Source organism: Symphalangus syndactylus, chromosome 13, assembly GCF_028878055.3.
Source record: "Symphalangus syndactylus isolate Jambi chromosome 13, NHGRI_mSymSyn1-v2.1_pri, whole genome shotgun sequence".
Lineage (NCBI taxonomy): Eukaryota > Metazoa > Chordata > Mammalia > Primates > Hylobatidae > Symphalangus > Symphalangus syndactylus.
In genome coordinates, this window is record NC_072435.2 from 26275665 (window position 1) to 26536847 (window position 261183).

General features: G+C 42.7%; 8 protein-coding genes and 2 long non-coding RNA genes across 82 annotated transcripts; 7 read left to right on the forward strand and 3 right to left on the reverse strand.

The window, feature by feature from the left end:
- The first annotated feature begins 3646 nt into the window (after window positions 1-3646).
- ZNF841 (zinc finger protein 841) lies at window positions 3647-39460 on the forward strand. Of its 27 annotated transcripts, none has more exons than XM_063615501.1 (10): window positions 3678-3859; window positions 3937-4258; window positions 5480-5569; window positions 8258-9924; window positions 10622-10687; window positions 11364-14756; window positions 15054-15145; window positions 25431-25557; window positions 26336-26467; window positions 35526-39460. In XM_063615501.1, exons 7-10 carry the CDS (start codon window positions 15131-15133, stop codon window positions 38027-38029), a joined length of 2778 nt encoding a protein of 925 aa, XP_063471571.1. In that variant the 5' UTR covers window positions 3678-3859; window positions 3937-4258; window positions 5480-5569; window positions 8258-9924; window positions 10622-10687; window positions 11364-14756; window positions 15054-15130; the 3' UTR covers window positions 38030-39460. The 27 variants fall into 27 exon arrangements, with proteins under 27 accessions (XP_063471586.1, XP_055094779.1, XP_063471570.1 ...); XM_063615511.1 differs by having other exon boundaries at window positions 3937-4149; window positions 5444-5569; XM_063615509.1 differs by lacking the exon at window positions 3937-4258 and having other exon boundaries at window positions 8258-8399; window positions 9827-9924.
- A 15905-nt stretch (window positions 39461-55365) lies between these two features.
- ZNF432 (zinc finger protein 432) lies at window positions 55366-72060 on the forward strand. The gene is given in 6 exon segments (XM_055238886.2): window positions 55366-56215; window positions 57854-58066; window positions 62325-62468; window positions 63313-63354; window positions 63357-63450; window positions 69735-72060. Coding segments are annotated over 5 exon segments (2016 nt in total). The 5' UTR covers window positions 55366-56215; window positions 57854-58051; the 3' UTR covers window positions 71456-72060.
- A 1548-nt stretch (window positions 72061-73608) lies between these two features.
- ZNF614 (zinc finger protein 614) lies at window positions 73609-95125 on the forward strand. 7 transcript variants are annotated; one of them, XM_063615615.1, is made up of 5 exons: window positions 73611-77901; window positions 81666-81896; window positions 89729-89855; window positions 90120-90215; window positions 91160-95125. In XM_063615615.1, exons 2-5 carry the CDS (start codon window positions 81882-81884, stop codon window positions 92671-92673), a joined length of 1752 nt encoding a protein of 583 aa, XP_063471685.1. In that variant the 5' UTR covers window positions 73611-77901; window positions 81666-81881; the 3' UTR covers window positions 92674-95125. The 7 variants fall into 7 exon arrangements, with proteins under 7 accessions (XP_063471686.1, XP_063471685.1, XP_055094877.1 ...); XM_055238902.2 differs by having other exon boundaries at window positions 73611-77849; XM_055238903.2 differs by having other exon boundaries at window positions 73611-77849; window positions 81673-81896.
- Window positions 95126-100029: 4904 nt separating this feature from the next.
- On the forward strand, window positions 100030-117424 carry ZNF615 (zinc finger protein 615). 23 transcript variants are annotated; one of them, XM_055238829.2, is made up of 8 exons: window positions 100030-100148; window positions 100969-101006; window positions 103132-103562; window positions 104078-104281; window positions 105694-105820; window positions 106067-106162; window positions 107907-107939; window positions 113643-117424. In XM_055238829.2, the coding sequence occupies exons 4-8, from the start codon at window positions 104267-104269 to the stop codon at window positions 115571-115573; spliced, it is 2202 nt and encodes a 733-aa protein (XP_055094804.1). In that variant the 5' UTR covers window positions 100030-100148; window positions 100969-101006; window positions 103132-103562; window positions 104078-104266; the 3' UTR covers window positions 115574-117424. The 23 variants fall into 23 exon arrangements, with proteins under 23 accessions (XP_055094804.1, XP_055094808.1, XP_063471639.1 ...); XM_055238833.2 differs by having other exon boundaries at window positions 103258-103562; XM_055238830.2 differs by having other exon boundaries at window positions 100144-100330; window positions 100907-101006.
- A 4428-nt stretch (window positions 117425-121852) lies between these two features.
- Window positions 121853-145438, forward strand: ZNF350 (zinc finger protein 350). Of its 3 annotated transcripts, XM_055238926.2 has the most exons (6): window positions 121867-121953; window positions 124523-124915; window positions 135008-135193; window positions 140663-140789; window positions 141121-141216; window positions 143569-145438. In XM_055238926.2, exons 3-6 carry the CDS (start codon window positions 135179-135181, stop codon window positions 144927-144929), a joined length of 1599 nt encoding a protein of 532 aa, XP_055094901.1. In that variant the 5' UTR covers window positions 121867-121953; window positions 124523-124915; window positions 135008-135178; the 3' UTR covers window positions 144930-145438. The 3 variants fall into 3 exon arrangements, with proteins under 3 accessions (XP_055094895.1, XP_055094901.1, XP_063471693.1); XM_055238920.2 differs by lacking the exon at window positions 124523-124915 and having other exon boundaries at window positions 121853-121953; XM_063615623.1 differs by lacking the exons at window positions 121867-121953; window positions 124523-124915; window positions 135008-135193 and adding an exon at window positions 135200-138151.
- LOC129460757 (uncharacterized) lies at window positions 127640-161677 on the reverse strand. 6 transcript variants are annotated; one of them, XR_010115237.1, is made up of 6 exons: window positions 161571-161677; window positions 143527-143618; window positions 140858-140934; window positions 132745-132928; window positions 130022-130052; window positions 127640-128084 (listed from the first exon to the last, which is right to left on the reverse strand). It is a non-coding gene; the product is annotated as an uncharacterized lncRNA (long non-coding RNA). The 6 variants fall into 6 exon arrangements; XR_010115236.1 differs by lacking the exon at window positions 130022-130052 and adding an exon at window positions 142217-142302 and having other exon boundaries at window positions 161571-161669; XR_010115235.1 differs by lacking the exon at window positions 130022-130052 and adding an exon at window positions 142217-142344 and having other exon boundaries at window positions 161571-161669.
- A 3364-nt stretch (window positions 161678-165041) lies between these two features.
- Window positions 165042-191608, reverse strand: ZNF613 (zinc finger protein 613). Of its 9 annotated transcripts, XM_063615608.1 has the most exons (8): window positions 188315-188507; window positions 187871-187970; window positions 185974-186138; window positions 184815-184916; window positions 174565-174772; window positions 170489-170615; window positions 170121-170207; window positions 165042-166676 (listed from the first exon to the last, which is right to left on the reverse strand). In XM_063615608.1, the coding sequence occupies exons 5-8, from the start codon at window positions 174577-174579 to the stop codon at window positions 165058-165060; spliced, it is 1848 nt and encodes a 615-aa protein (XP_063471678.1). In that variant the 5' UTR covers window positions 174580-174772; window positions 184815-184916; window positions 185974-186138; window positions 187871-187970; window positions 188315-188507; the 3' UTR covers window positions 165042-165057. The 9 variants fall into 9 exon arrangements, with proteins under 9 accessions (XP_063471678.1, XP_055094872.1, XP_063471677.1 ...); XM_055238897.2 differs by lacking the exons at window positions 187871-187970; window positions 188315-188507 and adding an exon at window positions 191424-191475; XM_063615607.1 differs by lacking the exon at window positions 184815-184916.
- Window positions 191609-205061: 13453 nt separating this feature from the next.
- LOC129460758 (uncharacterized) lies at window positions 205062-211034 on the reverse strand. Its single transcript, XR_008650303.2, has 3 exons — window positions 210903-211034; window positions 209522-209657; window positions 205062-205349 (listed from the first exon to the last, which is right to left on the reverse strand). It is a non-coding gene; the product is annotated as an uncharacterized lncRNA (long non-coding RNA).
- On the forward strand, window positions 205260-222485 carry ZNF649 (zinc finger protein 649). 4 transcript variants are annotated; one of them, XM_055238946.2, is made up of 5 exons: window positions 205260-205379; window positions 208839-208965; window positions 209250-209345; window positions 213914-215065; window positions 222269-222485. In XM_055238946.2, the coding sequence occupies exons 1-5, from the start codon at window positions 205365-205367 to the stop codon at window positions 222310-222312; spliced, it is 1434 nt and encodes a 477-aa protein (XP_055094921.1). In that variant the 5' UTR covers window positions 205260-205364; the 3' UTR covers window positions 222313-222485. The 4 variants fall into 4 exon arrangements, with proteins under 4 accessions (XP_055094921.1, XP_063471701.1, XP_055094920.1 ...); XM_055238945.2 differs by lacking the exon at window positions 222269-222485 and adding an exon at window positions 205560-205674 and having other exon boundaries at window positions 205310-205379; window positions 213914-216253; XM_063615631.1 differs by lacking the exon at window positions 222269-222485 and having other exon boundaries at window positions 213914-216253.
- Window positions 222486-231622: 9137 nt separating this feature from the next.
- On the forward strand, window positions 231623-247643 carry ZNF577 (zinc finger protein 577). Its single transcript, XM_063615660.1, has 6 exons — window positions 231623-231717; window positions 232098-232296; window positions 232573-232651; window positions 234449-234575; window positions 235573-235668; window positions 239395-247643. Exons 3-6 carry the CDS (start codon window positions 232613-232615, stop codon window positions 240384-240386), a joined length of 1254 nt encoding a protein of 417 aa, XP_063471730.1. The 5' UTR covers window positions 231623-231717; window positions 232098-232296; window positions 232573-232612; the 3' UTR covers window positions 240387-247643.
- The last annotated feature ends 13540 nt before the right edge of the window (window positions 247644-261183 follow it).

Consider the following 261183-nt stretch of genomic DNA (forward strand, 5'->3'; position numbering starts at 1 on the left):
AGCTAGAGATTTCCCTTTCCTATAGGTTCTTCATCCCTTGTACGTCAACCCAAGGATTCACTGGGGATCTAGAACTGCGCAGGCCAGTCTAGGAAGAGAGAGACAGGAAAGAGAAGAAGAGGAAATGAATTAGTTTTGAAGAAAAGAAAGAACATCCCATGCTACCTCTGTTTTTTTCTGACAAACTTTCCATGCTAGGAAATAGAAACCTGGTTTATCTGTAGTAAAACTAGGAGCCCAGGGATTTTATAGGAGGGTGAGAAAAATGCACTTTTATGGTAGAGTCTGTGGAGACCTAATTAGGGAAAAGGAGTCACCCTGGCAGGACCGGGGGAAAGCAAAGAGATAAAGCAAATAAGCTATAAATCTGCCTTTCTAGGCCAGGTGCGGTGGCTCACGCCTGTAATCCTAGCACTCCGGAAGGCCAAGGTGGTCGAATTGCCTGAGCTGAGGAGCTCCAGACCACCCTGGGCAACATGGTGAAACCCTGTCTGTACGAAAATACAAAAAAAAAAATAATTAGTTGGGTGTGGTCATGTAGTCCCAGCTACTCTGGAGCTTGAGGCTCGAGAATTGCTTGAACCCAGGAGGCGAAGGTTGCAGTGAGCTGAGATCATGCCACTGCACTCCAGCCTAGGTGACAGAGGGAGACTCTGTCTCAAAAAAACAAAACAAAACAAAATTTTAAAAAACTTCCTTTCTTCGTGGTCCAGGACATATAAACAAAATACAGGAAGCAGACAAGCTGTAGATCTGTTTTTCTTTATGGCTTAGGACATATAGCTCTTCTGCACAGATAACATACATAGCTCATAAACTTTCTGCTTCAATTTTTCATCAAGCACCTAACAGAAGAAAGCAAGTTAGCTCCCTGCTACCTTGGTGTTATCTTTTATTTATTTATTTGTTTATTTATTGAGACAAGAGTCTCACTCTGGCTTCCAGGCTGGAGTGCAGTGGTGTCATCTTGGTTCACTGCAAGCTCTGCCTCCCAGGCTCAAGCAAATCTCCCACCTCAGCCTCCTCAGTAGCTGGGAGTACAGGTGTGGGTCACCATTGCCAGATAATTTTTGTATTTTTAGTAGAGACAAGGTCTCACTATGTTGCCCAGGCTGGGCTGGAACTGCCCACCTTGGCCTCCTAAAGTGTGGAGATTACAGGGGCAAGCCACTTTGCCCAGCTGAATCTCCTCTTCTTATAAAGAAATCAGCCAGATTGGATCAGAGCCCACTTTAACAAGCTTATTTTAACTTAATCACTCCTGTAAATGCCATATATCCAAATACAGTTATATTCTGAGGTACTGGGTATTAGGACTTCAAGATAGGGTTTTTTTTTTTTTCGTGGAAATTATTCTGCTCATAACACACTGTGTTCTGGACTCCTAAACTTTATGTCCTTCTTACATGCAAGATCCCTTCACTCCCATCAGAACAAAAATCTTTTATTTATTTCTTTGAGACAGGGTCTGTCTCTGTCACCCAGGCTGGAGTGCAGTGGTGTAATCATGACTTATCACAGTCTCGACCTCCTGGGCTCAAGTGATCCTCCTGCCTCAGCCTCCCAATAGCTAGGACCACACATGCAGGCCACCATGCCTGGCTAATTTAATTTTTTGTAGAGATGGGGTCTGACTATGTTGCCCAGGCTGGTCTCAAACCCTTGGCCTTAAGTGATCCTGCCACTTCAGCCGCCCAAGTAGCTGGGACTACAGGAGTGTGCCACTAAGCATGGCTAATTTTTATATCTTCTGTAGAGACAGGGTTCTTGCTATGTGCCCAGGCTGGTCTCGAACTCCTGAGCTCAAGTAATCTGCCAGACTTGGCCTCCTGAATTGTTGGGGTTACAGGCCTAAGCTACCTTGCCTGGCCCATCTGAAAAGTCTTAATCCATTGCAGTATCAACTCTAAGGCCCAAATATCACCTAAATATTATCTGAATCACATATGGGTGAGCCACAAGGTGTGGTTCATCCTGAGGCAAAATTTCTGCCCAGCTGTGAATCTGTGAAGCCAGAGAAGTTATCTGCTTCCAAAATATAATGGTGGGACAGGCATAGGAAAGACCCTCAGCCCTGGAAACCACCCTTCTACTTTGTTACTCTGAATTTGATGTTTGTACTTAGCACATGTAAGTAAGTGCATGAAGTATGTTTCTTTGTGTGTGTTGGGAACGGGTGCTCAGTGTCGCAAAAATCAACACTGAGACAAAGGATCTCTCAGCAAGGCTGGTTTACTTTCTGCAGAAAGGGTGCCGCTCATTAGCAGTCTTGCCACGAGAGTACACACGAACAAAGGAGATAGGGTCATTTATAACCTGATGCGTATGGCCGGGCGCAATGGCTCACGCCTTTAATCCCAGCACTTTGGAAGGCTGAGGCAGGCGGATCACGAGGTCAGGAGATCGAGACCATCCTGGCTAAGGCGGTGAAACCCCGTCTCTACTAAAAATACAAAAAATTAGCTGGGCGCAGTGGTGGGTGCCTTTAGTCCCAGCTACTCCGGAGGCTGAGGCAGGAAAATGGTGTGAACCCAGGAGGCGGGGCTTGCAGTGATCCGAGATAGCGCCGCTGCACCCCGGCCTGGGCGAAAGAGCGAGACTCCGTCTCAAAACAAAAACAAAAACAAAAACAAAAAAACTGACGTGTCCATCCTACTGCTGTGTCTGGTTTCCATTGGCTGGAATCGGACCCAATTCTGTGCTTGACCCGATTGGCTAGCACTTTAGAACTTCCCAAAAGAGGCAAAGGCAGAGGAGAACAAAGGAAGAGAGGAAGTAACTTGTGGAAGGCTGAGAGAGGCAAAAACACTTCCAAATAAGGAAGACGAATAGGCTATGACCTAATGCTTGCTTAGAACAGTTCAGGCATGCCAGGGCAAATATCTAGGCTAAAATGTGGGAGCTAAGAACACAGAGTATATTGATTTACCTATTATGGCTACCAAATATTTAAGAATATTAGCACAGGTCTTTGAGAAAATTTTGCTTCTAAGAGAGCTTACTATCTATTCTCAATTAGACTGAGAGGAAAGTCCCTTTGAAGAGGAACCTCTACTTATTTCATTTTCTACACTGTGTCTAGCACATTTCGCTTGGCATAATGTCTTCTGGTTTCCTGCATCCAGTCACCACTCCACATCCAATCTCCACCGAGATCCTAGTTCCCTGACTACTTTGTAGCTTCAGCTTCTCTGGTAAGACTGGATGGAGTCCACCAGGCTCGGAAAAATCGGTTTTGACTTAAATCAGTTCAACTTGTTAAGAATAAATCATCTTAGTTTCCCATGTAAGTGGACCACAACTTTAAGATTCAACCTTAAATTCTGAAACATTAATTTAAAATAGGCAAGAAGCAACACTGCTTCACAGGACAAGAAATAGTCACAAATACTCCCAAATCTGGAAAACAAAGTCCTGTTGGGTGAGAGGCGGAGTGGAGAACAGGCCTCCCTCGGCCCCGCCCACCCCTGGAGGCCCCGCTTCTTCCCAGTTTTCGGTCCAGCCAAGCCCGACCTAGTCACGCCCCCTACCGCCCCGGGCCTCCCGCCACCCTTTCGGGCCACTCTCCAAGTCAGGCCCGTCTTTCCGCCCAGCCCTTTCCCAGTGGCGCCCCGCCTAGGCCCCGCCCCCAGGCCGCCCAGTTTTTCTTTCCGCGCACAATTTCCTGCACACCCGGAAGTAGATCGCGCTGGGGAAGGGCCACGTCGCTATGCGTGTGTTTCGGTCTACCTGGATTAAACGTTTGCTTCTCTTCGTCTACCTTGATTAAACGTGCACTTCGCAGTCCTCGGTTCTCCATACCCGTAACCTGGGGATCGCTACGGACCTTAAAATACCCGCAACAGCCTCTTAGTCCCAAGTAAGTAGGAGAATCGCTTCCCTTTCGGTTTAAAATCTCTCTGAGGCTGTACCTTGCTCTCTGCCTTTCTTCCTTAGGACCATGTAGACAACCCCATTCAGGTCGTGTTACTGCTTAAAACCCTCTGCTTGGGCCCCGCGCCAAGTCGAGTCCTCATTCGGGAGGTGGATTAGCGCCCTTCGCGATCCCCGAGCTCCTCCCTCGTCTGCCGCTGGAGGGGAGCGCCCACCGTCCTGCTCCTGAAGGAGCCGCTTCTCCTCCCCGGTCCTGGGATTCTGCAGACCTGTCCTGTGAGACATCGTTCCCCGCGCCACCTTGTGTCGTCCTCACGCCGGGTCCTTCCCCTCCCCAGGCTTCCCCTTCACAGCCACCGCTTTTCTTGACTCCTCGTTGGGGCAGGTGACCTGAGTCTGTCTTGTGACACCCAGTGTTCTTCCTTCTCAAATTTTACTCCACTGGAAAATGTGCTCTTCCGGGAGGTGGGCATCCTATTCCTCCCCTTTCCTCCCGAATGTGTGGGTGAGAGGGATCAGGAGAGGAAAAGACGGAGAACGACGGAGCAAAAGGAAAAACTGAGGAGAAAAGAATGAGGGAGACCAATAAATACACGGCAAAATGGATGATAATTTAGGGACTTGCAAAGAGAGCAAGAGTGAAAGACAACGGATGGAGAAAGTAGCAGGGGGAGAAAAGCACATAGAGAATTTTAGAAAAAAAGAGGGACCTCCGGAGAGATGAAGGGCAGCAAAATAGAGTGGGGCGGCAAAGGAGGAGGCACTGCAGACAGACAGTGGGGAGAAGGTAAAAGAGTTGGAGCCGCGGCTGACAGAGCTTCGTGGTGCTGGGACTGAAAGAGAGAGAGAGAGGGCAGTGGATGACAAGCAGAGTAGAGGGAGAACCACAGCAGGGAGGAAGCCTAGGAAATTGGGGGTGTTAGAGAGTGGGAACAAAGGAGATGTAACAGGGAAGAGGGAATTTAACAAGGAGAGGAGAGAGGGAGCTTAGATGGGGGAAAAGAGGCAGAAATACGTGGAGATTGGGGACAATTGGAAAGATTGGGGAGAAAGAGCTACAAGAGGTGAAGTTGTGAAGCATTGGGCAGAACAGACAGAAAAGAGGGAATAAAGAAAGGGGTGAAAAACAGAAAAGGAGAAGAAAAAGACGCGCAGAATGAGAGGGAAACACACAGCAGTGAAGAAAGTGGGAGAGGACCCCATCCAGATGTGTGACAGTTGATTGGATATGGATGGTGGTTGTAATATATTGATTTGTGGCTTTATACTCTGATTTAAAATATGTTTAAGTTGTACTCATGAGGATGAAAATCACCAAAGTTTTTTCTGTAAGCCTTGTGCATTTTGTATTTATGATCCAGTTATTTTATGCCACAGGGCATTGGTTTGATCCAGTTATTTGTAGTAACTCTCTTCTTCCCAGTGATGGAGTAGAGGATAAAGGAGGGGAGAAATGGGGCAAGAAATGATTGACTGTCACTACAAGATATGTCTTTGGTGTTTTTTCTGGCTTTGCTCTGTTTTGTTTTTTTTTGGGGGGGGGGGGACATGGTCTCTCTCTGCCGCCTAGGCTGGAGAGCAGTGGCTTGATACCGGTTCATTGCAGCTTCTACTTCCTGGCCTCAAGCAGTCTTTCCACCTCAGCCTCTCAACCTACTGGAATTACAGATGTGAGCCATCACACTAGGCCTACAAGGTATGTCTTCGCAGGAGCATTGAAAGTCTTGTTTTTTCTGTGATGAATTTACTTTTTTCTTTGTAGTTGCTTTACAGTTAATTCATTGTTATTTTGGAAGCTTGAGATAAATTTTATTCAATTGCTTCTTTTCTGTAGTTGCTAACTCCAGAAATAAGATTTGGTGGCATCCTATAATCAGCTGATCTCATTCATTTCTGAATATTAAGTGCCGTCATTTTTTAAACTTTTACCCCATAATTTCTTAGATTTTTCAAAAACTTTCCAAACTGTTAAAGTGTCCAATATAGTATAGTCACCATGGTGTATGTTAGATTCCTCAGAACTTCTTCATTTTATAACAGAAAATTTGTACCCTTTAACCAACATTTCTCCATTTTCACCCCCCAGCAGCCCGTGGCAACAACTGTTCTACCCTGTTACTATGAATTGGACTTTTTTAGATTCTGCTTGTGAGGTCATACAGTAATTGTCTTTTAGTTTATGTCTTATTTCACCTAGCATAATGTCTTCCAGGTTCATCCATGTTGTTGCAAATAGCAGGATTTTCTTCTCTTTATGGTTGAATAATATTCCATTTTATATATGTACACACAAACACTGTATATCTATGTCTATATACACACATATTTATTTATTCATGGATGGGCACTTGGGTTGTTTCCATATCTTGGCTGTTATGAATAATACTGTAGTGATCATGGGGGACAGATATTTTGTAAGGTTTTTTCTTTTTGAGACAGAGCCTTGCCCTGTTGCCCAGGCTGGAGTGCAATGGTGCAATCTCAGCTCACTACAACCTCCACTTCCTAGGTTCAAATGATTCTCCTGCCTCAGCCTCCCCAGTAGCTGGGATTACAGGCACCTGCCACCACGCCCAGCTTTTTGTATTTGTAGTAGAGACGGGGTTTCACCAGTTGGCCAGGCTGGTCTCTAACTCCTGACCTTGTGATCTGCCCGCTTTGGCCTCCCAAAGTGCTAGGATTACAGGCCTGAGCCGCCACACCCAGCCGTTTTTTTTGTCTCTGTTTTTTCAGCAGATACATGGTCTCTGCTATGTTGTCCAGCATGGTCTCTAACTACTGGTCTTAAGTGATCTTGTCACCTCAGCTTCTCAGAGTGCTGGGATTACAGCCATGAACTACTATGCCTGGCCTAGATGTCTCTTCAAGATACTGGTTTCATTTATTTCCTTTGGATATATACCCAGAAATGGGATTGTTGGATTGCATTTTGTTCTATTTTTAATATTTGGAAAAATGTTCATAGTGTTTTTCATAATGGCTGTACTGATGTACACTCCCAGCAATAGTGTACAAGGGTTCATTTTTCTCCATATCATTGCTAACACCTGTTATCTCTTGCCTATTTAATAATAGCCTTCATAAGAGGTATGAGGTGATAGCTTATGGTGGTTTTGATTAGCATTCCTCTGATGATTAGTGATCTTGAGCACCTTATTATATATCTGTTGGTCATTTGTATGTCTTATTTGGAAAATGTTCAGGTCCTTTGCCCATTTTTATTGAGATTATTTGGGGTATTTTGCTGTGGAATTGTAGGAGTTTTTATATATTTTGGATGTTGACCACTTATTAAATATACGGTTTGCAGATACATATTTCCATCTTATGAATTGCTTTTTCATTTAGTTCATTGTTTCCTTTGGTGTGCAGGAGCTTTGCCTCTCCTCCACCCCACCCCCCAAATGGTGTCTCACTCTGTTGCCCAGGCTAGAGTGCAGTGGTGCAATCTCAGCTCACTGCAACGTGTGCCTTCTGAGTTCAAGTGATTCTCCTGCCTCAGTCCCCCTAGTAGCTGGTATTACAGGTTGCACCACCACTCCCAGCTAATTTTTTAGTAGAGACAGGGTTCACCATGTTGGCCAGGCTGGTCTCAACCTCCTGACCTCAAGAGCTCTGCCTGTCTTGGCCTCCCAAAGTGCTGGGATTACAGGCATGAGCCACTGCACCTGGCCGAACTTTTTAGTTGGACATAGTCCCACTTTTTAGTTTGATGTAGTCCCACCATTTGTTGCTTGGGCTTTTGGTGTCATATCCAAAATAATCATTGCCAAGATCAATGTCAAGGAGCTTTTTTTCTGTTTTCTGGGGTTTTACGGTTTTAGATCATATATTGAAATCTTTAATCCATTTTGAGTTTATCTTTGCATATAGTGTGAGATAAGGGTCCAGTTTCATATTCCTTTGAATGTGAATATACAGTTTTCCTGACAGGATTTATTGATGAGACTGTCCTTTCCTCATTGTATATTCTTGGTACCCTTGTCAAAGGCCAGTTGTATATGTGCATGTTTATTTCTGGGCTCTCTTGTGTTTGATTAGTCTCAATGTGTTTTTATGCCAGTATTATACTGTTAGGATTGCTGTACCTTTATAATATAGTTTGAAATCAGAAAGTATGACGTCTCTAGCGTGTTCTTTTTCAACACTACTTTGGCTCTTCAGAGTTTTTTGTGGTTGTATAACAGTTTAGGGTTTTTTTCTTTTTCTCTGTGAAAAATGCATTGGAGTTTTGATAGGGACTGTGCTGAATTTGCAGATCACTTTTGATAGTATGGACATTTTAATAATTTAAAAGTATTCTTACAATCCATGAACATGGGATAGCTTTCCATTTCTTTGTGTGTTCTTCAATTTTTTTTTTTTTTTTTGTCCTTTGTTGCAGCCCCAATCCCTGTTGGACTGAACAAAGGGGGACGAACACAGGAATAAAGACAAAGACAAAAGAGTATATTTGGAAGAAGGGGTTGGGCTCCTTGCTTCTAGTGAACAAGAGTCCTGAGCTTCCTGAGCTTTTAGAGCCTTTCGTATGTATTGAGTAAAGGAGATGTAAAGGAGATAGGGAGAAGTGGGTGGTTGTCAGTCAGCTGCTTGACTCGGTGCAGGCTTGCACGACTGCATTCTCTGAACAGTAGCCTCCAGATGTTCCAGTAGATAACCTTAAGGAGCATGGCGCCAGGGAGTGATTGCACTCAGCATACCTTCTGGTGGCAGGGCAGATGTGAGTTTGCCCACATCCTGCATTCATGATAAACAGTTTGCTGTTTAATCATATAGCCTTCAGTGGAATGCTGAGTTGGTCATGACCCTCTGGCTTTTGGCTGTCTACAGTCTTCCTTTCCCTTTCCCTTTCCCTTTTTGTTAAGAGACCAGCCTCACACTGTTACTCAGGCTGCAGTGCCAGCATGCAGTGGGGCAATCATACCTCACTGCAGGTTTGAACTCCTGGGCTCAGGCAACCCTCCTGCCTCAGGCTCCCAGGTAGCTAAGACTACAGGTATGTACCACCATACCTGGCTAATTTCTTTTCTTTGTAGAGAAAGAGTCTCACTATGTTGCCCAGGCTGGTCTCAAACCTGACCTCAAGCAATCCTCCCACCTCAGCCTCCCAAAGCACTGGAATTACAGGCATGAGCCACTTTCCTGGCCTCTTCAATATCTTTTATCAGTGTCTTAAGAGCTTGTAGTGTACAGATCTTTTACTTCACTGGTTAAATCTATTCCTAAGTATTTTATTCCTTTTGATGCTATTACAAATGGGACTATTTTCTTTATTTCTTTTTTCAGATATTTTGTCTTTAGTGTATAGAAATATTTAGGGCCCCTCTTCTGAGACATCCTCACCGAACTTAATCTAGCCAATGCCCAGCTGCCTTTAAAGTAGACTTAATATTGTCACCACTTGCTGGCAAGTTTTCTCAGCAGGCCCAACTTTGTGGTCTTCATACTGAAGGCCCAGGGTCCTTTAGTTTGCAGTTTGTGTACATTCCTGCTGTGTTGCATGTGCCCAGAGATCCTGTACCTTTTAGCCTAGTTTGTTCATGCATGCGTGGAGGAGAGGTAGAAAAATGGGGAAAAATGGAGGTGAGTCCATAGAAGGCTCCAGAAAGCAAGGGTGGGCCTTCAGATGAGCCACAGTACGGTGTGTGCACCTGTCCCAAGTGTGGTTATAAGAGCAAGGGGTGTGTGGAACTCTTGGAAAGGAATTTCTTAGGTCTGGCAGAAGCACTTGGAAGTGGGATTATGGGTGGTTGTGAGGGTGCATGGATCATTTTGGAATGCCACAGTTTCCTTATTATTTGCTCGGTTGCTCAGGCTGGAGTGCAGTGGCGTGACCTCGGCTCACTGTGATGTCCGCCTCCTGGGCTGAAGGCATCCTCTCACCTCAGCCTCCCGAGTAGCTGAAACTACAGGCACGTGCCACCATGCCTGGCTAATTTTTTTCTGTTTTTAGTAGAGTCGGGGTTTTGCCGTGTTGCCCAGTCTGGTCTGGAACTCCTGGGCTCCAGTGACCTGCCCACCTTGGCCTTCCACAGTGGTGGGATTACAGGGGTGAGCAATCATGCCTGGCTCGTTAATAATTTTCTTCATGGCATTTGGGACCCCATCTACTGCCTCTTGGTTGGAGTGGCTGCTTCTGTTATCTTGACATTTTTTTTTTTTTTTTTTTTTTTTTTGAGACGGAGTCTTGCTCTATCACCCAGGCTGGAGTGCAGTGGCCCGATCTCGGCTCACTGCAAGCTCCGCCTCCCGGGTTCACGCCATTCTCCTGCCTCAGCCTCTCCGAGTAGCTGGGACTACAGGCGCCCGCCACCACGCCCGGCTAATTTTTTTTTTGTATTTTTTAGTAGAGACGGGGTTTCACTGTGGTCTCGATCTCCTGACCTCGTGATCCACCCGCCTCGGCCTCCCAAAGTGCTGGGATTACAAGCGTGAGCCACCGCGCCCGGCCATCTTGACATTTTTTTAAGCCAAACTTCTTAAATTATCAGTCCATATTTTGCTGGCATCAAATTCTCCAGCTTTAGATCCTTTACCTTCCTTTTGCTTTAAGTTGTCATAAAATAACTTCCCTTTTTCTCAAATCATATTAGAGTCTACAGGTATGCCTTCATTATAGTGATTTTGCACCTGTTTAAAAGCTGCATTTTCAATATGAGATAAAAAAGGTATTTAGCAAAAAGTACACTGTTTTTGTGCCTATTGGTGTAGCTGCAGTGGCGGCTTCATGAATTTTCTCTTTTAACAGTGGTCCTTACACCAGATTAATTTATCCTGAAATGGCGGGCAACTGAATTGCACACCTCAATCTATGGTACGTATCAAGCAATTCATGTTCTTGTAATGTCATGACTTTTCTCTACTTCTTGGGAGCACTTCCAGCATCACTAGTGGCACTTCAGATGGGTCCCATGTTGTTATTCAGAGTTTATCGTATTGCACCAAACAATGAAAAATGTGCCGGAACCACAAAGATCAGTTTTTACTGTGGTCTGCAATTTACTAGAGAGATTAACAGTTCACATGGAGATGATTAACATCACAGGGCACATTAAACAGATACTTGAGCTCACCACAATAGCAATGGGAGGTGCCTGTGAAATTATTGTAGAAGTTCAGTATGTACTACAGTTCATTAATGCAGTTACAATTGAATACTGCATCTTTACATTTTTTTACATTTATTTTGACTGCAGATGGAACCATACACAGTCTAGAGGTGTTTATGTAAGTTTGGCAAATTTTAACTTAGAATAGATTTGTGTATGTTTTATGGTACTAAATGATAAAATAGACTAATATCTACATATATTTTATGCATTTCTGGCATACCCTTTTCTTAATTAGGGTACATGGTTCATCTGCGAGTTTTTTCAAATTGTTGCAAGTCTTCGAAATATTTTTCAGATGTTTACTGAAGAAAATTCTTTTATAAATGGACCCGTACAATCCAAACTCATATTGTTCTTTTTTTTTTTTTTTTGAGACAGAGTCTTGCTGTTGCCCAGGCTGGAGTGCAGTAGCGCGATCTCGGCTCACTGCAGGCTCCGCCCCCCAGGGTTCACGCCATTCTCCTGCCTCAGCCTCCCGAGTAGCTGGGACTACAGGCGCCTGCCACCTCGCCCGGCTAATTTTTTGTATTTTTAGTAGAGATGGGGTTTCACTGTGTTAGCCAGGATGGTCTCGATCTCCTGACCTCGTGATCCATCCGCCTCGGCCTCCAAAAATGCTGGGATTACAGGCGTGAGCCACCGCGCCCTGCCAAACTCATATTGTTCTATCGTCAACTGAAGTGAGAAGCAAGGCCTAAGTTGAGTTCACAGGGAGGGTGGGCAGCTGGAGAGTTGGTTCATTGGTCCTGAGAGCGTGGAACCCAGAGCTGTACTGCCATAAGCACTTTTCGTGGTGACTTGTGTGGGGTCTTTTGGGAGTGCAAGAATCATGCAACTCACCAAAGTATTATCTGGAAAATCATAGAGATCATTTAGGGGGCTACGTTTGGCTTTTTTTTTTTTTTTTTTTTTTTGAAGTATTTTGGGCTGCACGTTAAGATGGTTACAGATGCATTTTGGAATATCTAAATGTCAATATGGAGAGTTTCCTTGGAAGATGTTGGGGTCTCATTGGGGCATGTGTGCATCATTGAAGACATCTGTTTTAGTAGACGGTGGTGCCAGTATTCGGGGGTGGGGTCATCACAGGCGTGGACCACCATGCCCGGCTAATTTTTGTATTTTTAGTAGAGACGGGGTTTCACCACGGTGGCCAGGCTGGTCTCAATCTCCTGACTTCAGGTGATCCGCCCACCTCGACCTCCCAAAGTGCTGGGATTACAGGTGTGAGCCACCGCGCCTAGCCTCCCCTGTTTATTTTTTGGAGTTTTTTTTTCCACTAGACCTGGCCCATTTCAAGGTTCAGTTTGATAATGTGGCACTTAGCACAAGAGACTTCATTCCAGCTTGGTCTGGTAGTTCGGGAGGCTAGTCCGAAACAGCAGCCTTCCCATAAAAAACAACAAGATCATGTCCTTTCCCAGGACACAGATGGAGCTGGAGGCCATTATCTTTAGCAAACTAACATAGGAACAGAAAACCAAATACTGCATGTTCTCATTTACAAGTGGGAGGTAAATGATGAGAATACATGGACACATAGAGGGAAACAACACACAGTGGGATCTACCTGAGAGTGGAGAGTGGGAGGAGGGAGATGATCAGGAAAAATAACTTATGGATACTAGGCTTAATGCCTGGATGATGAAATAATGTGTACAACAAACCCCCATGACTCGTTTACCTATGTAACCAGCCTGCACATCCTGCACATGTACCCCTGAACTTAAAATATAAGTTAAAAAGAAAACAACAAAAATACTTTGGGCTTCCATAAAATTTGTTTAACTGTGTCATTCATTTTTACTTCTACAGAATTACTTTAAACAGTGTTTACTGATGGTGGTGTATTGCCCATTAAATGCATGCATACACACAGACCCTAAAGCCTCTAGTTTCCTTCCACTGTACCCTAATTAAAACAAAACATACCATTAACTGCGTTTCTGCCTGTGGTGAGTACCCCTCTTCTGTGCTTCATTTAAGAGCATAATACACTACAATCTTGTTCAGAGTCTCTGTCTTCACTTCTTGCCTCCAACTGTGTCTTGAATGCATTGGATGAAACTTTCATATCCACCATTCCACTGATAACTTTATTTTTCAGAGTCACCAGTGACCTCCCCATTTCTAAATCCAATGTATTTCATTTCCTGCTTTACTCTTTCTTTTCCTGTCAGGAGCTATTTGATTTTCTTGCCACCTCCCTGACCATTTCACACTTTCCTCTGCTGCTGTATCCTGACGGAATGTTTCCCAATGTGGGAATGACTCATGGCTTAGTCCTTGAACCTCTTCTTGTTTCTGTCCACACCCACTGTCTTTCCTCATCACCTCATCTTATGAATTTAAACACCACTCTATTAGTCCATTCTTGAATTGCTATAATGAAATACTGGAGACTGGGTAATTTATAAAGAAAATAGGTTTAATTAGCTCACAGTTCTGCAGGCTGCACAGGAAGCATAGCAGCATCTGCTTCTGGGGAGGCTGCAAGAAGATTCCAGTCATGGCAGGTGAAGGAGGAACAGGCGTCTCACGTGGCGGGAGCAAGAGTAACAGAGAAAGGGGGGAGGCGCTACACGCTTTTAAACAACCAGATCTCGTGAGAACTCACTATGATAAGAACAGCACCAAGGGGTGGTGCAAAACCATTCAACACAAATCCACCCCCATAATCCAACCACCTCCCACCAGGCCCCACCAGTAACACTGGGGATTACAATTCAGTGTGAGATTTGGGCCAGTGACACAGAGCCGATCCATATCACCCACCTACCCACCTACACGTCTCCATGTCCCCTGCAGACCTGTCCCCTGAACTCTAGAATTCCGTGTCCTTTTGTCCTCTCCTCTCTCTGCTCAGCCATCTAACAGGTATCTCCACCAAAAGTGATTGCCTGAAGTCACCAAGTACATTCCCCTGCGTTCCTGCACATCTCAGATGACGGCGACCCTGTACGTCCTGGCTTTAGCTTTACATGTCAGCACGTATTTGAAATAGAGAAAACATGACATTAAAAAGAAGTGCTTTAATTCATGTGATAAAGAAAAGTTATGTTTACTTAAAACGGGTGAGGAAATACATAGTTTCTTAGATTACTGTGAGCTGTGGGAGAAAAATGTTTGAATACCTCGTCTCTACCTAATCTGCTGCCCAGAACCTCTCTGACCTCATCTCCTGCCTGTGTCCTCCCTGCTCCCTCTGCTCCAGCCACACAGGCCTCTTTCCTGTTCCTTGGGCTGAGGTTACTCCTGCCTCGGGGCCTCTACCTGGGCTGTCTGGCCCCTCAGCTGCAAGTGCGAACATCCTTCCTTCTTGAGGTCTTTGTTCCGATATCACCTTCTCCATTGGGACTTCTGTGACTCACCCTCCTCTCACCATTTAACACTCCAGCCACACCCTCACCCCTACCCCTGGTGCATATTATGTGTCTCTGTGTTTCTTTCTGGTCCATTGTCTTCTACTGTCTACAAACTGGTAACAATGAGGCCCCAAGGGAAGAGCAGAGCTGGGAGGATGGGGCTGTTCTAGTCTTGTCCCCTTTAAGATGTACTCAACCCTGGCTTCACATTAGCGTGCTGAGGCAGTTTTCAAATACACGTTTTGTGCCCTTTTACCACAGATTCCACTTCCAATAGGTCGGATGGACTCAACCTCCATATTGTTTAAGGTACCCAAGTTGATTCTAATTTGTATCCAGCATTGAGCATCCAGCCTCTGTGTCTTCTGTTTCTGAGAGCTGAGCTCAGCCTGTGATCCACAGGGAGGTGAGGGGGCTGTGCTCTGTATGGGCTTTGATCAGGGATGGGTCTGTGTCCTGAAGGGAAGCATAGTCCAGCCCAGCTCCCCACTGCTGCAGGGTGTGTGGGGGCTTCTCTGGGAGCGCAACAAGTTCTGAAGAAAAGGGTGAGAAACTTACTTGGTCTTTGTGTAGGAATTTATTATCCTTGCATCACCCGGGTGCACTGGGCTGTCTCTCCACATGCCTTCCCTGTGAGCATGGTTGTGGTGCAGAAAGGAATGTGTTGTTTCCAAGGATTAAACAACATATTTTCGACTTTCAGATTTGACTTTTAAAGAATTAATTATATTGACTGAGAGAGAAGCCCAGGAGAGGAAGAAGAAAGAAAAGGAGCCAGGGATGGCTCTTCCTCAGGTAAAGTGATAATCTTGGTGGATTGTTCTGACTCCTTCCTTTTTGAAATGCAGGGCATTGGAGTTGCAAATCTCTGAGTCTGAAGTATCCTGCCTGACACATTTGCTCGCACTCACCCATGCCTTCCTTCAGTCCTTCACTTCTGCACTTAGATTCCAGATCTCACGGTGCCGCAGTGACACGAGCTTGGGAAGAGGCTCCACTGGGCATGGTCCTGGGAAGGGCTCACACCCAGACACGGTTGGAGACGGGGTGTGGGTCCTGTGGTGTCAGCTTTTGGGCAGCAGAGATTGTTTAGGGGCAACATCTGAATGCACTGTCAGCTCTCAGTAGACCAGGAGTAGAGAAGCTGTATGTATGTGGAAGTCACATGTTAATATGCACAAATACCTCATAAATTCTTGAAAAGATGCCTTTAAAGGGAGATCTTTTCTGCCTGATTTTGTATCACATTTGAAGCTATAATGAATGAGTCACTCTTTCTAACTCCGCAATCTTAATGACTAGGAATGGAATGGAAAACTAGGTACAGACGTCAGTGATAGAGGTTGTTTTATTCCATCATTGATTTTAAAATATGAAATCAACCTGAATGTCAGATTAATTTAGCCATTCTTAGCATATCCATCCTACAGAGAATGCGGTGTTCCTGCTGGGACTCTTATCAGCAGTTGTTTTTTGTAAAACGGTTATAATTTTGCTCAGATGTAAGAGCCAAACTTTTTTGATGTCAGAGAAGATGGAGCCAAATTCTGTCATTCCACCAATTATTATTAAATATTACATTTCTGTTATTTTAAACATCACATGATATATATATTTGTTTTGTGGTAAAAGTCCAAGCAGAGATGGAATTTAGACATTAAGAAGGTGGTACAACATAAGGATGATAGGGAATAACATTTTATTATATGTGAAATTTATGCTAAATGAGATTTTAGCTGTTCTTGCCACAAAAGCAAAAAAAAAAAAAAAAAAAGGTAACTGTGAGATATGGGTATGTTAATTTGTTAAACTGTCGTGAGTTTTTTACTATCTATACCTTGCTATATTGTGTACCTTAAATATACACAATAAAATTTGTAAGCAAACAAGTAAAAAACAGGGCATCAAGAACACACTTCAGTTTTATAGTAAAAACAACTTATAACCTAAAAAAAGGACATCAAGGCATATATATTTAAAAACTTTTAACTACGGAACATGAAATAGCTCCTAGAATGCGGTAAAAGAAAATTGAGCATAAAATGAAAATTATTTTATTTTGATTTCCACAAAGTAATGAAATGTCCTCACAGTCCAAGGAATTGGAAAATGGAAATACTAAGAATTTTTATTTTTTCTAGATCCTCAAAGGGAAAAAAGAACATAGTAGTAGTTTTTTTTTTAAAGAGTGGGAAATATCATGTGTTGTTGGTGGGAGGGGGCACCCTTGAACTTGGGGTAGTGGGAAATCTTGCCAGATTCAGCAAAATAGGAAATGCACCATCCTAGAAGAGGCAATCACTCTTTCAATTACCCACCCAGAGGAACCCAGGTTCCTTTTCTCTGTCACATCCTCCACCATGCCTCATGTTTCATTGAGTAGCTACTATTTTGAGTTCTGTGGCAACAGTCAGTGAGAGGTGTCAAGATGCATTTACACGTCATTATGAGATTTTAGAAAACAATTCTTCAGTGAATGTTCTGCTGTATTTTGCAAGTTTTTGAAATGTACATGTTTTTATGTTAATAAACACTAATAGCTTATTTTGCACCCTCTTTGGAGGAATTTCTAAATGAAGACATATGAATCTTTTACAATTTTTCGCTTTTGCAAAGAATGTCACTGTGGCTGCCTCTGTGCATGCTATCTTCACCACAAGTGTCTGAGGGTTACTTCACTGGCAGTTCAAGGAATGATTGCTTCTTTTAGGATGGTATACCACAAAAGCAAAAATAAGTAAATGTTTGTTTTATCTTTTGGAATGCCTGGCTCATGGTGTGATTATGAAGTTTCTTTAAAATCTCATGTTTCTTGCTTACATTTTCTTTGCATGAATTTTTTTGATTGAATCTTTAATTTGAATTTTTGTGTATATCTTTTTGTAGATTATATTTGATTGCTTTTAAAGTTTTGTATTATAAATGTCATAATAGGTTCATATGAAGATTGGCAAATCCCTCCATTTTCTTTCCAAAATTTTGTCGGTTCTTTTTTTATACAACAGTCACATTTTATTAAATTCCCACATATTTTGTTTGTGTTTGAATGGCCATGAATTTTTACAGTTGCAGGTCTTGTCACCATCACATCTTCCAGTAAGAATTGAGTTTGTCATTCAGTGATCATATATTTATTATGTCTTTCAGTAAAGCTTGTTTGTTTGCTTACAGTTCAGTAATGTTAGGTATATTCACATTATTTATTGGGCTTTCAAAATACATATGTTCTTGGTGCTTGATGGTTTCCCCATGAGCCCTTTAGGCTCTCTTTATTTTTCTTAATTTTTTGTAGTTTTTGTTTTCCTCCCTGTCAAAATCCCCTTTGAGTTCACCGATTCCTTCTTCTGCCTGATTAAGTTAGCTGTTGAACTCATCTAGCGAATTTTTCAACTCAGTTTTTGTATTTTTAGCTCAACTTTTTTTCTTTCTTTTGTTTTCAGGCAGGGTTTCACTCTTTCCCAGGCTGGAGTGCAGTGGCACGATCTTGGATCACTGTATCGTCTGCCTCTCGGGTTCAAATGAACCTCCCACTTCAGCCTCCTGAGTAGCTGGGACTACAGGCGTGCACCATCACACCTGCCTAATTTTTGTACTGTTTGTAGAGATGGGATTTTGCCATGTTGCCCTGGCTGGTCTCGGAACTGCTGGGCTTAAGCAATTCTCCCATCTTGGCCTCCCAGAGTGTTGGAATTACAGGCGTGAGCCACGGTGCCCAGCCTCAGAATTTCTTTTTGATTCTTCTTTATAGCTTCTATTTCTGTTGATATTCTTCTTTGCATGCATAGTTCATACAGTTTTCCTGATTTCGTGAAATTGTCTGTGTGTGCTATCTTTTAACTCATTGAGCATTCTTGTGGCTGCTATTTCAGATTATTTGGTAATTCACATATAGTCAGCCCTCTGTATTCATGGCTCGTGCAGCCACAGATGGAGCCAACTATGAATTACAAATAGCCAGAAAAAAATGGATGGTTTCGTCTGTGTTGAACATGTACAGTCCTTTTTTTCTTGTCATTATTTCCTAAACAATGCAGTATAACAACTACTTACGTAACATTTACATTATATCAGCTATTATAAGTAATGTAGAGATGATTTAAATCATGTGGGAAGATATAGGTAGGTTATATGCAAATACTATGCCTTTTTATATAAGGGACTTCAGTATCCATAGATTTTGGTCTCCTTAGGGAATCTTGGAACCAATCCCCTGCATATACTGAGGGTGATCCCCATTTCTTTTTAGTTCTTCAAAACCAAGATGTAAATCACCATTTCTTTAGTGTAGGTTTGTAGAGACTTAATTGGTTTCTTTTTATGGACCGTATTTTCCTATTTCTTTGTAAGTGTTATTATCTTCTTTTGGTACTTCCCTATTTGAAAAATCATCTACCTCCCCGGTTCTCGGTGGTTGCTTTGTTCAGGGAGGACACTCTGCAGTCAACTCAACTAGTTTCTGGAGACCTTCCACACCTTTTCTGGCTGGGGATTTTGTCCTCTCTGGGCCTTTGCTTGTCATCTCTTCATTGAAAATGTTTGCTAGTTTCTACCCAGAAGCTCCCCTGTTGTCTTTCTTTGATATTGCAGACTTTGGTGCTACAGTAAGCCGTAGTACTAGATATGCACTTAGCGTTTGTCTGTGTTACTGCACACACTGGTTTATGTAAATCATCCTTTTTCTCAGTGGCCCCTAACCTTTCACCTTGTTCTTGTCAGTGCTTATATTCAGGAAGAGAGAAACCAGCCCATCAGTTGGTCATCTGAAAAGTCAGGATGTTGGACAGATATTCTGCTCCTTTCCATCCCCTAGTTGATCTTGGGAGTTGTGGGTTTCTTTTCTGTTACCCAATGCATGGCAGGGGCTGGGTCTCTGTCAAGTGGATGCTTCAGATTTTCCTTCAGAGCTTCTATACTGTTTGCTTTATGTCAGCCTGAGGTGTAGAAACCTCGGAACTGTTTTCTGGATTTATCCCCGAGGCAATTAGTCCATGAATTGTTGTTAAAATCATTTCACTGTGGTGACTGGAGAGTTTGGGGATTCTTGTTCCTTTAGCTTGCTGACATCACTCAGTATAGTTTTATAATTTGTTTACATAATTCTGAAAATGTTTTGTACTTAAGTGCCATGGTATATATGCTAATGAAAATTTAGCAGTGTGTGTGTGTTGTTTTTAAATTAGTGTTACTAAAGTAGGAAGATTATTTCAGTGTATTATTAGCTTGTATACTTAAACATTCTTTTTCTGGGTTGCAATCATGTTATCTCTTTTTTTTTTTTTTTTTTTTTTTCCTGAGATGGAGTTTCGCTCTTGTTGCTCAGGCTGGAGTGCAATGGTGTGATCTTGGCTCACCACAACCTCCGCCTCCCAGGTTCAAGAGATTCTCCTGCCTCAGCCTCCCTAGTAGCTGGGATTACAGGCATGTGCCACCACACTTGGCTAATTTTGTATTTTTAGTAGAGACGGGGTTTCTCCATGTTGGTCAGGCTGGTCTTGAACTCCCGACCTCAGGTGATCCTCCCACCTCGGCCTCCGAAAGTGCTGGAATTACAGGCATGAGCCACTGCGCCTGGCCACAATCATGTTATCTCTTAATTTTAGTAGATCTAACTCTTTGGCTCTACCTCCTCCTTGCCTTTTTCCCTCCCACCTTTTCTCTTTGCTGCTACTCAGACATCCAGTGCAGTGGTGAATAACAGGAGGCCTGGCCAACCCCCTTTTCTCGTACTTAATTTAGAGGAAATGAATTGAATGTTTCACTTGTTTGGTGAAATATTTTTCCAAATGAATCCAATGTTTCACTTGTTGGGTGAAATATTTTTCCTTAATAACAGTTTGTGGTTTTTGTTTTTTTTTTTTTTCTTTACAGATTTCCTTTTTGACATGATTTTTAAATTTTCTAATAATTTATGCAAGCATATACTGCTGCAATACATATTGTTTCTATCTTAATCTGTTAAATTTTAATGTATTACACTAATAAACCACCTAATCCTGAATCACTGTTTTATATATTGGTGGAATAAACTAATAAACTCCATTTGGCTTTTGTTAATGCATAAGTAGCTAAATTTAATTGGATAAAATTGCACTTAGATATTTAAATATAGGCATTTAATAGTAATTGTAATAAAAGTTTATATACTTTTAAAATTTTGTACTATTTTCTCCAGCCTAGTATTGAATTAGTACAAAATAAATAAGTAAATGAAGTACTAAGTACAAAGTAAATAAAATACAATTTATACATTTTCATTGTCCCAAGCATACTAAAACATACATGCCTAAGAATAATGATTTAAAAAGTCATCCAAAAAATATGTCATTGAGAGATAGCTTCTTATTTCAGTTAATTTAAATGTTTGTTTGCATTGGTTTTTATTTACAACATCATCGTTTCATAAGTCAGCCCATTATCTTTTCACAATTGAAATTATTTACTTGGTTTTATTTTAATTTTTTTCTTTTCTCTACATAAGATACAGGCTTGGAAACATCATTGAAAATTATATCTTAAATGTTTCTATGGCCTTAAAATGTTTTTTCTTTAAAAACTTTTTTTGTTTGTTTGAGACGGAGTCTCGCTCTGTTGCACAGGCTGGAGTGCAGTGGTGCAATCTCGGCTCACTGCAAGCTCCTCCTCCCGGGTTCATGCCATTCTCCTGCCTCAGCCTCCCAAGTAGCTGGGACTGCAGGTGCCCGCCACCATGCCCGGCTAATTTTTTGTATTTTTAGTAGAGATGGGGTTTCACCGTGTTAGCCAGGATGGTCTCGATCTCCTGACCTTGTGATCTGCCCACCTTGGCCTCCCAAAGTGCTGGGATTATAAAAACTTTTTTACATATTTCTTCTTCTCAGTGATTTGCTTAATTTTTAAAATTTTTTCTATATTATCATGTGAATGGATTAGTCGTATGAATAGTAATGTATTACGTGCGTGCATGTGTGTGCTTATATGATGATCTTTTTTTTTTTTTTTGAGATGGGTTCTTACTCTGTCGCCAGGCTGGAGTGCAGTGGCACGATCTCAGCCTACTGCAACCTCCACCTCCCAGGTTCAAGCAGTTCTGTGTCAGCCTCCCCAGTAGCTGGGACTACAGGTGCACACCACCACGCCCAGCTAATTTTTGTATTTTTAGTAGAGATGGGGTTTCACCATGTTGGCCAGGATGGTCCTGATCTCTTGACCTCATGATCCACCCACCTTAGCCTCCCAAGGTGCTAAGATACAGGTGTGAGCCACTGTGCCCAGCCTATATAATGATCTTTTATGTGGTTCCAAGTTAATCTTGAACTTGCTTCAAGTTTTCTCAGGCAACCCTCTGTCAGTGTACTTTTTGTGCTATGCAGTGTACTTTTTGTGCTATGGTTTGAATGATGGTATTCTCTCCAATATTCATGTAGAAAATCCCTGTTGCAGTAGGATTAAAAGGTGTTCTTTGGGCAGTGATTAAGTGTCTAGGGCTCTGCACTTATGAGTGGAATTAGGACTGTTTCTAATTATAAGAGACCTCCATGTTGAAGGGAGTGCTCCCTTAGTTTTCTGCCTTCCATAATGTGAGGACACAGTATTCATTTCTGCCCCCAGAGGACTTAGCAACAAGGAATGAGAACCTCCTACAAGGAATGAGGCCCTCACCAGACAACCAACTTACTGGCACCTTCATCTTGGTCATCCTTGTTTGACAACTATGAGAGATAAATTTGTTGTTTATACATTAGCATCTAAAGCATTTCGTTATAGCAGCACAAACTAAGATAGAAATTAGTACCAGAAGTAGGGTGTTGCTATAATAAATAACTAAAAATGTAGAAGCAGCTTTGGAAATGAGTAATCCATAGATACTGGCACACTTATGAATTGAATTCTGAAAAAAAGCCTGTTTTGCCATGAGCAGAGAATTAAAGGCAATTCTGGTGAGGGCTCAAAAGAGGAGCACTGTAGAGAAATCCTCAGTCTTAGAGATGATCTGAGTGGTCGTGATCAAAATGTTGGTAGGAATATGGACAGTAAAGGCAATTCTTATGAGGTGTCATGGAAATGAGGAATATTTACTGGAAACTGGAGCAAAGGCCATCTTTGTAACAAAGTAGCAGCAAGGAATTTGGCTGGATTATGTCCATATCCTTGTACTTTGTGGAAAGCAGAATTTAAGAGTGATGAACTAAGATGTTTGGCAGAAAAAAATCTCAAAGCAAATTGTTCAAGTTGTGGCATGGCTTCTCTGAACTGTTTATAGTAAAATGCAAGAAGAGACACATGAGTTAAAGATGTAATTACTAATCAAAGGAGAAGCCCAATGTAAAGATTTGGAAAATTCTCAACCTGGTCATATACAGAATTAAAAGCGTTTAAGAGAGAAAACCAAGGGAGGTGTAGCCAAGCAATCTTTTTTTTTTTTTTTTTTTTTTGAGATGGAGTCTCACTCTTTCACCCAGGCTGGAGTGCAGTGGCGCGATCTCGGCTCACTGCAGGCTCTGCCCACCGGGGGTTCACGCCACTCTCCTGCCTCAGCCTCCCGCGTAGCTGGGACTACAGGCGCCTGCCACCTCGCCCGGCTAATTTTTTGTATTTTTAGTAGAGACGGGGTTTCACCGTGTTAGCCAGGATGGTCTTGATCTCCTGACCTCGTGATCCGCCCGCCTCGGCCTCCCAAAGTGCTGGGATTACAGGTGTGAGCCACCGCGCCCGGCTGCCAAGCAATCTTTCATAGGATTAGTATGGATGGAAGTAAGCCAGGTCCTGATTATCAAGACAATGGGAGAATGACCCCAAAGGCACTTTAAAGATAATTGAGACTGCTATGCCCATTATAGGTCCAGAGTGCCAGGTCCTTGAGAGCAGAGTAGTTTCAAGTGAGAGACCTAGGGTCCCCTTTGGACCTTGGAACCCTGATACCTCAGGTCTGTGATCTCTGTATTTCAGAGCAGTGCTCCTTGGCTATCCCAGCTGTGGTTCAGGTAGGCCCAAGTGCCACTCCAGCCACTACCACGGAGGACACACACAAATTGTAAATGTTGGCGGCATCCACACAGTGCTAACTGCAAGTGTGCAGAGGGCATGAGTTGTGGACCCATGGCAGTGTCCACCTAGATTTCAAGGAATGCCTCAGAGATCCTTGGAGCCCAGGCATAGAAATGCCATAGGTGTGAGGCTGCCACAGAAAGTCCCCACTAGGGCCATGCTCAGTCGACCCATGGAATTGAGACCACCTCAGAGGGTCCCCATCAGAGCCATGTGAAGCAAAGCCGTGGAGGAAGAGCCAACTCAGAGTCCCTATTAGGATAAGGTCAAGTAGAGCCCTGGGAGCAGGGTCACCCCTGAGACCCCAGAACTGTAGAGTCACCAGTATATAGCTCTGGAGAGCTACAGGCACTCGACCACCATGTGTAAGAACTTCCATGTGGGGTGATCCCAACAAAACTATTGGGGACCCCACATCTTCTCTAGAATGTCTAGAAAGTGGGACATGGAGTTAAAGAAGATTATTGTCAAGCCTTAGTATTTAATGTGTGTGCCCTGTTGAGTTTCAGACTTACATGGGAACAGCTACCTCTTCTTTCCTGTTTCTCCCTTTTGGAACTGAAATATCTAACCTGTGTCTGCCCCACCATTATATTTTGGAAGCACATAACTCATTTGATTTCATAGGTTCACAGCTGGAGAGGAGTTTGCCTCCAGATGAAACACACCTTTGAGTCTCACCCATATCTGATACAGATTATAGTTAGATGCAGCTCTCGGCTATGGACTTGTGAATTGGTACTAGAAAAAGTTAAGGCTTTGGGAGACATTGGGACAGAATGTATTTTGTATGTGAGAAGTACATGAATTTCGAGGGGCAGGGATAGAATGCTATGGTCTGAGTGTTTTTCTCTCCTCCACAGTTTATGTTCACTTAATCCTTAACGCCCAATCTTCAAGAATTATGAGGTGTGGCATTTAGGAGGAGATTGGGTCATGAGGGGTCTGCCTTTATTAATGGGATATGGTGTTCTTTTCTTTGTTTTGTTTTCTTTTCTTTTTTTTCTTAGAAAGAAAGAAAAGGAGAAAGAGGAAGGGAGGGAGGGAGGAAGGGAGGGAGAAAGGGAGGGAGGGAGGAAGGAAGGAAGGAAAAAAAGAAAGAAGGGAGGGAGGGTTATGGTGTTCTTTTCAATGAGATATCAACAGGCTTATTCTAGGGAGTTCACTGCTTTTTGCCCCTCTGTCCCTTCTGCCATGTGGGGACACAGTGTTCCTCACCTCCAGAGGATGCAGCAACAAGACATCATCTTCGAAGCAGGGATTAGCCCTCAGCAGACATCAGTCCTGCTGACACCTTGATCTTGGATTTCCCAGCCAGCAGAATCATGAGAAATACATTTCTATTGTTCATAAATTAGTTAGTCTCTCTTATTTTGTTATAGCCACACAGAAAGACTAGGACATACTCTGTTATATAACTGTGGGATTCTGTTGATTCAACTCTAATTTTTAGACATCTGGGTTCAGGTGCTTGCTCTGCTGTTTGCAGGTTGTTGACCTAGGCGAGTTTCTTAGCCTGTCTGTGGCACAGTTGTCTTTTAGTAAGATGGGAAGAAATATTTCTGTCATAGGTTATTATGTCATCATTTGAGTTAGAACATGTAAAGCCTTTGGAGTAATGTCCAGTATATGGGGAGTGTTCCAAAACTTTAGTCCTTGCTGTTGCTTTTGTCATCACAGTTTTTAGTTTCTGACCTTTCTTTAAAGCCACTAAGAACATTGTCATCTCTGAAGACACCACTTGTATTCTAGCTCATCTGGACACCTCACTTGGTGTAACAAATATAATATCTAAAACTTTCATAGGGATAACCATGTGTTTATTTCTTATTTTGTCCACAGAAGTGAGAAATGTACACCGATTTAGATAAAATCCTAATCTCCTATTGAATTTTATAAAACCCAAAATTAGGGACATATAATTATCTCAAAGATGCTTTTAATGGATATGTCAAAACACACACTTCAATCAAATTGATGTGACAGTTCTCTCCTCATTTTATGTAAAGATAAGAGCTCACCCATTGCTCATATTGAAATGTGTTTTTCATTTCAGGGATCTTTGACATTCAGGGATGTGGCCGTAGAATTCTCTCAGGAGGAGTGGAAATGCCTGGACCCTGTTCAGAAAGCTTTGTACAGGGACGTGATGTTGGAGAACTACAGGAACCTCGGCTTCCTGGGTGAGGATAATTTTCCTCCAGAAGTTGGGATCTTCCCTTGTGCATTTTTGTACTTTCCTTATTGTGTTTCTTGTGAGGCCCTACATTATTTGACAGAGACTGAAGCCTTGTTGATTCACAAACAAAAAGCTTCATAATGCTGCATCTGGCCTTTCACTGTCCTGTTTCTATGGATATTCTGTTTCCTTCTTTGTACATTAGTGGTGGTTCCAGAGCTGAGGTACATATAAAACCTTATGGCGGAGTTAATATATCCAATTCCCTGTTCCTGTTTTCTATCCTTGTGCTTTTTTTTTTTTTTTTTGGACAGTCTCAGTCTGTCACCCAGGCTGGAGTGCAGTGGTATGATCTCCTGGTCTCGGCACACTGCAACCTTAGCTTCTTGGGATTAAGCCATCCTCCCATCTTAGCCTTCCAAGTAGCTGGGACTATGGGTGTGCAACACCATGCCCAGGTAGAGACAGTGTTTCACTCTGTTGCCCAGGCTGATCTTGAACACCTGCGCTCAAGCCATCTTCCCGTCTTGGCCTCCCAAAGTGCTGAGATTACAGGCTTGAGCCAGTACGCTTGGCCTATCCCTGTGTTTTTGATTCAGTATTTCTTGGGAGAGAGCTAGATATCTTTATCTTATAGTGTTCACTAAGCATTCAGAAGGAGGCAATCAATGGATGAGTTTGTGAAATGTTTTGTAGATTCAACTGCAGTGTTTTCTCTTCTACCTAGACATTAGGCTGGGTTCTGGAAAAACCATGGGACATCTTTTTTCTTTTTTTATAAGCAGGACTCTGTCTTCCTGACCTGAATATTATCTCCATGTTGGAGCAAGGGAAAGAGCCCTGGACTGTGGTGAGCCAAGTGAGAATAGCAAGGAACCCAAACTGTGGGGAATGCATGAAAGGCGTGATCACAGGTAAGAGCTCAGATGGGCACAATGGAAGCGGTACCATGAAATTGTGTGTCTAAAACTCTGCAAGTGGGAGAGTTCTGTGGGGAAACAAATTTGATTTTCTTTGAGCTCCGAAAGTTTTCTTCTTTCCTGCTTACCACTTTGCTCTCCAGACACGTATAAGTTTACCCTTTCACTCTCCAGGGGTTGCTGCAGCTCAAACAGAGCAAAGGACAAGACTGTTATGATGGACCACAGTGTCATCTGTATTCTGTGAATTCTGATGCTTTGACTCTGTGGCATGGGAAGGGCCTTTTCAAAGAAGTCTCTTTCCCATGTGGTCTCTCCTCCTGTTCCTGATTCCATCTGATCCTCAGTTCTCTGATCCATATAGATTGGAGCTGAGGGCTCCGTAGTCCTGATGCCTGGAGCTTTTCTGGTTCCACCCCATTTCCTATACTTGAAAGTGCTGGTCAGGAGATGGGGAAACATTGGTTGCCCTTCCTTTGAAGCTGGGGTCCTAGAACTGGACTATCTTCAGCCCTCTTTGCCTGTTCAGGTCCCTCAGCCGCTTTCTTAGTTCTTCTTTGGACACTCTTCTTAGGTTTGTGACAGGGGAATGAGTTGGGTCTCCTGAGATTGTTACATAGAAGAATTGTAAAGACAGGTGACACAAAGGTCCTCTCTTTATTCTTAGTCCTACACAGGGAGAGTATCTCTGTCTTCACACTCTTAGTTTGGGATCTGTGGACAGAGCACTGTCTCATTTCAAGATCCCTCACAATCCAACTCCTGTGTTTTTCTCTGTCTTGTTTATGCCTTGGCTCTTTCTGAGCTTGCATTCTCTTTTATGTTTGTGTGATTTTTTGCCTCTGAGACTTGCTTTGGATAAAAACATTTCTAGTGTCTGACATTTTATGCTTTTTTCCTGCTGTGATAACCCATCTTGGGGTTATGAATATCTTGTGGACTATCTTATGGAGTGAGTTTACTGGGTAAGAGAAAATTTTTGAAGGAGAGCACTTTGAGTAAGGAGTTTTAACATCATCCTGCTACATACAGATGCGACTATTAAAGCCAGAGTAGAATGATCAGCATTTATCATGATATTCAGATAGAGAGCATCACAAGAGCCTGGTTTCTGAGAAATGTCACAAAAGTATCTCTCAAGGGTACTGTGGCAATGTTGATCTCATATACTAATGGTCCTCTTTTTTGAGCTAGCAGTGAATGGTGTAGGAATTTCTCCCATGCTGGGCACGGTGGCTCACTCCTGTAATCCCAGCCCTTTGGGAGGCTGAGGTGGGTGGATCACCTGCGGTTAGGAGTTCTAGACCAGCCTGGCCAACTTGGTGAAACCCCATCTCCACTAAAAATACAAAAATTAGCTGGGTATGGTGGCAGGCGCCTGTAATCCCAGCTACTTGGGGGGCCGAAGCAGGAGACTCCCTCAAACCCTGGAGGCGGAGGTTGTAGTGAGCCGAGATTGCGCCATCGCACTCTAGCCTGGCAGACAAGAGCGAGACTTTGTCTCAAAAAAAAAAAAAAAAAAGAATTTCTCCCAGGAAGAACATTGTCCAGGCTCACAGCTTCATCTCTGCAGGGCTGTTGCCTGAACCACTGCTCGTGCCACACTTTTCTTCCCCAGTATTTTTGTTTACAGTGAGTACAACTTTGATCTTGAGGAAACTAATGAAGTGGAATGAGGCTTATCTTTTTTAAGTCCACAAAATTCATTTTAAGCAACCGTTGCTTTCATCTGATGCATTTTCATGTATTATAAATGAACTTTGTTTTTATTTATTTAATCAGTTCCATATTTTTGAGGATACTCAGTTTTCTTTGTTTTATGTTTCTATGTGTGGTAGAGTTGTGTTGGGGAATGCATATTGTTTTATGTGTTTTACAAGATTTCCTTCTTTAGTACAGATGGTATAGCTCAGCAGCAGTTTCCCTAAAACTTACACAAACTCCGTAGTGTTGTATTGACGGTTTCAGTTATTCCTTTTACTTCTGTTTCACCTGACTGAATTCCTACTATGAAAGTATATATTTGTCAGTTAAATTGATTACAGTTTTTAAGCTGGAAAATTTTAATATCTTGAACATAATTTTTTAAGTTACTATCTTAATTGTGAAAATACCATTTAATAGATTGATCATTCTTTGTTATATAACATACATTGCTTTTCTGTAGTAAGTTTCAGTTTCCTAAATATGGCTTGCTGGGTTTTGTTCAAATTGCACTGTTTTTTTCTTTCTTGGAACAAATGCTATATTATAATAACTATTCTCATATCTACATTCATGTCCATCATGTTATACTGAATCATTATTTAAAAATCTAACTTTATTTTACACTTAGACCATTTCTTACACTTCAGGGACTTCTCTACTATTTATAAAACCTATATATTTTTTTCATGATCATCAAGCAATGAAGAATAAATTCTCTTAAAAAACTTGTATTGGGCCAGGAGCAATGGCTCTTGCCTGTAATCCCAGCACTTTGGGAGGCCGAGGCAGGTGGATCATTTTGAGGTCTGAGGTTAGGAGTTCGAGACCAGCCTGACCGACATGGTGAATCCCTGTTTCTGCTAAAAATACAAAAAAATTAGCCGGGCGTGGTGATGTATGCATGTAATCTCAGCTACTTGGGAGGCTGAGACAAGAGAATTGCTTGAACCCAGTAGGCAGAGGTTGCATTGAACTGAGATCACACTGCTGTACTTCAGCCTGGGCGACAGAGCAAGACCCTGTCTCTAAAAAAAAAAAAAAAAAAAAAAAATGTATTTTGTCCAGAAAAGTTTTTCCTAGATTTTCTTCTAGAATTTTTGTAGCTTGAAGTCTTAATGTAAGTCTTTATTCATCTTGAATTAATTTTTGTATATGATGAGAGATAGGAGTCCAGTTTCAGTCTTCTATATACGGCTAGCCAGTTTTTCTAGCACCCTTTGTTGAATAGAATGTCTTTTCCCAGTTGTTTTTGTTGACTATCAAGGATCAGTTGGTTGTAGGTGTGTGGCTGTATTTCTGGGTTTCCTATTCTGTTCCATTGGATATCTTCTATTTTAATGTTAGCATTTATATCTGCAGATTTTTTATCTTAGCACTGTTTTTTCTGCATTCACAAGTTTTGGTATGTTCTATTTTCATTTTCCTTTGTTTTGAGAGTTTTAAAATTTCCCTTGTGATTTCTAATTTGACATATTGGCTGTTTAAGAGTATGGTTTTGTTTGTTTGTTTTTGTTTTTTGAGGCGGAGTTACGCTCTTGTCGTCCAGGCTGGAGTGCAGTGGTGCAATCTCGGCTCACTGCAACCTCCACTTCCTGGGTTCAAGTGATTCTCCTGCCTCAGCCTCCCGAGTAGCTGGGATTACAGGCATCTGCCACCATGCCTGGCTGAGGGTTTCACTATGTTGGCCAGGCTGGTCTCGAACTCCTGACCTCAGGTGATCCACCTGCCTCAGCCACCCAAATTGCTGGGATTACAGGCGTGAGCTACCACACCGGCCTAAGAGTATGTTGTTTCCACGTATTTGTTGATAATCTAATTTTCTTCTGCTGTTGATCTCTAGTTTTATTTTATTACGATGGGATAAGTTATGCTTTACAGTTTTAGTCTTTAAAAAGTTTTAAAAATTTTTTCTTTTCCAATATTTCTTTTGAAAAATGTTTCATGTGCAGTTCTGAAAAATTTGTATTGCGCTGTTTTTGGGTGATGCGTTATGCATGTATAGGTTAGGTTCAATATGATATCTAGTTTAGGTTCTCTAGTTCCTTGTTTTTCTTCTGTCTGATTGTCCTATTTATAAGTAAAAATAGGCCATTTGTAGGCCAGGCGCGGTGGCTCACGCTTGTAATCCCAGCACTTTGGGAGGCCGAGGCGGGCGGATCACGAGGTCGGGAGATCGAGACCATGGTGAAACCCCGTCTCTACTAAAAATACAAAAAATAGCCGGGCGTGGTGGCGGGCGCCTGTAGTCCCAGCTACTCGGAGAGGCTGAGGCAGGAGAATGGCGTGAACCCAGGAGGCGGAGCTTGCAGTGAGCCGAGATTGCGCCACTGCACTCCAGCCTGGGCGACAAAGAGAGACTCCGTCTCAAAAAAAAAAAAATAAAAAAAAAATAAATAGGCCATTGAAGTCTCTTATTATTACTGTGGAACTACTCCCTTTAGTTATGTTAATTTTGCTTCACATATTGAGGATCTCTATATAGGCACCTATTGTTATATCCTCCTAGTGAATTAATCTTTTAATCATTATATAATGCCCTTCTTTGTCTCTTGTACCAGTTTTGACATAAAGTCTATTTTGGCTGACATCAGTTTAGCCACCTCTGATGTCTTTTGGTTAACATTTATAGGGGATATCTTTTTTCATCCCTTCAGTTCAGCCTATGTGTGTCTTTTGAATTAAAATGAGTATTTTCTGGATAGTGTGTAGCTGAAGCCAGTTTTAAAAATTTATTCAGCCAGTCTCTGTCTTTTGACTGTGGAGTATAAACACTTACATTTAATGTAATTACTGATAGAAAAGGACTTATATTGCCATTTTGTTAAGTGTTTTCTATATCTCTTTTAGATTTTTTTTTATTATTATTATACTTTAGGTTTTAGGGTACATGTGCACAATGTGCAGGTTTGTTACATATGTATCCATGTGCCATGTTGATTTCCTGCACCCATTAACTCGTCATTTAGCATTAGGTATATCTCCTAATGCTGTCCCTCCCCCCTCCCCCCACCCCACAACAGTCCCCGGAGTGTGATGTTTCCCTTCCTGTGTCCATGAGATCTCATTGTTCAATTCCCACCTATGAGTGAGAACATGCGGTGTTTGGTTTTTTGTCCTTGCGATAGTTTACTGAGAATGATGTTTTCCAGTTTCATCCATGTCTTTTAGATTTTTTTGTTCTGTTTCTCTTACTGCCTTCGTTTTTATATAGTTGATTTTTTTTTCCTGAAATAGTTTTATTTCCATTGTGTGTGTCTTCTATACATTTTTTGTGGTTACTGTTGCAATTACAGAAAACACTTTAGATTTATAACATCCTATTTTAAACTAATAACAGCTTAACTTCAATTACATACAAAAATGACTTTTTTACAGATCTGCTTCCATGTCGTGTTTTCGATATCCCAGGATACTTTCATCGTATATACTGTGTCTCCATTAACATATATTTAAACCTTGACAAGAGTCACCTGCTTTCTTTGTTTTCTCAAATCTTTGCCTGTTGTGCTAGGGGTCCTCATTCTGCACCCCATGTCTCCTTAACATTCTTGTACTATCAATAAAGTTTTATGGTGTCTTTATGTGTGTGTACAAAATGAATTCATCCATCTCCTCTTCATGGTCGTTTTCAGATTTTTTCTTAAGGATTGAATTGTAAGAACAGTCTTTCACATATCTCTTGATGTGTAGGATTGTTGAGCATATACCTGGAAATAGAACTCATGGAACATTCAGTATGATAAATTTCATAGCAAATATTATAGAGACATTAATCTGTTTTCTTCCCATATTGTCACACCACCTCCTTTTTAATTGTCTTCCCTTGTTGTCCTGCACCCATAGTATAATTCTCATGTTTAAGTATTAATCAGTACAATGCTACCTCTACATTAGTTTCTCTTTTCTTCCAAAGCCAGGATTTTAGCTGTTTCTTGTGCAATTATATTCCCACAGCTCTGCAAGCACAAACCCTGCTGCCCCATGCTCATTACTCCTTGCTCTCCCCTCTTGCCCTTTGTCCTCCTGGGCCTTTCCTAACATATTACTTTGGTCCAGATGGACTACCCAGTTACTGACTAGCGTATTAATTTTATACTCCCATTATTGCACAACTCCCTCACCTCCCATGCTACTCTCACTCTGTAAGGGGTGACCCCTACTCATTCACTTGACCACTGTCTGATAACACTGCCTAAATCAATATGTGCAGGGGATGATGACTCAGATACCGTTCATTATTCATGACGGATGGCTGAATAATGCTTTTGGCAATACAACATTGCAGGGAGCCAAGGCCCATGGGACGTGACCAACTCAGCATTCCACTGGAGGCTGTATGATCAAACAGCAAACTGTTTATCATGAATGCAGGATGTGGGCATACTCATGACTGCTCCTGCTAATAGAAGGTTTGCTGGAGGCAATCACTTCCTGGTGCCAGGGTTATCTACTGCCATATCTAGAGCCTGTTGTTTGAGGAATGCAGTCTTGCAAGCCTCCTCTGGACTGCACAGCTGACCCCTTCTTCCACCCTCCTTCTCACTGTCTCTCTTGCCTAATAAATACGGAGGGCTGTGTAAAGCTCAGGGCCCTTGTCCACTAGAGGCAAGGTGCCCCTGACCCCTTCTTCCAAATATACCCTTTTGTCTCTTGTCTTTTATTCCCACATTCGTCCCCTTTGTTCAGTCCTAGGTCCATATGGGTTACATAGTGGCACCCCGAACAGCGACAGAATCAGTGCTCTACACAAAATGGCTCTTGAAGTATTTCTACACTCTTGACATCTGGGTTGACCTGTTACCTGCACTGCTTGTTTGGGAAGATGTTTTTAAAAACATGTTTGATCTTGCAAACCCAGGTTCTTGTATCTTACTTTCTTTGTATATTGGGTATAGATACATAAATCCTGTGGGCACATTTAGTGTGCTTGTTTGTTAAGTAGTGATAATTTACCTAAAGACTTTTTAAACAAGTTAGTGCTGTTAGCTAGCTTAGAATATTGCATGTTTTATAGTACAGAATCACAAATTTGTTGAATAACGTGTATCAACATTGTTTCACGTTTATAATGAGATAGTATATTGGCTTTACCTTAGTCAGCATGACTAGCTATATCAGATACCACAGGTAGGGTGATTTAAACAGCAGAAATTGACTTTTCACAGATCTGGGTGGTGTGAAGTTCAACATGTCAGAGCCAGCCACTTTGGTTCTTGGTGTGGACTTTTTTCTGGTGTGCCATGGCTGACTCTTTCTGTGTTCTCATGTGGCAGAGAGATTGCCATGCAAAAAGCAGAAGCTTTTTCACGTTTCTGCTAATTGCATTCCTGAAGTTCTATGCACCATCCTGACCTAATTGCCTCCCAAAGACCACTCTTCCAAATACTATCACATTGAGGATGGGGCCTTAACATAGGAATTTTGGCAGACATAAGTCTTTATATCAGAGCAGTCTACATTGTATCTGTAAGTTTTCATTTTGCAGTTTGTTCCAAATGGTGTTGTCTTTTATCTCAGTTCATACATTTTCCAAGTACAATCTCTGTATCATATATATTTTGTAGCCAATGAACTGGATAATAAAGACAGTGAATAGGACTGGGCACGGTGGCTCACGCCTGTAATCCCAGCACTTTGGGAGGCAGAGGTGGGCAGATTGTTTGTGCTTAGGAGTTCCAGACCAGCCTGGGCAACATGGCAAAACCTCATCTCTGCCAAAACTACAAAAAAATTAACCAGGCATGATGGCACACATCTGTGGTCCCAGCTCTCAGGAGGCTGAGGTGGGAGGATCGCTTGAGCCTGTAGTTGGAAGTTGCAGTGAGGTGGGATCGTGCCACTGCACTCCAGCCTGGGTGACAGAGTGAGACTCCATCTCAACCAAAAGCAAAAAAAGACAATGAATACATAGGGACTTGCTCTATTGTTTGTTACATAGTTGTAGGCATGAAATCATAACTGGGATTTCTGATTTCCTTTCCCAAGTTTTATTCTTTTTTTGAGGCAGTCTCTCTCTGTCGCCCAGGCTGAAGTGCAGTGTCATGATCTTGGCTGACTGCAGCCTCCCCCTTACAGGTTTATGTGATTCTTGTGCTTCAGCCTCCTGAGTAGTTGGGATTACAGGCATGCACCATCATGCTTGGCTAATTTTTTATATTTTTAGTAGAGATGAGGTTTCACCATGTTGGCCTGGCTAGTCTCAAACTCTTGGCCTCAAGTGATCTGCCCACCCTGGCCTCTCAAAATACTGGGATTATAGGTCTGAGCCACCATACTTGTCCCCATTTTTTTTTTTTTTTTTTTTGAGACAGGGTCTTGCTCTGTCGCCCAGGCTGGAGTGCAGTGGCGAAATCTCGGCTCACTGTAACCTCCGCCTCCTGAGTTCCAGTGTAGCTGGGATTACAGGCATGTGCCACCACACTGGCTGATTTTTTTTTTTTTACTTTTAGTACAGACGAGATTTCACCATGTTGGCCAAGCTAGTCTCGAACTCCTGACCTCGTGATCCACCCACCTCGGCCTCCCAAAGTGCTGGGATTACAGGCTTGAGCCACCGCACCTGGCTGACCTGTCCCCAATTTTTATTCTTTATTATGTTATATATTTACCTTTCTGTCATCCAAGTACTAACCAGTTCTGACACTGCTTAGTTTCTGAGATCAGACAAGATCAGATGCATTCACGGTGGTATGGCCATAGACATATTTACCTTTATCTTTAAAAGCCAGTGATCTCAACCTATTTTCTAGTTATCATATACTGCCTCTAGAATATAAGTTCTTGCTTATTATTGATGGAGAATTATTTAGAATTTCATACTATAGATTTGTATTTTGTGGTTGTTCATTATTTACCTGCTGGTTTTATCACAGGCTATTAGAATGTTTTATTTATTAATTTATATTATGATTATTTATTAGTTAATATTTACCATTACAGTATATCTTGCTGTTGCTTGCCATTCATTTGTATGAAATATATATATATAACTTTTTCTCTCCTATTATGAGGGAGCCATATGTTTACTGCCAATTGGTGTGTCATTTGGGGTCAGCGGTTGCAAAATACTTGTTTTGGTGCTCACATATGTTTGCATAACATGAGTCTTTTGGTCGAAGGATGTTTGAAACTAGGCTTTCCTAAAATTGATTTGAATTACATGTAATCACTCTTTCTTTACTCTAGAATTCTATTCATTTTGCGTTTCTGCAAATAGAAGATCATGGTAGAAAAGTTTCACAACTTGCTAGTATAAACATTATGTTTAGTGTAGTGTGTTTTCAGCATAAAATAATATTTACCAATAATAGTTATTTTAAAACCCCATGTTCATTATATTTTGCAGGTATCTCTCCTAAATGTGTGATCAAGGAATTACCACCAATACAGAACAGTAACACAGGAGAAAAATTCCAAACAGTGATGTTGGAAGGACATGAAAGCTATGACATTGAAAATTTTTACTTCAGGGAAATCCGGAAAAATCTACAGGAGCTTAACTTTCAATGGAAAGATGGTGAAATAAATTATAAAGAAGGGCCGATGACCCATAAAAACAATCTTACTGGTAAAAGAGTTCGACATAGTCAAGGGGACGTAGAAAACAAGCATATGGAAAATCAGCTTATATTAAGCTTTCAGTCCGGTCTGGGTGAATTGCAGAAATTTCAAACTGCAGAGAAAATTTATGGATGTAATCAAATTGAGAGGACAGTTAATAATGGTTTTTTAGCTTTACCACTTCAAAGAATTTTTCCTGGTATCCAAACCAACATTTCTAGGAAATATGGGAATGATTTTTTGCAACTTTCGTTACCTACACAAGACGAGAAAACACACATTAGGGAAAAACCTTACATAGGTAATGAGTGTGGCAAAGCCTTTAGAGTGTCTTCAAGTCTTCTTAATCATCAGATGATACATACTACAGAGAAACCTTACAGATGCAATGAGTCTGGCAAAGCCTTTCATCGGGGCTCACTACTAACAGTACATCAGATAGTCCGTACAAGAGGGAAACCGTATCAATGTGATGTATGTGGCAAGATCTTCAGACAAAATTCAGATCTTGTAAATCACCGGAGAAGTCACACTGGAGACAAACCCTACATATGTAATGAATGTGGCAAGTCCTTTAGTAAAACTTCCCACCTTGCAGTTCATCAGAGAATTCATACTGGAGAGAAACCTTACAAATGTAATCGATGTGGGAAGTGCTTTAGTCAAAGTTCCTCTCTTGCAACTCATCAGACAGTTCATACTGGAGACAAACCCTACAAATGTAATGAATGTGGCAAAACCTTTAAACGGAACTCAAGCCTCACTGCACATCGTATAATCCATGCAGGAAAGAAACCATATACATGTGATGTATGTGGCAAGGTCTTTTATCAAAATTCACAACTTGTAAGGCACCAGATAATTCATACTGGAGAGACACCTTACAAGTGTAATGAATGTGGCAAGGTCTTCTTTCAACGTTCACGTCTTGCAGGGCATCGGAGAATTCATACTGGAGAGAAACCCTACAAATGTAATGAATGTGGCAAGGTCTTCAGTCAACATTCACATCTTGCAGTGCATCAGAGAGTTCATACTGGAGAGAAACCTTACAAATGTAATGAATGTGGCAAAGCCTTTAATTGGGGCTCATTACTAACTGTACATCAGAGAATTCATACCGGAGAGAAACCTTACAAATGTAATGTGTGTGGCAAGGTCTTTAATTATGGTGGATATCTTTCAGTTCATATGAGATGTCATACTGGAGAGAAACCTCTCCATTGTAATAAATGTGGCATGGTCTTCACTTACTATTCATGCCTAGCTCGTCATCAAAGAATGCATACTGGAGAGAAACCTTACAAATGTAATGTGTGTGGCAAGGTCTTCATTGACAGTGGAAACCTTTCAATTCATAGGCGAAGTCATACTGGAGAGAAACCTTTCCAGTGTAACGAATGTGGCAAGGTCTTCAGTTACTACTCATGCCTAGCACGTCATCGGAAAATTCATACTGGAGAGAAACCTTACAAATGTAATGATTGTGGCAAAGCCTATACTCAGCGTTCAAGCCTCACTAAACATCTGGTAATTCATACTGGAGAGAACCCTTACCACTGTAATGAGTTTGGTGAGGCTTTTATCCAAAGTTCAAAACTTGCAAGATATCACAGAAATCCTACTGGGGAGAAACCACACAAATGTAGTGAATGTGGTAGAACTTTTAGTCATAAAACAAGTCTGGTGTACCATCAGAGAAGGCATACTGGAGAGATGCCATACAAATGTATTGAATGTGGGAAAGTCTTTAACTCCACCACAACCCTTGCAAGGCATCGGAGAATTCATACTGGAGAGAAACCTTACAAATGTAATGAATGTGGCAAGGTCTTCCGTTATCGCTCAGGCCTCGCACGTCATTGGAGTATTCATACTGGAGAGAAACCTTACAAGTGTAATGAGTGTGGCAAAGCCTTTAGAGTACGTTCAATTCTGCTTAATCATCAGATGATGCATACTGGAGAGAAACCTTATAAATGTAATGAATGTGGTAAAGCTTTTATCGAAAGGTCAAACTTGGTTTACCATCAGAGAAACCATACTGGAGAGAAGCCATACAAATGTATGGAATGTGGCAAGGCGTTTGGGCGGCGGTCTTGCCTCACTAAACACCAACGAATTCATTCTAGTGAGAAACCTTATAAATGTAATGAGTGTGGCAAATCTTACATTAGTCGCTCAGGCCTCACTAAACATCAGATAAAACATACTGGAGAGAACCTTACAACTAAACTCAATGTGGAAAGGCCGTTAGACGTTGTCCTAACTTCTGGGATCCCCAAATAATTTATACTTACTGATATGGCTTGTATATTTGTCCTTTCCCTTTGAAGTCTCATGTGGAATTGTAATCTCCAGTATTGGAGGTGGGGCCTAGTGGGAGGTGACTGGATGATGGGGGTGGATTTCTCAAGGAAGGTTTAGTACTATCCCCTTGTTGCTGTCCTTGTGATAGTTCTCATGAGGTCTGGCTCATGCCTGTAATCTCAGCACTTTGGGAGGCTGAGGTGGGCAGATCACTTGAGGTCAGGAGTTCAAGAGCAGCCTGACCAACATGGTGAAACCCTGTTTCTGCCAAAAATACAAAAAATTAGCTGGGCTTCGTGGCGGGTACTGGTAGTACCAGCTACTCGAGAGGCTGAGTCAGAATTGCTTGAACCTTGGAGGCGGAGGTTGCAGTGAGCCGAGATCGCGCCACTGCACTCTAGCCTGGGTGACAGAGTGAGACTCCATCACACACACGCACGCACGAAAGTGAATGCCACCTCCCTCTTGTTTGTTCTCCTTCTGGCCATGTGACATGCCCACTCCCCCTTCACCTCCCACCATCATTTTAACCTTCCTGAGGTTTCCTGAGAGGGTGAACAGATGCCAGCGCCATTTCCTATAAAGCCTGCAAAATTGTGAATCAGTTAAACCTCTTTATACATTACCTAGCCTCAGGTATTTATTTCTAGCGATGCAATTATGGCCTAATATATTTACACATGAAGTGAATATAGCTAAGTTTTAAGCAAGTGTTCACTAGGCATAAGAATATACATCCTGGAGAGAAATCACAGAAGTGTAGTATATGTGGCAAGAATGCTACTTAAAGGTCAAAACTTGTGGCTCTATAACTCAAAGTGCAGATATGCTTTACAAATGAAATGAGTGTGGCAAAAGCTTTACCAGAGTTCAGTCACTACTTGACTTGAGAGTTTATATTGGAAAGAAATCATATAAATGTATGTGCTAGAGGCTTCCCCGAGGTATCTGAACTCACTAGACATCAGAATATACATCTTTGACGAATGTAATGTGTGTGCTAAGACTTTTTACCCAAACATCAAAATGGAAACATCAGAGTATTCATACTGGAGAACAGCCTTACAAATGTAACGAATGTGGTAAGCCTTTTTAAAAATCAAATGGACCGGGTGTGGTGGCTCACACTTGTAATCTCAGCACTTTGGGAGGCCGAGGTAGGGGGATCACCTGATGTCAAGAGTTCGAGACCAGCCTGGCCAGCATGGGGAAACCCCATCTCTACTAAAAAATACAAAAATTAGCTGGGCGTAGTGGTGGGCACCTGTAATCCTGCTACTTGGGAGGCTGAGGCAGAAGAATCACTTGAATCCGGGAGGTGGAGGTTGCTGTAAGCTGAGACTGTGCCATTGTACTCCAGCCTGTGTGACAAGAGTGAGACTCCCTCAAAAAATAAAAAAATCAAATGTTCATGTTTTTGGGGTTTGAGAGAATTTATACAGGAGAAAAGTCATATCAGTGTGCTTAACATGGAAGGACCTTTAATCAGTAGTGTGTCTTCAGGCTTTACCAAATTATTCATACTGGATAGAAACCTTGCAAATGTAATTAACGTGGTAAAATTTTAAACCACTTCTCGGCCAGGCGCGGTGGCTCATGCCTGTAATCCCAGCACTTTGGGAGGCCGAGACAGGCGGATTACAAGGTCAGGAGATCGAGACCATCCTGGCTAACACGGTGAAACTCCGTCTCTACTAAAAATACAAATAATTAGCCGGGCGTGGTGGCACGTGCCTGTAGTCCCAGTTACTCAGGAGGCTGAGGCATGAGAATTGTTTGAACCTGGGAGGCTGAGCTTGCGGTGAGCCGAGACTGCACCACTGCACTCCAGCCTGGGCAACAGAGCGAGACTGTCTCAAAAAAAAAAAAAAAAAAAATTTCCCAACAGATTACACGTTAGGTAAATTATACTATGGATAACTAAGTCTGCTTCTCCATCCAGGATTGACCTGGAATGGTACATACTGTAAAGTAACCACAAGACAAAATTTGTTAAAACCCCAGGTAATATGTACATCAAAGGATCAAGAGCATGTGTGGAAATGGCCAACTCAGTATATAAAATAGTTGTATTCACTTTGACATTTCTTAAAAAGGCTAGTTGACTATTTGTGACCTTCATCCTAAAGTATGAAGTCTTGCCTTTCCTACACATCTTTCACTGTGGTCTCTGGGAATAAATCAGTAAGATGAGAGGGCCTACTTCATTAGGTGTGGTTCCTTCATATCCATGTTTTCTGAAAGATTAAGGTCACTGTACTGTGTGAGTTAAGCAGCATGGAATATGTGGAGAATGATGTAAATTTACAGTGTAAGTCACTGAGCTTGTGTTCAGGGTGTCCTTTGATAAATAGAGTGTTGCTTTGGGATATGGGAAACATACGGAGTACTTTCACTAACCTAAAAATCTGTGCTCCACCTAGATTTGTACATTCTTTTTATTTCTGTCACTTGTTGCTTCACATGTTTTGCAGCTGGTTTTAAGTGCATACAGACAAGATTCTCAAATCATCTTTGTAAATTGACATTATTATCCTGTAGCCACCCTGTTGCCCAGGCTGGAGTGCAGTAGTAATAAGGTCAACATTTGGAACCCATCTGCAAATTTCCTAGGATTTTTAGAGTAGCTTCCTAGCTTTTCCTTACATTGCTGTGTATCAGTTATAGAGAAGGGGACCTGCAATAGGACTGGCCATTCGGCTCCTGCTACTTCCCTACGGGGTAGCAAGGCTGGAGGGAGAGTAGAATATGGTGTTCCCCACTGAGTGTTGGGGGGACTTAATAGGGTCCCCAGTGTTTGCTCCTGGTTTTAGCCTCAGGAGCACTTGGTAAGGGGGCTTTAGGGATGGTCGCTGTTCACCCTTAGAGACAAGTGGCTCTTGTAAAAGGGGGTCATCTGGTTTGGCGCAGTGGCTCACGCCTGTAATCCCAGCACTTTGGGAGGCCGAGGTGGGTGGATTATCTGAGGTCGGGAGTTCGAGACCAGCCTGACCAACATGGAGAAACCCCGTCTCTACTAAAAATACAAAATTAGACGGGCGTGGTGGTGTGTGCCTGTAATCCCAGCCACCTGGGAGGCTGAGGCAGGAGAATTGCTTGAACCTGGGAGGTGGAGGTTGCGGTGAGCCGAGATCAAGCCATTGCACTCCAGCCTGGGCAACAAGAGCAAAATTCCGTCTCAAAAAAGAAAAAAAAAAGGGTGGGGGGGATCATCTACAATATCTAATGCTACCTTAGAACTTTCCTTTGGTGGCAGGGGTGGGTTCTGGGAGTTTGACAGATTGTTGTTTTGGTATAGGGTCATAAAAGCCTGTGCATATGGGATTTCTGACCACTTGTCCTGCCTCTTGCAAAATAAGTCTAACGGCAGGACGGTGTGATAATTAAGGCTACCAAGACTGCCCATTGTTCCAGGCTGGGCAGTTCATAATGGGGGCAGATAATACTGCGAAAAAAATTTTACATTTTATCTTTGGAGTGTCGGGGTCAACTGATTTCAGTGGTTGAGGATGTAGCCAAGCATGGAATCAGGTGGAATAGGTGGAGAGTTGCCCATAGTGGTTTGGAAAAGAGGACTTTGAAAAGTGGAGGGCTCATTAGGTGACCCAAATTTTACCTGGGGCATCCCCGTGGAAAAATTCTGGGCCCAGACTGGGGTCCCTGGGGGCGTCCCCCCTTTAGGGCCCCAACTTAGTCTGTCAGACATCTCTGACCTTAGATGGGTGCTGGCACCACTTTGGAATGGTTCCCTCCACCACTGAGGACCTGACTTAAAGTTTTTCTATCTCACTTAAAGCAACCCTTTAACGCTGTCAACTTAGGCAATAATAAATTCCCTTTCATGAATTCCCTCCACCACCATGCACCACACAGACCACATGCCCGGACCCTCTGACTTGTGTAACCTTTTGTGCATAGCTAGGTGGGTTTTCTGTCTTTTACCAGTTGAGTAGGAGAAGGGAAGAATTTAGCATAAGTAAAAGAAGCATAAGTCACCTGAAACCTGTGAGTTCACCCTGCACGAGCTGCTGCTGCTAACTGCATCACACATAGGGATCAGGGATTATAACTGAAAAGGACAGAAATGAGTCTTTTCCCCTTCTGGGCAGGGCAGCCATCCCTGTTCACTCCTTGGCCTTCAGAGAATACCAGAGAGTGGCCCCAGTCAGTTTCCCTCAATTACCAACGAGCTACTAGGAAACGGCTGCTGAAAGACTGAAAAAGGAGAAAAGGAAAATAACTCAGAAAAAGAAAAAAAGGAATAGGACTCAGAAAAACAAAAACGAGGAAAAGGACTCAGGTTCCTCACCTTAACCAAGCGGTGGCAGTTAGGCACTTCCACACGGAAACCTTTCAGTTTCACCAGAGACTGGCCCTGGCCAGAAACTTGCAATTGTCTTCGTGCTTAGGTGCTGTCCACCGAGGGTCCTGAGTTGGAAAGGAAAAGATGGAGAGAGGAAGATTTCCCTGTACATAAAAGGGGAAAGGAGAAAAAGAAATCCCAGACTTTGGGCCTACCTTCTCTCCTGGCTAGCTCACCAAAATATGTTACCGGTAGAGGGTCCTGACCGCAAGTTGTTCAGGTTCTTGGCATTTTGAACAAAGAATTGGACAAAACACCCAGCAAAGCAAGGAAAGAATGCAGCATCAAAAGAATGAAAACAGGAATTTATTGAAAATGAAAGTACACTCCACAGTGTGGGAACAGGCCCAAGCAGTGGCCCAGATACAGAATCTTCTTGGGTCCAAATGACTACTAGAGGTCTCCCATTGGCCGCTTGGTGCTGACCTCATGTAAATAAAATGGTAGCCTGCAATCAGTCAACCAATCAGAGGTTGAAGTAAAGTTACAAAGGTCACACTCCTATGCAAATATCTGATTGGTTGCAAAAAGCAACCAATCAGAGGTAATTTTAATTTCCTACCTGCTAGGCAGAAAAGGTAGAGGTTTGCAAAGGGAGTAGTCTCTGGTCCTTCTGTTACTTAGGTGTGGAAAGTTAGGGTTTTCCCATCAATTTAGCTCAAGGAAGTTAGCACGAAACAGCCTTAGGTTTCCTGCCTCCAGAACCTGTTCTCCTGCCTCAGGACCACAGGCCCACGCCACCATGCCTGGCTAATTTTTGTATTTTTTGTAGAGATGAGGTTTCGTCATGTTGCCCAGACTGGGAGAAATATATTTTAAGGTATAATTACCATGTTGTGTTTTAAAAATCCTGTTGATGGCCGGGCGCGGTGGCTCACGCTTGTAATCCCAGCACTTTGGGAGGCCGAGGCGGGCGGATCACGAGGTCAGGAGATCGAGACCACAGTGAAACCCCGTCTCTACTAAAAATACAAAAAAAATTAGCCGGGCGAGGTGGCGGGCGCCTGTAGTCCCGGCTACTTGGAGAGGCTGAGGCAGGAGAATGGCGTGAACCCGGGAGGCGGAGCTTGCAGTGAGCCGAGATTGCGCCACTGCACTCCAGCCTGGGCGACAGAGCGAGACTCCGTCTCAAAAAAAAAAAAAAAAAAAAAAAAAAATCCTGTTGATATACTTGCACATTAGTAACAGAGCTTTTGCTTCCACATTATACAATTTCAGTTCGTTATCTTGTATCATTCTAATTATTTCACTGAACTTAAAATGTAAGGGACCCTCTACATACTGGTAGAACACATCCTTTGCATCTGTCATTTCTCTGTACATATATACATATATGTATACATATATACACATATGTATACATATATACACATATATACATATACACATATATACATTATGTATACATATATGTATATGTGTGTGTGTGTATATATATATATATATATATTTTTTTTTTTTTTTTTTTTTAGACAGTCTCACTCTGTCACCCAGGCTGGAGTGCAGTGGCGCGATCTCGGCTCACTGCAAGCTCCGCCTCTCGGGTTCTTGCCATTCTCCTGCCTCAGCCTCCAAAGTAGCTGGGACTATAGGCGCCTGCCACCACGCCTGGCTAATTTTTTTGTATTTTTAGTAGAGACAGGGTTTCACCATATTAGCCAGGATGGTCTCGATCTCCTGACCTTGTGCTCTGCCCACCTCCGCCTCCCAAAGTGCTGGGATTACAGGCGTGAGCCACTGCTCCCAGCCTCTCTGTACATATTTTTTGCCACACAAATCTGAAAATACCACCTTGATTTATGGATCCTCGAAGTTTTTCACTGAAGTACAAGGGAAGAAATGTAAATCTATAAATTGGGTTAAATGATTTCTAGGAAAGTGTATAATTATTATTATTATTATTATTATTATTATTATTATTATTTTGAGACAGAGTCTCGTTCTGTCACCCAGGCTGGAGCGAAACTGTGTCTCAAAATAAATAAATAATAAAAATGAAGTTTTGCTATAGTTGAGAAGTTATAGAATACCATGCTTATTATGATAACCTCATATAGAAATTTTTGCGGCTTTTTGAAAAATGGCTTGTTATTCAATTTTTATAGCCTTATAAACATTAATTTTCACAATACAAGTGTAAAAATATTGTAGACAATTTGTCTAAGCAGTATTTCAGAAGCACTTTCAACAGTTATGTAAAGGGTCCTATTTATGCTTGAAGAAAGGACACGTATAAGGTTTTTAGCATGAGGAAATTGAGTCTCAACCTAGAAGTCAGGAGTTTCAAGAGTAAACATTCAGTGTTGAATTAAAGAATCTGAATCTATTTTTTGATTGATTACTGACATCTTTTAAGCCACACTATTTGGGCAAGTTGATAATAAAGCCTGAGTGCTCCCTTTGGTATATGCTGGAAGTTGAAGACATGCCTGGGTAACTTTACCCTTGCCCTACTCCTTAACCATAGTCACAACACATTTTCCTGCTCTCACAAGCCACTTTTGAACCAGTTTGGGAAGTCTTTTCCTGCTCTTTCCAGAGTCTCATTATGTAACAAATATTCTCATGATACTTCACTATGTGACATCGTCAGTCCTAGCATACAAATCAAAGTGTGGGTGGGGTTCCATTCTGTTCTAGTGGAGTGGCCACAGTGCTAATTAACAAAATATGCTTTAGGTTGAATATATAAAGTTGCTACTTTACCTACCCTGCAGAATATCCCACTACGTATGTTTATTCTTCAAAGGTAACATTAATCTTTTGTTTTCTTTTTTTTTTTTTTTTTTTTTTTGAGATGAAGTCTCACTCTGTGGCCCAGGGCTGGAGTACAGTGGCATGATCTCGGTTCACTGTAACCTCTGCCTACCGGGTTCAAGCTATTCTTATGCCTCAGCCTCCTGAGTAGTTGAGATTACAAGTGTGTACAGCTGTGCACCAGCACACCTGGCTAAGTGTTATATTTTTAGTAGAGACCACGTTTTGCCATGTTGGCCATGATGGTCTTGAACTACTGACCCCAGGTGATCCACCTGCCTCAGTCTCCCAAAGTGCTGGGATTACAGACATGAGCCACAACCCCGGCCCATTAATCTTTTATTTTTTAATTTTTTTTATTATACTTTAAGTTCTAGGGTACACGTGCACAATGTACAGGTTTGTTACATATGTATACATTTGTCATGTTGGTGTGCTGCACCCATTAACTCGTCATTTACATTAGGTATCTCTCCTAATGCTATCCCTCCCCCCTCCCCTCACCCCACGACAGACCCTGGTATGTGATGTTCTGCACCCTGTGTCCAAGTGTTCTCATTATTCAATTCCTACTTATGAGTGAGAACATGCGGTGTTTGGTTTTATGTCCTTGTGATAGTTTGTTCAGAATGATGGTTTCCAGCTTCATCCATGTCCCTACAAAGGATATGAACTCATCCTTTTTTATGGCTGCATAGTATTCCATGGTGTATATATGCCACATTTTCTTAATCCAGTCTATCATTGATGGACATTCGGGTTGGTTCCAAGTCTTTACTATTGTGAATAGTGCCGCAATAAACATATGTGTGCATGTGTCTTTATAGCAGCATGATTTATAATCCTTTGGGTATATACCCAGTAATGGGATGGCTGGGTCAAATGGTATTTCTAGTTCTAGATCCTTGAGGAATCACCACACTGTCTTCCACAATGGGTGAACTAGTTTACAGTCCTACCAACAGTGTAAAAGTATTCCTATTTCTCCACATCCTCTCCAGCACCTGTTGTTTCCTGACTTTTTTTTCTTTTTTTTTTTTTTGAGACAGAGTCTCACTCTGTCGCCCAGGCTGGAGTGCAGTGGCACGATCTCGGTTCACTGCAAGCTCCGCCTCCGGGGCTCATGCCATTCTCCTGCCTCAGCCTCCTGAGTAGCTGGGACTACGGGCACCTGCCATGACGCCTGGCTAATTTTTTTGTATTTTTTAGTAGAGACGGGGTTTCACCATGTTAGCTAGGATGGACTCGATCTCCTGACCTTGTGATCCACCTGCCTCGGCCTCCCAAAGTGCTGGGATTACAGGCGTGAGCCACCACGCCCGGCTGTTTCCTGACTTTTTAATGATCGCCATTTTAACTGGTGTGAGATGGTATCTCATTGTTATTGGGGGAACCTGCCCCCAATATTTCAATGTAGGTTATTTCTATTTTCCATAAGTGTCAGCTGGCTGAGAAATAGAGACAGTACAAAGAGAGGAATTTTACAGCTGGGCCTCCAGGGGTGACATCACATATTGGTAGGACCATGATGCCTACCTGAGTCTCAGACCAGTAAGTTTTTTTTCAAGGGTTTCAAAAGGGGAAGTGGTGTAAGAACAGAGAGTAGGTACAAAGATCACATGCTTCAAAGAGCAAAAAGCAGAACCACTGATAAGGGTCTAACAAAGGTCACATCCTTCTGAGGGCAAAGGGCAAAGGCAGAACCACTGATAAGGGTCCAACAAAGATCACAGGGCAAAGGGCAAAAGCAGAACCACTGTTAACACAATTATCACAGTGGTCCTGAGGTGATGTACATCCTCAGCTTATGAAGATAACAGGATTAAGAGATTAAAGACAGGCATAAGAAATTATAAAAGTATTATTTGAGAATTGATAAATGTCCATATTAAAGTGAAATCTTCACAATTTGTGTTCCTCTGCCGTGGCTCCATCCGGTCCCTCTGTTTGGGGTCCCTGACTTCCTGTAACACATTGTGGTTTTGATTTGCATTTCTCTGATGGCCAGTGATGATGAGCATTTTTTCATGTGTATGTTGGCTGCATAAATGTCTTCTTTTGAGAAGGGTCTGTTCATATCCTTCGTCCACTTTTTGATAGGGTTGTTTGATTTTTTCTTGTAAATTTGTTTAAGTTCTTTGTAGATTCTAGATATTAGCCCTTTGTCAGATGGGTAGATTGTAAAAATTTTCTCCCATTCTGTAGGTTGCCTGTTCACGCTGATGGTAGTCTCTTTTGCTGTGCAGAAGCTCTTTAGTTTAATTACATCCCATTTGTCAATTTTGGCTTTTGTTGCCATTGCTTTCAGTGTTTTAGTCATGAAGTCCATGCCCATGCCTGTGGCCTCAATGGTATTGCCTAGGTTTTCTTCTAGGGTTTTTATGGTTTTAGGTCTAATGTTTAAGTCTTTAATCCATCTTGAATTAATTTTTGTATAAGATGTAAGGAAGGGATCCAGTTTCAGCTTTCTACATATGGCTAGCCAGTTTTCCCAGCACCATTTATTAAATAGGAAATCCTTTCCCCATTTCTTGTTTTTGTCCTGTTTGTCAAATATCAGATGGTTGTAGATGTGTGGTACTATTTCTGAGGGCTCTGTTCTGTTCCATTGGTCTGTATCTCTGTTTTGGTACCAGTACCACGCTGTTTTGGCTACTGTAGCCTTGTAGTATAGTTTGAAGTCAGGTAGCATGATGCCTCCAGCTTTGTTCTTTTGGCTTAGAATCATCTTGGCAATGCGGGCTCTTTTTTGGTTCCATATGAACTTTAAAGTAGTTTTTTCCAATTCTGTGAAGAAAGTCATTGGTAGCTTGATAGGGATGGTATTGAATCTATAAATTACCTTGGGCAGTATGGCCATTTTCACGATATTGATTCTTCCTATCCATGAGCATGGAATGTTCTTCCATTTGTTTGTGTCCTCTTTTATTTAGTTGAGCAGTGGTTTGTAGTTCTCCTTGAAGAGGTCCTTCACATCCCTTATAAGTTGGATTCCTAGATATTTTATTCTCTTTGTAACAATTATGAATGAGAGTTCACTCATGATTTGGCTGTTTGTCTGTTATTGGTGTATAGGAATGCTTGTGACTTTTGCACATTGATTTTGTATCCTGAGACATTGCTGAAGTTGCTTATCAGCTTAAGGAGATTTTGGACTGAGATGATGGAGTTTTCTAAATATACAGTCATGTCATCTGCAAACAGGGACAATTTGACTTCCTCTTTTCCTAATTGAATACCCTTTATTTCTTTCTCCTGCTTGATTGCCCTGGCCAGAACTTCCAACACTATGTTGAATAGGAGTGGTGAGAGAGGGCATCCCTGTCTTGTGCCAGTTTTCAAAGGGAATGCTTCCAGTTTTTGCCCATTCAGTATGATATTGGCTGTGGGTTTGTCATAAGTAGCTCTTATTATTTTGAGATACGTCCCATCAATACCTAGTTTATTGAGAGTTTTTAGCATGAAGTGCTGTTGAATTTTGTCAAATGCCTTTTCTGCATCTATTGAGATAATCATGTGGTTTTTGCCTTTGGTTCTGTTTATGTGATGGATTATGTTTATTGATTTGTGTATGTTGAACCAGCCTTGCATCCCAGGGATGACGCTAACTTGATCTTGGTGGATAAGCTTTTTGATGTGCTGCTGGATTTGATTTGCCAGTATTTTATTGAGGATTTTTGCATCGATGTTCATCAGGGATATTGGTTTAAAATTCTCTTTTTATGTTTTATCTCTGCCAGACTTTGGTATCAGGATGATGCTGGCCTCATAAAATGAGTTAGGGAGGATTCCCTCTTTTTCTGTTGATTGGAATAGTTTTAGAAGGAATGGTACCAGCTCCTCTTTGTACCTCTGGTAGAATTCAGCTGTGAATCTGTCTGGTCCTGTATTTTTTTTGGTTGGTAGGCTATTAATTATTGCCTCAATTTCAGAGCCTGTTGTTGGTCTATTCAGGGATTCAACTTCTTCTTGGTTTATTCTTGGGAGGGTGTATGTGTACAGGAATTTATCCATTTCTTCTAGGTTTTCTAGTTTATTTGCATAGAGGTGTTTATAGTATTCTCTGATGGTAGTTTGTATTTCTGTGGGATCGGTGGTGATATCCCCTTTATCATTTTTTATTGCATCTATTTGATTCTTCTCTCTTTTCTTCTTTATTAGTGTTGCTAGCAGTCTATCAATTTTGTTGATCTTTTCAAAAAACCAGCTCCTGGATGCATTGGTTTTTTGAAGTGTTTTTTATGTCTCTATCTCCTTCAGTTCTGCTCTGATCTTAGTTACTTCTTGCCTTCTGCTAGCTTTTGAATGTGTTTGCTCTTGCTTCTCTAGTTCTTTTAATTGTGATGTTAGGGTGTCAATTTTAGATCTTTTCTGCTTTCTCTTGTGGGCATTTAGTGCTATAAATTTCCCTCTATACACTGCTTTAAATGTGTCCCAGAGATTCTGGTGTGTTGTGTCTTTGTTCTCATTGGTTTCAAAGAACATCTTTATTTCTGCCTTCATTTCGTTATGTACCCAGTAGTCATTCAGGAGCAGGTTGTTCAGTTTCCATGTAGTTGAGCGGTTTTGAGTGAGTTTCTTAATCCTGAGTTCTAGTTTGATTGCACTGTGGTCTGAGAGACAGTTTGTTATAAGTTCTGTTCTTTTACATTTGCTGAGGAGTGCTTAACTTCCAACTATGTGGTCAATTTTGGAATAAGTGCAATGTGGTGCTGAGAAGAATGTATATTTTGTTGATTTGATGGGGAGAGTTCTGTAGATGTCTATTAGGTCCACTTGGTGCAGAGCTGAGTTCAATTCCTGGATATCCTTGTTATCTTTCTGTCTTGTTGATCTGTCTAATGTTTACAGTGGCATGTTAAAGTCTCCCATGATTATCGTGTGGGAGTCTAAGTGTCTTTGTAGTTCTCTAAGGACTTGCTTTATGAATGTGGGTGCTCCTGTATTGGGTGCATATATATTTAGGATAGTTAGCTCTTCTTGTTGAATTGATCCCTTAACCATTATGTAATGGCCTTCTTTGTCTCTTTTGATCTTTGTTGGTTTAAAGTCTGTTTTCTCAGAGACTAGGATTGCAACCCCAGCTTTTATTATTTTCCATTTGCTTGGTAGATCTTCCTCCATCCCTTTTTTTTTTTGAGACTATGTGTGTATCTGCCTGTGAGATGGGTCTCCTGAATACAGCACACTGATGGGTCCTGACTCTATCCAATTTGCCAGTCTGTGTCTTTTAATTGGAGCATTTAGCCCATTTACATTTAAGGTTAATATTGTTATCTGTGAATTTGATCCTGTCATTATGATGTTAGCTGGTTATTTTGCTCATTAGTTGATGCAGTTTCTTCCTAGCATCTATGATCTTTATAATTTGGCATTTTTTTTGGTGGCTGGTACCGATCATTCCTTTCCATGTTTAGTGCTTCCTTCAGGAGCTCTTGTAAGGCAGGCCTGGTGGTGACAAAATCTCTCAGCATTTGCTTGTCTGTAAAGGATTTTATTTCTCCTTCATTTATGTGGGGAAAAGAAAGAGAGATCAGCCTGTTACTGTGTCTATATAGAAGGAAGTAGACATAAGAGACTCCATTTAGTTCTGTATTTGAGATGCTGTTAATCTGTGACCCTACCCCCAACCTTGTCCTTGCAAGAGACATGTGCTGTGGTGACTTAAGGTTAAAAGGATTTTGGGCGGTGCAGAATGTGCTTTGTTAAACAAGTGCCTAAAGGCTGCTTATGGTTAAAGGTCATCACCATTCTCTTAAATCTAGAGAAAAAGAAAAACATGTGTCTCCTGCCCGTCCCTGTGCGATGGAACATCTCCAGGTAAAACCCTTTGTGTGCTTTGTTTACTGAGTAAGGAGAAAACCGCCTTTAGGAATAAGGTGGGGCTTGCTGGAGCAATACTGCTAAAAGGTTTATGGAGATGTTCACATGTGCATCTCAAGGCACAGCATTTTCTTTTAAACTTATTGATGTTACAAGGATTTTTTGTTCATATGTCTTACTGCTGATTTCCTCCCTACAATGATCCTATTGTCCAGTCACCCCCTTATCTTTTTGATGGTAAAGATAATTATCAATAAATACTAAGGGAACTCAGAGGCCGGGGCCGGTGTAGGTCCTCTGTAAGCACAGCACTGGTCCCCTAGGCCCCGCTTTTCCTTCTCTACACTTTGTCTCTGTGTCTTATTCCTTTTCTCAAGTCTTTCGTCCCACCTAACGAGAAGCACCCACAGGTGTGGAGGGGCAGGCCACCCCTTCACATTTAGGAAGCTTAGTTTGGCTGCATATGCAATTCTGGGATGAAAATTCTTTTCTTTAAGAATGTTGAATATTGGCCCCCACTCTCTTCTGGCTTGTAGGGTTTCTGCCGAGAGATCTGCTGTTAGTCTCATGGGCTTTCCTTTGTGGGTAACCCGACCTTTCTCTCTGGCTGCCTGAAGGGGGCCAGCCCCTCCACAGCCTGTGGATGTTTCTCGTCAGGTGGGACCAGAGACCGAGAAAAGAAATAAGAGACAGAGACAAAGTATAGAGAAAGAAAAGTGGGCCCTGGGGACTGGCGTTCTGCATATGGAGGACCCCGCAGTTGGCCCTGGTCTTTGAGTTCCCTCAGTATTTATTGATCACTATTTCTATCATCTCAGAGAGGGGGATGTGGCAGGACAATAGGGTAATAGGGGGGAGAGGGTCAGCAGGAAAACATGTGAACAAAGGTCTCTGTGTCATAAATAAGTTTAAGGAAAGGTGCTGTGCCTTGATGTGCACGCACACAAACATTTCGGTGCAATAAAGAGAAGTATTGCTGCCAGCATGTCTCACCTGCAGCCCTAAGGTGGTTTTCTCCTATCTCAGTAAATAGAACATACATTGGGGTTTTACACCGAGACATTCTATTCCCAGAGATGAGCAGGAGACAGATGCCTTCCTCTTATCTCAACTGCAAAGAGGCCTTCCTCTTTTACTAATCTTCCTCAGCACAGACCCTTTACGGGTGTTGGGCTGAGGGACAGTCAGGTCTTTCCCTTCCCATGAGGCCATATCTCAGACTATCACATGGGGAGAAACCTGGGACAATACCTGGCTTTGCTAGGCAGAGGTCCCTGTGGCCTTATGCAGTGTATTATGTCCCTGGGTACTTGAGATTAGAGAATGGTGATGACTTTTAACAAGCATACTGCCTTCAAGCACTTTTTAAACAAAGCACATCCTGCACAGCCCTAAATCCATTAAATCTTGAGTCGACACAGCACATGTCTCTGCAAGCACGGGGTTGGGGCTAGCGTTACAGGTTAACAGCATCTCAAGGCAGAAGAATTTCTCTTAGTACAGAACAAAATGGAGTCTCTCATGTCTACTTCCTTCTACATAGATACAGTAACAGTCTGATCTCTCTTTCTTTTCCCCGCAGCTGCCCTTATTATTTTTTCCTTCATTTCAACTTTGATGAATTCATACAGGATACAATTTGGGGAATATATGCTTATAACTTGCACTTGAGCTATTCTGTCTGAGTATGCCCCAGGACATTTTGTGGAAATACCATGCAGTGGAATTTCAGACTCTGAGCACCTAAAAACCTGCCTCAGTATGCATGAATATTCACGATATATTTCTACATGCCTTTGTATGTATAAGATCCATGGCTTGCATTTGCCTTGATTTGTATGTGTGGTAAAAATAAAAATATAGCAAGTATATACAAATATTAGGAAATGGGCCAGGTGTTGGGGCTCATGCCTGTAATCCCAGCACTTTGGGAGGCCAAGGCAGGTGGATCACTTGAGTTCAGAAGTTTGAGACCAGCGTGAACAACATGGTGAATCCATGTCTGTACTAAAAATACAAAAATTAGCTGGGTGTGGTGGTACACCTGTAATCCCAGCTATTTGGGAGGCTGAGGCAGAATTGCTTGAACCCGGGAGACAAGAGTTTGCAGCGAGCTGAGATTGCAGCACTGTGCATCAGCCTGGGTGACAGAGTGAGATGCAATCTAAAAAAAAAAAAAATTAAAAAAATATATTATATATATGGAAATAAACAATAATTAGGAAATAAGTATTTCTTATTTGTTCTTAGAATACACAGTGAACAGAAAAAAAAGAACAACAACAAAAAAGAATACATAGTGAAGTAATTTGAAAAGACTAAATGTTAAGACAGGCACGGTGGCTTATGCCTGTAATCCTGGCACTTTGGAAGGTTGAGGTGGGAGGATTGCTTGAGCCCAAAAGTTCAAGACCAGCCTGGGCAACATGATGAAACACCATCTCCACAAAACATACAAATATCAGCTCCGTTATATGTGAAATAAACAGTTTTCCAAAGAATATCTTTTATAAGATGAGAGAAAGGAGATGAAATAGAAGAGAGATTGAGTTGGTCCTTCAGGAATCTGATAGATGGGACACTAGAGGAAGTTTAATGTAATCTTTTTGTGCTATCTAGATCTAGTTTTTATGCCCTGGCTAGAAGCCAGTTAGTTCCTCTTTTAGAATGGCCAATTAAGTCTACAATGCCAGCCACAGTGAGCTTGTGGTATTTACCTTGCCCTAATCCTATCCCCATATCCTCAGCTCCAAGGTAGCCTTGAAAAGTAACCACCTTTTAGGCCAGGCGCAGGGCTCACGCCTGTAATCCCAGCACTTTGGGAGGCCGAGATGGGTGGATCATGAGGTCAGATCGAGACCATCCTGGCTAACATGGTGAAACCCCGTCTCTACTAAAAATGCAAAAGAAATTAGCTGGGCGTGGTGGCGGGCGCCTGTAGTCCCAGCTACTCCAGAGGCTGAGGCAGGAGAATGGCCTGAACCCGGGAGGCAGAGCTTGCAGTGAGTCGAGATTGTGCCACTGCACTCCAGCCTGGGTGAGAGAGCGAGACTCTGTCTCCAAAAAAAAAAAAAAAAAAGAAAAGAAAAGTAACCACCTTTCAACAACAGTAACAGTGACTATCTGCACCCTAGCAGAATATCTGCACTTGAGGAGGTAGAAATGGCTCTGAAAATGGCAGCAATGGCTCTGAAACACCCAAAAGCTTCCATCCCCACAGAATTTTCACTACTAAGCCTGTTTTGCAGCCGGCCGAATAGGTCTATTCTCATAGTAGTTCTCTATTTGACTTCACTTTATCTATGTGAACACTCCTACCCATAGGGCACTTGTCAAAAACCATCAGCAGCAATTGTTTAACACTAGAGTGTTTAGGGGAGTGACAGTGTGTGTCTGCGTGATAGATGGAAGCAATAAGAGGGCACAGGGGAAAGGGGCCATAGGCATAAGATGATGGAACAGAGAGCCTGAAGGGTGGGGTATAGAGAGTGTAGGGGAAGGGAGAAGGCAGACAGGTAAAAGGAAAAAGAATGTTAAGTGTTGTTCAGCCTCAAGACTGACATGATGAAAATATTGTGGTTTTTGTAAATTAGAATGCATGCTTTATTATTAAAAAAACACAATTGAAAATGTTAAGGACCTTTTTCCTCCTTGCTTTTTATAAGAAACCATCACAAGGCATAACTTGTGGTAATAATTCTGTAGAAATATACATATATAAAATATATGTATATATCTTTTAAAATAGTATTTTTTTCGTTGCAAAATATTCGTGTCATCATATCATAGGCAGATCTACAACCCCAGAGTAATTCCCATGGTTATGTTACATGGCAAAAAGGACTCTGCATTGTAATTAAGTTTATTAATCAGCTGACTTTAGCATTGGGAGATTATTCTGGATTGCCCAAGCACTTAATAATAGGAGAAACCGGAGAGATGCAGCAGCAATAGTCAGTGGTTTCAAATATGAAAGGGATTTGACATACTATTGTTGGCTTTATTTATTTATTTATTTATTTATTTTTTTTTTTGAGACGGAGTCTCGCTCTGTCCCCCAGGCTGGAGTGCAGTGGCACAATCTCGGCTCACTGCAAGCTCCGCCTCTGGGGTTCACGCCATTCTCCTGCCTCAGCCTCTCCGAGTAGCTGGGACTACAGGCGCCCGCCACCACGCCTGGCTAATTTTTTTGTATTTTTAGTAGAGACGGGGTTTCACTGTGGTCTCGATCTCCTGACCTCGTGATCCGCTCGCCTCGGCCTCCCAAAGTGCTGGGATTACAAGCGTGAGCCACCGCGCCCGGCCTATTGTTGGCTTTAAAGATAGGAAGGCGTGGGGGCAAGGAAACTCTCTGAAGGAAATTCATCTGGCAACAACCTAAATAATTCTAGAAAAGGATTCTTTTCCAGAGTCAAGAACAGAGCCAGGTGGTTCTTCTCTTCTAAAGACATTTCCATGGGCCAGTTCCACCGCAAGCTTCCCAGAGAGCATATGTTCTGCCGTACGGACACCGAACTTCCCCTAAGATGGCCGCCCCCACCGTGCTCTCGCCTAACGGCTCTGGCTCGGTTACCTGCAACGCACCGTTCGCTTATTTTTTGTTCTAGTCCCGCTTGCTTCAGTTTTTATACAGCTTCTAAAACGCTTCGCATTTACAATAGTGATTGAGGTGCCCAGAGGTGACTTTAATTTTCCATTGAGCTGAGACGTCACAGCCATCATGACCGCTAAGAAGGGATGCCGCGGCTTTGTGGTAATAATGGGTTCTGGCCTTTGAGAAGTTTGCGCCGTTCACTATCCCCTGCAAGGAGAAGACCAACTTATTTCTGTTCCCTGTCTGTTCAGAGGACTTTACCCCCACACTGTGTCTGTCTGTGGGAACTCAAGCCTCTGATAAGCTCTCCATTTTCTGCCAGGGCTGAGGTGTCTGGAAATCCGACAGTTTAAGAGGCCCCTGTCCACTGCGTCTCGCGGCCGCTGTGCCTTCTGTACGTCACGTACTCAAAGATGGCCGCCCCCGGAGCGGCGAGGTGACGCCGGCGCGGACGCGTCTCCTCCTGAGGAAAAGCCGGAAGGCCGCATTCCGCTCTCCATGGAAACGCGGCTGACCCTCTCTGAAGGTTTAGAGGGGGAGGGAGTTGGGCGAGGGGCCCAGAAGTGGAAGAAGTTTAGGGAAGTAAGTTCAGCTTTTAAGAGGTCGCGGCCATTCCAAGGAGAGTCAGGTCAGTGTGTGGGTCAGGGCGTGGAAACGTGGTGGGAGGGAGCATTCTGAGAGCGTCTGCGTTGTTGGTGGCGCTATACGGTGGAGGTAGCGCGGCGGTTGGGGGAGGCGGGGGCGGGTGTTTCCTTTTGGAGGGGAGCTGATAGGAGTCCCTGGTGGGTGTCTGTGATAGGATATCTTTGGGGGTCCCTCATGGAGGCTCTGGTGGTCAGTGATTAAAGGCCGGAATAGATCAACGACCAAGAGTTCTGAGGTCAGGGATTGTGGTGCTCGCGGGTCACTCCCCAGTGGGGCTCAGTGATTGAGAATCGATGGGGTGGCTTTTGTCAACGAATGTGACTTCTGTTTCACATTCTGGATTAGTCTGAGGCTCAGTGATCGATGAATCATTAAGGGAAGCCAGTGTACGTGTGTATCTACTCCAGGTTTTCGTATTTTATCTGGCGGGATGGTAGTCTTTTGTGTAGAGACAAGTGAAAGCTGAAGTCTTTTCACAAGAGCCCTGGCTGGTTTTGTGTGTGTGTGTGTGTGTGTGTGTGTGTGTGTGTGTGTGTGTGTGTGTTGAGCTCAAACTTTGGCTGCTGGAACAGACTTGATGAACGTTAACATTTCCTAAAAGTTTCAGGTCCAAGTACCTCCTCCACGATGAGTTTTCTAATCCTCTGGCTTTCCACAACAACCCATGCTCTTGAACCTGCAGAAAATGAAAGTTTTTTGGGGGTGAAGGGGGGCGGATGAATAAGCTTTCTATTTAACGTTATGTTTTTTTTTTAATTACTGCGCACAAATTAACAAGAGCCTATTTTTATCCTTCCTCTTGCAAATGCACTGCATATTTTTATGGGTGTTTCAGGTTTTGTATGTTAGTATGTAAAGGCGGCTATTTTCCCAGTTTTTATATTTTTGAATTGTTTTCTAAATTTGTATTTATAACTCGTATTCCTTTTCTCTGTCTCCCTCTTTTTTTCTATGTGTTTCTTGTTCTTCATATTGAAGTGTGTATATAAACTTTTTTTTTTTTTTTTTTGAGATGGAGTCTTGCTCTTGTCGCCCAGGCTTGAGTGCAATGGCTGGGCTCACTGCAACCTTCGCCTCCTGCATTCAAGCCATTCTCCTGCCTCAGTCTCCGAGTAGCTGGGATTACAGGTGCCCGCCACCATGCCTGGCTAAGTTTTTGTATTTTTAGTAGAGACAGTGTTTCACCACGTTGACAAGGCTGATCTCGAACTCCTGACCTCAGGTGATCCGCCCACCTCGGCCTCCCAAGGTGCTAGGATTACAGGTGTGAGCCATCATGCCTGGCCGTATATAAACACTTTTAAATATATATAAAGACTTTTAAAGAGGTGTGAGGGTAACATTGTATAAAGGAAAAAATGTAGTTTCTCACCATCCATATGGACTCATTTAAAAAAACTGATATGAGAATTACCTACTGCTTAGGCATGATGCTGTGTGGATTCTCCTTTGTGACCTCCCCTTTCATCTTCATGTTACTTCCACACTTCACCGAAGAAAGGCATTTGGCCTACATTGAGGATCTTGTGTTTCATTGGTTTGAGAGAACCAAATAAAGAGACAAATATTCAGGGCCACACGTTAAGGTGAATGTACCCCCGAAAGTTGTTTTGCTCCTCAGTCCACAGGTCCTGGCTACCCTGGGAAGAGACAAGAAGTGAATGAAGAAAGAGGAAGATTCCAGGACCTAGATACGATTTCTGTGGACGCCCCTCACTGGTGATGGGTTTCTAACTAGAAATTTAAGGCAGATCCAGAGCAGACAAAGACAGAGTGACAGAGTATCCCAGGTGCTGGCCATTTCCCACAGCAGAAGAAAATGATCAATGCCCAGGTGACTTTTTCTGTATTTTATTCTCTCCTTTATTCCATAGTGGATTTGTAGAGACCTGTAAGAAATCATTTCAGAATCTAGAGAGAAATAAACTTTAAATCTAACTCCAACATCATGGCAAAGTAAGATCAGGCATATAGTGTTTATGTGATTCCTACAAAATGACTGATGTTGGAAAATAATGCCTGACTAGAAGATCCTTTCCATTACATTAGCTCTCAATTTGCATCTGATGTCTCTGACAGCCAGTACAAGAAAGTCATGCTAAGTTTTACAGTGACTGTGGGGAGAAGCAGACAGGTTCCTCAGGAGATCATTATTTCATGGCACTTAGATCTCAAGAAAAATTTGCTATTCTTCCCAGAGGTGATATGGTGAACAGTGTTTTGAACTAGTTTTCTAATAAAGGCAGAAGATTTCTTACTGCTGTTTATTGCAGGGTTCCTCAGAGACTCCTATGGAAATAGACCAGGCAAAGTCAGTGAACACAATTTTTTCAGGGGACGAAGGCAAGGCTACACACTCAAGTCTTGCGTGTCTGTGTGAGCTTATTTAGGAATAAAATCTAAGTGACCTAAGAAAATGGAAGGCGTGCATAGCTTCCATTTTCCTCAACAAGTGGCTGAACTGGCATTAACTGCAGATTTGGCATTAGGGAGTTGTCTGATAAGGTCTTGAGTCGTTGGGTGCCATGTTTGATAACTTCACCTGATCTCAGAATATACAGTATCCTTCTGCATTTTCACATCCAATTCTTTTGTATACTTTTATTGCTTTTATTTTTTGTAATTACATAAATTACTCATGGATTCCAAAGGGAAAAAATTCTTTTTTTTTTTTTTTTTTTTGGTTTTGGATTTTTGAGATGGAATCTCACTCTGTTGCCCAGGCTGGGGTGCAGTGGCGTGATCTTGGCTCACTGCAACCTCTGCATCCCTGGTTCAAGGGATTCTCCTGCCTCAGCTTCCCGAGTAGCTGGGATTACAGGTGTGCGCCTGCATGCCTGGCTAGTTTTTGTATTTTTAGTAAAGATGGGGTTTTGCCATGTTGGCCAGTCTGGTCTCGAACTGCTGACCTCAGGTGATCCACCCGCCTCGGTCTCCCAAAGTGCTGGGATTACAGGCGTGAGCCACTGCACCTGGCCCCACAGGGAAATAAATTCTGATTATGAAGTACATACTGGTTAAAAAAGTAAATTTCCGGGCCAGGTGCAGCGGCTCACGCCTGTAATCCCAGCACTTTGGGAGGCTGAGGCAGGCAGATCACCTGAGGTCAGGAGTTCAAGACTAGCCTGACCAACATGGAGAAAACTTATCTCTACTAAAAACACAAAATTAGCTGGGTGTGGTGGCGCATGCCTGTAATCCCAGCTACTCGGGAGACTGAGACAGGAGAATTGCTTGAACCCGGGAGCTGGAGGTTGTGGTGAGCCGAGATCGCGCCATTGCACTCCAACCTGGGCAACAAGAGCGAAACTCCGTCTCAAAAAAAAAGTAAAAGTAGATTCCCTCTTCATAACTTTCTTCCTAATCCTCTTATACTGCTTCAACAAATGTTTGGTAGCATGTACTTGCTGTCACTGAACTGTGTGCATCTCTGTATGTATGTGTATTTATGAATCTATGTGTTTTATGTATGTGTCCGCATATATAAACACATTTATTATGACTTCTTTTGCTTCAGTGAAATCACATTCCACCTGTTGGTCACCTTAGATCAAGCTTGTACAACCTGTGGCCTGTGGGCTGCATGCAGCTCAGGATAGCTTTGAATGTGGCCTAACACAAATTTGTAAATCTTCTTAAAACATAATGAGAATTTTTTGCATTTTTTTTCCAGCTATCGTTAGTGTTAGTGTATTTTATGCGTGGCCCAACGCATTTCTTCTTCCAGTGTGGCCCAGGGAAGCCAAAAGATTGGACACCCCTGCCTTAGATGGTATAGTTTTGGAATATAAAGGAATAATCACTGCAATTAATTGAAGAATATTGACTGTATAAAATTCCATTTGTCTAAAGTTATACATGAAAACATTGTTAAACTATGTAAAGTATTTAAATGAGTGCCTGCCACATAGAAACTGATACATGGAGGCCTTTGTGCCGTAAATCTTTGCCAATACTTAAAAATATGACATTATCAAATTATACAATTTTCAATGGTCCAATATTCTTTTGTCTTATTTTGCATTTTCCTCATCACAGTTGAGGTTGAAAGCCTTCCTGTGTATTTCTTGGCCAACTGGATTTTTTTCTCTTGTGAAATGCCTGACTTTATGATTTTTACATTAAAAAAACTTTTTTCTTACTGGCTAATGAGTTGCTTATATCTACTATATATTGATCTTTTGTTTATTGCAAAGTTTTTTAGCCTGTCATTTTTCTTTCAGCTTTATGATCTGTTTTTCAATGTAGAAATTAAATTTTTTTTCTCATAAAATTTGTCCCTATTTTTTTCCTTTATGGCTTTGAACATGAATATATTTCATATTTCCTTCTGCTTCCACAGGTTCTTTTGCTTACTGGTTAGGACTTTAAACAGGAAAAACTTATTTTTGAGTATGAAATTAGGTAGAAACCTAAGTTTTTGTTTTCAAACAGATTTATTTCTCGTGTGAAATAATTCCGAATGCGATAAGATCAGCAGCATTAAGAATTTGCAGACTCCACCAAGTCTGTTCTTTTCTTTGTGTATTAATCTCTGTGATTATATGGGGATAGATTATCCCATCAATTTGCACCTAGCTCTTTCCTGCCTCAAGATCCTACTACCATGTGATTATAAGTCATGTTGAGACAGGAGAGTGGCAGTTTAGTTGACAAGAGGGTCTCAATGTATTTTCCAGTGGCATTCAGGGCTAGGCCATACCATACAATTTGCCAATTGCCACAGAATCAAGACACTGAAGACACTATTCTGCACTTTTCTTGCTTCTTTTGTTTCTGTGGAAGTCAGTTGTTAGGACATTTTATTTTTCTTTTGATGGTAATGCATCTTTTCCTTCTATTAACAGTTGTTTGTATAATGTTATATGTGCATCTGATGTTCAGTAGTTTCAGTCTGATGTGTCTAGGTGCAGATTTTCTGCTTGGCTTTGTTGATTTATTAAATTTGAGTTATAGGATATTTAATCAGTTCTGAAAATTTCTCAGTCAGATATTTGGAAATTGCTTCTCTTATTTGAATATAATATTTCAAAAACTATGTATAGGCATATGTTAGGCCTCACTCTGTCTTCCATATTTAGTAAACTCTCCTTCATACTTTCTGTCACTTTGTATCTTTGCTTCATTTTTCAGTTATTTTAATTTTTTGAGATAGGATCTCACTCTGTCACCCAGGCTGGAATACAGTGGCATGATCACAGCTCACTGCAGCCTCAACTTCCCTGGGCTCCAGCGATCCTCCCACCTCACCCTCCCAAGTAGCTGGGATCACAGGCGTGTGCCACCGCACCTGGCTAATTTTTGTCTTTTTGGTAGAGATAGGATTTTACCATGTTTCCCAGGCTGGTCTTGAACTCCTGAGCTCAAGTTATCCACCTGCCTCAGCCTCCCAAAGTGCTGGGATTACAGGTGTGAGCCACCACACCTGGCCCTGTTATTTTTTTTACTGTGAATTCCAACTCACTAATTATCTCTTCAGTGTATTTAATATAACCTTTCTGTTAATAGACACACATACCTGTGACTGTATATGTATATATACATGTACATATATATATATATGTATGTGTTTATACATATATATTTAATATATGTTTCCAAGAATAAGTTTTCTCAATTTGGTTACTCTTTAATAGTTTCTCATGTTTTCTATACATTTCTATTTTTTAATCCATTTAGTAATTAAACATGAATGTAGTGTCCTGTGATTCTAGCATCTGAAGTCTCTCCATGTCTTATGCTAGTATTAGCTGGGAAGGCTTACAGTGAATGAAACAATTTATATCAGATATCTAGATGTCAGTAGCATATACTTCCTTGACTGGTCAATAGATACCAAAATTAAAATTTGTACATAAAACCTGTTTTTACTGAGAGGATTTGATATAAAACCTTAATTTTTGTTGAGCAAATGGGGCACTGTACAATTATAGAATACTTGGGGATTCTCTGTTAATATTAAAAAATACAATAGACTTATAGATGGATGCAGTCTATATGGTTAATGTGAGCGGGACAACTTCCCTTCACATTCTTTTCATGTCAGTAAAAGAGAAACACTTCCTATTAAGCAAGGCTCTGTTTTCTTACAGGAGTTGCTGACACTGGAGGATGTTACTGTGGAGTTCACCTGGGAGGAGTGGCAGCTCCTGGACCCTTTTCAGAAGGATTTGTACCGGGATGTGATGTTGGAGATCTACAGCAACCTGGTATCAATGGGTGAGGACAGCTGCTCTGTGTCACCTGGAGGGTGCCCAGTCTGTGGCCTTTGCTTTCTCAGTTGCTTACCCTTGGAAGTTACTGCAGTGCTCTGAATATAGATTTTTGGCACATCCTCTGACTTCTGATAAAAGGATATACAGTCACCCCTCAGTGTCCAAGAGGGATTGGTTTCACAACTTTCCATGCATATGAAATCCACAGACGCTCAAGTCTCATATAAAATGGCATTGTATTTGCATATAACCTACACACATTTCCTCCTGAATACTTCAAATCATCTCCAAATTATGCCTGATACTTAATACAATGTAAATGCTATGTACATAGTTGTTATACTATATGTTTTAATTTGTTTTTTATTGTTTTTTTTTCTTTAGAGACAGTGTTTCGGTCTTTCGCCCAGGCTGGAATGTAGTGGTGCCTTCATGGCTCGCTGCAGCCTTGAACTGGGTTCAAGTGTTCCTCCTGCCTCAGCCTCCTGAGGAACTATGCCTACAGGTGCAAACCACCATGCTTGGCTAATTTTTTTTTTTTTTGTACAGATGGAGTCTATGTTGCCCAGGCTGGTCTCCCACTCCTGGCTTCAAATGTTGGTTTCATGTCAGCCTCCCATAGTGCTTGGATTATAGGCAAGAGCCACTGCACTTTGTATTTTTTTATTGTATTTTTAATTGTATTTTTTTATTGTTTTTCTAAAAATATTTTCAATCCATGGTTGGTTGAATCCCTGGATGTGAAATTTTCAGATATTAAGGTCCGACTGTAATGTGCCCTTTCCTGAGAGAAAAACCTCTACTTTCAGATGTGAAAACTGTCTAGTTACTTAAATGTAACATTCTCTCACATTTCATACCCCAGCCCAATCCAGTGTGTCTGTCTTCTATCATTTCCCATAAACAGGTTATCAAGTCAGCAAACCAGATGCACTCTCCAAGTTGGAACGAGGAGAAGAACCATGGACAGTGGAAGATGAAAGGCACAGTCAAATCTGTCCAGGTACGTGAGAAGCAGCAAGTCATATTATAGTCAGTGAAAGAAGGCTGTGTGGGGTGTCTGAGGACACAGAAGCAGCGCCTACGTTAGGAATGGGAATCATTTTCCCTCCACAAAAAACCCTTCCCATCTTATTTTAAGGTTGCATTCTCTTTTAGTACCATAGATGTGTCCTGTCTGTGCTGGTGTTGTATTGAATGTCCTCTACCTATGGAGTTCTCTTCTTAAAAGTCTCTACTATTTTTGTTTACTGTTTACCTAGAAAGGACTGTTTTACGTCCTACATCAGTTCTAGTCCAAACCAGGTCATAACTTACGTCTGTCTCAGAGTACTTCCTTTGTACATTTGATTTCTGCTTTTCCTTTAGTTCATCTTAGACAGTAGCATTGTATTCATTTCCCTAATGTGTTTTTCCCATTATAGATTTGTTTTTTCAACAGCTTAGATAATTTACATACCATACAATTTTCCAATTTGAAGTTTATTTTTCAGTGCCTTTTAGTGTATGAACAGTTATGTAACTGTTCATAGTCAATTTTGGAAGATTTTCAAGGCATCACTTAAAAACAAAATTGTTTCCAAGCCCCCAGCCCTAGGCAATCACTAATCTACTTTCTTTTTCTTTTCTTTTCTTTTTCTTTTTTTTTTTGAGATGGAGTCTCACTCTGTCACCCAGGCCGGAGCGCAATGGTGTGATCTCAGCTCACTGCAACCTCCACCTCCTGGGTCCAAGCGATTCTCCTGCCTCAGGCTCCCAAGTAGCTGGGATTACAGGCGCGCACCATCATGCCCAGCTAATTTTTGTGTTTTTGTATAGAGATGAGGTTTCACCATGTTGGCCAGTTTGGTCTCGTACTCCTGACCTCGTGACCCACCTGCCTCGGCCTCCCAAAGTGCTGGGATTACAGGTGTGAGCCACCGTGCCTGGCCTCTACTTTTTATCTCTATAGATTTGCCTGTTCTGGACATTTTATATAAATAGAATCATGAAATATATGGTCTTTTGTGTCTGGCTTCTTTCATTTAGCATAATGTTTTTGAAATTCTTCCATTCTTTAGCATGTATCAGTGCTTCATTTCTTTTTATTGTTGAATAATATTCCATTGTATGGATATACCACATTTTATTTATCAATTCATCTATTGAATTAACATTTGGGTTGTTTCTACTTTTTGGCTTTTATGAATCATGCTGCTATGAACGTTCATGTACAACTTTTTCAGGAACATATGTTTTCATTTTTCTTGAGCCTTCACCTAGGATTAGAATTGCCAGGTCATTTGTAGTCCAGGAGGGGGTCCAAGTACAGTACTTCTGGTCCTCCTCTCACTGTGGACATTACATCTCTTCCCAGCCACAGTGTGTGACGATACAGAGTATTAACAACTAGGGAAGTTCACTTGAGCCTTTGGTGGCCAGAGTTTTGATTAGGTTTCAGTCACATACAGCCCACATGGCTGACTTTTAGTCTTCATCCTCTCCCAGAAGTAAGGCTAATACCTAGAGTGTCCAGTTTTTCCAAAGGCTGGAACTGATATGGCATGGGCCAAAGCCCCTATCATGAATCATATTGTTAAACTGTCCAGCGGCTAAAGCCACCAGGCAAACAAAGACACTCCTATGGGCCAGGACATTCCAGGGGCCTAGAGATCATTTCCTAATAGCTAAGAACAAATGCTAGATCTCTCTTTGGATGAGGTTAGAGCTAGATCCTCACTACACAGAAGATTACCATAAAAATTAACAATAAAGGGGTTAATTAAGGAATATAGAGAAAATAGAGCATATGGCAGGATAGTCAGAATTGCAGCAAGAGTATGATGTGCACAAGGCATATCTAGATTTTGAATTAGGAAGATGGTGACATGAATTAAGAATGAAGGCATGGGCCAGGTGCGGTGACTCACGCCTGTAATCCCAGCACTTTGGGAGGCCTAGGTGGGGGGATCACCTGAGGTTGGGCGTTTGAGACCAGCCTCACCAACATGAAGAAACCCCGTCTCTACTAAAAATACAAAATTAGCCGGGCATGGTGGCACATGCCTGTAATCCCAGCTACTCAGGAAGGCTGAGGCAGGAGAATCACTTGAACCCGGGAGGCAGAGGTTGTGGTGAGCCAAGATTGTGCCATTGCACTCCAGCCTGGGCAACAAGAGCGCAACTCCATCTCAAAAAAAAGAATGAAGGTATGAAATAGAAATTGTGCAAGGCCATGGGCCTGACTATCAAAAGACTGGCCTCACGTTGGCCAAATACAGGCCAGTGATAGAAGCTGCTTGTTGGAGAAATTGTGGAGCAGAAACATGGTAATATTCGTGGTAATGTAAACTTTTTTTTATCAAGATGACTTTTGATTGTATATATGAGTAATTGAGGTAGCATGGTTGAGGGTTGGTTAATTTTATATTTTTGTCTTTTCACAAAATATCTTGGTAGTCTGACCTTTCACTTGGATGACAGCAGTGTAGAAATAATAAGAAACAGCTAAATATCTTAAAAACTGAAGGTGAAGATCCACAACCTTTGTCTAGTTTATCCTTTAGTACAACTTAACTGATACTGAGACATAAATATAGCATTACTGAAGTAGATGCTATTGGTGGCAGATGAGGAAACAGTGTATCAGGGACACTGAAATGGGAAAAATTGGATATGACTTTTTTTTTTTTAGGCAGGGTCTCACTTTGTTGCTCAGGCTGGAGTGCAGTGGCATGATTTTGGCTCACTGCAGCCTCGACCTCCTGGGCTCAAGCAATCCTCCCACCTCAACATCCCAAGCAGCTGGAACTACAGGTGCACGTCACCATGCCTGGCTAATTTTTGTATTTTTTTGTAAAGATGATGTTTCACCATGTTGCCCAGGCTGGTCTGGAACTCCAGAGGTCAAGTGATCTGCCCACTTTGACCTCCTGAAGTGCTGGGATTACAGGCGTGAGCCACCATGCCTGGCCTTTTTCTACTGCAAGCAGAATGTGATTGAAGAAAGTGACAGTTTTCATATCCCATGCAGCAGCACATTTTCTTCTGAAGGTAACTACATGGTACACTGGCCAGTTGCAAAATTCCTTATCATTGTTTTACTGTTTCATAATTAATGGAACATATGATAACGCAACACAGCTAAACCAAAGGGTGGAGTGTTGACTATAGGAGTTGTTCATTAAACGTGATGGATGTTTTTGGAAAGTTAGATGGTAGTCTACAGATTGAAGAGGGGCAAATTTAGTAACAATGACCACACAAGAGTCTATCTCAGTTCAGTTAATTTCAACAGATGGAGATTTCCAATTCTTACTTGCCAGGTAACACGTATGTGAATGTATTTGTTCTATATATCTCAGTAAGCAGCCGGGCGCGGTGGCTCACGCTTGTAATCCCAGCACTTTGGGAGGCTGAAGCGGGCGGATCACCAGGTCAGGAGATCGAGACCACGGTGAAACCCCGTCTCTACTAAAAATACAAAAAATTAGCCGGGCGTGGTGGCGGGCGCCTGTAGTCCCAGCTACTCGGAGAGGCTGAGGCAGGAGAATGGCGTGAACCTGGGAGGCGGAAGTTGCAGTGAGCTGAGATTGCGCCACTGCACTCCAGCCTGGGCGACAGAGCAAGACTCCGTCTCAAAAAAAAAAAAAAAAAAAAAAAAAAAATTTATATATCTCAGTAAGCATATTTCCCTGATCTTTGTATTCACAGTTTGGTTCCTCTAACAGGGCTTAAATAATCCCAAAGCCAAATGTTGGAATGTCTAAAACCTTGGTTCTGTACTTTCATCTTTCATTCTACATGTCTTCTCAACATGGTATCCTGGCTCAGTACCTTGGCTCATACCTATAGTCCCAGCACTTTGAAGGGGTGGCCTGCCCCACCACACCTGTGGGTGCTTCTCATTAGGTGGGACGAAAGACTTGAGAAAAGGAATAAGACACAGAGACAAAGTGTAGAGAAGGAAAAGCGGGGCCCAGGGGACCGGTGCTGTGCTTACAGAGGACCCACACCGGCACCGGCCTCTGAGTTCCCTTAGTATTTATTCATAATTATCTTTTCTATCACCGGTGCTGTGCTTTGAGATGTATATGCGAACATCTCCATAAACCTTTTAGCAGTATTGCTCCAGCAAGCCCCACCTTATTCCTAAAGGCGGTTTTCACAATTATCTTTACCATCACCGGTGCTGTGCTTTGAGATGTTCCATCGCCCAGGGACGGGCAGAAGACAAATGTTTTTCTTTTCTCTAGATTTAAGAGAATGGTGATGACCTTTAACCATAAGCAGCCTTTAGGTACTTGTTTAACAAAGCACATTCTGCACCGCCCAAAATCCTTTTAATCTTAAGTCACCACAGCACATGTCTCTTGCAAGGACAAGGTTGGGGGTAGGGTCACAGATTAACAGCATCTCAAATACAGAACTAAATGGAGTCTCTTATGTCTACTTCCTTCTATATAGACACAGTAACAGGCTGATCTCTCTTTCTTTTCCCCACACACTTTGGGAAGCAGAGGTGGGCAGATCACTTGAGTCCAAGAGTTCAAGACCAGCTTGGGAAATATGGCAAGACTCCATCTCTACAAACAATACAAAAATCAATCAGGCATGGTTGCATGTGCCTGTAGTCCCGGCTACTCAGGAGGCTGAGGTGGGAGAATTGCTTGAGCCTGGGAGGTGGAGGTTGCAGTGATGCAAGATTGTGCCACTGCATGCCAGCCTGGGTGACAGTGAGACCCTGTCTCAAAAAAAAAAAAAAGTCATTCAGTCCTTTTTTCTCAAATAATATGTATGTATTGATTATTTCCATGCTGCCTTCTCCATTTATACCTCCAACCAGATTCTTTTTTTTTTTTTTTTTTTTTTTGAGACCAAGTCTCGCTGTCGCCCAGGCTGGAGTGCAGTGGCGCGATCTCGGCTCACTGCAAGCTCTGCCTCCCGGGTTCCCGCCATTCTCCTGCCTCAGCCTCTCCGAGTAGCTGGGACTACAGGCGCCGCCACCACGCCCGGCTAATTTTTTGTATTTTTTAGTAGAGACGGGGTTTCACCGTGGTCTCGATCTCCTGACCTCGTGATCCGCCCACCTCGTCCTCCCAAAGTGCTGGGATTACAAGCGTGAGCCACCGCGCCCGGCCTTCCAACCAGATTCTTGATGTCTGTGTTACATATTTGATAACCATTTCAAAGTGTATGTTTCACAGAGTATACTTTACATGTTCTGGACTGCAGTAATATTTGCCATCTCATTATCAGATGCCTTCATCTACCCAGTGGCTCAAGCCATATAGTTAGTAATCTTTGAGTCTTCACTTTCCTCACTCTCCCCATTGAATTCATCATTTAACCTTGTCTTTTCTTTATACAAATATATCCTGCTTTCCTTCAAATCTCATCATCTACACTGCTCCATCAAACCACACTTAACATCACCAACTCCCTTCTTTTTTTGTTCCTTCTTATTGTTTTTCCTAACTATAATTCAGCATCAGTGAAAAGAAGGCATATTTTGTATATCCCAAATGCCAGCAGAGTGCCTTGTCCATAGGAGTCATTCAACAAATACTAGTGGAGTGAATAAATACAACCCTGAGAATTGTGAATCAGTTGCCTTTTCCACCTTTGTGGTCTGGTGTCTCCCAACATTTTGTGGAATGGTGTTCCTCCAAGCCCTGTTGTTTGCTTGTAATAATGACTTGCTTGTATTTTACTATGTCCGCATGTTTTGCAAGGTCCTATTTAGAAAGCTGTCAAATCGATACAGATTGTCAACTGCCTCACCTTATTTGCACACAGACTGCTTTTACTTTTTGGTTTGTTTATATTATTATGTTTTTACCAAAGTGTATACATGAAGTTGCTTTTATACTATTATCTTAGTATTGTCATTAAATAGCCATATTTAAAACCACCTGGCCAGGTGTGGTAGCTCACGCCTGTAATCCCAGCACTTTGAGAGGCCGAGGTAGGGGGATCACTGGAGGTCAGGAGTTCAAGACCAGCCTGGCCAACATATTGAAACCCTGTCTCTACTAAAAATACAAAAATTAGCTGAGCATGATGGCACATGCCTGTAATCCCAGCTACTTGGGAGGCTGAGGCAGGAGAATTGCTTGAACCCAGGAGGCGGAGGTTGCAGTGAGCTGAGATCATACCACTGCACTCCAGCCTGGGTAACAGAGTGAGACTCTGTCTCAAAAAATAATAATAATAAACAAAATAAAACACCAAGCATTTTTTTTTCTAAGAAAACAGTTTTATCCCCAACAAGATTATAAAAGGATTCACTGTTCTCTTCTTTCCTAGAAAACAACAAAGTTGATGATCATCTGCAGGATCACTTGAAAAATCAAAGGATGCTGAAGAGTGTGGAACAATACCATGAACATAATGCATTTGGAAATACTGCCTCTCAAACCAAAAGCCTTTGTCTTTTCAGGGAAAATCATGATACATTTGAGTTATATATAAAAACTTTGAAATCAAATTTAAGTTTAGTCAGCCAGAACAAAAGCTGTGAAATTAAGAACTCTACTAAATTTAATGGAGATGGGAAATCATTTCTTCATGGTAACTATGAAGAACTTTATTCTGCAGCTAAATTCTCTGTAAGTACAAAATCCAATAGCACTAAATCCCAAGTCAGTAAGCATCAGAGAACTCATGAAATAGAAAAAAACCACATATGCAGTGAATGTGGGAAAGCATTTGTCAAGAAGTCTCAGCTCACTGATCATGAGAGAGTTCATACAGGAGAAAAACCTTATGGATGTACTTTGTGTGCAAAAGTGTTCTCCAGAAAGTCCAGGCTAAATGAACATCAAAGAATTCATAAAAGAGAGAAATCTTTTATATGCAGTGAATGTGGAAAAGTCTTCACCATGAAGAGCCGTCTGATTGAACATCAGCGAACTCATACTGGAGAGAAACCCTACATATGCAATGAATGTGGAAAAGGCTTCCCAGGCAAGCGTAATCTCATTGTACATCAGCGAAATCATACTGGAGAGAAATCTTATGTATGTAGTGAATGTGGAAAAGGCTTCACTGGAAAGAGCATGCTTATCATACATCAGCGAACTCATACAGGAGAGAAGCCCTATATCTGTAGTGAATGTGGGAAAGGCTTCACCACAAAGCACTATGTCATCATACATCAACGAAATCATACAGGAGAGAAACCATATATATGCAATGAATGTGGGAAAGGCTTCACCATGAAGAGCCGTATGATCGAACATCAACGAACTCATACAGGAGAGAAACCCTACGTATGCAACGAATGTGGAAAAGGCTTTCCCAGGAAGAGTAATCTCATTGTACATCAGAGAAATCATACAGTAGAGAAGTCATATCTATGTAGTGAATGTGGCAAAGGTTTTACTGTGAAAAGCATGCTCATCATACATCAGCGAACTCATACTGGAGAGAAGCCCTACATATGCAGTGAATGTGGGAAAGGCTTCCCCTTGAAGAGTCGGCTGATTGTACATCAGCGAACTCATACTGGAGAGAAACCTTACAGGTGCAGTGAATGTGGGAAAGGTTTCATTGTGAATAGTGGACTGATGTTACATCAGCGAACTCATACTGGAGAGAAACCGTACATATGCAATGAATGTGGAAAAGGTTTTGCCTTTAAGAGCAATCTTGTTGTACACCAGCGAACTCATACTGGAGAGAAACCCTTTATGTGCAGTGAATGTGGAAAAGGCTTCACTATGAAACGCTATCTCATTGTACATCAGCAAATTCATACAGAAGAGAAATCTTGTATATGTAGTGAATGTGGAAGAGGCTTTGCCAAGGAAACTGAGCTTGCTTTACATAAGCAAATTCATACTGGAGAAAAACCTTATGGATGCAATGAATGTGGTAAAGGCTTCACTATGAAGAGCCGTCTAATTGTTCATCAACGAACTCATACAGGAGAGAAACCCTTTGTATGCAGTGAATGTAGAAAAGCCTTCTCCTCAAAGAGAAATCTCATTGTACATCAGCGAACTCATAATGGAAACAAACTCTAACAATGCAATGGACGTGGTCATGCCCTTGGGAAGAAAATCTGTCTTGTACAACATCAGAGATTTCACGGTATAGATTTTCTACATGTGTACTGAGTATGAAAAATCATATTTCAAAATCCAGTGTTATTCACTAGGATGAATGCTATCAATGTCAGAAAGGCTTCAATATGAATTCAGGCTCTGAATTCTTTGATGTACCAATGTATAGAAAATAACTCATCTGAGAGAGATTCTGTGGACTGGGGGTAACCTTTCATTTGTCAACCTTCATTAAAACTATGACAACGTCCACATGACAAATGTGTAAGGTACATAGTCCTTTTGCAGAGAATCTGAACTGATTACATACAAACAAATTCATGCAGAGAGAAAACCATGTTAGTAATATGAACTGATTAAACAGCAGCGTGCTCCTAGCATACATGCATATAGGCAGTGTAGAGCAGCCTGTTGCTAGATTTTCACCCTTGGAAGATAATGCAGTTTGCAGGAGTGAATTTTAATGACTGCAGAGAATGCAATAGTGCCTTCAGTGATTAATTACCTCATATTGTATGTCACAATAAATATGTAGGAAATAAACTTGATATATCCAATGCAGAAAAGTCTTGAAAATTTTCTAAGTAACTATGTCTTGAAAAGTATTTACTGAGATAAATCTTACAAAGGGGGAGGCTAGGAAAGCCTTCTATGGGAAGAAAGACCTTATCTCTTCAGTGATCATAATAGATCATCAATGAACTTACACATACTAGCAGCATTATCACGGGAAAGCCTTTGCCCAGAAATAAAACCTTAACAGTTGGCAGATATATTTCATATTGGAGAAAAAGTTTTAGATGGCAGTGAATACAGTAGGATTTCAGTGATACATGCTGCCTCATCATCATTACTTCATACAGAAATAAAACTTATATGAAGAGTAACTTTACAAAGGATCAGGAAATTCATGAAGTAAAAAAGTCTCATGATACATAATGCCGGGCACGGTGGCTTGCGCCTGTAATCCCAGCACTTTGGGAGGCCAAGGTGGGTGGATCACTTGAGGTCGGGAGTTTGAGACCAGCCTGACCAACATGGTGAAACCCCCTCGCTACTAAAAATACAAAATTAGCCGGGCGTGGTGGCTCATGCCTGTAGTCCCAGCTACTCTGGAGGCTAAGCCGGAGAATCACTTGAATCTGGGAGGCAGAGGTTGCAGTGAGCCAAGATTGCGCCATTGCATTCCAGCCTGGGCAACAAGAGCAAAACTCTGCCTCAAAAAAAAAAAAAAAAAAACATATTTGAGGACTTTCTGTCACAAATCTAAACTCATGATACACTTGATATCTATTCTAGGACAGCATACCTTCCATCATATTATCAGTGATTCCATAATTGTAAAGCGGGCTATTCTTATCACTGATTAAATTTTAGTGCTATATATAACACAGGTGTTTTCTGTGCCAACCTGGTATTATTTATTAGTTCTTACATATTATAGTCCCCAAGTTAATTTTTTCAATTTACTGATAAGTGTGATTCAGTATATTTGGATGTTTATCCAAGTTAGTAGGTACCATTATGTAGTTTACAAAAATGCCTTAAATATTATTTTTCTAAAATTTGTTTTTTTTTTTTTTGAGACGGAGTCTTGCTCTGTCCCCCAGGCTGGAGTGCAGTGGCGCGATCTCGGCTCACTGCAAGCTCTGCCTCCCGGGTTCACGCCATTCTCCTGCCTCAGCCTCCCGAGTAGCTGGGACTACAGGCACCCGCCACCGCGCTCGGCTAATTTTTTGTATTTTTTTTTTTAGTAGAGACGGGGTTTCACCGTGTTAGCCAGGATGGTCTCGATCTCCTGACCTCGTGATCCGCCTGCCTCGGCCTCCCAAAGTGCTGGGATTACAGGCTTGAGCCACCGCGCCCGGCCTCTAAAATTTGTTTTGAAATAATTCTAGGCCGGGCGCGGTGGCTCACGCTTGTAATCCCAGCACTTTGGGAGGCCGAGGCGGGCGGATCACGAGGTCAGGAGATCGAGACCACGGTGAAACCCCGTCTCTACTAAAAATACAAAAAATTAGCCAGGCGCGGTGGCGGGCGCCTGTAGTCCCAGCTACTCGGAGAGGCTGAGGCAGGAGAATGGCGTGAACCCGGGAGGCGGAGCTTGCAGTGAGCCGAGATCGCGCCACTGCACTCTAGCCTGGGGGACAGAGCGAGACTCCGTCTCAAAAAAAAAAAAAAAAAAAGAAATAATTCTAGATTCAGAGGCCGGGCGCGGTGGCTCACGCTTGTAATCCCAGCACTTTGGGAGGCCGAGGCGGGCGGATCCCGAGGTCAGGAGATTGAGACCACGGTGAAACCCCGTCTCTACTAAAAATACAAAAAATTAGCCAGGCGTGGTGGCGGGCGCCTGTAGTCCCAACTACTAGGAGAGGCTGAGGCAGGAGAATGGCGTGAACCCGGGAGGCGGGGCTTGCAGTGAGCCGAGATCGCGCCACTGCACTCCAGCCTGGGTGACAGAGCGAGACTCCGTCTCAAAAAAAAAATAATAATAATTCTAGATTCAGAAGAGATTACAAAATATACAAAAGTTTCCTGAGTATCCTTTGCTTAGCATCATCAATGTTATCTTACATAACCATAATAATAAAAACCACGGAGTTCTGCTCTTGTTGCCCAGGCTGGAGTGCAATAGCATGATCTTGGCTCACTGCAACCCTGCCTCCCAGGTTCAAGCGATTTTCCTGCCTCAGCCTCCTAAGTAGCTGGGATTACAGGCACCCACCACCACGCTCGACTAATTTTTGTATTTTTAGTAGAGACGGGGTTTCACTATGCTGGCCAGGCTGGCCTTGAACTCTTGACCCCAGGCGGTCCATCCGCCTCAGCCTCCCAAAGTGCTGGGATTATAGGCATGAGTCACCACACCCAGCCTCCTCTTGCTACCTCTTTATACTCACACTGTCCTCCCAATATGACCCATGGTAGCCACTGATCCCATCACTCTAATTTTGTCATTTCAAGAATGCTATTAAAATGGAATCGTAAGGTACGCAACCTTTGAGATAGGGCTTTGTTCACTCAGCAAATTACCCTCAAGATCTATCCAAGTTGTTGGGTATCTAAATAGTTTTAATTTTTGTTACTGAGTTAGTATTCTTTTAAATGGATGCACCAGGGTTTGTGTATACATTCACTGTTGATGGACATTTGGGTTGTTTCCAGTGTTTTGCTGTTATAAATAAAGATGCTGTGACTATTTGTGTACCTGATATTGTGCGAACATAAGTTTTTATATATTTGGGATAGACACTGGGGTCATGACTGCTGGTGAATATGGTAAATGTGTTTATAAGAAACGGCCAAACTCTTTCCCAGAGTGGCTGTACTAGTATACATTCCCACCACCAGTGTGTGAGCATTCCATTTGTTCCATGCCCTTTCTAGCTCTTGGCATTGCCAGTGTGCTTTAGCTTTCCTATTAGGTGTGTGGCAGTATATGATCATGGCCTCAACTTACACATCCCTAACAGAAAATGACATTCAGCATCTCTACATCCACTGAGAACCATATCAAGTAAAATGGTAACTTTTGCTTCCAACCAGGAAACCCAATTTTTAAAACTCAAAAGCATATTATATTTTATAACATATTTACCCTTTCTGTTCCTTTTTCTTCATTCCTGATGTTATATTTCCTTTAGTTATTTCCTTTTTATGTGAACTTACTTAATCATTTCTCTTTGAGCAGGCTTGGTGGCAAAAAATTACTAGTTTCCCTAGAAACAGGGTTCCTTTTTTCTCTATCCAGAGTTATTTCCCTGGATCTAATGAGATTAATCCACTTTATAAATGGCAAGTTCTCTTTATAAAAGTAATAGACAATTGCCATAGAGTATTGTGGCAGAATTCAATCCCTGACTCCATATTGAGTAATTTACTTCTTTGAAAATATTTTTTGAGCTTCAACACCATGGCAGGCATGTTGTAGACAATGGAGACACATCAATGAACAAAACAGGCAAAGTGCTGGCTTTGATATGACATACAGTCTGGTAAAGGAGACTGAGTAAGATAAATACAAAATCGAATTCAGATAAGCGCTAGGAAGAAATATAAAGCCTAGTAAGTTCATAGATTGTAACCAGAGTTATTTTAGGAAGAGTTCAGGGAAGGCTTTTCTGTGCAGATATAATTTGAACCAAAGCCTAAATATACTGTGGGGAGACAGCCATCATATTTTTAAGTCCAGAACACTATAGAACTTTCTAAGTGTTTTCTTTGGGGTTCCTGCCTCAGCATTCTCTGAGAAGCTTGTAAAAGAAGGCAAATTCTTGAGTCATTCCCCAGACTTTCCAAGCTGGAATTTCTGGGGATGGGGTTCAGATTCTGCATTTATAAAAAGAGCCTTCTTAAATTTGAACATCTCTGCCCTAAACTGTGGATTGGTGCTCCCATCACCACTCCCACACTGTAACAGGATGGATTCAGGGCAGATTGTCTCCAGCAATGAATCAGACAAAAGTGCTCCACCAACCAGGCCCTTGAATCACCTTCCTTGTCCTGTGAATCAGCACAGCCTGCCGTGGCAAAGTTGTATCAGCTCACTCCTGGAAATGATCAGTGAGGGTCCCATCATGGGCTGCTCATAGTGCTGTGGACCAGGTGCTAAACTTACCTACCAGAGATTAACATTCCAGATGAACGGGGCTGATATTTAATCCTGGATGGAATATGTTATAACACTTAAGAAATTATACGAACATGAAATTCTTATTCTCTAGAAATTACAAAACGTAAGTAAAATGAAGAAATTTTAAGTCACCATAATTGTAAGGAACAGTCAAATATTGTTAGTATATTCTCCAGAATTTTTCAAATGCATGAGTATATTTTCTGAAAGAAAACAGCCTATTTTGCATTTATCATGCCATGAACTTGTACATCATCATACCTAATTTTTTTCTAAGATCAACATGTTTTATAATATATTCATGATTATGATACAGAGATAGTAAAACTAAGTATAAATTGGGAATATTTTTCAAGTAAAAACATGGCATTCTCTACCTATGAACACAAACAATATTAATTCGAACTAAATGTCTTGTTTAACCAATCACAATTTTCCAAAAGATGTTTATGATTTCTTCCAATAACAAGATCATAAAATATATACTATCCTGCAGATCATTTTTTTGTCCTCTGACAAATATAGTTTTCTTTTTTATAAAACAATTGTAGTATATTCTTTTAAATTTATATATACTCTTACAGTTGAGCAGATGTTCCATAATTTACCAAAGTATTCATCTCTCATTGTAATTCCCTTTTTCTTGTAAATTACAAAAGTTGTGGTTAATATTAAGACAGCTTTTGACTAAATGGCTTTTAGAATTGCTGTGTCAAAGAAAACGAAAAAATTAAATTGGCTCTAGGTTGCCTTCCAAAAATACAATATTTACTTAAATCTTCTACAGTTACAACACCAACATCTGCAAAAATAGAACTAATATTTTTTAAGTGTGACTTTTCAAAAAATCTGGAAACATTGCAAAGTAGGATGATCGCATTCTAATAATTTCATATTCTTAAGTGCCCCACTGTCATCTTCCTTTACTTCTGGAAGGAAACATGTAGATATTAACACAGTTGCACCTTCACCTCCTCATCCCTTTCCCCACTGGCAGTAGGTTTAATAGCAAGCCCCATGTGGGTATTAGCATTTAATGGAGCATCACTCCTATTCTCGGCTTCGTCCATTCAGTCAGAGTCTAATCTAACCTACAAAAGCCTTACCCAGTCCACAACACCCGCCCTATCCCCAAATCTAACACTTTCAGTGACCACTGGTTTTGGCAACTCTGTGACTGCTTCCTGGCCAGCACCGTGGCTTCTTCAAACCTTGTTTATTTTTCCAAATTGTCCTGGATATGAGCATCTTCTCTGCCCTACGGCTGCTGCCTTCCTCTAAGATGGCCGTGCCCGTGGTGCTCCAGCTAAGGCTCCACTCTCAGCTATAATGGGCACAAAGGGTGCCGCCATCTTTTTTCCCCACAGCAGGCTGAATAGAATGCCACTGCGCCGTGTTGGCCTTGGCTGGGCACCCGACTCTTGAGTGTCCCTTGCAACGAAGAGAGAAAGGCACTGAGGTGGCTAAGAGTGATTCCCACAGCCATTATGGCCGCTCCTGTCAGAAACGCTGCGATAGGCGCAGCCCTGTGACCTCATAGAGCGGCGCCCGCAGTCTGAACTTGCGATCCCGGGCAGGCTCCGTGGTCCTTGCCTCACTTCATCTTCTTCACCGCTCAGCTTCTCGTAGGCCGCGCAGGAGCGCGTCTGAATAGGAAGCGTTTTCGGACGTGGATGCGGCGTTTTGTCGCTGCCGGTGGTGTCTGGAGAGGTTCGGGCTCGGGTGAGTCGAGTTCTGGGCATGGACTCGCGGCCTGTGGGTCTGTGTACCGATGGTACGTGGAGCATCCTGATTGGGGCTGTATTTGAACGCAGTCGCTGAGGAAGCGGGGCGTTAATGACGGGGCCTTTGGCTGTAGGGATGAAGAGTCTGAGGAAATCAGCGACGAGTCCGACTCTGTCTGGGTTTGGGGCCCTTGTGAGTCACTTGGCTTGTGGGGCTCAGTGATTGGGAACTGGAATGAGAAGTTCGTACCCGTGAACGCGGGGGTCTCGTTCAGGGTCTCGATTTAATGTGGGGCTCAGCCTTAGAGATGTCTGGGTTGAGGAGATGTCCTCTTAATTTCCTAGACCTGTTTGGGGTTTCATATGGGATTTAATATAGGACTGAGTCACGGAGAAGCCTGGTAGGGACTGTCAGTGTGTGAGGAGGCCAGAGCCCCTTGATAATTGGTTGAAACCTTGAATGCGGGGACAGACTTGAAGGCTGCATTTCCCCTGCTCAAATCCACTTCCCTCCATCAAGTTCAAGTCCGTCCCCGCGGTCCGTACCAAAAACTTTGTCTTTCCACATCGCCACTCTTCTCATAGGGAGACAGAGATCTGTGACGTAAAATTCATGACGTCACTTTATAAGCTGTTTAAGCTTTGTAAAGTCAGCAGTGATAATGTTACATCTTACATTCCTGATTGTCACTGCTGCTGTGCACTTTCCTTAAATAAAGGACCTAATATTTCTAATAGTTCCTTTATTTGATGCCTCGGAGGCTTTTACACCCTGGGGCAATAAAATAAGGTTCTAAATGTGTGAAAGCTATGTCATTCTTTAGACACAAGGTAACTTGTGTCTTTTTTCCTTGATCACTCTAATTAATGGGTATCAATTTTACTGATCTTTTCAGTCACTTTTCGTATTCTTCGTTGGGCGCTTTTTAAAAAAAATGTGTTTCTGTTTTTCCACCGATTTCCACTTTCCTCTTTATTTTTTTAGTCAAATTGGTTTGTGTTTTAATTGCTCCTCGTTTTATAGTTTTTCAGTTTGGACAATGAGTAATCATTTAAGGGTGTTTTCTGATACAGGTTTTTTTTTCTTTTCTGATTTAAAGTTTTTTTTTTTAACACAAGTCCTTTAGGGACAGCTAATTGATGTTTATGTTGTGTTTTTGTTTCCAGTCAGTTCAAAATATTGTCCAGTTTCCCATGTGATTTTCTTTTTCCTCTCTTTTTTTTTTTTTTTTTTTTTTTTGAGACAGGGTCTTGCTCTCGCCCTTGCTGGAGTGCGATGGCGCGGTCTCCGCTCCCACCTCCTGGGTTGAAGCGATTCTTCCATCTTGGCCTCCTTAATAGCTGGGATTACTGGGATTACAGGCGCGTGCCACCGTGCCTGGCTAATTTTTTGTATTTTTAGTAGACGTGGGGTTTCACCATGTTGGCCAGTCTGGTCTGGAACTTCTGGCCTCAAGTGATCCACCCATCTCAGCTTCCCAAAGTGCTGGAATTACAGGTGTGAGCCACACCGTGCCTGGCTCATGATTTTCTTTTTAAGCTTGGTTATTCAGATCTGTGCTATTTTATTTCCAAATATTTGGATATTTTCTAAATTTCATTCTGATATTGATTTATAATTAAATTGTTGTGGTTGGAAAATATATTTAGAATTTATTGACACTTGTTTTATATCCCAGCATATCCCAGTAAAAGAGGCCTTCCTCTTTTACTAATCCTCCTCAGCACAGACCTTTTACGGATGTCAGGCTGGGGAATGGTCGGGTCTTTCCCTTCCCACGAGGCCCTATCTCAGGCTATCAAATGGGATATTATCTTTCCTGGAGAACATAACATGTGCTCTTGAAAAAAATGTTTATTTTACTGCTGTTGAGTGCAGTGTTAAATGTTAGTTAAGTCTAGTTGGTTGATAATGTTGTTCAAGTTTTTGGTATCCTTGCTGAGTTTCTATTTGTTTTCTTTATTATTGCAAGTAGGGTGATGTAGTCTTCAATTATTATTGTTGAATTGTCTAATCCTCTCTCATTCTGTTTTGCTTCATACGTTTTTAAATTATCATATCCTTATATATACACCCTTATATTATTATTGCCAGCCATTGTAACCATTGTTGCCACTCACCTAGGCCTTGGTGTCCAGAGTTTTATTGGATATCAGTTAACATACACACAATTGACTGCCTATGAGGCTGACTTCAATCTCCAGCTCCTCCAGATATCAAACTAATACCACGTGGTCCAAGGCCTCCCACAGTAAATCACATTATTAGGATAGACAATTTGGCATGGCTTAAATTGCCCTGATAACCAAAGACAGTTTTGTCAAGCAGCGTATTCCAAAGGTTTAGAGTTTGCCTCATAGGAACTGTGGGCAAAGGACAAAGCTCTCTTGGGTAAAGTTACTCCTTTAGCGCATAATGTGAAATGAGACAGTTCTTTTGATTTGCTTAGTACATTGGTCTTGACACGAGGTATGTATACCCGTAGAGCTTACAGAGACTTTTGAACCAGTACATGGGCACACATGGTTTTTAAAAACATTCTTGGAGCCTTCCATGTGTTCTCTTTCCTAAAACTAATCTGTCTGAGAATTCACCTTGAAGGGGGCCAGCCCCTCCACAACCTGTGGGTCTTTCTTGTCAGGTGGGATGAGAGACTGAGAAAAGAAATAAGAGACAGAGACAAAGTACAGAGAAAGAAAAGTGGGCCCAGGAGACCCGGCGCTCAGCATACGGAGGACCCACGCAGGCACTGGTCTCTGAGTTCCCTCAGTATTTATTGATCACTATCTCTACCATCTTGGAGAAGGGGATGTGGCAGGACAATAGGGTAATAGGGGGAGAGGGTCAGCAGGAAAACATGTGAACAAAGGTCTCTGTGTCATAAATAAGTTTAAGGAAAGGTGCTGTGCCTTGATGTGCACGCACACAAACATTTCGGTGCAATAAAGAGCTGTATTGCCGCCAGCATGTCTCACCTCCAGCTCTAAGGCAGTTTTCTCCTATCTCAGTAAATAGAACAGACGATGGGGTTTTACACCGAGACATTCCATTCCCAGGGACGAGGAGGAGACAGATGCCTTCCTCTTATCTCAACTGCAAAGAGGCCTTCCTCTTTTACTAATCCTCCTCAGCAGAGACCCTTTACAGGTGTCCGGCTGGGGGACGGTCAGGTCTTTCCCTTCCCACGAGGCCATATCTCAGGCTATCACATGGGGAGAAACCTTGGACAATACCTGGCTTTCCCAGGCAGAGGTCCCTGCGGACTTCTGCAGTGTATTGTGTCCCTGGGTACTCAGAGATTAGAGAATGGCGATGACTTTTAACAAGCATACTGCCTTCAAGTACTTTTTTTTTTTAACAAAGCACATCCTGCACAGGCCTAAATCTATTAAACCTTGAGTCAACACAGCACATGTCTCTGCGAGCACAGGGTTGGGCTAGAGTTACAGATTCACAGCATCTCAAGGCAGAAGAATTTCTCTTAGTACAGATCAAAATGGAGTCTCATGTCTACTTCCTTCTACATAGACACAGTAACAGTCTGATCTCTCTTTCTTTTCCCCAGACACCTGCCTCTGAGGCATTGTGCTGTGCCGGTTCTGCTTTCCCACCTTCTCTATAATAGTCATGCCACTTCTACTTTACAAAAGAAAGGCATAGCTTTCACACATTTAGAACCATGAAAACCTCTGAGGCACCAAATAAAGGAACTGTTAGAAATATTAGGGTCTTATATTTAAGGTAAGTGCAGAGCAGCAGTGACAATGTCTGGACCCAGGGTTAACGTACACTTAAAGCCATTTTGTTTATCAGTCCTCAGGTCCTGGCTCCCAGAAGCAAGATAACTCAAGTGAAGCAATGAAGGAAGAAGAAGGAGGTTGCTGGCCTTGGATATCATAATTTCTGGGGACAACTTTAAGTGGACACTAATATTTCTGACTAGGAAAACTTCAAAAACTTCATGGCAAATGCAGAAGAGACAAAGACGTATAGTCCATGTTATCCACTATTTTCTGAGCACAGAAGAAAATGATCAAGACCCAGGTGATATTTTCCCTTTGATTTTTTGATAGATTTATGGTGGCCTGAAAAAGTCAGTTGAACTTAAGGAAGTATATACTGGGATAATTGTGTTCTAGGGAGAAATTAACTTAGATTGCTTTTGGGAGTAGAGGTGGGGGTTCATTTTGCCTTAAGAAGTAGATTCTGGATCGCTTGAGCTCAGGAGTTCAAGACCAGCCTGGGCAACATGGTGAAACCCCGTCTCTACAAAAAATACAAAAATTAGCTGGGTGTGGTGGTGCACACCTGTAGTCCCAGCTACTCGGGAGGCTAAGGTGGGAGAATTGCTAGAGCTCAGGAGGACGAGGCTACAGTGAGCCATGTTTGCACCACTGCACTCCAACCTGGGTAACAAAGTAAGACCTTGTCTCAAAAAGAAGGAAAAAAAAGTAGACTCAATTTGAAAGAATGCATGCTTTGTTGGTAGTTCAACTTTTGACCATTACAATGATACATGAATCACCACTCAAGAAGGAACTATGGTTGTCATTTTAATGTACATACTCCAGACCATTTTTGGAATATTGGCATTCTTTGCATGCTGGTGCCTGCCAACCAACTTTTTTTTTTTATTACTAATTTATTTATTTATTTATTTTGAGACAGAGTCTTGCTCTGTCACCCAGGCTGGAGTGCAGTGGAGCGGTCTTGGCTCACTGCAAGCTCTGCCTCCCAGGTTCACACCATTCTCTTGCCTCAGCCTCCCAAGTGGTTGGCAGGAGACAGATGCCTTCCTCTTATCTCAACTGCAAAGAGGCCTTCCTCTTTTTCTAATCCTTCTCAGCACAGACCGTTTACAGGTGTCCCTCGGTGTCGGACTAGGGGATGGTCAGGTCTTTCCCTTCCCACGAGGCCATATCTCAGGCTATCACTTGGGGAGAAACCTTGGACAATACCTGGCTTTCCTAGGCAGAGGCCCCTGTGGCCTTCCGCAGTGTATTGTGTTCCTGGGTACTTGAGATTAGAGAATGGTGATGACTTTTAACAAGCATACTGCCTTCAAGTGCTTTTTTAACAAAGCACATTCTGCATAGCCCTAAATCCAGTAAACGTTGAGTCAACACAGCATATATTTCTGCGAGCACAGGGTTGGGGCTAGGGTTGCAGATTAACAGCATCTCAAGGCAGAAGACTTTCTCTTAGTACAGAACAAAATGGAGTCTCATGTCTACTTCCTTCTACATAGACACAGTAACAGTCTGATCTCTCTTTCTTTCCCCACATCTGACACCAGATATGTGGGGTTTTTCCCACACATCAATTCAATTCTCCATACCTATTAGGTATTCTAAAATTTACTCAATTCTGACACTAATTGCCTAGACTTAGGACAGACTCCACAGGTTGAGGGCTCAGTCCCACAAGACTGCCCCCCTGAAAAGTACTGGGTCCCCAGGTTACTCACAACTTCTTTTGGACTTGGCTACCAATTGGATGTCCCCACAACCCCCTTCTCAGATCTATTCATCTGCTAGAAGGCTCAAAAAATGCAGGAAGACAGTTTACTTACTAGATTACTGGCTTATTATGAAAGAGTACAACTCAGGAATGGCCAGTTGGAAAAGATGCATAGGTTAGGTAATGGGGAAGGGCCTCAGGGCTTCCATGCCCTTTCTGGGTATTCTGCCCTTCCAGGACTGCCCTATGTTCAGCAGCCTGGAAGCTCTCAACCTCATGCTTTTACTGTTTTGGTGGGTTCATTACATAGGCATAATTTATTCATTAACTATTGGTGGTAAGCTCAATTTCCATCACCTCTCCCTTCCACAGAGGTCAGGGGTTGGTTGGAGAGGTGAGACTGAAAGTTCCAACTATCACAAGGTTAGTTCCCCTGGCAACCAGCTCCCTTCCTTAGGCCATGGAAGAGCCCCAGGCACCAGTCATCTCAATAGCATGTAAAAGACACTTCAGCAATTCCAAAGATTTGGAGGGCAGAGACCAAATGTATATTTATTTTTCACAGTCTGGTATATAGAAAGTGACATGGATAAGAAGTATATTTGGTCATTGTTCCCAGTTCATGGCACAGCATGCTTAAAACCCTTGGAATTTCTTCCTGAGGAATAGGTGTGTCTTTTGTTATTCATAAGGAAACCCTGTGATACACCTGAATTTCTGCTCATGAGGTGACTAATGATGAGACCTCTAGATAGTGTCAGGATGAGACTGGTCCCCAGAAAGACCAAGCCATTAGGGGACTGGAACTGAAAGGAGGAATGGACTGGAGAGTAAGTTCTATAGAAACTCTTGAACAGGCCGGGCATGGTGGCTCGCGCCTGTAATCCCGGGCGGATCATGAGGTCAAGAGATCGAGACCATCCTGGCCTACATGGTGAAAGCCCGTCTCTACTAAAAATACAAAAATTAGCTGGGCGTGGTGGCACGCGCCTATAGTCCCAGCTACTCAGGAGGCTGAGGCAGGAGAATCCCTTGAACCCGGGAGGTGGAGGTTGCAGTGAGCTGAGATCGCACCACTGCACTCCAGCCTGGGTGACAGAGCGATACTCCGTCTCAAAAAAAAAGATTTATTATTATTATTATTATTATTATTTTGAGATGGAGTCTCGCTCTGTCGCCCAGGCTGTGAGTTTTTTTCTTTCTTTCTTTTTTTTTTTTTGAGATGGCTTCTTGCTCTGATGCCCAGGCTGGAGGGCAGTGGCGCGATCTTGGCTCACTGCAAGCTCTGCCTCCGGATTCACGCCATTCTCCTGCCTCAGCCTCCCGAGTAGCTGGGACTACAGGCACCCACCACCATGCCCGGCTAATTTTTTGTACTCTTGAACAAGCTTCAGGTTGGTGAACATACCAGGGTGCTGGGAGGATGCCACACCCAGAGAGGAATGGAAGCTTGGCACACCCTCTTCCATATCTTGCCCTGTGCATTTCTTCAGTCTGGCGGTTCCTGAGTTATATCCTTTATTATTAACTAGGTACCATAGGTAAAGTGTTTCCTGAGTTCTATGAACTGTTCTAGTAAATTATCAAACCTGAGGAGGGGTTTGTGGGAGCCCCTAATTTATAGCCAGTTAGTCAGAAATACTGGTAGCCCAGGACTTGTGATTGGCATCTTAAGAGGAGGCGTCTTTTTTTTTTAAATTATATATTCTCCAATTTAAAAATTTTAATTGAAAAATAAACTTTAATGTCAAAAATGCAAACTTGGGGAGGGCAGAAAGATCACACACAAGGCTGTCACTTCACACTTGGGGGGTCGCACAGCAGCCGGGCAAAGGTTCTCCTCACTTCCCAGACGTTGCGGGGGCCAGGCAGAGGCGCTCCTCACTTCCCAGACGGTGGCGGCGGTGTGGGGCGGCTGGGCAGAAGTGCTCCTCACTTCCCAGATGGCGGGCGACTGGGCAGAGGCGCTCCTCACTTCCCAGACAGTGGGGCGGCCGGGCAGAGGAACTCAAGAGGAGGCAGTCTTGTGGGATTGAACCCTTAAATCTGTGGATTCTGACACAGATAGTGTCAGAATTGAATTGAATTGTTGGACATCTAGTTTATGTTTAGATAATTGGAGAATTGGTTGTTAGTGTTGGAAAACACTGCACAAAAAGAACATTCAGTGCTGCAAATCTTGCCAACACTTAACTGTGTTATCAAATTGTGTATTTTCCATGATCTAGATGATCCAGTATTATTTTGCCTTATTTTGCATTTTCCCATTCACCAGTGAGGTTCAGATCCTTCTCATCTCTTTGTTGTTTCTTTGGATTATTTATTCTGTCATAAAGTATCTGTAGTCTTTGCTCATTTAATTTTTTTGTGGTTTTATTTATAATTGTTTATCTTGACTGGATATTGATTCTTTTATATGTTGCAAATAGTTTTCTAGAGTCTACTTCTCTTTTAGCTTGTTCAAAATATTTTTTCCCATGCAGAAGTCATTTTTTTTAAAGCTTTTTACTTATATCATGAACATGTTTTCATTTATTCCTTTTTTTTTTCTTTATTTGAGACAGGGACTCGCTCTCTTCCCCAGGATGGAGTGCAGTAGCACAATTATGGCTCACTGCAGCCTCAACCACCATCTGCCTGCCTTAGCCTCCTGAATAGCTGAGACCACAGGCATCCACCACCACACCCAGCTAATTTTTTGTTCTTTGTAGAGAATAGAGATAGGGTCTCACTATGTTGCTCAGGTTGGTCTCAAACTCCTGGGCTCAAACTATCCTCTGGAAGTACTGTAATTACAGATATGTGCCCCACTCCTGGCCTCATAAGTTCTTCTTAAGTTTACATCTTATATTAATTGTCTATTAGTACCTAAGAAATTACTCCAAAATGTAGTGACTTGAAACAACACTTAAAAAAAAAATCTCACACTTTCTGTGGCTCAGGAATAAGGGCATGGCTTACCTGGCTACTTTGATTCACAGTCTCTCATGGGGGTTGTAGTCAAGGTGTTAGCTGGGTTGGAATCTGATCTGAAGGCTGAAATGGGAAAAGATGCGCTTCTAAGCTCACTTATGTGGTTATTGGGAGGATTCATTTCCAGAATGAGAAATGAGGCAGTTTAGTTGAGGTCCTCAGTTTCTACCTGTCTGTTTGCCTAAGCCCACCTTTAGTTTTTTGTCACATGCAGCTCCCCTATGTGCCAAATTGTTTAATCAAAGCTAGAAAATGACAGATTCTGCTAGCAAGATGGAAGTCATATAGAGTGTAATCTTAAAGTGGCATCTTGTCACTTTTGCTGTATTCTTTTCTTTAGAAACAAGCTTTTAGGCCACTTGATACTCAGGAGGATGGTACTGCAAAGGGGCAGGAACACCTAGAGTGTAATAAAGAATTTGGCTAGCCTTTGTTTTCATTCCTGGGAGGTAACCTCTAAACCCTTGTAATTACCCAAGTTATAAAAGTGTCTCTGTCATTCATGGTAGGCCACTCATATTTGATAGTTTATATCCACATGTATAGTGGTGACTCATAGTGGGTCCCTAGATAATTTATGGCAATGACATGACTCTGGATAGGGGCTGCCCATGCCAAAAAGAGCACTAAGTGATTAGAGAGTTGTGGCTTTGAGCTATGTAATACCAGTCAGGAAGGGGAGGGAACTGGAGACTGAACTCAGCTACATGGGCAATGCTTCAATAAACTGTGCCTACATAATGAAGTCTCAATAAAATCTCTGGACATCAAAGTTTAGGTGCGCCTCGCTGGCTGGCAAGTACTCTTGAATATTGTTATACGATGTAGTCAGGAAAATGTAATGCCACCCAGGATTCCATGAGGAGAGGACAGTCAGCAGCTTTGTGTTTGGAACCTTCCCAGACCTCACCCTGTGCATATTTTCCTTTAGCTGATTCTGATTTGTGTCATTTTGCAGTAGTAAAGTGCTAATTGTAAACACAGCACTTTCTTGGGTTCTCTGAGTTGTTCTATCAAGTTTTTAAACCTGAGGGAGTCATGGTAGCTCCACACATTTGTAGCCAGCTCGCAGGAGTTGAGGGTGATCTGTGTAGCCTTAAGCTTACAGCTCGTGTCTGAAGCAAGGGCCTTCTTGTGGAGGATTGTGCTTTTAACCTGGGAAGTTTGGCCTAACCCAGGTAGTTGATGTCAGAAGTCACTGCAGCTAGAAAATGAGATTATCAGAGGACACCTTAGAGTTGGCCTGCCAAGATTTCCATCCAGTAATAAATTCTTTTGGACTGTGGAGTGAGGTAGAAATTTAACTTTAACTTACCCAGTTGATAGACATCTCACATAAAGATTTTGGAATGAGATAAGCTGACCAGGCTTGAGCACTTGTGCCCTCTCATGAGTCTACTTTCTTGACTATGCAGCATCCCACACAGTAATATAGCATAGATTCTCTTATCAGTATTTCCTTGGATCTTAGTTACCTCTACTTCACACTCTGCAGTTCTCTGAAAAGTTATTGTGAAGCAGGAGAATGACAGTTTAGTTGACAAACAGGTCCTTGATATCATGGTTGTAAGACAGCAAGTCATCTGCTAGCCATGTGTTTTAATCCCAAATGACCTTCCAAAATTGGCCTTTTTTGTTGCAAGAATCAGGACTTTGAAGATTGTATTCCATATGTTTCTGGATTCTATTATTGAAATGTCAGCCATCAGTATATTTTGTTATTTCTTTGTAGGTAATCTGTCTTTTGTCTCTTGATGATTCTATAGTTTTCCCTTTGCATTTGATCTATGGTAGTTTCAATCTGATGTGTCACACCAGTTGTGACTTCCTGCTCTGAACTTGTTGGGATTTCTGAATTTGAGATTTGAGGTATTTAGTCCTGAAATATTTTAGGTTTTAGATATTTATTAATAGATATTGCTTCTCTATTACACCATTTTCCCTTTTAGAAACCATAAGTGGGCATACACTAGGTCTTGCAACACTGTATTTCATATTTATTATGAAGGGGTGGTTTGCCCCTCCACACCTGTGGGTGCTTCTCGTTAGGTGGGACGAAAGACTTGAGAAAAGGAATAAGACACAGAGACAAAGTGTAGAGAAGGAAAAGCGGGGCCCAGGGGACCGGTGCTGTGCTTACAGAGGACCCACACCGGCACCGGCCTCTGAGTTCCCTTAGTATTTATTCACAATTATCTTTACCATCACCGGTGCTGTGCTTTGAGATGTATATGCGAACCTCTCCATAAACCTTTTAGCAGTATTGCTCCAGCAAGCCCCACCTTATTCCTAAAGGCGGTTTTCACAATTATCTTTACCATCACCGGTGCTGTGCTCATCACCCAGGGACGGGCAGAAGACAAATGTTTTTCTTTTTCTCTAGATTAAAGAGAATGGTGATGACCTTTAACCATAAGCAGCCTTTAGGCACTTGTTTAACAAAGCACATTCTGCACCGCCCAAAATCCTTTTAACCTTAAGTCATCACAGCACATGTCTCTTGCAAGGACAAGGTTGGGGGTAGGGTCACAGGTTAACAGTGGAGTCTCTTATGTCTACTTCCTTCTATATAGACACAGTAACAGGCTGATCTCTCTTTCTTTTCCCCACATATTAACTTCTTTGTTATGATTTATCTTTTTTCTCTGTACTGCATTTTCTGCGATTTCCACAGTTATATATTCCAATTCACCAATAATCTTCAGTGTATCCAATATGCTGTTAATCTGTCCATTAATACACATATGTATATATGTTTTTCTGTTAGAAGTTTTTTTTTTTTTTTGCTGGGTGCAGTGGCACACACCCGCAATCCCTGCACTTTGGAAGGCCGAGGCAGGAGGATCTCTTGAGGCCAGGACTTCAAGACCAGCCTGGTCAACATAATAAGACCCTGTCTCTACAAAAATTGGTAGTAGCATCCACCTGTAGTCCTAGTTACTTGAGAGGCTGAGGTGGGAAGGTCGCTTGAGCCTAGGAGTTCAAGGTTGCATTGAGCTATTACCGTGACACTGCACTCCATTTGGGGCTACAGAGCAAGACCCTGTCTCTTTAAAAATTAAAAAAATAAATAAAAATCTAATCAACTTTAGGGGCCTTTTGTGCTTTATACAGATATAGTTTCATCTTTTCTCTTACATTTATTTAAAAGCACTATTTTATGAATTCAAGATGTGAAGTCTATTCATGACAGATCCTTATATTGGTTGTGAAGTCATTGGTAATGTAGGGATGTTTTATTTGTCCTGATGTCATTTGCCTATGTTTAATATTTAGAAATATGCGCTAAAATGTATAGATAGAGGATTTTGCTCCTACCAAAGTATATTTGAGAAAGGAATATAGATGCAGGCCGTATTGTGAAAATTAAAAAAAAATTATCTTATACTTCTGTATTAACAATAGGAGTTCACATCGTATTGAATAGGACTTTGTAATTACAGGAATCACTGTCCCTGGAGGATGTGGCTGTGGAATTCAGCTGGGAGGAGTGGCAGCTCCTGGACACTGCTCAGAAGAACCTGTACCGGGATGTGATGGTGGAGAACTATAACCACCTAGTATCACTGGGTAAGAATAGTTCCCCTGTGTCACCTAGAGGTGCCTACAATGCCCAGACACCGTCCTATGCTCACCTAATCAAACCTTTACAGTCACTGTGGTGTTTGGAAGAGTTACATTTTCAGTCCCCTCTCTGACCCCAAAGTGGTATAATCTCTTCTAAGAGAGAATGCTTACTTTGAAATTGTTTTCTTCATCGAATGTATTATTTTCCCATCTTGACATACTGGACTCCAATTCAGTATGTTTGTGTTCGTCTTTCCACATGAACAGGGTATCAAACTAGCAAACCAGATGTACTCTCCAAGTTGGCCCATGGACAAGAACCATGGATAACAGATGCTAAAATCCAGAATAAAAATTGTCCAGGTAAGTGAGAACCAGCAAGGACAGTGGCTATAGAAGTCTTATTGTAGTCATTAAGGAAAGGTGTCACAGATGTGAAGTATCTGAGGGTACCTAAGCAGCTCCACTATATATTCATCTCCCCATCTGATAACTTTTTTAATGTTGTTATAGCTTTAAAGACTTTTTGTGGCCAGGCGCGGTGGCTCACGCTTGTAATCCCAGCACTTTGGGAGGCCGAGGCGGGCGGATCACGAGGTCAGGAGATCGAGACCATAGTGAAACCCCGTCTCTACTAAAAAATACAAAAAAAAATTAGCCGGGCGTGGTGGCAGGCGCCTGTAGTCCCAGCTACTCGGAGAGGCTGAGGCAGGAGAATGGCGTGAACCCGGGAGGCGGAGCCTGCAGTGAGCCGAGATTGCGCCACTGCACTCCAGCCTGGGTGACAGAGCAAGACTCCGTCTCAAAAAAAAAAAAAAAAAAAAAAGAGACTTTTTGTCTTTTCTTGGATCTGATTCTTACTTATTTCAGCTTATATCTTCATAATTTCCTTTTATACTGGGATCATAGAGTTGACAATAAAGAGCCAGCCCCCAGCAAATCATCTCATAAGCTTTTTTTTTTTTTGAAACTGAGTCTCGCTCTATCACCCAGGCTGGAGTGCAATGGCCCAATCTCAGCTCGCTGCAACCTCGTTCTCCTGGGATCAAGTGATTCTCCTGCCTCAGCCTCCTGAGTAGCTGGGATTACAGGCACGTGCCACCACGCCCGGCTAATTTTGTAATTTTAGTAGAGACGGGGTTTCACCACATTGGTCAGGCTGGTCTTGAACTCCTGACCTCGTGATCTGCCCGCCTCAGCCTCCCAAAGTGCTGGGATTGCAGGCATGAGCCACCGCACCCGGCCTTATAAGCATTTTTATCTCATACAATTCTCATGGAAGAATTTGTTACTCTGTCCTTTCTTAGGAATCAGGAAAGTTGACAGTCATCTGCAAGAGCACTCTCCAAACCAAAGATTTCTGAAGAGTGTGCAGCAATGCAATGGACAGAATACACTTAGAAATATTGTACATCTCAGCAAGACACATTTTCCTATGGTGCAAAATCATGATACATTTGACTTGTACAGAAAAAAATTGAAATCAAGTTTAATCAACCAGAAGAGAAGACATGGAATAAATAACCCTGTTGAGTTTATTGGAGGTGAGAAAACGCTTCTACATGGTAAGCATGAATGTACGCATACTAAAACTAGATTTTCTGAAAATGCAAAATGCATCCATACTAAATTCCAAGTCTTCAAGCATCAGAGGACTCAGAAAATTGAGAAACCCCATGCATGCATTGAATGTGAGCAAACCTTCCTTAGGAAGTCTCAGCTCATTTACCAGGAGAACATTTGTATACAAGAGAATCCTGGAAGTGGTCAATGTGAGAAATTATCCAGAAGTGTCCTGTTCAATAAGTATCTGAAAACTAATATAAGAGACAAAATCTGTATACCCAATGAATATAGAAAAGGCTCTACTGTGAAGAGTAGGCTCATTACACATCAACAAACCCATACAGAAGAGAAATCCTATATGTGCAGTGAGTGTGGAAAGGGCTTTACAATGAAGCGCTATCTAATTGCTCATCAGCGAACTCATAGTGGAGAGAAACCTTACGTGTGCGATGAATGTGGAAAAGGTTTCACTGTGAAGAGCAATCTCATTGTACATCAGCGAACTCATACAGGGGAGAAACCCTATATATGCAGTGAATGTGGAAAAGGCTTCACCATGAAGCGCTATCTTGTTGTACATCAGCGAACTCACACTGGAGAGAAACCCTATATGTGCAGTGAATGTGGAAAAGGCTTTACCGTGAAGAGCAATCTCATTGTACATCAGCGCTCCCATACAGGAGAAAAATCTTACGTATGCAGTGAATGTGGAAAAGGCTTCACTGTCAAACGCACTCTCATTATACATCAGCGAACTCATACAGGAGAGAAATCTTACATATGCAATGAATGTGGTAAAGGCTTCACCACAAAGCGCACTCTTATTATACATCAGCGAACTCATACAGGAGAAAAACCCTATGAATGCAATGAATGTGGTAAAGCCTTCAGCCAGAAAATATGCCTCATACAACATGAGAGATGTCATACAGGAAAGACTCCCTTTGTATGTACCGAGTGCGGAAAATCCTATTCACACAAATATGGCCTCATTACTCATCAGAGAATTCACACAGGAGAGAAACCTTATGAGTGCAATGAATGTGGAAAAGCCTTCACCACAAAGTCAGTACTCAATGTACATCAAAGAACGCATACAGGAGAGAGGCCGTATGGATGCAGTGATTGTGAGAAAGCCTTCTCCCACTTATCAAACCTTGTCAAACATAAGAAAATGCACACAAGAGAAATGGGTAGAATCAGTCAAGTTGAAAACTCCTGTAATGGAGAGTCACAGCTCCTTCCTTATAAGTGAACTCATGCAGAAGAAAACCCTACTAGTACAGTGACTATGGAAATGGCTTTTGTGGCAACTCAGACTTCATTAATCAGTGTGTTTCTAGCCACTTGGAACATAAACATGGTGCTGCCTGTTGACAGATGTGTGTCTGTCCTCAGGAGGTGAAATAATTTGCCCTAGAGATCAACTTGATGAATACAGTAAATAAGGTAGTGCCTTTAGTGGTCTTTTACCTCATATTTTCTGTCAATGAAAACACGTTGAATAAACTATATTAATGTGGAGATGTTTTGAGCAATAATTTCTGCTCATATGTCTGAAAAGTATACAGAGATAAATTCTGTGAATACAAAGACTAGGAAAAGTCTTCCGTGGAAAGATAGACTTTATAATCAGGTTTCCTCATAGATTTCAACGTAAGTGAGCTTATTGTTGATAGGAACATGATGACCATGACAAAGTCTTTACCCAGAAATATGACCTCAGTGAGTGTCAAAGTTTACACTGGAGAATAACTTTAAGGTGACAGTATTAACGGCAGGATTTCAGTGATGCACTCTGCTTCATCATTTGTCAGGAGATCACATAGAAAGTAAAATTGTTCCGAACATACTATCAAATAAATGTGGGACACCTTTAGCAAACTATCAAGAGCTCATGAAGGCATGAAATGTGGTGAAAATGATGAATATCTGAGTGCTTTTTCTCAATACGTATAACCTTAAACATCAGCTAATACACCTGGTGTGCATTTTCAGACAGGATACCTTAATCCTCATTTCTACTTGCCTTGCCAATGACTCCATAATATACTGTCTCATTACTGTTTATTTTTACTGTTTTGTAAAATTGTGGTATAATAAGAAATACATTTGGTCTTTGTTCCTGGTTCCTGGCACAGAGCTCCTAAAACCCTTAGAATTTCATGAGTGATAGGAGTGTTTTTTTTTGTTTTGTTTTGTTTTTGCTGTTGTTATTCATAGCACTGCCCTTTTAATTACACCTGATTATACTACTGAGGTGACTTATGGTTGGTCCCCTAGACAGCCTCAGAATGGGGCTGTTCCCTAGGAAGATCAAGTAACTAGAGGATGGAAACTTTGTGCCCCATTTCTCCCACCTCCTGGAAGGGGAGGGGTACTGGAGATTAGATTAGACAATGAGATTAAGGGAACTCCAAATAGCCCAGAAGGGTGGTGCACCCCCAACTTCATAGGGATGGAGGCTCCTGAGATTAGGAGAACCCTTTTTAGGCTCTACTCTATGTACCTCTTCATTTAAGTGTTCATTTGTATCCTTTATAACCAGTAAAACAAAGTACGCTGTTTTCTTGAGTTTTGTGAACCCTGTAGCAAATTATCAAACCTGAGTAGGGGTAGTGGGAACCCGGAATTTATCACCATTCAGAACTGCAGGTTGTCCTTGTGAGTGGCATCTGATGTGGGGGAAGTCTTGGACTGAGCCCCTTTAACTTGTGGAGTCTGCACTAACTTGGAGAAGTTAATGTCAGAATTGAATTGTAGAACACCCAGTTGGTGTGGGAGAATTAGAGAATTTATTGGTGTCAGAAAATACTCCAGAACAACCACCCCATATTATGATTAGCTCTTTTCCTTTCTTTGGCTCTAAGCTTAATTGTACGTTAAGCAAACTTAAGTAGTTTAAAAAGAAACTGAATATGTTAAATATATTAACATAACAACATATTTGGACTTGCTTAACTAAGATTATAGAGATGATCAGTTTATAAAACCACCTTCAACTTAAATAAATTTGAACTCAAAAGAAATTGCAAAACTAGTCTAGAGGCTTTGCTTGTGTCCTTCAACTAATTTCTAGTAATGGTTACATTATTAATTAATGTAATATCCTACATAACCATAATTATCAAAACCATAAAAACAACATTGGTAGGATACTATAAAGTAAACTAATCTTATTTGGGATTTGACTAATTTTTATGTTTTTTTCTTTTTTAGTTTGTACTCTAAGAAGTTGTATTACATGTATAGATTTGTGTAACCACTGCAACCACATAAAACTAATGAACACAAAGTCCCTCATGCTACGTTTTATGCTTACACTCCATCCAAACCTAACTCTGCCAACCACTTTTCTCCTATCAGTACAATTTCATAATTTCATGAATGTGATAAAAATAAAATTGTTTTTGTAAATGGTTTTTATAAATTTTATATAAATAAGTTATATGAATTTTCATTGATAGAGAGTATGTAAGCTTTTGGCATGTTTGCCACTCAGCAAATTACTCCTAAGGTTTATATGAGTTGATGAATCGTTGTTTTATTATTATTTTTTTACCACCATGTATCTCACCAGATGAAAGTTGTTTATATTAGAGAGTAGTATACATATTTGATGTACTAGTTTATCCATTCACCTATGAGATATATTTGCACTGTTTTCCTGGTTTTAAGTGCTATAAATAAAGATGCTGTGAAATCTACATACAGCTTTTGCTTTTGCTTTTTTTTTTAGGATTTACAATCTTAATCTCTTTTTTTTTCTTTTTTAAGAGGGTCTCTTGAGAGGCCGAGGCAGGCGGATCACTTGACGTCAGAAGTTCAAGACCAGCCTGGCCAACGTGGTGAAACCCTGTCTCTACTAAAAATACACACAAAAAATTAGCTGGGCGTGGTGGTGGGCTGTTGGGAGCTGAAGGCCCATGGGATGTGACCAACTCAGCCCTCCACTGGAGGCTATATGATCAAACAGCAAACTTTATCATGAATGCACGATGTGGGCAAACTCATGACTGCTTCCGCTGCCAGGTTTGCTGAGGGCATTCGCTTCCTGGTGCTGAGCTCCTTGAGGTTATCTACTGGGATATCTAGAGAATGCCATCTTGCAAACCCTACTCTGGACTGAGCAGCTGACCCCTTCTTCCACCCCCCCTTCTCACTATCTCTTTTGCCTAATAAATATGGAGGGCTGTGTAAAGCTCAGGGCCCTTGTCCACTAGAGGCAAGGTGTCCCCTGATCCCTTCTTCCAAATATACTCTTTTGTCTCTTTTATTCCCGTTTCCCCCACTTTTTTTAGTCCCCCTAAGTCCGTGTGGGTTACGTAGTGGTGCCCCAAACAGCGACAGGATCGGGCGCTCTACAGTTGGCGCCTGTAATCCCAATTACTTGGGAGGCTGAGGCAGGAATCACTTGAACCTGGGAGGCAGAGGTTGCAGTGAGCTGAAATCCTGCCACTGCATTCCAGGCCTGAGTGACGGAATAGGCTCTGTCTGAAAAACAAATAAAAACAAAAACAAAAAGAGTCTCTGTTGCCTAGGCTGGAGTGCAGTTATAGCTCACTGCAGCCTCAAACTCCTGGGTTCAAGTGTTCCTCTTGCCTCAGCCTCCCATGTAGGTGGGACTATGTGTGTGCACCATCATACCTGGCTTTTTTTTTTTTTTTTTGTAGAGACAGCTTATTTTAGGCCATTCTTACATTGCTATAAATAAATACTTGAGGCTGGATAATTTATAAGAAAAGAGGTTTAATTGGCTTATGATTCTACAGGCTGTACAGGAAGCATAGCACTGGCATCTGGTCCTGGGGAGGCTTCAGGAAGCTTACAATCATGGTGGAAGGTGAAGAGGGAGCAAGAGTAAGAGTGGAGGGGGTAGGTGCTGCACACTCAAATAGCTAGATCTTGCTAGTGCTCACTCACTATTGCAAGGGCAGCATCAAGCCATGAGGGATCTGCCCCCATGACTGAAACACCTCCCACCAGGCCCCACCTTCAACATTGGGGATTACATTTCTTTTTTTTTTTTGAGATGGAGTCTTGCTCTGTTGCCCAGGCTGGAGTGCAGTGGCACGATCTTGGCTCACTGCAAGCACTGCCTCCTGGATTCACACCATTCTCCTGCCTCAGCCTCCCGAGTGGCTGGGACTACAGGCGCCCACCACCATGTCCAGCTAATTTTTTTTTTTGTATTTTTAGTAGAGATGGGGTTTCACCATGTTAGCCAGGATGGTCTCGATCTCCTGGCCTTGTGATCCAGCTGCCTCGGCCTCCTAAAGTGCTGAGATTACAGGCGTGAGCCACCACGCCCAGCTGACATTGGGGATTGCATTTCAACATGAGATTTGGGCAGGGATAAATATCCAAACTATATCATCCAACCCCTGGTCCCACTCCCCAACAAATCTCATGTCCTCACATTGTAAAATACCATCATGCCTTCCTAAGAGTCCCCAAAGTCTTAACTCATTCCAGCATTAACTCAAAAGTCCAAAGTCTTATCTGAGACAAGGCAAGTCTCTTCTACCTATGAACCTGTAAAATAAAAAGTTATTTGCTTCCAAGATACAGTGGGGGTATAGATATTGGGTAAACATTCCCATTCCAAAAGGGAGAAAGCCACAAGAAAGGGGCTACAGGCTCCATGCAAGTTCAAAACCCAGCAGGGTAGTCATTAAATCTAGTGAAAGGGGTGGGTTCCCAAGGCCTTGGGCATCCTCTGCTCATGGGGCACCCTCAGGTAGAGATCATGGTTTGCAGACAGCTGTATCCTTGCCAGGTGGCCCTACAGAGGAAGGCACACCTGACTTTTCCAATGTCCTGCAGACCCAGCTGTTTCACCTCTTATGGTGATCCAAGAGTGAGGGCCCCTCCCTACTTGGACACCACCCAAGCTGGCAAGTCCTGCTTGGCTAGGAGCAGGGATAAGCAGTTGGATGGCAGATTAGGTGACCCCCACCCACTCATGGCATTATGTTTGTCCACAGAGTTTAGTAACAATTGGGACTGCTGGGCCAGAGGCTCTAGTGGTTGGATTTTGACTGGGGCTGCATGGTCTAAATAGCTTTTTTCACATATTTGGGCTTCTGCTGGTATGGATGAGGCCTTTATTTACACAGTCAACAAGAGTCTAGTCTGGGCTTTATTACAATGTATTGGAAGATCTCTAAGAGACAAGCAAGCCTTGATGAGCAGGCTTATTTCTCACCTCCATTTGTGTTAATGCTTGCTACTGTCCTATTGGACATACTAGTCAGTCACTATGGAGAATACTATCCAAAGATGTGAATATAGAGATGCAAGAATAAATTTATGCAATAACCACAAAAGTATTTGTTTCCTTATAATTGTCAGATCAATACCATAAATATCCTTGCACATATTTGTTCTCACAAAGAAAAGTTCTATTGAATTAATTCTTAAAATTCATGGCTCAAAGAGAAGGAAAAGTTTAAACTGGGTAATAACAGACTGTACTACAAAAACATTTTACTAATTTATATAGAAACACAATCCTATACCTAGAAATAATGTAATGCTTAAGAACTTCGAATTATGACAAGTATAATATCTCAATTCATTTAAAGCAGTATGTAATGGACAACATTATTACCTACCATGCAGAAAAAGAAGACTTAAAGAGGCTTAGCATAACAGAATGCCTTTGTTCCATGGCCTTATAATCTAAATATGACTTGTCATTCAATCTTTACAAATCTTAACAAGAGTTAAAACATTTATATTTCATGTTTACTTTGCATTTGTTTGAATCTTAGTAAAACTGGTATTTTTAAAATTGTTTAGGATCATTTACATTGAAAAAATGTGTCCTGTTTATTTCCTTCATCTATTTATAGAAAATTTTAGGGAGCTTTTAAATTGATCATCTTTTCCTTATTTTTATTTTTATTTTTTTGAGACAAGAGTCTCGCTCTGTCTCTCAGGCTGGAGTGCAGTGGCGTGATCTTGGCTCACTGTAACCTCCGCCTCCTGGGTTCAAGGGATTCTCGTGCCTCAGCCTTCCAAGTAAATGGGACTACAGGCCTGAGACACCATGCCCAGCTAATTTTTTTTGTATTTTAGTAGATATGGGGTTTCGCCATGTTGGCCAGGCTGATCTCAAACTCCTGAGCTCAGGCAATCCTCCAGCCTTGGCCTCCCAAAGTGTTAGGATTACAGGCACGAGCCACCGTGCCCATCTTTTTCCTTATTTCTTTTCAGATCTCTTTATAGGCCGGGTGAAGGGTGAAGTGGCTCACACCTGTAATCCCAGCACTTTTGGAGGATGAAGTGGGAGGACCGCTTGAGGCCAGTTCAAGACCAGCTGGGCAACATAGTGAGACCCGTCTCTACAGAAAATTAAAAAATTAGCCAGGTGTGGTGGCGCCCACCTGTAGTCCCAGCTACTCAGGAGCCCAGGAGTTCCAAGTTACAGTGAGCTGTGATCTCTCCAGGCACTCCAGACTGGGCAACAGAGTGGACCTTGCCTCAAAAAAGAGACCAAAAAAAAAAAAAAGAAAAAATCTCATATACCGACGGTGAGAATAGGAAATGGAACACGAACTTGACTCTGAAAAATAGCTTGACAATTTCTCTGTATATTTATATACTGATATCTTTATCACACACACAAATTCACACAGGCATTTCCTTTCTCTTATTCTTCTAATATAGGAAGTTTGGTTGGATTTATATTTACAGTTCAGCATTACCATGACTTTGCACATACTATTCGCAGTTGGCACATATATAACGTGATCTCTTTCTTAACCTTTCTTTCTCCTGCCTCAGCCTCCGGAGTAGCTGGGATTACAGGCATGCGCCACCATGCCTGGCTAATTTTATATTTTTAGTAGAGACAGGGTTTCTCCATGTTGGTAAGGCTGGTCTCGAACTCCCGCCCTAAGGTGATCCGCCCACCTGGGCCTCCCACAGTGCTGGGATTACAGATGTGAGCCACTGCGCCCGGCCTCTTACCCAACCTTTTTTTCTCACTGAAGTGGTCCTGTTCTCTTAATTTCTGGCCACTTCTCCTGAGTCCAGCCCTCATATTTGGCTCCACCTGGGTCCCAGGCTCTCCCCTCCGCCTTAGGAGCTATACTTTCTGGCTTTTACTGGCTTTTCCGCATGACTTTCACCCAACATAATTTTGGCACGTTCCAACCGTTTTCATTACCTAGTCTGTGACTGCTACCCCTGTTCCGTCAGCGTAGCTAACAGCCCTCTTCTGCGTTCAAAAGGCGCTTCAAGCTACTTTCTGCTAGAAATCTGGCTTTGGCCGAGGTGTCCCCTCTCGGCCGGTTCTCCTTTTCCCTCACAAGGAACTGCTTCCTAACCTTTGAACAAAGTGTAAACGTCGCGGCCATCTTAGCCTTCTATTCAGCTACTGAAAGGGATTTACCTCCACGCCAGTTTTGTCTTGTGTAAACTGGAGCCTCTGTATATGGACCCATATTTATGAAGGGTTGAGGTACCAGGAAATGGGACAGTTTCAGTGTTCCTTCATCTTCCCGGCCATCGCCGGTCACCCCCGGTCACCAGCGCCAAAACGGCCCCTTTCCCTTGTGTACGTCAGATACCCAAAGATGGCGGCCCCCATGTAGCCATGGCGACGAGGGCGCGGCCATCTTGCATCTGCGCAAACGCTGGGAACGCCTCCGACCCTGGGTAGTCGTCGTAAGGCACTGAGGAGGCCGAGAGATGAGGCCAGAGCAGACCAAGTTCTGGGAAGTAAGTTCAGTCACTGGGCGGTCGCTGTGGTGACGGGGGAGGAAATTCTGTCCGTAGCGAGGCGTGTTCGTGGACTGTGGTGATGGACTGGTAACTGTCGGCGCCAGCGTTTGGCGACGCCAGTGGAATTCTTTCAGGAGCTTAGCGTGGGTCCGATTCGTATCGCAGGGGAACTATAAGGGGTCCGTGATAGGGTGTGTGTGTGTGTGTGTGTGTGAGATCGGGGTACCTCTGGGACCAGTCACAGGGTCCTCGTGTGGTTTGTGGTTAACGATCTCTAGAGATCAGCTACTGAGTGCCCAAGTCACATTCTGGTGTCTTTGCTGTTGTCCTTTGGCGGGGCTCAGTGATTGCGAACTGGAGGGTTTGTTTTGTCAGCGAATCGGTTTATGGTTCAGGTTTTGTTTGGGACTAAATGATTGAAGAACTGTCTTGGGGGTTAAGGTACGGAGGTTTCTGATCCAGGTTTTGGAATTAATCCTGGTGGCGGTGGTGGTAGCGCCAGAGATTCCGATGTGGGCGGCAGCTCTGCAGGCCTGGGAACCATGGCAGGTGGTGGGTTAGCCCCAGCCCTGGCTGCTGGAACAGAATTGATGCTCATTAGCATTCCCCTTCTGCCCAAGACCCTTCTCCACGACTGGTTTTTAAATCCCCTTTGGCACCTTCCATCACCCCTTGGTCTTGAATCCTCAGAAATGGAAGTTTTTGGCGAGATCAATCATCTAGCATACCTAAAAGTAGTATGTTTTATATTTAAGATGCGGCTTCTACCCTTTGTCCTGCAAGTTTCCAGCGTATCCTCTTGGATATTTCTTTTCAGGTTCTTTCTGACACAAGTAAGATAACATCTCTGCCATGGTAAGCTCGGTTACTCAAAGATAACCTTTGTCAAATTTTCAGAATATTTCCATTTTAGACGTGTATGTTATGTGCTTAATATTCATAATTCAGATAAATTAAGTAAATGGTACTATTTTCTTTTTCGCTTTATATTATGTAATAAACATTTACAAGTTGTTTTTACTGTTTGAGCCGGTGGTACTATAAGTGCATTCACATTAAGTTTATGCGTACGTTTGGATAGAAGTGAAATGTTTTAAAATGTTTAGGTATCATTTTTAGGAACATTTTATGATTATCCATTTATCCATGAATTTTGTTTTTCCTGCCTTTAATCTTCAATCTAGACTATTACTTTTACTGCAGTGTACTGCTTTCTGACTCCCCTTTCCTTATAATCTATAACAAAAGATAAATTAATTTTAAATATTTATTTTATATTTGGTCATCTTAATTCTTAGTATTACAATATTTTTCTCTCTAACATTTTTTTGTGAAAATTTTTGAACCTATGGAAATATTGAAAGAAGTTTAATGTTAATACCAATATGCCTACCACCTAGCTTTTACCATTAACATTGTATTAGATCAGCTCTACTGGTTTTCTAAGTATTCATCCATTCCTCTGTTTGTGAATCATTCCTTATTCGTTGTCAATTTTGGTATATTTCAAAGTAAGTTACAGACATAAGTGCCATTCCTCTAAACAATTCTGTATATGATTAACTAGAATTCTACTAATAGCCTTTTAATTGCTTTTTTTATTTACTTAATAGGGAGGCATCTGATTTACAGATAATTTTGGTTAGGTATAAAGTGGAATAAAAGTGGATTTTGAAGTGAAACAAACCTGGATTTGCAGCCCTGATTCTGCTTCTTGCTCATTGTGCGATTGGCATAACTTGTGTCTCTTTACTTGTTGGCCAAAAGAGGAGTTAAACATCTTTTCCTCACGATTATCTCTGAGGATTATTTATGGTTTTGTCTTTTGTAAAATTTGTATTTATATTCATTTTTTTCTCTCCCTTTCTCCCGCCTGGTTTCTCTCTTTTTTCTATTAATGAAAACATTTAAAGCCGTAAACTTATATTACTGAACTACCATCAGCAATTTTATTTTAAATGTAGAATGCTAATATTTTTCTGATGTAAACCTGTGTTTTCCTTATGAAAAATCAAGTGAAGAAAGTAAAAATGACCTGTCAGATAGCACACTTTTGCCAATATTACCTTTTCAGAAAGTTTTAGGAATGGGGTTTTGTGTTACCAGGGATACCTTTATTGGCAATTTTCAATAGAATGTTAAATTATTCCCGAGAAATGTTCTGCTCTTAATACTGACTCTTGATCTGTGTATGCTTTAGGACGATATAGGATTTTTCTATTTAAATTTTGTATCCAGCCACCTGACTAAAAGAATACAGACGTATTAGGCAAATACTGATAATTTGCCCCTTATATTCAAAAGTCATCTTTGATGATTTTTTTATACTGCATTCTACTGAGTGACATTCTAGACCCAAATTCTCAACTCTTCTATTGTAATGTGATAATAGCCTGAGACGAGATGTCATGGAATGCATGTAGCTGTGTTCCTACAAGGCTTTATTTACAAAACAGGTGGTCCAGGTCCTGGATACTATATTACTGACTGTTGATTTAGGTGACCATATGGCTTTTCTGCACTAATTCACAGTTGGGCAACTAGAGCCCGTGGACTAAATCTCCCAGTGCCAGTTTCTGTTAATAAAGTTTTATTGGGACCTGGCCACAATCATTTGTCTATTTTTTTGTATATGGGCATTTCTGAGCTACAACAGTAGAATTGAGCAGCTGCCACAGAAACCATAGACCTCTCTTTTAACATGGAAATAATTTTTTTAAATTAGTTTTATTTCTGACACTATTGATTACGAATAACATATAAATTTATTTGTTCATGTTATGGTAATTAGTATTTTATACTCTTCTGCTATGCAGATATCTTAAAATACTTTTTCATTTGCCATCCTCCTACTTTATGTGTTCTTATGGAATATTTTAACACTATATATATTAAAACTTCCTGATATATTATTATCAGTATTATTTTTCCAGTCAATACTGATTTAGGCTTTATTACTTACCATTTTGTTCCTCTTCAGACCTTGCTCCTCTGCTTACACTGGAGTCATCTTTCTTTTGCTTGAAGAATATCCATTAGGATTTGCTGTAATATGTAATACCTCAAGGATATTTTTGCTGAATATCCGTTATACATTTATACTTAGAATACTTTGCAAGTATCAAGATGTGGATGGCGGCCAGACGCAGTGGCTCACGCCTGTAATCCCAGCACTTTGGGAGGCTGAGATGGGTGGATCACTTGAGGTCAGGAGTTCAAGACCAGCCTGGCCAACATGGTGAAGCCCCGTTTCTACTAAAAGTACAAAAAGCTGGGCATGGTGGCATGCACCTGTAATCCCAGCTTCTCAGGCGGCTGAAGCAGGAGAATCGCTTGAACCCAGGAGATGGAGGTTGCAGTGAACAGAGATCATGCCATTGGAGTCTTACTCACTCCAGCCTGGGCAACAGAGTGAGTGAGACTCCGTTTCAAAAAAAAAAAAAAAAAAAAGTTAAAGATGTGGATGGTAATGAATAATTTAAATAAGAGTGCTTATTATTTGCTTAGGACAATGTTCTCAGATTACAGTATCCTAGAATGTAAAAAGACCTCTGAAAAGGTAGATGGGTACACATGGTTTTAAAGACAAAATGTGTGCATCTTCACTGTCTATGTGACCTCTTTGCTAAAACTGATCTGCCTGAGGTTGCCCTGCTGCTGGGCATCACGTTGTGATGATTCTTTTTCCCACATTCTCTTTCACTTACCAGGAGTAGTCATACCATGTCAACTTTATATAGAAGGGTTCTGTACCTCCCATATATTCAGAATGTTATATTTTACTAGCCCAGATATAAGAGCTTCTGGAGCACTAAATAAAAGAACAGATAGATATTTGGGGGCCTTGATTTAAGGTGAGCATATAGGAACAGTGACAACATCTGGGCTTAAAAAGAATGTACCACTCAGAGTAATTTGCTCTTCAGCCCACAGGTGCTGAGAACAAGAGAAATCAAGTGAAGGAAGGAGGCGGAGTTTCCAAGACTTGTATGCCATCATTTCTGGGGACATCCTTGAGTGGAGATTGAAGTTTTTGAACAGAAATTTAGAGCTGATTCAGAAGAGACAAATACAGAACGTCCAAGTTGGCAGTCATTTCCCAAATTTAGGAGACAATGATGCAGGCCCAGGTGACTTTTGGTTTGTTTTATTCTTTCCTTTATTCTCTAATGTATTTTTAAAGTCCTGTAAAAATCAGGGTAATTAATCAGAAAAGTATAAATTGGAAATATCAGGACCTGGAGAAATCTGGGCAAAGAAGAATCAGGGATATATTATTCATAGGATTTGTACTACATGATTCATGTTGGAATTTGTGACTGTGTGGGACCCCATAGGTTACATTTGCTGTAAACTTGCCTCTAGTATCTCTGACAAGCTATACAAGAGAATCATGATAAGTTACATCAACTGTGAGAAAGCAGACCAGTTTCTTGAGGGATGTTAATGTTTCATGGCTTATAATTCTGAGGCTCACATACATCTTTGATGGTTCTTCACAGAGGTGTTATGGTAGGTGGTGTTAACTGTAGCCTTCTCATAAATGCAAAAGTAGATTTCTTTTAGCTGTTTCTTCATTGTATTTAATGTTACTAATGCTGTCTAATAACATACACATATATATGAATTTGTCTGTGTGCATACATGTGTCTGCATATATATTCTAAGGATTTTTTTTTTTTTCCAAATTTGCTTAATCATGGCCAGGCACTGTGGCTCACGCCTGTAATCCCAGCACTTTGGAAGGCCAAGGCGGGTGGATCACCTGAGGTCAGGAGTGTGAGACCAGCCTGGCCAATATGGTGAAACCTCATCTCTACTAAAAATACAAAAATTAGCCAGGTGTGGTGGCGTGTGCCTGTAATCCCAGCTACTAGGGAGGCTGAGGCAGGAGAATTGCTTGAACCCGGGAGGCAGAGGTTGCAGTGAGCCGAGATTGTGCCATTGCACTCCAGCCTGGGCAACAGAGCGAGACTCCATCTCAAAAAAAACAAAACAAGCAAACAAAAAAACAAATTTTCTTAATCATCTAATAACCTTTGTGCTTTATACATGTTTTATATAGTTTATTTCATTCAGAATAAAATAATAATATGGTTAACTATATTAACCATAGTTATTTCGTATGCATTGTCTTGTGATACTAGCATCTGCCATGTCTTCATTACAGAGTTTGATATTGGCCTGAAAGCTCATAGTGAATTTAAGAATCTGTATTATTCATCTACTTGTAACTGGCATATACTTACAACTAGTTTGGTATTGGGAAATAGATGCTATATATTATAGATGTTCTTTCATTAGCGAGAGGATTGGATAGCTGTGTATTACAGACATTTCTTTGACTTTTCAACATTGTCGAATGAATGGATGACTGCACAGTTACAGAATATTTTACTAGGATACTTATTCTGTCAAAATGTACCGAGAAAAAACCCCACCAGCTTCCTATATGGTGAAAATGAGCAGAATGACTTCCTTGACATTCTTTTCCTATCACCAAAAGAATATCACTTCATTAAACAGAAGTGTGTTATTATAGGAATCCCTAACACTGGAGGATGTGGCTGTGGACTTCACCTGGGAGGAGTGGCAGTTCCTGAGCCCTGCTCAGAAGGACCTGTACCGGGATGTGATGTTGGAGAACTACAGCAACCTGGTGGCAGTGGGTGAGGACAGCTGCTGTGTGTCACTCAGCGGGTGCCCAGTCAATGGCCTTCCTTTCTCAGCTGCTTACCTGAAGTACTCTGAAGTGGTGGATTCGCACATCATTCTCTTGCCCCACACAAGACAGTATAATCTACCTTCTTGTTATAGATTTGATTCCTGTGTAGTTCTTAAAATGTAACACTCTCCTTTTTCAATATTGCCAGCCCTGTTTCATTTGTCTAAATCGTCTCATTTCCCATGAACAGGGTATCAAGCCAGGAAACCAGATGCACTCTCCAAGTTGGAACGAGGAGAAGAACCTTGCACAACAGAAGATGAAATCTACACTCGAATCTGTTCTGGTGAGTGAGAGGACCAGCCAGGTGGACAGCCACAGACACCATGTTCTGCCCACACAGAGCAGACTTCAAAGCAGTGAGGGCATCTGAAGACACAGCAGCAGCCCCTCCATGACTCCTTCTTCCCAGGGAAGAGTTCTTTTTTGTTGTAGTATGGAAAATATGCCCCACTTTCTTTTTTTTTTTTTTTTTTGAGATGGAGTCTCACTCTGTCACCAGGCTGGAGTGCAGTGGCGCGATCTTGGCTCACTGCAACTTCTGCCTCCCGGGTTCAAGGGGTTCTTCTGCCTCAGCCTCCTGAGTAGCTGGGACTACAGGCGTGCACCACCACGCCCAGCTAATTTTTGTATTTTTAGTAGAAACAGGGTTTCACCATATTGGCCAGGATGGTCTTGATCTCTTGACCTCGTGATCTGCCCACCTTGGCCTCCCAAAGTGCTGAGATTACAGGCTTGAGCCACCACGCCCGGCCCCCACTTTTTTTTCCTTGAGATTTCATCTTTGTTTATTTTATACACATCTTGTTTTTGTCTACATAATTATCTTCTTAGGATTTTCAAATCTGCCTTTTCTCGTCCACTGTCACGGTGTCTCTGCTTGTGTATTACCTCTCTTGCTATGAAATTCCACTTTCCAGGCCTCTCCAGAAAGAGAGACCTTTGAACTCATTACTTTTTTCTGACTACTGCATCTTCCTGCCCTAGTAGGAAAATAATAATTTTCCTTCATTATTCCCACTCTGGGAATCATTATTTTCCCTCATTTTCTCCACTCTGGATGCTGTGCCCATGATAACCTGGTCTCTAATTGGCATTTATGTGGCTCTTAAGTTCTCTTATTCCTCCTATACTGAATACTGAGTTTCTCCATACGTTTTTTGGAAACAAGGTCTCATCTGTCACCCAGGCTTCTGCAACCTCAACCTCCTTGGCTCAAGTGATCCTCCCACCTCAGCCTCTTAAGTGACTGGAACTACAGGCACACATCACCATGCTCAGCTGATTTTTGTATTTCTTGTAGAGGTAGGGTTTTGTCATGTTGCCTAGGCTGATCTTGAACTCCTTGGCTCAAGTGATCTGTTAGCCTTGGCCTCCCAAAGTGCTGGGATTCGAGCGTGAGCCACTGTGCCCAGCCCATCCTTCTTCCATTTTCTTTACTGTTCTCATGACTTTTATTTTTTTTTATTTTTTATTTTTTTTGAGGCGGAGTCTCGCTCTGTTGCCCAGGCTGGAGTGCAATGGCACGATCTCGGCTCACTGCAAGCTCCGCCTCCCAAGTTCACTCCATTCTCCTGCCTCAGCCTCCCCAGTAGCTGGGACTACAGACGCACGCCACCATGCCCAGCTAATTTTTTGTATTTTTAGTAGAGACGAGGTTTCACTGTGTTAGCCAGGGTGGTCTTGATCTCCTGACCTCATGATCCGCCCGCCTCAGCCTTCCAAAGTGCTGGGATTACAGGTGTGAGCCACCGCGCCCGGCCTCTCATAACTTTTAAAAGTTTCTTTCAGTCCCATGAGTTAACTCTTCATTCTCTGGAAGAGACTACCAAATTAACTTCTGCCTTAATATTATCTAATGTGTACTTTATTTCCATGTATTTTACTTGTCTTCATGACAACTAGCCTATAACTTCCTATTTTGTGTATAAGGAACAAGAATCATCTTCCCTCTAAGAATAATGCTTTTGGCTATCCTTATTTAATTTTATTTTTTTAATTTTATTTTATCTTTTATGTTTTTATTTTAGATTCAGGAGGTGCATCAGGAGGTGCATATGCAGGTTTGTCTCATGGATATATTGCCTGATGCCAAGGATTCAATAGAAGCTCAATCCTGTCACCCAAGTAGTGAACATAGTACCAAATAGGTGGTTTTTCAACCCTTGCCTTCCTCCCTTCTTCCTCTTGGAGTCCCCAGTGTCTATTGTTCCTGTCTTTATGTCCATGTGTTCCCAGTGTTTAGCTCTTGCCTGCAAGTGAGAATACACAGTATTTGGTTTTGTGTTTCTGGGTTATTTCACTTAGGGTAATGGCGTCCAGCTGCATCCATGTTGCTGCAAATGACATGCTTTTGTTCCTTTTTATGGCTTTGTAGTATTCCATGGGGTATATATACCACAGTTATCCAGTTCACCATTCGTGGGCACCTAGGTTGATTCCATGTCTTTGCTGTTGTGAATCGTGCGGCAGGCTGTCCTATTTAAATTCAGGGTCTCCTTCATTACTGCACATCTTAAATTCTGGCATTACCTTAAATGTTTTCTACATGCTGAGCTCTCTTAAAATTCTCTACTTTAAGGTAATGTTTTGATTAATTAGAAAAGATCTTTTAATATCCTATATTATTTCTAGCCCAAACCATTAGACGTTTATGTCTGCTGCAAATTACTTCCTTCATAGTTTTGCTAATTCTGAACTTTCTTTAATTTATGTTAGATGTTTTGATTGCATTCATTTCTGTATAGCTTTTGTTTTTTTCATCATATTTGTAAACTGTTATTGAGATACCATGCACATATCACATGATTTCACCCCTTTAAGGTGTGCAAGCCAGTGGTTTTTAATCTATTCATCTAGTTGTGTAACCATACCACAATCAATTTTGGAACATATACTATGTATAAATGTATATTCTCAAATAGTCTTGATGATTATGGTTTTATAGTAAGTTTTGAAATTGGGAAATGTGAATCCTCCATCTTTGTTCTTTGCTTTGAAGATTGTTTTGACTATTCTGAGTCCTTTGAATTTCCATTTGAAGTTTAGAATCCGTTGTAAATTTCTACAGAAAGGGTGGGTAGGATTTTGGTAGGTACTGCACTGAGTCTGTGTAACAATTTGGGGGAGTATTCCCATTTTCATCATATTAAGTATTCTGATCCATGAACATTGGACAGTTTTATATCCTGTTAGGTCTTTGACTTCTTTTGACAATGCATTATCGCTTTCAGAATATAAATTTGGTACTTCCTTTGCTAAGTATATTCCTAAGTATAGTTTTCTTTTTGTTTCTGCAGTTAATGGAATTGTTTTCTTGATTACATTTTCAGATTATTCATTGCTAGAATATAGAAATAACATTAATTACTTTTCTGTCATATTTTGATGACACCTAGTCCCAGTTAATCATGTTTCTTGTCATATGATTCCTTCCTTTAAAACTTGTGTTTTGGAAAATTAGCCGGGCGTGGTGGCGGGCGCCTGTAGTCCCAGCTACTCGGAGAGGCTGAGGCAGGAGAATGGCGTGAACCCCGGGGGCAGAGCTTGCAGTGAGCCGAGATTGCGCCACTGCACTCCAGCCTGGGGGACAGAGCGAGACTCCGTCTCAAAAAAAAAAAAAAAAAAAAAAAAACTTGTGTTTTGGGCTGGGCGCAGTGGCTCATGCCTGTAATCCCAGCACTTTGGGAGGCCAAGGCAGGTGGATCACTTGAGTTCAGGAGTTCGAGACCAGCCTGGCCAACATGGTGAAAGCCCGTTTCTACTAAAAATACAAAAATTAGCCAGGTGTGATGGTATGTGCCTATAATCCCAGCTACTCAGGAGGCTGAGGTGGCAGAATCACTTGAACCCTGGAGGCAGACATTGCAATGAGCCAAGTTCATGCCACTGCACTCCAGGCTGGGTGACAACCCCCCCTGCCCCACACTCACCCAAAACTTGTGTTTTGATAGCCTACTATATTCCAACGCTATCAGCATTACAAATAAAGAAAAAACATACCATGTCCTTTTTCTTCACATTGCTTTTGTTCTCTTAGAAGTAACCATATAACCAATAATAAGCAGATATATAAATAACATATCTTGGAGTAAAAATTGCTATAAGCAAAGTTAAAGCATTAGTGGAACAGTAAGTGTTAGGAGTTGGCACTATGCTTGTAGGGTGGGAACAGCTCTTTGTTAAGGTGCCTTTGAGCAGATAGATGATGTGCATGTGTAGGCTCCCTGGATGAAGAGTGTTCCAGGTGTGAGACAATGAGAAGTTGAAAAATGACCGTGGAATGTGTTTGAGGAACTTCTAGGAAGCTTGAATGGATAGAGTAGAGTGAGCAAAAGCAAAACTGTCTGGAAATAAGAACAGTGGGGGCATAGTTGGAAGTTTTGGTACAGAGGTCACATACTGCCTGTCAAGGGCATTCATGACCTTGATTTTATTCCAAATGAGTTGAGAACACAGTAGGGAGTTTTGAGTAGAGAAGTGACATGATATAACTAATTTATTTGATAGATTACTTTGCCTGCTATGTAGAAGGTAGACGTTAATGGGGAGGAGAGGAAACTGCTACACTCGTGATTACAGTTTGTGACAGTGAAGTAATACAAATTAAAATCATCAAAGATAAAAAGTACAGAAAGAAGAATCCAGGAGAAACTAGGTGCAAGCTTTCAGTTCTCCTGTTCTAGTGGAGTTGCACAAAGTGCTGAATTTTTCCCTGCAACAGTGTTTGACAACACATGTGAAGTTGTTGCCAACTAGGGAAGCTTATCTAAGCCCAGTGTTTGTAGCCCCCCAGAGTCAAAGCAACACAAATGTGGCCCAAAATCTGAGACATGCGAAACCAGTTGTCCACCATAAATCACATTGCTAGCATAAACTATCTGATATGACCCAAGGCCTCAGGCATTAAAAGATACCCTTAGCAGGCAGAATATTCCAGGGGTGCAGAGGTTATCTTTTAGAAGGCAGTTAAGACGAGTTCTTTCTTTGGAATGTGTAGGGACGGAATAGCCCAGGCCTGCTGAGTTAACACTTTGCTGCAAATCATTGTTCTCCCTTTCTATAGCAACATGGGATAGTATGATCCAGTTAGGTCATTAGTTGGAGTCTTAACTATAGAATCTTTCATCTAAAGTTGAGATTGTGCTTTGGGAAAATTAGTTTAATGGTGGTACATAGAATGAAGAAGAATAGCAAGTTTGGGGAATGTGATAATCACTCATCATGTGACACTTTAAATCAAATGCTGAGGATCTCACATTCTTCTGTTTTTTAAATTTATGATTTCTTTTTTTTTTTTATTTTACTACTCTGTTACCCAGGCTGGAGTACAGTGGCACAATCATGGCTCACTGCAGCCTCAATCTCCTGGGCTCAAGTGATCCTCCCACTTTAGCCTAGCTGGGACTACATGCCACCACACCCAGCTAATTTCTGTATTTTTTATAGAGAAAGGTCTCACTATGTTGCCCAGGCTGGTCTCAAATTTCTGAGCTCAAGTGATCCTCTTTGCCTCACCCTCCCAAAGTGCTGGGATTACAGACATGAGCCACTACACCAGGCCACGATTACTTTTTAATTCCTAAATAAAAATTACATATATTTATCATGTAAAACATGTTGTTTTGAAATATGTGTACATTGTAGAATGACTAAATTGAACAAATTAACATATATACTACCTCGCATACTTACGTTTTTTCTGAGAACAGTTAGAATCTATTTTAGCAATTTTCAAGAGGCTGTTACATTCTTACCAGTCTTAGATGTTTGTTTTGTACACCTGGGTCTCCACTTGTGCACCTGATCATAATCGTCAGCGTTTGGTTCATTTCAGTGGACTTAACGAATTCCCAAACTCTACATGTTGGATTGACAAGATCCCTGGCCCTGTGCCTTCATTCTTTTTTTCTACATGTTTCCAACTAAAGTCTCATCCAGTACTCTTTCTTTGAATAATTTGTAAATGTTGGATGTCATCTACATTGCTATTTCCAGATAAGGCCTTTTCGAGATTTATATATTCAACCAATTTCTTCATGTTTGTACTTGGATATGTAGTAATCATCTTAAACTTTATGTGTTTCACAAGGCATGCTAAATTTTTCCCTTCATTCCAGATAGTAATATTCCTATTTTCATCATGAGGTTTTTTTCTTCCTATCCAATGGCTGAAGCCATATAGTTTTGTGTGTTGTTTTTTTTTTTTTTTTTTTTTGAGACAGATTCTTGCTGTGTCACCCAGGCTGGAGTGCAGTGGTGTGATTTCAGCTCACTGCAACCTCCACCTCCTGGGTTCAAGCGATTCTTGTGCCTCAGCCTCCCAAGTAGCTGGGACTACAGGCATGTGCCACCATGCCTAATTTTTGTATTTTTAGTAGAAACAGGGTTTCACTATGTTGGCCAGGCTGGTCTTGAACTCCTGGCCTCATGTGATCTACCTGCTTCATCCTCCCAAAGTGCTGGGACTACAGGTGTGAGCCACTGTGTCCAGCCTGAAACCATAAAATTTTTGGAATAATCTTTGAGTCCTCACTTCCATTAACCCTCTTTCACTCCTCCCATTGAACCTATTAGTGAACCTTGTAATTTCTTTAACTATATCTTGATTTTCTCCATCTCTTATATCTCCATTGTTCCATTAACCACATTTCAAAAATGCAATTACTTTATTTTTTTGCTTCCTTGTGATTTCATTTTTTCCTAACTAAAATTAAACCTTTGTGAAAATTGGCTGAGTGCAGTGGCTCATGTCTGTAATCCCAGCACTTTGGGAGGCCAAGGGAGGTGGATCTTCTTGAGCTTGTGAGTTCAAGACCAGCCTAGATAACACAGGAAAAACCCATCTCTACCAAAAATACAAAAAATTAGCTGGCTGTGGTGGCACATGCCTGTGGTCCCAGCTAATCAAGAGGCTGAGGTGGGAGGATCACTTGAGCCTGGGAGGGAGAGGTTATAGTTGCAAGTAAGCTGAGATTATGCCACCGCACTCCAGCGTTGGTGACAGAGACCCTGTCTCAAAAAAAAAAAAAAAAAAAAAAAGGAAGGTGTTTGTATATTCCAAACATGAGCATAGTGACTTACACATAGATGTCATTCAGCAAACATTTGTAGAATAAATTAATACAGCCTTTGTCATTTGGGATCAACCTATGTGGTCTGATATTTCTCTAATTTCTATGGTCTGGTGTCCTGCCAAATTTTGGGGTTCCCTGCAAAAAGTGACCTGTTTATATTTGACTATCTGTGTCTTGTATAAAGACCTATTTGAAAGCAGCCAAATCTATATACATTGTGAATTATCTAGCCTTGTTTGTACAGTTGCTTTTACTTTTAGATGTGTTTATATTATTGTGTTTTATTTGTAAGAAATGAAGGATATTTATACATGGAATTTCCTTTATGTGTAAGAGATAAAAGGAATCTTACACACCTCTCCCAATGTGTAAGAGATGAGGGATATTTATACATGGAGTTTCCTTTATACTAAAATAGGGTTTTCAACCCCCTTTAGCTGTAATTTCCACTACCTACCCAAATGCTATAAAACTGCCCTCCCCTTATCACGCTTTGCTGACTCCTTTTTCGGACTCAGTCTGCCTGCACCCAGGTGATTAAAAAGCTTTATTGCTCACAAAATAAATAAATAAATAAAATAGGGTTTTCACTAAAGAGTCACCTCACACCAAGGCAGTTTTAAAAAATAGTTTAAGTAGTTTATTTCAAAACAATATGATGGAGTGATTGACTGTTCTCTTCTTTCCTAGAAATCAGGAAAATTGATGATCCTCTGCAGCATCACTTGCAAAATCAAAGTATTCAGAAGAGTGTGAAACAGTGCCATGAACAGAATATGTTTGGAAATATTGTTAATCAGAACAAAGGTCATTTCCTGCTGAAGCAAGATCATGATACCTTTGACTTACATGAAAAACCTTTAAAATCAAATTTAAGTTTTGAAAACCAGAAAAGGAGCTCTGGCCTAAAGAACTCTGCTGAGTCTAATGGAGATGGGAAATCCCTTTTTCATGCTAACCATAAACAATTTTATACTGAAATGAAGTTTCCTGCAATTGCAAAACCTATTAATAAGTCCCAGGTCATTAAGCAACAGAGAACTCACAACATAGAGAATGCCCATGTATGCAGTGAATGTGGGAAAGCCTTCCTCAAGTTGTCTCAGTTTATTGATCATCAGAGAGTTCACACTGGAGAAAAAGCTTTCTCCAGAAAATCCAGGCTAATGGACCATCAGAGAACTCATACAGAACTGAAACATTATGAATGCACTGAATGTGACAAAACCTTCCTCAAGAAATCACAGCTCAATATACATCAGAAAACTCATATGGAAGAGAAACCTTACACATGTACCGAATGTGGGAAAGCCTTCATCAAGAAGTGTCGGCTCATTTATCATCAACGAACTCATACAGGAGAGAAACCCCATGGATGCAGTGTATGTGGGAAGGCCTTCTCTACAAAGTTCAGTCTCACTACACATCAGAAAACTCATACAGGAGAAAAACCTTATATATGTAGTGAATGTGGAAAAGGCTTCATTGAGAAGAGGCGTCTTATCGCACATCATCGAACTCATACTGGTGAGAAACCCTTTATATGCAATAAATGTGGGAAAGGCTTCACCTTGAAGAACAGTCTTATCACACATCAGCAAACTCATACAGAAGAGAAATTATATACATGCAGTGAATGTGGAAAAGGCTTTTCAATGAAGCACTGTCTCATGGTACATCAACGAACTCATACTGGAGAGAAACCTTATAAATGCAATGAGTGTGGAAAGGGCTTCGCTTTGAAGAGCCCACTCATCAGACATCAGCGAACACATACTGGAGAGAAACCCTATGTGTGCACCGAATGTCGAAAAGGTTTCACCATGAAGAGTGACCTCATTGTACATCAGCGAACTCATACTGCAGAGAAGCCATATATATGCAATGATTGTGGAAAAGGCTTCACTGTGAAGAGCCGCCTTATAGTGCATCAGCGAACTCATACTGGAGAAAAACCCTATGTATGTGGTGAGTGTGGAAAAGGCTTTCCAGCAAAGATCCGGTTAATGGGACATCAACGAACTCATACAGGAGAGAAACCTTATATTTGCAATGAGTGTGGAAAAGGCTTCACTGAGAAGAGTCATCTCAATGTACATCGGCGCACTCATACAGGAGAGAAACCCTATGTATGCAGTGAATGTGGCAAAGGCTTAACTGGGAAAAGCATGCTCATTGCACATCAGCGAACTCATACTGGGGAGAAACCTTATATATGCAATGAATGTGGAAAGGGCTTCACCATGAAGAGTACTCTTGGTATACATCAGCAAACTCATACTGGAGAGAAGCCATACAAATGCAATGAGTGTGATAAAACCTTCAGGAAGAAGACATGCCTCATACAACATCAGCGATTTCACACAGGAAAGACTTCCTTTGCATGTACTGAATGTGGAAAATTCTCTTTGCGCAAAAATGATCTTATTACACATCAGAGAATTCACACAGGAGAGAAACCGTACAAATGCAGTGACTGTGGGAAAGCCTTCACTACAAGATCAGGGCTCAATGTTCATCAAAGAAAACATACAGGAGAGAGGCCCTATGGATGCAGTGATTGTGGGAAAGCTTTTGCCCACTTGTCTATCCTTGTTAAACACAAGAGAATTCACAGGTAGTCATTTTGGGAAAGCCTTTTGCCAGATGTAGGCCCTTAAGATATCTGCAAAGAAGAGTAATTTCATGAATGCAGACTACATGGTTGTTTATTTAGTGATCAATTACTTCATGTTTTGTGTCAGAGAAAACATGTACAAAACATTTGAGAAAATATTTTAGGACATTATGTCTAAAAATTGTATACTGAGAAAAATCCTATGAATGTGGCAGACTATGAAAGCCTTTGGTGGGAAGATAAACCCCCTCAGAAGTGATCATAGATCATGAATAAACTACTAATTCGTGGAAATGTAATAATTATAAGAAAGTCTTTGCCCAAAAATAAAACCTCAATAGATTGAGAGAGTTCACACTGGAGAAATACTTTCCTCTGGCAGTGAATATGGCAGGGTTTTCAGTAAAATGTTTTGCCTCATCATGTGCTATGAAATAATGCAGAAAAAAAACTTATGAAAACATTCAATGTAGAAGACTTTTAGGAAAATATCAGAGAATTTAATGAGGAAAGAAGCCTTGGCAAAATGATGGATGAGAGCTTTCTGTCACAATTCTAACCTTAACAGATAATATGCCTCATGTGCATTTGGGAACAGGATACCTTGAGCCATATTCCTAGTTGCCTTGTCACTAATTTTATACATTTTAAATTGTGACTTTTTCTAATCACAAACTAAAATTTAATATTGCATATAATACAGGAGTATTTTATGCCTGCCTCTTATTATTATATGATTAGCTCCTGCATTTCTTTGGTTCTAAGTTTGTGTTATTTCAGAATAACTGAAGTACTTCAGAATGAAACTGGATACAGTATATTCAATTCATAAGTGTAATTGACCATACTTGAATGTGTTTAAGTTTATAAGTAACATCAGGTGTTATGAAATTAATATAAATAAGATGTTTTTGTAAGTTTTTATTTTGAAATAAGTTTAGATTCACAAAATCTTACCAAAATATTCCAGAGTTCTTGAGTGCCCTTAACCCAGCTTCTTCCAAAGATAACACCTTACATAAGCATAGTTCATCACCAAATACAGGAAAGTGAAATTGTTACAATACTGTTAACTACAGAATTTATTTGGAAATTACCAGTTTTTTTTTTTTTTTTTGAGACAGAGTCTCGCTCTGTCGCCCAGGCTGCAGTGCAGTGGCGCGATCTCGGCTCACTGCAAGCTCCGCCTCCCGGGTTCACGCCATTCTCCTGCCTCAGCCTCTCCGAGTAGCTGGGACTACAGGCGCCTGCCACCACGCCCGGCTAATTTTTTGTATTTTTAGTAGAGATGGGGTTTCACCATGGTCTCGATCTCCTGACCTCGTGATCCGCCCGCCTCGGCCTCCCAAAGTGCTGGGATTACAAGCGTGAGCCACCGCGCCCGGCCGGAAATCACCAGTTTTAACATGCATGCATTTTTGTTTGGTTTTTATAGGTAGCTTTAAGAAATCTTATCACATATATTGATTCATGTCACCACCTCCACAATCAAGATTCATAATGTTGCATCAATGCAAACTCCCTCATGCTACTTTTTTATAGTCACAGCCTCTCCTCAACCCTAACCCTTGGCAATCAGAAATCTTTTCATCTTTAGTTTTGTCATTAGTAGCATGTTATAAAAATGGAATCATACAGCATATACCCTTTTGGTATTGGCTATTTCAACTAAAGCAAATTAACCTGAAATCCATCCAAGTTGTTCTGTGTATCATTGTTTTATTCTTATTGGTGACTAATAATCTATGATACGAATATACCACTATTTGTTTATTCACCCACTGAAGGACATTAGGGTTGTTCCCAGTTTTTCTTACTGTTACAAATAAAAATCCTATGAACATTTGTACACACAGGCTTTGTGTGAGCACAATTTTTTATTTCTCTAGGATAATTACTGCAGAGTATGATTTATGGGTCACAGGGTAAGTATATGTTTACCTTTGTAAGATACTAACCAGAGTGGTGTTCATTGCTCACCAGCAATATATAGAGAGGTTCAGTTGCTCCGCATGCTTCCGCTTGATGCTGTCAGTATTTTTTTTGCTTTGTATTGTTTTGTTTTTGAGATGGAGTCTTGCTCTGTCACCCAGGCTAGAGTACAGTGGCATGATCTTAGCTTGCTGCAACCTCCGCCTCCTGGTTCAAGCAATTCTCCTGCTTCAGCCTCCTGAGTAGCTGGGATTACAGGCACCTGCCACCGCACCTGGCTAATTTTTGTATTTTTAGTAGTGATGGGGTTTCATCATCTTGGCCAGGCTGGTCTCGAACTCCTGACCTCGTGATCCACCCGCCTCGGCCTCCTGAAGTGCTGGGATTACAGGCGTGAAATATTTTACCTATTCTATTGTATGTGTATTGGTATGAATACAAACATACCAATTGTATGTGGCCTTCCATTTGCACTTCCCTAAAGGCTTTTTTTTTTTTAAGAGACAAGGTCTCACTATGTTGCTCAGGCCAGAGTGCAGTGGCTATTCACAGGCACCATTATAGCACACTACAGTCTCAAACTCCTGGTCTTGAGAAGTTTTCTGTCCCAGCCTCCAGATTAGCTGGGACTGCAGGCATTTGCCACTGTGTACTGCTTAGAGAGTTGTTTATTAATGCTGGATAAAGATTTTATCCAGCTGGATAAAGGTCTTATATTACTTGCAAATATTTTTCCCTAGATGTGGTTCCTTCTTTTTTTTCTCAGAGAAAAAGATTTTAATTATGATGAAGTCCAACTTTTTTTTTTTGAGATGGAGTCCTGCTGTCTTGCCCAGGCTGGAGTGCAATGGCATGATCTCGGCTCACTGCAACCTCCGCCTCCCAGGTTCAAGTGATTCTTCTGCCTCAGCCTCCCGAGTAGCTGGGATTACGGGCACCTGCCATCATGCCCCACTAATTTTTGTACTTTTGTAGAGACTGGGGTTTCACCGTGTTGGCCAGGCTGGGCTCAAACTCCTGACTTCAGGTGATCTGTCCACCATGGCCTCCCAAAGTGCTGGGATTACAGGTGTGAGCCATTGCCCCCAGCCTTTTTTTATTTTTATTTTTATGGATTGTGGGGTTTTGGCATTACATCTAAGTATTCCTTCCTTACTGTAATTGATAATTCTTTTTCTACTTCCTTTTACAAAATAATGTAGTTTTGCTTTTTTTTTTTTTTTTGAGACAGAGTCTAGCTCTCCCACCTAGGCTGGAGTTCAATGGCATGATCTCGGCTCACTGCAACCTCTGTCTCCTGGGTTCAGGTGGTTCTCCTGCCTCAGCCTCCCAAGTAGCTAGGATTACAGGCATGCGCCGCCATGCTCAGCTAATTTTTGTATTTTTAGTAGAGACAGGGTTTCACTATGTTGGCCAAGATGGTCTCGATCTCCTGACCTCGTGATCTGGCCACCTCAGCCTCCCAAAGTGCTGGGATTACAGGCGTGAGCCACCACACCCAGCCAGTTTTGCTTTTTAATATTTAGCAATATGATCCATTTAAATTCAACTTTGTATATAGGGTAAGGGTTAATTTAAAGTTCATCCTATGGTTGCCCAGTTGATTCAACAGTATTGAAAACACTGTCCTCTTTCTATTAAATTGATTTTGAACATTTGTAAAAATCAGTTGCCTGTTCTTGTGTGCATTTCTTGACTCTATTCTGTTGATGTGCGTGTCTATCACTCCACTAATAATCTACGGTCACTCCCATCAGAAATGACATAATATGCTCTATGAGGTAAAACAGCTATGTTACCTCATATAAAATGTTCAAAGCCAGAACTTGGACTTTGGGAAATGTCCCATATCCCTCTCCGGAAGCCCGCCTCCCAGCCTCTCGGTGTTCTTAGAGATGGCGAAGGATGGGGTTGCAGCACCAGAATTCCAGAATTGAAAGTAGGTTCTGATATGTGTTCAGCCTTTGGCTGCTGCTGCTGTAGCCTTGAGAGCCTGATGCTGCATGTGAATCCGGATGGGGAGCTTGTGGGGACCATGAAGTGGAAATGCATGTTGAATGTCCATGTTCAGGGGTTTTATTTCAGTTTAGTCACCAACGAATATGGTTGTGAGAAAGGGACCCTTGGGATGTCGAAGGTTAAGGCTTAGTTTTAAGAGTTCAATGACTGAGGGTCCCACGGACAGAGCTTGAGGTCTATATGTTCACTCTTCATGAGTCTCAGTAATTGAAAACTGGATGGAAAGTGTGTCTCAGTGAATGCTGTTTTTTGCTCAGATTTGCAATTTAATATAAGGCTCAGATACAGAGAAGCCCGAGCTAGGAAGAGGAGTGGCGTGAATGAAAGGTCTAGGGGGAGGAGTGTCAAAGGAGTGCCTCTGTGGTAAGTTTTAAATTGAATTTGAAGGCAATTTTATTTAGGGGAAGAAGGGGCTTGTCTGTGTTTGAGAATGTAATGAGGCTGGAGGCTTTGAGGTGTACAGTTGAAGGTTAGTGGTTGCTTTGAGACTAACTGGATGCTGGAAACACTTCCTGTCAGTCTTTCGAGTCCAAATCTGTCCTGAAGGTTTCTTTTTAAAAACTTTGTCTTCCTACATCCACTATTCTCATTGTACCCATAAAAATCAGAGTAATTCAGGGTGACGAAGTGGTGTCTTTACCGAGGAGTCTTGCTCTGTCGCTTAGGCTGGGGTGCAATGGCGCGATGTCGGCTTACTGCAACCTCTGCCTCCCAGATTCAAGCGATTCTCCTGCGTCAGGCTCCCGAGTAGCTGGGATTACAGGCACGCGCCACCGCGTCCGGATAATTTTTGTATTTTTAGTAGAGACTGGTTTCGCCTTGTTGGCCAGGCTGGTCTGGAACTCCTGACCTCAGATGATCTGCCTGCCTCGGCCTCCCAAAGTGCTGGGATTACAGGTGTGAGCCACCGTGCCCCACTTCACTTTCTTAAATGTTGTGTTTAGAAGCACAAACTTAAAAAAGAAAATTAAGTCCAGTTTATTAATTTTATTTCGTTTTATGGGTCATCCTTTACTCTCCTCTCAGAATTAACTCACGTCCATGAAGATTATCTCCCTTTTTCTTCTCTAAGTTTTATACTTTTACCTGTTAAACTTAGATCTATGATCTATTTTGAGTTAACTTTTGTGTACGGTTTGAGGGTCTTAACTCATTTTTCTGCATGTGGATATCCAATTATCCCAGTGCTGCTTGTTGAAAAGACTATCCTTATTGAATTGTCTTGGCACTTTTGTCAAAAAGCTCTTAACAATGTTTTTATACTCTCAATTCTGGTTCTGCTCTTCCCATTGGCACCTTTACTAAAAGTGGCCTTTCTAGGAGGCCCGGATCCTTTAGTCTGTCATGGCCAGGCTCACATCGTAACTCATTCTCGAAATCTCTTTTCTCTCCTCTCCTCTCCTCTTTTCTCTTCTTTTCTCCTCTTTTTTCTCTTCCTCCTCCTCCTTCTTCTTTTTTGTAAATAGTAATTATTATTTTGAGGCCAGGCGTGGTGGCTCAAGCCTGTAATCCCAGCACTTTGGGAGGCCGAGACAGGCAGATCACGAGGTCAGGAGATCGAGACCATCTTGGCCAACATGGTGAAACCCAGTCTCTACTAAAAATACAAAAATTAGCTGGGCGTGGTGGCGCGTGCCTGTAGTCCCAGCTACTTGGGAGGCTAAGGCAGGAGAATCGCTCGAACTGGGGAGGCAGAGGTTGCAGTGAGCCCAGATCTCGCCACTGCAGTCCAGCCTAGCGACAGAGTAAAACTCCGTCTCAAAAAAAAAATTATCATTTTTTTTCTTTCTTCACCACCACCGCCCCCCCTCCCGAATACCTGCTATTTTTCTGTTCTTAAAAACCGCTTCCTGCAAGCTATTTTTCGTCAAACGCTTTCCCGTGGGTGTCTGCCTACCTGATGTGTTGCCTTTTCCCTTTCTACCTGATCTGTTACCTTTCCATTTCCAATTCATTCTCTGGGATACCTACACCTGGCTGCACTGTTACTTGTCTTTTTCAAAACCTTTTTTTTTTTTTTTAATTTAACAAAGTGGATGGCAAAGCGCTAAGGGCAATTTAGCTTGTCCCATATTTGCCTGATAAAGCCTGAGTCTCTGAAAATCTGCCCCCTTTCGCAAGACTTCAAGTGCCAGGAAACGAGGCGATTTCAGTGACTTCTCATCTTCCCTGGCCGCTGGCTTAAAAACCTGCAACTGCCTTCTGTGCGTCCGATTTTCAAACATGGCTGCCGTCAGGAGCCACGGCTATGGGCGCGGCCATTTTACAGAGGAGGAAATGCCGTAAATGCGGTTGTCCTTGCTCTTTTAAACATTTTAGGTTCTCCTCGGCCGCCGTAGATGGACCATAAACCCGTGCGAGGACTCCAGAAGTAGGAGCAGTTTACGGAAGTGTAACGTTGAGGCCCTCCTTGTGGATGTGGAGAAAATAGAGGTCAGTGTGTGGTTTTGTCCCTGAAAGTTTTTTGTCCCAGTTCAAGTTTTGTCTCAGTGGAAGGTTTGGGAGATCTGAGGACGTGGTGTATCCTGGACCACGTAGTTTTTGGCAGGAAGACTAGGGAGCGCTGGGGTGTAGGCATTTGGGAGGTACCTGGTGGGAGTCTGTGATCCCCCTGTCTGTGGTCCGCGTGCCTTTGGTGTGAGTACAATGACTAAGGGTCTGTAGTGATCAACGACCGTGTCCTAACTGTCAAGGTGTGGATCACTCTGCTTGTAAAGGATGGAGGTGGCGATTAAGATCGATGCGGCGTCTGCTTTGGGTTCAGGATTTAATTTGGGACTCAGTGATGTTGGAGTCTGGGAGGATGTCCATCGCTGGAGAGTGTCTGGTCCGTGGTTCGGATGAGTAAGAGGCATGGGGCCAGTGCCTGTGGTACAAAGGCTTGTGAGGGCTGAAGCTTTCGAGACTTTGGAGCCCTGGGTCCTGGGTTGAGGTTCGAACCTCGGTTACTGGGGCAAAAGGCGACACAGCCCCCAGCATTAGTTCGAAACCATATATCTACTCTTCTGATCCTTAGGGTAGCTATTTACAGATCGGGGGGTCAAGTTCAGTCATACCCTCCGATTATATATTATCTATGGCTGCAAAGGCAGCGATTGAGTTGTTGTGACAGAAACCTCGAGGCCGGCAAAATCGAAAATGTTGCCAACCTCTGCATTCACTTCTTTTATTTTTTATTTTTTGAGACGGAGTTTCAATTTTGTCTCCCAGGCTGGAGTGCAATGGCGCGATCTCGGCTCACGGCAATCTCCGCTTCCCGGGTTCAAGCGATTCTCCTGCCTCAGCCTCCTGAGTAGCTGGGATTGCAGGCGCGCGCCACCACGCCCGGCTAGTTATTGTATTTTTAGTAGAGACAGGGTTTTACCACGTTGGGCAGGTTGGTCTCGAACTCCTGACCTCAGGTGATCCGCCCGCCTTGGCCTTCCAAAGTGCTGGGATTACAGGCGGGAGCCACCGCGCCCGGCCTTCACTTCTTAATATATAGTGACAGTGTTGCTTGCCCGCCTTATATTCACACCTAAGTCTTAACAGAATCTCCATTTCGTGAAGTATTCATCCCTGTGGCAAGGTGACCCATATCCCAGTTTCTTAGTAAGGCCTGGTTGGTCTTAGCCAATCTTACTGGTTCCAATTGCCATTGCTAGTGATAGGTTTGACATGGAAATGAGCTTAGGCGTATGGTGCAATTCTAGCCAACTATGTATGCGAAAATCTGCCTGGGAGTTTCTGAGGGAGCATTTTCTTTTTTAAATATGTAATTTCTTGAATCTCTTTTTCCATGTTCGTGATGATATCGCCTGAAAATAACCTTAATTTTCTGTCTTACTTTGTAATGCTTATAATTCATTCTTATCTTAATGCATTGGCTCAACTTTCCAATACAAAGTAGGAAAATAGGATGTTAGTGGACGTTCTTGTTTTGTTGCCCACCTATAAAATTCACCCGTTGTGTTGTCTGGAGTTAACACCTTTCCTGGAGGTAAACTGTTTGGTATGGTTGATCTCTTCCTTTACTTTGTTAATTTTTCTAGATTTATATATTTTAAATGTACAATTTAATTATCCTGGAGGCAATATATGCATAAACAGTCATTGCCCAGGTCAAGAAATAGAATATGGTCAGCACACCAGTGGTGCTCTGTGAGCCTTTTTCCATCCTCACACCGAAAAGTATTTTAGGCTTTTCTTTATATAATTAATCATTGTAGTTAATACAGTTTTGCCTGTTTTAAACTCTGTATATCAGTGGAATTGAACATCATTCTTTTTTTGTGTCAGCCTTCTTCTGCTCATTATTGGTGAGGGTCTTTCCTGTTGCATCTGAGTATATTTTCTTTGCTCAATGACAAGGATCAGGCAAATTTACAGTAAATATTTTAGGGCTTGCAGGCTACATATGGTCTCTTGCATATGTTAATTTGCTTTTTGTTTTACGGTCTTTCAAAAATGTAAAAAGCATTCTTGCAGGCTGGGCCAAAGGTATAATAGGTTTTCTATCACATTCCATTATGTAAAATATAGCAGTTTTTTCTATTATTAATTACATTTGTATTAGCTAAAGCTTGTATTATTAAGAATAATGCATCTATGAAAATTTGTGTAAATGTCTTTTGGTTCATATGTGCTCTCATATGGGGGAGGCAGAGATGTATACCTAGATCTGCACCTCAGAGTAAAATTGCTGCTTCATAGGGTGTGTATAACCTCAGTCTAAATAGATGTCAAACTGTTTTCTAAAGTGGTTGTACCACTTACAGTTCCCCTAGCAGAATATAGTCTGCTTTATAGGGTGCTTTATGTGGCCTGTTTAAAATATCTGCCATACCCTAATAACACTGAGAGAGTCTCCTATATAATGTTCTTTAAAGCTTTATTGATATGTTTCTACCATTGAAATTGACAGTTGATTCTAAAATGGTTTTTGTGTATGCTGTGAGGGGGGTTTTAACTTTCTGTCCCCATCCCCAGTACCATTTATTGATTTTTTTTTTTTTTTTTTTAGATAGAGTCTTGCTCTTGTTACCCAGGCTGGAGTGTAGTGGTGTGATCTTGGCTCAACTGCAACCTCCGCCTTCTGGGCTCAAGTGATTCTTGTGCCACGGCCTCCCAAGTAGCTGTAATTACCAGCAGGTGCCAGCTTGCCTGGCTAATTTTTGTATTTTTAGTAGAGACGGGGTTTCACCATGATGGCCAGGCTGGTCTCTAACTCTGGCTCAAGTGGTCCACCTGCCTGAAGGGGGCGTGCCCCTCCACACCTGTGGGTATTTTTCACAAGATGGAGACGAGAGACTGAGAAAACAAGACACAGAGAGAAAGTACAGAGGAAGAAAAGCGGGCCCAGGGGACCGGTGTTCAGTATACCAAGGACCCGCACCGGCACTGGTCTCTGAGTTTTGTTAGTATTTATTGATTACTATTTTTACCACCTTGGTGAGGGGGATGTGGCAGCACTATAGGGTAATAGTGGGGAGAGGGTCAGTAGGAAAACATGTGAGTAAAGGACTCTGTGTTATAAATAAGTTTAAGGAAAGGTGCTGTGCCTTGATGTGTACGTAGGCCAGATTTATGTTTGACTTTACACAAACATCTTAGTGTAGTAAAGAGTAGTATTGCCGCCAGCATGTCTCAGCTTTAGTCATAAGGTGGTTTTCTTTTCTTTTTTTTTTTTTTTTGAGACGGAGTCTTGCTCTGTCACCCAGGCTGGAGTGCAGTGGCGCGATCTCGGCTCACTGCAAGCTCCGCCTCCCGGGTTCACGCCATTCTCCTGCCTCAGCCTCTCCGAGTAGCTGGGACTACAGGCGCCCGCCACCACGCCCGGCTAATTTTTTGTATTTTTGGTAGAGACGGGGTTTCACCGTGGTCTCGATCTCCTGACCTCGTGATCCGCCCGCCTCGGCCTCCCAAAGTGCTGGGATTACAAGCGTGAGCCACCGCGCCAGGCCATAAGGTGGTTTTCTCCACCTTATCTTAGTAAATAGAATGTACGATTGGGTTTTACACTGAGATATTCCGTTCCCAGGGAGGAGCAGGAGACAGATGGCTTTCTCTTATTTTAACTGTAAAGAGGTCTTCCTCTTTCACTAATCCTCCTCAGCACAGACCCTTTATGGGTGTTGGGCTGGAGGATGGTCAGGTCTTTCCCTTCCCACGAGACCGTATCTTAGGCTGTCTCAGTGGGAGGAAACCTTGGACGATACCCAGGCTTTCTAGGGCAGAGGTCCCTGCGGCCTTCCACGGTGTGTTGTGTCCCTGGGTACTCGAGACTGGAGAATGGCGATGACTTTTCCCAAGCATACTGCCTGCAAACACATTTTTAACAAAGCACATCCTGCACAGCCCTAAATCTATTAAACCTTGAGTCAATACAGCACATGTTTCTGGGAGCACAGGGTTGGAGCTAGGGTTACAGATTAACGGTATCTTAAGGCAGAAGAATTTTTCATAGTACAGATGAAAATGGAGTTTCCTATGTCTTCCTTTATCTACATAGACACAGTAACAGTCTGATCTCTCTTTCTTTCCCCCACACCTTCCTTAGCCTCCCAAAGTGCTAGGATTACAGGTATGAGCCATGGCGCCCTCAGTTCCATTTATTGAAAAGACAGCTTTTATCTACTTCCCTGTAGTGCTGTCATTGTCATCGAGTCTCTATATGTGCTTAATTCTGCTTATAAGGATTTTATTCTGTTCCTTTGTCCTATTTGCCTGTTATTGTACTAATATTGTACTGTCCCAATTAAAGTACCTTTATAAGTCCTCATAACTGATATGGCAAGTTTTATAACTTTTTTTTTCAAACTTTAAAAAAAAGTTTATAGCTATTTAAACTTTTCGTTATCAGTTTGGGATTTTGACTCAGATTTCATTGAATCTGTAGATTTGGGAGACTTGACATTTTTAAAATGCTTAGTCTTCCAACCCATCTTTATAGTACATCTTTGCATTTATTTAAAACTGTTAAAATTTATCTCAGTAGTTCTAATTTTAAAAATATATTCGAGTTCTTCTAAATGATATTGTTTATGTCAACCTAAAAGAGGAAACTGCACAAAATACAATTTTAAAGAGTTTACTTAAGCCAAAATGAGGACAGCTGCCTGGGAAAATACTTTCAGGTTACCTCGGTAAGTGCTCTGTTAGGATTTTGTTAGAAACAGGTTTTAAAGGCAAAAGGGAACAAACCGTGAGCTGGCGTAAAGTTGTCTGGCAAGAATTCTCCTTGGTTTACAGAAATAACATCAATTAGTGATTGGCTATCCATTGTTAACTATGGGGTTTTGTGGGTTATGATGTCCAGTGAATGGCATTTTATGGCTACTCGGTGTGAGTTAGTCTAGGGCCTACATAGCAAGTGGCTTTTAGAGATAATTATTTAGCTTGAGGGGAAATGAGATGTGACTATTGTCACATTAAATTTTTTTTTAGTTTTTAATTTTTTCTTTTTTTTTTTTTCAGGGGAACCCCTATCAGAAAGACTGTCGTCACATTTTAATGCCTCTCTAGACCTGATAATTTAAAGGGAGTCACATTCCTCAGATAAAAGATTCATTTCTTTCTCATTTATAAATTTTATTTTGTTTGTTGATGGTCTGTTTATTCTGTCAGTTACTAGGAGAGGTCTGTTAAAGTCTTCTTTTACTCTGAATTTTCTGTTTCTTGTTTTTGGTTCTATTTTTTGCTGTATACATTTCAAGACTGTTGTTAGGGGTATACATACGGTGTATTTCTATGAATGAAGAGCCAGATTGCACCTCTTTTCAGTGAGCATTGTTTCTCTTTCTCTCTGATAATTCTTTAGGTTTTCTGGTCAGTTTTGTCTGAGATATAACAGATTATCTTTGGTTACTCTCTCTGTGGCATATTGTCTCCAACCTTTTATTCTCAAACTTCCCATATCATTTTGGTTCAGACATATCAACTATAATAACCGCATGTGGGGAGACCGAGGCGGGTGTATCATGAGGTCAGGAGTTCAAGGCCAGCCTGACCAAGATGGTGAAATCCCATCTCTACTAAAATTACAAAAATTAGCCAGGTGTGGTGGTGGGCTGTAACCCACATGGATCTATGGGACTGAACAAATGCGGGCGAATGCGGGAATAAAGATGAGACAAAAGAGTATATTTGGAAGAAGGGGTCAGGGGGCACCTTGCCTCTAGTGGACAAGGGCCCTGAGCTTTTCACAGCCCTCTGTATTTATTAGGCAAAAGAGATACAAGGGTGGGGGTGGGGGTGGAAGAAGGGGTCAGCTGCTCAGTTCAGAGTAGGCTTGCAAGACTGCATTCTCTAGATGTTGCAGTAGATAACCTCGGTGCCAGGGAGTGATTGCCTCCAGCAAACCTTCTGTCAGCAGGAGCAGTGATGAGTTTGCCCACATCCTGTGTTCATGATAAACAGTTTGCTGTTTGATCATATAGCCTCCAGTGGAATGCTGAGTTGGTCACATCTCAGGGGCCTTCGGCTCCCTGCATATTCCCCTTTCTGTTTATGAATTAATTGAAAGAATGTAAGGCCAGGCTGGGCAGCTCTCATTCGCCGACTGGCAGTCCATCCGATTTTACAGACTATAAACAGAAGACAGAGACAAAACAACATTATTCCAAGAACTACATATAAGATGTTAATGTGGTGCCTTAGATAGGTCCAAGGGTTGAGCTCTCCAGGCCTTCCTGGAATTCAGTCCAGTCTTCTAAAGAAGGCTAAAATTCTTGAGTTTGCCTATTTAAATCAAGAACTTTGTTTTGTAATTCACCAGTATCAAAGGTGATGTTGGATGTGAAAGCTCCCTGCAAATGGGCTTTCACAAGGTCCCACGGATACTCACTTTGGTTATATTCTAAGTTAGTTACACAAATATGAGTGTGATTAAAATGATGATGCAATTGCTGCTGCAACTGCAAGCTTTGTGCTTGTTCCCCTAACCACAGAACCGTGGATTTTAACATTGCCACTTCAGTTTGTAACTCAGTATTAATTTTATTCTGAAGTAGCCTCACTTGGTCAGCTGTGCATGTCCAGTTCTCCACCTACTGAGCTGTTTAAATAGAATTATGCAGAGTTACAGAAGATATCACAACAGAAGTTATTAGTTTGACCAAGGAAACAATAGCAAAAATTATGCCTAAGGCTCTATGGACACAGTGAGTAAGCTGAGTTAGAAGTTCTACAAAATGCAAAGCGGGTGTGGCAGCCCAAGGCTCAGACAGATTAACAGGAATCCATAGCCCAAGGATGCAACCCAAAATTATCAAAGTAGAGATATTATGTGTTTGCAATGTGCTATGATTAATGCAGTGATATAACTGGTGAGATTTACAGGTCAATTGGGTATTGTTTACCTGAAGCTGGTCCTTCTTAGCTGCCAAAAAGGCATAAGGATTAAAAATACAAACTGTAAATTGAGTGGTGATATTCTTTACAAATGCAACATTAAGACTGTTGCTTACTATTGCTATTATCAGACAGTGTTCCAATCCAGATGTTGCCATTCATAAATGGGAGAGCTGCCTTCCATATAGTTTCTTGGATTGGTCCTTTCCTCCCCAGATGATGCCAGTGAGGAAGAGGTGGGCTAAAGCCTGCTCCATGCCAAGCAATCTGAGCAGCAGACTGGGATTGGATCCTGGTGTTGTATAAAGAAGAAGCATTAAAAGCTTGCCACCAGTGCCAGTGAAGTTTGTGCCATGATTTCTGACTTTCACCTTTTCCATCTAATTGACCTTTAAGTTCCCAATCCACAATGTCTCCAGTTGACATATATTGTTTACTAGCCAGTGGATCAAGACACTGGGTCCACGGAGTGGGGTAGGAACCATTGAATGGAATCCATTCTGTATAATCAGCACAATTAGGGTGATTGGACTGGGAATGGTTGGTTAGCACGCCAGTTACATTAATAGAACCAAGACTTAATAAGTACATAATTTTTCCATAGTGACTCAACCATGTTTGAGCTTGAATTGTCCTAAGACAGCTATGGCTGAGCGACGTCTTTATGGTGATACACAAAGGGAGTCCTTCCAGTGGAGTGGTATAATTAATGACATTGTTCTGAGAGTCTAACTGTTCTATGTCAGGGGGAATGAGGGGTCCTGGAGCACACTCTCCCTGATCGTGATAAATCTCAGGAGGAGTGAGCTCCAAAGTATAGGCCGTACTGCTGGGGGATTGGGAACATACGCCCAATATGTTTTTGCCTGTGCACAGGGAAAACATAGTGCACAGGGAAAACATAGTGCACAGGACATTATGGCTAACATGGCCAAGAACATGGAATCAGGGGTTTTTGCCTGTCTCTGACACTCCAGTAGTTTCTCAGCTTCCTGCGTGGTTTTCTTGAGTTGTCCCCAGGTTATGGGGGTTGATGTGATCGTGACTCTGGTTGGCCTTCTCTCCATCTTTGCACTCAGGCTCAGCTGACTCATAGCTTGTACAAGAGGGACCGGGCCCATGGTTGGCCACCCTGGGTTCCTCCAGTCTCCCATTCCATGGTCGCACGCACCTTGAGGGCACCCACATGGCTTGTCCATCTCCTGTAAACACATAAGCACACCCTTATCCCCAGGTCAGTAAATCCACCGGGCCTTTCCATTGTCCTCCTTCTGGGGATTTCCATAACACTTTCAGATAAACGTTCCTTTTTTCCTCTACCACTTGGCAATGTCTTTCTGCTGGAGTCTTACCATCCATACCAGGAGTCAGAAAATTTAAAGGAAATAAGGCTAAATGTAGTTTTGATTGAGGTGGTAGTTGGCCTCCTTTACCCCCTTTTTGTCTTTTCAACATGCATTGTAATGTTTGATGTGCCCATCCTGTAGATATTACTGACACATCAGCTCGCGTATCCATAAGCTCATAAAATTTCTTTCCTTTAATTTGTACTATACAGGTAGGTCTATTAGAGGCTGTGGGTTGGGAAAGATAGATTTCCCATGTAGTTGTGCTCCCAAACCCTTTATTTCCTCGTTTCTCCTTTCATGGGGAAGGGTGTAATTCACAGGGAATAAGCAATAATTGAGCAATATATCTCCCAGTTCAAAAACCCAAAGATCTTGTGACATTAAAACTACTTGAATTTCTCCTTCATAATCAGAGTCAGTCACTCCGGGGACTACAGTGATGCCTTGCAAGTTAAGGCGGCTTTTGCCAAAAATTAGTCCTGTGTATCCTATCGGTAAAGGTCCCCAAATACCAGTGGGACCTTAGATAGGTTTGTCTCCTCTAACTAATGTGATTCTTTCTCTGGTGGGTAGACCTAATCCTGCACTTCCTGGTGTTCCTGGGCTGAGGGAATCTGTGCCTCCAGGAACCCATCCCTGAAGTGGGGTTGTGGTCTGCACTGGGAATGCCCTCATTGTTTGAGGGGCCTGGGTCCGGGCCCCCGTCTCATTTACCGACAGGGGGTGCCATCCTGATGAAATTTTGAGCAGCACTGGGTAGCCCAGTGATTTCCTTTGTTACAGCGAGGACAGAGTCCTGGTGTTTTTTCTGCTAGGGGGTGAACTGCATTGTAATATCTTTTCTGTCCTGAGATCTGGCAGCATTCCTTTTTTAAATGTCCAGTTTTTCCACAATTATAACATTTTCCCATTTTAGGGTTTGACCCTTGGCCCCTTTTAGATTTGTCAACTGCTAAATTAGCCATTGCTTGTGCTAACTTTGCAGATCGATGAAGCTCAGTTCCTACATCCTGACAAGCTCTGAGAAAATTTCCCAAGTTTTTTGTACACCTCACTGGTGCCATTGCACGTTTACAATCCACGTTTGCATTCTCAAAAGCTAAAGTTAAGGTTAGCATTTCTGCAGCCACAGTATGAGGAATCTGACGCTTCACTACCTCTTGTAATCTTGCAAGAAATTGTGCATAGGGTTCCTGCGACCCTTGCATGATATGTAAAAAGGATTGTACTGGTACTCCCTCTTCAGGATTGTGGCCCAGGCGCATTTAGCGGCCTGTGTACACTGCTGATAAGCAGCATCTGGGAGTGCCATTTGATGTTCTAGGTCTGAAAAAGGGCCATGACCTAACAGCATATCCTCTGTAATGTCTCCGTGTCCAGCAACACGGTTCTGTTTAGCCTGGTCTGCACACATTTCTTGCTAAATTCCACGTCAGATATGCACTAGCGGACAAGCAAGTTCGCTCCAAGTATCTCACGTCAAAGAGTGAAAGACGCATAGCACCAAACACAGATTCTAGCAATCCTAAGGTCAATGGGCTCTGTACACCATTATTTACCACTCTCTCTTTTAATTCCTTTAACAACTTAAACTCTAGTGGGGTGTGTTCATGAATAACCTGCTGTGGATTGTTTGGATCAGGCCTTATGGAAATAGGAAAAGTGCAGTGTCCTAAGGGCTCTCCAGCTATGGCAGCAGAGCATAAAATTCTTTGTATTGGGGTCTCTATTTCTGCCACCAAAGGAGGTGGTACAGATGTTTCTGCAACTGGAGGAGGTGGTATAGGCCAATTTTTATCCTCCTGCTCCTGTTTTTTATTTTTAATTGGAGCTGTGGGTGGGGCGACAGATTCTTTCAGATTTTTAGATTCAGCCTGCTGTCCCACAGAATAATAAGGAGATAATGGCAGAAGTACAGTATGAACTAAACTCTAAGTGGAGAAAACAGAAGAATCAACCTGAAGACCTTTTTGATGAGTCTGTTTTAATCCTTCTGCTGTATCCCAATTTCCACATCAAGAGTGCCTGCCTGTGGAAACCATGGGTTGTGCGTAATAACCTTTTGTGGCGTCTGCAGGAGGTTAGTGTCTGCAAATTAACCTGAGCTCCAGATTGTCTCAACAGAACTTTAAGCAACTGCACATGTTTTTCTTCAATAGACAAATTCTTTCCCTTGTTACCCTGATTCAGAAAACTTCCCAGTACTTTTTTTTTTTTTTTTTTTGAGATGGAGTCTCGCTCTGTCGCCCAGGCTGGAGTGCAGCGGCGCAATCTCGGCTCACTGCAAGCTCCGCCTCCCGGGTTCATGCCATTCTCCTGCCTCAGCCTCCCGAGTAGCTGGGACTACAGGCACCCACCACCATGCCCGGCTAATTTTTTTTGTATTTTTAGTAGAGACGGGGTTTCACCGTGGTCTCGATCTCCTGACCTCGTGATCCGCCTGCCTCGGCCTCCCAAAGTGCTGGGATTACAAGCATGAGCCACCATGCCCGGCCCCCAGTACTTCTTTAAAGCAGTGCTCCCAGTACCTCTTTAGGGCACTGACCTTATATTGGCTGCTGGCAGACTTGTCCCCGGGTCCCCGTTTGCCTTGTCAATTTCGGTTCCTCTGCTCCAGCAGACCTTCTTCATTCACATCCTTGAAGTCCCATGTTCGGATGCGGCTAGTTGGGCGTCCTTGGAGTCCCTGTTCTGGGTCGCCATTTGTAACCTGCATGGACCTAGGTAGACTGAACAAAGGGGGATGAACGTGGGAATAAAGACAAGAGACAAAAGAGCATATTTGGAAGAAGGGGTCGGGGGCACCTTGCCTCTAGTGGACAAGGGCCCTGAGCTTTACACAGCCTTCCATATTTATTAGGCAAAAGAGACAGTGAGAATGGGGGAGGTGGAAGATGGAGTCAGCTGCTCAGTCCAGAGTAGTCTTGCAAGACTGTATTCTCTAGATGTCACAGTAGAAAACCTTGGTGCCACGGTGTGTGATTGCCACCAGCAAACCTTCTGTCAGCCGGAGCAGTCATGAGTTTGCTGTTTGATTGTATAGCCTGCATTCATTGTAAACAGTTTGCTGTTTGATCGTACAGCCTCCAGTGGAATGCTGAGTTGGTCACGTCCCACGGGCTTTCGGCTCCTTGCAGTGGGTGCCTGTAATCCCAGCTACCTGGGAGCCTAAGGCAGAGAATTGCTTGAACCGGGGAGGCTGAGGTCGCAGTGAGCTGAGATCGCACCATTGCACTCCAGCCTGGGTGACAGAGCGAGACTCCATCTCAAAAAATAAAATAAAATAAATGCCAGATGTTATTGCATTTTGATTTTTAATCCATTCTGACAGTTTTGAGGCATTTATATTTAATGTAGTTAACTGGAATCCATGCTCTGTTTCTACTTAGCATAAAACACTTAATGTAATGTAATTTTCTTAGTACATTTTATTTTAAAGCAGCTATCTAAATGCATTGTATTTGCTCTTTTTGCTCTCTGTTTTTGATTCTCTTCTTTTGGATGAATTTCTTATTATTACATTTCCCCCTTTTGTTGGCATGGAACTTATGTACTTTGAAACAATTACTAGGTTTTTTTTTTTGTTTTTTTTTTTAAGACGGAGCTTCACTCTTTTTGCCGAGGCTGGAGTGCAATGGCACGGTCTTGTCTCACTGCAACCTCTGTCTCCTGGGTTCAAGCGATTCTCTTGCCTCAGCTTCTGGAATAACTGTATTTTTAGTAGAGATGGGGTTTCACCATGTTGGCCAGGCTAGTCTCGAACTCCTGATGTCAGGTGATCCGCCCGCCTCGGCATCCCAAAGTGCTGGGATTACAGGCGTGAGCCACTGTGCCTGCACTTACTAGTGTTAATTGTAAGTAGAGATTACATGTAGTGTGCAACCTTTGTCATATTCTTCTGCTAATTAGCACTTTTCCATTTTACAGAAACCTTAGAGCATGTCAACTTTATTTACCACCTAATTTATCCAGTAAATTATTGTGTATTTTAGCTTTTTATGTATTTAAAACCTCCTAAAATATTGTCACTACTGTTTTTATGACAATGCTTATGATTTGCCCAGTACATGGGCTTTCAAACTGAAGTACATGTCCTCATAGGGTGTATGTACACAGACTTTTGAAGAGGTGTGTGAGCATACATGACTTAAAGGAAAACAAAGACCAGGTCCTCTCCTTGCTGACTATCTCTTTTCTAAAACTAATCTGCCTAAGAGTTCACTGGCTTCTGAGGCATGGTGCTGTGGTGGGTCTCATTTCCTACAGGCCTTCACAGTCCTTCCATGGAAACGTCACAGAGGAAAGGCATACCTCCACCACATTAAGAATCCTAGACATTATTGGCCACAGGTATAAAATCCTCAGGGGCTCTGGCCCGGCGCAGTGGCTCACGCTTGTAATCCCAGCACTTTGGGAGGCCAAGGCGGGCGGATCACGAGGTCAGGAGATCGAGACCACGGTGAAACCCTGTCTCTACTAAAAATACAAAAAAAAAAATAAGCCAGGCATGGTGGCGGGCACCTGTAGTCCCAGCTACTCGGAGAGGCTGAGGCAGGAGAATGGCGTGAACCCGGGAGGTGGAGCTTGCAGTGAGCCGAGACTGCGCCACTGCACTCCAGCCTGGGCGACAGAGCAAGACTCTGTCTCAAAAAAAAAAAAAAAAAAAAAAAATCCTCAGGGGCTCCAAATAAAGGTATAGTTAACTATACTGGGGGGCATTGCTTTAAGATGAGTGCCTAGGAGCAGTGACAGTATCTGGGCCTAGGAGAAATGTACCACTCACATTGAATTTGCTCTTCAACTCACAGTTTCTGACTCCTCAGGAGCAAAAAACACCACCTGAAGAGGGAGGAAGTGGATTTGGGGATCACCATTTCTAGGGGCACACTTGACTGAAGACTGAGACTTCTGAAGAGAAGGCCAGAAGATACAAAGACAGACCATCCCAGTTGAATGCTGTCTTCCAAGAACAGAAGAAAATGATCCAGGCCCAGGTAACTGACTTTTGGTTTGTTTTATTCTTTCCTTTGTTCCATAATAGATTTGTAGAAGCCTATAAACATCAATTTCACTAATATAAAGAGTATAAATTTCAAAAAGCAGGATCTGGAGAGAAATAAGCTTAGTTTTTAAACTCAATATCATGCAAAATAGTAGGGTAAGGAATATAATGTTCATAGCATTAACACTAAATTATGAATTTTGTGACACCGTGCATGGCTGGAGGATCCTGTGGGTTATATCAGCTGTCAGCTTGCATCTAATATCTCTGACAGCCAATATCACAAGAAAATCATAATTTACATGGTATGTCCTGTTTTTGAAGATAAAACATTACTTCCTGGGGGTTGCCATTATTTCATGGCAGTTTAGTCTCAGGAAATTTCTTCAGTGGTTCTTCCTAGAGTTGATGTGGCAGATGGTGTCCAGAATAGCAGCCTTCTCGTAAATTCAGATGCAGGTTTCCTGTGGCTGTTTCTTGAAGGATTCCTTTATATTGCTATGGAATGACTAAGCAAACTCAGTAAACACAGAGACCAACACAAGTTAATTTCAGCCTTGTGGCAGTCTGGATTTGACTTGGAATAAAACCTAGATATCCTAGGAATATGGCAGGATTCCATGACTTTCAAATGGTTCTCAATGAACAGATAGCTGAACTGATGTTTGAATATAGATTTGGAGACAGGGAGTTGAAAGTGATATTGTCTGGACAGGACTTGGATTGGAGTTTACAGATTTCCTTTAGACTTTCACCTCGTAGAAAACGCTGAGTCCTTATTGTATAGTAAATAATTGAATTTATGCAAAGGGAGTTTTGGCCTTTGTGTTCAAGCTAATGGAGGGTGAGCTCTGGGCTTCTGGAATGTCTTGCTAATGGCAGTGTCTTTGTTTGCTTGGGTCCTTTGGCCATTGGACAGCCTAAAAATATGATCTATGATAGATCTGTGATCTATGATAGGTTGGAAACCTCCAGAAGAACAAGAGGCTAAAGTTAAAACCTGACTTCTGGGAGGCTGTGGACCTAAGATCAGCCACATAGGTCATCTGTGATTGTGTCCCAGTAAAATAAGAAAGTACACATATCAAAAAAAAAGTTTCAGCCAGGCTCGGTGGCTCATGGCTGTAATCCAGCACTTTGGGAGGCCGAGGCGGGTGGATCACGAGGTCTGGAGATCGACACCATCCTGGCTACCACAGTGAAACCCCATCTCTACTAAAAATACAAAAAATTGGTCGGGCGTGGTGGCGGGCACCTGTAGTCCCAGCTACTCGGGAGGCTGAGACAGGAGAGTGGCGTGAACCCGGGAGGTGGAGCTTGCAGTGAGCCAAAATCATGCCACTGCACTCCAGCCTGGGTGACAGAGTGAAACTCCATCTCAAAAAAAAAAAAAAAAAAAAAAGTTTCTGGCTGAGTGCAGTGGCTTATGCCTACTTTGGGAGGCTTAGGCAGGAGGATTCCTTGAGCCCAGGAGTTTGAGACCAGCCTGGGCAACCTAGTGAGACCTCGTCTGTATTTAATAAAATTGAAGAAAAGAAAGAAAGAAAAAGTTTTCTTTTCATATATTTTCTTCCTAATCCCCTTCTGTAAATGGTTGGTAATATTTACTTCCTGTCACTGTATCTGTTTGTGGATCTATGTCTATATATGTATTAATAAAAGCATGAGTATATATGAATCTATCTGTAGACATATACATCCATTATGATATACATATATATATATTTTACATGATAGAATCATATTTCAAAGAACATAGCAGTCAATTTGAAGGGACTCTTCATTGGCCTAAGATGCTACACTTTGAGCATCCAAAGACCAATGATTACAAATGATTGAAGAACATTAATTATACAAAATTCCATCAGTTTATAGCCATATTTGAAAAAAATGCATTTTTCACCATTGGGGGTTAGGAGAGAATCAAGTATTTAATCTGAAAAATGATAAAAGATCATAAACATGTTTTGTGTGTGTGTGTGTGTGTGTGGTGGGGGTGGGTTGACTATGAGTTTTTTTGTTTTTTACTTTTCTGCTTTTTTTCTTTCTTCCTTTCTTCTTTTTTTTTTTTTTTTTTTAAATTGAGATGGGGTCTTGTCGTGTTGCCCAGGCTGCTCTTGAACTCCTGGGCTCAAGCGATCCTCCTGCCTTGGCCTCCCAAAGTGCTGGGATTACAGGCATAAGCCATTGTGCCCGACCCTCTTGGTAATTTTGTATTACTGACCCTCACTCTGCTCCTTGGCCATAAATTCCCACTTGCTTATGCTGTATTTGGAGTTAAGTCCATTCACTCTCTACCACTGTAAAATCCCATTACATTTGTCTATATACCTGTCATAATGGCCCTGAATAAAGTCTTCCTTACTGTGCTTTAACAATTCTCATTGAATAATTTTTTTTAACATGTATAGCTTAATTAAGGAGGTGAGATTCCAACGCCTTTGCCATATTCTGAATAGAGGTAAGTCACTAGGCCAGTCCGTGCTCAAGGAGAGGGTGTAGAGCACCCAATTCTGTCCCTGTTTGGGCGCCACTTGTAACCTGCACAGACCTAGGGGGACTGAACACAGGGGGGCGAACACAGGAATAAAAGACGAGACAAAAGAGTATATTTGGAAGAAGGGGTTGGGGGTACCTTGCCTTTAGTGGACAAGGGCCCTAAGCTTTACACAGCCCTCTGTATTTATTAGGCAAAAGAGATAGTTGGGAGGTGCAGTGGAAGTAGGGGTCAGCTGCTCAGTCCAGGGTAGGCTTGCAAGACTACATTCTCTAAATATTGCAGTAGATAACCTCAGCGCCAGGGAGTGATTGCCTCCAGAAAACCTTCTGTCAGCAGGAGCAGTGGTGAGTTTGCTCACATCCTGCATTCATGATAAACAGTTTGCTGTTTGATCTTATAGCCTCCAGTGGAATGCTGGGTTGGTCACGTCCCACGGACCTTTGGCTCCCTGTAAGTGGTAACTACATAAAGGTGTGAACACTGGGAGGGTGGAGTTCATTGAGCCATTGAATCTGCCTGCCATAGATCTGTCATGTAGTAAATTATTTTTGAGTGTGGATCGAGGTAAGACTCTCACTTTACTTTTTTCCAAATAGATTGCTATCTCACATAAATAATTTAGAATGGGTAAACCAACCAGGATTAAGTACTTGTATCATCTACCAAGTGTGTTCACTGGCCTCTATAATAAAATGAGTATAGAGTGTACCTTCTGCTGTTCCCTGGGTCTTCAATGACTCAATTTCCCACCCAGCAGTATCCTTTAAAGCCATCCTGCATCCTGAGACAGGAGATTGACAATTCATTGATAAGCATTCTTAATTGTCACTATTACAAGGCTGTAGGTCCTTTGCCAGCCATGCCTTTCAGTCCTAAATGGTCTTCAGGGTTGGGCTGTGTTGTCCAAGAGCTGAGGACCTTACATTTATTGTTCCAATATTTGTTGGCTATAATGATTTCTGTGGAGCAGTCAGCTGTCAGAAAATTTTGTCTCCTTTGTAGGTAACGTGTCATTGGTCTCTGGATGCTTTTATAGTCTCCCCTTTAAATCTGATGTAATTTAGTTTCAATCTGTTGTGTCTAAGTGTAGACTTCTTGCTTGAAAACTTGTTGGATTTCTTGAGTTTGAAGTTTGGAGTGTTTAATCAGTTCTGAAAAATTTTCAGTGTTAGATCTTTGGATATTGTTTCTCCATTACTTGATTTTCTCCTTCTCCTTGAAAAATTATCAAACTCAAGGAGAAGGTCATAGGAACCCTCAGTTTATGATTAGTCCATCAGAAAAATAGGATGCCTGGATTTGTGATATATTGTTGGCCCTCCATATCCATGGCTTCCACATCCATGGATTCAACCAACTGAGGATTGAAAATATCTACTTTTTAAGCATCTGAACTGAGCATATACAGACTTTTTTTTATTGTCATGATTCCCTAAACAATACAGTATAACAACTGTTAACATAGCATTTACATTGTATTAGATATTATAAGTAATCTAAAGATAATTTAAAGTATATGGGGGTGGGTGTGGTGGCTCACTCCTGCAACTCCAGCACTTTGGGAGGCTGAGGTGGTTGGATCGTCTGAGGTCAGGAGTTTGAGACCAGCCTGGCCAATGTAGTGAAACCCCATCTCTACTAAAAATACAAAAAACTAGCTGGCTGTGGTGGTGGGCACCTGTAATCCTAGCTACTCAGGAGGCTGAGGCAGAAGAATCGCTTGAACCTGGGAGGTGGAGGTTGCAGTGAGCCAAGATCGTACCATTGCACTCCAGCCTGGGCAACAGGAGCAAAACTCTGTCTCAAAAAAAAAAAAAAAAAAGAAAAAAAGAAATTAGCCAGGTGTAGTGGCACATGCCTGTATTCCCAGCTACTTGGGAGGCTGAGGCAGGAGAATTGCCTGCTTCTGGGAGGCAGAGATTGCAGTGAGCCAAGATTATGCCACTGCACCCCAGCCTGGGAGAGTGAGTCTCCACTTAAAAAAAAAAAAAAGTATATGGGAGGATGTGCATGGGTTACATGCAAATCTGCAAGTACTATTCCATTTTATTTTATTATTTTATTTTATTTATTTTATTTATTTTATTTGTTTTATTTTATTTATTTTATTTTTATTTTATATTTTATTTTATTTTTTTATTTTACATTTTATTTTAATTTTATTCTATTCTATTTATTTTATTTTATTTTATTTTTTATTTTATTTTATTTTATTTATTTTATTTTATTATTTTATTTTATTTTATTATTTTATTTTATTTTATTAGAGACAGAGTCTTGCTCTGTTGCTTAGGCTGAAGTGCAGTAGCATGGTCATAACTCAGTGTAGTCTCTAACTCCTGGGCTCAAATGAGCCTCCTGCCTCAGCCTCCCAAGTAGCTGGGACCACAGGCACTCACCACTGTGCCTAGCTAATTTTTTAATTTTTTGTACAGATGGGGTCTCATGTTGCCCAGGCTGGTCTTGAACTCCTGGGCTCAAGTGACCCTCCTGCCTTGGCCTCCCAAAGTGCTGGGATTACAGGTGTGATCTACTGTGCCTGACCACTACTGTGCCATTTTATATCAGACACTTCAGTATCCTCAGGAGGTCCTGGAACCAATACCCTGCAGATACTAAAGGATGGCTGTATATATGTCTTTCATCTGCATGTATATAAAATAAATATATGTACATATATTCATATATATTTACATATATAAAATGTATAAATATTTTTTTAAGTTAGCAAGATTTAACTTCTACACTTTATAGAAACTTCCAATTGGGTGAATGGAGGATGATTGAATATACAATTACAGAATATTATATTAGGACTTTACTTCTTCCACATTGTATTAAAAAAAAAAACTATTTGGTATATACACACAGCCTGTAGAGTGGAAATGAGCAGGAAAACGTTAGGATTTCTTCCATATCATCAGAAAGACACCAGTTTATTAAACAGGACTGTTATTACAGGAATCCGTAACACTGGAAGATGTGGCTGTGGACTTCACCTGGGAGGAGTGGCAGCTCCTGGGTGCTGCTCAGAAGGACCTGTACCGGGACGTGATGTTGGAGAACTACAGCAACCTGGTGGCAGTGGGTGAGGACAGCTGCCCTGTGTCACTCAGAGGGTGCCCAGTCAGTGGCCTTCCTTTCTGAGATGCTTACCTCATTGGAATGCCTGCAGTACTCTGAAGTGGTAGATTCTCAGATCCTTCTCTTGCTCCCACACAAGATGGTGTAATCTGCTTTTTTGTGAGAGAAAAACCTTGATGTTACAGATATGAAACTAAACTTTCATAGTTTCAGATAAGAAACTAAATTTTACATATTTTAAGGAACTCAAGTTTCTTAAAATGTAACATTCTTCCTTCTTGACATTGCCAGCCCAATTTGATATGTCTAAGTCCTCTATCATTTCCCATGAACAGGGTATCAACCCAGCAAACCGGATGCACTCTTCAAGTTGGAACAAGGAGAACAACTGTGGACAACTGAAGATGGAATCCACAGTGGAGCCTGTTCAGGTGAGAGAACCCACAAGGCAGAAGGCTATGGAAGTCACATTCTAGTCAGTCAGAGAAGGCAACACAGCTGTGAAGGGGGTTTGAGGATATGTAAACAGTTCCTCTCTCATCTGTCTCCCAGTGTGAGACCTGTTTTTCTTTGTAGGAATTTAGAGTAAAAAAAAAAAAAACTCTTAATCTCCTCAGAGATCTGATTACTTTATCTACATATTTTTTGTTTGCCTGCATAATTTTCTTCCTGGGGTTTCAAATATTTCCCTTCTTCATGTCGTTCCACCTCTCTTGTTACGAAATTCCACCTTCCAGGCCTCTCTCCACAGAGGAAACTTTGAAGTCCTCACTGTTTTCAGATTCCCACCCCTTTATGCCCTTGGCTAATGCTGACCTCCCTCCTAACACTTCCCCTGTGTTGGATGTGGCTTCCTCAGGGTAAACTGGGCTTTCACTGTGCCTTGGCTTCCTTCGCTTCTCTTTTTCCTTATTCTTAGGTTCTCCAAAGGCCCCGTTTTCCATTTTCTCATCTGTGCCCTTCACTCTTCAAAGTTTCCTTCATTCTAGTAAGTTAAACTCCTTCCATTCCCTGGAGGAGAGTCCCAAACTGACATCTCCCTGTTGTTATCTAACACCGATTTTAGTTCTGTGTAATTTACTTCATGGCAACTCTCCCCCGAGTTCCTAGTAACTGCAAGGAACTAGAATCATCTTTCCTCCAAGAAAACCCCTGTTAAGTTTGGATTCTCATTTGTTCCTGTACATCCTGAATCTTGGCCATCTGGGCATTACCTGCCTGAAGAGCTCTCTTCTTTAAAGGTCTCTGCTAGTCATGATGAATCTCTAAGTAAAAAAGTCATTTTTTAACATCCTACATTCTCAGGTCCAGCTTCAACCAGGTCATAACTCCCACCTACTTCCATTTGGTTCCTTTCTGTATTTAATAATTTGCTTTTGTTTTTTTCCCCATCGTATTCTGATGACACTAAGTCCCAGTAAACCATGTTACCTGTCAAATTTCTCGTTTCAGTGATCTCTGTGATATAATACCATCTTGCTCACAAAGAGATTTCCATCTTCTTTCCTAACCCCTCCCTGGTGTGTTCCACACATATGATTACTTCCCTGACTCATTCCCTTAAAGATTATTTATTATTATTTATTTTTATTAATTTATTTTTTTTTGAGACAGAGTCTCGCTCTGTGCCCACACTGGAGTGCAATGGTGTGAACTTGGCTCACCACAACCTCCGCCTCCCTGGTTCAAGCGATTCTTGTGCCTATCCCCAACACTAGCACCATACCTGGCACATGGTGATCATTCAGTAAGAGTACGTGGAATGAATGAATCTGTTCTTTGGTTGAAATGGGCCTCCAACCTCTGGTCTGCTGGTCACAGTGAATTGCTTGTATTTTAAGGTCTTTGTTTTGCAAGGCACATTCAGAAAGCAGCCAAATCTGTCTTTATTATTAGTGATCTAACCTTGTTTTTATGCTAACTGCTTTCACCTTTTAGTTTGTTTATACTATTATTTTTTGCCAATGTGCAAGGAACATTAAACATGGAGTTTTATTTACACTCAGGTCATAGGGTTATTACTAAGAGACACCTCACATCAAGGCATTAAAAAAAAAATACTTTGGGGCCGGGCACAGTGGCTCACACCTGTAACCCCAGAACTTTGGGAGACTGAAGCAGGCAGATCACCTGAGGTCAGGAGTTCGAGATCAGCCTGGCTAACATGGTGAAACCGTCTCTACTAAATATACAAAATTAGCTGGGTGTGGTGGCGCATGCCTGTAATCCTAGCTACTCGGGAGGCTGAGGCAGGAGAATCACTTGAACTCAGGAGGTGGAGGTTGCAGTGAGCCGGGATCGTGCCACTGCACTCCAGCCTGGGCGACAGTGAGACTCTGTCCCCCAAAAACAAACAAACACAAAATACTTTGGCCGTGAGTCAGGATTGTGCCACTGCACTCCAGCCTGGGCGACAGAGTGAGACTCCATCTCCCAAAAACAAAACAAAAAATACTTTGGCCAGGCATGATGGCTCACCTGAGGTCAGGAGTTTGAGACCAGCCTGGCCAACATGGTGAAACCCCATCTGTACTAAAACTACAAAAATTAGCTGGGCATGGTAGCAGGCACCTGTAATCCCAGCAACTTGGGAGGCTGAGGCAGGAGAATCACTGGAACCCAGGAAGCAGAGGTTGCAGTGATATGAGATTGCAGCATTGCACTCCAACCTGGACAACAGAGCAAAACTCCATCTTAAAAAAAAAAAACAAGCAAACAAAAAAAACACAACAAACTTTTACCCCAAATCAAAATGATAGAAATCTTTGTTCTTTTCTTTCTAGACACATGGAAAGTTGATGATCATGTGCTGGAGCGCTTGCAGAGTGAAAGCCTGGTGGACAGAAGGAAACGATGTCATGAACATGATGCATTTGAAAATGTTCATTGCAGCAAAAGTCAGTTTCTGTTAGGGCAAAATCATGATATATTTGACTTACATGGGAAAAGTTTGAAATCCAATTTAACTTTAATTAACCAGAGCAAAGGCTATGAAATAAAGAACTCTGTTGAGTTTACTGGAAATACGGACTCCTTTCTTCATGCTAACCATGAACGACTTCATACTGCAATTAAATTCCCTGCAAGTCAAAAACTCGTCAGCACTAAGTCCCAATTCATCAGTCCCAAGCATCAGAAAACACGCAAATTAGAGAAGCATCATGTGTGCAGTGAATGTGGGAAAGGCTTCATCAAGAAGTCTTGGCTAACTGATCACCAGGTAATGCATACAGGAGAGAAACCCCACAGATGTAGTCTATGTGAGAAAGCCTTCTCCAGAAAGTTCATGCTCACTGAACATCAGCGAACTCATACAGGAGAAAAACCTTATGAATGCCCTGAATGTGGCAAGGCCTTTCTCAAGAAATCACGGCTCAACATACATCAGAAAACACATACCGGAGAGAAACCCTATATATGCAGTGAATGTGGAAAAGGCTTCATCCAGAAAGGAAATCTCATTGTACACCAGCGAATTCATACAGGTGAGAAACCTTATATATGCAATGAATGTGGAAAAGGCTTCATTCAGAAGACTTGTCTCATAGCACATCAGAGATTTCACACAGGAAAGACACCCTTTGTGTGCAGTGAATGTGGAAAATCCTGTTCTCAGAAATCTGGTCTCATTAAACATCAAAGAATTCACACAGGAGAGAAACCCTTTGAATGTACTGAATGTGGGAAAGCCTTTAGCACAAAGCAAAAGCTCATTGTCCATCAAAGGACTCATACAGGAGAGAGACCCTATGGCTGCAACGAGTGTGGGAAAGCGTTTGCGTATATGTCGTGTCTGGTTAAGCATAAGAGAATACACACAAGGGAGAAACAAGAGGCAGCCAAGGTGGAAAATCCTCCTGCAGAGAGGCACAGCTCATTACATACCAGTGATGTCATGCAGGAGAAAAACTCTGCTAACGGGGTGACTACACAAGTGCCTTCTGTGGCCCCTCAGACATCATTAAACATCAGCGGCCTCCTCGCAAACAGGAACGTAGTCCTTGTGGGACAGCCGGTGGTCAGATGTGCAGCCTCAGGAGATAACAGAGGATTTGCACAGGACAGAAACCTTGTGAATGCAGTGAATGTGGTTGTGCCTTCTGTGATCAATTATGTCTTATTTTATGTTACAGAAAACCCATAGGAAGAAAACTCAGATCTATGTGGAAAAGGGTTGAGCAAAAATTTGTAGTTCATTATGTGGCCAAAAAGCATACACTGAGAGAAAATGTTTAAGGCTGAGATAGCCTGATAAACTCATCCTATTTAAATATATGCTGCGATACACAGGCAAAATCTGATGTTAACCTAAGCACATACACAGCAGTTGCTCGATCGTGTCAATTAAATGAGTAAAGGAAGCCCAAGTACTTTTAAGTGGAGGAAATGAAGTACTATGAATTTTTAAAAGAGATGAGATAATTGGTGTTGGGAGTGTTGCAGTGACTGAAAAGCTTCATAAGGAGCAGTTGGTGGGAAAGGGCTAATACTGGAATGGTGGAATGTGGGACACATATGTGTCAATTCAGTTTCCTTAGACCAGTGTGGAGGATTAATTGAAAACCAGGACCATAAACTTTCAGAACTTTATATTATGAAGAGAGATCTGTGAAACTAGTCAATTTGTTTCATTAAACAAATATTTTAAAATTATTTCCTTTGTACCTTGTCCTGTTCCAGGAGCTGAGGTCAAAAAAGAAAAAGCTTGTGGTCTGGAGAGTTTGTGGGGTTAATTTTAAGTGGTATCATTACACTCAGGTAATCTAGTCAGGGGATGCAAATATCTACATTAGGTGAAATGGACATGGAGTAACTGTGTCCACGGGACACAATAATTTATTGTTCAAGGAGTAGCAGAAGGACTGCTGTTAATGGTACTTAAGCACCTTAGTACAAAAAGGAGGGTTTTTTGTTTTTGTTTTTGCCCATGTCTTATCTCTCCAAGAGATTACAAATTCCCTAAGTTTTGTGGCTACTTAAATTTTAGAATTAAAGAAACAACACAAAATTTAAAAATTCAGTTCCCTCATTGCTCAAGAGCTGTATATGTGAGTAGCAGCTACCAAACTGGACAGCAGAGTGAACAGAACTTTGAGACGATGGGGACTCTTTGTCATCATTTCCAACATCCCAGAAAGTTATGCTGGAGAGGCTGCTTTGCATGATCTAATATTTCCCAACACATAGAAAAACAAAAACTAATTATGTATTGATTTGGAGAGAGAATGATTTGGAAAGAGAAGTGTATTTTGTCATTGAAGGGAATGACAGTTGTAAAGAATAGAATTGTCACTCACAACTTTTGTGTGATTAGAGAGACTTAGCCAAATATAAAAGGGGCAGAGCAGAAAAGGAAAAGGACCCTTAGAATAAGTAGAACACAAAGGAAGAGGAAAATCTTAGTCTCTGAGAATGGATGAGACTGTAACAGATGGGAGGAGGTGGGTTTCTTTTGGGTTGTCTTAGAGATGACCCTATTATTTGTCCATAAGACCTATCACCTGCTATTTCAGAGATCCCAGCTTCTCTGAACTCAGACGTGATTTTTCTTTCTTTTTTTTTTTTGAGACGGAGTCTCGCTCTGTCGCCCAGGCTGGAGTGCAGTGGCACAATCTCGGCTCACTGCAAGCTCCGCCTCCCAGGTTCACGCCATTCTCCTGCCTCAGCCTCTCCTAGTAGCTGGGACTACAGGCGCCTGCCACCACGCCCGGCTAATTTTTTGTATTTTTAGTAGAGACGGGGTTTCACCATGGTCTCGATCTCCTGACCTCGTGATCTGCCCGCCTCGGCCTCCCAAAGTGCTGGGATTACAAGCGTGAGCCACCGCGCCCGGCCCTTCTTTTTTTTTTTTTGAGACATGATTTATCTTCATCATTCTTCTCATTTTTCTGGGAGTAGGTCTCTTGGCCTTCTTAATCCAGTTTTTTCACCTTCATCCCATATGGATACACTGTCCAAGTTACAGTAAGTGCTGCTCATAGGAAAATAAATGAGGATTTGCCTTGTTGTGGCTAGGTCAGAATTCAACAGAAATATCTGCCTCAGGTTTGTTGTGAGAAGTAAATGTAAAGTACTTAAAACAGTGCCTAGCAAGAAACACAATTAATACAAGTAATGGTATTAGGCCCAGCGAGGGGAAAAGGAGGAATCAAGAGTATAGGTGTGCCTGAACTTAATCAAAACTGACTTGATGACAAAAAGGGTTCCCATGCACTGAGCCAAGGATTCCTCATATAGCATACTTTTTAAGCTTAATAGAGCTGTGATTATGAAACTCTCTTGCTTTAAACTTTGAAACATGCAATGACTGTTCTGCTTGGGGTTTGGACAGTGGCAAACATCCTTAAAATGGCCATCAAGTCTGCATGTTCTGGTTCTTTCTTCCCTCTCCCATACTCCACCTTGCTTTCCCTGTTCTGACACACTGGCCCTCCTTTGGCCCCTCATATGCTGCTGACATCCTTTCATCACCTTCAGGCCTCTGTGCATGCTCTTTCTTCTGCCTGAACTTTTCTTTCACCCCATTTTCTGCGTTTTTCCTCCTTCATGATCTTCAAACATCACTAATTCAGGGCAGCTTTCCCTCACCAGTCTGACCTCCAATAGGATCATGTTCCTCTTCTTCCTAGCACTTAGGGGAACTGCAGTTTAACATTTTGTAGATTTCAATATGCATTCCCCATCTGAATTCTAAACTCCCGGAAGGCAGAGAGTGTGGGGAAAAGAAAGATCAGACTGTTACTGTGTCTATGAAGAAAGAAGTCGACATAAGGAACTCCATTTTGTTCTGTACTAAGAAATTCTTCTGCCTTGAGATGCTGTTAATCTGTAACACTAGCCCCAACACTGTGCTCACAGAAACATGTGCTGTGTTGACTCAAGGTTTAATGGATTTAGGGCTGTGCAGGATGTGCTTTGTTAAAAAGGTGTTTGCAGGCAGTATGCTTGGGAAAAGTCATCGCCATTCTCCAGTCTCTGGTACCCAGGGAAAAAATGCACTGTGGAAAGCCGCAGGGACCTCTGCCCAAGAAAGCCTGGGTATTGTCCAAGGTTTTGCCCCACTGAGCCAGCCTGAGATATGGCCTCATGGGAAGGGAAAGACCTGACCGAACCCCAGCCCAACCCCCATAAAGGGTCTGTGCTGAGGAGGATTAGTGAAAGAGGAAGGCCTCTTTGCAGTTGAGATAAGAGGAAGGCATCTGTCTCCTGCTCGTCCCTCGGAATGGAATGTGTCGGTGTAAAAACCGATCATACATTCTGTTTACTGAGATAGGAGAAAACCACCTTATGGCTGGAGGTGAGACATGCTGGCGGCAATACTGCTCTTTACTGCATTGAGATGTTTGTGTAAAGTCAAACATAAATCTGGCCTGTATGCACAAGGCACAGCACCTTTCCTTAAACTTATTTATGACACAGAGTCCTTTGCTCACATGTTTTCCTGCTGACCCTCTCCCCACCATCACCCTATAGTCCTGCCACATCCCCCTTACTGAGACAGTAGAGATAGTGATCAATAAATACTGAGGGAACTCAGAGACCAGTGCTGGCACGGATCCTCCGTATGCTGAATGCTGGTCCCCTGGGCCCACTGTTCTTTCTCTATACTTTGTGTCTTATTTCTTTTCTCAGTCTCTCATCCCACCTGACGAGAAATACCCACAGGTGTGGAGGGGCTGGCGCCCTTCAAGAGAGCAGGTCTGTTTTTTCCACATTTCACCTCCAACATCAGGCACTAGATCAGGCACCTCGCAGATGCTGAGATAGTATCTGGTTGAATTAGGGAATGTTGCTCCGACAGCTTTCAAGCTACTTAGCTGCCAAGTGGCAGGCTCTAGATTCCAATGTTTTCTGGCATCTAAAACTTTTTTTTTTTTGCTTGGAGGGTTTGTTTTATTTTATGACCTCATCCTTAGATTATCCTGTGATCAGCCTCCACTGCTAGGGCGATAGAGACTACTGGCTGTTTATTTTTACTCTGAAATAGTTTGACTAGGTCACATAGTCATGCGATTCAAAACTTAAAGCTATACAAAGAAGTACATTTGTGAATATCTTATCCTGTTCTCAATCCTAGTTTTCCCCTGACCTTCTAGCTTTTACAGGTAAACATGTTTACTGTGAATCCATCCAGTGTTTCTTTTTATAATACAAGTATATATTATTATTTGTCCTTTTTTCAAAAGGTGGCATACTGCATACACTCTTTTGCGTCTTTTCTATGTTTTGTTTGTTTGAGACGGAGTCTTGCTCTCTTGCCAGGCTGGAGTGCAGTGGTGCAATCTCAGCTCACTGCAACCTCTGCCTCCCAGGTTCAAGCAATTCTGCTGCCTCAGCCTCCCGAGTAGCTGGGACTACAGGCACGTGCCACCACACCCAACTAATTTTTTTGTATTTTTCATAGAGATGGGGTTTCACCATGTTGGCTGGATGGTCTGGATCTCCTGACCTTGTGATCCACTGCCTCGGCCTCCCAAAGTGCTGGGACTACAGGCGTGAGCCACCACACCCGCCCGCATCTTTTGTATGTTTAATTATCACTGAGTAGCAGCACAGCACCTTGAGGGTAAGTGAAGAAGGAATGACTGTAACCTGTAAGCCAAATATGGTTATTCAATAGTCTTATTATCGAAGTGCTGTGTTCCAGTTTTTGTTCTGAGCACTGGGGCTAAAAAAAAATTATAGAGTTCTGCCTTTGTGGAACTCACAGTCCATTCTGAAGAGCAGTTATGTGAGCAGATGATGATGATCATGAAAAATGATCTTCAATTATCCCTGGAAGAGAGATGCTTCCTCCATTTCCCTATTGAATGCCTTCTATAGTTCCCTTCCTTAGCCCGACTTAAGAGTTGCAATTTTCCTTCCTTCCTTCCTTCCTTCCTTCCTTCCTTCCTTTCTTTCTTTTTTTCCCTCTGTGGCCCAGCCTGCATGTAATCTACTGGGCTCGCTGCTGCCCCGCACCACGGACTGCCTGGGACTGCCAACGCTCTCCAGCCTGCTTTTCCTCCTTTGGCTGCAGGCGTGGTATCGCCATGTTGGCCACGCTGCTCTCCGGCTCCTGACCCCAAGTGCTCTGCCCGCCTCGGCCTCCCGAAGTGCTGGAACTGCAGGCGGAGTCTCGCTCACGGGGTGCTCCGTGTGGCCCAGGCTGGAGTGCGGTGGCGTGGTCTTGGCTCGCAGCAGCCTCCGCCTCCCAGCCGCCTGCCTTGGCCTACCAGTGTGCTGGGATTGCAGCCCCTGCCCGGCCGCCGCCCCGTCTGGGAGGTGAGGAGCGCCTCTGCCCGGCCACCCATCGTCTGGGAAATGAGGAGCGCCTCTGCCCGGCCACCCATCGTCTGGGAGGTGAGGAGCGCCTCTGCCCGGCCGCCCCGTCTGGGAAGTGAGGAACGCCTCTGCCCGGCCACCCATCGTCTGGGAAGTGAGGAGCGCCTCTGCCCGGCCGCCCCGTCTGGGAAGTGAGGAGCGCCTCTGCCCAGCCGCCCCGTCCGGGAAGAAGTGAGGAGCGCCTCTGCCCGGCCACCCCGTCTGGGAAGTGAGGAGCACCTCTGCCCGGCCACCCATCGTCTGGGAAGTGAGGAGCCCCTCTGCCCGGCCGCCCCATCTGGGAAGTGAGGAGCGCCTCTGCCCGGCCGCCCCGTCTGGGAAGTGAGGAGCGCCTCTGCCCGGCCGCCCCGTCTGGGAAGTGAGGAGCGCCTCTGCCCGGCCACCCATCGTCTGGGAAGTGAGGTGCGCCTCTGCCCGGCCACCCATCATCTGGGAAGTGAGGAGCGCCTCTGCCCGGCCGCCCCGTCCGGGAAGAAGTGAGGAGCGCCTCTGCCCGGCCACCTCGTCTGGGAAGTGAGGAGCACCTCTGCCCGGCCGCCTCATCCGGGAAGAAGTGAGGAGCGCCTCTGCCCAGCCGCCTCATCTGGGAAGAGAGGAGCGCCTCTGCCCGGCCGCCCCGTCCGGGAAGAAGTGAGGAGCGCCTCTGCCCGGCCACCCATCGTCTGGGAAGTGAGGAGCGCCTCTGCCCGGCCACCCATCGTCTGGGAAGTGAGGAGCGCCTCTGCCCGGCCACCCATCGTCTGGGAAGTGAGGAGCGCCTCTGCCCGGCCACCCATCGTCTGGGAAGTGAGGAGCGCCTCTGCCCGGCCACCCATCGTCTGGGAAGTGAGGGGCGCCTCTGCCCGGCCACCCATCGTCTGGGAAGTGAGGAGCGCCTCTGCCCGGCCGCCCCATCTGGGAAGTGAGGAGCGCCTCTGCCCGGCCACCCCGTCTGGGAAGTGAGGAGCGCCTCTGCCCGGCCACCCATCGTCTGGGAAGTGAGGGGCGCCTCTGCCCGGCCACCCATCGTCTGGGAAGTGAGGGGCGCCTCTGCCCGGCCACCCATTGTCTGGGAAGTGAGGGGCACCTCTGACCGGCCGCCCTGTCTGGGAAGTGAGGAGCGCCTCTGCCTGGCCACCCATCGTCTGGGAAGTGAGGAGCCCCTCTGCCTGGCCACCCCGTCTGGGAAGTGAGGAGCGCCTCTGCCCGGCCGCCCCGTCCAGGAAAAAGTGAGGAGCGCCTCTGCCCGGCCTCCCCATCTGGGAAGAAGTGAGGAGCGCCTCTGCCCGGCCGCCCCGTCCGGGAAGAAGTGAGGAGCGCCTCTGCCCGGCCGCCCCATCCGGGAAGAAGTGAGGAGCGCCTCTGCCCGGCCGCCTCATCTGGGAAGAGAGGAGCGCCTCTGCCCGGCCGCCCCGTCCAGGAAGAAGTGAGGAGCGCCTCTGCCCGGCCACCCCGTCTGGGAAGTGAGGAGCGCCTCTGCCCGGCCGCCCCGTCTGGGAAGTGAGGAGCGCCCCTGTCCGGCCACCCATCGTCTGGGAAGTGAGGAGCCCCTCTGCCCGGCCGCCCCGTCTGGGAAGTGAGGAGCGCCTCTGCCCGGCCGCCCCGTCTGGGAAGAAGTGAGGAGCGTCTCTGCCCGGCCGCCCCATCTGGGAAGAAATGAGCAATGCGTCTACCCGGTCGCCCCGTCTGGGAAGTGAGGAGCGCCTCTGCCCGGCCGCCCCATCTGGGAAGAAATGAGGAGCACCTCTGCCCGGCCGCCCCGTCTGGGTAGAAGTGAGGAGCACCTCTGCCCAGCCACCCCATCTGGGAAGAAGTGAGGAGCATCTCTGCCTGTCCGCCCTGTCTGGGAAGTGAGGAGCGCCTCTGCCCGGCCGCCCCGTCTGGGATGTGGGGAGCGCCTCTGCCCGACCGCCCCACCTGGGAAGTATACCACAGAGGCCAGAAGCAATCTGGGGGCTGGACGTGGTGGCTCACACCTGTGGTCCTGGCACTCTGGGGGGCCAAGGCGGGTTGATCACTTCGGGCTAGGAGTTCGAGACCAGTCTGGCCAACATGGCGAAACATATGAAAAATACAACAGACCAACCAACCAACTCAGTGACAACAAAACAGGTCTATCCTGGAGTCATACTCTAATCTTTTCTATTTTCCTCCCTTTCTGATCCTTTATCCCACTTTCTTTTTCTTCCTCTTCCTTCTCCTTCTTCGTCAAATAGAGGATTGAGTTATTATCACTGATCCACATAAAGTCCCTCTCTCATTTATTTTGATTCCCACTCCCCATTTCTATTCCCCGTCTTCCCATGTGCAACCTTCCTAATATGCTTGATACACATCTTTTTGTTTGTATGTATTTTTAGAAAATGTTTATGGTTTTTGTATGCAAAAAAAATTAATAAAAAAAAAGAGTTGCAATTTTATATTTAATGATTGCATTATTATAAATAAGACAAACCTGAGAGGCATCCCAGACTGCTGTCTGAAGAAGTGACATTTCAAATGATTCATGAAAGGACAAGTATAGTAACTAATATTCCTTCATTTTTTCCTGTGTGCCAAACACTTCATAAGAAAAGAAAGTACTTGCAAATTCCTGGTAGCGTATAAGACCGCAAGATACCTCAGAAGGGACAGAATAAGAATCAAATGTATGGCATAGAGTAATGGAAGCTGAGAATGGAGAATCTGGTGTTTGCTTGTGTACAGCTGAAGGGGGCCAGCCCCTCCACACCTGTAGGTGTTTCTCGTCCGGTGGGACAAGAGACAGAAAAGAAATAAGACACAGAGACAAAGTATAGAGAAAGAACAGTGGGCCCAGGGGACCGGCGCTCAGCATACGGAGGACCTCCACCGGCACTGGTCTCTGAGTTCCCTCAGTATTTACTGATCACTGTCTCTACCATCTCAGAGAGGGCGATGTGGCAGGACTATTGGGTAATAGTGGGGAGAGGGTCAGCAGGAAAGCATGTGAGCAAACATCTCTGTGTCATAAATAAGTTTAAGGAAAGGTGCTGTGCCTTGATGTGCACGTAGGCCAGATTTATGTTTGACTTTACACAAACATCTTGGTGCAGTAAAGAGTAGTATTGCTGCCAGCATGTCTCACCTCCAGCCATAAGATGGTTTTCTCCTATCTCAGTAAATAGAACATACTATCGGGTTTTACACTGAGACATTCCATTCCCAGCGACCAGCAGGAGAGAGATACCTTCTTCTTATCTCAACTGCAAAGAGGACTTCCTCTTTCACTAATCCTCCTCAGCACAGACCCTTTACAGGTGTTGGGCTGGGAGATGGTCAGGTCCTTCCCTTCCCACAAGGCCATATCTCAGGCTGTCTCAGTGGGGAGAAACTTTGGACAATACCCAGGCTTTCTTGGGCAGAGTTCCCTGCGGCCTTCTGCAATGCATTATGACCCTGGGTGCTCGAGACTGGAGAATGGTGATGACTTTCACCAAGCATACTGCCTGCAAACACATTTTTACCAAAGCACATCCTGCACAGCCCTAAATCCATTAAACCTTGAGTCAACACAGTACATGTCTCTGCAAGCACAGGGTTGGTGCTAGGGTTAAAGATTAACAGCATCTCAAGGCAGAAGAATTTTTCTTAGTACAGAACAAAATGGAGTTTCTTATGTCTACTTCCTTCTACATAGACACAGTAACAGTCATCTCTCTTTCTTTCCCCCACACTACTGGCTTCACATGGAAAGACAAACAATGGACATGGATGATTGTGCCTCATGAATATACTCAGAGTCCAACTTATTTCTCAGAAATATTGAAACCAAATGTCTTGTATGCTGCATTTTTTGAAAACTACACTTTAATACAGTATGTAGATGATTTCCTTCTTTGTCCAGAAGGTGAGAAATCTGCTACAAAAAGATGGGATTCACTTGTTACAAAAATTGCTTTCAAAAAGACATGGGGTCTCCAGTAAAAATTCTTGAGTTCTGTCAACAATGAGTAAAATATTTAGAGTTATCTATTGTCCAAGAAAGGCCTTTTTATTGATCCAAATAGAAAATAAAGCAAATATTTTCCTTGCTTACCCTAAAAACTAAGAAAACACCTAAGAGGATTTCTGGAACTGGAAAATTATTGCAGAAATTAGATTCTGAATTTTTCATTAAAAGCTTACCTTTCTATATACCCTTTTAAAATGAGACAAGCAGACTCTCTGGATTGGACAGAGAAAAATCAATTAATGTTAGGAACAATTTAAAGGATCTCTTAGATGTCCCAGTACTAGGAAATCCAAATTATAAATTTTGTTTACATTGTTTGTACAGGAAAATCAAGAAAATGTCCTAGGCATTCTGACCCAAAAACATGGGGGCTCAAAATAGACCTGTATAATACAACAGTCAGCCATTGGATTCAGTGGCTAGAAGACTGCCAGCCTGCATACGGTTAATACAGCAATCACCCTACTAGTAAACCTCCTGGGCTCAAGCAATCTTCCCAAATCAGCCTCCTAGCTAGCTGGGACTTCAGGTGCACGCCAACATGCCTGGCTAATTTTTAAAATTTTTTGTGGAGGCAGGGGTGTCTCCTTATGTTTCCCAGGCTGGTCTCAAATTCCTGAGCTCAAGAGAGCCTTTTGCCTTAGCCTCCCAGTGTGCTGGGATTACAGGCATGAGCCACCACACCCAGCCTGGAAGCACTTCTAAATTCACTTCATACTCAGAAATATTTAGTTAGCAGGCTGATCCCTTTGGAAGTCCTACTTCTTTATGCACCTCATATGAAACTGCCCCTAAATTTGAATGAAATGCCTTGTGATTGCATAATCTTTTTTTTTTTCTTTTTTTTGAGACACGGTCTGGCTCTGTTGCTCAGGCTAGACTGCAGTGGTGTGATTTTGGCTCACTGCAACCTCTGCCTCCCGGGCTCAAGCCATCCTCCCACCTCAACCTCTAAGTAGCTGGGACTATAGGTGCCTGCCACCACCCCTGGCTAATTTTTGTATTTTAAGTAGAGATGGGGTTTCACCATGTTGCCCAGGCTGGTCTCGAACTCCTGAGTTCAAGGAATCTACCCACCTTGGCCTCCCAAAGTGCTAGAGTTACAGGCATGAGCCAGCATGCCAGCCTGGAAGCACTTCTAAATTCACTTCATGCTCAGAATTATTTAGTTAGCAGGCTAGTCCCTTTAGAAGTCCTACTTCTTTCTGCACCTCATATGACAATGTCTACATGTAATAACCTAAATTCTACTACTCTTCTCCCCCTAAATTTGGATGAAGTGCCTCATGATTGCGTAACCTTAACTGGTCAGCTTGTCTCTCCTAGGACAAACCTGCAAGAAACTCATCTTAGTAACACTGGTGTGGTTTGATTTACAGACAGACCTTACTTAAAGATTAATCTCAAATTACAAGCAGGTTATTTTATAATATCCCAAGGAGAAAAAATAGAAAGTGCTTATCTTCTAGAAGCAATCTCTGCTCAACAAGCCAAATTGATAGCATTAATTAGAGCTTTTCAATTGGCAAAATGAATAACTGCTAATTTACATACAGGTAACAGATATACCTTTGAAGTCATTCGTGACTTTGTAATACTGTGAAAATAAATAAGGAGGGTCCTGAACCTCTTCTGGACAGTCCTTAAAAAATGGATACCTTATCTCTTTATTATTAAAAACATTATTACAAAACTCACTACCTATCATTAAAATCCAAATCAGATACTCCAAAAAATTCCAAATCAGATACTCCAGAAAGTGAAGGAAGTCAGCTAGCTCATAAGGTTACAATGAGGACTGCCTAAATACATCTAGGCAATAAAAACAATTCATATTAACTTTGAAAGAAGCCCCCAAATTTGACATAAATTAACCCAATCCAGAGCTCTAAAAACAGAATTAGAAAATAGAAAACAAAAAGGTGAAATATGGTATGGACTAAACAACTTGCCTATACTTCCTACTGAATTACAGTCATCATTTTCAACCCTATGGGCTGGTTTAATTCACCGGAGCCCTGATAAAGTGGTTACTTGAGAAAAATAGTATTTTGAAAAGTTTCTTCAACTATAGCCCATAAAGCATTTAGTCGCTGCCATATTTGCCCAAAATATAATCAGGGAAACCTTTACATATTTCCTAAGAACATTTTTCTTTACCTGAGGCCCCCTTTGAGGTGTGGCAGATTTTATTCGACTACCTCATCACAAGGATACAAGTATGTTCTAGTAGTGAAAGTCTGTATAGTTTAATTGGGTAGAAGCATTTAAGTGCAGAAGAGCAACAGCCCTAACAGTAAGTAAAATTCTCCTTGAAAAATTATTTAGACTTGAGGAGTCTTTCTAGAACTTCATAGGGGCACAGGTACTCATTTCACTGCACATGTAATTCAGTCACTATGTAAAATATGGCCAGTTCTTTAACAGTTCCATTCTGCATATCCCCCTCAGCAACTGCATTAGTAGAATGCAAAAACAAAATAATTAAAATTCAATTGGCAAAATTAACCCAGGCTTTTAACATGTCTTGGCCATGGGCCCTTCCACTGGTTTTGCTTAACCTAAAATCCACCCCTTTTGGTAGACATCAGTTTTCCCCAATTGAGATAATAACAGGTAGATGCATGAAATTATCCCCAGGAAAGTATAAATCCATAATGCTAAAAGAAGACATATTACATTTTTCTGACATCTTTATAAAACAACTAACTAAAAATCACAGTTTGAAAAAAGACTCTTTTTATAGTGAACTCCCAGAAAACAAAGAACTTAAAATCCATGAACTTCAGCCAGGATATTTTTTTTCTATTGGAAATGATATCTAAAATGATATTTGGTTAAAGGACTCCCTTTAACCAAACTGGAAAGCGCTCTATTAGATACTTCTTAGTAATCCTTGCACTAAAATGTAGAAGGCATAGACGTGTGGATTCACATGTCTTATGTAAAGAATGTTGAGCCTAAAAGAAAATAGATAGTCTGTCTATTGGGGGTGTCTAAAAGTTATTAGGACTTGAGGAAAGTTGGCTTTGGAGACTGAGTCACAGAGCTTGACCTCTTAATTACTAACCTTTTATTACAGATTAATTTCCTTCCATGTTTCCTAGATCCCAGGCCAGATGACCCCAACATATAAGACCCTTTCACTGAAAGAAAATACTCATTGACTGAGATAAAAGACTTTTTGACTATTATATACATAATGTAAAATGTTAAATATATCTTTAAAAAAAAAAAAGAGTCTCTTGACTCAAGCAAAATACTTAGGAGCAAACCTTAATTCCTCACTTTCTTCATCCCCTTGTTTTGAACTCATTGGTGAGCCTTGTCTTCCTCCATTACATATCCTCCTTTCTAAGAAATATGTAAAGGTGGCATGAGTCTTGGCTTAAAAGGAAGAAAGTGGTCCCTTAGGCCCCTGTGTGATGCCAACCAAGACATAATTGTAGAATTATAGAAGATGCTATTAGTTACATGACAAGGGATCAGTATATTAGGGACAATTAAATGGGAAAAATTCAGATGTGACATCTGTGTAGGTACTACATGCCAAATGTGACTGAAGAAGGTGACAGACAACACATGTGGGCACCAGCAGCAGCACCCATTCAGTAACACATCTTATCCTATTCAGAAGCACATCTGCTTCTGGAGAAGTCTACATGGTTCACTGGCCTGTTACAAACTTTCCAAATGATCATTGTTTCTCATCTTTCCTCCTTTCTTTAGAAGCACAGGAGAATGTGCCCACAGTGAGGCTAAAGGTTGGACATTGAGAATAAGTTTCCCTCCAAATGTGAGATTGGTGCTTTGGGAAAATTAGTTTGCTGATACGGAATGAAGAAAAGGGATGCATTTTAAAAACAGGATGACCATCTAAGAGTGTTACAGATACGCTGAAGTCAAAATCTGACATTCTGACTTGCCTCTCCCGAGACATTTGTTTAAAACAAGTGTGTCTGCTTATTTCCCTGATTGGATATAGGCAGTGTGTGTTTTCTCTTATAATTTGCAGCTACCCCATTTTTTAGTTTGCTTGTGTTTTTATTTTGTTTTCCCCAGCCAGAACGTAAGGCGGTGGTTCACACCTGTAATCCCAGCACTTTGAGAGGCTGAGGCGGGTGGATCACCTGAGGTCTGGAGTTCGAGACCAACCTGGCCAACATGGTGAAGCCCCATCTCTACTAAAAATACAAAAAATTAGCTGGGCATGGTGGTAGGCGCCTGTAATCCCAGCTACTAGGGAGGCTGAGGTGGGAGAATCACTTGAACCCAGGAGGCAGAGGCAGAGCCGAGATCACACCATTGCAATCTAGACTGGGCGAAAGAGCAAGACTCCATCCCAAAAGATATATATATAATTTATATATATATATATATATATATATTTATTTATATATGAAACTCTGGCTGTTCCTTATTATTGCATCATTGCTGTCACTGGGTGAAAGATAAGACTGCCCATAGGCTAGAAAAATACAAAAGAAACCTACCCTCTACCATGCTACCTCAATTACTAACACAAAATCCAGTCAGCCTGGCAATAAAAGTTAATGTTGCTATGATTACCCCACTTATCCACATTTCAATTCTACTACTTCCCCTACAGACACCTTCTAACGTTGGCTTTCATATGGCTGGCTTCGGACCAAATCTTTTGGCATTCTCCCCCATGGCTTGACAAATTTTCCATTTAATCTCTTCATTCTATGCCCTTCATTATCTTCATTCAAAATTTAGATATGCCTTTTACATATCATGCCATCATTCCCTATGCTCTATATATCGCTTTAACGTCTATTTCCTTTACATTTCTATCATATTCCCTATCTTTGCTGATCATTTTTTAAACTGGCCTGATTTCCCCACAGAAATGATGTTAACAGTCTTTTTGAATAAATATAGAAATTGACCCTCCTAGTCTGAAAGCTTGAAACTTGTATTCGTTTTATCTGAGTTCATTTCTCATGAAACCAACCATCAGGCCTCCCAGATAGTATCAAGGAACTGAAACTTACCAGATCACTGCATCTAGACAATGCGAGGGAGGACCCCTCATCAATCATGATTGCCTAACCCGCCACCTGATTCCTGTTGGCCAACTCCTCTTCCTTACCCTTCCCTAATTCCTGTATTATATTCTTCACCTGTTATATAAGCCACCAATTTTAGTCGGTTGTGGGGAGAGAAATTTGATATTTATTTTCCCCTCCCACCTGCTGTTACCCAAAAATGCCTTTCTTCTCTTGCAATACTCATTGTCTCAGTGATTGTCTTTCTGTGTGGCAAGCAACGGGACCTAGACCGAACCCTTGGCATTTCAGTAACATCTTGACATGTAACTTCCCACAACCTAGAATTCTAACAATACCTTGTGTTCAAAGCCTGTATTACATACAGATATTTCATATATTTGTTACAAAAAAATCATCACTACTAGAAGATATTTTCTTGTTTCTCACAAAATTCCATCCATTTTAGCATATATTAGGGCTGTGAGTTACCAAGTACGTCACAACACCATCCCCTAGAGAATTTTATCAACACTCTGCAGGGATTGTACTCCAAGTCTATCAACCCAGACTCTCAGAGGGATAGGCCTTAATACATGCATTAGGTACGCATACTCCAGCAAATATTTGGATTTAAGAAATGCTTGGCTAGAAGCAGTGGCTCACGCCTGTAATCCTAGCACTTTGGAGTCTGAGGCAGGTAATGCATCAGGTGGATCGCTTGGGCTCAGGAGTTCAAGACCAGCCTGGGCAACATGGTGAAACCTCATTTCTACAAAAAATACAAAAATTAGCTGGGCATGGTGGCGAGTGCCTGTAGTCTCAGCTACTGAAGTGGGAGAATCCCTTGAGCCTGGGAGGCGGAGGTTGCAGTGAGCCAAGATCATACTACTGCACTCTAGCCTGGGCAGCAGTGTGAGACTCTGTCTCAATTTTTAAAAAATGACTTCCTCTTCTAGAGGAATTATGAAAAAACAGTATAAGCTACTTAAGAATAAATGTAACCATAAGGTCTAGGACATAAAAAAATGAACCACAAATCTTGGGGTGGGAACGGAAGAACTTGAGTAATTAGGGTATCAGAATGTTATATATATGGAGAAAATATAGAAATAGAATTGAATATTTTATACATGTCAATTCCATTCCTAATTAAGGCAAACATTTAATGTGACTCCATTTACTAAGCCACTGGTACAACCTTCTGATGTGATACTGCCATTGAAAAATTTTATATGTAGTCCAGCTACTTGGGAGGCTGAGGCAGGAGGATCCCTTAAACCCAGGAGTTCAAGGTTAGAGTGAGCTGATGGCACCACTGTACTCCAGCCTGGGAGACAGGGCAAGACTGACTCTCTCTGTATAGATAGATAGATAGATAGATAGATAGATAGATAGATAGATAATAGACAGACAGACAGACTGACTCTGTCTGTATAGATAGATAGATAGATAGATACATAGATACATACATACATAGATACATAGATGTATATACAGATAGAAATATAGAGATATATATACTATATATATATACATACATACATGTATGTATGTTTGTGATGAGAATTTAAGTGATGAAATCAAATATTTACCCAAAGTATTGCAATTGTGAAAACTGTAGGATGAAGTGAAAAAAAAATGCTCCTAAATAAGAATCAGAAGTGTGGGTAGCAGAGATTTTTTTCTTGTGTTGGAATAAATCTGAAAGAAAATATTTATGAAAACGACATGGTGAAGTTGGGAAAAAAGCTCGACTTTAGTAGCAAACTCATAATTACCTTGTCCAGAAATTTGTAGACAATGATATGAATATAGGAAGGGAAATGTTTTTCATTGTTATTTTTAAGACAGACTTGGACTTGAAGAACCGAACTGCATGTAGATCCACTAGGTAAATGTAGCTTTAATCACAACTGTAACCAGCAGTCAATTATTAAGCCTCGACCCACCCACTTCTCCAGGGCCCTTAGGCCTCCAAAGCTCCAGACTCCTCAGGCCCCTAAACCACAGACATGTACAGGCCTCCTCAAACACTGACTCCAAATTAAATCTGAAACCTCAAACTGAAACCGCTTTCACCAAAACCTTCTCCAGCCCCAAGCTTCTCTATCACATTAAATTGCAAACCCGGACTGGACACCAAGTTCATTCATTGATACACACTTTCCTACCCCGTTTCTCAACCACTGATTCCCACGGCATTCCCTCAAAGACCATAAACCTTGACAGTAGGTCGTTAATATCTTCCGGTCTCTTAATTACTGACCGCCAGGCGCCCTATCACCAAAGCCAGGCTTCTCCATTGAGTAAACCCAGAGAGAACCCCAGGACGCAGGGTCCCACATGGTCTCAGAACAGGGGGCTCCCCTTCATTGACCCCCACAGGCCTTTCACTTGGAGCCACATCCAGACCCCGACCCATCTGATCCTGAGTCTCTCCGGACTCCACCGAACGCTGGGACCAAACACTAAGCCTGCGTCCAAAACGACTTACATCTGCCTCCGCAGCCGTTGCTAGGGACTTTGAGGGCCCTCGGCGTCTGGCCGGGAAACCAGGCATTCCCAGACGACAGTTCCTCCCTCGGCCTTGCACTGTGACGTATCATGGCCACGCCCATCTCGGCGACTCCCACCAGACAACCCGGAAGGAAGGGCTGTTACCACAGCGTTGGAAGACAGTGAATTAATTTCAGGGCACCTCAGTCGCTGCGCAAACTGGATAAATTATCAGAAAATTATAAAAACTTTTAACAGCCTGAGCAACATATAAGATGGCCGCGCGCTCTACCCCATACTGAGCCGTTAGGAAGAAGCATCACGGCTGCAGTTCATCTTAGGAGGTGTCGGTTTCCATCCAGTAGAAAATACAATCTGTTGGGAGTTTAGGGTGGAATCGTGGAGTGTTTCTGAGGGCCTCTTCAGGACCAACAAGCTGTGCCAAAGGCGAATTGGCTTAAGGGGAATAGGGGGACAGCGGTCACAGAGTGGACCAAATTTGTGGACGTTCTGAATCTCCTTCAGTGGATGCAGAAAAGAATAGGCAACGCTAGTCTAGCCGAGAATTGTCTTGAGGCCAAATACGGGGGCGATCTCTATGAGGATCAATGCCCACGTGCAACTGCATACAGTGTGTGCTCACCTGTAATAAGGAAAAAGGAATGAGGCCTCAAATTTAATCAAATATTTCCCTAAAATACTTGAAGATGGAAATGGAGCATATAAGAGTGTTAAATAACTAAAGAGGCCGGGTGCCATGGCTCAAATATGTAATCTCAGCAATTTGGGAAGCTAAGTAGGGAGGATCACTTATGCCCAGGAGTTGAAGACCAGCCTGGGAAATATAGTGAAACTCTGCCTTTACAAAAAAAAAAAAAAAAAAATTAGCAGAGTGTGGTGGTGCACACCCGTAGTCCCAGCCACTCTGGAGGCTGAGGTGGGAGGATGGCTTTAGCCCAGGAGGTCAAGACTTCAGTAAGCCATGATCAGGCCACTGCATTCCAGCCTGGGCAACAGAGCACGACCCTGTCTCAAACAAAACAAAACAAAAACAAACAACTGTTTAATTTTTTAAAATTACTAAATAATGCAGTTTCCATTTGGCAAAGGGCACGCTTAATAAATGTCAGCTACAATTTTTATGAAGGTGAGGGGCAATGTGCCTTTTGAAAGAGGCAACCTGGAATTGAGCATCCAGTTACATTTATTTAGCTGGGATGCCAACTTCTGAAAGGTGAGTTCAACACCTGGTCCCAAGGACAGGCCTGGGAATCCCAGTAGTGCACCCTGATTTATGTGTTCAGGGAGTAAGATGCTATGACTGCTATGATAGGATGTGCAGATTCACAAGGCAAGAAGTAGAGAGAATCTGAAGTCCAGGTTGAAGAACAGTCCATTTCTTATACGCTTAACTGCAGAGCATCTGTACCGAATCCACCCTGTTACAGGCCACAACTTTATGTTTTGTTCATCAGTGCATCCTGTGTGCACAAGTGTCTGTAACAGTGCAGATGCTCAAAAACTATTTGTAATCACTCAATAACCCAGAGTTTGGGTTTCACTTGTGAGGCAGCCATTTTATGGCAAATTTCCACTTTATTTTTCCTTGTAAGCAGGACCGTTTCTAACATGGATATATCTTTATTAGATCAAGGGAAGGAACTGAATACAGGAGAGGACAAGGGTCTTAACCCCAGGTGAGAAGGAATGATGAAGATAAATCATATGTTCCAATTCAGCATACCACAGAGGAGCCAGGATCTTTAAAACAGTAGCAACTCTCCAAGATGACAGATCTGTAGACAAATTTAAGTGTTCTTATCCAAGATATCCAAAAGGATCTCACCTTCACCCATCTTACATGCTGTCCTTTATTTTTAGAGAATGAAGTTACTTTATTCTTTTATTAGGTTTATTCTGTGAATCCTATTCCTTCTCTGTTCTACCCCTCTTATGACAGAAATGGGTCACTATTCAGGATTTTTTTTTAATTTTTTTTAGAATAATACTAATCCTTAGAATTTCTTTCCAGTAGCTCCTTTCCTTCAATGGCAAAAGTAATTTTGATTAATTGTCCACTGGGTTATTCATGCACCTTCATTCATCTTCCAAATCTACATATAATTAATTTCTATTTTGGTATCTGCTAGGGTATATACAATTGCCTACAAACTATCAAGGAATTTATAATTTAGGTAAAGACATGAACACTTTTTAGAAAAGTATTCATATCCTGTTTTATGTAAGGAAAATTGAGTCCTTTCCCCTTCCCACTCCAAATATGTCCCATGAACAAGAAATTATCAGGACAATTTGATCTTTATATTGTATGTCTCTTTCAACTGATATAGGCATATGCATGTTCTAACTACAGCTGCCAGAGGGTAAAATAGCTACATGCATATAATCCAGCTTTTTAAAAATGCTGGCTTGAAATTTTGCTTTGTTTCCCACTGCCGTCATCCATGGTTCCTAGATAAAGGAAACAGTTTCAGGTAAAGAAAATAGATCATTCAAACTATTCTGAATGGTGTTTATGCCAACAATAAGACAAACCACAGGGTTAGGATGAGGACTACCTTCTAAATTAAGAGCACGGCCAACTGGTTATTCACAAGTTTTGAACTTATTCCTCTGGGGTGATATTTATAAACACATCCAAACTTGTTGTGTTACATTATTAAATTAAATACATTTTTCCTTTTGAAGAGCTTCAGTAGTCTGAAATAACAAGTGAGGAAATTTGGAATCAAAGAAACACAAGAGCTAATCATATAATGATCTTAGTTGGGAATAGAAGACTCTTATCAAAAAAGGAGGAAGAGGTACATTGTGCTATAAATTTAACCAATGATGTGTAACACTGACAACCCCTTTTAATTAGTCATTGACATATCAACTAGTGATTCAGGGTATATTGTCCTAAAATACACATCCTGTATATTACCTGCCATATAATGATGTTGGATTTGTGATCGAAATCTCTAAAATATTCCTTTTCACAGGGCTTATTTGCTTCGTGTGTTCTTTCATATTTTGATGAAGATGTTCTAGTTACATTTTCATAGTTTTATTTCTGTATGACTCCCTCTGAGGATAAGGCAGAATGTACCACTAGCAACCCTGCCACATTCACAGCCTTCAAAGGTCTTCCAACAGTTTCTCTCCTGTGTAAACCCCCTGATACCTACTGGGGTACTATTTCTGAACAAGGACTTTTCCATGATCATTATATTTCTACCAGCTATACGCTCACTGAAGATGTGATCTATGGCCACTGATGAGAGGATCTATCTTTCCATAAAAGAATTTCCCAGTCTCTACTTCATACTATTTTTCTCTGAGTATATGCTTATCAGCCATAAGGTTTTATTCAAGGGCTTTCCACCTTGAATATATCACAGTTTGTTCCTGTGTGTTTTTTGTGACATATGATGTAACTGATCACTGAAAGCACTACCACATTCACTGCATTCATATGGTTTTTATTCTGTGCAAATTCTACTATCTGCTGAGACTGAACTTCTGGCAACAGGCTGGCTCACAATGGCTACTTTGCTATCTGCTTGGAATGCACTGTTAGTTAATGAGGTCTGAGCTGCCACAGAAGGCATCTTCACAGTCACCATGTTAACAGAGTCTTCATCCTGTATGAGATCACGTGTATGTGAAAAGCTATGACTCTCTGAGAAAGGATTTTCCAATTTGACTGAACCTACACGTTTCTCTCTTGCATGCAGCATTCCCTTATGATAAACAAGGCATGACAAGTGGGAGAAAGCTTTCCCACAATCAGAGCATCCATAGGGTCTCTCCCCTGTATGAGTTCTCCGATGTCTGTTGAGACATGATTTATCTCTGAAAGCTTTCCCACAGTCACTGCATGTGTAGGGTTTCTCTCCTGTGTGAATTCTCTGGTGGTTAATAAGACCCGACTTGTGTGAGCAGGATTTTCCACACTCAGTACATACAAAGGGTGTCTTTCCTGTGTGAAATCTCTGATGGGATATTAAACATGTCTTCTGGCTGAAGCCTTTCCCACACTCATTGCATACATAGGGTTTCTCTCCAGTGTGAGTACGTCGATGAATAAGGAGATTGCCCTTTTGGATGAAGCCTTTTCCACATTCATTGCATATATAGGGTTTTTCTCCAGTATGAATTCGCTGATGTACAATGAGATTTCCCTTCTGAATGAAGCCTTTTCCACAATCACGGCATATATATGACTTCTCTCCTGTGTGAGCTTTCTGATGTGCATTGAGCTGTGATTTCCAGCGGAATGCTTTGTCACATTCAGTGCATTCATAGGGTTTCTCTCCTGTATGAGTTCTCTGGTGTTCAGTGAGCCTGGACTTTTTGGAGAAGGCCTTCCCACACAGGCTGCATCCATGTGGTTTCTCTCCTGTATGAACTCTCTGATGATTAATGAGCCGAGACTTCTTGATGAAGCCTTTTCCACAATCACTGCATATATATGACTTCTCTCCCGTATGAATTTTCTGGTGTGCATTGAGCTGTGATTTCCAGCGGAATGCTTTGTCACATTCAGTGCATTCATAGGGTTTCTCTCCTGTGTGGTTTCTCTGGTGTTCAGTGAGCCCGGACTTTCTGGAGAAGGCTTTCCCATATATACTGCATCCATGAGGTTTCTCCCCAGTGTGAACTCTCTGATGATAGATGAGGCGAGACTTCTTGAGGAAAGCCTTCCCACACTCAGTGCATACATGGGGTTTATCTATCTTTTGAGTTTGCTGATGCTTAATGAATTGTGAATTTGTATTCATAGAATTTCCACCTTCGGGGAAGTTCATTTCATTATGAAATTGTTCATGCTTGGCATGAAGGAAGGATTTCCCATCTCCATTAACCCCCACAGAATTCTTGATTTCATACCTTTTGTTCTGGTTGACTAAACTTAAATTTGATTTCAGTATTTTCCCATGTAAGTCAAATGTATCATGATTTTGCCTTAAAGAAAAATCACTTTTCCTCTGATGAATGATGTTTCCAAATGCATTATGTTTATGGCATTGTTCCACTCTCTTCAGACATCTTTGGTTTTGTGAGTGTATCTGTAGATGATTGTCAACTTTCTTGATTTCTAGGAAAGAAGAGAACAATAAATCTTTCCATGAGCATGGAATAGAACTATTTCACAAACAGCTTTGTACAGGCTGGCTCTACTGACCACACTATTTCCATGGTTTAAAAAACTCCAAGTAGATATGCCTATTGTCACTTGGACAAGAATAAACCATTATAATTTAAACAAAGAAAACAAAAAATAAAAGCAGTCAGTGTATAAACAAGGTAAATTTCTCAGGAAATGGCAAGTTAATTCCTGCTCGGACTCATGCGAGAAACCTTACTATCATCTTTCATTTGTATGTTTGTCTCACACCCTTTGTCTACTTCAATAGTAAATTCCATATGTCCTCCTTTATAAATATACAGTAATCCCTCATCTATGGGCGATATGTTCCAAGACACCCCCCACACCATGGATGCCTGAAACTCTGAATCATACTAAACCCTATATCCATTATGTTTTTTCCTACACAGTGCATACATACCTATAATAAAGTTTATAAACTAGGCACAGCAAGAGATTAACAATAACAAATAATAAAATAGAAGAATTATAACAATAGGCCAGCATCACACTCTTGAGCTTTGGAGGCATTCATTATTAAGTAAAACAAAGGTTACTTGAACACAAGCACTGTGATACCTTGACAGTTGATCTGATAACCGAGATGGCTACTAAGCCACACAGGTGGGTAGGGTAAACAGCATGCATATGCTGGACAAAAAATGATTCCTGTCCCAGGATGGAGCAAGATCGTGCAAGATTTCATGCTCCTTGGAATGGTGAGCAATGCAATTAAGAATTGTTTATTTCTAGAATTTCCCATTTAACATTTTCAGACCATAGTGGACCACAGGTAGCTGAAACTGTCGAAAGAGAAACTGTGGATAATGGGGGACTCCTGGATTCTGAAACTCACTAACACTCACCCCTTCTACCTAGGTGGAAGAAAATCACTCTGTCTGGTACTATAGCAATAGCCTCTCAAGTGGACTTCAGGTTTCAACCTCTGCCTTCTCCTGTATACTTTCTACAAAGTAGTCAAAGTGATCCTTTTAAATATAAATGACATCATGTCACTCTTCTACTCAAAACTCCCTCATGTTTCCTCATCTCATAATTTTTTAAAAAATCAAGTCATGGCCGGATGCAGTGGCTCACACCTGTAATCCCAGCACTTTGGGAGGCCGAGGCACGTGGATCATGAGGTCAGGAGATCAAGACCATCCTGGCCAACATGGTGAAACCCCGTCTCTACTAAAAATACAAAAATTAGCTGGGCATGGTGGCATGCACCTGTAGTCCCAGCGACTCGGGAGGCTGAGGCAGGAGAATTGCTTGAACCAGGGAGGTGGAGGTTGCAGTGAGCCAAGATCGCACCACTGCACTCCAGCCTGGAGACAGAGAGAGACTCTGTGTCAAAAAAAAAAAAAAAAATCAAGTCATTTAAATGTCCTTGAAAGGTCATACATGACCTGTCTACCCCAAACTCCACATCCCACCACACTGTCCTTACTTCCGTATTATCTCTGACTACTGCCCCTCTTGTTCACTCCTCTGTATTCACACAGGCTTCCTTGAAGTTCCTCAAACACACACCTGCCTTGGGCCTTTGGACCTGCTATTTTGTCTACTTGGAAGGTAATTCACCAGAGGGACGTACTCACATCTGTCATATAGCTGCTCAAAGGCATCTGACCAAACAGCCATTCCCACTCCCAGCATCCCTCATTATACTTCGTTATTGATCTTCCCAGCATTTTTCACCACAAGACATTTATCCATTTTGATTAATTTCGTGCCTCTTCCTCTTAGCATGTAATCTCCAAGAAGAATTTTGTTGTTGTTATTGATGTTCACAGCTGTCAGGGCCCATATGTAATAGGCTATCAAAAAATATTTAAGGCAACGAAACAAGGAAAGTAAGGGACACACTGCAGAGACTACTTCAAATGTAGTGCTTTAAATATAGTTGGCTTTAAATTTATGAAAAGGAAAAGGAAAGCAAACTCTGTGTAGGCAAGATGATACCATATCATGGTGATTCAACTAGAATATCACCTGACAGATGAGAAATTTCCATCTTATATGACTGCTATGATTCACTGGGACTCAGTGCCATCAGACTATGGTAAGAACAGAAAAGCTTTAAGGGAATAAGTCCAGCAATATAATTTAAGAGAAACTAAATAATAGGCAGAATTAATGATTCCAAAAGGAAATTGAAGCAAAGCAGGCATGAGGTGTAGTAATCTGGTTTGGGTTGGAAAGAGAATGAGACTACTTCAAAAATCAATTGAAAGAGCAAAGACTTTAAATACGGGAGCTGAGGAGGCAGGGAAGTTTCAAGGTAACCCTATGGTGGCCAGGATTGACTCAAGGAGTTGACATGCAAGTGGGTAAAAAATATGGTACAAACATGTAAGTTAGGAAATATTAAGGGAGATGTCAATCTGAGAATCTCCATAGAGAACAAGAACTTAAGTCATTAGAATGAAGGAAACTTTTAAAGGATATGAGAACAGAGCAAAATAAATGGGAAACAGAACCTCTGGAGGACCTCAGAGTGGGAGAAAAAAGAGAAGCTAAGGAAGCAAATATATGCAAAGCAATAGACCAGGTTACTAAGGGGGCACAGAGTCCAAGATAGGGTGGGAAGACCTTTGGAAAAAAAAAAAATCAACATTATCTAAAGGGGCAGAAAGGTACAGTGGTCAGGAGAGAGTGCTGATATCCAAGACCGCTCTTAGGAGACAGACATGGAAGGAGGAATTTCATATAGCAAGAGAAGTAGAAGGAACAGGTAGTGATGCTCTGATGGGGGAACAAGAAATAATGCGATTTGAGAATCCTAAAAAGGAAGAAAACTTGAGAAAAACAAATCAAACCTAGATTAAATAAAGAGTGATGAGGCCGGGTGTGGTGGCTCACACCTGTAATCCCAGCACTTTGGGAGGCCAAAGCGGGTGGATCACCAGACATCAGGAGTTTGAGACCATCCTGGTCAACTTGGTGAAACCCCGTCTCCACTGAAAATACAAAAAAATTAGCTGGGCGTAGTGGCGGGTGCCTGTGATCCCAGCTACTGGGGAGACTGAGGCAGGAGAATTGCTTGAACTGGGAGGCAGAGGATGCAGTGAGCCAAGATTGCACCACTGGGCTCTAGCCTGAGTGACAGAGTGAGACTCCATCTCAAAAAAATAAAATAAAATAAAATAAAATAAAATAAAATAAAACAAAATAAATAAAAAATAAACAGTGATGAAATCCAAGATGCGATAAAGAGGTAGATGTTCCTCTAAATACCTGAAGGAGAAAGAGCTTTTGTGTGCGAAGAGGGATACATGGAGGCTCTGTCCACACAGACTCAGATGCCCTGACAGCTCAGACACCGCTGAACAACTATCATGTGACTTGCTCAGCCACCCTCCTTGCTGGCTCTCACCCTGAACTCACCTGGACAGATGTGGCTGTCATTTTCTACTGTCCACAGTTCTCCTTGTTCCAACTTGAAGAGTGCATCTGGCTTGCTGGCTTGATACCCTGTTCATAGGAAATGATACACAACTTAGGCTCATTGAATTGAGTTGTGGTCTATCAACATGGGACCATGTTCTGTTTTAGGAACTATGTAATTTATGTGTCTGCAAAGCAAAGGGATTTTCCGTCTGAAGGGGGCACATTACACTCTTTTATCTGAGGCCAGGGAGGGTACAGAATCTACCACTTCACAGCACCACAGGCCCTCCAGAGCTTTTGAAAGCTGAGAAAGCAAAGGCCTTTGGCTGGGTACCCTCTGAGTGACACAAGGCAGCTGTCCTCACCCACTGACACGAGGTTGCTATAGTTCTCCAACATCACGTCTCGGTACAGGTCCTTCTGAGCAGGGCCGAGGAGCTGCCACTCCTCCCAGGTGAACTCCACAGCCACATCCTCCAGGGTCAGTGATTCCTGTAATAACAGAGTCCTGCTTAATATGAAGTATTTCTCTCATTTATATGGAAGAAATGTGAAGAACATTGTTCTGCTCATTTTCACCAAATAGTCTGCATCTATATATCTAGGTGCTGTGATTTTTAAAAAAATACATTGTCATAGAGGCAAAATCCATCTCCAAAATCTATCTATATTCAAAATCTATCTCTAGCAAAATATTCTGTAATTGTGTAATTATCTATCGCTTAACAAATCAGAAGTTTTTATAAGAACGAATCATTTAATCCTCTTGCTAATCTTCTTTTTATTTTTTGAGCACCTATTTGCCAGGCACTAAGTATATTTTAGCAATATCAGGATGAATAAAGCATACTTCTGTATTTATCAGGAATCTTCAATGAATCTTCATGTGCACTACCAGAATCAACCAGGAAGAAAACCCAAACACTACAAGATATTACATAATAAATAAGTATATTTTATATGTTAGGAGGAATAAAAGACTCTTTCCAAAACATGTCCAAAGAACAAGAGACAAATAAGTATTATTACCCCCTACTGCTAAATGTGACTGGCTTACAAAATAAATAAATAGGCCAGGCGTGGTGGCTCACGCCTGTAATCCCAGCACTTTGGGAGGCCTAGGTGGGTGGATTGCCTGAGGTCAGGAGTTCGAGACCAGCTTGCCCAACATGGTGAAACCCCATCTTTACTAAAAATACAAAAATTAGCCAGGCATGGTGGTGCATGCCTGTAATCCCAGCTACTCGGGAGACTGAGGCAGGAGAATCGCTTGAACCCAGGAGGCAAAGGTTGCAGTGAGCCGAGATCATGCCACTGTACTCCAGCCTGAGTGACAGAGCAAGACTCCATCTAAAAATAAATAAATAAAAATAAAATAAATAAATAATAACAAAGAAAATACAAAATATTATTCAAAAACCATACACACACACGTGGGTTTTGAAGTATTTATATTTACGCTATCAGGCGTGTAAGCAGCGTAACTGAAGAGATAGTCAATGAACTGGTAAGTAGATCTGAAAAAACTACCAAAAATGCAACAAAAGGACAGAATGATGCAATACATAAAAGACAAGATTAATAAATACAGAGGATAGGTAAGGTCTAGCATGTACCAATTTAGCTTGCGAAAGAGAAAATACAATAATGGAAAGGTACTATCCAAAGATCTAAGGGCTAAGACAGATACGTCTCTAAATATATATACATATATACATACATACAAATATATGCAAACATGTATACATGTATATTTATTTATTCATGTGTCATTTAATAACAAGGATACATTCTGAGAAATGTGTCATTAGGCAATTCTGTTGTTCAACCATCACAGAGTGTGCTTACTTAAACCTAGATGGTACAGCCTACTACATGCCCAGGCTCTACGGTATAGCCTATTGCTCCCAGACTATAAACCTATACAGCATATTGCATATATATATCCATGTACATTTATATACTTAAATTTTTTTAAGGTATTAAAGGATGAGGGAGTAAGAACTGGCTTTGAACATGGAAAAAGAGTGTGTACTATCTTAGATAGGGGGATGTTGTAAAGCAAACCCTCTGGATCCCAACAACCCATTCCCTTACCAGACAACAGTACTTTCAACTCCCTACTGCCAATCCTGTCTCAAACAGTAAGTCAGCCACCTGTTCATACAGAGAACCTTAGAAAGTCATGCAATCCCAGCCTGGGCAACATGGCAAAACCCCATCTCTACAAAAAATACAACCATCAGCTGGATGTGGTGGCACATGCCTAGCTACTTGAGGGGCTGAAGCGGGAGGATCGCTTGAGCCCAGGAGATCGAGGCTGCAGTGAGCCATGTTCATACCGCTGCACTCCAGCCTGGGTGACAACGTGAAACTCAAAAGAAAAGAAAGAAGAAAAACGAAAAAAAATTTTAGAAAAAATAAAAAAAGAAAGTCGTGCAATCTTTCCATTTTCCTCAGCCTTTCAGGTTTTATTCCTGGATTGACCCTAACAGCCATAAGGCTGGGTCCTTGGGTAACCTTGCCTTGGCCCCCTGAACTGTGTCCTCTGAGTTCCTTTGGCCTCTTCCCAAAAAGGTCTCTGAGGACCTGTGCTTTGGCATGTATGAGAAGGCTGTGCTTATGGCATTTATATCCAGGGCCAGGGGCGGTGGCTCATGCCTGTAATCTCAGTACTTTGGAAGGCCGAGGTGGGAGGATCATTTGAGGTCAGGAGTTCAAGACCAGCCTGGCCAACATGGTGAAACCCTGTCTCTACTAAAAATACAAAAATTGGCCGGGCAGTAGTAGTGCATGCCTGTAATCTCAGCTACTCAGGAGGCTGAGGCAGGAGAACCACTTCAGCCTGGGAGGCAGAGGTTGTGGTAGGCCAAGATTGCACCACTACTGCACTCCAATCTGGATGACAGAGTGAGACTCTATCTCAAAAAAAAAAAAAAAAAGAAAAAAGAAAAACATCTGTTACACCACCTCTAGGAAGAACCATCCAAAAACTGTCCTGGAACCTAAGTGCATTTAATAGTGACACCTCTCGGGAACTGGTCTGCTTTCTCCTGAGAGTCAGTGCATATCCTGTGACCAAGGACTCTCTGGATGTGATGACAGTCAGAGACATTAGACAGAAGGTGACAGCTACTATAACCCACAGGATGCTCCGGTCACACGTTAGGTTCCAACATTAGTCATTTTGTGTGAATTCCACTGTGCTGTTTTTACTCACACTTCTGATACCAAATGTGTGGGTTTTTGCTCACATCAACCAATTCTCCAATTCTCTAACACCCAATAGGTGTCCAACAATTAGATTCAATTCTGACACCAACTCCTGGAAGACCCATAGGTTAAGGTTTCAGTCCCACAAGATCAACCTTACTTCAGACACCAGTCACAAGTGTGAGGTCCCCAGGTTACAAAGACTTTTGTCTCTTGGCTACAAATGTGGGGATTTCTGCAACCCACTTTGAGGTTCAATAATCTACTAGAACAACTCACAGAGCTCAGGAAAGCACTTTACTATTACTGGTTTATTTACAACCCAGGAATAACCCAATGGAAAAGCTGCACAGGGCATGGTATGGTGGTGTATGGGCATAAATTTCCATGCTTTCTCTGCATGCACCAACCTCCCAGCACCTCAATGTGTTTACCAACCCAGCTCTCCGAACTCTGCTGTTTAGGGGTTTTTATGTTACACAGGCATGGCTGAATAAATCATTGGCTACTGGTGACTGAACTCAATCTCCAGCCTCTATCTGCTCCCTGGAGATTAGGGGTAGGACTGAAAGTTCCAAGGTTCTAATCAAGGCTTGTTATTTCTGGCAACCAGCCTCCATACTGAAGCTACCTAGGGGTCCACTGAGAGTAGTTTCACTAGAAAAAAAGAGGACCAGGCATAGTGGCTCACAACTGTAGTCCCAGAACTTTGGGAGGCCAAGGGAGACAGATTGCTTCAGCTCGGGAGTTAGAGACCAGCCTGTGCAACATGGTGAAACCCCATCTCTACAAAAAAATACAAAAAGCTGGGCCTGGTGGCACACACTCCGAGCTAGTTAGGAGGCTGAGATGGGATGATTGCTTGAGCCCAGGAGGCGGAGGCTGCAGTGAGCCAAGATTGCACCACTGCACTCCAGCCTGGGTGACAAAGTGAGACCCTGTCTCAAAAAAAAAAAAAAAAAAAAAAAAGACCCTTATCATTCAGGAAATTCCAAGGGTTTTAGGAGCTCTATGCCAGACAAAGACCAAATATCTTTCTATGATACCACATGTAAACAATATAGTCCTGATCCTACTTTGCCTAGATATTGAAATTAGAATCTAAATTTACTGATGCACAAATCCCAGTTTACCAACTTACACTTTTTGACTTAAATCAACTGACTTTTAAAGTCTTCCAGAAATCAATCATGTGATGAAGGAAAGACTAAAACAAACAAAAAGTCACCTGAGACTTGATCATTTTCTTCTGTTACTGGGAAATAGCCAGTAAGTAGGATGCTGTGTCTGTAGTCTCTCCTTGAGCTGCCCTCAATTTCTGGCTAGAAATCTTGGTCTCTGGTGAATTACATCCCTGCAAAGGATGGTACCCAGGTCCTGGAACCTCCTCCTCATCTCACTTGAAGTGTCTTGCTCCTGGAGTCAGGACCTGCGGGCTGAAGAGTAAATTGATTTGAGTGTACATTCCCTGCAGGCCCAGGTGCTGTCACTGCTGCTGTGTTCTCACCTTAATGCAAGGCCATCTCTAACTGTCCCTTTATTTGGGGCCCCAGAAGTTTTAACCCACCCTGGGGCAACAACAAATCCTGGAGCAACAAAACATAAGATTCTACATGTATGGCCAATACATTTACAAACTGTCTTTCTTCTGTGAAATGGAAGTGGGGTGACTGTGAGAGGGGAGATGGGAAAGCAGAACCAGCACCAACATGATGCTGCAACACCAAGAGACTTCTTAGATCAGGTTTTAGAGAAAGGACAGAGAAGGTGAGGAATTGGATATTTATTTCTTTAAAACCACGTGTGTCCACATGCCTGGTCAAAAGTCATCATACACCTCACATGTAGGCATGCCTCAGTTTGAAGACAAATGTACTAAGCCAAGCAGAGGCACTGTCTTATTTGAATTCTCATTACTACCTTCTGTGTTACATCCTTATAAAGTATCAATCATTATTTCCCATTCCAACGTTGACCTAAGGCTTACAGATTTGACTATATTGTCCAAAAGCAGAAGTAGAATCTGAACCCACACAGCCTGTCTCCAAGAACATGACCTTAGCCTCTGCTGAATTACTTTGGACCACATACCATCATCATACATCTTAGCTCTCTTTGCTACTACCTTGAGGGAGTTTCATTCATCATAGAAGATGGCCACTGTCATAGACATATAATCTGACCTTCTGAAATCAGCACTGCCAACAGTGACACAGGCACAAAGACAAATGGAAAAGCTGCACGCTATACCCCTGGCCTGAAAGCAGCAGGTCAGAGACTGGCAGCCCCAGAGGCTTTCTTTAGGCCCAATTCTAAAACTTAAGTAAGAGGCTCACATGGTGAGAGCATCAACTGGATGGAGTCACCCTGAGCTTTCCTTCTACCTGGATGGAATCATTGTGACAAGCTCTCGGTGGCCCTCCTGCATGCTCCAAACCCACAAGGCCTGCACTGACTCATCCTCTAACCCACAGCTGCAAATGCTCCCCATCACTCTGCAATCTCAGAAGCACATAATTGTGGCAAGAGATGTTTCACACTTTTCTTCTTAGAATGCCACCAGTGGAAAGGGGCAGAACCCAAATGATCTAACATTCCTGGGCAGGAGGCAGTGGATGAAACATTTCAGTGCCATCCAGGGTGTGTATTTCAAATGGCAAGACCTCCTTTCCCATGAGCTTCCACAGCCTCTTTCCCAGGAATAGCTGAAGAGCTTCTACTTCATTTTTGACCCTTATGAGCTTTGTGGAGAATGTAATCACGCCTGTTTGCTCCAGTGGCTAAGTCCTTTCCCTGGAGGTGTATATTTCCTGAAAACTCATGTATGTATAGGAAGCTGTAAAGAAAATTTCCATAAATTCTAAAGCATCATTACCAAACAGGACGTGTTCACAAATCATCATCATATGAAAGAAACAACAAAGAAAAGTATATTTAAAAAATTAAAAAGCATAAAACAAGACTATATATTATTTTTGGATATGTACACATTTAATAAAACATGCATTATATGAAATTAGTTCAAGAGAATAGTTATCCCTAGGGACGGAGAAGAGGAAAGGGGGTGGATTAGAGGATATCACTGAAGGTGCACTTGCATCAGTTTATTTCTTTTTTAAAAGTACCAACAACAACAAAAAAACAAAAGCACTGTGGAGGTTCCTTCCTTCCTTCCTTCCTTCCTTCCTTCCTTCCTTCCTTCCTTCCTGTGGAGGTTCCTTCCTTCCTTCCTTCCTTCCTTCCTTCCTTCCTTCCTTCCTTCCTTCCTTCCTGTGGAGGTTCCTTCCTTCCTTCCTTCCTTCCTTCCTTCCTTCCTTCCTTCCTTCCTTCCTTCCTTCCTTCCTTCCTTCCTTCCTTCCTTCCTTCCTTCCTTCCTTCCTTCCTTCCTTCCTTTCTTTCTTTCTTTCTTTCTTTCTTTCTTTCTTTCCCTCTCTGGCCCAGGCTGCAATCTACTCGGTTTGCTTGCTGCTGGCCGCGCCACGGACTGCCTGGGACTGCCGGCGCACGCCACCGCTGCCTGCCTTTTCTCCTTTGGATGCAGGCACGCGTTCGCCATCTTGGCCACGCTGGTTGCCGGCTCCTGACGCCGAGTGCTCTGCCCGCCTCAGCCTCCCGAGGTGCTGGGACTACAGACGGAGTCTCGCTCACCCAGTGCTCGGTGTTGCCCGGGCTGGAGTGCGGTGGCGTGATCTGGCCTCGCGGCAGCCTCTACCCCCCGGCCGCCTGCCTTGGCCTGCCAGGGTGCTGGGATTGCAACCCCTGCCCGGCCACCGCCCCATCTGGAAGGTGGGGAACGCCTCTGCCCGGCCGCCCCGTCTGGGAGGTGAGGGGCGCCTCTGCCTGGCCGCCCCGTCTGGGAGGTGAGGAGCGCCTCTGCCCGGCCGCCCCGTCTGGGAAGTGAGGAGCGCCACTGCCCGGCCGCCCACCGTCTGGGAAGTGAGGAGCGCCTCTACCCGGCCACCCACCGTCTGGGAAGTGAGGAGCGCCTCTGCCCGGCCACCCACCGTCTGGGAAGTGAGGAGCGCCTCTGCCTGGCCGCCCTGTCTGGGATGTGAGGAGCGCCTCTGCCCGGCCTGGGATGTGAGGAGCACCTCTGCCCGGCCACCCACCGTCTGGGAAGTGAGGAGCGCCTCTGCCCGGCCACCCACCGTCTGGGAAGTGAGGAGCGCCTCTGCCCGGCCACCCACCGTCTGGGAAGTGAGGAGCGCCTCGGCCCGGCCACCCACCGTCTGGGAAGTGAGGAGCGCCTCGGCCCGGCCACCCACCGTCTGGGAAGTGAGGAGCGCCTCTGCCCGGCCACCCACCGTCTGGGAGGTGAGGAGCGCCTCTGCCCGGCCACCCACCGTCTGGGAGGTGAGGAGCGCCTCTGCCCGGCCACCCACCGTCTGGGAGGTGAGGAGCGCCTCTGCCCGGCCACCCACCGTCTGGGAGGTGAGGAGCGCCTCTGCCCGCCCACCCACCGTCTGGGAGGTGAGGAGCGCCTCTGCCCGGCCACCCATCGTCTGGGAGGTGAGGAGCGCCTCTGCCCGGCCACCCCGTCTGGGAAGTGAGGAGCGCCTCTGCCCGGCCACCCCGTCTGGGAAGTGAGGAGCGCCTCTGCCCGGCCACCCATCGTCTGGGAAGTGAGGAGCGCCTCTGCCCGGCCACCCATCGTCTGGGAAGTGAGGAGCGCCTCTGCCCGGCCTCCCATCATCTGGGAGGTGAGGAGCGCCTCTGCCCGGCCGCCCCATCCGGGAAGAGGTGAGGAGCGCCTCTGCCCGGCCGCCCCGTCCGGGAAGAAGTGAGGAGCGCCTCTGCCCGGCCGCCCCGTCCGGGAAGAAGTGAGGAGCGCCTCTGCCCGGCCACCCATCGTCTGGGAAGTGAGGAGCGCCTCTGCCCGGCCGCCCCGTCTGGGAAGTGAGGAGCGCCTCTGCCCGGCCGCCCCGTCCGGGAAGAAGTGAGGAGCGCCTCTGCCCGGCCGCCCCGTCCGGGAAGAAGTGAGGAGCGCCTCTGCCCGGCCGCCCCGTCCGGGAAGAAGTGAGGAGCGCCTCTGCCCGGCCGCCCCGTCTGGGAAGTGAGGAGCGCCTCTGCCCGGCCACCCACCGTCTGGGAGGTGAGGAGCGCCTCTGCCCGGCCGCCCCGTCTGGGAAGTGAGGAGCGCCTCTGCCCGGCCACCCCGTCTGGGAAGTGAGGAGCGCCTCTGCCCGGCCACCCATCGTCTGGGAAGTGAGGAGCGCCTCTGCCCGGCCACCCACCGTCTGGGAGGTGAGGAGCGCCTCTGCCCGGCCGCCCCGTCTGGGAAGTGAGGAGCGCCTCTGCCCAGCCACCCCGTCTGGGAAGTGAGGAGCGCCTCTGCCCGGCCACCCATCGTCTGGGAAGTGAGGAGCGCCTCTGCCCGGCCACCCATCGTCTGGGAAGTGAGGAGTGCCTCTGCCCGGCCGCCCCGTCTGGGAGGTGAGGAGCACCTCTGCCCGGCCGCCCCGTCCGGGAGGAAGTGAGGAGCGCCTCTGCCCGGCCGCCCCGTCCGGGAGGAAGTGAGGAGCGCCTCTGCCCGGCCGCCCCGTCCGGGAGGAAGTGAGGAGCGCCTCTGCCCGGCCGCCCCGTCCGGGAAGAAGTGAGGAGCGCCTCTGCCCGGCCGCCCCGTCTGGGAAGTGAGGAGCGCCTCTGCCCGGCCGCCCCGTCCGGGAAGAAATGAGGAGCGCCTCTGCCCGGGCGCCCCATCCGGGAAGAAGTGAGGAGCGCCTCTGCCCGGCCGCCCCATCCGGGAAGAAGTGAGGAGGGCCTCTGCCCGGCCACCCATCGTCTGGGAAGTGAGGAGCGCCTCTGCCCGGCCACCCACCGTCTGGGAAGTGAGGAGCGCCTCTGCCCGGCCACCCACCGTCTGGGAAGTGAGGAGCGCCTCTGCCCGGCCACCCACCGTCTGGGAAGTGAGGAGCGCCTCTGCCCGGCCGCCCATCGTCTGGGAAGTGAGGAGCGCCTCTGCCCGGCCACCCACCGTCTGGGAAGTGAGGAGCGCCTCTGCCCGGCCACCCACCGTCTGGGAAGTGAGGAGCGCCTCTGCCCGGCCGCCCCGTCTGGGAAGTGAGGAGCGCCTCTGCCCGGCCACCCACCGTCTGGGAAGTGAGGAGCGCCTCTGCCCGGCCACCCACCGTCTGGGAAGTGAGGAGCGCCTCTGCCCGGCCGCCCACCGTCTGGGAAGTGAGGAGCGCCTCTGCCCGGCCGCCCACCGTCTGGGAAGTGAGGAGCGCCTCTGCCCGGCCGCCCACCGTCTGGGAAGTGAGGAGCGCCTCTGCCCGGCCACCCCGTCTGGGAAGTGAGGAGCGCCTCTGCCCGGCCACCCATCGTCTGGGAAGTGAGGAGCGCCTCTGCCCGGCCACCCATCGTCTGGGAAGTGAGGAGCGCCTCTGCCCGGCCGCCCCGTCTGGGAGGTGAGGAGCACCTCTGCCCGGCCGCCCCGTCCGGGAGGAAGTGAGGAGCGCCTCTGCCCGGCCGCCCCGTCCGGGAGGAAGTGAGGAGCGCCTCTGCCCGGCCGCCCCGTCCGGGAAGAAATGAGGAGCGCCTCTGCCCGGGCGCCCCGTCCGGGAAGAAGTGAGGAGCGCCTCTGCCCGGCCGCCCCATCCGGGAAGAAGTGAGGAGGGCCTCTGCCCGGCCACCCATCGTCTGGGAAGTGAGGAGCGCCTCTGCCCGGCCACCCATCGTCTGGGAAGTGAGGAGTGCCTCTGCCCGGCCGCCCCGTCTAGGAGGTGAGGAGCACCTCTGCCCGGCCGCCCCGTCCGGGAGGAAGTGAGGAGCGCCTCTGCCCGGCCACCCCGTCCGGGAGGAAGTGAGGAGCGCCTCTGCCCGGCCGCCCCGTCCGGGAGGAAGTGAGGAGCGCCTCTGCCCGGCCGCCCCGTCCGGGAAGAAGTGAGGAGCGCCTCTGCCCGGCCGCCCCGTCTGGGAAGTGAGGAGCGCCTCTGCCCGGCTGCCCCGTCCGGGAAGAAATGAGGAGCGCCTCTGCCCGGGCGCCCCATCCGGGAAGAAGTGAGGAGCGCCTCTGCCCGGCCGCCCCATCCGGGAAGAAGTGAGGAGGGCCTCTGCCCGGCCACCCATCGTCTGGGAAGTGAGGAGCGCCTCTGCCCGGCCACCCACCGTCTGGGAAGTGAGGAGTGCCTCTGCCCGGCCGCCCCGTCCGGGAAGAAGTGAGGAGCGCCTCTGCCCGGCCGCCCCGTCCGGGAAGAAGTGAGGAGCGCCTCTGCCCGGCCGCCCCGTCCGGGAAGAAGTGAGGAGCGCCTCTGCCCGGCCGCCCCGTCCGGGAAGAAGTGAGGAGTGCCTCTGCCCGGCCGCCCCGTCCGGGAAGAGGGGAGGAGCGCCTCTGCCCGGCCGCCCCGTCCGGGAAGAAGTGAGGAGCGCCTCTACCCGGCCGCCCCGTCGGGAAGAAGTGAAGAGCGCCTCTGCCCGGCCGCCCCGTCCGGGAAGAAGTGAGGAGCGCCTCTGCCCGGCCGCCCCGTCTGGGAGGTGAGGAGCGCCTCTGCCCGGCCACCCATCGTCTGGGAGGTGAGGAGCGCCTCTGCCCGGCCACCCATCGTCTGGGAGGTGAGGAGCGCCTCTGCCCGGCCACCCATCGTCTGGAAAGTGAGGAGCGCCTCTGCCCGACCACCCATCGTCTGGGAAGTGAGGAGCGCCTCTGCCCGGCCACCTATCGTCTGGGAAGAAGTGAGGAGTGTCTCTGCCTGGCCGCCCCGTCTGGGAAGTGAGGAGCCCCTCTGCCCGGCCGCCCCGTGTCTGGGTAGAAGTGAGGAGCTCCTCTGCCTGGCCGCTCCGTCTGGGAGGTCTACCACGGAGGCCAGAAGCAATGTGGGGGCTGGACGTGGTGGCTCACGCCTGTGGTCCCGGCACTCTGGGGGGCGAGGCGGGTTGATCACTTCAGGCTAGGAGTTCGAGACCAGTCTGGCCAACTTGGCGAAACATGAAGAATACAACAGACAAACCAACCAACCAACTCAATGACAACAAAACAGGTCTACCCTGGAGTCATACTCTAATTTTTTCTATTTTCCTCCCTTTCTGATCCTTTATCCCACTTTCTTTTTCTTCCTCTTCCTTCTCCCTCTTCTTTGTCAAATAGAGGATTGAGTTATTATCACTGATCCATATAAAGTCCCTCTCTCATTTATTTTAACTCCCACCCCCATTTCTATTCCCCGACTTCCCATGTGCAACCTTCCTAATATGTTTGATACGCATCTTTTTGTTTGTATGTATTTTTAGAAAATGTTTATTGTTTTTGTATGCAAAAAAAAATTAATAAAAAAAAAAAAAAGAAAATCTCATTGAGTAAAAATGGCAGAGTAGGTAGGTCCAAGGGTCCGTCCCTCTATCGAAAAATCAAAAACTCAAGTAAAAAAACTATCAAAAAATCAAGTAAAAACAATCAAAAACAAAACAAAAACTTGGTCAGAACTCTGAAAATAGTCAAAGGTTTACAACAATAGAGCAAATGTTGAGTCAAAAAAAAGGTGACTGGCTGGGCATGGTGGCTCATGCTTGCCTATAATCCCAGCACTTTGGGAGGCTGAGGCCAGAGGATCACTTGAGGCCAGAAGTTCAAGACCAGCCTGGCCAACATGGTGAAACCCCATCTCTACTAAAAATACAAAAAGTAGCCAGGTGTGGTGGCACATGTCTGTAGTCCCAGCTACTCAAGAGGCTGAGGCAGGAGAATCATTTGAACCTGGCAGGTGGAGGTTGCAGTGAGCTGAGATCACACCACTGAGCTCCAGTCTGGGTGACAGAGCAAGCCTCCATCTCAAAGAAACAAAACAAACAAGAACAACAATAACAAAATGGTGACTTAAAAATACTTGTCTTTGCTCCACCCCCTCCCCAGCTCACTGACGGTCTTAAAGATTGCGGCCAACATTCCCAACGTGGGAACCTGGATTCAGGCCCTGGAGGAAACAGAATAGACTTTATTCACAAATAATTTTGTTTAGCTGGATAGAGTGGCTCATGCCTGTAATCCCAGCACTTTGGGAGGCTGAGGTGGGAGGATCACTTGAGCCCAGGAGTTTGAGTCTGTGGTGAGCCGTGATCTCGTCACTGTACTCCAGCCTAGGTGACAGAGTGAGACCCTGTCTCAAAAATAAAAATAAAAAAATTGTTTGTTGTCTATTCTAACTACCTGAAGGACCTACGCAACAGGCCCCTTCCTGTTTTGGAATTCACTCAGGGAGGAAAAGTAATGGGCATTTCTCAAAAACTTTGTGAAGCAGAACAACAACCTTCAGCTGCCTGGGGCAAAAGATTACACTTGAGTCACACAGGAAAGGTTGTGAGAAAAAGGTAGGAGGAAAGTGTCTTGAGGAAATTATACCATTCAAAAGCACTTGTATAGACTGAGGAATTTATAAAGCCACATGCATGCACAGGGGAGGATGTTGGCTAAGAAAAGACCTAAGAAGACTCTAAACGTTCCTTCTGGCTGATGTCTACAGGTTCAGTGCAAGCAGGAAGTGAACGGTAAGGCAGGTTTATAGATGCCCTGGCTAATTATTAAAGGAGTAGCCCAGCACACAATCCACAACCACAAAAACATTATGCTAAGTGAAAATGTCAGACACCTATCGTGGTGGCTCACACCTGTAATCCTAGCACTTTGGGAGGCCAAGGCAGGAGAACTGCTTTGAGCTCAAGATAAACTCTTGACCAGCCAGGGCAACATGAGGAAACCCCATCTCTATAAAAAGTTCAAAAATTAGCCAGGCATGGTGGTGCGTGCCTATAATCCCAGCTATTAGGGTGGCTGAGGTATGAGAATTGCTTGAGTTCAGGAGGCAGAGTTTGCAGTGAGCCAAGGGTGTGCCACTGCACTCTAGCCTGGGCAACAGAGTGAGACCCTGTCTCAAAAAAAAGAAAAAAAAGAAAATGTCAGACACTAAATGTCACGTTATATGATTTCATTTATATAAAATACCCAGATTAGGTAAATGCATACAGACAGCACACTGGCCAGGTGCGGTGGCTCATGCCTGTAATCCCAGGACTTTGGGAGGCCGAGGCGGGCGGATCACCTGAGATCAGGAGTTCGAGACTAGCCTGACCAACATGGAGAAACCCGGTCTCTACTAAAAATACAATATTAGCCACGCATGGTGGCACATGCCTGTAATCCTAGCAGAGGCAGGAGAATTGCTTGAACCCAGGAGGCAGAGGCTGCGGTGAGCTGAGATCAAGCCATTGCACTCTAGCCAGGGCAACAAGAGTGAAACTCTGTCCTAAAAAAAAAAAAAAAGATGTTGGGAGCCCAAAAGGCCAAAGGGATCATGACCAACTCAGCATTCCACTGGAGGCTACATGATCAAACAGCAAACTGTTTATCATGAGTACAGAATGTGGGCAAACTCGCTTCTGTACCTGAAGGTTTGCTGAGGGCCACCATTCCCTGGCACTGGGCTCCTTGAGGCTATCTATGGGGACATCTAGAGGCTATTGTTCAAGGAATGCAATCTCACAAGCCTGCTGTGAACCAAAAAGGCCAACGACAATCACCCCCGCCTTCTCTCTATCTCTTTTGCCTAATAAATATGGAGGGCTGTGTAAAGCTCAGAGCTCTTATCCACTAGAGGCAAGGTGCCCCCTGACGCTTTCTTCCAAATACACTCTTTTGTTTTTGTCTTTTATTCCCTCGTTTGCCCCCCTTTGTTCAGTCCACCAGGGATTATGGTCAGTTACAACTGGTGCCCCAAACAGCGACAGAATCGGGCACTCTACAAAAACAGACAGAAAGCACATGGGTGGGTTGCCAGGATCTACTGGAGGGGAGAATGTGAAGTGACTGCAAGTGGTGGTTGTACAACACTGTGAATGTACTAAGAGCGATTGCATTGTTGACTTTAAAATGATTAATTTTATGTCTTGTGAATTTTACCTCATTTAAAAAAATTAAATACATCCTACAAAAGTTCTAGGAATGAAGAAAAAAAGTTCTATGAAACTATAAAAGTACATTCTCTAAAGTCAAGAGCAATATCAAAGATGAACAGGATGATTATCACTATTTTAACTATTCTGGAAAGGCTACCCAATTAGTTTGATAAAGAATCAAGTATAAATAATCAATATTAGAGAAGAGGAAATAAATTATATGACTAAGCAAGAGTGACAGTTTTATAGATTCAATTGAACATATATAAACAATGTTTTTAGTCAGATTGATGATTTTTATCTAAAAGTTGCAAGCATTCCAAAATAGACATATTTTTTATCAGTATTAAGTGACTAAACAATTTTGGAAATAACACTTTGCATTGAATACTTTCGATTGAGATATTACTAGAACCCAAAACTCCACCTTGGAAATTTTTGTAAAGGAAATAGCGACACATGCATGCAAAGTTGATGTAAAGGATTTAGGTCTATTAACAGGATTAACTGGCTGATTAGAAGTACACATATCCACAAATGGAGCTATCTAGCTATTAAAAATACTAACAATTCTATATTTAGTAAAAATACACATACCTCAGTTATGTATATCATAAGTACATGAAAAGTGGCTCAACATAAGTCTCCAGAGAAATGCAAATCAAAACCATGAAAACCACCTAACACCCACTAGAATGCCTGTAATAAAAAACCAAAAATAACAAGTGTTGGTAGGTATATGGTGGCAATGGAAACCCTCAAATATGGCTGGTGGAAATGTTAAATGGTGCAGCCATTTTGGAAAAGTCTGGTAGTTCCTCAAATGGCTAAACATACCATATGACCCAGCAACTCCATTTCTAGGCTTATATATAAGAGAAATAAAAACAATGAAAGCTTACACACAAATGTTTATAGCACATTATTTATAATAGCCAAAAAGGGGAAATGACCCAAAAGTCCATCAACTGATGAAAGGATAAATACAAGATGCCATATCCATACCATGAAATACTATTCTGGCATAAAAAAGAATGAAGTACAGATACATGCTACGACACAGACAAACCTTGAAAACACTATACTATGTAGGCTAGGCGCAATGGCTCACGCCTGTAATCCCAGCACTTTGGGAGGCTGAGGTGGGCGGATCAGCTGAGGTCAGGAGTTTGAGATCAGCCTGGCCAACGTGTCAAAACCCCATCTCTACTAAAAACACAAAAATTAGCCGTGTGTAGTGGCAGGCGCCAGTAATCCCAGCTACTTGGGAGGCTGAGGCAGGAGAATCACTTGAACTTGGGAGGTGGTGGTTGCAGCGAGCTGAGATCACGCCACTGCATTCCAGCCTGGGTGACAGAGTAAGACTCTGTCTCAAAAAAAAAAAAAAAAAAAAATACTATGTGAAAGAAACCAGTCACAAAAGACCACATATTATATTGTAGCATTTACATGAAATAAGAGTAAATTAGAAGAAAACAGAAAGGTCAAAATAAGCAAATCTATAGAGATAGAAAGTAGATTAGAGATTACTTAGTGGTAGGGCATAGGGAGTGGTAACAAAAGGGTATGGTGTTTCTTTTTAAGTGATGAAAATGTTCTAAAATTGACTTTGGTGATGGCCGCACATAGTAAAAGCCACTGAATTATACAGTATGTGACTAATAGACCTGTAATTAGGAAAAGCTGTAAGTAGAACTTAATTATGATAAACCTACTGAAATATTTAGGGGCAAATGTATGAATGTCTGCAACTTACTTTGAAATGCACCAAAAAACAAAGCAGTATTTTACAAGATGGAGAAATGTGGCTGGGTGAGGTGGCTCACACCTGGAATACCAGCACTTTAGGAGGCCAAGGAGAGAGGATCACTTGAGGTTAGGAGTTCAAGATCAGCCTGGGCAACATAGTGAGATGCCATCTCTACAAAAAGAAAAAAAGATGGATTAATGATGAGTAGAAGGATGATACACAGATAGATACGTAATAAAAGAAACACAATAAAATTATGATAAAATCCAGGTGGTAGGCATACAGGTATTCAATTGTAAAGTTCTTTAAATCATGTTATATGCTTGAAAATTTTTGTAACCTGGAGAACAGGGAAGCTTGTTCAGTAAGGTGACCAAAAACAATGTAAATATTTTCTAAACTAATTGCTCTTCTATGTAACAGTAAATTAGAAGAGAACAGAAAGGTCAAAATTAAAAACACACCATTTACAATTGCAAAAAAATTAAAAACCAAGGTGCTGATGAGGGTCAGGGAGAAACATGTTTGGGTAAACATAGAATTGTAACCCATTCTTAAAAGTGATAAGTGAACTTTTTAAGTCTTAAAATTCTATCTAAATATATCCATACACTTAGTGATTCAAGTCACAATGGTGCAGTTTTGCCTCTTGATGGTATACTATTACAGAAATCTTAAAAAAATTTTTTTAAACAAAAACATGGATGATATGTTTACTATAAGAACGTTTACAATGTAAAATTAAATAAGGCAAATTATACCAATGTTTCAGCAGCTTATCTGTGTTGTGAAAATCAAGCACAGAAAACTGAAATTGAAATATACAAAAATCTTATCAAAAGTCATTACTGGGGAACACATTTTGGGATAAGAGAGATGTTGTTTTACTTGTGTCAGAACCTGAAGAAAATATTTATGTGTGTGTATACATACATTCACACAGTAAACTTGAGGAAGAAGGATGAAAATCTTTAATAGAAACCTTATCATTTTCTTTGTTTTGTTTTTTCCTTTTTCTTTTCTCCTTTTCTTTCTTTTCTTTTCTTTTTTTTTTTTTTTTTTTTTTGAGACAGGATCTCACTCTGTTGCCCAGGCTGGAGTGCAGTGGTGCAATCATAGTTCACTGCAGCCTAGAACTCTCAGGGTCAGGTGATCGTCCCACCTCAGCCTCCCGAGTAGCTGGGACTACAGGCATGTGTCACCACACCCGGTTAATATTTGTATTTTTTGGAGAGACAGGCTATGTTGTTCAGGCTGGTCTCCAACTTCTAGGCTCAAGCAATCCGCCCACTTTGGCCTCCCAAATGCTGGGAATATAGGCGTGAGCCACCGCGCCAGGCCACCTTACCATTTTAGATTTGATTGATCTTTCCCAAAGCTCCCCTATTTACCAGGATTGAGAGGAAGGAGAGATGTGAGAAGTCAAATGAGATTTGTAAACCAGTCCTTGCAGAGAAACTTAAAAGGGACTGAGAGAGAATGTACCGTTGGACCTCAACACACCAATCAGGATGCCCCAGCTGCCAAGGCTTCAGCCTTCACAAGCGTCTCCACGACTGTAACATCTAGACCTCCCTAACACTGGTTACACCCCCTTAGATTAATCCAAAAACCTGGACCACACACCCAGGTTCACATGAACCCGGGCTCCTCCTCACTGAGTTGCATATTAAATCCTGATTACAGCCTGGAGCTAAGGCTCACGCCCGTAATCCCAGCACTTTGGGAGGCCAAGGTGAGAGGATCGTTTGAGGCCAGGAGTTGGAGACCAGCCTGGGCAACATAGTGAGACCCCCGTCGCTGCAATAGATAGATAGATAGATAGATAGATAGATAGATAGATAGATAGATAGATAGATAGATGATAGATAGATAGATAGATAGATAGCGTGGTGGCGCTCACCTGTAGTCCCAGCTACTCGGGAAAGCTGAGGTGGGAAGATCACCTGAGCCCCGGGAGATGGAGGCTGCAGTGAGCCACGATCGCGCTACTGCACTCAAGCCTGTGTGACAGAGCGAGACCCTGTCTCAAAAACAAAAAAATCCGGAATCCGAGGCAGACACCGTTTTCCTTGACAAAAACCACTCCTCACTCCAGTCCTCAATCACCGAGCCCTACAGAGTGACCCGCAAAGGCACCAAACCCTGATCACGGACTTCCAAGCGTTGCTCTGGACAGACTGACCACCGACCACTAGGATCCCTCAGGGTTGACTCCGGAGACGCACCAACCCCAATACCCCGACTCCCACTTGCTCCAGCTTCCCCCACAAACTCCACGGCTCCGCACTAAACGGACGCCCACAGACACCCTCCTCCCCTTATCCTGACAAAGCCACACACAGACCTGATTTTGCGGGGAACCCACTGAGACTTCCCAGAGCCTGCACTTTCCTGAATTCTTCCACTTCTGGGCCCTCCCCTACCCTCCAAGCCGGCCTACGGCGGCCGACGAAGGTCTGAATTTGAAGGTGTACGGAGCACTGACGACTGGGAGGTGGTAAGTTCGCGTCCTCTCCTCACGGATACTGGAGGCGGCCATCTTTGAATCCTGCACGTACGGAAGGTAAAGTGGACCTTTTCTGCCCAAGTATCCAGGGATGGCTCGGGACGGTGAAGAAACCCGTATTTTGGCACTTAAATCCTGCGCCCAAGTTTCATTTATTTTCAGAGGCTCAAGCTTACCCAAGACAAACATGGGATGGGCTGCGTGCCCCTTGCGGGCTGGGGAGAAAAGTCATCCGCTTTGCACATAGAATGACGGGAATGACACAATGGGCGCGGCCATCTTAAAAGTTAGGCGTCAGTACAAGTGAAAACGCTTTCTCCGGGGAGGAAAAAGAGCAATCGCACCCTGAGTCATATACCGCGAAAACGCTTCTAGCAACATGTGGAGGGCAAGAGGAAGATTTTTGAGGACAAAAAGGTGTGGAGAAGCAATTGAGGTACGAGGCTATTGTTCACCCCGTCAACGGAAAGTGAAAAAACAGCGACCAGCTGGAACCTCATTTACATTTGAGGGACACGGTCACCGCCCAGCGCAGGTAAACAGAGCAGCCGCGAGCCAACCGGAAAAGGGAATCCAATGCGGGAGGCGGGAATTTTCCTTAAGAGAGAAGGGCCTTCCCTCTGCTGGAGGTGGAGTCAATCTTAAGGTCGGGGCTTTCGAAGAACCAAGTGCCTAAAATCCTGGAAGGAATAAATCAGACGACTCTGGGAGAATGAAAAGTTGTGCAAGCCCGGGCGCGATGGTGCGCACGTGTAGTCCCAGCTACTGGGGAGACCGAGGCAGGAAGATCGCTTGAGCCCAGGAGTTCCAGGCTTCAGTGAGCTATGATTGCACCTATCAATAGCCACTGCACCACACAGCCTTGGCAACCTCTTCTTGAGGAAAAAAAAGAAAAAAGTTGTGCAAGAAAAGAAAAGTAATCATAGGATACTACCTGACTGACCTATAAATATTATTTACATAGTCATAGTAACGTAAATTCTAATTCCGATCGAACCTAAATTAAGACAATTCCATTGGAAGAATGAGAAGGAAATTCCTGCATGCAGTGGAGTGTTTATATTTCTAACAGAGTTTTCACGTGTCCTTCATGTTAAATCTATAGAACATGCCCCAAAATGCAAACTCCATTTCAGAAACATACCATGTTACTTAAAATATCGAATCTGTGAAGAGTAAAAAGCTTTACAGAACTATATGACTCCTTAGGAGAATTGCAAAATAAAAGCAAGAATCTTATGACTCAGGAATTTCACTCCTAGATATTTATTCAACAGTAATGAAACTATATGTCCTCACAAAGACTCACAAGAATGTTCTTAGCACCTTTATGCATAATACTGTGAACAGGAAACAGTCCAAGTATCCATCAGTAGATGAATGTATAAGCAAATTGCATTGTAATCATACCCTGGAATACTACTCAACAACAATAAAAGAACAAATCATAGATGTATGCACCAACATAGATAAATCTCAACAACCTTATGAAGGGGGCCAGCCCCTCCACACATGTGGGTATTTCTCGTCAGGTGGGATGAGAGACTGAGAAAAGAAATAAGACACAGAGACAAAGTATACAGAAAGAACAGTGGGTCCAGGGGACCAGCACTCAGCATATGAAGGACCTGCGCCAGCACTGGTCTCTGAATTTCCTCAGTATTTATTGATCACTATCTTTACCATCTCTGTGAGGGGAATGTGGCAGGACTATAGGGTAATGGTGGGGAGAAAGTCAGCAGGAAAATATGTGAACAAAGGTCTTTGTGTCATAAATAAGTTTAAGGAAAGGTGCTGTGCCTTGATGTGCACGTAGGCCAGATTTATGTTTGATTTTACACAAGCATCTCAGTGTAGTAAAGAGCAGTATTTTCGCCAGCATCTCTCAGCCATAAGGCAGTTTTCTCCTATCTCAGTAAATAGAACGTACGATCGGGTTTTACACCGAGAAATTCCATTCCCAGGGACAAGCAGGAGACAGATGCCTTTGTCTTATCTCAACTGCAAGGAGGCCTCCCTCTTTTTTTTTTTTTTTTTTTTTTTTTGAGACGGAGTCTCGCTCCGTCGCCCAGGCTGGAGTGCAATGGCACAATCTCGGCTCACTGCAAGCTCCGCCTCCCGGGTTCACGCCATTCTCCTACCTCAGCCTCTCCGAGTAGCTGGGACTACAGGCGCACGCCACCACGCCCGGCGAATTTTTTTGTATTTTTTAGTAGAGAAGGGGTTTCACTGTGGTCTCGATCTCCTGACCTCGTGATCCGCCTGCCTCGGCCTCCGAAAGTGCTGGGATTACAAGCGTGAGCCACCGCGCCCGGCATCCATCTACAGCTTTTATAGTATTATGTAAGATAATGCAAATATTATGCTTGACATAGGTACCTATTCAAAAAAAGTGTATACACTTAATAAAATATTAGCTAGTAGTTTTCAGTGGAGTTCTTTGGAACAATGGATAGCTGCTAGTATAGTATATACACTAATAGAACATTTTTTGGACAACAATCTGGAATTATTTACTCAATTAAAGTTTTTCATTTTCTTTGGATCAGCAATTCCAATTCTAATAACTTAGTAGAATTATTACTGATTTGAGATGCAGCTTGCACAAAAATTCCTACCAAACTTTTCTGGGATCCAACTTGATCAACAGCAAGACCCCGCCCCCACTATTAGCTCCACCCCCTACTGTCCCTTTGCCTTCCCCTTTCACCCTGGAGCTGTCACCCAATACCCACCACTAACCCTGGGTGGGGGAGATCTTTTCATTCAGCTGGCTCTGATTACCCTGTGCCCACAGTGATCTCCAAACCCTATACTGTTCCCCAGAAGCATTCCTGGAGGTCATTTCACCTGCTTCCCTAAGGGACGTCCCTCTTTTCTGTACGGATATGTACACCTTCTCCAAGATGGCCGCGCCCGCTGTAACGTGGAGCTGCTTCCTACTTACAAGTGACAAAAACGTAGGAGGCCATGCTGGGCTTGGTGCGTCTTGCCGGGGAGGATTGGACCTGCGTTGGATAGAGTCGGGAAGGCGCATGCGCCTCGTCGTTGGCGCCGCTCGCGATGGACTCAACACGGACCAATAAAGTTATCGTGGGCGGGGAAAGATGGTGTAGGGAGACTTTCAAGATGGCGGCCCCCATGTGTATCAGTTGAAAGAGCGCCGCCATACTCTCTCGCCGCATCTCTCGAGACTGAGAAAAGAAATGAGACACAGAGGCCGGGCGCGGTGGCGCACGCTTGTAATCCCAGCACTTTGGGAGGCTGAGGCGGGCGGATCACGAGGTCAGGAGATCGAGACCACGGTGAAACCTCGTCTCTACTAAAAATACAAAAAATTAACCGGACGTGGTGGTGGGCGCCTGTAGTCCCAGCTACTAGGAGAGACTGAGCCAGGAGAATGGCGTGAACCCGGGAGGCGGTGCTTGCAGTGAGCCGAGACTGCGCCACTGCACTCCAGCCTGGGCGACAGAGCCAGACTCCGTCTCAAAAAAAAAAAAGAAATAGGACACAGAGACAAACTATCGAGGAAGAAAAGTGGGCCCAGGGGACCGGTGCTTAGGATACGGAGGACCCGCACCGGCACTGGTCTCTGAGTTCTTTCAGTATTCATTGATCACTATCTCTACCATCTCGGAGAGGGGGATGTGGCAGGACTATAGGGTAATGATGGGGAGAGGGTCAGCAGGAAACGTGAGCAACGGACTCTTGTGTCATAAATAAGTTTAAGGAAAGGTGCTGGCCGGGCGCGGTGGCTCACGCTTGTAATCCCAGCACTTTGGGAGGCCGAGGCGGGTGGATCATGAGGTCAGGAGATCAAGACCACGGTGAAACCCCGTCTCTACTAAAAAATACAAAAAATTAGCTGGGCGTGGTGGCGGGCGCCTGTAGTCCCAGCTACTCGGAGAGGCTGAGGCAGGAGAATGGCGTGAACCTGGGAGGTGAAGCTTGCAGTAAGCTGAGATTGCGCCACTGCACTCCAGCCTTGGCAACAGAGGAAGACTCCGTCCCAAAAAAAAAAAAAAAAAAAAGAAAGGTGCTGTGCCTCCATGTGCGCATAGGCCAGATTTATGTTTGACTTTACACAAACATCTCAGTGTGAGCTTCTACTCCTTTTATTACATGATCACAGTGGATTAATTGGTCTCCTTTCTAGAAGATGCCTGCCAAGTCAATGATCACACAGAATGGCACTGAGAAAACCAAAGCAGCCTTGAAACTATGGAGAGACACCACAAATATCATACATTTGGCAACATAACATCTCATTTGAGCTCAAACCTTCATACCCCTTTTGTACTTGGGAAACACCTGAATCCTAGAGTACTTTATTCAAAACAGAAGCTATGCAAGAAATGAAGGTGAATGTAATGGATATGACAAAAGTTTTTCTTTATCGTAAGCATGAGAAAATTCATGCTGAAGAGAAATACGATGAATATAATGAACGCGTAAAGGCTTTCAGTCATAAGTCACAGCTCATAAAACACTGGAAAACTCAAAAATGGGAGAAACAGTAGGACTGCAGTGACTGTGGGAAAGCCTTTTCCCAGAAGTTGGACCTCTTTAAGCATCAAAGAACACAAACAGGAGAGAAGCCCTATGGATGCAGTAGGTGTCAGACAGCCTTCACCTGGAAGTCCTGTCTCATTTTACATGAGAGAACCCATACAGGAGAGAAACCTTATGAGTGCAATAAATGTGGGAAAGCTTTTACTGATAAGTCATGCCTTAATAAACATCAAAGAACTCACACAGGAGAGAAATGCTTTGAGTGTCGTACATGTCAAAAAGGTTTTAGTGATAAGTCAAAACTCACTTTCCATCAAAGAACTCATACTGGAGAGAAACCTTATGAATGCAGCAAATGTCAGAAAAGATTCAGCAATAAGTCACAGCTCATGATCCATCAGAGAGCTCACACAGGAGAGAAACCCTATGGTTGTGATGAGTGCGGGAAAACATTCCCCCTTAAGTTTAACCTCATTTTACATTAAAAAAATCCATACCGGGGAAAAAACGTGTGGGTGTAATGAATGTGGGAAAGCCTTCATCCAGAGATCTGAGCTCAGTAGACATCACAGAACTCACACAGGAGAGAAACCGTATCACTGCGGTGAATGTGGAAAAGGCTTTAGTGTAAAGTCATTCCTCATTACTCAGTGGAGAACTCATATGGGAGAGAAACCCTATGGTTGAAACGAATGTGGGAAAATGTTCTCCCTCAAGTTTAGTCTCATCCGGCCGGGCGCGGTGGCTCACGCTTGTAATCCCAGCACTTTGGGAGGCCGAGGTGGGCGGATCACGAGGTCAGGAGATGGAGACCACGGTGAAACCCCGTCTCTACCAAAAGTACAAAAACTTAGCCGGGCGTGGTGGCGGGTGCCTGTAGTCCCAGCTACTCGGAGAGGCTGAGGCAGGAGAATGGCGTGAACCCGGGAGGCGGAGCTTGCAGTGAGATGAGATTGCGCCACTGCGCTCCAGCCTGGGCGACAAAGCGAGACTCCATCTCAAGAAGAAAAAAAAAAAAGTTTAGTCTCATCCTACATCAAAGAACTCATACAGGGGAAAAACCCTATGAATGCAGTCAGTGTCAGAAGACTTTCAGCCAAAAGTCACACCTGAATATTCATCAGCGGTCTCACACTGGAGAGAAACCTTACGAATGTGGAGAATGTCACAAAGCCTTCAGCCGGAAGTCTTATCTCCTGATCCATCAGAGAATTCACTCGGGAGAGAAGCCTTATGAATGCCTTGAGTGTGGGAAGACTTTCTTTCGTAAGTTTAGTCTCGCTACTCATCAGAGAATCCATACAGGAGAGAAACTCTATGGATGTAGTGAATGTGGGAAAACTTTCCCCATCAAGTTTAGCCTGGTTTTACATCAGAAAACACATACAGGAGAGAAACCCCATGAATGCAGCAAATGTCAGAAATCTTTTGCCCAGAAGTCACATCTTATTATACATCAAAGAACGCATGTAGGTGAGAAACCTTACGAATGTACTGAGTGTTGGAAAACCGTCTCCCGCAAATTCAGCCTCATTCTACCTCAGAAAACACACAAAAGAGAGAAATCATAAATGAAGTGAATATCTGGAAGTTGGCAGTGAGAAGGACTAGCTCATTATACCACAAGGTTAATATAAGAGTGAAACCTCAAGGCTGCAGCAAATGTGAACAAACTTTAATTTCAAGCTTACACATCATTTCTTATCAGAGAATAGTGCTGCGCATGATGCCATTCAGGAGGTAATGCCTTTTTCAATAAATGTCAATTGAATATAAGCCAGAGGGAACACACAGGAAGGAATATCTATGTATTATTGATTATGGGGATATTGTTGGCATAAAATGCACTTACATCAGTTTCAGATAATTGACACTAAGGAATAAATTCTGTACTTTAGGTGAGGTGCAGTGGCTCACACCTGTAATCTCAGCACTTTGGGAGGCCAAATTGGAAGGATCGTTTGAGCTTAGGGGTTCAAGACCAGTGTTTTCAACATGGGGTTCCATCTTTACAAAAAAATACAAAAATTAGCTGGAGATGGTGCTACTCAGGAGGCTGAGGTGGAGAATTACTTGAGCCAAGAGGCGGAGGTTTCAGTGAGCCAAGATTTCACCAGCCTGGGTGACAGCTATCTAAAAAAAATAAATAAATAAGGAAAAGAAAAAAGAAATTTGTAATTTTGTATGTTAATGAATCTGGGAAATCATGCTTTCATCTATATTTTTTTCTGCTCTTGTTGTATAATCAGCATTATAGAAAGTATTGTATTAAATATGTAAATAAACATGCTTGTCAGAAAACAAAGCAAAAAATACCAGAACAATACCAAATATTTAAGTGTTTTGTACCTATTTTTATTGTAAAAATGATTGCTCATATTTGGGAACTGCATGTGTTAACATCACAATTGTGAATTTGTAGTATGTATGATTAAATGTGCATAAAGCCTTCCCATAGAATATCTGCATTGAATCTTTGTATAATGCTAGGTAACTTATAATTGAACTGTGCCACGGACCCTACTGGACTGAACAAAGAAGGATGAATGCAGGAAGAAAGACAAACACAAAAGAATATGTTTGGAAGGAGGGGTCAGGGGGCTCCTTGCCTCTAGTGAACAAGGGCCCTGAGCTTCTGTAGCACTTCATATTTATTGAGTAAAGAAAATAAGGAGGAGGGGGTGGTTGTCGGTCAGCTGCTTGATTTAGTGCAGGCCTGCATGACTGCATTCTTTGAACAGTAGGCTCCAGATGTCCCAGTTTCAGATGTCCCAGTAGATAACCTCAAGGAGCACAGTGCCAGGGAGTGACTGCCCTCAGCATACTTTCTGGTGGCAGGTTTGCCCACATTCTGCATTCATGATAAACAGTTTGCTGTTTGATCATATAGCCTGCAGTGGAATGCTGAATTGGTCACGACCCTCAGGCTTTCGGCTCCCCACAGAACTGCAGTGGTTCATTGTTTTAGTAAAAAACTCAATACAATACTGTTTATCTTTATCTCTGTAGTGTTTGCTAGTATTTGTAAATGGGTCTGGAAGATATTGTGCCGCTCTTGGGTAAAACTTTATCTCATCAATTCTAGGATAGACATTTTTCCAACATATTACCACTGCTAAAATTTAAGTGTGGCATACTTATTTATATATGTGGCTTAACATATTTAAATGGAGAACTTGGTGTGTAAAATTGTGGTGTGCCATACAACCAAAGGTATCTCAGATTGGATGAAATATAGTAGAAGCCGTCATCTTTATACAGGGTTTTGTTTCTTGTAAACCAAAGAAATATTTGGGGATTGAGGAAGATGAGTCTTCCTATCTTCACAGGTTTTATGCTCCTTCTGAATTCTAAATAGTTTGAGAGATAGTCCTTGATATCAGAGAGATGGAAATTAAATAATTTTTGCAGTCCTGGTTTTATTGCATGAATGGATAATGTGGCTTGATCCTATAGTCAAATAAAATAAGCCTCTCTTTCCTTTATAGCCACAAGGTGTGCAAGATGTGTTTCCCTTTGAAACAGCATAAGCCAAATGTGAGACATGTTTTTATTAATCCCTCTCTAGAATGTAGCAGCAAAGTCTCCTAAACGGTTTTCTTAAATTGAGAATAAATTATAAAATACACTGAACTTGATATTAATTTTACAAAATATGTTTCCTTTTCAAGCACAATGTTTTTCCTTAAAATAGATGACTGCAATTATAGCAGTCACTCCGGGTAAGATGTTGAACAGTCTCACATGACTCCACGAGTTATACTTACCTAAGACTCCAAGAAAGACAAAAGGCTACAGTATAGCATGAAAAACAAAATCTAGGCCGGGTGCGGTGGCTCAAGCTTGTAATCCCAGCACTTTGGGAGGCTGAGGCGGGTGAATCACGAGGTCAGGAGATCGAGACCATGGTGAAACCCCGTCTCTACTAAAAATACAAAAAATTAGCCGGGCGTCGTGGTGGGCGCCTGTAGTCCCAGGTACTCGGAGAGGCTGAGGCAGGAGAATGGCGTGAACCTGGGAGGCGGAGCTTGCAGTGAGCCGAGATTGCGCCACCGCACTCCAGCCTGGGCGACAGAGCGAGACTCCATCTCAAAAAAAAAAAAAAAAAAGAAAAAAAAGAAAAACAAAATCCAATGAAATAAAATACATGTAAATATGATGGTGTTCTGAGACACACAGGCACAGATTCCAGGGATCTTTTTCAGTCACACAGGATACTATTTGTCTCCAGATCACCAACCACCAAATGTAGGTGTGGAACCTGTTTCAGGGGAACCAAGGCACGAGATTGCTGAGAAGTCTTTTATATACACAAGTTGCAGCCAAAATCAGGCCTTTAAAACAGAGTTAGATCATCCATCTATTTTCAAAAGACAGGCCAGGTGCAGTGGCTCACACCTGTAATCCCAGCACTCTTGGAGGCTGAGGTGAGTGGATCACTTGCGGTCAGGAGTTCGAGACCAGCCTGGCCAACATGGTGAAACCCTGTCTTTAATAAAAATACAAAAATTAGCAGGGTGTGGTGATGCACACCTGTAATCCCAGCTACTTGGGAGGCTGAGGCAGGAAAATCACATGAACCCAGGAGGCAGAGGTTGCAGTGAGCTGACATCGCACCACTACGCTCCAGCCTAGGTGACAGCAAGACTCTCGGGAAAAAAAAAAAAAAAAAAAAAAAAGATATTGTAGACAAGTATATGCATCTTAAGGGGAGTTTTGGGATTTTTTTTTTCTTTTCTTTGAGTAGGAGTCTCACTTTGTTGCCGAGGCTGGGGTGCAGTGGCGTGATCTCAGCTCACTGCAACCTCTGCCTCACAGGTTCAAGTGATTCTCCTGCCTCAGCCTCCTGCGTAGCTGGGACTACAGGCAGGCGCCACCATGCCCAGCTAATTTTTGTATTTTTAAAAAATATACTTTAAGTTCTAGGGTACATGTTCACAACGTGCAGGTTCGTTGCATAGGTATACATGTGCTATGTTGGTTTGCTGCACCCATCAACTCATCATTTACATTAGGTATTTCTCCCAATGCTATCCCTCCCCCAGTCCCCCACCCCCTGACAGGCCCCAGTGTGTGATGTTCCCCTCCCTGTGTCCGTGTGTTCTCATTGTTCAACTCCCACTTACGAGTGAGAATATGCGGTGTTTGGTTTTCTATCCTTGTGATACATTGCTGAGAATGATACTTTGCCTAATTTTTGTATTTTTAGTAGAGACGGTGATTCACCATATTGGCCAGGCTGGTCTCAAACTCCTGACCTTGTGATCTGCCTGCCTCAGCCTCCCAACTTGTTGGGATTACAGGCATGAGCCACTGCACCCAGCCTTTGATAGCAACTTTTATTGAAGTGGCAGTGCACAGCAGCAGCAGAGGTACTGCTCCTTGTGGAGCAGTATGCCCAGGGGTAGCAGCTCAGAGGCAGCCCTTCAGTCATATTTCTACCCACTTTTAATTATATGCAAAGTAAGGGGTGGATTATGCAGAAATTTCTAGAAAAAGTGGTAACTTCCAGGTCATCAGCTTGTTGTCACGGAAAGCAGCAATAACTCGCAGGTGTTACCATGGAAATGGTAAACGTGACATGGCATACTGGTGGGTATGTCTTATGAAAAGCTGCTTCTGCCCTGTTGCTGTTGTAGCTAGTCCTTAATTTTGTCTGGTGTTGGAGCCTGGTCTCTTGAGTCAAATCCCACCTCCTACCTTGATAGTGGCTTTTTGTATCCAGTTTTTTCATGGAACACAATTTCAAGTTTCTATGCTTGGTGTTTTCCAAACAGCCTTAAGCAAAAAGCAATCTTTAATATGAATATATATATTGATCCTCACAACTGAAGGGGGCCAGCCCCTCCACACCTGTGGGTGTTTCTCATCAGGTGGGATGAGAGACTGAGAAAAGAAATAAGACACAGAGACAAAGTATACAGAAAGAATAGTGGGCCCAGGGGACTGGCGCTCAGCATACGGAGGACCCATGCCCGCACTGGTCTCTGAGTTCCCTCAGTATTTATTGATCTCTATCTCTACCATCTCGGTGAGGGGGATGTGGCAGGACAACAGGGTGATGGTGGGGAGAGGGTCAGCAGGAAAACATGTGAGCAAAGATCTCTGTGTCATAAATAAGTTTAAGGAAAGGTGCTGTGCCTCGATGTGCACATAGGCCAGATTTATGTCTGACTTTACACAAACATTTTAGTGCAGTAAAGAGCAGTATTGCCGTCAGTATGTCTCACCTCCAGCCATAAGGCAGTTTTCTCCTATCTCAGTAAATAGAACGTACGTTCGGGTTTTACACTGAGACATTCCATTCCCAGGGACAAACAGGAGACAGATGCCTTCCTCTTATCTCAGCTGCAAAGAGGCCTCCCTCTTTCACTAATCCTCCTCAGCACAGACCCTTTACGGGTGTTGGGCTGGGAGACAGTCAGGTCTTTCCCTTCCCATGAGGCCATATCTCAGGCTATCACATGGGGAGAAACCTTGGACAATAACTGGCTTTCCTGGGCAGAGGTCCCTGCAGCCTTCTGCAGTGCATTGAGTCCCTGGGTACTCGAGATTAGAGAATGGTGATGACTTTTACCAAGCATACTGCCTCAAGGTTTAATGGATTTAGGGCTGTGCAGGATGTGCTTTAAAGCACATCCTGCACAGCCCTAAATCCATTAAACCTTAAGTCAACACAGCACATGTCTCTGTGGGCAGAGGGTTGGGGCTCGGGTTACAGATTAACAGCATCTCAAGGCAGAAGAATTTCTCTTAGTACAGAACAAAATGGAGTCTCATGTCTACTTCCTTCTACATAGATACAGTAACAGTCTGATCTCTCTTTCTTTTCCCCACAGTGCATTGTCGTTGGCGCTCCAAGCTCGCAGTGCAGGGGTTGAGGCGTCAGGAGAGGGAACACATCAGTGCCATTTCACTGTCTCCTGTGTCAAAGCAAAATTAAAATGCAGACCAGATTTCAAAAGCTCCTGAGCAAACAAAACCCAGTAGGCCTTAAAAACAGCCTTAACCTTGCTTAACCTGCAAACATAAGCAACAATTCACTTGAGTCATTTCTGGTAAATGCTTGTGTTAGGGAAGGACAAAACTCAATCTCAACTGATCAAAAGCGGCCAGCTCACATACTATTATGTCATTAGGGACTTTCCAAGGCAAATCTTAAAAAATGCATTTTTATAATTGTAACTAATCAAATAATTTCTTTGTTTTACTCCTTCACTCACCCTATGAATACTTGCGTCTAATGCTTTAAGCATAGAAGTGCGAGACTTCTTTTGGTTTGATGCTTCCTAATTCATGAATTGCTGTTTGTTCAGATAAACTCCAGAAAATGTTTACTGTGCTTCAGATTTTTGCTTTCAGGAGAGTCATCCCAGTTTAATGACACAAGAACAACTGTTTCCCTTCTGTACGTCAGATCTACCAAGATGGCCGCGTCCAGAGAGCCATGGCTCAGGGCGCGGACATGTTACCTCCTCGAAGAGAAGCCTAAGTCCCATCGTCCTAGGGCTGCAGAATTGACTCGCGCCCTCGTCGGCCGCCGTAGGCAGGTGCCAATGCCGGAGTTAAGGGCCAGAAAACGAAGCATTCAGGGAATAGGTGTAGCCAGAAGAAAATCAGGTGAGTGTTTGGGTCTTTCCGTGGAGTAGGTTAAAGGGGCAGGGAGCTTCTGAGGAGCCTGTGGGGAGAGCTGGCGGCCTGGACGGTGGAGCCTTTGGGTTGGGGTGCGTTTGCCGTCCAGCATGGGAGAGTTCTTGTGGTTGGGCGTTAAAGGTCTGTCGAGTTCAGCGACTGAGACTCGGCGTCAGAGTTTGGGGTCTCTGAGGGTCACTCTGTTAGTAGGGCTCTGGATCACTGGATCGAGAACTCTAGGGGGACGCTGCCCAGCACGCCGGCTTCATCACCGACCCCGTTATTATCACTCCAAACACCGCAGTTTAAAGTCGGTGATGAAGCCGGGGTTCTGGGCAGCGTACGAGGGTGTCTGGTGTAGGTTTTGGGGTGAATCAGGGATGTGTGTTAAGTGTTTCGGGAAGGCCCAGGCATGTGGGGCTCAGAGGCTTGTAAAATCTGGTATTTTACAAGCCCAGGCCCCTGGCTGGTGGTTGAGTTGTGAAACTATAACCGTCCACCCTTGCCGGCTGCCTAGACAGAGCCGATTTGTCAAGACAGGGAAATTGCAATGGAGAAAGAGCAATTCATGCAGAGCCGGCTGTGCAGGGAGACCGGAGTTTTATTATTACTCAAATCAGTGATAAAAGAAAAATTTCAGCCGAATTAAATTTACAGGAGTTTCATTGAGCAATGAACGATTCGCGAATTGGGCAGCCCCCAGAATCACAGCAGATTAACAGAGACTCCAGGGGTGCCTCGTGGTCAGAACAAATTTATAGACAAAAAAGGTAAAGTGACATACAGGAATTGGAAGCGAGGTCCAGAAACACTGAGATTGGTTACCACTGGGCGTTTGCCTTATTTGAACACAGTTGGAACATTCAGCATTCTATGAGTATGGCCGCTGGGATTGGCCAACACTCAGCTACTGTTACAGGTGCATACGATTAAGTTCGGTTTTCAATTTTGTCTGTTAAGCTAGGTTGCAGTTTATCCACACGGACTCAAATATAGAAGTATGGGGTCGTTCTCCGGCAATATTTAGTTTGCTTAAGCATCAGTCTCCTTGAGCATTTGGGGATCAAAGTTTCCTCCCATCCCCCAGACGGAATCTAGCTCTGTTGTCCAGTCTGGAGTGCAGTGGTGCGATCTCGGCTCACTGCAACCTCTGCCTCCTGGGTTCTAGCGACTCTCCTGCCTCAGCCTCCCGAGTAGCTGGGATTACAGGCGCCCATCACCACGCCCGGCTAATTTTTGTATTTTTAGTAGAGACAGGCTTTCACCATGTTGGCCAGGCTGGTCTTGAACTCCTGACCTCAGGTGATCCGCCCGCCTCAGCCTCCCAAAGTGTTGGGATTACAGGCATGAGCCACCGCGCCCAGCTATGATTGGTATGAGTTATAAGAAATGTGTATTTGATCTTTGTCCTGTTTCCTGGCACATATCTCCTAAAACCCTTGGAACCTCTTCAGGAAATAGTGCCTTTTTGTGTGTCACTGAGACGGCTGGTGACTGGGGTCTTCTGGCTGGCCTTAGGATGGGGAAGGCTGGTTGCCAGGGCAACTAACCATGTGAATTGAGGGTTGGAAATTTTAGCTCTGCCTGGCAACAGGGAGGTTGAAAGTTGAGATGATCACCAGTGGTTAGTGTTTTAATCAAGTATGCCCACATAATGAAACCGGCGTAAAAACTCAAAAGGACTGGTGAACTTCTGGGGAACTTACAGATTCCTGAGCAGGTGGAGGTGCCTGAGGGGTGGTGCACTGAGTCTCTAATAAGCTTCCTTGGAGGGCATGAAAGTCCCACACCCCTTGCTACAAACCTTGCTCTGTGCTGTCCCTTCCATCTGGCTCTTCATCTATATCCTTTGTAATATCCTTTATTCCTTTTCTCATTTGCCCTGAGAATACTCACCTTTGGTGCTTGCAGCTGGAGCATTTACCTGGAGATAACTTTGCCGTGAACGATCTCACTCTTATTATTTTCACATCGCTCTAGTAGGTCAACTTTGGAAACAAAAGGCATCGTTCTATTTATAGCATTCTATTTTTAGTAGTGGTATTTCCATTTACGAAATGTAGTAGTTCTCACTGAAAATGTCAAATCCTAGAAAACGTAGCATTCCTATATGTGATGTTAATGTCATTCTCAAACAGTTCTTGGCTGAAGACTCACTGGATGCATCTGATTTTACCAAATAGAGAATTCTGATGATTCAGACGATTCTGATGTTCTGTTTAGAAATAACTCCTAGATCAGCTTTTATATTTTATTTTCACATTGAAAATCAGATTTACTGCAGCCTCAAAGAGCATGTTTGTATAAAATTAAATAAGCGCTGGCAGCGAGCTGCACTTCGTTTTTCTAGACAGGAAAAGAGTTAAAATAAACCAGTAAATGTTAGCTGTTTTCCTGAGTTCTGTGAGCCATCCAGCAAATTAATCGAACCTGAGGAGGAGGCCGTGTGAATCCTGATTTATAGCTGGTCCATCAGAGGTACAGGTGACAACCTGCTGCTTGCAACTTGCGTCTGAAGTTGGGGGCAGGCTTGAACTGAGCCCTTAATCTGTGGTGTCTGACACTATGTCTAGATACACAGTCTCAGAATGAATTAAATTATAGGATGCTGTCTTAGTCTTGTTGGTGCTGCTATAACAAGATAGCTGAGACTGGATAATTTATAAACAACAGAAATTTATTTGTTATAGTTCTGGAGACTGGGAAGTCTAAGATCGAAGCACCAGCAGGTTTCGTGTCTGGTGAGGGCCTGATTTCTGCTTTCAATATGGTGTTTTGTCGCTATTTCTCTGGAGGTGGAGAATGTGGTGCCCTCACATGGCAGAAGGTGGAAGAGCAGAAAGGGCCGATCTGTGTGTGAAGCCTCTTTTATTTTTATTATTATTTCTTCTTTCTTTAGGTTTTTTTTTTTTTTTTTTGATACAGAGTCTCACTTTGTCACCCAGCCTGCAGTGTAGTGGCACCATCATAGCTCAACCTCTCAACCTCCCAGGCTCAAGCAATCCTCCTGCCTCAGCCATCTCAGTAGCTGGGAATATAGGCATGTGCCACCACGCTTGAATAATTTTTGTATGTTTTGTAGAGATGGGGTTTCACCATGTTGCCAAGTCCTGAGCTCAAGTGATCTGCCCACTTTGGCCTCCCAAAGTACTGGGATTACAGGTGTGAGCCAACACTCTGGGCCTTTATTTTTTATTTATTTTTAAGAGACAGGGTCTTGCTCTGTCACCCAGGCTAGAGTGCAGTGGTGCAATCGCAACTCACTGCAGCCTCAAACTCCTGGCCTCAAGCGATCCTCCCACCTCAGCCTCCCAAAGTGCTGGGATTACATGCGTGAGCCGCTTTGCCTGGCCAAAGCCTCTTTTATAAGGGCCTTAATGCCACTCACAAGGGAGGAGTCCTCATGACCTAATCACTTCCTAAAAGCCCACCTCTTGATACCATTGCATTGGAGATTAAGTTTCAACATGAATTTTGGAGGACACAAACATTCAAACCACAGCAGCTGGCATTTGGGAGCTTAGATTTTTGGAGGCAGTCCCACCATTTCCTAATAAGACTGGCTCACTGTGCCTAAGCTGTTTTTTTTCAAACAATGTGGTTTATCCTGAACACCTGCTTTCCTCTAGGATTTTGGAGTTTTGGTGAATGTTAGGCAGTGAGCACCTGCATGATCAGCCCCCAATAAAAACCATGGCACACAATCTTTCTCTAATAAACTTCCTTGGTCTATAGCATTTCACGTGTGTTGTCATGACTTGTGGCTGGGGGAATTAAGTGTATCCTGTGTGACTCCAAAGAGACTGAACTTGAAACTTGTGTCTGGTTTCCTCCAGACTTTGCCACATGTACCTTTTACCTTTGCTGGTTTTGCTGTGTATGTTTTCACAGTAATAAGTGGTTGCCATGAATGTGATTATAGACTGAGTGTTGTGAGTTCACCTAGTGAATCACTGCATCTGGGAGTGGTCTCGAGGAGCCCCAGCACAGCTGCCCACATTCATTCACCTGTCTCCCCTTTTCTAACAGACTCTCAGGTGTCCTTGGCTTGTGGCAGCATCACTGCAGTCTCTGCCTCCATCTTCACATGGGCTTCTCTTTTCCCTGTGTGTTTCTTCTCTGTGTGTCTCACAATTGTTGGGAAAAAGGCTTATGGGGTGCTGGCATAAACTGGCCACAACAATATGGGACAATAAGTTGTGGAAAGTCACAGGAGGCCTCTGAGGAGGAAAGCCTTCTTATTACCATCACGTTCTCATGACCAGAGCGTGACCTGCTGTCTTATTTATAAACACTGTGCTTAAGGAGAAAGACACTCCTTTGAAGCATTAGAAAGTGGCCAGATATGCCGGCTCCTAGTTAAGCCCACTCCCATATGACTCCCCACATTCAGAGTGCTGTTTTATTGCCCTGGGATGTAAAGACTTGCGGACACCTGACAAAGGGATGCTTAGATGTATTGCTTGGCCTTGACTTCAGGGGACTTTACAGCAGCAGAGACAGCATCTGGGCCCGGAGGGAATGTGTCGCCAAATGAACTTGATTTTTACTTCCTAGGTCCTGGCTCCCCAGAAGCAAGAGAGTTCAAGTGAAGGAAGGAGGAGGTTCCTGGATGTGGATGTCATCATTTCTGGGGACACTCTCAAATGGAGACTCAGATTTCTTAGCCCAAATTTAGGGAGGATCCAGAAGAAACCAAAGATGATGCATCCCAGTTCTTGGGTATTTCCTGAAACAGAAGAAAATGACAAAGGCCCAGGTGACTTTTGGTTTGTTTTATTCTTAACTCGATTCCCTGATGGATTTGTGGAAGTTTGAAGAAATCAGTTCATTTACATTAAAAGTATAAATTGGAAAAAATGAGCTCTGGGGAGAAACAGACTTAGATTATACCTTTAATCCAGGACAAAGTGGGATCACGAATATTTTGTTCACATAGTTCACATGTGACCGGTGTTGGAATATAATGTGTGACTCTGCCAGAACCTGTTGGCTACATTAAGTATCAACTTGTGTCCAAAATCTTTGGCCACCATCACACCCAGAGAATCATGGTAAGTTACATGATGTGCACTGATTCTGAGGAGAATGCGGGTCCCTTCCTCAGGGGATGTCAGTATTTCATGGCACTTAAATCTTGGGAAATTTGTTTGATGCTTTTTGCTAGAGGTGGCAAGATAGACTTTTTGTACTTAATAGCATTTTTCCAAAAGATACACAAGCAAGTTTTGTGTGGCTGTTTCTACATGATTATTCTGAGTCCTCTATGGGACTATACCAAGTAGAGTTTAATGAACACAGTTTTTCAGGAGCTCACAGCACCGCGGCCTATATACCCAACCTTGTTGTAGTCTGTGTTTATCTGTGATTAAACCTAATTGCCTAAAAAATGCAAGGTTTGGGCCGGGCGCGGTGGCTCACGCTTGTAATCCCAGCACTTTGGGAGGCCGAGGCGGGCGGATCACAAGGTCAGGAGATCGAGACCACGGTGAAACCCCGTCTCTACTAAAAAATACAAAAAATTAGCCGGGCGTGGTGGTGGGCGCCTGTAGTCCCAGCTACTCAGAGAGGCTGAGGCAGGAGAATGGCGTGAACCTGGGAGGCGGAGCTTGCAGTGAGCCGAGACTGCACCACTGCACTCCAGCCTGGGCGACAGAGCAAGACTCTGTCTCAAAAAAAAAAAAAGCAAGGTTTGCTTTCAAAGGAGCTCCATGAACAGGTCACTAAACTGGCGTTTAAGTACAGATTTGACCATAGGGAGTTGAAAGTTCTCTTTGGCAATGGCTTGGGTTGTTGAGATCCACAGAGTTTGCTTTAGAATGTCATGTTGTCTTAGAAAATACAAAGCCCTTCCCTGTGTTCAAATCCAGTTATTAACCTCTCACCTCTTTTAATGCCTTAACTTAAAAAAATCATGCAAATGACTCATTATGGTTTTACATATATATATATTTGGTCTCTGTCTCTGGTTCTTGGCACAGAGCTCCTAAAACCTTTGGAATTCCCTGAGTGATAGGAGTGTATTTTGTTCTTCATAACCATCCCATTTCAACCACACCTGAGTTTATGGTAATGAGGTGGCTCAGGATGGGCTCCTAGACAACGTCAGGATGGGGCTGGTTGCCAGAAAGACCAAGCCTTGATTACAGAGTTGGGACTTTCAGTCCCACCCCCAGCCTCCAGATTCTGCCACCAATGGTTGATGATTTCTTTTTTTTTTTTTTTTAATGAGATGGAGTCTCGCTCTGTCACCAGGCTGGAGTGCAGCGGCGTGATCTCGGCTCACTGCATCCTCCACCTCCTGGGTTCAAGCAATTCTCCTGCCTCAGCCTCCTGAGTAGCTGGGACTACAGGTGCCCGCTACCACACCCAGCTAATTTTTTTTTTTTTTTTTTTTTTTTTTTTTTTTTAGTAGAGACAGGGTTTCACTATGTTGGCCAGGATGGTCTCAATCTCTTGACCTCATGATCCACCCACCTCAGCCTCCCAAAGTGTTGGGATTACAGGCATGAGCCACGATGCCCAGCCATGGTTGATGATTTAATCATGCCCACATCATAGAATCTCCATAAAAACCCCCATGGGGTTTGGAGATCACATGTGGAAGTGGGGGGTGGGTGAAGGGTGCACTGCAATTCCACGGGAACAGAGGCTCCCGTGCTTGGCACCCTTTGGACCTTGACTTCTGTACCTCTTCACCTGGCTGTCATTTGTATCCTATATAATAAACTGTAATTGTTTGACATTTTCCTGAGTTCTGTGAGTCATTCTAGCAAATTACCAAACCTGAGCAGGGAGGTTGTGGCAACCCCCAGTTGTGGTCAAGTTGGACAGAAGTGCGATAATGTGGGGACCCCAGAGTGGCACATGATGTGAGGTCAGTCTTGTGGGACCGAGCCCTTAAACCTGCAGAGTCTGATGATAACCCTCAGCGGTTAGTGTTAGCATAGCATTGAACTCTAGGATACCCAGTTGGCATCAGAGAAAGTGTTGCTGGAAAAGACACTGTGTATTTGGTGTCAGAAAGAACCACAGATTCATAGATAGTTTTTTTTTTTTTTTTTGAGACAGAGTCTTACTTTGTTGCCCAGGCTGGAGTGCAGTGGCGTGATCTCCACTCACTGCAACCTCTGCCTCCTGGGTTCAAGCGATTCTCATGCTTCATCTAGGCACCACCATGCCCAGCTAATTTTTGTATTTTTAGTAGAGACCAGGTTTGGCCATGTTGGCCAGGCTGGTCTCAAACTCCTGACCTTGGGTGATCCGCCCACCTTCGCCTCCCAAAGTGCTCGGTTTGCAGGCGTGAGACATCATGCCCGGCCTCATGGATAGATTTTCAATGTGAAAGACTCAAGTTAAATAGTACACATAGTGCGAAAACAAAGTTCCCCCTCTGTATACTTTTTTTCCTAATTCCCTAGTATGTCACTAACAAATGCTTGTCTTCCTGTTCTAGGGATTTACCTGTGAGGACATCTATGTCTGCATGCATGTGTATGTGTGCGTATACACGCGTTTGTATACATATACATGTATCTATGCATGTCAATGCTTACATGTATCTATGCATGTCAATGCTTACATGTATGATGGCTTATTTTTTATGGCCACTGCGTAGTTTGTTGTTTTGCTAAATATCATGGTATAGTTTACATGAAGGGGATCATGCTAGATTATTCTGCACGTACTATATCACTATAGCATATAGTTCAGGGTTGCAAGTAGGTGCTGAAAAACACTGCAGATGTTCTCATGTTAGCAAGAGGATTTAATGGCTGCATATTACAGAAACTTATGATTTGTTGGATTAATGGATGGCTGCATGGTTATTATAAAATACAGAATATTTTACTATGACTTTGCTTCTTTCACAGTATATTGAAAAAACTAGGAATAAAGTTTATTTGTGAACTTGTATGATGAGTTTGCACTGCAAGAGTCCACTTATATCCAAACTTGAATCAAAAATATAGTATTCTCAGGATGTGAAACTCACTTATACAGAGTGACATAAGCAGATTCCACCAGGCCAACTGTGGGTCATGAGTATGCACAATTTCAGTATATGCAGGGCATCCTGAAACCATTCCATTGAGTATACCAAGGGACAACTGTACAGGTGCAGCTTATATGGTGAAAATGGGCAGAACAACTTCATATTTCTTCCATGTCAATAAAAGAGAAACACTTCATATTAAGCAGGACTGTGTTATTACAGGAATCACTGACCCTGAAGGATGTGGCTGTGGACTTCACCCGGGAGGAGTGGGAGCTTCTGGGCCCTGCTCAGAAGCATCTGTACCGGGATGTGATGTTGGAGAACTACAGCAACCTTGTGTCAGTGGGTGAGGACAGCTGCCCTGTGTCACTCAGAGGGTGCCCAGTCAGTGGCCTTTGCTTTCTCAGCTTCTGGAAGCTTTGGTATGTCTGCTGTGCTCCCAAATGGCAGATCTTCAGGCCAGTCTCTGGTCCCAGAGGAAGAGGCATAATCTTCCTTCATCTTAGAAAAAAAGCCTTTAATTTGCTAACATGCAAATTATGCAGTCCCTAACATGTACCTTTCTCCTGTCATCAGAGCCACGTAGTGCAATTCAGTGAGCCTAAGTCTTCTCCCATTTCCCACAAACAGGGTATCAAGCCAGCAAACCTGATGCCCTCATCGAGTTGGAACAAGGAGAACCACTGTGGACATTAGAAGATGAAATCCACAGTCCAACCCATCCAGGTAAGTGAGAGAGAACCAGCAAGAGGGGAAGGCAGTGGAAGTCACATTCTGGTCGTTTAGAGAAGGCATGACAGTTGTGAAAGTGTCTAGGGAGACAGAAACAGCTGCCACATCTCCTTCTCCTCATAGGATACAAGAGCTCTTTTTCTTATAGGAATTCAGAGAAACATACATACCCCTTTATCTCTTCTTGGAACTGATCCCTATTCATTTCTTCTTAGATGTTGAGTTGTTTCCCCTAAGTTCTTCTTGCTTGGATTTTCACATCTTCCCATTCTTCTTCATCACTTGTCAGAGGATCATTCTGTGTTTCTGAGGCAAAAACAACAAACTGTTTTTTTTCTCTGTCACATAGTCACTCAATACAGCATTTATGCCACTGGATATATAGGGGTTGTTTTCTCACACCCCAGGCAGTTCTCCAGCAGACATCAGCTGGGTGTCCTCTATTTCAAATCAGCTCTGACTCTATCTACCTGATACGGTATCAGATCCCACAGGTTAAGTGCTCAGTCCAAGACTGTCTCCCACTTCAGATGCCAGTGGCAAGTCCCAGGTTGTCACCTCAGCTTCTGACCAACCAGCTGTAAAGTAGGGGTTCCCAAGACCCTCTCCTTAAGTTTGATTAATTTGCTAGAACAGCATTTATATGTATATGAGTGTGTGTATATATATGTGTATGTGTGTGTGTGTGCGTATACATTTATATATATACTTTATGTCTATATATCTATATCCATATATACATTTATATGAGAGACAGAGAGAGAGAGAGCACCATAAGCATTGTGTAGAGTTGCTGATTCATCAAGTGAGATAAGAACTGAGGCATAGGAGGCCGGGCATGGTGGCTCACACCTGTAATCCCAGCACTTTGGGAGGCTGAGGTGGGCAGATCACGAGGTCAGGAGTTCGAGACCAGCTTGGCCAACTTGGTGAAACCCCGTCTCTACTAAAAATACAAAAATTAGCTGGGCACGGTGACATGTGCCTGTAGTCCCAGCTATTCGGGAGGCTGAGGCAGGAGAATCACTTGAACCTGGGAGGTGGAGGTTGCAGTGAGCTGAGATTGTGCCATTTCACTCCAGCCTGGGTGACAGAGTGAGACTCCATTTCAAAAAACAAAAAACAAAAAAAAAAAAACAAAAAAACTGAGGCATAGGTATGTGGTTATGGTTTGTTTTTCACATTCTGACAGTATGTATTTTTCACCTTGAATTTTCTTTTCATGAAATGGTTTTTAATACACTACAATATAATGGTATCTTTCATCTCTAAATTCCCATTCTACTTTGCATCCCAATCACACATAAGCCACTCCCATAGATACCACATCAGTGTGATTTGGTGGTGCTTGAGGTTCCTTTGCTACTCTGGAGTCAAGGGCCTGGTTTTCATTCTTCCTCATGTAAGACTGAAATACATCTTGGTCATTCATGCATATCTTCATCAAAAGACAGATTAGCCAGGCTGAAGAGAGGTCATACTTTTCCATCTATTAAGCATTTCTTAAAGGCAAGATCTTTATTAAAGGACTTTTCATGACACTGTCCATACCAAGGCCTCTTGCTCTGCGAGTCTGGTTCTGTTAGAATTGGGTTGGGGGCCTGGGCGTGTCTTTACACGAAGCTCTCTCGGGGGCTGTTTTCATGAGTTGATGAACTGTATCCATAATACACAGTAGAAGAGACTGAATTTAGTGAGAAACAGAAATGCCTTTCTTGAGCAAAGATTTTGTTAGCAAAAATACGGCAAATTTTTATGTCATATTTACAAATTAAACTTTTGAACGTGTGAAATGTTTTTGTTACAATTCAGGGCTATACAAAGATAAAGTGAATAGTAAATACAGAAAGAATTGTAGGACTTTAGAAGAAATGTAACCTACAGTGGTCTAGACAAGATGGAGAATGACAGACTGATAAAATATCTTATGCAAGAGACATAGCTAGGTATTGAATTAAGATGAAGACATATGACAAGAAGTTGTAGAACTGCAAATGCAAGGCCACGTGGGGACTGCCAGAAGATTAGCCTGAAGGCCAGGTGCGGTGGCTCATGCCTGTAATCCCAGCACTTTGGGAGGCTGAGGTGGGCGGATCACCTGAGGTCAGAAGTTTGAGACCAGTCTGGCCAGCATGGTGAAACCCCATCTCTACATAAAATACAAAAAATTAGCCAGGCGTGGTGGCACGCGCCTGTAATCCCAGCTGCTCGGGAGGCTGAGGCAGGAGAATTGCTTGAACCTGGGAGGCAGAGGTTGAAGTGAGCCGAGATCTCACCACTGTACTCCAGCCTGGGTGACAGAGCAAGACTCCATCTCAGAAAAGAAAAGAAGATTAGCCTGAAACTGGTCACATGGAGGCCAATGTTAGAAGATATTTTCTGGGAAGTGGTAAAGTGGGAACTTAAAGTGGAGTGGGTGTGTCATGGTAATCGTAAAACTTTTATTGTTCAACTCCTGCCGTGAATTTTCTGTGCCAGTAATTCAAGGTAGTGGTGGAGGTAAAGTTTTGTATTTTTCTAGCTCTAGGTAGAGCTTACCTTTCACCTGGTGGCAGTATTGTAGCAATCATACTGTATAGCTGATGTTCTAAGAAAAACTAAAAGTAAAGCTGCCTCAAGTCTTGATTCAGAAGTAGGGAGGTGGTCCTTGAGGGCTCCCTTCACCAATGCCAACAAAGACATAAGTACAAAATTCAGGAAGTAGAGGCTGTTAGTGGTAAAGTGAGGGATTAGTATATTAGGGACAGCAAAGTGGAAAAAAAATCCAATATGACATCTGTGCAAGTAGGGCATGATGAAGAAGGTGACAGTTTCCATATTTGGTGCAGTGGCGGAGCTGTGTGGAGAGGACCGAATGTTCTTCTTGCATGTTCTGAAAGTCCACAGGGATTGCCGTGTTTCTCTTTCTGTTGGAACATATGAGACTGTATCATAGCCAGGTAGATACAAGGTGTTAACCAAAAAATCGAGGAGGCAAAGAGAAAGTTTATATTCTAACAAAAGATGATTCACAGATCTGAGTGGTGTGACCTTGAGGAAGTGGAAAAAACACACATCACCGAAGAAGGAGCCTTTTTGCCTTGCAGGAGGCTTTTTGCCTCGTAGGATTTGCTTTGCATACCTATTCAGTGAGAGATGGGGAGTCTTAAGAATATCTTTATGAGAATCAGCAAACGTGTGCATAGCGAGCAAACATATATGTAACATACAATCCATGTTCATTTTGGAGTGGAGTTTTAACATTAAAATGAGGTGGAATTTGTCTGTATGCCAGGAGGTCTTTTACAGGATATAAGAAAAGTCTGCACAGACTCCGGCAGCTGACCAAAACAGCCTCGCTGGTGTTTATCAGGAGAAAGATATTGAGATCAGTCTCCTGTCCAATCATAGCTGCAGTTATGGCCTGTGGAATGCTGTTGGGGGTGAGGGGCATCAGTTAGTCAGCATCTGGTGGTCCGGGAGCTGCAATTGTTTCAATATTGCTTGTCCCAAGGCCAGTGTTTGTTTAGCTGCTACAGAAAAAGAAAAAAACAAAACAAAACAAAAAACACTCGTGGCGGTTAGAACATAGTTTATTCTTTAAATGTAGGGGGTGTGTGACTAAACCCTTACCTGTATGTCCTTAGACCTAGTTTATAATTTGGTATTTTATTGCTACAAAGAGTCTGTTCCATCAGTCTTGTGATCTCTATTTTAACAAAGGTTAGCGTATTGACTGCAGTTTTCTTGGAAATGTGAGATTGGTGCTCTAGGAAAGTTAGTGTGATGATGGTCTACAGAATGGAGAAGGGCATATTTTAGCGCCCAACAGTCTAATAAGATTAGGATGAAGTCAAAGGCTGTGTATCCAACATTCTAATTTGCCTTTCTGGGATATTTATTCTACTACCTATGTCTGCTGTTTCCCTACTCAGGATTATTCTTTTTTAAATAAAAAAAAAGTTTTTGTAGAGACAGAGTATCCCTATTGTAGCCCAGGCTGGTCTCAAACTCCTGGGCTCAAGTGATCCTCCCACCTCAGCCTCCCGAAGTGCTGGGATTACAGGCATGAGCCACTGTGCCTGGCTGGCAATTTTTTTTTTTTTTTTTGAGATGGAGTCTTGCTCTGTTGTCAGGCTGGAGTGCAGTGGCGCGATCTTGGCTTGCTACAACCTCTGTCTCCCAGGTTCAAGCGATTCTCCTGCCTCAACTTCCCAAGTAGATGGGACTACAGGTGCGTGCCACCACGCCCAGCCAATTTTTTTGTATTTTTAGTAGAGATGGGCTTTCACCATGTTGGCCAGGATGGTCTTGATCTCTTGACCTCGTGATCCACCTGCCTTGGCCTCTCAAAGTGCTGGATTACAGGCATAAGCCACCGCACCCAGCTGGCAAATTTTATCTTATGTGTATTTAACTACAATTCTTAAAAGTTTTTTAACAGATAGGGAACATTTATACTTGGAATTCCTTCCATGTTGGTATCATATGGTTTCCAGTAAAAAGCCAGCCAACCCCAAGGCATCTTTGAAGCAGTTTTATTCCGTGTGATGATCATGGAAGGATTTATTGTTCTCTCTTAGAAATTGAGAAAGCTGATGATCATCTGCAGCAGCACTTGCAAAACCAAAAAATACTGAAGAGGATGGGACAACGCTATGAACATGGAAGAACTTTGAAATCATATTTAGGTTTAACCAACCAGAGCAGAAGATACAACAGAAAGGAGCCTGCTGAGTTTAATGGAGATGGAGCTTTTCTCCATGATAATCATGAACAAATGCCTATGGAAATTGAATTCCCTGAAAGTAGAAAACCCATCAGCACCAAGTCACGATTCCTTAAACATCAGCAAACACACAACATAGAGAAAGCCCATGAATGCACTGACTGTGGGAAAGCTTTCCGCAAGAAGTCTCAGCTCACTGAGCATAAGAGAATTCATACAGGAAAGAAACCCCATGGGTGTAGCTTGTGTGGGAAAACCTTTTACAAGAAGTACAGGCTCACTGAACATGAGAGAGCTCACAAAGGAGAGAAACCACACGGGTGCGGTGAATGTGGGAAAGCCTTCCCCAGGAAATCTCAGCTTACTGAACATCAAAGGATTCACACGGGAAATAAGCCCCATCAATGCAGCGAATGTGGGAAAGCTTTCTCCAGAAAATCACTGCTCATTGTACATCAGCGAACTCATACAGGAGAGAAACCTCATACATGCAGTGAATGTGGAAAAGGCTTCATTCAGAAGGGCAATCTCATTATACATCAACGAACTCACACTGGAGAGAAACCTTATGGATGCGTTGACTGTGGTAAGGCCTTCAGCCAGAAGTCTTGCCTTGTAGCACATCAGAGATATCATACGGGAAAGACTCCCTTTGTATGTCCTGAATGTGGGCAACCCTGTTCACAGAAGTCAGGACTCATTAGACATCAGAAAATTCACTCAGGAGAGAAACCTTATAAATGCAGTGACTGTGGGAAAGCCTTCATTACAAAGACAATGCTCATTGTACATCACAGAACTCACACGGGAGAGAGACCCTATGGCTGTGATGAGTGTGGGAAAGCTTACTTCTATATGTCTTGCCTTGTTAAACATAAGAGGATACACTCAAGGGAGAAACGGGGGGATTCAGTGAAGGTGCACAATCCTTCCACAGCAAGTCACAGCTTAAGTCCTAGTGAACACATGCAGGGGAAAAGACCTGTTAATATGGCAACTGTGCAGATACCTTCTGTGACCCCGCAGATGCCATTTAACATCAGCAGGCTCCAAGCAGATAGGAACATAGTCCTTGTGGGACAGCCACTTGCCAGATGTGTACCCTCAGGAGATAATAGAAGCTTTGCACAAGACAGAAGGCTTACCAATGCAGTGAATGTGGTTGTGCCTTCAGTCATCAATTACATCTTCTTTTATGTTACAAACACATAATTTAAAAGTACATACATTAAATGCGGAAAAGCCTTGAGCAAAAGTATCTAGTTGATTATCTGGTCAAGTCCTTCTTCATAAGATTTCAAGCTTATGTTTCAATATAAAGCTTGAAATCATGTGAATGCAGATACTAGGAAAGCCTCTTTTGGAAGAGGGACCCTATTATTGGTGATCACCATGGCAACAGTGAGCTCATAGTGAGTAGAAATACAGTGATGGTGGGAGAGCCTTTGTCCTTTAGAGGTGTCAGTACACACTGGAGAAAAACTCCTGGAAGGTAGTGAATGTGGCAGCATTTTCAGTGGTACATTCTGCCACATCCTTTAGCAGGTGAAATCATACAGAAATAAAACACTGTGAACTCACTACTGTAAAGTGCCTTTAACAAAATATTAAAGTAGTCTTGAAACAAAGAAGCCCTGTGGAAATTAGGACTGTTTGAGAGCTTTCTGTTCCATTCCTGACCTCATCATATGTCAGATAATATACCTGATGTCTATTTTTAGACAGAATATCTTGAACTATTACTATTTACTGTGTTAATTATTCCGTAAGTTAAAGGAGATGGTGTCTGCACCACATCACTGGTTAAGGTTATAACATTGAGGGAGGAAAAAAGGAAAAATTAATTGGGCAGACAGCTAAAGCTGGTCTCTGGCAAAATTCTTTTTTTTTTTTTTTTTTTTTTTTTTTTTTGAGACGGAGTCTCGCTCTGTCGCCCAGGCTGGAGTGCAGTGGCGCGATCTCGGCTCACTGCAAGCTCCACCCCCCGGGGTTCACGCCATTCTCCTGCCTCAGCCTCCCGAGTAGCTGGGACTATAGGCGCCCGCCACCACGCCCGGCTGATTTTTTGTATTTTTAGTAGAGACGGGGTTTCACCATGTTAGCCAGGATGGTCTCGATCTCCTGACCTCGTGATCCGCCCGCCTTAGCCTCCCAAAGTGCTGGGATTACAGGCGTGAGCCACCGCGCCCGGTGGCAAAATTCTTTTAAAGAGAAAGACAGCCTGAAAAATCAAGCACAGGCACAAACAGAGCAGAGTGGGGTAAACTCAGGCAGCAGCTGCACTGATAAGAAAGTAAGGCCCAGCATAGAAGCCTTTTATTCTTTGTGTGATTAGTGGGCTCCCAGGAAAAAGTTTCCTCCCCTTTTCAGGCATGTACATGGTGGGCTCCATGGGAGCTTGCAGGGGGAGTGAGGAGTCTTACTTAAAACAGACCCATAGTTACACAAACAGGAGAAGCTATGCTTTGTGCTTGCCTAAAGAGAGCTACACAGATAGGGGGAGTTGCACAGACAGCTTCACAGATAAGTTACACAAACAGCTACAGAGATGAGTTTCATATAAAAGCTTTTGAATTCAATTGTAAAAATGACAACCCATTCAGGCTCCCTTTCTGCTGTGGAAAGCTTTCTTCTTTCACTTATTAAACTCTCACTCCAACCTCACCCTTTGCATCCATACTCCTTAATTTTCTTGGTTGTGAGACAAAGAACTCTGGGTGATAACTCACAACCAGAGATTGCTACACTGTGGTGCATTGGTGAGACTGTAACAACATTATATTCACTTCTCCCATTTGTGGGTTCCTTTTTTATAATTGTCTATCTTCAGTGCCCACCCAAGATCATATGATGATTAGCTGTTAAATTTCTGACTCTAAATTTAATTAAATATTATTTCAGAAAATGAGTACTTCAAAAAGAAAGGGTAAGGGACAGGACCAAGGAATACCACAGTGCTAGGTTCCCTCTAGTGGTGCCAGAGACAGCTGATCTTTCTAGTCAGGTGTGCAACATTATCAGACATGTCAAGTTTATATAGGATGTGACCTCCCTTCCTGGACTAGGCAACTGAAGCTGAAAGGTTTGGGTCAATCAACAGGGACTGGTATAAACAGACTGGGTTGCTACCCCAACTCAGCCCAATCCCTATCCAATAGGTAGGGAACACCTGAGGCCCCAGGAGGGTTAGGGGGAGGGGCACTAACCTGTCAGTATGCTTTTTTCACAATGACAAGGCAGCAGAGACTTGGAAGCATAAAGCTTTCCTTAGGCTCTCCCATGTCTGGCCACCAAGAGTAACCTGATGAAGCCCTGCTGGATCTGCCATCCTGGTCCTCCTTTCACCAACTAGAGTGACCCTCTCATCCTACCACTGACAAACTATACCAGTATACCTAACACTACAGCGTATACCAGCAGAACTCAAGTCACTTACTGGCTTACTGAACATGGGAGGGAAGCAGAGGTGCTCTGTTTTAACTTAACCAACTGTGACAAAATGCCACAGCCACAACTAACAAAACCTTGGTGAGCTGGCACTTTGATGCACCACACTTTTGATTACATAAAGAGTATCCCACTGGTGATGATAGACAGACTGGAGTGTTGTTAGCCATCTGTGCAGGGGCCTCATGAACAACATCGTGTGGGAGAAACTAAGTTCTGTAACAGGGTCGAGACTTGGATGGCAAACGCCAATGCCTCCACACTCATGAATAGGTCACTGAACAATAAAATGGAGAAGGGGTGTTGTGTGTACCTGAGAGCTACACCTACATTTTTCTCTGTGGGTGGTCTGGGGATTATACAAATATAGGGTAGGCAATGTCATGCCTGGACAACTGGTGGGTGGTGGGATCCTGCACATTGGGTGTGTTAGGGTTTCCTCTGGATATCACCTCTGAGAATGAAACACACCGTTGGGCCAGCAGCCTAAGACTGTATGCACACTAGGCTTACTAGGGACCTGCCAGGAGGTGTACCTGTCTCTGGGTTTATGTCCTAAGATCTTTGTGTCCTAAGATCTTTCGTACCATACATAGGAGTTGGTGCTCATGAAAAATAAGAAACCTGTTCCTGGCCATGGCAGATAGTGCCTCTATAGCCACTGTCATGGCTGCCCAGAGGATATCCCTCAACTCCTTTGGGATGGCTGTTTCAGACAACATAATTACTTTCTTTCAGTCCAACTGAGAGGAGTGGATGTGATTGCCAACACTTCTTGCTGTACCTGAATAAAAATCTCAGGTATTATTATAACACAAGTAGAGGAGACCTAGAAGCAGGCAGTGGGGCCACTTGAACAACCCTTCTTTGACCTCATTACCGACTTATTACCTAGGTCCCTGAGATGCTGCACTAGGTTGCTGCTCCATGCAGGCATGATTATCCTGCTTGACATAATTGTCCTCCTGGGCCTAGTGAAATGTAAATAGCTATGGCTCAGGGATTCAAATGATCCAAATTGTTGTTTTCAGAATCCTGGATATATGAACTTGTAAACTCCTAGATAACTAACCAGCTGCAACCTTCCTTGTGGAATGGAACAGCCCCAACATTCTTCCTGGCATCTATCCTCATTTCCTCCCACAGCAGAAGTACTCTCAGGTAAGTATCCTGGTGCCATATGAAAAGAGATCTTTATAGGAGAGTCAACTTTGTCCTGGTATCTCATGATCCACAGAGAGCTGAAGAGGCTGAACAGGATCGGGGAAGACAAAGGGGTTCTAAAAGAGCTGAATCTAGTTGTAAACTGGAATACTGCAGGCCTTTGTCCAATCTGGATGATATTTTCAGAGGCTGATAGGTATAATAATTGAACTGTGGACAGTGGTAATGTCAATAGGCACTGGCACAAAACTGATGCTAGCTTAAGGCTGAGGTCAAGTCTATTACTGGAAGACTGATACTTGAGGAAGGGCTTGAGGTCATATCACTTAGGCCTGTCAGTAGCTAAACTGTCTTAATTAGGGCAAGTTTAAAAAAAAAATCAGTGTATCATGCAAAAACCCTAAGAAACACTTGATGAACATCTCAGCTGTTCTCTTAAAGATTTTGACAAAATATGTAAAGATCTTTTATATATTTCAATACAAAGCTTTGCTTGATATATCTCTACACCCAACAAGTTTCCTCAAATGCACATAGGTCACCATATGGTTGGCCATCAAGCAAGTCTAAGTAAATTTCAAAGAATTAAAATCATACAGAATATTTTTTCTAACTGCAGTGGAATTAACCTATAAACCAATATGAAAATGATTCCTTCTCTATAGAACAATCATATGATTTTTTGGAACTATCAATTCAGAAGATGCTATCAATTCAGAAGAACTATCAATTCAGAAGATGCTGTTTTCTTGTCAGAATGATTGGCTCAATCATTCTCAATAATCTATGAGTCAAAAAAAAATCACAGTGGAGCCCATGAGTTTGAGAGAACTCCTCTTGAGCCCAGAAGTTCTAGACCAGCCTGGGCAACATAGCAAGATCCCATCTCTAAAAGAAAAACAAAGGAAATGGTCTAGTGGTTATAAATTTTTTAATGACCTTATTGGTTAGAGATTCATACTGGGATACTTACAAGTTTTAAGGCATGAAGCCTTGGATTTGCTACGAAATTCTCCAGAGTAAAACAAAGGTGGAGGCACAGATGAATATGACTGGCCATGAGTTGATAACCGTTGAACCTGGGTGATGGGCAAATATTAAACTATTTTCTCTATTCTCAATTTCCATTAAAAAAGTTTAAAAGAGTCATCAGGGCCTGATGAGTTCTATCTAATCTTTACAGTACAGATTATTCTAATATTATCTAACATTCACAGGTCACAGAGAAAGAGAAGTCTCTCTACCAAATGTATAAAGCCAGCATTTCCAAACACTAATCAATAGAATAGGGAAAAAAAGATAATTATAGAGATAGATGCTTATTCATTGATTTTCATCCTTCCTTCTTTTCTGATACTTGCATTTATGGTTATAAGTTGCTGCCATTGACTGCTTAGGCTAAATTTAACAAAGGTTTACAGGTAGAAAAATTTCACAGTAGAATATTTAAAAATGTTTTTGATTCTACATTTATAAGACAAATTGGCATTTTCTTGAAAGTTTTTTTCAAGTGATTATACTTGAAAAACACTACATTAAAAAATATAACAATATAGCATCCAAGAAGCCCTCATCTCCTCTCTCCTCTCCAGAGGTAATTATTATCCTAAAACATCACAGATTTGCCTAGTTATCACCTTTATATAAATGAAATCATAAGTACACGTTCTTTTGTGGCTGGCTTCTTTTGCTCAATATTTTGTTGGGAAATACATCAAGTTGTTGCATAGCTCATTTCATTGCTGTGTAGTATTCCATTGATGGTTATACCCCAGTTTATTTACACATTGAGTCATGTATAAATATTACTATGAGTATCAGTTCTAATACAAAACTTATTATAACATCAAATTGCCAAATTTAAGCTCCTGAGTATAAGATCTTTAAGTTATAGACTGTAAAATTAGACTGTAACCTTCATGAGGGTAGGAAGCTAATTTGTCTTGTTCACCCTGTATACTAGATGTCTAGAACTTGCCTGTCATAGAGTAGGTACTCAGTACATATTGTTACATTAACTGACAGAATCTCATCCAAAAAAGTAATCTGGTCTTGCTTAACAAAGATTAAAGGCAAAATCAAAAGGATCAAACTATTTCCAAGTAACATAAATGTATCACAGAAAAAGCCTCAAGAATATTTATAGAAATGCAGACATATCCAGCTCCCCACTCCAAGCTAAAGCTGGCAATTTCTGGCACCCATTAAAAAATTAGCATGCATGCATAAAAGTAGAAAAGTGAGAAACATTAAGGGAAAAACACAATCAAAACAGACCTATAATTGGCACAGATACTAGATTGAGCGAACAAGGATATTGTTAGAACTATACACTGTTACTATATTTATTAGTTCTGCTAGAGAAAATGTGGGGAAAAGAGAAACTGCTAGAGAAATGTGGGGAAAAGAAAGAGACATCAGCCTGTTACTGTGTCTATATAGAAGGAAGTAGACATAAGAGACTCCATTTAGTTCTGTATTTGAGATGCTGTTAATCTGTGACCCTACCCCCAACCTTGTCCTTGCAAGAGACATGTGCTGTGGTGACTTAAGGGTAAAAGGATTTTGGGCGGTGCAGAATGTGCTTTGTTAAACAAGTGCCTAAAGGCTGCTTATGGTTAAAGGTTATCACCATTCTCTTAAATCTAGAGAAAAAGAAAAACATTTGTCTCCTGCCCGTCCCTGGGCGATGGAACATCTCCAGGTAAAACCCTTTGTGTGCTTTGTTTACTGAGTAAGGAGAAAACCGCCTTTAGGAATAAGGTGGGGCTTGCTGGAGCAATACTGCTAAAAGGTTTATGGAGATGTTCGCATATGCATCTCAAGGCACAGCATTTTCTTTTAAACTTATTGATGTTACAAGGATTTTTTGTTCATATGTCTTACTGCTGATTTCCTCCCTACAATGATCCTATTGTCCAGTCACTCTCTTATCTTTTTGGTGGTAAAGATAATTATCAATAAATACTAAGGGAACTCAGAGGCCGGGGCCAGTGTGGGTCCTCTGTAAGCACAGCACTGGTCCCCTGGGCCCCGCTTTTCCTTCTCTACACTTTGTCTCTGTGTCTTATTCCTTTTCTCAAGTCTTTCGTCCCACCTAACGAGAAGCACCCACAGGTGTGGAGGGGCAGGCCACCCCTTCAAGAAAAGATTGAATGCACTAATATGTAGACGTCCTTGGAGTCCCTGTTTTGGGTTGCCACTTGTAGAGCACCCGATTCTGTCCCTGTTCAGGCGCCACTTGTAGACATCCTTGGAGTCCCTGTTGAGGTGCCACTTGTAACTTGCAGGGACCTAGGGGGACTGAACAAAGAGGGGCAAACATGGGAATAAAAGACAAGAGACAAAAGAGCATGTTTGGAAGAAGGGGTCAGGGGGCACCTTACCTCTAGTGGACAAGAGCCCTGACCTTTACACAGCCTCTGTATTTATTAGGCAAAAGAGAGCAAGAAAGGGGCGGGGTGATTGTCGGGTAATTGTCAGTTGGCCATTTGGTTCACAGCAGGCTTGCATCCTTTGGACAATAGGCGCTGGATTTCTCAAGCAGATAACTTCAAGGAGCCCTGTGACAGGGAGTGATGTCCCTCAGCAAACCTTTTGGTGGCAGGGCAGTGTGAGTTTGCCCACATCCTGCATTCATGATAAACAGTTTGCTGTTTGATCATATAGCCTCCAGTGGAATGCTGAGTTGGTCATGTCCCATGGGCCTTTGGCTCCCTGCACTAATATGTATAGTAGTGTTTATAAGATATGAAATACATTTTACTTTTTTATATCTTATAAACCTCACTACCCCTCCCACAATATTGTTTTTCATTTACCATCTTGATCGTAAGAGTTTGGCTGGAGAGGGGGGCAGTTTTAGAGGTTTCCACTTGGTGTTCCTCACAATGATATCTCTTACTCCGTGGGCCAAGGTAGGGGTTAGCTTTTGTTGTCTTTGTAGTTTAGACTGTATCTCTTGCCTTGTTCAAGTTCACAAATCTTTTTGTGTATACATATATATACATGAAAATGATGTTCACACTTTTTATTATTTTACCCTTCATTATTTTATTTTTTATAGTTCTTGTAGCTGTGTCTTTCAGTTCACTAATCTTTTTTCCACAGTGTTTAATCTGTCATTAATCCCATCCAAAGTATATTTTCTCTCAGAAATTGTAATTTTTAACCTCTAATAATTTGACATGGGTTTTTCTCTTTTATATCTTTCATATCTTTATTTATCATGGTTTTACTTTTAACCTATTTATGCTTTCATATTTAAAGTGGGTGTTTAGTGGGCAACATATAGTTGGGCCTTCCTTTTTTATCCAGTTAACAATCTGTGTCTTTTTACTGGGGTATTTAGATCATTTATGTTTAATGTATTTATGTGTTTAGATTTAAATTACTAACTTACTATTTGTTATTTATGCTATGTCTTCTTTGTTCTCCTTTTCTTCTTTTTCTGCTTTCCCTTAGAGTAGCTGAGTGTGTTTATTATTACATATTGTCTCCTTTGTTGGCTTATTAACTGTAAATCCTTGTCATTTGATTCCTTTAGATTTTATAGCATACATCATTGTGAGGGATTGCATATTTATGTCTCCTCCAAATTTACATGTTGAAGTCCTCATCCCTAAGGGATGGCATTAGGAAGTGGTACCTTTGGAAGGTAATTGCATCTTGAAAGTGGAACCCTCATGATCAGATTCTGTGTCTTATGAGACAACACAGAAGAGAGTTTGTTTTCTCTTTCTCTGTTCTTTGCCATGTGAAGACAGAATGAGATGATCATGCATAAACCAGGAAATGGACTCTCACTGGACACTAGACCTGCCAACACCTTGATTGTGTTTTAGAGTCCAGTTCTAGAGACTCCTCAGCCTCTGGAACTGTGAGAAATGAATGTTTAAGGCACTCAGTCAGTCTATGGTATATTTTTTCTAGTAGCCTGAATTGACTGAAAGAAAATCATGAACTTATCATTCTAACTTCAAGGGCATTATATCTCTTAATATATAATAAAATAATCTTACAGTAGTATATCTCTATTTCCTGTGACCAGATCAGTGTCAGTGAAGAGATTGCCTTCTAGATGCTACTGGAATACATATTTGAGGTATGGGTAATCTTGATTTTACATGATAAATCCATTCTAGCATTCCTAACTCCATTTATCTTTGGATACTTTATAATATATAAGGAAATTTCTGGCATTTAAACTTCGTTTAGTGTAGGCAGATTTTGAGTCCAAGTTTCAGTCAACCAGCCAAGTCAACAGTTAGCACCACTCAATTTAGGTCACACACTGAAATTGCCAGTAGAATGTAATCTCCATGAATGACAGTCTTTGTGCCTGCATTTCCAACTTTTGTATTCCCAGCACGCACAACAGTGTTTGACACATATTAGGCATTTTATAAACATTCGTTGGATAAATGAGTGAATGATCAATCCCTTTAAGGGTTCTCTGAGGCTGGTTGTAAAATTATAGGGAGCAGGTTTGGTGCTAGAATTCACCAGTTAATTGATCAGCGGAGCCTCAGTATTGAACAGAATCATCTCCCCTTCAGAGTTTTGATTTCAGGTAGCTCCCACCTTCCTGGATGTAAAGGCTTATTCTGCTTTTGGCTTTTCCAGGGTGGGAGAGCCCTGTTTTAGTGTTGGTTCCCCACTTTGGTCAGCCGCTGATGAACTGTGTTCTCCATTCTCCACACCAATTATAACCAAAGCTTTAACACGCTGTTGTTTAACCCATTCTGTGACTGACTCCTTCCTCTGAGGCTACATCTGATGTACATGTAAAGATACTTCTTAGGCAGTTCTCAAAGGCTGCTTTCTCCAGCCAGAAGCATCCTCAGGATAATAACCCCTCCGATTGTTGCTCAGGTCCCTCCCTCTTGAAATTCCTCTAAGATTGCCGCGCCCACATGGTTTCTTTCCATTCTTCTTAGGATCAAAGTGCCTAAATGTCTGTGACCATCTCTACCCAGCCTGCAGACAGATCAGAGCAAGCTTGAGCCTTTGAGAAACTAAGCAGTTTATTAGCGCCCCTGGCTAATGTTGCAAAGCCAAGATCCAGCAGCTCACGTGGACTGGAAAAAGGGTGAAACGGGTCGTTTTCAATTGCTTTTCATCGTCAGAGCCTACCTGTCTTAAGGCGCGTAAAGAGGGACTCCGCCTGCTGTAAGGTTGAAATAAGGTTGAAAATGGCTGCTCCCAGCAAGCGTCCCCTGGGCGCAGACATATTGCATCATAAAGGGACGGCCGGCGCCGTATTCCGCGTCTCTGGAAAGACAATGTGTGGCCCTCGCCGGCCGCCATCCCCGAAACTTGCGAGTGTGGCGTCTGCAGCGTGCGGTGTTGGCCGGGCGGTGGGCAGAGGCGAGTGTTTAAGAGACTTAGGGTCCGTGACTCACCTCCAGCAGTGGAGACAGAGGTAATGGGTCTGGTCTGCGTGGGCTTCTGGGAATGTTTCAGGGGCAGGGAGAGCGCGTTGAGTTTTTTTTCTGTTGTTCGCTAGCGCGTGGGGTCCATGTTGCGGGGAGCTCTGGGGGGGTCCTCGCTCGGGGTTCGTTTCGCCGCCGTGTTGGGGTTCCCAGAGTCTAGGAGCTCATGGTCTCCGCATTGGAACCAGCGCTTGGGAGGTCTTCGTTGCACAGTAGCGCTAGGGCGTCGTGGTGGGGAAGCGAATCGTGTCGGTGTTGGAGACAGCTCTGGGCAGTTCGTGTTCATTGCTTATCACATGCGTACTTAAAAAGGGGTCTGCTGGTCCCCTTGCTTCCCTGCTACTGTATATTCTGTAGAAAATTTGCTTTCAGGTTCATTGCGACCCAAGTAATAACATCCCCATCATTTTAAATACTCCTCCAGAAAATAACTCTGGTTTAGTGTATTTCATGTTTAATGTTGGGATCAAGTGTCTAGGTATTGGTATAATTTTATTCGTATTTAATAACATCTTGTTAACTACATATTCCCATATTACATGCTCTTTGAGAGTTTTCTTTTTTAAATTGCTGCAGTTTCATCAAGTGGTTGCTTTAATTTGGGTAGAATTGATGTAGATCTGGATGCAACACTTTCAGGAACATATGATGGATTTCCATTAACCCAATATTTTTATTTCTTTGACTAGCTGTAGTGTTTTTCCATACGTATCTTGGACATTTCTAGTTATGCTTATTTCTACATAGTTAATACTTTTTGTTGTAAATCGTGACTTTTTTTTCGCGTAAGACCCCTCCCCCTTTCCTTTTTTTATTTCTAATTTTACTTAGTGGACAAGAACAGAAGTTAAAAATATATGCGTTTATTCTGTCACTTCATTCTACTCATGTCATTACACATAACTTATAAATTGATGTCTTTCTTTTTTCTAGTTGAGCATTTTTGTCATCTGCAAACAGTTTTAGCCAGGTGGCAAGTGTATGGACTGTGGAGTAAGAAGTACCTGCCTCTGCCTATGACTTGGGTACGTTAATCTCTGAGTCATTTTCCTTATTTGTGGAAAAAAAAAGCTGTCATAGTTTCTTTTTCATGGAATCATTATGAAGATTAAGCGGGCAAATGTTCTTTAAGTATATTCAAAGTGTAGTACTAGGTACGTAGTATGGTCTGAATAAATAATTACTGTGATTTATCAAGTTCATATTTCTCTTTCCTAAGGGCTTTTGACCTTTACAATTATTTTCATTTATATTTTTTTCTCTTTAAAATTTTCTTTGATTTATGTTGCTCTGTTTCCCAATTTCATGTATTCCTGAGGGGAAAAACCATACTTGTCAATAATGGTTTGTTCTTTTAATATGAGACTGGATTTTATTTGCTAAAATTTTATTTAATATTTTTGCATCAAGAAATGAAACGATATCTTGGATTAGCTTCAGAATAATCCATAATCCATTGCTGGAGAGGGACTGAATGGTGGTATAGATAAAACAAAATTAGGTGTGAGTTCATCATTCTTGAAGTCACATGATGAATATGTGGAATTTGAGGATACTGTTCTTTTGCTTGAAATTTTTCATAGTAGAAAATTAAAAAAAATTTTTGCCTATACATTTATAAGAGAAATTGGTCTCTTAAGTTTTTTTTTAAGTGATTCTACTTGAAAATCACCAGGTTAAAAAAATAGAATAATGTAGCATCCCAGAAGCCCTCATCTTCTCTCTCCTCCGCAAAGGTAATTATTATCCTAAAAACATCATAGATGTGCATGGTTGTCACCTTTGTAGAAATGAAATCCTAAGGTACACATTCTTTTGTGGCTGGCTTCTTTTGCTTAATATTTTTGTTGTGAAATTCATCTAAGTTGCTGCATATAGCAGTAGCTCATTTCCTTTTCACTGCTGTGTAGTATTCCATTGATGATTATACCCCGTATTATCCATTCCACTATCAAGAGACATTGTTATGGCCTATGGGAGTTATGAGAATTGTTGATATGAACGTTTTTCTACATGTCTTTTGGTGCATAAAAGTTCTATTGAGGGCTGGGCGTGAGAGCTCATGCCTGTAATCCCAGCACTTTGGGAGGCTGAGGCGGGTAGATCACCTGAGATCAGGAGTTCGAGACCAGTCTGGCCAACACGATGAAACCCCATCTCTACTAAATACAAAAATTAGCAGGGCATGGTAGCGGGTGTCTGTAATCCCAGCTACTCAGGAGGATGAGGCAGGAGAATCACTTGAACCCAGAAGACAGAAGTTGCAGTGAGCTGGGATCATGCCATTGCACTCCAGCCTAGGCAACAAGAGTGAAACTCTGTCTCAAAAAATAAAAAAAATAAAAAAATAAAAAAAAAAGTCAGTTGAGCATATACTTAAGTGTGTTAAGTATAGAGGAATGGAGTATGCTAGACACAAGGAGAAACCACAAATGCCCAATCATAATGGGAAATTCTTAACATACCTCTCTCAGTAACTGAGAGAAGAGGCAGACAAAAAGCTAAAAGGGTATAGATTAACCATTGCTGGCAAACTTTCTGTAAAGGTGCAGACAGATGACAAATATTTTAGTCTCTGCTGGCTAAATGGTCTTGTCTGCATCTACTAGGTTCTGCAATTACAGAATGAAAGTGGCTATACAGAATGTATAAACAAATGGGTGTGGCTGTGTTCTGATAAAACATTATTTACAAAAACAGGCAGCTAACCCACAATAGTCCCAACCCCTGAAAGGTTAGAATGACATACATGATTAACAAACTTGACCAATCTAAAACACTGCACTCAATAATTTTCCTCAGATGCACATAGGACATTTATAAAAAGTCACCATACTGTTGGCCATCAGGCAAGTCTAAATAAATTTCAAAGGATTAAAACCATACAGAATATTTTCTTTAACTACAGTGGAATTAAGCTATAAATCAATATCAAAATGATTTATTCGCTATAGAATAGTCATGTGACTTTTTGGAACTATCAATTCAGAACGTGCTGTTTTCTTGTCAGAATGATTGGCAGTTATGCCGTACACTTCTAAATAATCTGAGTTCAAAAAAAAATCACAGTGGAAATATTTTCAATTGCATTTTAATAAGAATTCTACATGTAAACCCTTGTTGAATTTAACCTAAGCAGTCAGTGGAGGAAATTTATAACCTTGAATGCAAGTATTAGAAAAGAAGGAAGGATGAAAATCAATGAAAAAGCACCTATCTCTATAATTCTGTTTTTTTCCTATTCTATTGATTCATGTTGGTTTTATATAATTGTTAGAGAGGCTTCACTTTTTCTATGATTTGTGAATGTTACATAATATTGGAGTCATCTCTGTACTGTAAAGATTAGATAGAACTCATCAGGCTCTGATGAATCTTTTTAACTTTTTTTCATGGAAATTGAGAGTATAATATTTGCCCATAACTTAGCTTCAACAGTTACCAACTCATATTCACCTTTCACATCAGTCATATTTATCTGTGCCTCCACTTTTGTTTTAGTCTGGAGACTTTCATAGAAAATCCAAGGCTTCGTGCCTTGAAACTTGTAAGTATCCCAGTATGAATCTCTAACCGGTAAGGTCATTAAAAAAATTTCTAACCACTAGACCATTTCCTTTTTGTTTTTTCTTTTACAGACAGGATCTTGCTATGTTGCCCAGGCTGGTCTTGAACTCCTGGGCTCAAGCAGTCCTTCTGCCTCGGCTTCCCAAAGTGCTAGGATTACAGGTGTGAGCCACTTCACCCATCCTAGACCATTTTCAGTGTATCCAAGTTAATAATAATTTCTTTCCTTTTCTTTTTGGGCAGGCAGACTCTTGCTCTGTCACTGAGGCTGAACTGCAGTGGCATGATCTTGGCTCACTGCAATTCCCGCTTCCCATGTGGAAGTAGTTCTCCTGCCTCAGCCTCCCGAGTAGCTGGGCTTACAGGCATCCACCACCACACCAGGCTAATTTTTGTATTTTTTTGTAGAGATGGGGTTTCTTCCTGTTGGCCAGGCTGGTCTTGAACTCTTGACCTCAAGTGATCTGCCCATGTCGGCCTCCCAAAGTGCTGGGGTTACAGGCGTGAGCCACTGTGCCCAGCCTATTTCTTTAGTTCATTGAATAGCTAGTCCACATGCAGTTTTTTTCTGATCATCTCATCATTGTCTTTTGACATTGGATTGTTTGAATCATGATCCAAATGATGTGGGTGCATTCGATTTGCTTGTTGTATCTCTTAGATCTCTTTAATTTTGTAATAGCTCCCCTTTCTTTTTTTTTTCTTTGTTTTTTTGCCCTCATGCCTCTTCATATGTTGCAGCAGGAAGTACACAGCACCATCCATGAAGGATTCTTACCTAAAAAAATTGAACATGGGACTAATCAAACCTCTAAGTTGAACTACTCACTCAATTAAAAGGAAAAATTGGGAGTTGGGTAGGTAGAGAACAGCAAGTTAAACTACGCCACGAGGCTGGGAGCAGTCACTCATGCCTGTAATCCTAGCACTTTGGGAGGCTGAGGTGGGAGGATTGCTTGAGGCCAAGAGTTCAAGACCAACCTGGCCAACATAGCGAGACCCTGTCTCTATAAAAAAAAAAAAATTTGGCCAGGCGCAGTAGCTCACACCTGTAATCCCAGCACTTTGGGAGGCTGAGGCAGGTGGATCATGAGGTCAGGAGTTCAAGACCAGCCTGGCCAAGATGGTGAAACCTCGTCTTTACTAAAAATACAAAAATTAGCCAGGCGTGGTGGTGGGCACCTGTAATCCCAGGTACTCAGGAGGCTGAGGCAGAGAGTTGCTTGAACCCAGGAGGCAGAGGTTGCACGAGCTGAGATCACGCTACTGCACTCCAGCCTGGCAACAGATTGAGACTCCTTCTCAAAAAAAAAAAAAAAAAAATTTTTTTTTAAAACCCCCACAAAATGATACCTGATACAGCAGTCAGCCAAATCCAAAGGTAGGCCATCATATGGGAGAAATTACCTGTTTCCTTCCTCCCTGCTTCATTCCTCCCAAAAGCAGATAAGGCTGAGGGCTTGTAATGATTTGGAAGCATCCTAACTTTTATTTGAAGTGGAAGGCTTTTTTTTGCCTTTTTTTTTTTTTTTTGAGACAGGATCTTGCTATGTTGCCCAGGTGGGAGTGCAGTGATGTGATCATAAACTCAATTCAGCCTGGAACTCCTGGGCTCGAGTGATCCTCCTGCCTCACCGTCCTAAGTACCTGGGACTACATGCATGCACCACCATGCCTGGCTAATTTTTAAATTTTTTTGTAGAGGCAAGGTCTTGGTATGTTGCCCAGGCTGGTCTCGAACTCCTGGCCTCAAGGAATTCTGCCTTCACCTCCAGAATTGCTGCAATTACAGGCCTGAGCCAACACAGCAGACCCTAGTTTTTTTTTTTATTGGATACTGTTGGCTGCTAATCTGACATCCAAGCCCCCTTTGTTAAGAAAATTCCTCTTTAATTTAGGTAACTGTCCTCTGGACATTTGACCTGAACCTCAGTTCAGTAGGAAATCCAGATTATTCTTACCAATCAGGGTGGTATCATTGCCATTCTCAGTTATATTGCCGTGTTCTCCGCATGAGTATTTGGTGCAATTCTGATGTATTACGTATGAGGGAAAGTCTGCCATGAGCTTCTGGGAATGGTTGGATCCTGGATTTTTCAACCCTGGAGATCTCTGCTCCAACCCATTCATGCATAACTGCCTTTTCTACCTCTTAGTTATCCATATGGATTTCTGCATTTGGGTTGGGTACCGCTGTTTTTGGACTGGCCCTGTAGGGAGGCTAGACTGAAGGGCTGGGGCTGGGATGAAATGGTCTCAGGATTGAAGGTAGAGGAGGTTTGCATCTTGACCAGTGTGTTTACCAGTGGGTCAGAAAATGGCTGGGAGATGAGCTCTCTGGGTGTAAAGGATACAGGCTTGCTAGAGAGTCTTGAGAATGACTTGCTGGGGTGACAGCAAAATTCAAGTTGGTCTCACAGTGTGGGTGTTCTCAGAGTGTGAGTTTCTAGAGCGGCTCTTGGGGAGACTGATCTCTGAACTGCTGCTTCTGGGGCAAAGATGGGACCGCCTTTGCTTTCCTGCCTGTGTGGAAGGAGCAGGCTGAGCATGCACACTGAATATTGCATTAGGAGATCACAGGCTCTTGTTTATGTAGCTGTGACTATGTGGCCACCCCACAGTGTAAAGCGCTGGGAAGTAAAGTTCTAAAAGTGGGTAGGAAAGAGAACAAATTTGCACTGTGAGGCTGTTGTAGGAGGGAAGTGTTACAAGGGAGAGAGCCAGATGTAGATTCAGGTTCCCATGCTACTAATTAGGAAGAATGTTAACCTGCACAACACACTTTGTCTCAGCAAGCCTCAGCTTACTCATGTTTAAAATGGAAATAGTAATGAGTACCTTATAAAGTAGTATTGACGGTTTAGTAAGACAGTGCTCATGGTTTGTATGATTAGTAAGACAGTGCAATAAACAAAAAATTTAGGAGCATGTGGCTGCCGGTGGTGATTTTAAGTCAGTTTCCTGAGCCACCACTTCTTTTATGTTTTTATTTTTAGAGACAGAGTCTTGGCATGTGTCCAGGCTGGTCTTGAACTCTGGAGCTCAGGTGAGATCCACCTGTCTCAGCCTCTACAATAGCTGGAACTCTAGGGCACATGCCACCATGCCTGGCTTTACCACTTCATTGTCTTACCTAAAACTGATATATGTGAGAACTTGGCAGTGGACAAGACCATAAGGTGGTTTTTGTTTACTTTCTCCTGTTTCACATCCACTCTATTTCTGACATAACCAAAAAAAGGCATTCCTCTTGCCCATTCCATATCTTCCTCTGGATCACTGCCCCATGATGTAATGGCTTCCAGGGTGTTAAGGAGACAGATGAAATATTGGAACCTGATGTTAATGTGAGTCCAGATGGCAACTGGAGACCTGTGATCCTAGGAGCATGTCTTCTTATCATTGAATTTGGTCTTGAATCCACAGGTTCTAGCCTATAGGAACAAGATATTTTCAGTAATGGAAGAAAGAGCTTCCAGGCTGGGGAAGATCATTGTTTCCAGTGGTAGCTTGACCTGAGATGATACCTGACCACAACTTCTGGGAAGGCCCAGAATAGACAGAAGAGAGAGAACATCCTAGAGTTGCTAGCCCCTAAGAGTTGAAGGAAATGGCCAAGGCCCAGGTGAGGTTTGTTTTACCTGTTTTGTCCTTTGTTTCCCAGTGGGTCTGTGGAAGCTTGTAAAAGACAGTCTGGTTGAATGAGATAGTGTATGCTGATAAAAATCAGGATCTGTGGGAAAATAAGTTTAAGTTGGAATCTTAAAATCCTGGCAAATTAAGAAACGAGATATATGGATCAGGGGGTTTGTGCCAAGTTCTTAATGTCGGAGCATAGCTAAGTGACTGTTAAGACCCTGTGGGTTTTCTCTGCTTTAAACTGTCTCCTTTTTTTTGGCAGCTGAAATAACAGGAAACACCTGAAAAACGCCACGATTGTAATGTCTGTGAGGAGAGAGCAAGGCAGTTCTTCAGGGGAGGTAAATGTGTCATTGCTGTTAGATCTTGAGAAATTTCTTTCCTTCAGAGAGCTTTTGTGGTTGACAGTATCCTCAAAGTCAGCCTTGTAATAAAGGCATGGGATGTTTTCTTTGGCTTTTTCCTATTGTTTAGTGGGGTAAGCTAAGGAGTAATGCCAAAGGAAAACTGGATTGGACAAAATTCGTCGAAAATAGTGTGCCTTGAAAATAGAGGCTTCTGGTCATCTGACTTTGCCCAGTAATAAAGCCTGGAGTATCCAATAGAATGAATGGGCTGCTTGACCTTTGAATGATCCTCCATGAAGAAGAATTCTCTCATCCAGATTTTTGTTATTGATATAGCAGGAGACAACTAACAGCTCCATTCTTTGGTAACAGTGTGGAATGCAGATACTGACAGTGCTTCTTTCTTACCTTCTTAACTCCAGGTTCAAAAAACAAAAGCGCCAGTTCTGCTTGTTCTGCTTTTTCTATGTTTAGTTACTGAAATGATACATGGCTACATTTGCACGCAAGAGGTTCAAGCAAACAGAAGCATTTGTATCAAAAGAGAGTATCTCCTTTCACCCTTTTTCTGCCCAAACTTCAACCCAAAGGATAATGAATAAGTGTTCATAGTTTGGGTCTCTATCTAGTTCCTCCCTGTGATTGACATCTGGTAGAATATATTTATGTACATTTCTGTATACATACATGTGTATACTTATACATACGTAATTGTAAATATTACTACTTTTTTTTTTCCCCCAAGATGGAGTCTTGCTGTGTCGCCCAGAGCTGGAGTGCAATGGTGCAATCTTGGCTCACTGCAACCTCCGCCTCCTGGGCTCAAGCAATTCTCCTGCCTCAGCCTCCTGAGTAACTGGGATTACAGGTGCGTGCCACCACACCCCGCTAATTTTTGTATTTTTAGTAGAGATGGGGGTTTCGCCATGTTGGCCAGGCTGGTCTTGAACTCCTGACCTCATGAGCCCCCTGCCTCAGCCTCCCAAAGTGCTGGGATTACAGGCGTGAGCCACCACACCCAGCCATATTATTACTTTTTTTTTTTTTCCTTTTGAGGTGGAGTCTCGCTCTGTCGCCCAGGCTGCAGTGCAGTGGCGCAATCTTGGCTCACTGCAAGCTCCGCCTCCCGGGTTCATGCCATTCTCCTGCCTTAGCCTCCTGAGTAGCTGGGACTACAGGTGCCCACCACCATGCCCAGCTAATTTTTTGTATTTTTAGTGGAGACGGGGTTTCACTGTGTTAGCCAGGATAGTCTTAATCTCCTGACTTTGTGATCTGCTCGGCCTCCCAAAGTGCTGGGATTACAGGTGTGAGCCACCACGCCCAGCCATATTATTACATTTTTTAAATATGTCTTAGATCATATATTATTTGGGAGCTTAGTTTTTTGCATTTAAGAGACTGCCTTGGAGATCATTGATAGTCATGTGGGCATGTATACATCTACCTCATTGATTTTAACATTTTTGTAGTATATTATAGCATGGAGGTGCTGTAATTTAACCCTGTCTGCTTTTGATAGACATTTAGATTATTGGTAAGTTTTTCATTATGAGAAACAAAGGAATAATGAACATTCTTATTACACGTTGTTTCATATCTATGCAAGTACTGCCTTAGTGCTTTTTTAGGGTAGGAAGAATTGGTGGAATTCCATGGTCCTTTGGTATGTGAAATAGTCATGGTGTGCATAAGTTGTCATGGAGAAAAGGATCAAGACATGTCCCCATCCCTCTTTTCCGCATCATCTATTGTTATCCACCTCAGATTACATTGGAATTGTTATTATAGGGGTCATTGTCATTCGAAGATGTGGCTGTGGGCTTCACCAGGGAGGAGTGGCAGTTTTTGGACCAGTCTCAGAAGGTCTTGTACAAGGAAGTAATGTTGGAGAACTACAGCAACCTAGTATCAGTAGGTAAGGACAGCGTCGCAGTCACTTACCTTTTCTTTCTTATTTGGTGACCACTGTACGGTCCTGTAAATATTTAATGGTTTAGACTAAAGCATTGTATGTTATAGATTTTTTGTTGTTGTGGTAAAATATATAACATAAAATTCACTGTCTTAACCATAAGCGTGCAGTTCAGTGGGTTAAATGCACTCATAGTGCTCATAGTGTTATGCACCCACCAACACTACCTTCTGTCTTCTAAAACTGAAACTCTGTACCCATAAAACAACAACTACCCATTCCCCAACTTCTCCCCAGCCCCTGGCGACCACCATTCACTTTCCGTCTTTAGGATTTTGACTTCTCTAAGTACCTCATATAAGTGGAATTATATAGTGTCTGTCTTTTTGTGTCTGGCTTATTTCACTTAGTATGATGTTCTCAAGGTTTATCCATGTTGTAGCATGTGCCAGAATTTCCTTTTTAAGGCTGAATAATATTCTTTTGTATGTATATACCGCCTTTTGCTTATGCACTTATCTGTTAAGGAACACTAGGTTGCTTCCATGTTTTAGCGCTTGTGACTCATGTTGCTGTGAATATGGGTGTACAAATATCTCTTTGAGACCCTGCTTTCCATTCTTTGGGGTATATACCCGGAAGTGGAATTGCTGGATGATATGGTCATTCCATTGTTAATTTTTTGAGGAACAGTCTTCCACAATGTCAGTACTATTTTACATTCCCATCAAGAGTACACAGGGTCCCAGTTTCTCCACGTTTGACAACAATTGTTACTTTGCTTTTTGTTTTGTTTTTGATAGTAGCCATCCCAATGGGTATGAGTGTGTTGTAGACTTGTATTTTCCTCCCTGGCACCAAGTGGTTGTGCCCCTTTACTGAGTGAAAGATTTTTACTTTATCAAAGTGCAAATGCCGTGGTTCCTGAGACATAACCCTCTCCATCTTCATCCATTCCCCAAGCACACGTGCCAAGTGTTCAGTGATCTCCCATTTATAGGGTATCAAGTCACCAAGCCAGATTCGCTCTTCAAGTTGGAGCAAGGAGAACCCCCATGGATAGTGGAAGGAGCAGCCCACAGTCAAACCTTTCCAGGTAAGTGAGTGAAAACTAAGAAAATGGCATGAAAATCCCAGCTGGTCGGAGAAGGGTTGATGCTTTTAGAGTGTTCTTTAGAGGACTTTACGGTAGTTGGTGGCCCAGAAACCTAATCAGCCTTTCTGCATCTGTGTCCATCCCTAATAGAGCCGGCTCTCAAGGATAATGCCTTCCTTTCTTCTGTTTTCTGGATCTGATTTCAGTCCATGTCATCGAAGACCTTGAATTCTTCCCTGGTTCCATTCTTCCCAGCCTGCTCCTGACTTTTGCTCCTTCCTTACTTGCTTTGAAATTCCCGTTGTAACCCAGCTGGATTGCGTTGCCTTTTTTTTTTTTTTTTGAGACGGAGTCTCGCACCGTTGGCTGGGCTGGAGTGCAATGACGCAATCTTGGCTCACTGCAACCTCCACCTCCCAGGTTTAAGTGATTCTCCTGCCTCAGCCTCTCGAGTAGCTGGGATTACAGGCACCGGCCACCAGGCCTGGCTATTTTTTTGTATTTTTAGTAGAGATGGGGTTTCACTACATTGGCCAGGCTGGTCTCGAACTCCTGACCTCATGATCCGCCCACCTTGGCCTCCCAAAGTGCTGGGATTTCAGGCGTGAGCCACTACGCCTGGCTGGATTGTGTTACTTTTACCACTTCTGTCGCTTAAAAGCATGTCCCGGCCCCTCTGGAAAGGCCTGATTTCCTTTACTGAAAATCACCTCACCTTAGCTCACGTCAAAGCCCCCACACCTTGTCTCTCAGGGCATCTCTGTCGATTTACTCACGCACTGCTCCCCGCCCTTCCAGCTTCTGTTTTTTTTTTTTTAATCTTCTGCTGATTCTCCTGGTAGAAGTTTAATTCATTCTCAGGGCCTGAGCTCTCTGGCCCCTGCTGGAGACTCGCAAATTAACATGTCTGCTACTAATGTCTCATCTGCACTCTAACCTGCTGTGTGTCGCCAGCCGCCAGGACAGCTCTCCGAATATTTCCTTCTTCCAGTATGTGAAACCAGAATCCTCCTTTCTCCCAGATGTTTCTACCATCATGTAGTATACTCATATATACTAAAGATTTCAGCTCTGTCTTCTGACAAATAGCTTCATGCAGATATTCCTTTTCTGTAATCTCACCTGCCTTCTTATTCTCTATTTTGCCAGCACCCAGGATGAGTATTCTGTGAAATTCTTCTTCCCTCGGCTTCAGGGTTAGAAACTGGGATTCTCTTTCCTCCTGGAAAATCCTTTCCCTCCCTGTGCATTATATTTAGGCTCTGCCATATTGCTCACCACTCCGGTGCCCGGTCACCTTGGAGTTGCCTTGAGTCTTCTCGGTTTACTCTGTTCTATGTCTGAAAATCTTAGCTGCTCCTGTTAATTTTTATTGTTTTGAACACTCCACTCTCAAGTCCCACCTCACAGTAGGCCGTGGTAATAGAGGTTCTCATCACCTCCATTGCTGCACGTTTGACTGACTTCCATTGTTCTGTGAGTTCCATTTGGTGTGATGGCTTCAATCCCCTCTGGGCAGGGGCCATCAAGGCACTGGAACTTGATGAGAAGACACGAGGAGTGAGTGTTGCTTGAAGAAAGAAGAGGTCCACATATATTCAGAGATTCAAAAGAGGAGAACCCTGCCACGTAGAAAAAGTATCAGGGTTGTGGTAGGAGAGTCAGAAGATGTCCATGAAATAAGTGACAAAATTATTCCAAGGAGGAGGAAGGCATATATTTTATTGAATGCTACAGATAATGTCAAATAACATGAGGAATGACATCTGTGCATTTGATCATGTTGCATTTTTACATCCAGATACTGCCCTCTTTCACTGTCGGCTCTTGTTTTACTTCCAAGAACTAGTTTTTGACTATTCCAGGGCACATTTGGAGCTCCCTCTTTTTTTTTTTTTTTTTTGAGACAGAGTTTTGCTTTTGTTGCCCAGGTTGGAGTGCAGTGGCCCGATCTCAGCTCACTGCAACCTCCATCTCCTGGGTTCAAGGGATTCTCCTGCCTCAGCCTCCCAAGTAGCTGAGATTATAGGCGCCCGCCACCATGCCTGGCTAATCTTTTTTTTTTGTATTTTTAGTAGAGACAGGGTTTCACCATGTTGGCCAGGCTGGTCTCGAACTCCTCTCACCCACCTCAACCTCCCAAAGTGCTGGGACTACAGACGTGAGCCACTGTGCCTGGCCACCTACTTTTCTGACTTTTGTCTCCTTTGTGTCTATGCTGCACTAACTTAGTAATGGTCATACATTGTTTTGTGTGTGTATTTCACTGGTTGGTATGAGGCTGCTTTTACCCTCATTTTATTAAATGGCACCAGCACCTACATAGGTGTTTAAGCCACATATTGAGCAGTTATCCTCAATTCTTCACTTTTCTACTGGCAACATTTGTTCTAAGAGTGAATCCTATCTTTTCCTCCTCCATACTTATGTTCTTGTTTTTTCACATTTCTCCATCTCCATTGTAATTATTCCTGATCAAGCCATCTGAATTCTGCCATAACCTCCAGCATATTCCCTTCTATAATTTCATCTTTTCAATGCGTTCTCCATGGAACAGTCATGTTTTGGAACTGTCAATTCAGAACATGTTTTCTTGGCAAAAAATGTTTGGTGGCTTACTGCCGTTGTTCTTAGCATAAATTCCAGTTTCTAACAAAGTCTTCCTCCAAAATCTTTGTTTTTAATTCTGCCAGCCTTGCCAAACTTTTGTATTTCTACTTCACTCAAGCTCAGGATATTCCAGGTAAACCAGCTTCTCTTACATTTTTTTTTTTTTTTATCATACCTAAGTTTTTTCTGCCTCTAGGTTTTCACACTGGCTGTTCACTTTTCTTGGAATGTTCTTTATTTTGTTCTTTGCATAACATTGCTCTTTCTTACCCTATGATGTGAGCCACTTCCTTTGCACTGTTCTTCACATTCTGTAATTTTCTTACTTCTTTGCATACCTGTTGATTCTCTGTCTTTACCTGAATGACAGGTTCATGGAGAGAGAGAATAATTATTAGTCACTGTAGTATCCCAAATACCAGTCTATTCAGTGTTTGTTGGGTGAATACATCCATCCCCTCCATCTATTTTTGATTTATTCCAAATATTTGTTTCTATTCTGTCTCCATTTGCAAGGTCCGATTTGGGAGGCAGCCCAAGTTGTATTGATTCATTATAGAGTATCCATTGTTGTTGCTAAAGTTGCCGTATTTTCCTTTTGCTGTTTTATAGTATCATCCTCTTTCGCAGAGTGTGAGGTACATTACTCTGAGACTGAGATCTTAGAAAAGCCAGCCAAAACCATGGCATTTTTGCACCTTCTGCCACCTCCACAAAAAATTATCATGAATGTTCGTATTGTTCTTTTTCCTAGAAGAAATTTGGGGGGTTGACCATATGCAGTGCTACCCAGAAAACCAAAATGAGCTTAAACATTTTGAAAGATGTCAACAAAGTTATGCCCTTGGAAATAAGTTTGGTTTATGTAAGAGCATTGTTCCTTTAATATAAAGACACAGTAAGTTTGGCTCGCATTGTAAAAGTTTGAAATCTCATTTAGGTTTTGTTATCCAGAATAGAGGATATGCAGGAAAAGATTCTGATGCATTTGGTGGATATGAGAAATCATGCCTCCATATCAAGTGTTATAAAACTCTTATTGGAGTTAAATACCATAGATGTGTTAAACCCAGCAGCCCTAAATCACAGCTCAATGACCTACAAAAATTTGTGCAGGAGAGAAACCACATGAATGCAGTGTGTGCGGGAGAGCCTTCTCCAGGAAAGCACAGCTTATTCAACATCAGAGAACTGAAAGAGGAGAGAAACCCCATGGATGTGGTGAATGTGGGAAAACATTCATGAGGAAGATTCAGCTCACTGAGCATCAGAGAACTCACACAGGAGAGAAGCCCCATGAATGTAGTGAATGTGGAAAAGCCTTCTCCAGAAAGTCACAGCTCATGGTCCATCAGAGAACCCATACGGGAGAGAAACCCTACAGATGCAGCGAATGCGGAAAAGCCTTCAGCCGGAAGTGCCGGCTCAATAGACATCAGCGATCCCATACTGGAGAGAAACTCTATGGGTGTGGTGTGTGTGGGAAAGCCTTTTCTCAGAAGGCATACCTCATTGCACACCAGAGACTTCACACAGGAGATAAGCCTTATAAATGCAGTGATTGTGGAAGAACCTTCTATTTTAAGTCAGACCTGACCAGACATCAGAGAATTCATACAGGAGAGAAACCTTATGAATGTAGTGAGTGTGAAAAAGCCTTTAGAAGCAAGTCGAAGCTCATTCAGCATCAGCGTACTCACACGGGAGAGAGACCATATTCATGCAGCGAATGTGGCAAAGCCTTTGCCCACATGTCAGTCCTCATTAAACATAAGAAAACTCACATAAGAGAGACAGCCATAAATTCACTGAAGGTGGGGAAACCTTCCTCAAGGAGTCATACCTCCTTATACATGAGTGAACTCATACAAGAGCAAAAGACTGTGAACACAGTACCTATAGAAATGCCTTCCTCAGGAACCCCGCCATTGTTAAACAGGAGTGAGTGCCTGGTGGGCAGAAATGTAGTGATTGTGGAACAACCTTTTCCAAGAAATCAAGCCTTTGTAGTTAATCAGGAATTTGAACAGCGAATAAGCCTCACGAATGAAGTGAATGTGGCCCCATCAGTAATAAATTATATCTTGTATCTTACAGATATTGTATAAGAATAAATCTTCTGATACCAGAAAGGGGGGAAAATCTTTAGTAGGAATCCTCCAGCCATTATATGCCAGAGAGCTCATTTAGGGCTGAAACACTGTGGAGGCAGTGGTTGTGGAGGACATTTCAGTGAGAAGTCAAACCTGTTGAACGCCATTGAAATCATGTTGGGTAGAAATGCAGCTGTTGGCCGGGCGCGGTGGCTCACGCCTGTAATCCCAGCACTTTGGAAGGCCGAGGCGGGCGGATCACGAGGTCAGGAGATCGAGACCATCCTGGCTAACATGATAAAACCCCATCTCTACTAAAAATACAAAAAATTAGCCGGGTGTGGTGGTGGGCGCCTGTAGTCCCAGCTACTCAGGAGGCTGAGGCAGGAGAATTGCTTGAACCCGGGAGGCGGAGCTTGCAATGAGCTGAGATTGCGCCACTGCACTCCAGCCTGGGAGACAGAGCGAGACAACGTCTCAAAAAAAAAAAAAAAAAAAAAAAAAAAAGAAATGCAGCTGTTATGAGGAAGTCTTTACCTGGAGATGATATCTCAATTGGTATCAAAAGAATTCTTACAGGAATATTTATGAAAGATTGTGATGGTGCTTTTAGCGCTAAATTGTGCCTCATGTGCCAAAGAAACATAGACAACTGTAGAGGCAATGGATATGGAAAACATTTTTAGTAAAATTTAGAGAATTTAGAGAAAAGAAAAACTCTTGAAAGTAAGAAATGATGGCAACTCACCAAATTAACTCATGTATCATACTTTTATGTCTTGAGAGTCTTGGAGGGACGTGTTTAATGAAATCTTGAACCCCAGGAATGGTATTATGTAACAAAAACCTATGAATATAACAAATATGGAAGTAAAATTGTGTTAGTTTCTTATGAGTGCTGCACCAAACTAACACAGATTTAATGGCTTACAACAACACAAAATCATTATCTTACAGTTCTGGAGGTCTGAAGTCCAAATGCATCTCACGGGGCTACATCAAGCTGTTGACAGGGCTGCTTTTCTTTTTGGAGGCTCTAGGGGAGCATCTTTCCTTGCCCTTCCAGCTTCTAGAAGCTGCCCAAATTCTGTGGTTTGGGGCCTCCTTTCAAAACCAGCAATGGCCAATCAGTCTTACATCACTCAAACACTTGAGTGTTCTGTCTCCCTCTTCCATATTTGAGGACCCTTGTGATTACACTGTGAAAACCCAGATAAGCCAGGATAATCTCCCTATCTTATTATGATCCAAGTATGTTAACATTTTATTCTATAATCAGAGAATCTTATGCTATGATTGTTATATGTGAGCATTATAGATGCTCTTGAAATGTTAAAATCACATCAGCACTGGAAAATAACTCCTAAATGTCCAAAAAGAACATGAGATTTATGATGCTTGAAATGTTGCTAAACATAAATTTGTATCTATTCTGAAATTATATAAATTAACCTACCTGGCCAGGCACAGCGGTTCACACCTGTAATCTCAGCACTTTGGGAGGCCAAGGCAGGAAGATCACTTGAGCCCAGAAGTTTGAGACCACCCTGGGCAACATAGCGAGACTATCTCTACAAAAAAATAAAAATAAATAATAGCTGGACTTGGTGGTGTGTGCCTATAGTCCCAGCTACTTGGAAGGCTGAGGCAAGATGATTACTTGAGTCCAAGAGTTCTAGGCTGAGTGACTGTAGTGAGCTATGATCGTGCCACTGCACTACAGCCTGGGTGACAGTTAATAAGACTCTGTTTCTAAAAAAGGGAGAAAAAAATCTAACATACTTTATTATGAGTACGGAATGCATATGACATAATGCACCTGGATATTGACTAACTTTTTCATAGCCAACCCAAACAGTCCCTTTTTCTTTTACAGTAAATGTCTAATGTATATAATCTCCTGCCTTAAATATCTAAAAAAGATGCACAAAATATATGAATGAACTTCATCAGACATTGAGAAGTAAAGGGCTCAGGACAGCTTTCCATGAGAGAAAGGAAACAATGAAATGAGCCTTATGATTGCCCCAGCTTAGTGCCTGGAGGAAGTTTCCAGTCTGCAGGATTGAGAGGAGAAACCCAAGCAGATCCCAGCCATCTCTCTGAATTGAGACAGAGTTTAGGGTTTGAGGAATTCAAGGTGGCCCAAATTCATGAGTTGGATTATTGGAGAAGAGCTGCACTCAAGAATTGAGAGTTCTATAGAGTTTCCCCCACACGCCTTTTGAGTCATAATCAGCATATGTATGTGAGGAAACCCCCACTAGGCTGGAGGAAGAACAGGAAGAAATGAACACTGAGAAAAATCCTTGGATTATAAACAAGGTTGGGAGTAATCGGCATTTCCACCAGCTGGAATGGAAACGCTCCTAACGTTTGGAGAATCACAGGGGACCTTAAGTAAGGAGTATTGCCTCTGTGGGTGGCTCAGATTTGCTCTATAGTAAAGGCTGCCTTGAACCCTCCTCACAAAGCATACATGCAAGCCATGAAAAGGCCATACTTTCCACGTCAGCAGTTTTCCAGACAGAGACTAATAAAGAAGTAGAAAGCAATCTATCAGTCAGTGATTGACCATGTCTGGCATCCAATCAAAACTTACCCAGGTGTGCAAAGAAGCAGGAAAATATAACCCCATAACATGAAGAAAACTCAGTAGAGACCCAGAAGTGGCACACTGATAGCAGAAAAGGATGTTAGAAATAGCTGCTATAAATGTCCCATATGAATCAAGTGGATTACGAAAACTATAATTTACTGATGGGTTCCCCCCACCTGAACAAGGGGCAGATGAAGCTCAGTCTACGCACTGGACCCAATGCCCCTAGGATGTTCATCCTCCCAGGGAGGGACCAGAAGGAGGCAATTGCCAGCAATCGGCACCAGGTTCCCTGATAGGGAGAAGCAAGCTCAGCTGAATTTGTGGAGTGTAGTCTACCCGGTGTTTAGCCCCTCTTTGCCTTTTCTAGGACTGAGGCTTTTGAGCAAGGCTGCTGAGCTTCCTAGGAAGTGTAGTTTGGCCATGGGCAGTGCCTGAGACACCTGTGCTGGGCAGTTGAGATTTATGGGAAGTATAGTTAGGAGGCCTAACAACTTATTCTAGTTAGCGGCTGGTGTGTCTTGACTGTTTAGCCCCTGTAGGGGTTTCTGGCACACATCTGCCTTTGGCCATTTTTCTCCACATTGAAGGGGGCCAGCCCCTCCACGCCTGTGGGTGCTTCTCATCAGCTGGGACGAGAGACTGAGAAAATAAATAAGACACAGAGACCAAGTATACAGAAAGAACAGTGGGCCCAGGGGACCGGTGCTTAGGATACGGAGGACCCGCACCAGCACTGGTCTCTGAGTTCCTTCAGTATTTATTGATCACTATCTCTACCACCTCGGAGAGGGGGATGTGGCAGGACTATAGGGTAATGATGGGGAGAGGGTCAGCAGGAAACGTGAGCAAAGGACTCTTGTGTCATAAATAAGTTTAAGGAAAGGTGCTGTGCCTCCATGTGCGCATAGGCCAGATTTATGTTTGACTTTACACAAACATCTCAGTGCAGTAAAGAGCAGTATTGCTGCCAGCATGTCTCACCTCCAGCCATAAGGCGGTTTTCTCCTATCTCAGTAAATAGAATGTATGATTGGATTTTACACGGAGACATTCCATTCCCAGGGACGAGCAGGAGAGAGATGCCTTCCTCTTAGCTGCAAAGAGGCCTTCCTCTTTCACTCCTCAGCACAGACCCTTTATGGGTGTTGGGCTGGGGGACAGTCAGGTCTTTCCCTTCCCACGAGACCGTATCTTAGGCTGTCTCAGTGGGGAGAAACCTTGGACGATACCCAGGCTTTCTAGGGCAGAGATCCCTGCGGCCTTCGGCAGTGCATTGTGTCCCTGGGTACTCGAGACTGGAGAATGGCGATGACTTTTCCCAAGCATACTGCCTGCAAACACATTTTTAACAAAGCACATCCTGCACAGCCCTAAGTCCATTAAACCTTGAGTCAATACAGCACATGTTTCTGCGAGCACAGGGTTGGGGCTAGGGTTATAGATTAACAGCATCTCAAGGCAGAAGAATTTTTCTTAGTACAGATCAAAATAGAGTTTCTTATGTCTTCCTTTTTCTATGTAAACACAGTAACAGTTTGATCTATCTTTCTTTCCCCCACACACGTGCATGAATTCTATCTGGGTGTTCAAGGCAGTTGAGGAGGATAGTAGTCAGAACCTTAGCCAGTGCTTGCTGGGGCTTCTGTAGGCAGCATTATGAGGGAATTGGCCTTGGGCACAGTAATTCTAAGCTCATCTGGCAGTTCTGCTCTGGCCGGGGCAGACTTTGGTGGGTCAAACCCAGTTGGTTCTTGGTGAGTCTGCCTTGCTGTTTGGCTGAGATGGGAAGCAGCCCTACAGAATCCCATTGTTGGGTGGGACATGTTTGCCCTTGTTCTTCCTGCTCGTGTGGGCCAGATGGATCCCATGTTGGAGGCTGGGGAGGGGACTCAGGGAATGGGTCTTACTTAACCTTACTCTGCTGACTTTCTCCTTTTACACCCCAGATGAAACTTTTTTAGGTGTGTAGGTGTCTATGTGTCCTATGGGGTGTCCAGAACTGGCCTATTAACAACTGTATCGCTGTTAACAGAAAGCTTCTAGAACAGTGTCTACAATGCAGTGCTTTGAGGACTAAGTCAGCAACTTTTAAATAGAACTTCTGTTACAAGTGGGAAGATGATTTATGTATAAAGAAATTTGACACACTTAAAAACTTACAACTCCAGGTGCACAGATTTACAGATGCCATCCACTTTGTCTTGATTCCCAATTTAGAACTTGGGTCTGTAGATTCTAGAACCTGCCAGACCTCACAGTAGAAATCCAGTGTCAGCTCTCCCACCAGAACTTACCTGGCTCTGATCTCATGCAAGGGAGAAGACAATCCAGGTTCTCATTGCCTTTCTCTGTATCTGTATTTAGGCGTGAGGGTAGAGGACTGGAAATTCCTCATTGGTGCTGATTAGTCTGACCTCTGAGGGCTTTTTCCAACCCTAGCTTTGTTTTGTTTGTTTGTTTGTTTTTTTTGTTTTTTTGAGACAGAGTTTCGCTCTTTTGCCCAGGCTGGAGTGCAATGGCATAATCGTGGCTCACTGCAACCTCCACCTTCCAGTTTCAAGTGATTCTCCTGCCTCAGCCTCCTAAGTAGCTGGGATTACAGGTGCCTGCCACCACACTCGGCTAATTTTTTTTTTTTTTTTGTATTTTTAGTAGAGACGGGGTTTCACCATCTTGGCCAGTCTGGTCTCGAACTTCTGACCTTGTGATCCGCACACCTCAGCCTCCCAAAGTGCTGGGATTACAGATGTGAGCTACCATGCCCTGCCAGCTTTATGTTTGTAAAAAGTTGTCCTTCATTAAGGGAGGGAAATTGAGTAATTGTCACAATTCTAAAAGCTGGGCCTCTCTCTGAAATATCTTCTTTACTCTTGATAAGAGATCTTTTGTCAGATGTTCAGAATCAGAAAAGACAACAGCTAGATCATACCTTAAAAATGATAGCCTTTTCCTAAGAACCGAAGAAAACGATAAAAGCCCTGGTGAGGTTTTGCTTTTTACTTTTGCCTTTCTTTCCAGTGGCTTTGCAAGGCTTAAGACAAATAATTATTAAATGGAAATACATACATTTCTAATTTAAAAATGTAAGGAAAACTAAACAGAAACCATAAAATCAAGGTTCAGGCAAAGGTAGAATGAGGAAATGTAGCTTCAAACAGAGTGCCTTAAGTTTGAATACAGGTGAATAAATATGTAAGAATGATGATGTACTTAAGTTGTTTCTGATTTCTTTCTTTCTTTCTTTCTTTCTTTATTTTTTTCTTTCTTTCTTTTTTTTTTTTTTTTTCAGAGTCTCACTCTGTCACCCAGGTTCAGTGACATGATCTTGGCTCACTACAACCTCTGCCTCTTGGGTTCAAGTGATTCTCTTGCCCCAGCCTCCTGAGTAGCTGGGATTAAGGTGTGTGTCACCATGCCTGGCTAATTTTTGTATTTTTAGTAGAGATGGGATTTCACCATGTTGGCCAGGTTAGTCTCAAACTCCTGACCTCAGGTGATTTGCCCACCTCAGCCTCCCAAAGTGCTGGAATTACAGGCATGAGCCACCACAACTGGCCTGTTTCTGATGTTTCTGGTGTCAGTAATGTATTAATTTTCTGTTGATGCCAAAACAGATTCTCACAAACATTTAGCAGCTTGAAACAACACAAATTTATTATCTCACAGTTGTTTAGGTCAGAAGTCTGGATTGGCTTGACTGGTTTCTTTGATCTGGGTTTCAAAGACTGAAGTCAAGCCAACAGGGCTCTTATTGGAAGACTCTGGGAAGAATCCACTTCCAAGCTTATTCAGGGTGTTGGCAGACTAATTGTGAGATTTGTTTCTTTGCTGGCTGTCAGCTGGGGGTGGTTCTCTTATTTATTTATTTTACTTTTTTTATTTTTAACTTTTTTTGAGACAGGGTCTTGCTCTGTCACCCAGGTTGGAGTGCAGTGGTGCAATCTCGGCTCATTGCAACCTCTGCCATAGTAGATGTTGAATCTGCCAAGCTGAAAGTGTGTCCAGAAACATTTCTGTGCTGTTCATAGACACCTCCCATCAAGCCCAATTATAAGTGTTCAAGTCTTTGTCATTTCCCGTGAACAGGCTCTCAAGCTACCAAACCAGATAGCTTAACTTTTTTTTTTTTTTTTTTTTGAGATAGAATCTCGCTCTGTCGCCAGGCTGGAGTGCAGTGGCGCCATCTCGGCTCACTGCAATCTCTGCCTCCCGGGTTCAAGCAATTCTCTTGCCTCAGCCTCCTGAGTAGCTGGGATTACAGGTGTACGCCACCACACCCAGCTAATTTTTGTATTTTTAGTAGAGCTGGGGTTTCACCATGTTTGCCAGGATGGTCCCGATCTCCTGACCTCATGATCCGCCTGCCTCAGCCTCTCAAAGTGCTGGGATTATAGGCGTGAGCCACTGCGCTCAGCCAGTGATCTTTAATTTCAAACATGGAGAAGAGTCATGGAGAATAGAGGATAAAATGCAAGGTCAGTGCATTTCAGGTGAGTGAGAACCAACAAGACGGGAGACCTGGAAAGTCAAGTAGCTGGCATGAGGGGTGGACTCCTTCCAAATGTGTTTAACAGGGCTAAGACTTTGAAGGTGACTACAGATACCTCAATAATTGATGAGGCTCTCTTTTGGTTGGCATTTCAAATAAAATGTACCTTTTTCTCTCTTCATATTGACTCAGATTCTCACTATCGACACATCATCACAACACTACCTTTTACCCTGGGGTAAGTGTATTTGGTCTGATTTTTGTATTTCCTACAGACCTCAGTGAATCATATGAGAATGTATAAAAGCAACCTAGAAGGTGGGAGTGCTCACCATAGTGTGTTCCTGAAAATATGGTGTTAGAAATCTTTGGGAAGGCCGGGCATGGTGGCTCATGCGTGTAATCCCAGCACTTTGGGAGGCTGAGGTGGGTGGATCACCTGAAGTCAGAGGTTCGAGACCAGCCTGGCCAACATGGCAAAATCCTCTCTCTACTAAAAATAAAAAGTTAGCTGGGCGTGGTGGCGAGCGCCCTGTAATCCCAGCTACTCCATCCAGAGGCTGAGGCTGGAGAATCACTTGAACCCGGAAGGCGAAGGTTGCAGTGAGCCGAGATTGCGCCCCTGCACTCCAGCCTGGGTGACGAGCGAAACTCCATCTCAAAAGAAAAGAAAAGAAATCTTTGGGAAAGTTCATTGACTGTTGCATGCAGAATTAATGAATCAGTGAAACAGGTTGACTGCACTTATCTTTATGTGAAGAGCTGAGAAGACTTTATTCTATCTTGCTTCCCATGGATGTTGGTTCCTAAGACTTAATTGGCCTCTTTTCTTGATACTTGGTTGTTTGAGCCTGACGGATGGACTTTTTCCATTCTCTGGGCATCTTCTCGTAAAGCCTTCAGAGTCAGAGAGCATAAGGGTGCTTCATCATTGGTAATTTCTTTTCTTTGTTCCCAGTGTGACCTCATTGATTTCATGGACTTAGCAATACTATTTATATGCTGATGACTCAGATTTCTCTCTACAGGCTAGATATTTCCTTTTCCTGCTACATTTGCCTGGGAATTTCTTGGAGATCTAATAGCTAACTCAAACTTCAGGTCATCCTTGCTTCACCATTTCACTCATCCCACAAACGCAGTCCATTTAGCAAGTTTAATCTTTACTTTGTCCTTATATCTCGAGGTCCTCTACTCCTTTCTCTAACAGTTATTTTTACTCAAGCTTCGATGTCCATTATCTCTTGCCAAAATTATGATAGTTTTATCTAATATACTCTCAGTCCTTTACTCTTGTTTCTGTTCTCCACATAATACCCTTAATGAATTTATTTTACTATTTTTATTTATAAAAATAAATGCGGGAGTCAGGGGCAGGAGACAATGTTTCCATTCCCTCACCTCCAAAATCCCTGAACATTAAAATAAACATCAGAAACATTTTGATTCTTAAAGACTTCAGGTTTTGACAAAAGTGTTGTGGAAGGTAATTAAAGCTTCATATAAAAAGGCAAATCTTAGTTGGAGGATGGAAAGATCTAAATTATGGTCTAAAAAGTGCTATATGATATAGCAAATGTACACTCATTCACAGGATGCAAGCCTAGAAATATTTATGCCGTAATATTTAAGACGTGGTCAGTGTTAATTACTGATAAACATACACACAGGATGTTGCTTTTAAATTGGAAATCAGGACATATCGTCCTGCTCCTGCTATCACTGGGAGTGGCATCCTGTTACTGTTAGCACAAGATCCAAATTCTTTTCAGGATCCTCCTAAAGGGAACATTCCCTGATTTCTGCCTAAATGTTTTTGTTTACTTATTAATGAAAAAGGTTTTGGTATAACATACATATAATGTAATTCTACAGTTAGGTAACTTTCTAGTCAGCACACTGTGCAACCAGCACCTAGATCAAGAATCAGAGTCCTGTGCAGAATGGCATTGGGTGAATATTACACTGTTTATCTGTTTTACATTCAGCCCATTATACTTAGTGTCCCTACATATGTTTTTATGAATATCTTTATTTATTTTTCTTTTCTTCTTTTGAAAATGCTTATCTCCAAATGGCCTAGACTTAATGAGAAATTCCAAAATAATACACAAAATTCTTGCACATTATTTTTGCAAATTTCCCAAAATATGATATTTTACCAGTTTGCTTTATTTTATGTATACACACACACCACACACAGGTACGTAAGGTTTTTCTGAATTCTACCCTAAAACTCAAGTGTGTATTTCATAGGAAGAAGGACAGTCTTTTGCATAATCGGAATACTGTGATCAAAATCAGAATGTTGACATTGATACAGTATTATTATCTAAAATGCAGAGCTTACTCAAATTTAACCATCTTACTAATTTTTTTAATAGTAAATGGGAAAACAAGCCATTTTCTGGACCTCTTCTTGTTACCTCACTTACTCTGTTGTGCGTACAGTAGCTTTCATAACATCCAGAAGTCAGAGCTTGCTAATTATAACCAATTCTTTTTGGAAAGAAATCATATGGATGCAGTGAATGTGCAGTGAATACTTGTAAACTACTCATGACCATGCCTCAGAGAACTCATGCAGGAAACAAATCCCAGGAATATCATGATTTTAGGAGAGCCCTTCCCAGTGAGTTCAAGCTCACTGCTCATCAGCAAACTCAAACAGGAGTCAGACCCTACTGATGTAATCAATGTCAAAAAGCCTTCATTACAAATTCAGGGCTTGTGTAACATCAGAGAACTCACCATAGAGAAGGGAAATTCTGTACATGCAGTAAATGTGAAGATGTTTTCCCTTGGAAGTCAAAACTCATTTTACATCAAAGAAATCATTCAGGAGAGAGACCGTTCATTTGCAAAGTATGTGATAAAGCCTTCATGGTTAGGGCACATCTTGCTGTACATCAGAGAGCTCACACAGGAGAGAAACCCTATGCTTTCTCAGATTGTGAGAAAGCCTTCTCAAAAAAGGCTTTACTCATGATTCATCAGTGAATTCACACAAGAGAGATAGCCTATTAATGCATTCGATGTGAAACAGCTTTGAAGACCAGATCTGAGCTCAGTTATCATCAGAAAGTTCTTCATAGAAAAGGAAAATTCTGTGTATGCAATAAATGTGGGAAAGCTTTTCCTTGGAAGTCAAACCTCATTTTGCATCTCAGAACTCATTCAGAAGAGAGACCTTTCAGGTGCAAAGTCTGTATAAAGCCTTCATGGTTAGAACACAGCTAACTATACATCAGAGAACTCACACAGGAGAGAAACCATATGCTTGCTTGGATTATGAGAAAGCCTTCTTGAAAAAGGCTCAGCTTATGAAGCATCAGTGAATTCATACAGAAGAAAAACTGTATGGATGCAGTGAATGTCAAGAAGCTTTCATCTGGAAGTTGGATCTCAACAATCAAAAGAAAACTCATCATGCAGTAAGGAAATCCCATGAATGCAGTGAATGTGGGAAGGTTTTAGCCTCCAAAAAAAACTTTATTATACATCAGAGAACCCATGCAGGTAAGAAACCCTTCAAATGCAATGTATGTGATAAAGCCTTCACATCAAACGGAAATCATATTGTATATCAGAGAACTCATACAGGAAATAAATCATATGAATGCTCAGATTGTGATAGGGCTTTCTCCAGTAAGGTATATCTCATGACTCATCAGCCAATTCACACAGGAGAGAGACCCTATGGATGCAATTAAGGTCAACAAGCTTTCACCAAAAAGACAGGTCTCACCAAGCATCGCAAGACTTGCCGTGCAAGAATGAAATCTTACGGATACAGTGAATGTGGGAAGGTTTTGTCCTATAAATCAACTCATTATATAACAGAGAATCTATGCATATGAGAAACTCTTCAAATGTAGCCTGTGTAATAAAGCCACATAGTTAAATCCTGTCTCACTGTACATCAGAGAATTCATACAGGAGAGAAACCATATAAATGCTGTGATTGTAAGGAAGCATTTGCTACTTCGTCAACTCTCACTGGTCACCAGATAACTCACACAGGAAAGAGGCCCTGTAGATGCAGTGAATGTCAAAAAGCTTCACTCAGAAATCAGCTATTATTAATCATCAGAAACCCCAGCATAAAGGAAGAAAGTCCTTCATGCAGTGACTTTGAATATGAGAAAGCTTTTTTGATTAGTCACATCAGCTCAGACATAATAGAAGTTCCATGAATACTATGATTGTAATGGGCCCTTTTGGAACTCTTGTGGGAGAGAAACCTTATAGATGCAATGATTATTTTAAGCCTTATTTTTTGAAGATATCCGTCATTTACCATAGAGATCTAACCAAGAAGAATCATTGGCCAGGCGCATTGGCTCATGCCTGTAATCTCAGCAATTTGGGAGGCTGAAGCAGGCGGATCGCTTGAGGTTGGGAGTTTGAGACCAGCCTGGCCAACATGATGAAACCCTGTCTCTACTAAAAATACTAAAAAAAAAAAAAAAAAAAAAAATTAGCCAGGTGTGGTGGTGCACACCTGTAATCCTAACTACCCAGGAGGCTGAGGCAGGAGAATCTCTTGAACGTAGGAGGTGGAGGTTGCAGTGAGCCAAGATTGCACCAGTGCAAATGCACTCCAGCCTGGGTGACAGAGTGAGACTCTGTCTCAAAAAAAAAAATAAATAGAGAGTCATTATGAGTGCAATGATTATCAAAGGAGTTTATTAGAAAAATTAGAGGCTTTCCATTTAGTAGGCAGCACCTGTGGATGTAATGAAAATGATAAATCATTCTCAAATTATATTTGTTACACATTAGGGTATTCATTCAGGAGAAGGACCCTACAGATGGAGTGAATGCAGTAAAGCTAAGAAGAATCACACCTCATTGCAGGTAAAAATTAAAATCTGATGAACGTTTTAATAATGAGAACCTTCTCCAGAAAGTTAAAACTCTTTGAGTATTTTGTTTAAGAGAGAAATCTCATAGATACAGTGAATGTGATTGTGATAAAGTCTTCCCAATTAATGTTTATCTTCCCTATTGTAGCAAACTTATACCAGAGGAAACCCCTATTAATGCAGTAAATGTGGTAAAGCCTTATGTAGATACCAAAGGTCACTAATTATATCAGCAAACTCATGTAGTAGATAGTTCCTTCTGAAACGGAATGTGGAAAGCTTTTGAAAGTGACATATACATCAGGTACTTAAATCAGAAGGGAAAACGATAGAGTTAAACTTGGCCGTTGGCCACAAAACCCATTGCATAGCAAGAAAGAATTGCAGTGATTGTCTAAAATTCTTTATTTAAAATTCGGAGCTCCTAAATTGCCCCTTAACTCACTTATCAGAGAGATCCTATTCTCAAAGAAGGCAATAATACTTAGGTTCAATGCAGGTATAAAATCCTAATGGAGCCATATCTATTCTGCTTCAGCAGATTCATACATTTACCTAAAAGCTACAGTTATAGTCACAGGAAATAATTTCTCTGGAAGATTAGATAGCATTAAGCATCATAAGCTTTTAAATATAGGAGCAGAATTTCCTCCATACAGAGATTTTATGAATGCAATGAAAGTGGTAAAAGCATCAGTGATGTTATTTTTTATTTCATGGATTCACTTTTTCACATCCTACCATGTCTTAAATTGTGAAGCATCTCATGATCTGGAATGTCATAGTAATTGTCAGGGCTTTTTAAGTGTGTGATGGCACTTTAGATTTAAGTAATTACACTTGCCTGTATATATAATTTTATAATGGTTTTACGTAATTATTATAGAAAGGATTACAGAGAATATTCTATAAATATTAGACATTTCATTGTCAAATATTCCTTTTGAATATATGAAAAATAAGAATATAATAAGGATTAGTCGAATAGTGACAAAGGATCTTAGGGGTTGTGTTGTGGACTGTACTATTTGACATGGACTTTAGAAACTGTATTGTTTATTTGGAATTACATGAAGAGACAATTTTCAGGGTTAAAGAAATTCCAACATAAGACAAGATGTTAAATAATACAATGAAGTGCAAATAAAATGTTTTTTTCTTATGAATCAAAATGTCTTGTAATACATAATTTGACTCAGTATTAAGGAGTCTAAAGGATTATACCACATAAGTGTGAATTCCTTATTTTTATTGTCATTTGTAGTATTTTTGCCAACTGTGATGATCCATCACAAGTAGAAGTTTACATTTTTCTAGAGCCTTATGACTCTGAAACATCCAAAGATTATAGAAGATTTACCTAAAATATTTAAAAACCAGCAACACATTAGAGTAATGGAAGAAAAAAATGTGAGGTTATATGAGGTGAGTTTATGACTATATATTTCAAGTTTGTGTCATACAGAAACTTTTGATTTGTCATGATAATATGCCATTCCTTTGGTGGTTCCTCAAAAAGTTAAATCCAGACTTACCATATGACCCAGGAATTCCATTCCTAAGTAAAATACCCATGAGAATTGAAAACGGGTACTCAACCAAATATTTGTCCATGAATGTTTATAGCACTGTTCACTCTAGCCAAAATAGCATTTGGTTGAAAAAACTCAAATGCCTTATCAAAGGATGAATAAATAAAATGTGCTACATGCATGTACACATGAATACATAAATGGTCAATTATACAAATGAATGAAGTACTGATGACATGTTGCATGAATGAGCCCCAAAAACATTATACTGAAAGAAGCCAAATGTAAATTCCACATTTTATACTTTCATTTATATCAAATACTCTGAATCGGTAAATCCATAGAGAAATGAAGCAAATTAGTGGTTATTGGGCACTAGAGGGGAGGGGAGAATGGAAACCATCTGCACAGTATGTATGGGGTTTTCTTTTAGCATGATGAAAATGTTTTTGAACTAGATAGAGATGGTGGTTGCGTAATACTGTGAATGTACTAAACTTCACTGAATTGTATACTCTAAGATTGTTAATATTTGAATTTTTACATGAAGAAAATATATTTAAAAAGAAAAATATTGCATGAACTCTGACACTTCAGATACGGACTTTTTTTTTTTTTTTTTTAACAAAATGAGACTTACTTGACTGAATCTTCTATAAAACTTCTAGTGAGTATTCTACTTATTAAAAATCAAGATTTTTATTACCTCTATGTGAAATAACTGACTTATTTTGGTTATCAGTGAAACCTATTGTTTTGCAAGGAATTCTGTAAAAATGTACCAGCAAAATCTTGCTTATTGTTTTCTCCAGATTTTTGCCTCTTCTCCATTTTGTTTGACAGTTGTCAAGAAATCTTTTCTTCACCATTTTATTACGAAAATCTTCAGACATAAAGATGTTTAAGGAATACTAAAGTAAACGCTAATCTGGATTTGACCATTGAAACATTTTTCTGTGTGTGTTTGTGTGTGTCATATGTTCTGACAACCTCCTATTCACCCTGGTGGGTGAGGGAGGGATCCCCTACCCTAAATAATATGGCATGGCTGAACACAACACCTGACACTGGCTAGATGAAATTGACAGCAGTTTATTAGTCACAGATACAGCCTGAGAGAGATGGTCATTGCATATAGGTATGGCACTCAGGAATAGAGTGAACAAGCACGGAGATTGTGGGAAGTAGGCTTTATAGTAATGAGAGGGTAATGTGCCCGCGGTTTCTGTGGAAGAATGCAATTGCTTTGTATAATTCCATGGGCTAAATATAGATTGAGAACCATGTTGGGTGCAGCTTGTTCAGCTGATTGGGGAGTTAGCTGGGTGGGGCCTTTCCTGTGCAGTGGGAGCATATCTGGTGAGAGTAAGGGAATTCAAAGATAGGCCTTCAGGGCCCTGTAAAACTCAAAAGACTAAAAGCAGGCCAGACACAATGGCCTGCACCTGTAATACCAGCACTTTGGGAAGCCAAGGTTGGAGGATCCCTTGAGTCCAGGAGTTTGACACCAGCCTGGGCAACATAGCAAGACTCCATCTCTACAAAAAATTTAAAAATAATAATTTTAGAAAGATTTCAAAGCAGCACATGAGATAATAGGTTCTTAGAGTTCAGTGTATGTGTGTGTGTGTGTGTGTGTGTGTGTACAGATATATATGTATCTGTATATTTCTGGTGAGCAGCCTGAAAACTACAGACACTTGCCACTTGAGCAGTTTTCAGGCAATCATCCACCCGAGAGTGATGGGTAGATGAGGTTCAAAGACAGAGCTTTGAAGAACATTGGTTTCTCCTGCTTTCTGTATTGGTTCTCCAACCCACAATAAAAATCTTTGTTCTTATACATGTAGAGGCCTTTTGGCATATCCCCAGTTCTACCAAGATACGAAATTGTGGTCTATGCTCTTCTAAAAATCCTGAAACATCTACTGCAAAATACACATTCATTCCTTCCTTCCTTCCTTCCTTCCTTCCTTCCTTCCTTCCTTCCTTCCTTCCTTCCCTGATGGAACCTCACTCTGTCGCCAGGCTGGAGTGCAGTGGCACGATCTCGGTTCACTGCAGCCTCTGCCTCCCGGGTTCAAGCGATTCTCCAGCCTCAGCCTCCTGAATAGCTGAGACTACAGGCGCGCGCCATCACACCCAGCTAATTTTTGTATTTTTAGTAGAGATGGAGTTTCACCATGTTGGCCAGGATAGTCTCTATCTCTTGACCTCGTGTTCTGCCTGCCTCAGCCTCGCAAAGTGCTGAGATTACACAAAATACACATTTCTATTGACTTTCCCAGATGTTGTGTTCATGGACTCATGGTTGGAGCTAGTGTCTACATGGTACTCCTCCTACATAGACACCACTGGAGAGTGAGGCGTATTCACACCCTCAGCAACTCCTACAGATTCTACCCTGAGGCAAAAGCCATTCAAATCATGCTGCTTCTAGGAAGTACTTTGATTTCGTTTTACTTCATCAGTTCTATCCTGCTCATTCATAATGCTGTTCTTTTCCAATCAAGCCTCTGGCTGCAACATACTACCACCTTTCAGGCAGCATATTATCCCTTCCTCAGCCCCCCGATCTTGATGCTTCAAGGTCCCCGAGCACCAAGTTTCTGGTCTTAAATGGTGAAAAAAAATCCAAAATTACTGATGGTCCTGTTCACAACAGTGTGTCTTCTTCAAAGAATCTGATAATTCACTTAATAAAGCAAGGATGTGTAGATGTCTAGAATATGACAGACATACACCCAAGATATGGATAATTAAAGGATTTGTACGACATTGACTTAGCGATGTAGAGGCTTTACTCTTTACTCAGAAGGCAGGCATACAACCAAATAAACACAAAACTGTGTGTTAGCATTATCCTGATGCTCCTGTATTTTTTCTTTGAGATACTTAATGGAAGCATGGAGGTGAGGTTGGGTAGAAATAATCTGGGGACATATTCAAATTTTTAATGGTTCGTTAGCACAATTATTAAATTGGTGCAGTATTATGTATTGATAAACAGTAATGGCTTTGTGTATCAACTGTATAACCCATGGTAAACCATTTAATCATTGGAAGACTTAGGGTATTTACTTGTTAATAAATTTTTATCCCAGAGATTACTGTGCAAAAAATAAATTACGTGATAAGGCATGATGTCCAGAATAGCAGAGGCAAGGCCTCTGTATATCCATCCTTTCATTAAAACAACATGCATATCATCACAGTCAATTTTGGAAAATAACCAAAGGCTGACAATATTTTGAACAGCGTGTTTTTTTCAAGAAAAAATTTTGAACCTCATTAAAAGTAGTGGGGTATGTGGAATTTTAATTTGGCCTACTTCCATATCCCTTTCCCCAGATCTGCATTACCTTTGGAAAACAGCAGCCTCAGAACCACAGTAGCCATGAAAACCATCAGTCTTCAACCACCACCCTTGCATCAGAGGAGACAAATAAGCTTGGAAATCCTCAAAAAGCCTCATCCTCAGAGCGATGTCATTATATATCTTATCTTACAGCTCCATGATGCGGTTCCATTCTTTGTCCTAACTCATTCACCTGACTCAAAGCTCACTCTGAAGGAAAAGTGTGATACTAGGGCACTGGTCAAAAACAATCAGCTTCAATTGTTTAACGTTGTAGTAGCCTAAGCCTGCAGTACCGTTAGGGAGCAAACAAGAGCTCTGAAAAATTGTTAAAGCAACATCTGAAGAACAAGATGTTAATAGGGAGCTCTTAAATACTCTGACATATTCCTGAGGATCTAGAAGGCCCAACACATACACAGGGATGTGTGCATGCCCATGAGATACCTGAGGGTACCAGTAGTTCACCTCTGGCTGATCTTGAAGCCCCTGAGAAGAAGGAAGAGAAGGCTAAGGTAGACTTATAAACTGCTTGAGCATTGAAGTAGACACACACACACACACACACACACACCCACAGAGAGAGAGAGAGAGAGCGCCCTCAGCAAAGAGTGGAAAACTTACTGGCTCAAAGAAATGAAGGAAATCTTGATTAATCATTAGCTAACCAAGAAAAGACTTCAAGTGACTGCACACTGCAGGGAATACATAAATTATTCCAGGAATGCCACTAAACAAACTGCAACAACAACAGCAACAATAAACCCTGGGGAGAGAGGGAATCTGATTTCCAAAGTAACAACTTTATATGATCTAAAATGTCTATATTCAATAAAAATTTGTGACACACAATCAGAAAAGTATAGTCCATATTCAGGAAATGAGGTTGTCAACTGAAACTATCCCTGAGGAGGCTCATATATCAGACTTAATACGCAAAGATTAAAAGCTATGTTAACTGTGTTCAAGGAACTGACGTAAACCATGTATAAAGAACTATGAAGTAGCAACCAAGAGAACAGGTCTCAACAGCAGATTTGAGCTGGCAGAAAAGAGAATAAGCAAACATGAAGCTAGGTCAATGGAAATTATCCTGTCTGAGGAAAATGAAGAAGTGAAACAAAAAAAGTGAAAAACAAAGTGAGCAGACTCTCAGAAACATATGGTATACCTTCCAGCATACCAACATATATGTAATGAAAGTCTCAGAACGTAAATAAAGGGAATAAAGAACAGAAAGAATATTTGAAGAAATAATGGCCAAAGCTTCCCAAATTTGATGAAAATTATTCTGTCCATCTAAGAAGGTCAATAAATTCCAAATAGGCTGGGCACAGTGGCTGTCACCTGTAAACCCAGTACTTTAGGAAGCTGAGATTGGAGGATTGCTTGAGTCCAGGAGTTCAAGAGAAGCATGAGCAACATAGCGAGACCTTATCTCTAAAAAAAAAAAAAATTTAGCTGGGCATGGTGGTGCATGCCTGTAGTCCCAGCTACTCAGGAGGCTGAGGCAGGAGGATTGCCTGAGCTCAGGAGGTCAAGGCTGCAGTGAGCCATGATCATGCCACTGCACCCCATCTGGAGTGACAGAGTGAGATCCTGTTTCAAAAAAAAAAATAAAAATCCAAATAGCGTGAATTCATTACCTTCTCCACAGGCTTTCATCCTGGTAAACTAAACAGAAACCTGGTCCTTCCCAGGTGGGTGCAGAATGGTTATTATCAGATGAGCACTGAGAATATTTATGCCAATGATATATGATACACAGAACCTCCACTTTATTCTTGGATTTTCTGCTACACAGAAAACAAGCAAACCAAGAATCAATTACATACAATCCAGAATCAGTCACTGGTAGTTTTTCTCAAGGTTTTTATTATAAAAATTTTCAGACATATAGAAAAACTTAAAGAATAGTATAGCAGAGACCCTTACATACATCACATAGATTCAATACATACATCACATAGATTCAATACATACATCACATAGATGTCACCCTTACATACATCACATAGATTCAATAAATGTTAATTTTTGCCATATTTTCTTTCTACCTATAATCTATCTCTCTTTTCTATCCAATTTGCTTCTTTTGACTGAACTATTTGAAGGTAAATAGCAGACATCATAACCCTTCACCCCCAAATACCTCAACTTGGAGCTTATAATAATGTATTGTCCTACAAAGCACAACACCTTCGAGATGTCAATCCTTTAGGGGTGTGGTATTTAAGAAAGAAGGGGGCTTACACACTGAAGAAGACTAGCAAGCTGAAAAAGAGAAACTTAGTCTCAATGAAAGTTTCAAGGAAGCCAAGAAGCCCACAAATCTGGGGATACTATAGAAGGTAGCAACAGAGCCTTCATTGTATTTAAAGATCATATGGCCAGGTTCAGAACCAGGCTCTACTACATAGACTCCCATACAGTTACCTGTTCTTGAAGCTGAACAGCCACTATCCTCTAGATTGGTCCAATTGACTGAAATCCTCTAATGCATCTGTAAAAAGACCAATACAACGCAGTTCACCCAAGATCCAGCAGGTAAAAGAGAAAAAGAAAAAATGTTAAATCTTAGGATAGTGCCCTTTTCGCATGAGATTACTGGCTCCTGGCTCACTTTTTACTTGGGGCTGGCCAAAAATTGTCCCTATTGGGAAGCTTCAGATAGTGGGTTCTAAGAAGTATCTGTAATTGCTGAGCTGACCACTGAAGACCCAATTGTGTTGAGTTAGAGAAAGGGAGTAAGGAGTAGGAAGTAAGAAAACTGTCTTTGGGGTCAGGGCCTATCACCTGGCTCATGCCTGTAATCCCAGCACTTTGGGAAGCCAAAACGGGCAGATCATTTGAGCTCAGGAATTTGAGACCAGTCTGGGCAACATGGTAAAACCTTGTCTTTACAGAAAATACGAAAATTAGCTGGGTGGGGCGGCCTGCGCCTGTCATCCCAGCTACTCTGGAGGCTGAGGCAGGAGAATTGCTTGAGCCCGAAGGCAGAGGTGGAGGTTGCAGTGAGCCAAGATTGTGCCATTGCACTCCAGCCTGGGCAATGAGAGTGAAACCCTGTCTCAAAAAAGTAAAAAAGAAAACTGTCTTTTGAGTAGAACATTCACCCTACCTGACAGCTAGCTGTGTAAAGACAGGGCATATACAATTATTAAAACATTCATACCATTACAAAAGAGCATATTAAACACAATTACACACACATGACATTTTAACATGTGATGGGAACACCTGTATGTGGACAACTGTGTAATACCACTCAGATCAAGCAATGGAGCATTCCAGAAGTCCTATTTATCCATTCCTCGTAAACATCTCACCTATCACCTTCTATGGGCAAGGTCTCTACAAAGAGAAAGCCGGGAGCACTTTCCCTCAGCCAGTTTCACTTCTCTAGCTTACCTCTTCGTTAGAGGTAGACCTAGATTCTGCCCTGTCTGTCCCCTTCTTCCTCGGTGAGGGAATATATTCTTTGCTCTATAAACCTCAAAATTCCTCCAAAATAGACAAGATTTCAACAGGGCAAAAAGACATCTTCAGTTTAGGTTTGACCTGGTGATTGGTTTTCGCTGTCTGGAGGTTCATGGCAGATAGGTGGGATCACGGAAATGCTATTGAGCGTGAGCCACACTCCTTGCAACTTTTGGACAGGTGTAAATGCTCGTGCTGACATGTCTTGGAAAAGGACGGAAAAGGTGGGTTGCAATTGTTTCTTTCCTCTCAGAGGCAGCCCATTAGCCCAAAAGAATGGCCAGCACGCCGTCCGGTGGCACTTCTTGCAAGATGGCCACCTCCTGCAGACTTGATTGAAATGAGCTTTCCAAAGAGCAGGAAGCTACAGGCTTTAGACATCAGAATCTGGGACTGCTGGTCATTCCAGTCTCTACTGAGTCTGCGCAATAGCCCTAGAGGCAGGACAGCCAGGCCAGTGAGTGGAAGCGGACGTGCAGTGTA

What these genes read in the sequence shown, in the direction of transcription:
- ZNF841 (XM_063615500.1), top strand. An exon ending in CAGGAACCTCGGCTTCCTGG is followed by an intron (nt 25,558 to 26,335) that starts GTGAGGATAATT and finishes TTTTTTTATAAG; the next exon opens with CAGGACTCTGTCTTCCTGAC. An exon ending in CATGAAAGGCGTGATCACAG is followed by an intron (nt 26,468 to 35,525) that starts GTAAGAGCTCAG and finishes TATATTTTGCAG; the next exon opens with GTATCTCTCCTAAATGTGTG.
- ZNF614 (XM_063615615.1), top strand. An exon ending in TAACCACCTAGTATCACTGG is followed by an intron (nt 89,856 to 90,119) that starts GTAAGAATAGTT and finishes CCACATGAACAG; the next exon opens with GGTATCAAACTAGCAAACCA. An exon ending in CCAGAATAAAAATTGTCCAG is followed by an intron (nt 90,216 to 91,159) that starts GTAAGTGAGAAC and finishes GTCCTTTCTTAG; the next exon opens with GAATCAGGAAAGTTGACAGT.
- ZNF615 (XM_063615569.1), top strand. An exon ending in CAGCAACCTGGTGGCAGTGG is followed by an intron (nt 105,821 to 106,066) that starts GTGAGGACAGCT and finishes TCCCATGAACAG; the next exon opens with GGTATCAAGCCAGGAAACCA. An exon ending in ATCAGGAGGTGCATATGCAG is followed by an intron (nt 107,940 to 113,642) that starts GTTTGTCTCATG and finishes CTTCTTTCCTAG; the next exon opens with AAATCAGGAAAATTGATGAT.
- ZNF350 (XM_063615623.1), top strand. Translation starts at nt 138,071, where the DNA reads ATGATAAACAGTTTGCTGTTTGATCTTATAGCCTCCAGTGGAATGCTG. An exon ending in CCACGGACCTTTGGCTCCCT is followed by an intron (nt 138,152 to 140,662) that starts GTAAGTGGTAAC and finishes CTGTTATTACAG; the next exon opens with GAATCCGTAACACTGGAAGA. An exon ending in CCACAGTGGAGCCTGTTCAG is followed by an intron (nt 141,217 to 143,568) that starts GTGAGAGAACCC and finishes TTTTCTTTCTAG; the next exon opens with ACACATGGAAAGTTGATGAT.
- ZNF613 (XM_063615610.1), bottom strand. An exon ending in TAGCAACCTCGTGTCAGTGG is followed by an intron (nt 170,208 to 170,488) that starts GTGAGGACAGCT and finishes TCCTATGAACAG; the next exon opens with GGTATCAAGCCAGCAAGCCA. An exon ending in TGACAGCCACATCTGTCCAG is followed by an intron (nt 166,677 to 170,120) that starts GTGAGTTCAGGG and finishes CTTCTTTCCTAG; the next exon opens with AAATCAAGAAAGTTGACAAT.
- ZNF649 (XM_063615631.1), top strand. An exon ending in CAGCAACCTTGTGTCAGTGG is followed by an intron (nt 208,966 to 209,249) that starts GTGAGGACAGCT and finishes TCCCACAAACAG; the next exon opens with GGTATCAAGCCAGCAAACCT. An exon ending in CCACAGTCCAACCCATCCAG is followed by an intron (nt 209,346 to 213,913) that starts GTAAGTGAGAGA and finishes GTTCTCTCTTAG; the next exon opens with AAATTGAGAAAGCTGATGAT.
- ZNF577 (XM_063615660.1), top strand. Translation starts at nt 232,613, where the DNA reads ATGTCTGTGAGGAGAGAGCAAGGCAGTTCTTCAGGGGAG. An exon ending in AAGGCAGTTCTTCAGGGGAG is followed by an intron (nt 232,652 to 234,448) that starts GTAAATGTGTCA and finishes TTGTTATTATAG; the next exon opens with GGGTCATTGTCATTCGAAGA. An exon ending in CAGCAACCTAGTATCAGTAG is followed by an intron (nt 234,576 to 235,572) that starts GTAAGGACAGCG and finishes TCCCATTTATAG; the next exon opens with GGTATCAAGTCACCAAGCCA.